Raw genomic sequence first — 237,966 nt, forward strand, 5'->3', positions numbered from 1 at the left:
GAGAAGGGGGACGGGGTGACGAGAATAAACGCTGAAGTGACAGGTCAGGCTCGTTCCGAGGATGTCATGGTGAGGATGTCATTGTGGAATTCAGTCTGGTCTGAAGTGCTTTGCTTTGCTTTTTTGGGCGGCAGGCACGTGGTTCCCGTTCAAGTGGCAGGTTTAGCATGGCAAGGAAGGGCGCGTTGTGTTGGTGTTGGCGATGGTGATGGTGGTGGCCCATGGACATCGCCGATATGACGGATGGGGACCTGGACGTGCCAAGGCGAGGGGCTGCTGGACTGGGCTGAGATGGGGGCCCAGAGGGATATAAAATTAGCCCTGTGATGCTATTTCGAACGCTGGCGATGGGCGAAAAGCTGGGGCTCGCCATGGGCTGGATGCATGCTGTCGTCGAGTTGCGGGCATAGCGGGATCATGGATGGGGACGTGGAGGGATGGGCATGGCTGCCATGGGGGAGAGAGCGACTCTGGACATGGGGGATGCACACGATGTGATCGGATGGGATGGGACGGACGATGGATTGATGGGTGGATGGAGGGGCCATGGGTTCAGGTTCGGGGATGAACGACAGCTCGCGGTGCAGCAGATAAGGACGGACGACAGACGACAGACGACGGACGACGGACGATCGATGGTCGGCGGGTTCAAGGTTTGGACCTGCTTCAGTGCTTGGCCGTGGCGTTGAAGATGGACTGAACGGGAATGCCGTCGTGCCATTGTGCGGCCTGGTAAAACAGGAACGGCTGTCGTCTTCAGACGTTAGTCGTCTCAAGTCAGCCTTGTCAGCACCGAGTTGGGACTTGACTGACTAAGGTTGGGTGGGTGGGTGCAGTCAGGTGATGGACGGGCTTGATGCATATTTGGGATTGAATTCCACCTGCCTATTGTAAAGCAGGTGTATACATGCTCAGAAATAGTATGCATCAAGTGATGCTTGTTGCGGCTGGCGACTTGCGGCAAGCATCTTTCAAGGCATGCAACACTGTGATGTAGGTACCTACGGCAGTACCTCTACCATGATGCAGCACTGAGCATGTTAAGCGGACGACCCGATCAGCCATCTTGGCTCTGCCGGAGCATGCCTGGCGATTGCGACGCATAGTTGGGGTGTTAAGATGTGCTAAGAACCCGCTCTGCGAAAGGGCTGAGAAAGGGCCTGCCGACGCGTCTAAAAAAGAAAGACGCCCTAACGCAGCTCATCCTTAAGCGAACTATTACCGCGCGCCCTCACATAATGTCGAGGTTCTTGCTGCTGCTGCTGGCCATCCCGCCCGCCCGCTGCGACGAGGTGGTGGTGGTGTAAGGCACAGGCACAACAATACAACACCTGGCCAGGCACAAGGCACCAGGCACGCACCGTCACGCTGCAGCACACCAGACAACGCTAGGTAAGATTGGGCAGGGCCATTGGGGGGACTCGACAAGTCTGCACTGCGCGTTGGCGGAGTAAGGTATGACCCGACCCGCCAATGCAAGACGGCATCGTCCTTTTTTTTTTTTTTTTTTTTTTTTTTTTTCTCTCCCTCCCTCCTCGCGGCATGACTTCCTTTTCCCACGTTCGTTCTTTCTCTCCAAGGTCCTTCCATCGGGAAAAGGAAAGCCACAAGGTGGGAACACTTTTGTAAGAGATACAACCGGTGTGGGAAAGCCCGCCGTCGCATGGATTGGTTGGTCACTGCCCATTCTCGCTTGTCGTTGCAAGGAGCGGCACAAGAGATACTTGACGCGAAGAAGCAACGGCGGCGACGCATTCGGGTGACACGATACCACACAAGGGGGGCGCCGGGTGGCTTTTCTTTCTTACGTCAGGAAACTCGAATAACAAAGTTTGATATCCGAAGACATTCGGAAACCCGAAGACGCGGCACGTCGACTCATTCGAGACTCGACGAGAAGCAGAGGAAATGACGCCGGGGCGGATACACGCAAGGAGCTAACAGCCAAAACAACACAACACAACACACGAAAAAGAAAGGATCCGGCAGTGAAGCCAAACCCGACTGGTGGAGTCAGTTAATACCGGCGGCCGGCAGCCAGTCTCTGTTGGTCCGGGATCTGGAAACTGGAACCTGGGCAGAGCTAGCTAGCTGCTACCCAGCTTGCTAGACGATGAGATACCCGCAGGAAAAAGCAAGAAGGGGGACAAAAATGGCCGGTGCCCTCAAATGAAATCTGGCGCTAGGCAGCTAACCGTCTTGTCACTTGTCACCCATCTTCAAACATTATCAAAATCAAATTCCAAAGCCAGCTCACCGAAGGACTCCTCGGATGCCGTCAAACGGATACCACCCCCCAACGACAACCCCGTCGCTATCCTCTTGTGATAGCATAGCAAGAAGCCTTGCCCCGGCCTCAATAGCTATCCGCTCGCTCGCTGCAAGTAACCCTGGCGATATCCGCACAAAGTACGTAGCGAGCGGCCCACGCCCTCCACCACGCTGCTACCTGAGCCTCGACTCAACACCACTGTCGCCCACCCCACCAAATTGTGGAGGATGACCCGATGAGCCTAGCGCGAAAAGGACACTTGTGGGTACGAGAAAGGGACCCATCGAGAGAGAAATGTCCCCATTTTCCACCACCTTCTCACAATGGATGTCAACCCATACCGACAGGGCTAGACAGACAGGCGTGTAGACTCGGGCAGGTCTCTGCGTTGCGTCCCGTCAGGACGGACAAGGACCTGAGTCGCCGCGCATGCAAAGGCGCGCAGGAAGAAGGTTCGAGCCCATGCCTCTTCCAGCTCGCCCGCCCCAGGACCTCCAGCGGGAGGGAAATGAAACTGAATGATCAATGGTGTTTGGATCGTTTGACGAGACCACTACCCTCGCGGCTCAGACAGGAATACCTTTCCGCACCGCAGTATGTACCCAACGATCCCGTCACGACGACGCGAGAGTAGTCAGGAACGGGGAGGCTCCACGATGCCAAGCTCTGGTATCTGGGATAGGTGAAATCGATAATCTGCCCAGTGCGTCTGCATGCCCAGACTTTTTCTCTTTCTCGAGAGCCCGTCATCGTCGCATCCCCAACCACCCCCTTGAGGTCCTCCCCGAGGGTGGTGAAAGTTGTCCCGGCCCGCACTCGCATCTTGTCCCTTTCTTCCCCGTCTCATCGCGAACTGCGGCCCCGTCCCTTCTCACGAGTCAACTCTTCTGCCCGCGCTCGCCCACGCGCCCACTTTCTTGACGAGAAGCTCATCTCACGGAAAGGCATCACGAGCGGTGCGGGCGTGGGGTGGGCGGGCGGGCGGATAGGATGTTTTACGGGGGAACAGTCGGGAGTGGGACTTGTGGTGGTTCATGTTTGGTTAGACGAGAACGACAACGACGGGCGCGCGCGCGACGTCGTCGTCGTTATTGACAGGTTCACGCGCTAGCCTGAAGCCCTTCGCTCTCGCCGTCGGCGTCGCCTTGACCGTTGCGCTTAGTGTGCGCAGTGTGTGAAGGTGCCTTGTTGAGACGGGCCAGACGTTGGAAGTAGCCTCGCATGACTTGGCGGAGCAAGGCTGTTAGAGCTTGGCTCGGTTCATCTCTTCCAGACCTTCCAGACGCTTCGCGCTTGTGTCATCCCGTCCGTATGGTTCGCCTACACACGGCCATCCGTAACTGTAACTTAAAGCAACATCCGCGGTCTATAATAGACACCACGCCTTGCCTTGCCTCGAACTTTTGACGCCGCGATAAGACGGACGTGGGGGGATGGGAGGGACAGCACAAGACCTGGTGCTCGGTTTCACCAAGGGATCGGCGTCTCGAAGACCCTTAGAATCTCTGCAGTGAAGTCTAAAAGGGCTGATTCTTCGGAACAACCCCCCCTCGTCGAAATACAGTTTTTTGGTCTGTCTTTGGCGCGGCGCGGCGGACGGGATGATTAGTCGATGGGGATTTAGGAAAAAACAACAAAGTCCCCTAAGAAAAGGCCCGGCCGATGCCATTTCATTTCAAATACATGTCTAGTGAGCGGGTAGGGTAGAGTGCAATTTGCAGGTTGTCAGGTTGGCACCTTATGCAAAACATGGACAATAAGAGTAAGGCAGAGCCTGCTGCAGCAGAGCAGCCAGCCTTGGGGCGCTAGAATAGTCGCTGCCGCGATACGGATACTGCGTAGCGCGTGCTGAGGCGTGATCGCAAGTATTGCCGTTGTACTGGGGTGATGCTCGTTGTCGGGGCTATGCGTAATTCCGTGACCGAGGAGCTGGAAGAGGTTCCCGGATGGGCCGCCGTCCTGGAACCTTGGAAGGGCCGGGAATGCCTGCTGGCCGTTCGGATGCCACCTTGCCCAACACGTCGTCCGATCGGCGCCAGCTGGGATGAGCCCATTAGCACTACCTGGCCCGCCTGGGTCAAGGCTGGGTACATGAATACCTCTGTAAGCGGCTTAGCAATGTCGGACCGACAAATCCAGCTCCCCGGATACGTGCACATCTCCACATATGCATAACCGCATATCGTCCCCCCCTAGCCGGATTCGATGCAGGCATGCGAACCTCAACCCGGCAGCGGCGTTGCAACGGTGAGCCGGGGTCGGGAAGGAACACGCCCATCGCAACGGAGCATCACCGCCGACGACCGAATACCACTCTGGACGATTCCGGCGCGCGGTACGGATAGGTGGGCTGACGGATACGTAAGACCATGTCTGTCTTTTGCGGAGATGCTGCTGCTGCTGCTCTGTTGCGAGGACAGCCTGCGAGAAAACCCGGCGCAACAGAAAGACGGTACGGCATAGCGATCCAGCAGGTTCCGTAATTATCAAGATCGCACCATGTCCCGGATCCCGTCCATGTGAAGCACCGGCAGTCGCCCTTTCTTCTGCCTGCGGCGGGCCTTGCGACCCAACGTCCTTGATTTCGAACAGTCTGCCGTGCCGTGTCCGTTCGATGGCGTCTAGACCGCTCCCGCCGGGATTTGATTCTCAGGCCAAGGGAGACACGAAGAAGACGACGGAAAGTTTGCTAGCCAGTGTCTCCCGAAACCATCCCCGTCACGTCCGATACCGCGCAGAGGATGCGCAGATGCACGCAAAAGTAAACTTCCCGCGCAAGGTTCGGACCCCTTTTTTCTTCCTTCCTTTGCACGATGTCTTCGGCTCGGCTTCAAGATGAATTTTACTTTTGCTGCCCACTGGCCGATGCGCTCACTCGCTGTCTCTGTCTCTGGATCTCTCCAGGATGAGCCGCCCCTTGATTCTGCCGTATTCTGCTGGCGAGATGTCCGCATCCGCATCCCGCACCGCACCATTGCTGCGCCAGGGGTGCCTTCTCTCGAATTGCCTCATTTGGTTTGGGCTGCTTTCCACCGCACTCCAGTCGCGCGAGTGGTCCTCGTCCTCGTCCTGGGTTGCATCCATGTCCGAACTCGTCGCTCTTCTTCACCAAAAAATCAAATCATGAGCGTGACTTCGTTGAATGGACGGCCGACGTCGACGACGACCAGTGACCACCGCCAGCGTAGCGTTATCCGCACACCGCATTTGCCAAAAACCCGCACAGAAAAGTCTTGGCGGCCATGGACCAGCGGTGTTTGGGTCCCCTTGAAATCCTCTCGATGTCCTCTTCTCATCTCGTCTTCGGCCGTCTCCCTGCGTCTCCACAGGAACGCTGGCTGCTGGCTGGGTTTTGAAAGGGTGCCGCTCCGTCTCATCATGGTGATGGTAACGGAGCCGCGCCCGGGCTCTATTGTGCTGGCGCCAGGAACGGAAGACACTTCTGCGATAGGCACAGATAGGCGCCGCCGTCTCGGTCACCCAGGTACTGGGAATTTTGCAGTGTATCCACGATCCATCACACCGAGGAGCCTCCCCCCCGTCTGCTCCTCTCTTGGTCTCTGACCCCCCGGAAGGGTCCCTTTGCAACGCTACGGTGCCATCCCATCGAACGGAACGGCGAGAATCAGCATTCGCCATTGCCGTCACCGTCGAATCGAACATGGTTATGGTACCACAAAGGGCCGTACCTGGACCGGTGACCACCCCATTTCTTCCCCTTCACTTCCCTCCTGCTTGGAAAAGTTGGGGGGCACTAACAGGTAACAGGGCCGGCACTCGCAGAGGCTTGTCGTGGGTGAGCCCTGTTCGCCCTTGCAGCCGCACCAACCAACCGGCGCCCGACCTGCTCGTCCCGTCACTGGTGTGACACGGTGACCGGCCGCCAGCCAGCGCCGACGGGACGCCAGGCCAGAACAGTGTTCACCCGCTTGACAGCGCCAGCGCTGCCGCTGCCGCTGCCTGACGGGACGTTCGAGGGCAGCATGATGCGAAAGAGAGCCCGAGGAAACTTTATGCATCCCCCAGGCCACCCGGCGATCCCTGTTTCTGACAGCACAGTCCCCCTTCGAAGGAGACAACTTCGAGAAGATTAAGACGCGGTTTACTAAGGCCCAAAGACCATCATCCAGACCGAGCATCACCAAATGTGGCGGAGAGCATGTTAAAAAAGGCCACCAAGCCACGCGCGCAAAGCTTCCTCGCCGCGTCTGAGGTTCAGGTCCGCTTGCACGTGAGTTCAAAACAAGAAGAAGAAGCACAGCCAACTCTCCCACCACCAACTGCCAGAGTCACGAGTGCGCGAGCATCTGCATCTCCACCGTCTTGACTCTGCCAAACGTGGAGACCAAGACACACATTTTTTCTCTTTCGTCCTAGTATTGATCTCAGGGTGCGATGAATCCATCGTCACCATGGAAGGGGTCCCTACCCTATTCTGGGCACCTTGCTGACCTTCGGGGTCTCCTCACCTCGAAATGGGAATGAAAAGGCGAATCCGATGCCACTGCAACCCTATGGTCCTATTCATAGCCGCCGCCGAAAGAGAAAGATGACCCACTCCACGGACGGACGAAGAAAACGCTCAAGGACGAGGCCGAAGAAGTCGTTGGCGTTGCAAGATCACAGATTATCCACCCGTTGGGATAATGCAACCGTTGCGGATCGTGATCCATGTTCATGTCGCTGCCCTGAGCTGCTTTCCTGCCCCATGCGATGCCCAGTGTGCCGCCGTCGTCCATGCCGCCGACAGCAACGGCCGCGGGAGCGCCGCAACACGTCTTTGACGCGATACAACACGACACCTCGGCGACGCAGGCAGGGGTTGTAAGCCATCGTCATCGGCAGACGTCCCCGATCCCATCCCCCGACGTTGTTGCTGCTTCAGGCGGCTGACGCAGACGCTCCTTTCATTGAACTTCCTTTCGAAACAACACAACACCACAGCACCTTTCCCGAAACCGCAGCTGAATTCTCGCAGCCGCAGCCCATCGCGGCTAGCTGCCTTCACTCGCCCACTCACACTCACCCCAGCTGCGGCTCTCCGTTCCAACGTCGACCTGGCACAGGCCAACCAACTACCAACACAAACCCTTGCCCGTGCTGCTGATGCCAACCCAAACCCCCGTCCGTCTACGAGAAGATGGCGTTGGTGTGGACCGAGTGATGCTATTTTCTGCCCTCTTGTCCGCATGGAGTAGAGTGAAGCTGCAAGCAACAAGCACGCTGCGACTATGCGGTGGTGATGGTGGTGTGCCTCTTGTACCTTGGTATCTGGTTCTTGCTGCCCGCAGAGACATGTGGTGGTGCCTGTTGTACGGGGACGGACCCGAGAAGCGGGCGTCAAACAGGGAAAATGGAAGGCCGCCACTTCCTTGGTCTCTCTCAACCGCAGCAGCTTGCGGCTGGGTAGGGTTCAGTGCAGACGGCGGCCGGCGTCTGACTCAGTTCCCGCTTCCGCCGCCTCTCTCCTCCTCCGCCGCCGCAGCACCAGTAACCGCAGCCGCATTGTCCGGGATGGCTTTCCCATCGCAACGTCGCCGCACCACCGCATGCCTTCCATAGGTACTAAGCCGCCGCTGCGACCACCACCACCACCACGAGATGAGGGCAGCTGCGATGCGAAATCTAGATTGCCATGTGAGGAAGGGGGCTGGGAAAGACAAAGGCAAGTCGTCCCGGTGCTGCAGCATCCATCCATGCTCTGCTCTTCTGTGTCTCCCTACGAATATGTCTCTCCCCTCCGCGTACAAATCACACACACACACAAACACACACATACAAGCCACACGCAACTCCCTGTTTCTGCAGATTGCTGCACTGCAGGTCAGACAAGCAGACAGAAGGGTGCTGTTGGTCGGACTACCCAACTGTGTGTGTGCGTTACGTGCGTGCGTGCGTGCGTACGTACGAAGTGCCCAACTGCCGCACGCGCGAGCCAGGGACAGACAGCATCTGGATTTCTTGGCGGTTCATGTGTGCCATGTTCCTGCGGTCCTGTCATTCAACAAAACGTCCGTCGTCGTCGTCCCTTGCAAGCGTCTGTTTTGGTTGCCAGGGCCCAACTGCCGCAATCCACTCACTTGGGTTCCTCCTTGGGTGTGTCGTCGTGTGGCCGCGGACGGCATTACGCTTTGCGGTGAAGCATTGGGGAGGAATTCACTGTGAAAGAATCGCCAATCGAATAACGGCGTAGGATACCGTAGGATGGGATATCAGGTTTCCCCTGTGATGTGACGACGCAACGCAATCCCTCCCTCCTTTCGGAAATTCCATGGCCATACAGCACTACGCAAAAGGGTCAGCAGAACTAACGAACGAACGAGAGTAAAAAAAACATGAGACACGCCAAAAGTTCCGCCTCACTGGAAAAAGGTGGATAACACAGAGTACACTAGGTGTAGTTCTTTGCCAAGGCTGCTAAGTTGTAGCAACATCACGCAGGTACGCAAGACGGGGACGCACAGGTGGAGCCCGGGGTGGTGTCTGCAGTCCCTCCTTTTGATTGCAGAGGGCAACTTGTAACGAGGGGAGTGGGGTTCGCCGTGTACCTTACTTCTACAACCCTTGCCGAGGAGAGTGAGCGGCGAGATTCGCAGCAGGCGGGCGGGCGTCGTTCGTCTAGTATGGAGTACTGCGTGGTGAAGGGGGGCAAGTTTGGACGAAGAAAATGTCTTGGGTGTATGTGCTGCTCGCCTCGCCTCGCCCCACGGTTGCCGCGCTGTCGGAACCTGCTCTTGTCCTTCTCGTGAATCCTTCTGTGGCTCTCTCTCCCTCTCACGCCTCTCTAGCGCGACTGTGGCCAGAGCGATTCAGAGATCTCTGGGCCAAAAGCGAACAGGCATGACCCTGACAGGCCCGTGTGTCATGTTGATAGCCCCGATGGGGCCGTCGGCAGATTTGGCGCTGTTTTCCTTTTCAGTCCACACGTCCCCTTCTTTTCTTTTCTTGCTCCTTGCGCCTGCTCAGTGCTCAGAGAGCCTCGATTCAGGTACCTTGAGGCTTTGTAGCGGGACTTCGGGTAGCCCGCGCGAATGGCCTTGCAACGCTCGCCGACTTGCCTGTTGTCGGGACGCCGAGGTACCTGGAGTCCAGGTTGTTGTTTCTTGGCATTTTGCTCTTGTTGGTGGAGGTTTGGTTTGTGACGGGGACGCGCTGCAGGAGCAAGTGTAGCGTCTGCAGAGGGCGTGATGTGCCCGCACTCGCAGGCAATCTAGGATCACCGGTGACCCGATCGAGTTTCTTTGAGGTCCCTGGTTCCCGGCCATGTATGTCTCTGTTTCTGCTGTACTCCTCGGTAAGTATGCGAGATAGCTGAGCGGACTGACCAGAGGTGATGGCGGTAGCCGCAGCAGCAACAGCAACAGTGGCAACACCAAACAGCAGCCGCAAGCAAGCCGAGGCGAAGGCAAGCAGAGTTCGAGCAAGAAGCAAGCATGTCAATGTCATGTCAATGTCATGTCAATGTCAATGTCAAGCAAGCACCAGCACCAAGCTTGCTTGCTTGCATTGACGGATGTGGCGTCCGCGAACCGTCTTCCACCACTCTGCACGCAGTACTCCATCATCCAAAAGGTTCCCACCCGCGCGCCCGTGTCTCATGGATGGGCCTGATCATTGATGTGCGCCTGATACCTGACGCCCATCACCCGTTCCTCTCATCTCGACTTTGCCCTTGGGATCAACACAGGCATGGCACCAGGCCACCACACCAGACGTAACCTCGTCCCGCACCCACAATCCAACAATTGAGCAAAGTTTGGAAACGCAGGCGCCCACCTCCTGTCAAATCTGTCTTGTCGTCTTATGTTCTCTCTTCGGCTCTCTCGCTTTGACGTTGACGGCAGCTGCAGCTGCAGCAACGCTCTCCACGGGCGGCGCGTGTCGTCGTCACTGGCTGGCTGGACGTTGAACCGTTGGGTCCCCGACCCCATCTACTGCGTATCCCCCGGCCGGCCGTCGCGGAGGTGCATTTCCCACCTTCTTCTGCGCGCGCGAAATTGGAGGACCCGGCCACCGCACGACGCGGTCCACCGCCGGCCTGACAGCGCCCACGTTTGCTGTTTGGCCAGGCCGTCGGTTTGCATCCCGATGACGAGAGAGGAGGGGACGGGGATCCATCATCCCTCATCCATCATCCATCATCCATCCCCCCATCCCAGGCTCCGGACCACCCCCCGGTGAGCGGTCTGCGAGGCACGGGTATCAGGAGGGCGTTAAAGGACCGATCGTCATGAAATTTGCAAAAAAGCAACACAACGGCATCGTTGACTCTCGATCCCCCAATTGCGTCGTCCGTCTGCCATCAGGCCAGACCGCGGGAGAGCCTCCCCACCACCCCCCCTTGCTCGCTGGATGAATGTAACTCTAGACGGTAACCAAGTACTTTTCCCACCTCATCGTCGCGTGCGGCGACATGCGGTGTCTTGGATGTGTCTTGCTTCGGACCATCCTTACAGATATTCTACATTTTGGGTGCGGGATAGATGGACGGGATTAGCTTTCCTGCGGCCCAGTGCCGGGTGGCTGTATGTATGTAGGTAAGGCACTCTGTCGCAGGCCATCCGTGGCTCCGGCACTGGTAAAATTCCCAAGGCCACCAACGCCAGCCATGTATGTCCCTCGCTTGCGCTGCACCACGGGTGGTCTCGTCTGGTGTTGTCTTGCGGGTGTCTCTCCTCTGCCGTGTCTCGACCTTGCCGGTACGTATGGACGGTCTTTGCGCTGATGCTCGCTGCTGCTCATCTGCTCATCTGCCCATCACCCGCCCGCCCCTGGCCCTTGAAGGTCCGCGGAGGAGGCGACCGCATCCACCCCGTTCCCATGCCTATCTCCCTTCGCTCATCATACCGGGGGACAACAGCAGCAGCAGCGGCAGCAACAAAAAGAAGAAGGCCGGCCTGGTGGTGTCGGTGTCTGTGGCTGGCCAGTGGCAGCGGCTGGCCTGATGGAGCCACCCACTACCACCACGATTGCCCGTTTACCCCTGGATGACGAACGAGGAGATACCCTTTCGCGATTTGCTCTGCTGCTCCCGTCCAACACAGTCGGCAATACCCCCGCCCAGGATGAAACTCTGGCGCGCATCCCTGTCCCCCGGAGCATGCCAGATGGAAGCCTTCTACGGCCAAATCTGAGCACGGACATTTGGCGGCAGCTGTGCTGCTGGCTGCTGTCTCCGTTCATGAAGGAGCAGCAGCAGAAGCATTGTGCAGTGTGCAGATTGCAGTGCAGTGCAGCCCAGCGCGAATTTACTGCCACGCCCCCCTGTGATGGACCTCGAGCAGTGAGCGAGCAAGTGAAAATGAGAACTGTAGGCGTGTCATGTGTGTCCTCCACCCCGAAGCAGCGTCTCTGGTTCGTCGTGTCGGTGGTGCATTTTGCTGAGGAGACAGAGCGAGAGATCTCCCATTCCATTGCCTCTTTCTCGTCTTCTAGGCTCGGTCGACCACGCTCCTTGCTTCCGAGCTCCGTCCCTCTTTGCTGACCCCTCCGGAGCGGCAGCAGATTGGCAAAGTTAGCCTTTTTGCCTGTACGACAATGACAAGAGTGGCCTGGGGCGGGCGGGCAGGCGGCTGGCTACACATGAATCGTCAAAGATGCATAACTTGACGGCTCCTCCTTTTGCACCCATCAGACCTTGGACTCGGAAAACAGCCTGCGTAGAGCAAGCAAGCTTGAAAATGACCTCACGTCAGGACTGACGTCTAATTTCGGCACTCGTTCGTAGTTCCCCCCAATTCCGTCACCGCATCGGAATGACGTAGCATCTTGGGTAGTTGACATGCTGAAACACGGCCAGCGTGGATATTTCCTGAGGCGGAGGGGAATGGGACGTACGTCGGATTCGTAGCTCGGCATGGGGGACAGCTTCGAGAACGCGACGGGGGGCGCTTCGTTCCTCTTCGGTGCTAGCTTGGGCAGCGTAGCACTCCATGGCAGCTCGGAAACCGTGTGGTAAGGCGGCCGGAAAGGCGTCCACAGCTTCTCTGGCTAGGACAGCTCAGGATAGGTGGTGGTATTGACTCTTGTGATGGATGGCAGGGTAAAGGTTGAGAGAGAGCGTGAAAAAGGTAAGGTCCGGGTCAGCTGCATCCGACTCCACCGAGGATGGCTCGAGGAAGGTGCGGTATCGTCTTCAGCCTACGGCTCTTTCGGGCAGCTTTCCAACCAAGACTTCTGTGTAAGAAGCTACTCAAGGTATTCGTATGGAAGGTAAGAGTAACTTACGGATACTCCTCCAGCTAAGTTAGCTATTCGTAGCTACCTTACCCAGCATCGTCCGTTGCAACGCTGCTTAGCTTTCTTAGCTCTCCTCAGATCAGTCTTGTCCTCTTGGGAAGTCGGGGCTTGCTGAGCTGTTCCCAGCTTGCATGCTTGCTTCTTTCTTCAAATGCAGGTGCTTCGCAACTTGGCAAGACCACGGGATACGTACTTGTGCATTTCTTGCAGCAACGGCTAGCTGGACAAGGAGCCCTTGACTTGGCCCTGACGCCTTCGCCGTTGGCCACACTCTTCGTCTTCCCGTGAGTACTTCCCTACACTACACAGTCACTCACCTACCTACGCACCACACACGGCATTGACGAGCATGGCGCTTCTCCAGCCTGACATAGATGAACTGCCCCGGGCCCCAGTTGGCCTTTTTTTTTTTTTTTTTTTTTTTTTTTTTTTTTTTTTTTTTTTTTTACACCCTCTTTCTTTTTCCCTCGCCCGCACGCACGATCGAATCATGGGCACGTGGAGAATGTGTTATGAACCTACGCTACGGACGTTCCGGACAAGGTCCGCCGTGCAGTTCGTCCCTGCCGCTTTTGCAATCAATCTACAAGTGCCTTGCTGTCAAACCAGAAGAACGACACGAAACTAATTCCATTTCGTCCGCCCCGGGACCCTGGGGGCAGCAAGCAGCCAGCAGCAGGAGAGAGGGCCTCATCTAATCTGACCGCCTCCCGCCCCCTGGGCTGTCGTTTGATTCGTCTAGTCTCGTTCCTGGGGCCAAAACAACGAGGCCAGAAACTTGTTGGCTCGAGGTTTGGTGGTCCCGAACTAACAAACCGCCGGCCGCGAACTAAAGAACCTAAGAAACCGGCCCAGCACTACTACCTTTAATTCGGTAGCACCTCTATCCGTACCTTATTATGAGGCTCGAGTACTACTACTGCCACCACAGATGACTGACGCCAGATATCGCGCGGCAGGACTAGCAGCCAAAAACCAACAAGAAACCCCCAGTTCCTTGAAGATTATTCAACAGCAGCTTCGTTCCCGCCGTGTCCGTTGGACGTTATCCACACACGCTAAGAATCTCATACAACACGGCATGAGCTAAGGTATCGACATGCGTGCACGCAAGATTGGAGGTGGAACCGCGGCCTTTGAGAAGGAGTAATGCGATCGATCCCTGGCAACCCAACCCAGGAGTCCAGGACGAACATACTTTCTTGTGGGGGGTTGTTCTCGTCCCATCTTTGCGTCGTGCGTCTTGTACGCTACAGCTACAGTACGTGCAGAGCAGACATGCGCGTTCCTGTTTCTGTTCCTCTCTGTGCCTCTTTTCCAAAACATGGCTGTACCCAAGAAAAGGTCCCCGCCATAGCTAGCTTAGACCTGTTGTCTCTCCTTTCTCACCAATGCCTCGGCCTCGGCCTCGGCCCCCCTCTCCATTGGAGCTTTCGGGGGGGAAACTCAAGACGGCCGCCGCGTAAGTTCCTTCACCCTGACCGCGCACCACTTCTTCTCAAGGCTTCGAGACCGAGGTGAAGGGTGGTTTCGATACGGTACGGTGCGTTCTCACAAGCGAGAGGAGATCTACTTTGGGGATCTGCTCATTCTCCCATCTCCCCCTCCCCGGGCCCCTGGTCGCCACAGGCGGTATGCCGGGGTCGGGACTCATCCGTCACCCGTCGATACCCATTACCCATCTTCTTCGTCTTCGTTGCTTTGCGAGAAAGTCCCATGGCCGTTCCGGAGGGCCCAAATTCCCACAGCTTTTACCATACCATACCCATCGCTTCTGTGCCCGCCCGTCCCCCGTTACCGTATCCTCCCCTGCCGCTACGGATACCGGGCCTGGTCCTCGTTGGACCTGCTCATCTCTCCAAACCCATGAAGCCCAACAAGTGGCCCAGTCAGTCGAGTCTCCAGGCCGCCAAGCACGTCGTCGAGTTGGTCGTTGACCGTCAACTTGGACCAGTTCCAATCGCTGCTGCGACGGCGTATCTCGCCAAAGGAGTGCCAGGCCAGGTACCGTATGTACACGACGCCTGTGCCGCGACGACCCTGACCCTTGCTCCCCTTCCCTCTTCTTTCCCCCACCCACCAGATTTCCCGACCCTTCTTTTTCGCCGGTCGCGTTCGCTAAGCGCACACCTGATCCCTCCACTTCGTCCCGCGCCTCTGCACACCCTCAACCCATCCCATCCCGGTCGCGCGCCCCCCGCAGCAGCCTCTTGAGACTCTGGGAGAGAGAAGGGACGGAGTGCAGAGAGAGAGAGAGACTGAGAGAGACTGAGAGCCACCACACCTCCCCTTGATCGATGATCTTTCCCATTGGCCGTGGCCTCGACCGGCTGCTCGACAACGGTCATGCGTTCATCCGTGGAGTCTACACTGAGCTAATGTCACGGAGACCAATGAGCAGCATCCAGATATCCCAGCCGAGATGCCCTTCTCACTCCTTGATTTTCTTCTTTCCCGAACCTCTTTCTGCCGCCGTGTCAACTTGTCAAGGGTTTGCGATGCGTGTGTGTGTACTGGATAGTAAGTACTCTCTCTCTCTCTCTCTCTCATCAGGCTCTCCTCAATGCGAGCGAGCGAGAGAGATCCATACCAACCTTACCTACCCAGCTAGCATCAATTATTTTTGGGCCGGCCGCCTCGGTGGTGCCTATGCCTGTATCCCGTACAAGCGCGAAGGGAAGGGCACCAAGAGAGCAGGCCTTGTGCCTGAGCCTGAGCCTGAACCCGAGCCCATGCCATGCCATGCCCTGCAAGCTGTGCATGTCCGTCTACTTTTTTTTACACTGCGGCCGCCCCAAAGAAGGGCCTGAGTTGAGGAAACAGACCAGAAGGGGGCCCCGTTCGCACCCTGTCTCATTCTCTCAAAACCGTCCACCTGGCTCTGCACTGATTCAGGTGTCAACATCAGCCAGGCTCGTTCTGGGTCACCGCTGCCGCTGCTCTCTTGTGTAGGATCTGTCGTCTCAATCTGGCGAATCTCTGGCAACACGGACCAGGTCGCGCCATTACTGGGCTGAGCTGGATGGGCTGGATGGGCTGGTCGTCGGTTGTGTGGTTCCAGCAGACATCACGGCATTAGCCATTCAGCCGACGCGAAAATCTTAAGGCCATGGGCGCCGGTGATATAGCTGCTACTATCGTCCGTCCGTCTGTCACTCGCCTTTAGCAAATTCCCCAGGCTCTGCCCAGGTTTTCTCGAACAGCGCCAGGGTGGAGTGGAGGAGGAGCCGAGCGAGCAGGCCAGCACCACCAGCAGCCAGCGACATGGACGACCCACGGCTGGTGTACAGAAATATCCACACCCATACACATTACACGCACAGATGCTGGAGTGGACTGGGTCACTCACCACCCAATTCCCACTGACTGGGAACAACCGGAGACTGGAGACTGGCTGTGGCTCAGCCAAAGCAACCAGCAGCAAGAGCAGCAGCAGTGAGAGCAGCAGCAGCAGTAACGGGAGTGAGCAGCAACATCGCAACTTCAACAGCAGCTGCCACCCACACCAAACCACACCCCCTTCACCCTCACTCATCCTCAATTCACTCAAGTACCTCACCACTGACCAGAGTCCAACGCTCCGGGGGGGGGGGGGGGGGGGGCAGCCTGGGGGCCTGGCGGGCGACCTTCAGTTCGATGCCCATGGCATGCCTACCCGCCTGGCATAGCATGGCATGGCATGGCATGGGCATGGAATGGCACATGAGCTGCTGCTGCGGCTTTTCTCGAATCGACATGAGCCTTAAAACAGTGCATCGGGTCCCCTTTCGAGGCCTTCATCCCCACTACGACGGTACGGTACCTGGTCCTCAGTTCCCTTCCCTTGCCTTGCCTTGCCCTGCTCCTCCTCCAGTCCTCCTCCTTCTTCCCTCCCCCTCCCACCCCTGCTCATTCAACCTTGGACGCCACTGCTCACTCACTCAGGTACCAGGTACCGTATGTACCTACCTACCGTCAAGTCAACCTTGAACCCTCGTCGTTCGACCAGACCTACCAGCCGTTATCCCATCGTGGCCGCCGCCCGTGCTTGCCCTGCTCCTGTCCGGATCCAGCCTCGACATTTCTCCGTGTGGATGGCAGTACCCTTCGGTATTAATTCCACCTCTGTCATACTACTGAGCAAGGGCTTCCCTACCAGACTGCCTTATTACAACCACGGGTATCCCAAGGACTTGCCCACACATAACGGGGCCTGTCAGTTCCAGGCTGGGAACGCCTCCCAGTCGATCGACCCCGCCATGCTATCAACTGGCACACCCTCAAATTTATACAATATATGATCGATCCTACCTACCTCGTGGGACCTGGGGTAGCCAAGTCCTCGTTCCCTTTTTCATCATCCTCTCTTCCTCTTCCCAAGACGAACTTGACTTGACGCATCAACACATCCATTCACTCCTTCTTCTTTTTGATTAAATTGCTTCTGGGCCCCCGTCTTTGGTCTTCATCTAGAACCCAGACACCTACACACCTTGACCCTACGACGTCAATTTGAGCTACCCGTTGCCCGACCCATCGGTTGCTCTGCTCCTCAATCTATCACAGCTTTGTGTGAGCTTTACAAGATTGCCAGCTACCACGGTTATTCTTGTTCATCAACGACAGACATCAGAAGCCGTGCCTTCAGTCACCTCTGATATCCTCACGTCACGAAGAGAAGAACTCGTTCGGAAAAGGTTCTCGATGCGCCATCACACCATTTGAATCTGGACATCGATCTCGGAACTCGCCACTCGTTGAACAACACCACTCTCTCTTCAGGAAACACCCACACTCCTTACCACGCCTACGTCGGCCCAAGCACATCTCTACAGACGTTTCTCAGATCGTCTGTCAACACCCCAACCAACACACAACAGCCCAAACCTCCCAACAGTCCCAATGCTCGTTACCAGGCAGTTCGATACCACTGAGCAGAGCCACTGGTCTTACAGCAAGTTTGAGAACCCCATTCACAAGCCCGGGCCCGCCACACCTCCACGCATGTCGAACCAGTTCGAAGCCCCGTTGCCCACGCCTCCCGAGTGGCAGGGCCAGCAGTACTCATACCTGCCAACCCCGGAGAACAACAACGTCTTCTCGCAGGCCTACGAGACCGGCAATGACTCCTCAGAACCTCGCACTTCGGCCGGCGCAAACACTCAAATAGAGATCGCAACAAAGTCAGAGTCAACCGCACACAGCCGCGGACCCGTGGACCCCCTTGGCCTTCGACAGGTCAAGCAGCCCACGCCGGAAGACGAGCCAGAACTCCAGCAGCACACGCTCAAGCAGGAGCAACGACACAACAGTGTAGAGAAGATGGCCGACGCCGCACCCCAGGAGACAACGGCTTCGACGGAAACGCAGAGCGTAACGATGGCTTCAGCCCCTTCGTCGACGGCAGGCGATGTTCCCACGGTCCAAATCGAGAATGATGAGGGCTCCTTGAGCAAGGATGAGGACGACGACCTTGATGACGATGACATGCTTGACGACGGAGATGGAACTCCCCAGACTGCCGCTGAGCGGACAGCCGCCCGCAGGAAGATGAAGCGCTTCCGGTGAGTGAGCTGGTACTACTTGACTTGCACTCATGTGGCTGACCAACAACAATAGTCTTACACACCAGCAAACGCGATTCCTCATGAGCGAGTTCGCCAAGCAACCTCACCCTGATGCCGCCCACAGAGAACGCCTGTCTAGAGAAATCCCCGGCCTCAGCCCTCGCCAGGTCCAAGTCTGGTTCCAGAACCGGTAAGTTTGCTCGCGGACTCACCATACCAAATCTTGCAGCATACTGACATGAGAAACCAGCCGTGCCAAGATCAAGCGCCTCACAGCCGACGACCGTGACCGCATGATCAAGATGCGCGCCGTCCCTGACGACTTTGACAATGTCCAGGCCCTCCACTCCCCCTACGGCGCCGTCCACGGCCTCGGCACTCCCCTCGCCTCGCCCATGGGCTTCGGCACCCAAGCCTACGCCGACCACATGATCCGACCCTTGATGGTGGACGTAAGGAGGGCAGAGGGCGGCGAGGACCACATCTCGTCCTCATCAATGAGCCCAGGCTTCGGAGGCATGTCCTACACCCCGCCCGGCGCCATGAGCAGCCCCGACATCCTCTCCCCCATGACCCCCAACTCAACTGGCGACCACCGCTACGGCTACGGCAGCCACCTCTCCCCCATGGGCCCCGGCCCCCGCACGTCGAACCCCTTTGCTCGCCAGGGCGCCATGGAGAACTCGATGTCGATGCACAGAGGCCAGCCCGCCCGCCCCCTCCAGCCCCTCCAGCTGCGCGAGACCATGAACAGGTCGAGGTCCGAGAACCTCAACTCCCCTCTGCGATCCAGCATGTCATGGAAGGGCGACTCCATCGACTACAACTCCTACCACCACGGCGCCACCCCCAGCCCCCAGCTCAGCGGAAGACAACAATCCGTCTACCAGCCGGACCAGATGAGCGGCTCATCAAGCAGCGGTCTCTCCTACGAGTCCGGCTCGTACTCTGGAAGCCAGGTTCACTCCCCGCCAGGCATGAACTACTCAAACTTCCAGTCCCAGCCCAACCGCCTGCGTGCCCGCGCCTCCTCCGGCACCGTCCCCCTCGGCCTCGACCTGCGCAACCAGTACCGCTCCGTCAACTCCGTCCCTCCCCCAGGACACGCTTCCACCCCGCGTGCCACATCCGCCCAGTTCGCCACATCAGGCCCCTACACCTCCTCCTTCCCCTCGGCGCCCCTTACCGCCCCCGTCGACTTCTCCCTCCCCCGCACACCCGGCCACCGACCTGGCGGTACCCAGGACTACTCCATGCCTCAGATGTCGGCCCCCATCGCCGCCCCCAACGACTTCTCCCAGGCCTTCCACGCCAGCATGACGACCTCCAACGCGCGCACCCCCATGCGCGACTCCTTTGGCGGCGCCGGCGGCCCCATGCCTCCTCACGCAGGCGAGCACCACCAGCAGAGGGAAGAGCACGGCCAGGACTTTGGACTCAAGAGGAAACGCAGCTTCAGCGGTGCCTCTGCCGGCCCCGCACCGCCTCAGGCCTACGGCAGCACGGCCTAAACACATCGGGGGAAGAGAGAAGAGACACAAGGAAAAAAAAAAAAAAACTTTTAAAAACACAATTTTGGAAAGACATCATGGTCGGTAAAGATACCCAAAGGAAAGGCAAGGGAGGAAGACACAACACTTCATCATCATCACAACACGGCAGGCATCTATCTGTTTCTGGTTCAAACGGGAGGGGGAAAGGCAAAGGGGGCGGTCCAGGGTCGGGAAATCTGCTTTATTAGAAAAGGCGAGCGCGCTGCTCAAACGACACGAAACTCTTTCATTGTTATTTTGCTGCTGCTTTCTTGTCTCGGGGTCACATAACCTGTCGTTTTCTCTGCGGTTTCTTGTTCTTTTTCATGTGCTGACGACAAACATTTTTCCAACCAATTTTTCTGTCTTTTTCTTGTTCAAAGGCTTATCCACAATCCCAAATGCACATACAAACTTTTCTCTCCAAATTTCTTGCTTCCAAACAAAATCTTGCCTTCCAACAAACAACGCGTCTTTTCCGCTTGAGCCAAATTTTGGGCGTCGTCAAGGTTTTCTTTACCCTAATTTGGTGGTTGTCTTGTTTGGAAAATACCCTTCCCGCGCGCCTCTTGACCGTACCTCACTCAGAGTTCTTGCACGTATCCTACTTTTGATTGTGTTTACATTATTATCAAGTTGACTTTTTGTACATTACTTTGAAATTTAAGCAGAAGCTTTGCTTTCCGAGACCATGTTTTAAGTACATACATATGCCATTCTATTCTTCCAACTGTCCAAATCTCTCTTCTCCTTCTGCAAGCAAAGCGAGTCATACAGTGTATCTGTTCAACCTCTAATCTACACACTGTTTTTCTGTACTTGAATATCATGAGGTCGGCGTGTGTGGCTCACGTCACTCGTGGTTGGTTCACGAGCATGGGGCAGGCGGTAGTGGGATCTCAAGGGCGGGAGAGGAGGCAAAAGAAAGCATCCGAAACGGAAACTCCATGTCGGTTAGGCACGCACGCACACACGATGCTGTGTCGTTGTTTTTTTGCCCAACATATTTTGTACGTACGTCCAGTCGCTTATGCGCTTTCCGTCAGAGAAGCTGCATCGCGAGAGACATTAGCCATCGTCATAACTCGCCTCCGTGGCGAAGCTAGCAACGACCGATTGCATATGCATCAAGGAACTTCACTCCGTGGAAAAACTCGTCACCATGTCTCGAATGCCTTGGAACCCCTACCCATGCTCCTCGAGCGCTGTCTGGCTAGGTTTGTGAAGAAAAGACAAGCCGCGGCGGCGGCCCATGTTCGTTCGCCTCCTTCTCCGCCCCCAGGTCCTTCGATGCCGCGGATTGTGGGGAACCAGCCCGAAATGTCCATCTCCTGCAACGTGGTTGGTCGGCTGAGAAATCCCGTCGGCATTACCTCGCCGGCATCATCTCGGCGGTCCCAGCCGGGAAGGCCCAGACGACGGAGCAAGCGAGGGCTGACTGAAAACCAGGAAAAGAAAGGAGGCATCTTGCCAAGAGCAACTACCTGCTGCCCTTGCTTGGTTGCGATTGGACCCCGATAACGCCCCCGAAGCTGCAGACATGCGTGGCTGCCATGTGGTTGCCATCTAGGCCTGATAGACGCGGGGTCGCTGGGTGCACGCCGTGGGATCAAGACTGGGTTGCTACGCCGTTGTCTGTGTTGGCGCATCCGACTGATTATCCCACGATACTACGGCGCGGGGCGGTACCGTGGTTGCGTTGCACAGGCAAAAAGCAACGAACAGAGCCAGGCGCCAGCTCCGTCTAAGAGCTAAGCTCTCATTGCAGCGATAATCGTTCGATCTGCTCGTCAATGTGACAAGACTTGATCCCCTCATCAGCCGCGGTTCCTTTGCAAGGTAGCATCTGAGGTGCCGTTCAGCCGAGGGTTCCGGGGGGGCTTCGACCGCGGTCGGTCCAAGCGGAGGCATTCACATCCTCCCTCTTTGATCCTGCTGCATTATGCCTGTCGGCTGATAGCGAACATCTCGTCCTCTGATGAAACTAGACGGCGCGGCAAAAGGCTGTGAGCCTTGAACCAGGGATGGTAAGCCACGATGGTACGACAGCAGAGTCAACAACCAAAACACGATGCCGGCGGCCTGTCCTGCTCTCCAAGTCGCATCTACTTGTCGGCCGAAGACATGCCTGTGAAGAGTTGCAGCAGAAGCACCAGGAGTTCCGTAAGTCCGTCGCTCGACCCATCCGACACCCATGATCCGCATGGCTATCAGACTGTCTGACACCTGCCGAACAGCATCCGCAGCTGGCCGGTCGACGATTCGGCCAGCACAGAATCTCTAGTCGGATTGGGCAACCTCGGAGGCTGTGAGCTGTAGGACCGCTTGTCCACGGCTTGTCCACTCCGTACATGCATGCCTTTGAACCGCGTTCTGCGAGCCTACATGGCTCTGCCCGTGAATCGCGCACGCCATCGTATTGCCAGACTGTTGACTCGGGTCTCGACCTGGTGATACAAAGACAAAGAGCGCAAGACGGGCCAAGTCTGGCGCGATGCTTCCCATTGCCAAAGCCGTCATCTTGTCACCGCGACCAAGATTATCATTACCGCCACAGCAGTCAGACAGAGACATCCTGCGGCAGCCACAGTTGGCTTCGAGTAAGGCAATGGTAGCACCTTGTGTGAGGGAACGGAAAGACGTCGTAGAGGCATATACGAAATCCTCTGGTGCCTGCTGTCTCATGGCGGGTAGCCGAGTAATCGCTCCCGATCCGTCCGTGTACAACCAGGAGACCTAAGCTTACTCTCTGCATGGTAAGGGTGTCCGGACAGCGTGCAACATCCACCCTTGGCCGGTTGAAAGCCGCCCGACTTTTGTGCGCCTGCCCGAGAAATGGTCAGAGTTCGGGAACATGGTGTCAAGTGTAAGCGCGCCCGGCATCGACAAGACGTCTAAACCTTAGCCTCGTCCTACCCACCACAACAAGCCTGGACAAATGGTCATGTGCGTTACAACCCCCGGATTTTCTCTTTGAAATGGGTGCCTACCAGCCGCCTGTCATGTATGCAGGTTGGCTGGATCAGCAAGCTAACGCGAGGCACTTCTGAAAATATGGTTATTCTCAGCGGCGATGGAGTGGTGTGACTGCAGAGCGTCGATCAAGGTTCGCGGAGAGGACAACGTTACCGACGTACCACAGAAGAGGTGGTGGGAGAGATGTGCTTCAGGCACGGCTTATTGCGTTGGGACCACCATTGTCGAGGCAGAGGAACGGCTCGTATGCTTGTTGAGCTAAGGCAGTTAGTTCCCGAAGCGTCAGATCGGGGGAGGATTGTCGAGGGTTACGCTTGGCTCGATGTGTATTCGGAAGGAGACGGCCGACGGCAGAGATCGCCAGTGTGATAGGTGGAGTCGGGACTTGGATGGCAACCGTATTATCCCTCCTTGTCGTGGGCTAGGAATATCATCTGCACCATGCGGGGTATGCTTCAACAATCGTGAGCGAATGTGCAGTTGCCCATGTGCAATCCGATTCGCGCCTTGTTGTCAGCTAACGGGACGGTTCTTTGAAAACTCCTGGCTGAAGAAATAGGGTCGTAGTCAACCGGTTTAGAGGGGTGGTTTCTAGCGGAGATATTGCCGACGAGCCTGACGAGAGCATCGGCGGCCCCTCAACCCTAGTCCACCGGCAGAGCCAAGGTGAAGCTGGACCAATCGCGGTACGCATTCGAAATTGCGAGTTGCTGTCGGCGAGGGGTGCCGTCTGTGACTGTCCAGGGGTGTACCGGTTGACAATCGAAGTTGGCTCTTCTGTGCCGTGGAAAAAGGCCGGCTGTTAGTGATTCTCTCCGAGACGTGATGCTTGTTTTGCTCCGAATGTGACATGACGCCGGACCGTTGACGCTCAATTGAGGGGCAATGCGTAGAGCTTTCCCAGAGACAGATCTTGAGGCGTCAAACCAATTTACGGCTTGCATCTTTCGATATGAATTTGTGGAGTGCATGCTCATTGCATAAATCCCGAGAATGAGGTCTAGGTTGATGAATGAAGTTGAGAACACTAGGTTGGGAGGAAAATCCGGGGAGAGATGAAGTTGCCGTGAGGTGGGGGAGGGGAAGGAGCGATTGTTGGGTGCCTCTGTGGGGCACTGACCTCCGCCGCAATTTATCGGGGGTGTCTAATTTCAACGTCCTGCTTGCAACTTCCCCATTTCAACTCTTTGCACAAATCGGAGAATGACTGTTAGTAACTGGACATGACAATAGAGGACGTCCGAGATGCCAGTTTTGGACAAAGAGTCAACGATATTCTTCTGTTTTCCACACGGCCTCTAAGTCCAAGTTGGAAACCTCCCGAAGGAACACCTAAGGTTAGGCTTTTCCCCCTCGGAATTGATATTCAAGAACACTCTTCAATTGCGCGAAAACTCTGCTACTAGCTCAGACATTGACTACAGCAAAATCTCAGTTCACCGCTTCCACGCCTGCCATCAATGCGGATCAGTATTGTGCCTGCTGTTCCGCCTCAATGTCTGGTTGTTCGTTTTGAGTGGCCAACCTAGAGTCAATAAACAAGAACACTTGCATTAACCACCAACGACTTATTATCTCTTTTCATCCCGACTCTTGATGTTCAAAACGCCAGCCCTGTCAGGAGAAACAATCCTCTTTCAATTTCGTCGTCCATGTCCCCTTTGCCGAGGAGCACCTAAGCTGCCCAAGACCTCATCCAGCCACTTCATTTCTAGGACTAAGTTTGCTTCTCTCGGAAAGCTCATAGTCTCCTGGCAACTCGGCAGTAGTCATGTCTCCAGGCATCTCGTGTGCTTGAGTCGTCGCCGAGCTCCCCCTGAGCGCCGTATCCTCCGGGTGAGGTGCTTGGTGCACTTCTGAACCATGCTTTTCGTACGCAGGTGGGTTGACGTTCGCATTTCCGGAAATTACGCGGTCGTCCCTCGCATGTTTTTTTCTTCGTCTGAGGAAGAATAGGACAAGGCCTATGATCAGGGCCAAACCGAGGACGCCCCCCAACAGCGCCACCTACAATCGTGCCTACAGGCGGTTTAGAGGATGTGCCGGGGTTTTTGCTGCTGGTACCTGCAGAGAAACATCATCGTCTAGCCAATCCCATCTCAGTCTTGTTCTTCGGTATGTGGCCACTTACTTGAAGCAAAGAGCAACTTCACTTGTTCGCTGGACCACTCGACGTTATTCCGGCCACCTTCGTTGTACCACTTCTTCACTACCTCAGGGCTCTCATACTGCTCTGCGCTATCATTATACCGATGTACCCAGCTCATCTGCGTCATATCAAAAACACCCAAACCACGACTCCAAGCAACTTTCTCTAGCCACGACTCCGGGAAACGTTATCTACGCGTTCCCCCTACGGAGAGCATGTGGCGCTTGCCGATCCGAACACAAGCATGGTTGAAGCGCGCAGTTGATGATGTGCTACTGGCTTTTAAAAAGTTGAAGCCGGGGAGGGTCAGGACGTAAACTTCGTCAGAGATACCGTCATCTCTTGTGCTGCCACCGTACATGAAGCTACTCGAACATAGCTATTAGTAAAATGGGCGTAAAAGGAAGTCTAGCTTGATGCTTACATATCATAAGTGTTGTCTGGCCCATTCACGCTTACGGTGCAAAACTTTTGCCTTCTTGTTGGCTGCTCTCCAGTCGTGCGTTGCGTGTGCCATTTCTCATCTAGCTACGCATTAGCCCTGTGTGGCCAGCAGAAGATTTCCTCGAACCTTTAGGATCATATATAGAAACCTGTGAGAAGTTCATCCATTTCCAATCGGAGTCAACGCGTATTGACGGAGGTGCTTGCCGGCCGCCGAGAACGAGGAGTAGTCCCTCAGGCCCGAAAGGCACGGCTTCCATGGAACCACTCCGAAAAGTATTATAATCCCCAAATCCTGTTAACGAAGCATTTCTGAATTTTCCGCCTGGCATATCGTAAGTCACAAGCCCTAGAAGCGCCAAGTATTCATTCCTTGGGCGGTCGACAGATTTATCGGTCTTTGACGTTGCCCACCCACCAACGTAGTAGCCGACATTTCCGATTTGAGCAAAGGCACCTCCCATAGGTCGTTTGATCTTGGTAAAGTCCTTCTGGTTGCTCACCAAGGCATGCTCCCAGGATCCTCTTCCAACACCGTCAGCTTGGAAACGCCAAACCTTTGAGGGTATCACATCGTCGTCATATGATGCTTCGCCGCCCCATACGAAGAATGCTCCTGCGTTATTGTTGTTATCGCTCCAGACAGCCTGGCCCATCAACCTTGGTGCTTCTTTTGGGTTTTCCCTATTATCTGATTTGAACGCCTGAGGTGTCCCATGGCTGTTCTAGTCCGATCGACAGCGTAAAGTTGACTGTTCACCAGTCCTTTCATGTGAGCAAAGGGTAGTCGTAAGGTAGACAATCAAAACACGCACCTGGCCACGACGGATGGTCTTTCGGTAATTTTTCTGTCTCATTGACCAGGAACGATACCTCGCCGCCTTCTATGTAAACGTCATTCCCAACAACGATAGCTTTCAAAGTTAGCTACACGGAACGATAAACAATGTTTACCTTTCGAACCTGAGCAAAGCGATCTCCGTATGAAATCTTCGTTGGAAGGATTACTCTTGTCTTCGAACATGGCCAGACTCTGTGCCGGAAAAGCCAGCAAAGAGGGCCACAGTAAGGACGTGAAACGCATCGGCTTTGCTGCCACGAAAATATGTCGTTCAAGGGCAAGGAGACTGGTGTTTGAAGCTCCAGTGACTTGCGAAGAAGAATTGTGTCTAATAAACAGTGAGTGGGAATCGTACAGAGGCCATAAAGACTCAGTGGGAGGCTTCTGAGGCAGCTGAGACAAATTTCTTCCTTCGCCCCCTCTTCGCCTCAACATCATGAAGGCAAAACTTTGACGTGCCACATGCGGCACCAAAATAGGGAGTACTGGTTACTTCCTATTGTATACAACCTCAAAATGTTCGAAAAAGAGTGAAATGATTGGATGGTCGCATCAAACTCCAGCGGATCTCGTTTCGATTCCGAGACCGTTCCAGCGCTGAGATGAGTGATCGCGGAATTGCGCAGCCTCAGTCAAATTGCGTTGGGATATTTGCCAAAAGGCCTTGGATACTTTTAGCCATCAGATATCAAACATCTAGAGCAACGTACCGTGGAAAAGTTGCCATCTGTTTCTTCCCCAGAGAGACGCAAACCTACTAGATGAAAGTGACTTCTGAGACTCGCAGCACTAGCTTGGTCGTTTGACGCCCGCTCAGCAATTATCAGCGCTGGGTCATGTCGAGGAACCTCGGCGAATTCAGAGCTGAGATTGCGTGGCCTGACTGGATTTGGTGTTATAGATGCCAAGCAGGAAGATGCCTGTGTAGTGTCGATCGAAGACCTATGTCGCCGGCTGGGGATGAGTACCTTACTGTCAGACTTATGACAAGTTTCCCTTGAGCCTCTGAATTTTCAAGCCCATCCCGATTGATTTTGATCAGCTTTGTGGAACCCGCCAATAACTTGAAAGACGTACAGAGAGACGTACTTATTGATTATAATACGTTCGATTTAGCACGAGGATGAAGCAGGTAGAACGGTTGTGGCGACTCGAAAACACAAATAGCTCTTGGTTCTATTGAAAAGCCCGCTCGCTGATGTTGTGTGAAGGTGAAATTAGAAGACTTCTGAGAGGGGAGGTTGATGTTGGCTGCGACGTTCATGCGTTGTACATCTGATGGTTGATGGTCCTTATCGTGAATCAGGAGGCACCCAGGGTTTCCTTCTGCACAAGAAGTGCTCTCATCCCATCCTACCTAAGTTCGGTAAATTTAGAGTCAATCCCTCACGTGAAGAACCGTGGGCATTGTCTGTACTTATAGCGCCCTAGTCTTACTCCATAGTAGCTCCCTCTGGGATTGCAATGAACACTTAATCAAGAGCCATGACTGTCCTTTCACAATCCTTATAGACCACAGTGTACCAAGCGAAATTTGGTAGCCGTCGCGCAAACATTACTCAGACATTAATTTGCGATTTCAACAAGGCGATCTTGCCTCAGCAGCTGCCCGTGACGTTAGGTCGCACTATAATCTTGGCTTTGGAGTGTTGCCATCATGTGTTCGTTTCTCGAAACACATCTATGGATACGGATTGGTTGCTGTCTACCTATGCACCAAGACCAAATCATATATGTGCAAGGTTCAGAAGAACACATTTCGGCATTAGATGTTGACAATAGTTCCTTGTCAAGAAAGTCCGGATCAGAAAAATAGGGCATGGCATGTTTCTTATCTCTTCAAATTCAACATTTCTCTCTTCCGATATTGTGCGAGATTCTGGCTATCTCAGGTCTTATCTCAGGTCTTGTCTGTGACTCTTTGCCTCATGAGTCTCATTCTCCGCCGGCAACTCAACTGGTATTGAGCGACCATGAACCTCAGCTGGACCAGATGAGCCATCCAGCTCCAAAGGACTCGACTGTCCATGAAGCTGGTGCTGCTCAAGAGTATTTTGCTCTCCATAGGCTGTGGACTGTGGGCCATATTTCTGGTACATCGAATCGGTAGCTTGAGTATCGTTCGGAGGGTGCTGTGGAGTTGCAGTGTATGGTTTCTTGCGTTTGGCGAAGAAGAAGGCGAGGCCTATGAGAAGGGCTGCCCCGAAAACTCCCCCAATCACAGCCCCGGCAATGGTTCCAGCGGGGGGTGAAGATGAGCGACTCTCTTCTTCATTAGACGTGCCGTTTCTGTCGGGTGTTGCGGATGATGGTAACTCATCCTGCGATGCTATTGCTTGGTTAGTCAAGTTTCCGTTCAGGGGTCAGACTTACTTACACTTTGAAAACAGAAGCTTGACGTCTTCACTTGTCCAGGTGACATTGTGGCCCTCACTGTACCACTGCCTCACTATCTCCGGAGATTCGTATGCCGCATCCTCAGCGCTGTACCCATCCTTCCAACGCATCTCTGTCATGTCGAATACTCCCAGTCCATAAGGCCAGGGGTCCGGTTCCGCCCATCCTTTTCGAGGGTCGATGCTAGCAAGCCCGCCAACAGATAGCATCTGTCTACGTCCTACCACAACACAGGCTTGATCAAATCGCGGGGCCGATGCACTACTAGCTTTGAAGAAATTGAAGCCAGGGATGCTGAGCACGTAAACATCGTCGAAGACACCCCGACTAGCCCAACCGCCATACAGGAAGCTTGCACACGGAGAGTCAGCATTGAGTCTATTGCTAGAGATAACCTCGACCGTAACAGTAGTGTTCTTACATCTCGAATGTGTTATTGGAACCTAAGACGCCTGTTGAGCAGAAACGTCTCCTTTTTGCTGGTATATCTCCAGTGGTGTTTTGGCGGTACCATCTTTGGGCTGAGATTCTTTCAGATCAGAGAAGTTTCATACTGGGAACCCATTTACTCACCTTTAACATCAAACAACGTGACCTGGTTAAAGTCCACCTCCTTGAAGTCGGTGTCTTTTCTCGACGCAAGAGGCGCCTCTTGACCACCAAGAAAAAGAAGAACACCAGCGTCTCCAAAGGGTAGAAACTGCGAAGACCCTTCCTTGAAAGTCATGTTTTGACCATAAAACTCACTCGCTATATTCTTGATCTCTCCAGATGTCATGTTGTACGATACGAGGCCAGGGTTGGGAATGGAAGTATTTCAGTCCCTGGTGAAGGCGTCGCTCCGTCTTCTCACAATCCCACCAAAGTAATAGCCGGTGTCTTTGCTCTGCGTGAAAGTTCCATACGTCGGCCTGTATAGACTTTGGAACGTTATGGGGTTGGAAGGCGGCGACTCTGCCCACTTGCCGCCTCCGCTACCGTCGGCCGTGAAGCGCCAAATTTCCATTTCTGGGAGTGTACTGTTGTATATCTTTTCCCCAGCCCACGTGTAAAATTCGTTCCCGGAAGGTCCCAGCCAGACCGACTGGCTATCGAGCTTTGGAGAATCCTTAGTAATCGAGTTCATCCGCACGCTCGAGGTGCTCCAGGATTCCTTCAAGCTGATGGAGATCGTCGAGTTCACTGAGGTACAGTTCCCTTTGTATTAGCGCCCTTTTCTTCTTTTCTACTGCCTGTTGTTCTGAGGTTTACCTTCACGAAATAGTCCGGTCCAGTCGTCGCTAGTAACATTCTTCACAGGCGTCTGCGAGACTTCGCCGCCGTCTATGTAAACATAGTCGCCCACAACAGCAGCTTAAACAGATCAGCGATTTCATACACAGATGCTGAGAAATCAAGAAGTCTTACCTGAGCAAAAAGACCTTCGCACGAAAGTAGACTTCGACGGTATATCTTGACGCTCCACGAGCGCTAATCCCCTGAACAGGCCCAGACAATGCGCCCCAGCCGCCATACATGACATGGGGCAAATCGAGAGTCGCATCGTGTAAATCTCTCGTGCGACGAGCTGTTTTCGAGAGGTTTTGAGCTGTCAAGGGGCAGGTTTTAAGGGCGCCCTGAGAACATGAAAGGCAGCATGAGACTTGCTCGCTGGCAAGGCTGGGCTTTCAAATGAAAGCTGTTTTAGGCAACTAAGACACAATGACATTGGAGGATTGGGCCATGATACTAACATTCAGAAAGAGTGGCGAACTTGCTTTAAGCACTGCTAAAAGCCACCAAGACTGCCCAAGCTTGCTCGGCTGATTCTGGCATCTTTTCTGCCTCACTCTGCCAATAGCGAGATCACTCCGATACAAAACCTCCCATGGTTTGCCATGATTGCACTCCTCTGGGGCCTTGGGAATATCGAATGTTTTTATTGTGCTTCATTGAGGCAAGTCTGGGCTGGTGTAAGCGAAGCTGAGGCTGTGATCATGTATGCATGCCTCTGCCTCTTCGATTCGTGCCTCCCGCATGAATGGGATAATGAAGGTGTAGATGGCAATCTGATGAAGGCATCAGCTCAATTTCGAGCACTCGAGCCGCAACTTTTCCTGCACCCACCGTTTCATATTTCCAAATGACGTACTGTGGACATGACTACTATCTTTCCATATCAAACGCAAAGTGAAGAAATCGCTGCTGTTGATGAACTCTAGGATGCATTTCTCGGTGTTCTACCGACCACCGTTTTGTCTATAAAGAAGCTCTTGAGGACCTCGACTTTTGAAGGGATAACCGACTGCGTCAATCTACCTGACCAGCCTTGATGCCTGTGAGACAAGGGCTGGATGGCGATTGCCATTGACGGAATAGATGCCAAGAAGGAGAACTTCGTGTGGTATGGACTGATCGACAAAGCAAGACTCTTCATGACTGGTCGTGGTAGTTGTCAGCCCTGCGTCGTTCAGATGACTCAGTGGTGACAGGAAAGCTTGTCTGATTTTCGGACCAGGGCCGAACGAAAAGAGTGTGCTAAACAGCAACGCCGTTTGGGGACTTTATCCTGATGTTATTTTCTTGCTGTTAATATTGGCCGAGTAGGAAACTGAAAATAGGTCATTATATCTGTCGCTACAAATGCTGCTGTCTACACATAGTGAAGATGTATATACCTCATGCCAAATATGCCCCCTCGCCTAGAACCCTCTCCAGGACAAATAAATGCCTTGAGTGCTCTCTATCCAAACCACCCACAGCGGCCCCATCCAACTCTATTACAACATCCGATGCTCTCTCGATTCATGGCACAACTTGCTAACCTCTACCTATCCTCTCCTCCTCATGCCCTCCGACCCGGCACTTCCCGCCCTTCCCAACTCAGCCTCATCCTCAGGCCCCCTCCCGGGAGCCAGCACCCCCTCACTCCCACTCCCCCGCCTCCTCGGCTCCTCAAACCTCGTCTCGTCCGAGTCGTCCGCATCCGCCCCATGAATGCCGCCGCAGCTCTCCATTGTAAACGGGCTCGCCGTCGGCCCATCCAAAACCCCCAACTCTTGCCCCGAAAACCGCCGCGGCAGAAGCCACGCGCGGATCGGGATCAGCAGCATGATGAACACGGGGAACCCCACCGCGGCCACAGTCTGCGTGATGGCAAACGTCGCCCCGAAGCCAACCAGCTCGATCGCGACAAACTCCCACACCGCCCGCCGCCGGATCTGGTTCAGCGGGTGGTTCGGCGGCGTCAGATTCTTGTCCTTGAGCAGGAACAGGATCTTGAGCGTGATACCATTGCCCTCGAGCGCCTGCACGCCCATCACGAAGAACAGGCCCGCCAGCACGCCGTGCGGGATGAGGTGTAGCACGACCAGCAGCGGGCCCGTCATCGTGCCGAGCGTCAGCAGGCCCTGCGCCAGGTTGGAAACGCGCTGCTCCACCACGTGCGAGGCCTTTGTGAAATGCTTCCCGGTGAGCTCGCCCTTCTCGTCGACCTCCGCCTCGGACTTGCGCACGGTGAGGGATTCGGTATGGAAAGGCGCCTGCGGGATGAGGCCGTTGGGGAAGGGCAGGCCCAAGATGCCCGCAACGCCGGTGGTCAGCCCGAGGAGGAAGAGGTCCCAGTGGAAGCCTGCTGGCTTCCGGAGGGGAAATTCGGTGCCTTGGGCGATGAGTGAAGAGACTTTTCGGACAGGTTAGTTGAAACCTTTGATTCGCGGGACAAGGGGATGTTACCGTTGTGGTCAAACCAGAACAAGATGGTGAGTAGTATCGCAAACGGAAGTGCGAGGAATACATCGCCGACGGGGATATCCCAAAAGTGAACGAGCCAGCCCCGGTCCGCGGTCGGCATGAAGGCGATGCCTGTCGGGAGGACCTCCAAGTCGATCGGCTTCATCCTGCCAATGTGTACGAACCCCGTGAAGAAGATGAGGGTGAGCGGGGTGCCGTAGTCCTTGAGGAAGATGCGCACGTGGTGGTGGAAGAGGCTGCTGCCACCGAGGCCGGCGCAGACGTACGCGACCATGAAGACGAGCAGCGAGGCGACGATCGAAAGGTAGAATGGCTCGGCATCACCCAGACGCTCGAGGACCTGGATGCCTTTCTGGAGGTAGATGAAGGCGACGTAGAAGCCGAAGATGTCGCAGGGGAAGCGGGTCACGTAGCGCAGCCAGTTGCAGGAGTTTGTTATCGCGAGGATCCAGTGGAGGATGAGGGACCATCTGGTGTTTGGTGTTAGTTGGCATTGCGGCAAGGGATCGTGCATGGATTACGTACATTCCAATCCAGCACATGAAGGCCAGGTAGTTTACACCCGTGGGCTTCATGATGTCGTACACGGTATAGTTGAAAACGGTGATCGGGCCCGTGACGCCGACGATGACCAGAGGTTGGCAGGCAAACACCGCAAAGACAACGGATCCGAGCACCGAAGCCAGTAAGACCTCATTGACTCCGTATGTCGAGCCCGTGCTGGTGAACATGTCGAGGGAGAACGCCAGGGCTGGGAGGATACTGCGCTCGTGTTAGTCTCCATCGCCCTTGAATCCATCTAACAGCAACACAACCACATCGGCTATATCGTGACTGCTGTTGTGACAAGTAAAAGGCAACCGCTATGAAACTCGTGGGGTTCGCAGCAAACAAAACACGACCGAGCCGCAATACGTACTTTGCAAAATACATGTACACGGTCGCCGGCACGACACGATAATCCCACGCATCGAGCCAATCGCTGACGTAAAAGGGCGCCCGGCGCCGCAGGTCGTTCACCATACCGCGGAAGAGCTGGACCTTCCACCATCCAGGGGAACGCCCGCGAGGGCTACTGCTGCCATGCTGACTTGTGGTTGTCGTCGGCCCGGGGAGTGGCTCGACTGTCTTTTCGTCCGTGTTGGGCGCCATTGTAGACTGCCCCAGGCGAGCTTCGCCTTTCCTTCACCGTCTATGGGTGTGTGTAAATGCGCAAACACCAAATGGAAAATATAAAGAGCAAAAAGTATCAATGACGATTAACGATGCGCAAGTCGTGCCCAACGGGTAATCATGTCGAAGAAGGCACAAATCCCGCCTATTTAGAAAGTAGATGACGACGTTCGAAGTGTAGAAGTAAACCTGGGCTTGGCTAAGGTTGGCTAGGTGTGGGTGGGTGGTTGTTGTATTTAAGAATTGGTATGGACTGATGGATCTGCCTAGGACAAGGTAGGCCGAGACAAGCACTTCTGAAGCGCACTTCCGTCCGGGGGAGATTTGATGAAGAGGTATCCGTATTTGATTCCAGGGTGGATGCGACTGGGACTGCGAGCTGCCGACATGCAAAGGACCATAAGAAGCAAAACAGAAAGAGAGGGCCAGAGGGGGAAAATCCAGTTGCAAGGGCAAAATCGTTGAGAACCTCGCAGGGAAATGATGTGAGCGGGAATACAGGTTCCAGACTTTGAGAGTTCAGAAGAGGCAATAAACCAGGCACCCCCAAATGGAGAAAAGAGTCGGCCCCGCCCGATTGGAACCCTGGCAAGGTATGTTTATTTTCCTCGTCGAAATTGACTCGTCTGGAACAGCACTGCGGCGGCGGCGTCGCTGTATCTTCTCGTCAAATCAGTGTTGCGATGAGAGCTTCGAAGCCAAACCACCACGGATGCTGTAGAACGAAGGTGAAGAAATGATGACGGCGTCGCAAACCCCAGCGGCCGTCGCCGTCACCGCTTCCCACCACCCCCAGAAACACCGAGTCAAGAGCCGTCTTAACAAGTTCGCCACGTGCATATGCCGCTGCAGTAATCGTAGATTCCGCACCGCAACCCTCCTCGGAAATGCGACGGCCACAGGTATCCCATTGGTCAATACACCACATCCCCCGCAGAATTCTGCTTGGGCAGAATGTATGTTGACATCCTGACCCCATTCCACCCAATCACGTCTCTTGAATAGCAATGTGGAGCTCCACTCGGGGCCAAAATGTCTGAGCCGAAGAGAAAGCGAAAGAGAGACTCTTGATAATGAGAACTGCTCATGGCGCAAAGAATCACTCGACGTCTCTGTCATTGTTCGTTTGTCAAGAAGCTGGGTTTAGACTGGCGCCAGAAACAAGATTCGGTCTACGGCCGCAGCAGAATGGCGCCGGCATCCCACGCGATCGGCAAGATCTCAATCTCTGAGAGGAATTTAATAGCCGAGCCGTCCTTTGCCATCTCTGAAAAACTCTGAACCGTGCCCTTCCTTAACCCCGGAATGACACCACTCAACGCGACACTAATGCGGTCAGTCACACGGCCCCAGACCCTTCCCATTGACCATTTTAGATTGATGGTAGAGTTTCCAATGTCGTCTGGTCTCTATCATCATATGAGTTAGTGTCTCGTGGGAGGAACTGGCTCGAGAAGACGTCATTCCTCACGCGAAGGAGTGTGCTTGTGACATAAGATGAGGCTTTCAATGTTGAACTTACTTATGCTCTTTGCATCCTTTGATCAACATGTTGATGAACTTTCATGCCTCATTCAGAAAGCAGAGGATCAGTAGAATAAACCTGGCAAGAACACCTTCGCACCCATGATTCAAGCCGCCTAGACCGTACACTGCAACCCCCTTCCTGGACGAGGCACTGGCCATAATGCTCCTATTGGCCTGCAAACTTTTCCCGGGCACTGATATGCTAGCAACGTAAGAAGCAGCAACAAGACAGAGAGTTTGATGGCAAGGCTTCCAGAGAAACACCGGTCTTGGCATTAACACACATATCGACATGTTGTGCCAGGTGTCAGTGTTGGTGACAAGTGATGCAATGCCGTGCACTTTCGTGCTGGGTAAGCTATGCAACTTCCCCTCACAAGTATAAGCCCAGAGGGCAGAACAACTGCCCGCGCCCGCTTCGAGCGAAGTTCGCACCCTATGTACTGAGATGAAGTGCATGGTTGCGTTTCGAAGCCACACACTATTGGTGAACGTCTACTAGAAGCAAACACGTATCCGCTTTTCACTCGAGACTACCATCGACCTTCATCATACCCCTCTGCAGGGGACTTGGTATTTTTGAGAGTCAAGCTGGATGTATCTACAATTCCTACTACAAGTACAAGTGTGAAGTGTTCCCCCGCCTCCCCAATCTACTCCAGCCCGCAATGGTTGATGCCTCTACTAGTAACACAGCCGCCGCGAAGGCAGAGTTGAGAGCCCTTTTGTTGTATTCCCTTAGACTAAAGAAATTGAAAACCACGTTTCGAGTGCCATCCCCTCGCGCTCTCATCATCTCCTAGACTCGTCCTGGCTGTCCTCCAGGCTCTTGAACGTGGGCGTGGGGCCGACGGGCGGGTTCTCGGGTGGAGAGTCCGTGTTCTCCGTCTCCTGAGGGGGCGGCGGCGGCGCGCTCTTCTGGCCCTGGCCGCCAAAGTACTTCTCAAACTCCTGGTGGTCACCGAACGGTCTCGGTCCGAGGATGCGGACGAGATCGTCACGCGTGAGCATCTCCTTCTTCAAGAGCTCCTCCGCGACGAGGCCGACCTCGTGCTTCTTCTCCGTCAGCAGGTCGCGGCACTGCTTATACGCCTCCTCCACGATGCGGTGGACCTCGGCGTCGATGGCTTGCGCCGTCGCCTCGGCGAAGGGCTTCTGGAGGGTGTTTGGGTCGTCATCAAAGTGCAGCGGGCCGACCTTCTCTGACATGCCCCACTGGGTGACCATCTTGCGAGCCATCTGGGTGACCTTGCGGAAGTCGTCGCTGGCACCGGTCGTGACGGTTGGGAAGTGCAGCTCCTCAGAGATGCGGCCGCCCAGGGTCATGGCCATACGGTCCATCAGCTGTTGCACTGTCATCAGGTAGGCATCGCCTGAGGGCAGGTACTGGGCGTAACCCAGAGCGCCCTGTCCACGAGGGATGATGGAGACCTTGAGAAGGGGATCAGCGAACTCAAAGTACCAGCCGCAGATGGCGTGGCCGGCCTCGTGGTAAGCGACCGTCCTCTTCTCCTTGGGGTTGAGGACAAGGGACTTGCGCTCGAGACCTCCGATGACACGCTCAATGGCCTGCTCGAAATGGATCATCTCGACGGACTCGGCGTTGGCACGGGCAGCTGTGGCATGTCAGTGAACTGTGAATGCTGAGACGGGACTGAGAAAGACATACCGACAAGAGCGGCTTCGTTGACGGCGTTGGCAATGTCAGCGCCAGAGAAGCCGGGGGTGAGAGTCGCCAGACGACCAGTCAAGTGCTCCATCTCCTCCTTGGTAACGATCTTTGCAAGATGCACCTTGAAGATTTCTTGGCGGCCCTTCATTGTCGGGCGGTCAATGTAGATGTGTCTGTCGAAACGGCCAGGACGCATCAGAGCCTTGTCAAGGATATCGGCTCTGTTGGTACCGGCGAGAACGACGACCTGCTCCTGAGTGTTGAAACCGTCCATCTCGGTGAGGATCTGGTTGAGGGTAGCCTCGCGCTCGTCGTTGCTACCGCCCGGGCGGTTGCCGTCCTGTCTCGCGCGACCAATGGCATCGATTTCGTCAATGAAGATGATGCAAGGCGCGTTCTTACGAGCCGTGGCGAAGAGGTCGCGCACTCTGGAAGGACCGACACCGACGAACATCTCGACAAACTCAGAGCCGGAAACGCTGAAGAAGGGAACGCCAGACTCGCCTGCCGTGGCCTTGGCAAGAAGCGTCTTACCAGTTCCAGGGGGTCCAGAGAGAATGGCACCGCGCGGAATCTTGGCACCTAACCTCTCGAAGCGCTCTGGGGTCTTCAAGAAGCTGACAAACTCCATAATCTCCGTCTTGGCCTCGTCCATGCCGGCGACGTCGTTGAACTTGACCTTGATTGCTGTCTCGTGGTTGAAACGCTTAGCCTTGCTCTTACCGAATCCAAACATCTGGTTGCCTCCACGCCCACCCATTTGCTTCGTGGTGTAGTACAGGAGACCAACCAAGAGAAGGGTCGGACCAAAAGCGTAGACCAAGGGCATGATGCCACCCTCGGTGGCATAGCTCACCGGGATGCGCTCTGCAGGTGGGATACCCAGCTCTCGCTGAGCGTCCTCCAGCTGCTTCTCAAACATTTCGACGGAGCCGATGGAGAAGTAGTACTGCATGTTGGGGTTGACGCCCTCGTTGCCGCCGTACACAGACTGGACACCCTCGCGATTCAGCTCGACACGAACACGGCCAGACGTCTTGATGACCACGAGCTTGTTGACAAGTCCCTTGTCCAGGAAGTTCCTGCGCAACTCCTGCCAAGTGATCTCCTTCTCGGAACCCCACAGCAGAGACTCGAAGAACGGCAGAATCACCGCCCAGACGATGGCAGCGACAACGAGATCGCCAGTGCTGAACATGCCGAAAAGCCACTTGTTTTTGCCCGATCCTTCGTTACCGCCCTCGCCTGACTCAGACTTTCGGCCCCGCTCCTCTCTCTGCTTCTTGCTTTCCCAGTGATCCTTCTTCGCCTGATCTATCTCCTTCATTGCTGCCTTCTCCTCCTCACTCATATGGGTCATCGCTTCGTATTGGGCGCATCTGCTCGTAATCTGTGCTGAGACGCGGATGAGCTTGGCCATTTCGCGAAAGCTTATGTCCTTTTTGCCGTCCTGTAGCGAGTACAGAATCTCCTTCAATTCCTCGGGGACTCCTAGTAGCCTTATCTCCTCGATGCTCTTCAGGAGGAAGTCCTTCTGGAACCCAGGTAGAGCTGGGTTATAGGCCATAGTCTTCAGCATGATAAGCTCCTCCTCCGTCAGGTACACCCAGTTCTTGGGAAGCGGCCATTCTTTCCGTATAAGCTCCTCCTTGGCCAAACGAAGCTTTTCGGGGTCGGTCTCCTCTTCTGGCTTCTTTCCTTCCTCGTTCTCCTGCTTAAATTTGTCTGCCTCCTTGTCCAACTTCTTGTGTTGGTCTGCCTCTGCGTCCTCTTTCTTGGCTTTCTTTTCGTTTTTCTTCTTGGGAGCTTCTGGCTTGTTATTTGTTGAATAGAACTGCGATCGATATGCGGCGAGGGGTGCCTGCGGGGCAAGTCGTGCTATTCTCGACGGCTGGAAACGCATCCGTGTGATCGGGTGCTGCGCAATCCTGACAGCTTGCGCAAGCTGCGCCGACTGGCGCAGGAACCTCGCCATGATTGTGTATGCCTGTAGAGACGAGGCGGAACGACCGGGGCCGAGCTGGATATGTAATTCACCGCGTGCAGCGATGTGCTACCTCATTGAGGCAACTTGGTGGGTGCTGGGCGGTTGTCGGGTTGAGGATGGATATCCGGAAGACTTCAAGATGGAAATAATGACACCAGCCGCAGCGTTTTCGGCGTTGTTCGAAGAATTCGATGTGGTGGTGTTGGCGATTGGCCCAGGATTTCCGGGATGACTGCGCGATGGCGAAAAGCTACCACCACCATTAGTGATGAGTTCATCTCGCTGCGGGTCCCATCGCAGCCCAGTTTTTAGCGGCACGTGACTCAAACTCCGTCCCGCCGCCAATTCTGTCGGTTGAGACGGGCTGCTTCCGCCGCAAACTCCGACCCGGACAATGACACTTGCATTCCACCTGGCGCTCTTTGGACCGCAGGCTTCCACTGGTTGACGTAGTCTAGAGTGTAGACTGTAGGGAAAAGTGGAAGGATGGACGTCCTGCGCAGGGCTTACACGCAGGCGTCTGTTTGTTGTCAATTGGAGCACAATGCACGAATAAGTCGACGGCTGGTTCTGAAAATGAAGGAATTGAGTCTGCTATTGATCTTTCTTGTCAATGCTAGACGTATGTCCGCCACTCTACGGCAATATACACGCCGCACGATGGCCGCTGTCCACGGAGGGACCCCACATACAACATATTTTCCGCCTCAGCTGGGCTGATTACTAGTACATACGTTCAAAGTGTCGTTATTTCGTCTCACATGCCCATAAATAGACCAGATTTCCACCATGATATCCCATGCTTCGGTCCCGTGTGGGATTTCTCATCCGTTTTCCATGCTCGCCAGATCCACTGGCATAGAACCGTTCGTGCATCAGCCAACGTTTCCATTCTCCACCGTTGGGTACGCGCCGCCGCTCATCTCAGCCCAGTCCCAATCCAACGTCATGGGAAGCGAAAACAGATCCTGCGGCAAGAGAGGTTGCTGATACGGCGCGCCCATATTCATCGGCGGTGAACGGGGGTTGTGGATTCCGCCAAATCCTGTCATCTCCGCAAAGTTACCAAACTGTGCCTGATCCGGCATTGGAAACTCCTGTGGCCATCCTGCCGACGGGAGAGCCGGAGAAGGTTCGCGCATCGAAGTGGTTTGCATAGGACTGAATCCATGCCTGCGACGGTTGGCTTCCCCGTTGAAGTCGGGGGACAACTGTCCGTTCGTCGCCGAGTTCGCCGAAGGAGTGACCGTCTGTGGAGTCGGCGTCGTCGCTGACACTGGCCGAGGTGTGTGAGAAGATGCGGCCGGGCTTGATGAGACTTTCGGTGCCGCTTCGCTCTTGCGCTTCCGCCGTGACGACTGGTCTTTCTCCGCCTTCTCGATGACGAGCTTCGCGATTCTTTCAAACTCAGAACAAACGCCCAGCATACGGTGAACACCGCCCGTCTCGGCTTCCTGACCAAGCATGGACAAGAAGTTCACCACCAGATTCATCAATCTTGTGTCGGATTTGGCTCTGGGATCCATGGGGTTCTGGAGAATGTTTCCGAAAAGTGTCATTAGTGCGGATACAGGGAAGTAGAGAATGAGCCTGCAAAGACTGTTAGTTACTAGATCTAGAGCCTGATGTATTGAGCTTAAACTCACCAGACACTCGAAGAGTCTCCCTGAGGCATGTACTTCAGCAAGGAGATGGATGCTCGCGCAGCTGCCGTGCACAGCGCTGCTGAAGAAAACACGCGTGGGTTCAGGGGTTTGGCGTTGAGCCCCTGAATGGCATAGTTGGACAAGCGACTGGTCCAGTACCCGTGATGTACCGACATACGGTGAATTGTTGTCAGGCAGTTGTAGTACGTCAAGTGAAGCATAACGACGTGCAGGATAAGAGGCGTGTGCGACGCCTGAATCTCGTGCTCTGGCCTGAAATCGATTGGAATCCTGTCCTTCCACTCCTCGAGCTCCTGATCCAGCTCTCCGATGGTGTTGAGAAGTTCGCCGGGGGATTGTTTTGTTGCCTTGGTCGAGTACAGGCGAGAGTAGACCTTGCTTTCGATTGTCGCAAACTCGCACATGACTCTGAATAAGTTCATCTTGCCCTTTCCTTCAGCCAAAGGAATGTTGCCGATGTTGTCCTCCGGATCGGCGTCGGGAAGCTCCACGTTCATGTCGTCATCGTCTTGTGCGGGAGGTCGGCCCGCACGAAGGCACAAGTCCTTATCGAGCATATAAGCAATCCAGAAGACTCGCTTCCGTTGCTCGATCTCGATAGGGTTCAGGTTGAACCCGGTTCCCTTCTTGTGCAACCCAATACTGTGGGCAAGACGAATCGCAGTTGCGACGAGGACAAACGTAGGCTGAGGGTTCGGTGTGCCCTGCATGAACAGAGCCATGCCGAGCAATGCTTGCACACTCAGCAAATCCGTGTTGCGCATCGTCAGCTCAGCAAATGTTCCGAGGGCATTCTTGATGTAGCCCCATGCCTTCTCGTCCTCTTCCTGAGGCACAAGGTTGCTCATAACGCGCAGGCGATGGGCAAACGCCAGGGCGCAGTTCAGGCTCGCCCACCATCCGGTGCCCTCGTAGGGGTCGTCAGAGTATTGCCGCTCGACCAGATGCATGAAGGTGGGCTGATGGAACAAGGGGAACATGCAGTTGAAGTTCTCAAAGTAATCTTTCAGCAGGGACAAAGCCTCGTGCTTCGGGGGCAACGGTCGGAAGATTGGTCGACGGAACAGGTCGCTGAAAACCTCTGGCTTCCACGCAGTCCACTTGTGGTCGTCAATCGATACCTCGGAAATCATCTGCTGGAATGAATTGTCTCCCGTCTTCTCGTGGACCCACTGGATACCCTTGGGGGAGAAAATGGAGAAGCCGGAGGAGGATCCGATGTATCGGGTCTCGCCACTTTGGTTTGTGACCAAGGAGCACATCATCTCGGACAAAGCCTCGACTTCTTCCTCGCTCTTCTCGGGTTCTTCGGGATGCACGGATTTGCGCCTCTCGCCCTCTTTAGGTTCCTTGTGGGAGTCTTTCGTCGGTTCAGGAGAGGTAATCGCGCTTTGGGGAGTTGATTCATTCTCGTTCTGTCCCGAAGTTGCCTGGGATGGGGAAGTCGGGTTGGAAGCAACCTGAGAAGCTTGTCTTGACTGCTGATGTTTTTCGGCCAGACGCTTCTCTAGAGTGCCGAGATCGGTTTCGCCGTTATCGTCCTCGCCAAGTAGACCTGTACAGCCAGTCAGATGAGGCCGGTCTCCTCGTGGGGAGCGGAATACAAACCTGAGAGTCGCAACAAGTTTTCCATACGGCCTAGACGGTTCTCCAATCCTTCGATGTACTTTGCTCTGCTATCGTGTCAGTCGGGCTACCCAAAGAGCCTGGACTGCGCGGCTGGACATACCCTTTTGGCGGGTTGCGCTTCTTCTCAACCTGAGTGAAGACACAGTCTGTCTTGTAGTTTATGCAATGGCTACATGCGGGTAGCTTGCCATCGCACTTGATCTTCTTCTTTCGGCACATATCACAGGCCTGCGGGACATCGCATGAGCACGTTTTCTACGACTGCACAGTTTCAATGGCCGGGCAAGGACCACCGCAGGGTGCTTACTCTGGCGATTCTCCTCCTCTTGGCCTCGTTCGCATCGTCAAGTAGCGTAGATGGATCGCCGAACATATGCGCCGCTAGGTCAGGCGGCATGTGCTGAACGGGAAGGCCATCAGGAGTGTAAGCTCCAAAGATCTGGGGCGGTTGGTTCATCAATGGGGGCGGGTGCCCCATGTGAGGCATCTGGAAGCCCATGTGGTCCATGGTGGGCAAGTTTTGGTGGACAAGCTAGAATTCGCAATCGGGCGTCGCAACGGCACGGTCGGGATCGGAAATACGGTGTTCGTCAAGCCTGGGGAAGCTGACGGAGGGCGAGATTGTCGTTGAAAGCGACGGTGGTTACCCAATCTCTCGAGCGCAACCAAGCTGGAGGTTATCAAAGGGCGACGGAGGAGGGGAACAGCGGGACGGAAAAGACGAAGGGGCGTAAAGTTGAGGAACCCGTCTCGGTATTTGCAAGCAGGTAGCGCGAGAATAGCGTAGCGGCGGGCGAAGCTCTTTGTAATTCGCTCGGTAAGCTGGTGGCTGAGTCGACAGGAAGCTAAGGCCGAGGTGGATAAGAAGCCCTGGAATTAAGTAAACCAAGGAGTGAGGATCGCGGCTGGCGGCACAACAAGCGATAGCGGGTTGCAGTTGCAATAGAAGTAGCGGTGCGGGATCAGCTAACGAGCGAAACTCCGATGCTGCTTCGTTGAGAATCCCGGTCTAGCCTGCGGTCGGTGGAGAAGGTGTCGTCGAGCAGAAGGTCGTCCACGTAGACGCCAAGGTAGGCAGGTGAATGGTACCTTAGCTAAAACAGAGGCGACAGGCGGGCGCGTGGGGTTTGGCAGCTGTGTGTCGGTTTATTCGTGATGCGTATTTGTCGAGCGGTTTCGCTTCGTATGGAGGCCGTAAAATATCAGGTGGGTGGCTGCTGTCCTTAGGCCTTTCTTTCGTGTGCTGCGTATGGGAGCAGGGGAACAAGCGGCGGGGAGGGAGGGGTATCACGTTCGGACGCCTGGGAGGAAATCGAATCGAATAATGAAGAGTTAGCAAGACGAGGGGTGGGAGAAGAGAGGGAGGAGAAGGTAAGTGCGAGCAGGAAATGATGGGACGGAAGGAGTAAAAAGCGAAGCAGTGTGGAATCGAGCATGGCAGTATCACATAACGACAAGCTGCTGCTCCTCCTCCTGGTGGACAGGTTGGGGGGGCGAAAGGCGTTACAGAGTTGCAGAGAGGTCCGTCAGTGTGCTTGCAGTGAGCGTAGAGTGGCATTGGTCAGCGGGGCGTAGCTGACGGGGGGGCGCTTGTCTTGCCTGCGTCTCGCTGCCCTCCCGTCTCTTGCTGGGCACCTGGGCTCCTGAGTCCTACAGTGCCGCATATGTCGCTGTGGACGTCCATTCAGTGTCGTACCTGGGGGCTTGGGCACCGGCTGCCAGCGGAGAACTGAGGAGTGACGGGAGCCCCTCGCGTACCGCAGTTCCTTGCAGACACTGGGCCTCACTTCCATCACAGGCTGCTGGGCTTTGGTCCGGCCCGGAGGACTGGAGGGGGAGGGGGAGGGGGACTCCACAAGGGGGGAACGACAAGGATGCCCGGAATGGCAGGATGCACTTACGGCAAGGCAGGAAAGACAGGGTACGACCACCTCATGGTGAGGTAAGTACCCGACGCGATACCTACCCGGCATTGGAGACTGTCAAACAGGACAGGCAAGAAGACTGATACAACCTACCTACGGATATCCATCACCGGTATTCGTACCCATCCAGCAATGGCCCTTTGATGGAACTTCAGAGACCAAGGCAGCGGTAACCACGACTCACTGCAGATTCAATGACGGTATCACTTCGCTTCTTCCTGCTCTGTACGAGTCCCCAGCTGGAGTGACCTCGCCATGGCTTCGACACGCTCAACATCATTCAGACTCATCGACGAACCAGACAACGGGGACGTGCCGGCGTGGATCAGGGCAACCACCAATCGCTGCATCTATCCTGCGAGTTTCTTGTCTTTGCCACGTTTCTCTCTCTCTCTGCCAATCCCAACACCCGTCTTCGAGCTATTCTGGGTTGCTGCTTCAGCTCAGCTGCCGCCGTACTCCAACACGCTGGAGCGATCCCGCCGCCACACACACACACACACACACAACAATACACTCCGGCAGCTGGATTGGTGTTGTAGGACGACTTGTCCCGCATCCCACTGGCTACTGCATCTCTCGACGACAGCTGTAAATAGCAGCTCCTCCATTCTATGTCTTCCATCGCCATCTCGTCCCAACTCTAAGCTTGCCTCCCGTTGGTTCAAGCGAGCTCACGAATCATGGGGCGGCACTTGGACGACGTCGCAAACCAGCCATGCGAGAAAACCAGACAGTGAGATCATGGATCTAGATCCAGTCAGGGGTTGTCCACGACAAGAACCGCATTGCCAAACCCTGATGCTTTCGACCCCATGGCTTTCTCTGCCCGCTATGCTACCATGCTTCCGCGGGCTCCCTCCCCCCTCTTTGACACCTAGTTCTCCCCAACGGCACTGCTTCACCTCCAGCTCAAAGTTCCAACCCTCTTCATATCGGGGTTTTCCCCCTTCTGTCTCACTTTTCTCCCCTTCAACCTTGTCTTGACCCTCACCCCTTACACCCCAGTCACTCTCTCTGTCAGTCTGCGACCCTGGCGCGGCAGAGCGTGAGCACAACTGCCCCGCGACGAATCACATCATCCCCGTCAGCTTGACAGCCCCCATCCGGAGCCCGTGCGGCGCTTCCTGCAGTCAGTCACTCCCCTTACATGCTGTCTCGCGCGCGCGCGAGTGAAGGTCGCCTTTTTCTCGACTGTTCAAACCATCGTACTCGACTCGAGAATACGGGATGGAACCGCTTATCACAGCAAAGTCCTCGGCATCATCCAGCCAACCGCGCGGCATGCCGCAATGCTCAACAAGCTCCAGCTCCATTTCCTCGTTGGACGAAACTTCGGTGCTCGGGCTTAGCACGCTGAGTTCGGGATGACCCAAAGACAAGGGTTGCTTGATGTGACAGGCAGAGCAACGCACGGTGGGAGTAGCGAGTAAGTAGCACAGACCTAAACCGTCTTATGCCTTGCAACAGCTCTTTCCCGGCTCGTACCTCCTTTCTCAAAAGGCTGCTTGGGTTCGCCGCGCCCCAGCAATAAGTTTGCCTTTACCCTACTTGAAGCTATGGTAACAGCTTATTAGCACTTACTTCTCGCTTCATCGCCATGTTTGCATCTCGATATCGAAAGCGAGGCGAGGAAAATCAGGGTCAACACCTTAATAAACTGGGGGTTTCATCTTTCTGATCCGAGTCTACCGGCGACTGCTATCTAGGAGTCTCACAAACTCCACTGTCCACATCCCGTGCGTTCCCCCTCCATGAACGAGGGGTAAGAACATCGGCTCGTCAAGTGGAGCCTCGCATGTGGTGAAGATACAGCGAGAATCGGTTCCTGACAAGGTCCTATCCCATTTGACAAGTCAGGGCGTAATCCAGAACGACGAAAGATTCAGGTGGTTCTCGCCTCTTCGCTCGTTCGCCTCAGCAAGTTCCTCCGTCTGCTGAACTGATTGCACCGAGGTCCGCGACATGCAAAGCTTCTCGAAGGCAATCTGAGCAGGGCTGGCCCCTAGACGGAACAAGACGCCATCGATGCCGTGGTTCAAGCCTCATCGGACGGCCAGTATGGACGTAGCAAAACAGCAAGGTGGGGGCTGGAGGCCCCGACGAGTTCGCAACACACACATGGTATCCGCCCAAGAGGTTCTTGCACTTTGTCCTGCCCGTCATGCTGCCGCCGCTTCTGCTGTTGCTGCTGCGGGTCACCTTTAAGCTCTGGCCGGATGCACAGACTATGTATGTGAGGCAGCGGGAAGATCTGTCTTTCAAGTCAGGTCTCGTGTACGGTATCAGACTAAGTACTCCCCGGTACGTCGGCCGAGCTTCCCAAATCACGGCGAACGCCGCTCTCAATCTTCTTGTCGGCCTCTGGAAACTTCAACAACTACAACTGTCCAAAGCAGACTCAATTGTGAGCGAGAATCAACCTCGGCGCTTCTAGACGAATGTCATTTGATCCAGCTCATCCGTTCCTAGTCCACACGCCTCCAGCCAGCCCTGAGAACGAAAAGAAAGATGTTTCATCCCGTGTTCTAGATGGGACGGTAAACACCGATAAACACCTGATAGATGAGACACCCGCCAACACATAACGAGCTCAACGATATCCACAGGGGGGCCGGATGAGGACGAGGCACCATCGCACTCTCTTTCACAATAACCAGAGCGTCGTCTCCGGTTGAACCTGCAGTAGGTAGCGCCAGGCATGGAGAATTTGTCATGCAGGGTCCAAGCACGTTCGGAACCACACATCTTTCTTCACCACCACTCCATTCTCCCGTTTCACATCTGTCTCAAGAAACCTCACCCTCACCACCCACCTCCAGGAAATTTTCTGGCACGTACTCAAGTTCAACCACCCGCATCCCACCGCCAATGCCGTCCTTCCGCTCCGCCCCTTTGCCCAGAACCCCCGACACGGCCAAGAGAAGACTCTTGGTTGCGCCTTCCCAGCGTCTCCACGCCGCGCGCAGCAGCAGCAGCAACAGCCGCAGAATAACGGGAAAGATGTCCCGAATGCGCGCATCCCCTGGATCTCCCTCGCTTCCCCCCACGAACTAACGCGTCTTCGCCTCCGCCCGTTGGTGTAGCAGGTTACGAAAATCACGAGTGCAAGCGAGCAATGGCCGCACACACGTCGTTTCCCGCAAAAGGAGGCAGCCCGCTTACCTCACCAGCAACGTGAAAGTGTATGACGGCTACATGCCCTCTCTTTCTGTTTTCCCATGCGGGAAACTATTCTGAGGGTATCCACCGCCGCTCATCCGCGCTTCCGGTCTCTTCCCCTGTGAACATCATTCCATCCACCCGAACCATATCAGACGGGTCCTCTGGTCCTTGCTATAGGACTTTCAAAGACCGGCCTGGTCTCTGCTGTCGGACTCGCAGGCCCGGCCGATCTACGTCATGCGGCGATTGGGCACTGCCACACACACATACACAAGAGACTGGTCGTGACTGACTTTGACAAGACCTGGACTAATTAGCCCGGCAAACGTAGACAAGCTTTCGTCACATGGAACCACGGGAACCAGACAAGTTGGGTTGCGCATGAACCAAGCAGGACGTTATTCGTAGCAGGATAGATATCAGAAGACTTTTCTTGTCGTCTCCCCTCGTCGGGACGAAAAAGGGAGCATGAGGCAACGATCGTCACCTCCCGTATCCCCCCATACCGGACCAACTTTTGTGAGAAAGAATCTACATACAGGCAAAGAAAACGCTTTGCCCAACCCAAGAGTCCTCAATGACTCCCACAAAAACCCCTGGACCGGACCGTCGCAGATGTTCCATAACTGCGGGCAGCCCGGTCCTGAGAAATAAGAAGCTGCGCAAAAAAAAGTTTGTGAACCTGACTCTCTCTCTCTCTCTCCTCAGGATCCTTGTTTGACCCCGGCAAACGCGAGGGGACTCATACCAGACAGGCATGACCTTCTGCCTGCTTGCCTGCCCGCCCCCTCCAACACTCGAACGCCAATCCCATATGCTGTCGTAGCCGAAAACAGAATTTTTCGAAGGGATAAAACCAAGACAATGTAAAAAAAAAGAAAACAAAAGAGGTGACCTCCCTCGACTAGGTACTAAGAATTATCTTTGTATAAAAGATGTGTGAGAATGTACAGTACGCTTCAAAGGTACGTCGAGCCAGCACGAGCCGGCTTCGGTGAAGGAGAAAAAGGAGAAAGGAACGGTAATCCGGAGTCCAGGCCGGGAAGGACGAGTGCGTTTTCACATGTCCTCTTGGAACCTGGACACGGAGCCCCGAGACCCCCGCGACCCGTCCTGCGAATTCAAGGTCCGGCCAATGGGGTCTCGTGGCGGCGAGAGGGTCGAGTCAGGCGGTGCCGGAAACGGAGCCGACTCCGTCACCGGCGTCCGGGCCGGACCCGGCTGCATGGTGATGACGCCGCTGACGGGTCTCATCGGCGAGCCGAGTGCAAGTCGCGTTTGGCCAGCGCCGCCGGGCTCGAAGAACGCTCGAGAGTCGCGGTAGTAGACGGATTCGTCGTCGTTGGCGGTTGTGTCTCCAGCGGCTTCGCGCGGGTCCGTGTAGCCATCACCTCCGGCCTGGAGGACCGACGGCAGCTTCCTGCCTGCGACCCTCACAAAGCCTCTCTCGCCGGTTTCGGAAGGTTCGCTAGCTCTTCTTGAGTGCGGCTTAGCCGCGGCAGCCGCGCCGCCAACTGCGGCCGAACCGAACGTCACGGCCCTTTGTGTCATTCCGGGACGGCTGCCGCTGTCGGGTCCACCTGAGCCGGTGAGGATTCCCCGGGCGGCCTTTGCGCTGACTTCGCTAAGTCGGAGTCGTCCACCGGAGCGCTTCTTCCATCGCAAGGCAAGAAAAGCGAGAAGCACGAGAAACGCCACGCCTGCTACGCTTCCCACTACGCTGCCCACAACGGTGCCGGTTGATGGTGCCGAATCGTCGCCGCTGGAACTGCCCGGGGTGGATGTTGACGTGGGTGATGCTGAACTGCCGCCCCCGATGTCGCCTACGCCGCCGTCGCTCCCATCTCCTCCAGCTGTCGTTTCAGCGGAACCTGTCGATGTGCTCGTGGCAAAAGTGTTGGTGGTGCTGAGGCTGCCGGTGGTGGTGGTAGTTGAACCAAAAGATGAATCGGAAGTCGATGAAATGGACGAAAGCACTGAAGATGTTACGCTCGTCGAACCGGACGAAAACAGGCTTGTTGAAGTGGTTGCGGTAAGGACTGATGTAGAAGATGAATTTGTTGACGTAAGGAATGCTACAGGGGTCGGTCAGTCGTCGCGGTCACGGTGGAGCGAGGGAGGAAGGCTCACGAATTGTTGAGTTTGAAGGAGCACTCAACGAAGAATAAGCTGACGGCGCCGCAGACGATGCCGGTACTGAGGATAAAGGATTGGACGTCAAGGGAATATCTTGACTTGTGGAAGAGCCCGCGGGCGATGGTGTCGTCGAGGAGGTCGTCGCCGGGGGAGTCGACAGGAATGAGTCGCTCGAGGAGGTCGCAGTTTCGGAGGAGGCGATGTCTGTGGAAGTCTCGGTGGTGGAAACAGCTGCGATGGACAGGCCTAGGTCAGCACTGGCGCTGGCGCTGGGCGACGTGTCGGCATCCACGGTGGCGGGAGGAGCGTAGTGAGTCTGAACTTCAATGGGGGCGCCGGAGGCATCGACTACTTGAACGATGGAGACGGTCTGGACGACGACTTTGCGAGAGGAGGAGGAGCTGCTGGATGCGGACTCGGGAGTGGGGCTGTTGTCGGCTTCGTCTGTGTCTGTCTGGCGGCGGTGGTGTTGGTGAGGAATCGCATTCTCGTGTGAGGCGGCGCGCTTGTTGTGTAAATGGTAATGATTGTGATGGTATGAGCGGGCCTGAGGGAGTGAAGACCCGCGCAGTGATTTAGTCATGGTTGTGGATTTGGGGTGGCGTGGGCAGTAGGCTGAGCTACTGCCCGGTCTGGTTGGCGGAGGTGTCGTTTGTTCCCGAGAGGGAGGCGAATGTCGAGCTGGCTAAGCCGAGCGGAGCGAGAAATATAAAGATAGAACAGGCGGATCAAAAGCCCCGTAACGAATGTGGTGGTTGGTGTTGAGCGAGTGTGGTGTGCGTGTGAGCTGTATGGACGGGACGTGTCGATCTATTCAGATTCCATGCTTGATTTGCTGCTGTTCATGACCGTTGGAGTCGATATCGATGAATTGCATCGTCTGGTGGTGCGCTGGTGGTGGTGGTGGGTGTCCGTCCTGCAGCGGGCCGCGAGCGAATGAGTGGCCGGTAGCAGAAACGAAACAGAACAGCAACAGTGAAGAAGCAAGTCAAGGAAAAACCCCCTCTTTCTCAGTCAAAAAATGAAGGACGCCTCGTGGTTCGTTCAGCCGTTTCTCGTTGTCCGCGTGCTCGATGCTGTGTCGTTGGTCTGTCTCCCTTGCATCTGCCAGTTCTCATGGCCGATGTTCAGGTTGATGGCATGGCGGCAGCGCGGTGGCAAGAGGGGAAAAGAGGAAAGGAAAGAAGAGATGAAGCGAGGGACTCGGGTGCCTATGGGAGGGACGGTGGAGGTCGAGGCTCAACGATAATAATAAGCATCGGGGGCCGGAAAGTGAGGAGAGGGAAAAATCTGAGAATGAGCGCAGGAAACAAAGCGTGGAAGCAGCAAGCAAGCAAGCAAGCAAGCAAGCAAGCGCTTGATTGTGTGTGTGTGCAGTGCCATCCATCTCTCTCTCTCTCTGTCCACCCACTGCTACTGCGTGTCTTCCCAAGACCAGTCGGGGGCCACATGCAGTCACTCTCGCAGGAGTGGTAGATTTCGATAATCTCGCTTGATATGGGCGGGTGGCTGCTAGCTGGAGGACATCGCGCCCCATTGGCCAACCAGAGGGCCCCAAAGTTGCAATGAGCAGTTCCACTGTCCACTATCACGGGGAACCAGGACATGGACCAGGGCCAGGACCAGGGGAGAGGGAGAGGGAGAGCCAGTGTCCACCTCATTGTGTTGTGCCTGCCTGCCCGCCCGCCCGTGCTCACCTGCCAGCCAGCCAGCCAGGGCGGGCACGCAGGGCAGGGACGACGACACCACTTCAGGGACACAGAAACAGAGGCGTCGGGTACCTTGCTGAAAACCTGCCTGTGGCTGCAGGTACGTACGGCATACCGCACCTCACACTGAGTGGCACGGCGACCCTTTCACAAGGGATGAATGAGACGAGCATCGTGAGCATATGTATATATTCGTTGATCCAACCGACTGACTAGTTCAGTACTCGCAGGCCAAACGACTGGATATCAGAAGAGAACCAACATCGCCTACCGGGGCCGGACCACCTTGTTCTGGGTCAAGGCCGATATGGGATGAGATGAGATGGATGGGACGAAAGTCTGATTGATTGCCTCTCACTGCTCAGTACCTAGTCACCCACGGCACCTCAGTGACTAAACGACTGGCCAGCGCGCTGTCCAGTGTCGTGTAGCTTTATTTGGCTGCAGGCCCGTGTGCAGACGCTGCCCTTCTCTGCGCGTCAATTGGCGCCGTTGGTTTCGCCCAGGAGATCATGGCGGCACCCGCTCCAACTCCAAGAATGGACCGCGTGTCCCAGTGACGAACCCATCTGCTATGCAGTACACTAAAAAGCTCATGACGGGTCAGGACCCAACTCGACACGATCTGGACTCGACCGACGACACCCCGAACCGTCAACGGCTCTGTAGCGCCATTCCTCATCGAGCAGCCCCTCAAGATTCCACCGCGGCTTCCCTTGGGAAAGTGCTGTGAATCTTGCCTTCCAACGGATTCTTCGTAAAGAGCCACTGCCAAAAATACGAGCCAACCACTTTCCATCTGGCGGCGCTCCGTGAGACATCCGATAAATCACGTTTAGTTTGTCCCTGCCATTCTTTCAAAATGTTTTAGCGGCACAGAAAGAAGAAAGCTCAACCACGAAAGCTAAAAATGGTGCCACGAATCTCACCCGTTCCGTCATCCCACTCACCCTCACCCTCACCCTCACCACACCACCCACCACCCAAACGAGACCCGGCCCAGGGCCATGGATCGCAATCGCCCTCTGCCTCGGCCAGACAATCGATTGTCCTCGAACTGACAACTGGACCACCGACATCCTGTCAACGAAGGACGTCGCGTCACCCAGTCCATATTGTCTCGTCCCGCAGGCCATAAGCCCACAAAGGCTTACTCACGCCTCGTATTCTTCTCCGCCGCTAGGCCCACGACAAGCCTTTTTTATCCACCGACGCCGCACACGCAAATCCAGCCAGCAGAACAATACAGCGCACTCCTGATGCAATTGTGCGCTTCTGTCTGTTTGCTTCTTCTCCCCTCTCACTCGGAGAACGGCTCGCCGAAACGCACAATATTGAACGCTTTTAAGACGAGGGGGCTGCACCAGGGCTGCAAAAACGTCGTGCTGAGAAACCGCTGCTGGAGCACATACCCGCACTTTCACGAAATGAGTATTGGCTGTCTGTTGTGCATGCGACCTCAGCATCCTCGGGGTGCGAATCTTTACCGCACACCGAGATGCCCAGCCGTCACCTTGACGAAGGATGCATCACTTCCCATCACCAAAGAAACACCTTGGGATGACACGCCCACATGCCGTGCCGATTCGCTGCTAGTGACGGATCGCGCAACCAGCCCGTTCGCAGAACCAACGGCACTGCTGGATAGAGAAAGGTGAAGCTTGGCGGTTCTGGGATGCATGGGACGAATTTTCGCTCCCGTTGAAACAAACACTGGGGGGGCCCCTTTTCAAACCCCTTCCCTCGTCTAAATGACGGAACTGGGGAGCTGTCTGGCGATGCCGTCCTTGAGCATCCACTTGGAACCTCTTCACTGCCTCTTTGACAATGGGTCACGGATCCACGATCCGCTCGGCTTCTTCCCCGTTGGAGTCATAGTACACGAATTATGGTCTGTTCAGATACACCAACGTCTCAGGATAGAACCTCAAAGACCGGAGTTGATGGTTTTTTCTTCAATTGCATCCGTACATTTTCAACTCATTCTCAACCTCGCGCGGTTTTTGAACGCGTGCTGGGGTAGCTGTCGATGCCGCTCCACAGATGTACGTACTGTTCCTCCTAAACCCCGAACGGCTTGGGGCTTCGACATGGGACACGGCGCTGTGTGGAGTTTGTGACGGAAGAAAGCTTGGAAAGTTCGATTTGATTTGAACAAAGGCCCGGCAGACTTGTGCCTAAGAATGCTGTGCAGCTGCCGTGTTCCCCCCACGCCTTGCGGCCGTGGTATATCGAACGCCCAAACATGCACGGGAACAGTCTAAGCCAAGGGACATCGCACCAGGCCCAAAGTGACGGGTTCTAGACGACGGTTGGCCGCAATAACGGCTCGTATTGGACGTCGCGCAAACAGTCGTTGTCGGGAGCTCACTTACACGATGCTGATGCCGCGTCCCGGGCGTCCGTCCGTCCTGTCCTGTCCCGTCCCGTCGACTCGCCTGAAGATGAGAGAGACCGGCGTCGCGGCGCCGAGTTGGTTTCTTTCCTTTGCACAATGATGTCGCACCTTGAGAGGAAAAAAGATCGACGGACACACCCAGGGCAAGACAGGTCCCTCTCGAAGTGGGCGACGAGGGTGTGTCCCCCTCCCCAAAAATCTAATCTCGCAATTTCCCTCTGGCCCCCTCCGAATCGAGCAAGATGACCGCGGTGAGTTTGATGGAACGTAATCAGACTGGGTCTAGTGCGAACCTGATTTTTAGGGTAGCCGTTAAATTGACAGGGTCGTTTTGTTAATTTACCTGATCTAACTGAATTAAGTACTCAAATAGGTTAGTATAGCTACTTTTTAGTAATCCTACTAAAGTCTAATATACCTAAGTTTAAGTATAAATACCTTTAGCTAAACGCTTAAGCCTAAAAAGCTCTCTTTAGTTAAATCTTAGTTTTCTATAATTTAAAAACTTTATAGATTTAAATAATTTAAAACTTAATAATTGGTTTTTTAATTTTAATTAAAAAGCTATTAAATTATTTAACTTTTAGTAAATATAAAAAAGTATGTGAATAACTATTTATAGCTATTTTTAAATTTATAATCTTAATAATAACTAAATCTATTTTAGTAACTATACTAATAATAATGACTATATTAATAATATTAAAAAGATATATTATTATAGTAGTAATAATAATTTTAGCTAGAAAAGCTAATTTTATTATTATAATATAATATAATATTTATTAATACTAAAAATCTTCTTCTCATTAAGCTAATAATATATTTTTTGATTATTAATATACTTTTTTAATATTAATTTATTATTATTAATAGATAGTTAAATAACTAATAAAAACTTTAATAGAAATAATAAAAATAGCTATTATACTATAAGACTTAATAATCTTATTTATTATCTATTTTAGCTTCTAATATATATTCTTACTATTATTTCTATTTATTTAACTTGTAACTAATATTAATATTACTAAAGCTTATAATATAAATATGAACCTCTAAAAAGTTTTATAAACCTCTTATATGGAAAATATATATTAAATATTACTTAAGTTAACTATGAAAGGGGTTTTATTATTAGAAGAGTTAGAATTATAATATTAACGCTAAGTATTTCTTAGAATAATATTTAAATTAAACTTAAAAATAAGCTATTTAATTCTAATTAATTTCAACTAAACATATTAATAAAAAATAATAGCTAATAGATTAAAATATTTATATTACTTTAATTAAGACGTTAATAGTTATTAATATCTTTAATATAGAGAACTTTATTATTATTACTATATAGTTAATCTAATAAGTTATAATAATAAAATAAATTTTATTACTTCTAAAAAATATCAATATAAATAATAAATAAACTTCTTTACTATTTAAATGAATCTTTAGTAATATTCTATTAATTATAAAGAAGTTGAAAAACTTAAAAAGAAATATTATAAATAAAACTATTAATAAGTTTATACTTCTTTTAAATAACATATTATTTATAAATCTTATTACTAAACTTTATTTAGTATTATTTTTATTTCTTAATAACTATTTTAAATATTTTAATGTGTAGAATATATAGATTAAAGAAGTAATAAATAAAATAAAATTTTAACTTATAAGAATGACTTTTAGTAAATAATATTATTTCATAGTTATAATTTTAAAATTAAGATATAAATTAATTAATAAATTTTTTATAGTATAAGATATATATTATTTAAAAGCATTTCAAAGTATTTAAGAAGTAAATATTAATTTAAATACTATAAAACTATATGTATCTAACTAATTATAAAACTACTATTTAATATATTACTATACTTTTTTATGCATTTTATATATTAATAAAGAAATATAAGTATTTTATACCTTAACAAAGCTATTAATCATAGAGTTGTAATTTTTCTTAATAAAAGTTTATTAATATTTTTTAAATATATATTTATTTTTACTATAAGGTAAATAATAATTTAATAACTTTAGGTATTAAATTAAAGCTTAATAGTATTATTACTAATATTAAAAATAATAATTGCTATTTTATTACTCTTAAAAGCTTATAAACTAATTTGTTTTTAGTATTTAAAATAACGTTTTTAAATATATACTATATATAAAACTATTATTTTAAGAGACGAAATATATCTTTAGTAATATATTTTAAACTAATATTAAAATTAATAATAATAATATTTAGGTTAAATACAAAGTTCTTAAAAAGAAATTTATATAATTAGAGTCATATTTATTAGAAAGATTTGAAAGTTTTAATAGAAAAAAATAAAAGCTAATATTAAATATAATATTAATAATAAAAAAACTAAAAACTTAAAAAAGAGGTATTTAAAATTAATTAACTTATTTTATATATCTATTAGTAAAAAATAAAAAAAATAACAAAAATATATGTTACTTATTTTATATATATTATTTATTATTAATAGTTTTAAATTTCTCTTTAATATCTCTAAATAAAACTAATATATTTACAAAAACACTAACGTACTCACATAGCAAGTCAGCCAACATAGCAAGTCAGCCACTTTTCCTACTTTCTACCTCTTTAACCTTTACACTAACTTTCCTCCACGTACAAACATGCAATCCACCCCAATTAAAAGTCGCATTATCCTTACCCTCCAGGCTATCGAAAAAAACCCAAAAATATCTATACGAAAAGCAGCTCAAACCTTTGAGGTCCCTCAAACAACACTCTAAGACCAACACACTAGACGTATCGCACAACCTAAAAGACGACCAAATTTAATAAAGATAACTATAACAGAAGAGGAGGTGATTCTTGAGCGAGTTATTGACCTAATTAATTGAGGGTTTCCTCTGCGATAAGAAGACATATGAGAAATAGCTGACCAACTCCTAAACGCGCGCAACAGGATGTATATAGGACCCTAATAGGCAGAGAACTTTATATGATGCATCCCCTAATTAAAAATATAATTTTAATGTTAAATTAACTATCAGAAGGCTTTAGCTGAAGATCCTATAAATATATAAGGCTAGTTTACACTTATGCAAAACATAATTACAAAGTATAGAATACTTAATAATGATATCTATAATTTTAATAAGATTAGGTTCCTAATAGGAATACTGTTATATATAAAGGTTATTATAATGTCTAACTATAAGGGAAGGCTTTATATAAAGCAGCTTAGTAATTAGGAATAGGTTTCTATTATTTAGGGTGTGTGTGTAGATAGCTAGGTGATACCTCTATATATTATTATAAAGGGTGAATATCACCTCCTCTCTTAGTATATAAACAGCTAATTCCTAGCTATATAGTATATCTATCTAAGCGAAAATAGATAGATAATAAATAATATTAGCCTAAATTAGCTAAAGCATTTTAATTAATATATAAGGACTTATATAAAGGCTTCTTATCACCTCTTAATCCTTAATAGTTATAATAGCTATAAATTAACTAACTTTAGTAAATATTATAAGGAATAAAGTATTATTACTCTTTATATACCTCCCTATTTATTATATAAGCTCCAGCCTCTTAATATTAGGTGTTTTAGCCTGTTAAAGTATTTATATAGTAAGGAAATTAAGAAGATAATATAGATATAGATTTTGCATATTACTAAGGATAACTTCTTTCCTACTTTTAAAGCAGTATTCTTTACCTTAATAAGCAAAAAGAATATATAAGTTAGTTTTAGATAGGTAGGCCTTTTACTTTTTAACCCTAAAGTAGTTCTTTCTCACTTAGATTTTAAGCTAAAGATACTAATACTATTAAACTCACAGCTAAGCAGCTAAGGCTCCTAGGACGTAAAGACACTAACTATAGCACTAGAGGGTATATAAAGTGCTTCCTCCCTTAAAAAGAAGATCTAAGTATATTAAGGTAGCTTACTAACACCTTTATATAAGGTAGTTAACCTATAGGCAAAAGGTATTAGCAAGTTAGCCTACTAACTAGCTTTTATTAAAGCTGAGAACTATAAGCTTTATATAGCAAATAAGGTATTAAGTAAGCACTAAAAGGCAAAAAAGACCTAACTACATCTTAGAGGGTTACTTAATACTACTGAAGCAGAGGCACTACAAATAGAAAAGGGTGGTGTTAATACTAGAGGAGAGAATAACCCTCAGAAGGAGGGTCGTACAGAAGGTGCTGAACCACGCGCCCAACGCTGTAGCAATTACAGAAAGTCTGGACATAACGCACGAACCTATGAAGTAGTTTAGGATAGTGATGAGGAAGAGGATGATATATAGTTTTAATTGATTTCATACGTTGTAGTTGAATTAACTTATGTAAAAGGTTTAAAGGTAGAGGAAGGTGGCCGACTCGCTATGTTAGCCAACTTGCTATACGAGTATGTTATTAATTTTATTATTATTACTATATTAAACTATATAATAAGATATATTACACTTTTTAATAAATTTATTAAAAAAAGCTAAGTTAATAATAATAAGCTATATTTCCACTACTAGAAATAATACTACTAGTTATATATATTTTATAAACTAACTTTATAACCTTCTTATTCAAAAAAGTTTATGTAAGGGGCTGGCCCCTAGGCTTGTTCAACATAGAGGTGCCGTCGATTCACTATTCTAAGCTGAAGAAGGAAGAAAGGACTTTACAAGAGTAGGCACCTAACAGCAGTGAAGCAGACCGGGTTAGGCGGTGTACCGCGGCAGAGTAGTAGGTCCAACAGAGCTGGATCTCAGTAACTGCTCCAGCAAAGCCGGAGATATCAATCTGGACTCTAGCCCGTGATATTACCCCCCCGCTCCCCTCCAGCAGCATGCCTGCAGCCCTAAGGCTAGGTCTCCATCATGCTCTATCGCGGAGCCATAACAGCGTTTATAAGCCTCTAATGCTTCCATCCCCTGGAGCGTCTCAATAGGCTCCTAGGTCCTCTCCACATATCCTTCCCACTTAACCAGAACTTCGCAGCGTCGCCTGCGCCCTTAACACTTCTAGGTAGCAGCGTTAATACTCTCTACATTCTAGGTCTCCTTACCTTTATTATCTATAATTAGTAGCAGCTGCTTATCATCTAACGTTTGACTAGGTAAGGGGTTATTGCCCGCATGCTTCAGGGTATCTATATAGAAGCGTGGGTATATAGCTGTTAGCATATTAAGCTCTACTATATATAGTGAGATAATATTTATAATAATATACTTATAGTGCAACTAATCCAGTTTCTTATATAGCCTAGGGGATCTATAGTAGCCTATATGAAGCCAGACCTTGTCGCCTACTTCTAGTCTCTCTATAGGCTGGCGCTTTATATTAGCTGCTTCTTCATAGCGTTGCTATGTTGAGGCAAGGGTTAATTAGGCTATATCTATCGCATCTTAAAGCCTTATTACCAGCTTATATGCTACATCCTCGCAAGGGCCCTTACAGTCTTCTGGGTCTGCTTCCTTAACTATGATAGGTTCTAGATAGTATCCATGCTTTAGGAAGAAGCTGCTTATCCTGATAGCGCTATTATTGCGGCTACTAAGCGCTAGCTAAGCTGCTGGGAGGTTATATGCCTAGTCCTTCTGTAAGTAGGTGATATAGTTATATAGGTAGGCTTAGATCTCTTAGTTTATCCTCTCTAGGCCTCTATTAGTCTGTAGGTGGTAGGTAGTGCTAAGCTGCTGCTTTATTCCTAACAGCTTATAGAACTGTCGCTAAAAGCAGCTTATCTAGTTACTTCCCCTATTACTTATAATTAATATTAGGATGCTGTGAAAGCAGAAGTAGCAGCTTAGGAATCGTTCAGCATAGGTTTCAGCTTCTATGCTTTTTATAGCTTTAAGGGTTACGCCTTTACCTAGCTAGTTAATACTCACCTAGAGATACCTCTCGCTTTTATCTATAAGGGGAAAGTTAGTAATAAAATCTATAGCAAGGTCGCTTTATATATGCTGCAGTATTAGAAGTGGTTTTAGGAGTCCCTTATAGTGTTCTCTCTAGATATAACTTCGCCTATAGCTATTATAGTTATAACAGAAACGCTATATTAGGTGCGACTGATTAGGCTAGTAGAACTATCTACTAACCAGCATAAAGGTGTTATCTCTTCCTAGATAGCTACTAAGTATTAAATTATAGGTGCTTTAAATGATATAAGTATATAGCATATTCGCCTTGCTATTAGGGTATTTGCTACTTAGTACCTAGATCTAGTCTCTGAACAGCAGTTAGTTACTATTATTAATCTCACACTTAGCAATCTGGACCTTTAGCTTAAGGCTAGGGGGGAAGCTTCTTACTTATTATTTTATAGCAGTATAGGCCTGCTGGTAGACTTCATCTTATCCTTAGGTTTAGTCCTAGAGTTGCTATAGTTCCTTATCGTTAGTGAACATAAGTATTAATAATGCTGCCTCTATATGTTGTATACATGCTGAGGGTAGGGCTGCTTCTAGAAGGAGCTGTAGGATTCAACCTTGCTTACGCTCATCTTCGAGGGATATAGGCATATCTTGTTCGCACCTAGAGAGTGCATCTAGCACTACTGCCTTACTGCCTAAGTAGTACTATATCTCAAAGTTATACTAAGATAGGTCCTCTACCTATTAGCTTTATTATTCTATAAGCTTCTGCTTTATTATAAAATACTTCAGGTTCTTATAATCAGAGAGAATCTTAAACTTATCAACGCTTTGCAGCTCCACTCTCCATGCTTATAGGCAGCTGATAATAGCTAGCATCTCTTTATTATAGATAGGGTAGTTAAACTGGGTGGTATTTAGCTGCTATAAATAGTATGCTATTATATGATGTCTTCTATGCTTATCTTCTTATAATAGTACTCCTCTAAGGGTGAAGCTTAAGCATTCAGCCTTAACATAGGTTATATGCTTAGGGTTAAGTTAGTATAGAACAGGCTTAGCTATAAAGATCCTCTTAAGCTCCTAGAACGCTACTTCTTATTCCTTACCCCAGTAGAAGAGGATACCCTTCTTTATAAGAGCTATTAGGGGTCTAGCGATCTCTAAGTATATTAGGATAAAGATTTAGTAGTAGTTTATAAATCCTAAGAAGCTTCAGACTCCTTTAACCATCCTTAGCGCAGCCTATTCCTTAATTGCTTTCAGTTTCTCAAGGTTATAAGAGATACTTATACCTGCAGTGATAATAAACCCTAGGTATTTAACTGTCTTAATAGAGAACGCACACTTATAGGGGTCTAGATATAACCTTATAGCAGTAAGCTTATATAGTACTAGCTTAACCTTTACTTTATGGTCTTACCTTAAGCTATTTAAGTAGATCAGGATGTTATCTATATATATTATTACAAAGTTATCTAGGTACTCCTGAAGTATGCTATTGATATATTGTTGAAATATAGCAGGGGCTCCTGTGAGCCTAAAGGGAACGACAAGCTACTTAAATAGCCTATATCTTATTTAGAAGGCTGTTTTATACTCCTCTCCCTCTGCAATTTAGATCTTATAAAACGCTGCTACTATATCTAGCTTAATAAACCACTTAGTAGCACTAATAGTTTGTAGCGTCTCTTAAATTAAAGGAAGAGGGTATTAGTCACGCCTTATAAGTTTGTTAAAGGTGTGGTAGTTAATATAAAAATATATCCCTCCACCTAGTTTATATATAAATAGTATTAAGGCTGATGCTTCTAAGCTATTAGTGTGGATAAAGCCCTTATTTAGTAGGTTTTATAAGGTCTTATAGAGGATGAGAAGCTCTTTTTATGATATGCTATAGAGCAGCCCCTATAGTAGTACAGCCTTATTACTATTGCTCTCCTATTTAATAGGGATTATATGGTTAACTTTAAGGCGATACAGAGGAAGGTTAGCAGCTTCATCAGGTTGGAATAGCTCTCAGAACTCAGCTAGTACAGCTAGTGGAAGGAGGGCCTTTAGGTCTGCCTTCTCAGTCTTCCTCATAAGAGCCTTCTATATATCTGCTAAGCTGATCGCTTGAACTTTATATCCTGCAGTTCCTTTAGTTTGTTATTGTGCCCTCTTATAGAGCGTTACAAAAGGGGCTCCTGGGAGGAGGCAGGCAGCCCTGATCCAGCGTATTTGCTCTGGCTCTTCCTCGCTTTTCAGACGTAAGTCTACACCACCCCTCCTATGCTGTATACGCTAGGCAGCAGTATTATATAATATATAGTTCCTCTCTATTTAGGCTTTCCCTAAGAATAGGTTGTCGCTAAAGCTATATATAGTATATATAAAGATCTTCTTATTATAACTATATAGCTTAAGGTTAAAAATAACTACGCCTATTACTTTCATAACGCTTATAATATTGCTGAAGCTGCCTAATACCTACTTAGAGCAGTCTATTATTAGTAGGTGGAGCTTATAGGTAAGGTTATAGTTGATAAAGGTGTATAGGTTATACTTAATATCTATTAAGGCGTCTGCTTAAGTACCCTTATATATATAGGTAGTAATTACTACTGACTTACTGCTTATATAATACTTAAACTGCTTTTATTCTGTGATATCACTAAGCTTTACCTCTAACGCCTAACTTTACGTTAGAGTTACTCTTTTCCTAAGCTCTCTTCAGCTTCAGAGCTTCCTAGCTCCTCTATAGCACTATTATTACTGCTTTCTTTAGGCTTAAGAGCCTTCTTAACCTTCTTAACCTTCTTAAGGCTAAGATGCTTCTGCTTAGGGTACTATATAGCAATATAGCTGATCTGGTTATAGTTGAAGTATTTGCAGTTATCCCTTATAGGTTGTAGCAGGTCTTCAGATGAAGAGGAGCTGCTATATTAGCGATATGACCTTACCTTCTTCTTACCCTTAGTGCAGCTAATATTAGATATCACTATATCTCCTTCTGCATCTTATTAGCTAGCCTGTAGTGCTCTTAGGTGAGATAGGGCGTATTTAGACGCCTGTTGAGGTAGGCGTTCTAGCCTAGAAGCAACACCTTAGACCTATAAGAGCTATTAGTGGTAGTTATTAAGGGGAAGTTTAATAGTGACTAAGGCCCTCTTAAGCCTTACGCTTAAGGCTCCCTTAAGGAGGGTTATCTTTGCTTAACTGGGCTAGTCAGCCCCTCTAGCTTCTGCTAACATCTGTTTAAACTGGGGTAGGAAGGAAGCTAAAGCTTAGTCCTCTCGCTGGCGAAGGGTTTATAGGGTTGAGGCAGCTTAGTTATATGCGTTTAAGTCCTTATATATTTGGTCTAAGTAGCTTAAGAACTCCTGAGGGTTATATAGGCCCCCTGGACCTCCTGCTATATAAAAGGTGGCTATAACTTACTAAGGCCTATAATTAAGGCAGGAGTTAATATAGTATTAAACATCCTTATTACTACTAATAAATCTCCTATCCAGCTACATCTTATTCTGTATCTACTGGGACTATACTATATATTCCTTACGCCTTCCTATAAACTTCAGGGGATCTAGCAGGGGCTTCCTTCGCCCTTCAGCTGCTATTATTTAACTATCGCTTATTACTTATATAGTTATATCAGTAGTAAACAGGGTTCATATGCTGCTTATAAGCAGCATAAGGGTTGCTCTATCTATTAACATAAGCCTGTTCAGAGCTGTCAAGAGCTGTATTATCTGGTCCTGAAGAGGATGTATGCTTATGTTAACCGCTTTATTAACCCTGCGGTTAATCTCTGCATTTATCGCGTCGTTTGCGCTACCCTCTGGCGAATCTATTATGTCGCACTTATGAGGTTTCATATAGCGTCTTCTCGTTACGCTACCCTCTAGCGAATCATCATATCGCTCTTGTGAGGTTTCATATAGCGTCTTTTGTTGTTAAGCTTAGAATATGTAAGGGGCTGGCCCTTAGGCTTGTTTAACGTAGAGGTGCCGTCGATTAACTATTCTAAGCTGAAGAAGGAAGAAAGGACTTTACAAGAGTAGGCACCTAACAGCGGTGAAGCAGACCGGGTTAGGCGGTGTACCGCGGCAGAGTAGTGGGTCCAACGGAGCTGGATCTCGGTAACTGCTCCGGCAAAGCTGGAGATATCAATCCGGGCTCTAGCCTGTGACAGTTTATAATTATATATAATATTAAGTTATTTATTATGAAAAGCTTCTTAATATATTTAAAAAAGCTTTTTTTTTAAATTACTAGAGGTTTTTATAGCTTATTTAATTTTATTAATAATAAGTTTTTAAAAATTAAAACTATATTAAACTAATATTAAAAAATAATAAAATAGTTATAATATTTAAAGCTATTAAAAACTTCTTATATCTAAATCTCTATAATAATAATATATTAAATTTTATTTTTAAACTAATAGTTATATTACTTCATATAACCTTTTTATTTTAATATAATTAAAACATATTTACTCTTTTAATTATATATAATATTATATTAATTATTATTATTAGAAGTTCTCTTTTTGTATGTAATAAAACCCTTAATATAAAAAATAATATAGATATATAATTAGTACTTTTTAAAAAATAGAGGTTTAAATCTAAATATTAAATATACTTTTAATTTTATAAAAATATACAGTATATAAGAAAATTAAGAATTTAATATACTTAGAAAATAGAATCTTTAACCTAGTAATTTTAATTATATATATAAATAGGAGTAGTTTTTTTAGCTAAGTTAATAGCGTTAACGTTAGTAAGTTATATCGCGAGAGGGTAGTACTTAGAGGGGTGGATTAATCGTAGCGGCAGTAGCGCGGTAGCCAAATTAGGCTAGCGCAGGCAAATTAATAAAACGACCCCATCAATTTAACAGTAACCATTTTTAGAGGGTCGGCATGTTGAATCGAAGTTACGGCCAAGAGTTGGCGATATCACTAACAAGATGAGGCTATATTACAAGCTTACTATCGTTCATCGTTTTGTTTCAACAAGACAGAGGCGAGAAAGGCACCGTTTAAGTTCGAGCAACGTCGCACCATCCGGCAGCCATTCAAACAGAAGGATTCAAACTCTCTGGGCTTTGTTTTAATGACTCAAAACACGTGGGTTCTTGGGCACTGCCACGGGCAAGCTCTCATACTACCTACTGCAATCTCGTTTGGCATGGCTGTGCCCTTTTACCCCGATTCTTGTCACGCTGGAACCAAGCGAAGGCCAGAGTCAAAAACATTGTAAACCAAACAACCGTCCAGACTCCGGAGACGGAACTTTGCCAAGTACGGGGAACAATGCACCCAGCCATATGCCACGGCACTTACTCATCGCCATTGTCGAGGCTGAGGTTCGTGGCTTATTACTCGTGAGTCTATGAATGTTGTACAAACTCAACTCGTCTATAGAGAGATTATCAACGACACAGCCCGACTGTCGTGATTGGACCAGAAGGTCAGACCAGGCAAGCCCTGCCATTTCTTCACGGCAGTGACAGGCTCTATGCCTGCTGCGATGCCACTCACACTGTCAGCGCCATCTGCCATGTGTCGCTGAACACCATCACCGCGAGCCGATACTTCGGGATGAGTTCAATGCACCTAATGACCGTCGACAGTGCCATGGCGCAGAGGACAGCTTCGACGCGCATCGTTCATGGCATTGAAAGACAAATCGACCGGGCCGTCTGCCGCTACAGGTGTTTCGCGCCTGAGCATGTCGTCATTCCCGTCTGGTCCTCCCATAACCCCAACCAACCATCTGCTCTCACCTGCCTCGTCCCCACCAATCAGTGAAGCTCTACGGCATTCCCGTTGGGGAAACTGACGAATCACCCTTCAGCGTAGGTAGTAAGGCGCCGCACTGGCCCTGAGCGGGCAGTGAGCTCAGTGGGGAGCAACCCCAAGTGCACCCCAAGTGCCCTGTCCTGCTGGAAAAACCGGGCGCAGCACGCAGCAAGCAGGCAGAGCTACCTACGGTAGCTGCTTAGCAACTCAAGCAGTAACGTAAACCCGCGTTTCGCCGTCGCTTTTCCGCGTATATCCTATCAGGAAACGAGAAATGCAGGTAGGTACCTTAGGTAGCTAGTTATTGTGAGTGTGCCTTGGTAAGGCAGGTGAACTGAGAGTACGGCAGTGACCTGACCTGGAGCTGCGGACCACCACCACGGCGCCTTGTTGCCGACTACGTACCCAACACGGCAACATCCCCTTGTCACGCACGTTAGGTTCTGGTCCGACCAGCCAAGCCAAGGAAAGAACGGCTCAAGGTCAAGAACAACTGATTGTCGCTCGTACCTGAAGCTTTAAACAACCGCCTGGCCCTGCTTGCCTACTCGACCTACCAAGGTATACTATACAGCTTGATACCTGTCCTGGTGGCCAACGTATCTGGACCCCAACTTGCCTTAATTGCTCATTCTTCACGACCCTAGATTTCCCCTCACCACACCCCAATCTACCAAATCCTCCCCCCGCGGGCCCTTCGCCCTTCGCCTTCTTAACCATCCCTCCTGACAGATTTACCCCTCTCTCATTTCATCCATCGCTTGAGTGACATGAAGCCTGACGTCATGGACCAATATCATTACGACGACGGCCCCTCGTCTTCATCGGCACCACCGCCGCCCTACTCCATCTCCGCCCCGGGCTCCGGCTCCTTCGCCGGCTCCTTTGACGGGCCCGCCTCGTCATCCCATCACCCACCTGTCCCGACATCAAGCCACAGAGCCTCAGGCGCCACACCGGAGAAGACTTCCCACACCTCATCCTCCGCCGGCGGCTTCCTCGATTCGAAACGGCGCCTGGCCGATCCTAGATCGTCATCGGCCCAGTCCCTTGCCCCATCCCTCGAGGACCGTGACGGCGATGCCCGCCGGACCTTGCTCATCGTCTACATTCATGGCTTTTACGGCAACGAGTCGTCTTTCAGGTCCTTTCCGGCCCACGTTCACAATTTTCTAAAGGACACCCTCGTCGAGAGCCATGTCATTCACTCAAAGATCTATCCCCGGTACAAAACTTACAAGGCCATCGATGTTGCTCGTGACAACTTCAGCCAGTGGCTCGAGCCGCATGAGTCGGACAAAACTGATGTCATCCTTGTCGGCCACTCCATGGGCGGCATCCTTGCCGGCGAGGTCGCTCTCATGGTAAGTTATGAAATACGCACGGCGTTTTCACGTTTGCTCACGAGGTTCGCAGCCAAATCGGCATCCGTACAGGCGCCAGCCTTTCAAACACCGTATACTCGGCACCATCTCACTCGATTCGCCTTTCCTTGGACTTCATCCAGGTATCGTTGTTGCTGGCATTGCCAGCTTGTTCAGGCCAGCCTCACCGCCGCCGGAAGAGGTCGGTAACCAGCTAGATGCGTCCAGTGCCTACCTCAGTCCAGGTACTTCAGCCATGAATAGTCCCAATCCGTCTATGCCGAGTTTGGAATCAACCCCTTCCCTCGACGCGCAGCTATCTCCTCAAGGAAGCAACGCGCCGTCTATCGCTTCTTCCAGTGGTCCGCCGCAAAGCTCTGACCCGTGGTTCAACCCTCCCTTCTGGAACGACGCCAAGTTCAAAGACCGCCCATTTATGAGGCGGATAGGCCACTTCGCCAAAAAGCACAGAGCCGAGGGCGTGTGGGATCCCATCAAGAACCACCTCATGTCCCATCTCGAGTACGGTGGTTGTCTTGCAGACTACAAGGGCTTGAACCAGCGATACAATAGGCTCCGCGCTTTGGAGGATATCGATCCGCTGCAACATCTCAAACAGAACAGCGGCCAGGGCGCGAACGCAAACCAGCTGCCGCCGTCAGCCAGGGTGCGGTTCATAAACTACTATACCCTTAGCTCGGGTAGACCCAAGAAGCCCAAGTCGCCAAAGACGCCAGACTCGCCGAGATCTCCGGATCATGACGTTGCGGGACAGATGAGCACCCTTGACGTCAATTCCCAGCTCTCACCACACGGGTCATCGACACCCAGGATTTCTGTCGATAGCTCTGATGGCGAGCATTTTGAGATTATCAGCTCTATTGAAGCCGTGGACAGGAAACTATCAACTCTTCACGAGGAGCAGCAGAAACAGTCCGAGAACAAGACGGATGATAGCACGGCGGAAAAGAAACCCGAATCAAAAGGCAAAGAAAAGGAGGTTCCCGAGGGGCAGGAACCCAAGGGCAAGCAAAAGGAGGCGGCGGATCGAGAGGAAACCGGGGAGCCTTCCAAAGTAGAAGAGAACGAGCCGATTTCCGGCGAGGCGACACCGGCGGAACCTGTCCAGCCTGAGACGCCAGCAGACTTTGACCTTCCTCCCATCCCCGACCTCCCTCCACAGCCAACACCACCAGACCTCGACAAGTACACGGATAAGGACGCCCGCAAGCAAGCCGAAAAGGAGGGCAAGCGCGCGCAGAAGGCCTATGACCAAGCAGTCAAGAGCCGCGAGAAGGCCATCAAGGAGCGCCAGAAGCTCGTCGAGAAGCGCCGTAAGAAGGCGGAAAAGGAAGCCCAGAAAGAGGCCCAGCGGGTTGAGAAAGAGGAGCAGAAGAGGCGGCAGCAGGAGGAGCTCGGCCAGGCCAAGTCCCGTGAGGACGCGCTGAGGGCCGTGGAGGCAGCACAGCGACGGGCAGAGGCGGCACAGCGGGAGCTAGAGGCCGCGCAGAGACAGGTGGAGGCGACGCAGAGAGAGACCGACGCCGCGAGGAGACAGCAACCGGTGGTGAAGCCTGAAGCCGCGGAACAACAACAGAAGGCGGTTGACATGTCTGACTCGGAGTCCGAGCCGGATTCGCCCACCGGGTCCCTTACGCAGGTCGACCCAAGGCCGATATCACAAGACGGACCACAAACACCGTTAGCACCTCCGCCGCAACCGAGAGCACCCCCGCCGGCTCTGCCCCCTCGGATGCCCTCGTCTTCGAGTACGGCGCAGACAGCCCCGGCATCATCATCAGCATCGCTCGCCCCGACACAATCCAGGGAATCAGGGACCTCCTCCCGCGGACCAGCGCCAGCCGGAGCCACCCCTCAACAACCCAAGAAGCAGCGCAAGTTCTGCATGCTGCCCAGCAAGACCAACGGTCGTCGCGACGAAACGTGGGTGCCCGTCTACATGGAGGGCATGGACGAGGTCGGCGCCCACTGCGGTCTCTTCGTCCCGGGCCCGCACTATGATAGGCTCATCGGGGACATGGGCGAGCGCATCCTGGGGTGGGTGCAGGAAGACATGACGGCGAGGGCCATCTTGGAGATGTCCTAGGAGGTAGACATGAGATGGTTGCGGACGGTGTTAGCCTGCACCTCGTCTGGCCAGAAGAAGGGAGGGGTGTCAAGTCTCTACTGCAGTAATCACAACAGAACATTGCAAAGGCGGACGTAGTATATGTCAACAATGAGAAGAACCCCTCTTGAAATATCAATACACTCTACGCCGGGGACAGTCCACTTTTGACTGATATGTCGGCGTCTGGTGCCGTCTATTGAATTACTTGATGTTTGTTTGTGTGTGATAGTAGTGCTACAACGACCCAGCCTGGCTTTTTTTTGTGTGTCCGGTATGATGTGGAGGTCGTGGTGGTCGAAAAGCCCCGTCCCGTTCCTCCCCTTCGTTGCAACCTTTGAAATGATGCCCCATGACCAATGTGTGGTATTTTCTTATCCCCTTCCCCTTCCTTCCCCGAATCCATCCCTCTTCAGTCGGTCATGTTTCGTTGTCAACCTTTTGACTGAATGCGTGGGAAAAAAAAAACGACTTTGAGTAGTCTCAGAAATAGAAGAAATCGACTGTCCCCCGAACGCCCTGCTGGAAGTGGAAAATTCATCAAAAGTGTGCAGAATACCCGCCCTTGATCTGTGAGCGGCAGTAAACTGGACCGCAAAAGTGTGCCTTCCTTTCACCCCACGATAATCGTTGCTCATAGATCCTCCGATCCAAACGGTCGTTATCCGTATCACCGGTGTTCCCGTGAGACATTCTGAGCAAAACCCAACACCCTGACGAGTGAAGGGCAGGGAAAGAAAATGCTGCCTACCGCCTCCCCTCGTAGGGGATTGCGGAGCGTCGAGCCGTAACCTTGTTCTTTGCGGGGGGCGGCTGCTATGCGCCCACGGCGCTCGAACCGTAGCCTTGCGGACGCATCGTGTTCGGGAACGCCTGCCCGTTACCGCTATCCTGTGACGAGTCAGACACAGATATAGGCGGCCCGGATGAGGCATCACCCACCTTCTTGCGACGCTTCTGGCCTCCCCTGTCGTCGCCATCTCCCGTAGAGTAGCCGTCGTCGGGGAAGCCCTCTCCGTAACCCTCAAAGCTGTTGTCGCCATAGCCTCGCTTCTTGGTCCGTTGCGGCCGTACTGCACCTGGAGCTGTCTGCTGCTGCTTGCGCGCGAACGGGTTCGGCGTGGTCGCGGAGGGCGTTCCGGGCGCCGTTGCCTTGCCTGCGAGACCTTGCCTCAGGGCCTCTACGCTGCCTGTGGCGAGATCTCCCAACACTGAACTGTCCCAGTCCTTGACCGGAATGGGGCCCTTGGCCATAGTCGTCGCTCTGCCCAGCAGCGATTTCACGGTGCCAGACAGGCCGTTGGTGATCGGATCCTGCCGAGAGTTCCAGAACTCTGCATCCGGGATTTCCAACAATTCCCTAAAGCCGTGGTACGTTTCTCTCTTCTTGTCGCCGTCTTCTCTGGGAGCATCCCATTCCTGAGCGACAGAGTCGAAGCGTCCGAGGATTCCCAGCTTCTTGATCTGACCCTTGTAGGTCTTCCGTAGAGCATTCTTCTCACCGTTGGGCTTTTCGCGAGCTACTTCTGCGGCGATGCCGGTCAGGTTGAACATTTCAAAAAGATCTTCGGTGATTCGCGGCAGTCTCTCGTGGTGCGCTATTTAGCTCAGTGTTAACCAAATTTGTTCGGCATGTATGACAGTATCAAAACACCCGATACGTCATTAGGAAGGGGATTTGACAAGACAGCCTGCAAAAGTGACAGGAGCCTGCGAAGGGAGCCTTACGAGTTTGGCAAAGTAGGTATTTCTCTCCGACATCCAGGTGGAGTGCCTCGATACCAGTTTTGCTATCCTCGATGTGGACTTTCTTCTGCTCTCGATCGCCAAGATCTTCGAGCGGGCGCTTGCGCTTGTGGGGTGAGTCATCGCCCATGATGATGTCCTGAGACATGTCGGATGGCTGCGATGCGCTTCCGTTGACGCTGTGGGCTGGTGTTGGCAGTGTCGTGGTCGATGACGGGGCCGAGCTGTTTATGCTCGACGCGGGATCGGAGGTGCCAGGAGAAAATTGAGAAGGACTCTGAGGAGTTCGAGGGTGGAACGACATGGTGACGTTGCCGGGTGCGATGGGTTCTCGATCGAATCGTGCCGTCGCCGTTGCCGTTGTGGTGGTGGTGGACGTCGTCGTTGTCAGGTGAGGAGAAATGGGGAAGGTCGGAATACGAGGGATGATAGCCGCTATCGGGAAGCGTTCCGGGTGGGAAGGGGTGAAAGAAAAACCCGGCTGCTATTCGGAAAAGGTCGTAAAGAAGGGTTTCGAGCGGGATTCACGATGCGCTCGATGACTGTGGTCGTCCTGGGCTCGATCAGAGGATGAGGGGGTTGCTGTGGCGAGTCGCGCCAAACCGCCGACGGCTCTCGATCCCCCGATGCAGCGTCATGCACCGCAGTCCAATTAACCGTGGATCGCGGCGGACTTTCCTGGGTGATAAAAATTTTTGCCTGTGCCAAAATCCAACTGGCGTAGTGAAAGCGACAAGAAAATCCGACGGCGATGGGCGGCTGTCGAAGATCGGTCGTCGATTCGCGGTGTTTTGGCGGTAGGTCGTGGTGGAGTTGAAGGAGATGAAGTCTGAACGGCGCTGGGTAGAGTGAAGGGGGCGGACACATGAGCGAGGCAATTTGCTCGCTTAACGGGGGTGGCCGCCTGGGCTGGGCCGTGGGCTGCGCTGGCTGGCACTGGCACTGGCACTGGCTGAGGTAAGGTGAGGTGCGGTGGAAGAAGGGCGGGCGGGAGCGAGTGGACGAGGTAAGTTTAGCAAGGGGGTGTGCGCTGTGTGAGGTGTGAGGTTACCTCCAGTTGTGTGCTGTCGGAGGGAGAGCGAAGGGGAGGAGTGGGCCTAGGCTTTGCCGCGGGATTGGAGAGAGGTGGAAGTCGAAAGGGACTGGCGAGGGAAAGAGCAGGAACCTGCCTGCCTGCCTCCTGCCTGCCGTTCTTGGGACCGACCGGAGCAGCAAGCGGCCCAAAGCCCGCGCAGCTGGAGAGTCTAGGTAGAGCCCTGAGGGGCCGTCTACGCGCTGGAGGTACTCTAAATGCATCTGGGTTAGGTGCTTCATTCCGCCGTAACATGTCTCGCAACACAGGAAGGCACGTCCCCAGCAGCGAATCGTCTAGGAAACCATGGCTAACCGTGCCCGCTCCGACACCCGACACCCGATCACCGGCCCTGGCTGATGGTTGGGAGGAAGAGGGACCCCCCAGGGACAGGTGTGGCTGGATCAGGCAGCCGGCAGCGACACGACCACGTCCCACATATCCGTACCACGACCACGCTCACCTGCACCCTCACCTCGACACTGTGACGCACGTGACAGACACGGGCCCCACCCGCAGTACGGGCCAGCCTGAATTTTTTTAAACTTCGCGGCCGAGAGCGGCAGGCCTTGTTTCTCTCTTTTCCTTCTTCAACAATTCCAGACCACCTATTCAAATCATCGCCAGCCTGCCTCGATTTTACATCGCTTCCACGCTGCTGACGATTCCAAAGGATGTGTCGAGATTGACATTAGTCTTGCTTAAAACAATTGTTGTGAGGGCCCCTCGTGCGGCTTCCATGATGCGATGATCACCTGACGCAAGAGACATGCTCCGCCCATTGGAGTTGTATGCCAAAATCTTTTTGCCCATTCCTCGTGCGATGACGGGGTTGCCTCCATTCGTGACGCAATGCCATTTCGAGCCCCAAATCGCAGATTCATCTCCCCAGCAGGAGCTTGCTGAATAATAAGGTACGCTTCATGGGAGACGGGATGGGGAACTGGCTGTACAGAGACAGGATGACAATCTTACATCTGGTAAACCGATTGCTCAGCCGCGAGTGCGTCGTGTCGTCTCATTTCGGCCTATGCGCGTTGACCAGGTTGAGCCTGCGGAGAACTGGCGTGTCTGAATTGCTCTGGACTGTGGTCATGGAAATATGCGGAATCTTCTGGATCATGCAGCTAATCTGTCTCGTCTAGTCAGATCCACTCCGAACTCCAGATCTGGAACTCCAACAAACCTGTTGTTTCCAGCAATTCGTGGCGGCCCAAGTAGACCATATAACCGCGTGTCTCATATTGGCCAGATTCATCCAAACCGTAGCTATTTTCATTCTTGGGCTACGAGGCTTCTGAGATTTGGATGGGCTGTACATCAAGCAGTTAATTGGCCTGGACAGACATAAGCAGACTTGATCAACAAAGCAGAATGCTTTGCTTAGATGTTGTAAAATAGCTTTTCTATCTTTATCAAACTTTTGAATTTATTCTTGAAAAGAACATACACAGCTACAAAGGCTTGGATGGGTTCGATTATCATTCCTTTCATGAGGCATCTTGCCATGTTCATCAATACCGCCCAACAAACAAAAATCCTCTAGCAATTATTACAACGAATTTCTGTAGATTTGCGCGCCTCCTTGGCGGAAGGCAATCGTATCCCTCCTTTGCATAATCATCAGTGTCCTGTTGAGTGCTTGCTCAGTGTAGCCCTTTTGCTCAACCATCTCGCGCTTCAATGTAGACAAGTTGGTGCTCCAGCCAACTGCCAGGCGTCGCTTGAGCTCAGCCTCCAGTCTGTTGACCTCATCGTTGAGCTCCTTGCTTCCTTGGTTGCTGCCCTGATTGACAGCGTCCATGGTGGAGCAGAGGAAAAGTCTGATTGCCTCGTCCACATGCTCCTCGGTAGCAATAGGAGACAGCGTCAACTTGGCCAAAGACTCGGTAATACGGACAATGGCCTCAAGTTGACGGACAGTAATCGGGATAGAAGATCTCGTGTTTGCCTCCATCTCCGCGGCGTGGACCTGCCTTCTGATGGAGACGAAGTGGGACGACAGCTTCTCAGCGGCCTCTGGGCTGAGGCGAGGAGCCATTCTCCTGATAATATCATTAGCATGCCATCTTGGCCGTTTATGTTTGCTGGACAACTTACGATTTGCAGTAGCTGATGTATCTCTTCATCTTGTCCACTGGGATCTCCGACTCAACTTGCTCTTCCGCACCACGGCCACCCATATGGATGCCCATAACGTGCTTCGCTATCCTCTCGTCCTTCTCGCGTGTGTGCTCATCCTTGACGATGAAGATCATGTCGAAACGAGACAAAATCGTGGTCTGAAAGTCAATGTTCTCACCAGGAGTCTTCATGTCGTCGTAACGACCGAAGATGGGGTTGGCTGCCGCCAACACTGATGTTCTGGCGTTGAGAATAGTAGTGATACCGGCCTTCGCAATAGAGATCGTTTGTTGTTCCATGGCTTCGTGAATGGCCACTCGATCCTCGTCACGCATCTTGTCAAACTCATCGATACAAACCACACCACCATCAGCAAGAACCATAGCACCTCCCTCGAGATAGAATTCGCGGGTAGATGCGTCGCGCTGGACGGATGCTGTCAGACCGGCAGCTGAAGAACCCTTGCCGGAAGTGTAGATGGAAATCGGTGCGCACTTCTCCACAAACTTAAGCAGTTGCGACTTTGCCGTACCAGGATCACCAAGGAGTAGGACGTTGATGTCTCCACGAAGCTTCATGCCGTCTGGCAAGATCTTCTTGGACCCACCAAGCAACAGACAAAGAATGGCCTTCTTGATGTCGCGGTTTCCGTAAATAGATGGCGCTATGCAGTCGGCCATGATGTTGTAAAGATCGGGCCTTCTGCTCATCTCTAAGAATTCTTGCTCTTCCTCGTCAGAGAAGAGGGCCTGGCCTCTTGCCGTCTGGTCGATATCTGTCTGGATGCCTACGGCTCTCAGATAAGGAGTGCGAATGGCGACAGCACCGCCGGTAGCCGAGTTCTTGGTGGCTTTGTTTTGATAGATGGAGAAGATTCCCATCACTGTACACCTTGAGCCGGGGACCACACGGTTGGTCAAGTAGCGGTCTGCGGAGATGAGAACGTGTCTAGGAAGTTCACCAACAGGAACCTGGTCAGGGGCCTCCTGGAGTTTGATAATCTGTTGGTCGACAAATCGCGACTTTTCGTGAAGCACAAAGTACGGGTCGAGAGGACATTTGGGGGTAGGGTCGTTGGGAATTCTCGACCTGCCGCACTGCCTGGGGAGTGTGACACCCGTGAAGCCGCCCAGCACAGGGATTGTTGACGCATGGGCGCAGTTGCGGCATTGGATCGCGATTTCTGTCGCCTTTGATGACATGACAGAAGCACCAATCACGATGCCTGGCACCCTAACGAGTCGCGATATCGTCATCGAGTCCAGGTTGCGAATCGAGACATCGTCGGCGTTGGAGTGGAGAAGCAGCTGGTGTTCGGGAAGGTCGACCTTGGCTTGTTGGGGGAAGACGATTCGGTGCGTGCATTTCTTTAGAGCGGCTTCGAACTGGTCGCAGAACGTCAGATAAGATTGGTGGGCATGTCGAGACTGAATCTTACCAGTGGGATAATCTCAGCCGGTTCCGTCACAAGCCTATGCGCCAACTCCTCGCTGTAGTTGATCAGGTCGTTAATGTCGACATCGCAGTAGTACTTCTTCAGAAGGGCGTTTTCCTTCAGTTGGTTTCTGTTGAGGAGAGGTCAGCAATCGCGCGACTGGGCGAGTGTCGGAGGTGTCGCAACCAACCTGTAGGTGTAGTCGTTGTCATGTCTGAATTGCAGAATGAAGTTCTCCAGCTGAGTCTGAATCTGTGTACGGTTGTCCTCACTTCGGCCATCACTCGGCTCGAAGACGTGAGTTGAGTAGATCGATCGGCTGTCCATCGTTGCGATTGCGATCCAAGGTTGGCGGGCAGCAGTTCTTAGAGGAGCGGTGTTGAGGATCACAGATTTGGACTGAAAATGTGGATGCTAAGGAGGGGCAGGTTGCGCAGGGAAACTGAACGCGCCCCTTTCTTTCGACGCGCTTTCGCGTAAAGTGGTTACTTTGCTAGCGCGAATCTGACGAGTACGTACCCGCATGCGGCTGGGGAATTGTGACAGCTTATCTTATCTGCACGTGAGATCTGCGAGCATCACGGCTTCCGTCTGGGACGCAAGCCCCTTGGCGATGAACTGCGAACGTGGCTAAGCTTCGAGCTGCGCAAAGACCAACTGCATCTTTCGTTCTTTGCTTGTCGCGCTTGACCTGTGTTTCCTGTTGCGAGCCAGTTTTCCCGAAATTTTGAAGCCGATGCGATCTTGCCAGCGATGATACCCCGGTAGTCTGGCTACGTGGCTGTCAGCTAATACGGTTATCGGCTCTCCTGCGACTCAGCGAACCGTCGAGGTCCAGAAGCAGCTCCCACCAGCCCACATCACATCTGGGGTCATTACCTTGCATCATGTATTCCTCTTCGGCTGCCCGTAAGTCGATGGACACAATATCCCAACCATCCTCTCCGCCGGCTTCGCGAACCGAATTCCCATTTCATAAGTAAGCTACTTTCCTTGCTTCATTCCCGGCCACGTTTGCGCTAACAGCAACCAGACCAGGACATGGCTACCCGCACCACACCGGCCGACGCGGCTCGACGGCGAGCTCGATACATTCTATAGGTGGATCTCTCGATACGTCGTCCAGTAGCTGGGCGAATGCGGTGTTGGAATCTGGGCAAAATGGTACAGAATTGTTACAATCGAAGTGCTTTGTCTTGTGCTGACAGCGAACCAGCCATCTCGACGCTCCTGCAACCACCCATCGTTCGAACAGGTCTACAACCTCACACCTCTGCGCCCGCTTCGAGTGCCCATAAACCCCCCACTTCTCGCGACATCCCTCCTGTAACTCTTACGAACATCCCTCATGTCGACCCGTCTGAATTCAAGCCATACCTGTCGCAAGTTGGCGCACTTTACGAACAGCTCCGCCGCGTCAAAGAACAAGAAGATGAACGTCCAGGCTCGGCAGGCCGAAGATCGAGTAAACATGACGATTATGGAGAACTGGATGAGAGTCACTTGAAGCCAGCCGGTCGCCAACCAGCCAGGCGAAAGTCTTCCATCGCCTCCATTACATCGATATCTTCTCTCGAAGGTCCCGGTCCGTTACGCCGTAGCAGCTCGGGACTAAGTCGGAAAGGTGGCCAAGGACCGCCTCCATTGTCAACGATTCCCAATGTCTACTTTGACGACGACTTTCATCTCGAGAATCCCAGGACGTTCGATGTTGTGAGCGAACGTTCGGAGGTTGTTCCTCCAGCACCAGGAAACACCGACGCTGGGAGCAATGGAAGTGTTGTGGCACCCAGAAAAGCGCTGGCAACAAACGCGATTCTCCAAGAGAAATTGTCCTGGTACATGGACACCATCGAAGTTCATCTGATCAACAGTATATCAACGGCGTCGACCACCTTCTTTACTGCTCTGGGCTCGTTGCGCGAACTTCACTCGGAGGCGGCAGAGTCCGTGGACAGGATCAAAACACTTCGAAAGGAGCTTGAAGCCCTCGACGAGGAAATCGCCACGAAGGGCCTCAACATAGTCCAGAAGCGCCGCCGGCGAGAAAACGTTCAAGCCTTGAACGATGCCGTACTGCAGTTACGACATGTCGTGGAAGGAGTTGCTGCATGCGAGGCGTTAGTCGATGCCGGTGAAATCGACAAAGCTCTGAGCAACATTGACACTCTGGAGCTACTCATCGCGGGCGAGCACGATGAATCTGCAGAAGCCGAGGCGCCGATATTACCTGCGTCACGGCTCAGAGATCTAAGGGGCGCAACGGCTTTACAAAGCGTTAATGAAGACTTGCATCAATTGCGCTTCCGCATTGGGCGAGCTTACGAATCCAAGTTCCAGAGCTTGCTGCTTGCTGATCTGCGCCACCACGTCGAATCTGTCAGTTATCGGGACGTTCTACTGCGATGGAGCAGCTCGTCAGTGCGGGCCAGGGGCGGTGCTCTGCGAGAAGCGGCCTCATTTCCTGCCTACCTTGGCTCAACACAAGAGCTGCGCAAGGCGGTTATGCCAAATATTCTTGGCCTTCACCGAGCCCAGCACATTGCAACTGCTATAAGCGCTTACAGGGAAGCTGTTTTGCGCGAGGTGCGGAATATTATCCGCAGGCCCATGCCAAGCTCCAATGACGACGATAACGAATCCATGATGTCCGCGTCTACAATGAGTGGCGGTAGGCAGCGAACGAACCAGGAGAAGTCGTCCATATTGGCAAGAAATCTCCGAGCACTAGATCCAAAAGATGCCGAGGAGTTGCTTAAAACTATGTATATTGGCGTCACAGAAATCCTGCGTCGCTTGACCACTCAAGTCAAGGTGCTGCTCGACATCGCAAGCTGTCTGACTGAGGAGGCCACTGCGGCAGGGCTCAAATCCCCGCCGATCCGGTCGCCTCTTGCAAGCCCAACGCCATTTGACCGAGAGTTCCCCAGGATGGACGTCGCTCCAGGCAGCTTTGAAGTCCAAGAGGAAATACACAAAGCAATGGACGTCCCCAATTTGGTTGGGCAAGCAGTCGACATGGCCCAGGACAAGGTCTTGAAAGTTCTGAAGGTCCGGTCAGAACAAAGCACGCACCTGACACTGGGTTGGTTTCTGCGATACTTCACGCTGAACCTTTACTTTTCCAATGAGTGTGAAGCGATTTCGGGACGAAGCGGCACATCACTGAAGACCCTTGTCAATAGCCACATCAAAGAATTCGTTCAGCAACACGGAGAATCTGAGAAGCAGAAGCTTGCTCAGGGCATGGAGTCGGATCAATGGAGTGCGAAGGACTTTGATGAAAAATCCAAAATACTACTTGACCAAATCCTCGAGAGCAGCACTAAGGATGCAGCGGCATGGACCGAAGGCACCAAGATATGGGAAGATCAGCCCGACGAAGAAGCATCGAATGGAGTTGATACAGCACTGGAGACAAACGGTACGAGCAAAGAAAAGGCGCGAACGGCAGAGATTGAAGGGGAGGCGTTCTTACTACCGAATGCTGCGATTCTCTGCCTCGAGGGTATCTCGCACTTCCTGCATCTCATTGGAAGCATCCCGTCCATGGCCACAGATATCGCAACCTCTCTCATTACTTACTTACAGCTGTTCAACTCTCGCTGTACACAACTAATTCTTGGCGCGGGTGCTACTCGATCTGCGGGGTTGAAGAACATCACAACCAAACATTTGGCTTTGGCATCACAAGCTCTATCATTCATCGTCATGCTGATTCCCCATATCCGGGAATTCGTCCGGAGGCATGCTGGCTCAGGTGCAGGCGTATCCAGCTTGATGGGCGAGTTCGACAAGGTTCGCCGCCTGTTCCAAGAGCACCAGAACAGCATCTACGACAAGCTCGTGGAGATTATGAGCGGTCGCGCGGCGGCGCACTCCAAGGCCATGAAGGCCGTCGACTGGGACAACGACACAAGCCAATCGACACACCCTTACATGGAGACGCTAGCCAAGGAGACCACGACCCTGCACAGAGTGTTGAACAAGCACCTGCCCGAGAACTCGGTGCAGATGATCATGGGTCCCGTCTTTGCAAGCTACAAAGACCAGTTCGGAAGGGTCTTGCAAACATCAGACCCTAAGACGGACACTGGTCGTAATAGGTACGCTTCTGTCGCTAAACGAATGTTTCCACTTATTGACACGCGCGCAGCATGCTCCGAGACGTGGACTTCTTCATCGCAAAGCTCGGCAAGCTTGATGGCTTCCGCGACGCTGGCGACTACCTCAAGGGCATCATCAACTCCAAAGAAATCAAGACGACCCCGTCGCCTCCCTCGGAGAAGCAGGCAGACGGCGGATCGGAAACAACGGTGTCAACCACCACATCAACAGCTGAGCCGGGCAGCCGGCAAAGCGCAGAGGACGGGAAGACGGAATCGCCTTCAGGGGCAGAGGAGGAGCCAAAACCGTCGTCGTGATGTTAGCTGTAGGATGACGAGGCAGGGGGGAGGGGGGCAGGATTTCAATCGTGTGGAAAGAGCGGACTAGCATGTAACGGCGTCAATTTCACAAGGAAGAAAAGCTGTACTTTTTTTTGCTACAGGTAATGCTGTACCACACATTCCACTGGAGAGATCTACAACGTACCATGCGCGGCCCGCCTTTAGCTGCGTTACCCCCTTTCTTGCAACTCTTTCCGATGTGCCACCACACGGAGAGAGGGACATGTGCACAATGAGAAGAAGTCACGACGACTGCAGCTGGGCGTTTCCCCGCGGGTAGTCGCATACGTTTGCCCGTCAGTCAAGGGAAGCCCGCATCCTGCGTCGTTTCAGACCTGCCACTCCCTCGTCGGATCCAGCCTGCCGGGTCCTTTGGTAGTAATCGTCAATCGGGCAGCTGATGGGGGAGCGATCGGCTTGTCTTTCCCTTTTGGTGTTTTTCAGCTCCCCGCAGCATACGACACTGGTAATCAAGCAGGACATACCCTTCATTTTCATCTCCCGCCAAGGGGGAAGGCGAGAGGATGACGATAGCAGTTTAAGTGGCTGTCGTCGTCGTTGGCTGCTGACGTTGCCCGTGGCCTTACCAAAAAGCGCACCACCCCCCGGGGTTCCGCCTTGTGGCCAATCAGAGGGGGAGGCCCGACGTCCGACTCGGATACCCCTGCGACGCGTGGTCTTTACTTCCCAGCGGCACGGGTCAACGGCAACGTCGTCTTTTTCTTCCCAATCTACGACAATCTACGACGAGTATTGCCCTTCTGCCTCCCCCACTGAGGAGTGGAGGCGGTGCGACGTTTCTTGCTTTTCGGGGGCTGCAGAGGCGTTGTCTTTGTCGTTGCTTTATCCCGGCCGTTGAAACGTCTGTGGGAACCCCTGCCTTTTTTACTTTCCCCCCCCCTTGCTTTTCTTCTTTCTGCTGCTGCAAGCTGGCCTGTGGTTAATGTATGTGTTGGTCTGTGGTCGGCGGGAGTTTGCTGCTTCTGCTTATGCTTGTGGTTGTGTTTCCGAGTTTCTTCCCAACGGACGGGGCCAGGGTTGACAGACTACGGATACCACGATGGAGAGTCGGGTGTGGTATTCCTGCACAGATTGAAGGGGCGGTTGCAACGGTGATCTTTTCCTTCTTGCTTGGTCTATTTTTCTTCCCCTTCTCGTTTGAAAAGGGAGCAACGGCTCACAAACGTGCGCGCTGGCGGGAGCTAGATTAGCCAGGATAATTAGTTGGTAGTTTCCTATTTGAGAAACCTAGACTTTTTTTGGTGCCGGCTCAGCCATGGCACAGACCGTAACGTCCCCCGGCAACTGAGGTCGGAGGTGGGCGCGGGCCTCCCGTCCTTCATTTTAAACTCATAACAGAAACACACGAGATGAGATGAACACCTCCTCGCCAGGGGTTAACAACAATAAACATCGACAGAAACTAGGATGAAGAAAAAAAAACAAAAAACATCGAGGTCACTTTAGAATGAATGGCACAGTGGACAGATGAGCAATGGGATGTTTTGAACGCTTTTGATTTTTGATTTTGTTTTTTCCTCCTTTGGTGCAAAGGCTTTCCCTAGTAGGTACACGAAAAGTCTGTATGAACAGAAGAAGTTTCCCTAAATGGTGGTGCGCAAAGGAGCGACAAGAAGTTTTTGAGATCCCGGCTTCATCCCATAGAATAAAGTCGAAACGCCAAAAAAAAAAAAATAGAAAAAGAGAAGACCAAGGCTTGACAGAAAAGTCTTCTCCATGACGGTGAGAGGGGGAGAGGGGAAAGCGAAACGCCTGAATTGCTCCAATTGCTCCGATTTTCCCCTCGAAAGTCGAGTCGAAACTCCTCCGCCGGTGTTGAAATAAGGTGTAAACACAAAAAGTTGCTCTATATCCCAGAAGTTTTATCTCTCCTCTCCCCCCTGGCGAAGAAGCCATTCGCCGCTTGAGACTGTTGGGGTATCCGTTTTGATATTTGATGGTGTAAAAAGGAATGAAAAACAAGATGAATCGCTGAACTTTTTGAGGGTTCGTTGGCTCATCCCGTGTGAAGTGGTCATGAAGTCGTGGCGCTCAGCGCGTGAGAAAGGTGTCCGCAGGAAATGATAAAAGGTGTCAAAGTCGGAAAGCTTCGACAATTTACCACTTGCCAAGGACGAAGTCACGCTTAACGGCGGGGGCCTCCTCGACCTCGGCGTGGACGTCGCGGGAGGCGATTGAGGTCAGACCGTTCTTGCCGAGGGTGCAGATGAGGTCGGTCTCGGAGGTGGTCTTGGTCTGGATGTCGTCGGGGAGGTAGTAGGCGTTGTTGCACAGGAAGTTGTCGCAGCCGGAGGTGGGGGTCTGGGCGGAGGCGGGGTACATGAGCTTGACGCCGTCCATGTCGTTGGCGTTGACGATGGCGGAGACGTCGAAGTAGGTCAGGTCGTTCCAGCCGTTGAAGGCGACCTCGCCGAGCATGCCGGTGGTGTTCTCGGAGCCGTCCGAGACGGAGTACCAGTTGCCGATCCAGGCCTGGGGGAAGTCGACGGTGGTGGAGCCCTTGGCGGGGACCTTGACAGAGTCGATGGCGGCGAGGCCGGAGTTGGCGATGAAGTAGATGGTGCGGTCAGTGTCGTCGAGGGACTTGAAGGTGACGGTGTTGGCGGCGACGGCAACGGCAGAGCCGAGGAGGGCGAGAAGGCTGGAGAACTGCATCTTGAAGGATGTGTTTTGGTGTTTGTTGATGTGTGTATAAGTGCCGAGGATTGGGCTTGGAAGGTTTTGGTTTTTGAGAGTGAACTGTAAACGTTGTCTACAACAGTTGTACAGGTTCAAAGGCAGTTGTTTGATGGTCACAAAGGTATCTGAGCCGCTGGCTATAGACCTTGGAATGAAGAGTTGCCCGGGGTTGGGTGGTGTGTGGTTGAGTGAGACTCGAGTTGTTCTGAACGGGACCTAGCCGTTACAAGAAACTTGGTTTGTTTAAGCTTTCAAAGGAGTGAAAAGCTGTAAGTGAATTGAATGAGGCTGTCTGAAGAGACGAAAGTGCCAAATCGAAGGATGGTGATGTGGGATGAAAATTCAAAACCGGGGACAGGAAGGAGAGGCACCAGGGGGATGAGGGAATACTTATACATCACGTCCGAATGAAGGAGCACGAGGGATTAGGGACATGCTCGCTCATGAAAGACGTGTGGTGGGGAGCTTTGCTGGAGCTTGGAGGCGTCAAGGAAACGTCGACCACGTCTGGTGGAGACGTCAGCCCGAGGGTGTTTCCCAGAGATGCATGGAACATGCCCCCATCGGAGAGTGGGCTTGGATATTGGTCAATATGGCGGTAGAGCTTGTAACTTTGTATCTTGTACACGGCGTTGTAACTTGCCAGCCATGATTGGACGTGTCCGTGGAATTAATGGCCTCACCAAGCTCAGAGCTCTGGGTCTGGACCTGTTGGGTTTGCCATCCTTCCGGGCCCTACACCACTGGGCATGTTGTCGTAGCATAGGGAGTAACCGTCCAAGACGTCCGGCGTTCAGGCTGGCCTTGGTGCTCCAGACGAATGGCTCTCCCCCATCGTTTGGAGCTGGAACAGGGGGAATCGACGGGACAGACGACATGAGAAGCAAATCCAATGATGGCCCTCTGTCCCCTCCCAATCCGCATTTCGTCAGGTTATTTCGAGGACTCCGCAGTCTGCACCTATTCTTGGGGGCGTTTTCAGGCTGTGTCTGGGAGTTCCTTTTCGTTTCTAGCGCCAAGGCCGCCCTCTTCGGGGGCTAGAGCACGGCTTCGTTCGCGCAAATGGGATGGGGATGGGGGCGCCGCCAGGAGAGGACGGGTACCTGGCGTCAAGGGACGGGCTCGGACTGGGCAGTGCGGGTGCGGGTACGGCACTCTTGCGGATGGTGGAGGGAGTCGGTACTCCAGCCCTGGTGTGGTGGACAGACAGACCACCATAGCGATTGTTGTGAATGTATTTCGAGTAACCCACGGATGACTCTGCATGTATCTTCAGGGCTCTGCAGGTGCGTGTTGGCACTACGCAGTACTCGGCAGGATCATGGACGTCAGCCCTTGGGGCGGTTTTGGTTTTTTCTTAGCTGCAGGACGCATCTGCCTTCGAACACCTCTTTCGCAGCGTCATTGGTCAACCGGCGGGTGATTGTGCCTGGTACCTGACACTAACAACCAACTCCGCGTGGCGTGCCCTGACAGGCCCGAAAGAGGAGGAGAACAGCCTGCGTCGTCTTCTGTCGAGGTACTCGAAAAAAAAAAAAAGGCGCGATTCGAGGCAGCCCAGCACGCAAATTAGCGCCGCGGCACCGCGGCTCATGATTCGTAGCCGACGAGGGCCCCATAGAAAGACCCATGCATGGCAGGAGTTCCAGTTCCCTGAGTCCGTCCTTGGAAAAGAGGGCCAGGGCTGCTGCCCCTGGCCGAGGCGCCGGGCTGCCACGACGATATGGGAAAGATGTGCCGGCCACTACCGAGAAGACACCCCCTGAACCGCTGAGGAAGGCCGGACAGTGCAGCCGGCACGGAAGATGGGAAGGGAGGGTGCGGGAGTGCCGTGCTGGCGTGCTGCGGCCTATGCCACTTGGGTGAAGGCCAAGGCAGTAAGGCAGTAGAAAACAGGGCCCAAGTTCCCGTCGCGCTGGTTCATCTGGTTTCTTGCGCAGGTCCAGTTGGCCGATCAATGTGGCGAAAATGCGGGCGACAGTGCTTTGCTTGGAAGCCGCCGCGGCCAACTACTGCGATACACATTGGGCGGGGAAAACAAACAACAGACGACAGCCAGCCAAAATGGCGCCGCTTCGTTAGGTTTGCTGAGGCTGGCTTCTGAACATTGGATGACAGCCTGACTTGCTGTCGACTCAGATAAAGGGGAACACGCACAGAGAGGAAAAGAGACCTGGTCTCGTGTGGCCGGGGAAGGCAAAAAAGAAAGGACGGCAGCGTATCCGTAATGTCGCCAACAAACCGAGTGACCTGGCAGCGAAGGGACATCCATCTCGGTTCGAATCCTCCTGCGACACAGACGATGCCACGAAGCCCGGAAAATGCCTCTCTGTTCCCTGGCAGACTCCATCCCGTCCTCGACAACTCGTCACCGACGAAAGGAAGGGGCACTTGGCAGAAAGGTACTTGCGGAGGAGAAAGAGGGGAAGGGGGAAAGAAACTTCAGCGAAAAAAACTGGAAGAACTGGGTCGCTGACCTCGGTGGGCGAATCGGGGAGGATGGTTCCCAGCTCACGGCCCTGGGACCGCGGTACTTTACCACTTGTCCAGACACTGGCCAAACTTTTGGAGGGCAGCTCCAAGGTTGTGTTTCTGGGAACAAGACACGAGGGAATAGGATGTTGGGAAGGGGACGAGTGGGCTTGTGCCTGTCGATCATATTCCGAGTGCGTGGTGCGGTGAGCACTGTAGCCAGGAGGTACAGGCACAAGGCAAGCTTACCGCCGTGATAGAAGACCTCGCATCAGTACACCAGGCGCCATAACATTTTCCACCAGCGCCGTTGTTGAGTGTACTGGGCGGAGTTCCCCGGGCACTGCCCGACGACTGCCCTGCCAGGAACAAGTTTTGTGCTTGCATCCAGACCTGATTTACGGTTTGCCAGTGCCGGCCGCCCAAGCTGTGTCTGTGCCTGCACATCTCGACGGCCTGGAACCTCAGGTGTGGATGCCTCGCTGAGTTTTCGAGGGATTTTTGAAAAGGATTTTTTTCTTTCTTTTTGCCTGAGTCATCCCATGTACTTCCTGACTTAGTAGGTATCTCGACCGAAGGCTGCATATTGAGCGGACGGCCGAGCCACCGTCAGCCCGTCGCTGACCTTGCAGTCAGACGCCTCAGTTGCGCCGAGTGCACCCCATGTGCTAAGTTGGGACGAATACAAATGAATAATCAATATGTTCAGAGGCCTCTCAGAGTTCTCAACATCCTAAGCCGAATCGCAAAAAGAATGGACCAGTCTTGCGCCTCACCGGAGCAACGCAATGGGCTTCGCAACCTTGCGAAGTTGCAAGGTTCGTGGTTCGAATCTACAAGCTCAAATCTAAGGTATTATTTAGAGTGAGAGATGTGCTGTCAATCACCAGCCACCCAGCCCGTCAGCTCGGTCGGTTAGAGCCAGACGAGCAGAAACCCCAGGCTGCGTTGTATCAAACATGTGCTTTCCTCCTGGGATGGTATTCAACCAAGTTTTCCTGCCCGTCCTCAGGTACACTGTCACTGCTACCTGCACCCGTACGTCAGGGACGGGCACACACAGTTGGCAGTCGCAAGTGGTTGCATGCGCATGTGTTCCTTGGCGGCCCGTCGATGATCATTGGGACGGGGACGGTCGAGACCATAGCCGGGTACCCACTGATCATCACTCACTTTCCGGACGGAACAAGGCCGTTGTGCATGACTTGCGCAGGCACAAGCACAGGCCCAAACCGTCGCCCAGCAAAAAGAAAGAAAAAACCAGGAACCAAACGGCCACGGACGGTGCATCTGCCCTCCGGCGCGAAGACTGCTCCAAACGGAAAGACTGTCCGTTCGAGAACGGGGTGCGGGCCTCTGCGGGCCTCCAGGTCCTCTTCTCCGTCAACATCACAAACTCACAGGGGGTTCAAGCCGGGGAACACTTCTTGCGCTTCCACTGCGTCCCAATTTTTCGTCCTCTTCCACGACTTCTCGCCTCTTGCCTCTTGCGGCTGCACTTGCTCGCTTGTCATTGATTCATCAGCAGCTGTTGTCACTGGCTGAAGTGTTGGCTGGAGGAAGTGGAATTCCCTCACACCTTCTCAACAGAACCGCTCTTCCTCCTCCACCGGACCGCCGTTGCATTCAGCAGTGGAACGCCGCAACATGGCCTTGCCAAACTGGCTTTTGAGTTGGCCCCAGAACCGTCACCAGCGTCACAGAAGGTTGTAAACTGGCACTCTGCGAACGGTTGCGGAGGTTCGTGACAGCTCCTGACCTCATCATATCCATTGGCACCCCGCCATTCACCGTCATCTCCAACATGTGCCTCCTCTTTACAGACGACATATTCCCACCACGGAAACCAGTGTTCCGCCCAACAAGTTGAGCTTGAGACGATGGCAAGACGAAAATCATGTGAAAAACCTGTCACGACCTTGGCCATTTTTGCCGGTTGCCCACCATGGCACCAACGCCACCGTCATCGCAACCTGCGCAGTAAAAAGCTTTTCGCCCGAGGTCAGTCCGGAGGTTCTCCGTCGCTTGCCGATCGATTCGGATGCTTCGCGAGGGGCACGGAGCATTGACGACATATTGATCAACTCTCAGAGAACCAAGATCCAAGAACCTTGAGCATTAACTCCAGAGCTGAGCAGAAAAGCCCCCGCATATCCATCACTATGTTCCAGCGGGGTTCTCCCGGGCCTGTGACGGCTGATCGATCGAGGCATTGACATATCTGGGGCTGAACCTCGTGCCGGTGGGCACTTACAGACCTTGGAGCCGCTGGGATGGAAGACGAGAGCGCTTTTCCCGCTCCGGGCTGACAGCTGAGCGGCCTCGCTAGAGAAACCGCCATCGGTCGGGACGTTCGTCCGGTTACCGGTCCTGGGCTGATCTAATCGCTTTGCCCAGAAATGGCAAATAACGGCTCGCCGACCTCGGTGAACTGCTCAACTGCAGTGGTCGAATGAAGCTGTCAGGGTCACGCAAGGCACAAAGATAAGCCTATCGATCCTTATTGGGGCGAGATGTCACATGCTAAGCTGCAGTTGTGCTGCAGTGTCAGCAGAGATCATCTCAATATCACATCTTGGACATGTTGCTACACATGGTTGAGCATATGTTGGGGATGAAGTGCGTCTGCTCAAGCTCTTTGGGAGCCTGGTCTGCTTCTCCCACGAGCCGTACTTTCCACTTCTTTTATTATCCATTCGCAAGGTGCAGAGAAGTCTCTGTCCCGAAACGTTGTTGACCTTGTCGCCGCACGAGCTTGAGACATGTTGTGACATGAAAACATGTTCCGAAAGTACGGAACAATCAAGTCAAGTGTCTTGGACGGCGATTTACAAATGCTCGAACTTCGTCGACGATGTCCCTTACAGCAACGCTGCTTATTTCAACACTGGCTGCTGACAGCCTGCTTTTATTCTCATTCATAAGCAGCGCAGTGGCGCAACCTGTTGGTCACCCCGCACTGCCCGAGGCTCATGGGTCGAAAAGCGCCGAACACGAAGTCTTACCTTCGCCCTTTGCCCAATCTGGCGGTATTCTTGGTCCCAAAGCATTCCTTAAGCGACAGCCTTGGTTTCTTTGCCAGCGTCCAGTCAAGTGACCCGACGCCGGAGACTTGTCGCTTCACGGACACGAGCGTCGTTGAGTAACACCGTACAATTATCCATCGCCCTGCGGAAATCCGCGACGAATTGTTCTGTTTTCTGTCGGCCCTGACGACTGTCGAGTTCTCGTGGTCTTTTGCTAAAATGCCTCCGGGCCATGGCAACGTTGTGGCCTCAACACGAGCGACGCCATCTAACCCCTGCCGCCGTTCTGACACTTGCCCAAAACGAAATCGATAAAGTTGCCGGTCCAATCGAAAGGAGCCTCCAGAATGGCGTCAACTCCAAAATGGAAAACACCAGAACCGTCAGCACCTGTCAGAACGAAGGCCGCCTCGTATCTGGCCGTCAACCGCAGAGTCACATCCTCCCGCACCTGGCCTCCATCTGGCACGACTGCATACTGCCTGCAAGGTGCGTACAGTCATCACCACGCTCCGTATCGTTATCGCGGCCTCCTGGGGTAAAAGATCACGAATTCGGCATGGAGGGGTCAGGACCGGCGCGCCCGACCTAAGATCTGGGGCGAGGCAAACGACCGGGGGATCTGTAAGCTTCAGTCTGCAAGGGCAGACGAGCTGAACCAGCCTTCGCGATGATTCTCGCCGGCGTCCGTTGTGATACATAAGGCGAGCGAGCTCCCCGGCTTGGCTGGTTCTTGTCTCCAAATCACAATCAGCATCACCGAGCAACTACCGACCAGCAGCGTTTGCTTAAGCGTGCCTTTGGCAACTCACTCTCGTTCAGCAGCCACTCGCTACGTCAACATGAAGTCCATGCAGATACTCGCGCCCGCCGCTGGGTTCTTCGCCGTCGCCAATGCCTGGGGGACTGACATCCACACTTCCTACACCACGATCGTCACTACGGCCTACGAGACGTATTGCCCTGTGAGTCCCATTCGTCTCACTCACGATGATATGATTCAACTAACAGCGGATAGTCTCCTACAACGTTTGTCCACCATAATGTGACTTACACCGTAACGACCGCAACGACTCTCACGATCACCAGTACGTCGCTCCCATCTCTCCTCTTACAACCTCGACTAACACCCTCTAGACTGCCCCTGCACCATCACAACTCACCAACCACCCCCTTACACGACGACAAAGACCCTCCCCCCTCCCCCTCCTCACGCAAACACGACCACGACCTCCTGCCCGCCCGACCAAACGACCATCGTAACCAGCACAAAGACCCCCAAGCCCCCTCATCCAACCTACCACAACACTACCATCCTCACGCACACCCCTAAGCCTCCTCACAGCCACTCGCCCAAGCCCCCTCACCACAACGGCACCACCTCCACGACCGTCATCGTCGTTACCCCTCCCGCGGAGACGACCCTCGCCGGCGTAACCCCCGTCGCACCGCCCCAGCTCACCACCACGAAGCCAGACTCGCCGCCCACAAACACCCCCGTGGGCCCCACGACTACACGCCCCGTCACCGTTCCCGGCAGCGGAGCGGAGCATCTCGGCGCCGGCCTCGGCGCGGTCGCCCTCGCGGGTCTCTTTGCTCTGCTCATCTAATGTTCTCTTACTTAATTCCTAATTCCCCATCATCGGGGGAAACCACGTCTTGACACACGAGGGCCATCAGGCTTAGTTGAGACCTTTCTTGTTCCATTCTACACTTTCCTTCATGGGCCGGCAGAAAAAAGCTTGGGGGAGGGGAAACTACCGGGATGTACAACACTACATGATACCATATGGCATTTTGATTTCGCGGGATACAGCTAGTCTTTAGTTTCGCAGGAATCATCGTTGGAACGGGTTTGATTCTTCTGGAGTCAAGCGGAGTGCGGAGTTTCGCCATACGGGACAGGACAGTCCTTACTTAGTACACACACACATACACATACAATAATAGCGGGCAACAAGCCTCGCGATCACGCTCCTTCACCAGAAAAGCCCCCAGCGAAGGAAAGCACTGCTTCGTTTGGCGGTGGCGTCTGGTCAAGCAAACAGATCGTCCACACCCGCTTATGGGACCTTATCTAAACCTCACCTGCCCCCCCTCGCCAAGAATCAATATTTCTCTTCTCTCGCAGCTGACACGCATATATCCCTCGACCGCCCCCCTCCCTCTCAGCCTGAACGGTGCAAGGGGGGAAAAAGCTTTGCTGTGCCGCCGACGTTCACAAAGTTGACAAACTAACCACAATTAACTCAGCCTAAAGAGACGAGATGCAGTGACGATGCCTGATGCACCTCGTATTCCGCCAACAAACCAACCCCAGCCCCGCCTCACAAACACATCATCTTCGACAGACTCAAGGCCCCTCTTCATTCATAGCCTTCTCCCAGCACCGCAACCCAAGGTAGGTAGATAGACTACCCGGTCTAAGACCTAGTGCTGGGTTGGGTGTTGAAACCCCCCCAGTTCCCCGTCCATTCCAAAGAACGGTAGTCCAGTCTCCAAAAACGGTGTTGGCGTCCTCCAAACCCTGCCACGAGCCAAGCACGTGGTTCGCGGGACCTTAGACCGCACCGCACTTCATTCGCCTAGCAGGGATTGAGCCTCCATGGGAGAAGCGCTCGCTCAATCATCGCCAGATAGCGGAGAAAAGGACCTGCAGAATCTCGTATCTGCGTCACTTGATCTTTTCTCCGCCAAGCCTCCGCCAACGTTCATTTGGAGCCTTTTGGTTTATCCGTCTGCTACTGCGTGAAGAAGTTTTCCACTACCTGCTTGACTTTTGCTGTGGGCGGCGGAAACGTTGCATATCCACGTCTCTAAACGTCGAGGATCGCCACGTTCATCTCTTCGCAGGGCCGAATAAGGTGAGGGAACAGTGGGAAAACGCCGGTTCCAGGGATTCTGCGGTGTTGCATAGGCCCACTGCGACGATCATAGGTGGCACATTAGGCGCAATGAAGCCAGGGGAGAAGGAAGCCTCGAGAACGTGGTATCTCAGTTGCATTGTACTCGAGCATAAGACATACATGAGAGCTCAATGCTCTCTCTTCTCTCAGACGCCTCATTGTCTGACCGTGACATCGTCTAAACTGCAGACATCCCGCGGGATTGAGTGGGACAGAGACCTCGCAACCCGTGTGGTTCTTTTTGCCATGATCAATGACAAGGTCATGGGCTAAGACCTACTCCCGCATTACGTAGCCTCGCCTTTGCTTCCCTGACCAAGCCCTTCGCCTCCTCAACCTCGTACCCGTCCTGGGTGAGCTCCGTGGCAAGCCGATTGGCCGTCATAAAGTCATGGCTTGCCATGGCATGCTTTGCCAGCCACATCCGCGCCCTGCTCGTCGAGGCAGTGACGCCCGTTCCCTCATGTCCGCCTGCTCCGTGGCCCTCTCCGTTGCCTTCGTCATCAGAAGCGCCGGGAGAGTCGTTGTGAATAGCAATCGAATCACCCAGATTGTTCTCTGCAGCGGCCTCACCGCCCTCTTGCGCGAGACACAGCTCCATGTACGCTTTAGCCTCCTCGAGCTCGCCTAGCTGGTCATACATCATCGCAATCTGGTAGAGCACCTCTGTGTCCAATTGTCCCGTGGCACCCCGGCCGCTGAGTAAGTCTCCTCCACTGCCGAAGCTGCTTCCAACATCGTAATAGGCGTCCGCGAGCAGGGCTCTCTTCAGAGCCTTGATGCCGTCCTGATCGCGTCCCATCTTTTGTAGACAAGAGCCGACCGCCATCCACATCTTGCCGTCCCAGGGCCTGAGTCCAGCCGCCTTTTTGTAGTACCACAAACTATAGGTGTGCATCTCGAGCATCTCGTACGTCTGCCCGAGGCCGTACCAAGCTCGGTAGTCCCGGCGGTTGACATCGACTGCGCGTCGGTATGATTCGATCGCTGCATGGGTGTTCTTCAGCTCCACATACTCATGGCCCATGAGCGTCCATGCAGACAGGCAAGTACGGTCAAGTGTAAGGGCTCGACGGAAGTACTGTACTGCTTTCTCGTGCATTGAGAGCAGTGAGTAGTAGTTGCCCACTACTACACAGGACTCTGGACGGAACTTGTCGATGCTGGAACACAAATGTGCCAGGAACGCAAGCTTCGGTCTCATGTTCATGACATAGAGGATATTGGAATAGTGATCCAGCGAATCCAATCTGTGAGGGTGCAGTGATAACAGTCGACTAAAATGTTGCTCGGCTGCCACAAGATCTTTGGCGTGATATGAAAGGAGGGCATTGCATGTGATTAGGAATGACGAGGTCGGGAAGATGTTCAGCAGCTGGTCCAGAGAGTTTGCGAGCTCGGGACTTTGCTGGTATAGCTCGAGGGACGTGTGGAGATGAAAAATAAAGGAGACGATGTTTTGAGGAAGATGAGCTGATATACGACTCAACTAGCACCAGTTAGCATGAAAGTTCAAGTTCAAGTGCACATCCGGGACCTACGTCGTCGAGCCGTGAAATCAGCGAGGTCATCTCGAGCCAGCAGCCCCAGTTCATGGGATACAGATGGACACTGCGAATGAAGAAGTCCATGGCCTTATCCTCGTTCTTCTCCTTGGCAAGCACCATTCCATACCTACTCCAGTCAGCACTCGTCCGAACCATCAACGCGGTCACACTCACAGGTATTCCAGCCAGCCCTGGCTTCCAAGCACCTCCCCGTCATCCGTTGTCCTCTCGTCGAACCAATTGCTGAGAAACCGGCTGACAGCATTCAGCTGCTTGTTGACCACGTTGCCCAGATCCTGCGGTCCCATCACCATCTCGGAGTCTTCGTCCTTGCGCTTCTCCCCGGACATGACCTTTGCATACAGCGCAAGGAACAAGCTCTTCTGGCTCAACCTCGGGACCTCGGTGCTGCTGAACGCCTTGTCTTCTCTTGTCTTTCCCTTTCCCTTCGGCGTCCCCTCAGCCTTGGCGTTCATCATGCCCGAAAGCACAGCATCCGGAAGGAATACCGCGGCGCAGCGGTCAAATTCCCTCGAGTCGAACAGCGCCTTGGCCAGCAGGTACTTGTTAATCTCCCTGGCCTCAAGCAGAGCCTCCTCGGGATCGGCGTTGGGCGTGAAGACGGTCGGGACATATTGCCCATCGGCATCGGCGACGTCGGCATCGGTCGAGGTCTCGGGTATGGAATTGAGGAGCTCTGCCGCCCTGGGAACAGGAGCAACGTTAGCTACAAGCTCTTGCAGGGGTCGCCTCGGACGGCAGCAGGGAGAGAGCTTGCCATTTCGCAGACGAGTAGAGGCACCGCTCGGAGCACTTCACGACGGCATCTTGGAGCGAAGCGCGGAGCTGCGATAGGTCATGCTCGTTGAGCGACATCTCTGCGCATCCTCGGCGGGGGGTCGCTGTTTCGTTCGTGTGTGTGTACAGCAATGTCGCGCGCGATGGGCAAGGGTGAAGGCCTCAAAAAACGCGGCTAAAGATGCCCCAATTGGTCCCGTTATCCGATGTTGCGCTTACGTTTCTAGACACAGTCTGGGCCGCGCATACGAGGAGGAACCGGAGAGTTTGTTGCCGTCGAAGGGGGTTGAAGGACGCTGGAGCTGTCGAAATGTACGGGTTGTGTTTATTTGACCTGACGTAGTAAGGCTTAACGGCAGAAAAGGCGTTATCCACTTGGCGATGGAAGTCAACATCCACAACGCGCTTGCTGGGCGCGACGACTGTCAGTTTAGTGACACTGACCGCCTCTGCCCCTCCACTTCCAGGGAGCAACAGCCACTGGGCAAGGGACCTGATCAGGACGCCCAGGGCGCCTGTCATCCCGAGTGCCAGCCCCACCACGCCCGGGAACTGCAACTTTGCCAGCCGCAGCGACTGCCTCACCGCACACCGGTCCAAAGTACCCCTCCACCGCCTGCCTGAATCGAACAAAATGAAGATCGGATGAGGGGTCGCATTGGTGGTGGTGGTGCAAGCTGAGCCGTTGGTACCAATTCACTTGATTGCCCGCACTTTTACCACATGTAGGTACAACAATTTACACGCCCGGCGCATTAATTTGCGATCAACCGCCCCGCGCAAACAAAATCTCCCCCTGCCTACTTCACCCGCTCACCCTCACTTTTGCTTACGCCCCGGTCACCCATTGTAAGTCCTCCACGTCCCACCAGGCACCAGGGCCCCCTTTTTTATTTTGCCTATCGGGAAGACAGAAAGTCTGCTTCGGCCTTGCACTTCTTAACCCAACCCATCCTCTGATACCTCGCGCGACCGTTGGAAAGCTGACCACGAAAACGCCTCAACAAGCCTCGTCCCGATCCATAGCTCCGCACCATTCCAGAAACCGTCAAGATGGCCAAGAAAACCACCCTCGCCGAGTTCGAGTCCGTCTTCCCCAAGCTCGAGGAGGTACTCGTCGAGCATGCGCAAAAGTACAAGCTCCCCAAGGAGGAGCTGTTGTGGTACAAGAAGGCAAGCTGACACCACTACCACCAACACCACCACCGAGATCGGTGATGGCAGTTGAGACACTGCGCTTGTCTGCAGAAAGGAAATAAGATCATATCAATTGACAATTGACTCCGCCCCGGAGCTATACAGTCCCTCGAAGTCAACACCCTCGGCGGAAAATGCAACCGCGGCATGTCCGTTCCCGACTCCGTCTCCCTCCTGCTCGGCAAGCCTCTCTCTGAGGAGGAATACTTCCAGGCCGCCACCCTTGGCTGGATGACGGAGCTCCTTCAGGCCTTCTTCCTCGTCTCGGACGACATGATGGACGGCTCCATCACCCGCCGCGGCAAGCCCTGCTGGTACCGCCATGAGGGCGTCGGCAACATCGCCATCAACGACTCCTTCATGCTCGAGGCCGCCATCTACACCCTCCTCAAGCGCTTCTTCCGTGAGCACGCCTCCTACGTCGACCTCATCGAGCTCTTCCACGAGGTCACCTTCCAGACCGAGCTCGGCCAGCTCTGCGACCTCCTCACCGCCCCCGAGGAGCAGGTTAACCTCGACAACTTCTCCATGGAGAAGTACCGCTTCATCGTCATCTACAAGACCGCCTACTACTCCTTCTACCTCCCCGTCGCCCTCGCCCTCCACTGCCTCAACATCGCCACCCCCAAGAACCTCAAGCAGGCCGAGGACATCCTCATCCCCCTCGGCGAGTACTTCCAGATCCAGGACGACTACCTCGACAACTTTGGCCTGCCCGAGCACATTGGCAAGATCGGCACCGACATCCAGGACAACAAGTGCAGCTGGCTCGTCAACCAGGCCCTGCAGCTCGCCACCCCCGAGCAGCGCCAGATCCTCGAGGAGAACTACGGCCAGAAGGACAAGGAGAAGGAGGCCATCATCAAGAAGCTCTACGACGACATGAAGCTCAAGGAGCGCTTCGAGGAGTTTGAGGAGAAGCGCGCCACCGAGATCAAGGACATGATCAACAACATTGACGAGAGCGAGGGCCTCAAGAAGGGCATCTTCGAGGCCTTCCTGGCCAAGATCTACAAGCGCAGCAAGTAAACTGAGCGCGCGCACGCATGCGCATGCGACACGCTAGCGGAAAACAACGAATCGAACGAGTTGAAGAGAGATAAAAACACCTTAATGTGGCGCGCGGCATTGGCATTGAAGACAAAAGAAAGATACCTGAGTCCAATTGAACTGATGACGACGATAATAGACCGTTAGATTCATACATGGCCATATTAAGTAAACAAAGAAGATTTCCTGTCCAGATACATCACCGACTTGACATCTGTCCCCCTATTTTTGTGCTGTGTGACGCAAAAGTCAACAACCGGGTATCTTACAAGCTAAATCACCCATACGCCAAATCTTGCGTGCACGGCTTACTCAGGGCCCATTACTCGTCTCTTCCCCCGAGACCTTCTCTTCTGTGAACTCACGGGCCATTATGCAGCTCTTGACCTTGTTTTTCCTTTTCTTTTCAACTTCGGGTTTTTTCTTTCTCTTTGGCGTCATTCTCCGTCTGAGACAAGGTTGAGACAAGCCATTGTTATCAAATGGCAACGGTCAATGTCTGACAGTGCCACTCCGACCAAGGCCCTGCGAGGCGCGGGGTCTCGCGTCGCGACCTCGCTCGCGCTCGACGAAATTGATCAGCGGCACGTCCTCGTCATTTTGTCGCGAAGTCCGTCTCGGCATCGACGGTATGGGTGGTTGCTCGTTGGACACGACTCGGCGGACGGGTGCGCCACCAGCCGTCGAGCGACTCCTTGGTCTTGAGGCCGCCGACTGCGAAGCCATGCGCTGAGGCGGGTACGCCTTGGTCGTACCCATGCGAGTTACGGTTGGCAGTTGCGGTGCCATTGTGGTATCCGGCGAGTTTTCCCAGCCCGTAGCCATCTGAATCAAAGGCGTGCCTGTTGGCGCCTTAATTCCACGGCCGTGACCCTCACGCCAAGCGGCAGGCAAGTCTGGGACCTTGGGTGTTAGGTCGACCAGAGGCTGAGGCATCCCTGGCTTCCTCTGGGACGGTCCGTCCGATGTTGTCGGGCGTGCTGACGTAGTTGGACGAGCGACGGGAGGGCGGGACCGGCTTCGGGGTTGGGCCATGGGTTCCACGGCCGACCGGGATGTGCGCACCGTACCTCTTCTCGCGGGCATCCCGCTCAGCTGCCCGGACGTCTGCATCTCAGGCTCTGGGTAGTTGGTGAGCAGCCCTCCAGTAAAAGGGCTGTCGGGCGAGAGATCTTCGTGAGCTGCAGCTGCCGCGTTCTTCTCAGCCTGCTGCTTTCGTCCTTCATACGCGCGCCCCAGCAAGCCACTGTTCCTGAATTCCTGGTCCCTGGCAAATGGATCGATATGCTTCTTCGGCATCGGAGAAGCAAGGTTGGGCGTGGTCCTTGAACGAGAGACGACCTTTTGCTGCTTCGGAACAGAGAGCTGCTCTGCCGGCTGCATCGAGTGCTTCTCAGGCTCCCTGCCAATATCGTCAATGGACTTTTCGAGCTTTTCCATATCCAGGAGCGGAGAGAATGTTCCAATCGTGTATGGAGTCTCGTCTACCGATACTTTGAGTCGGTGCAGGGTCCCGCTTCTGGCGAGACCACTCGAGGGCTTCTCGTTCGGGCTGCGCGATGTCTTCTTTGGCTTGCTCAAATCAACCTTCTTGTTGACCAGATACCAACTGCGCCATGAGTGCAGGACTCTCTTAAAGTCCTCAGCGAGTCTAGCGTCATCGGTCGAGAAGAAGTGGATAAAGTTTTCGGTGTTTTGGAAAACGCTGGACTTTTGCTGACTCTTGACGGCAAATGTGTTCTTCTTGGGTGCTCTGATTTGCTTCAACATGTCCTTCTCTGTGACTGAGTAGAGGTCAAAATCCGAAAGATGACACAGTGAAAGCGAATCCTTGTCCGAGACCTTGGCGTCCTTCTTCTTGGCGGAAAACACCTGCCCATCCTCTTTGAGAGTGATGTACCGTTTATTCCATTTCCCGGGTCGCGAAGAGTGGTACATCAAAAAGTTGATCAGACCGGCCGGGGGGTCGATAGTGCGGGGCACGACCTCGACGTTTAGATCGGGGTTCTTGTCGACAGAGTCTCCAGGGATGATGAGAAGGCAATGCTGGCTGTCACGGTCCCATGAGTTCAAGACATCTCTCACCCTCTCATATCGCCTAAGCCGACGCTCCAGGCCAAAAGCGAAGTAGCACTCCATGACAATGCTGGTTTGCGGGTTGATGTTCTGGGTCATGAGGTTGGCGGCCGAATATAAGATTTCCATGGGAGTCGTCTCGGGGGTGACGGGCAGGCTGATGGACGACTGCATGCATCGAATTGTCACTCGCTGGGCGAGGTGTTAGCAGAGGCGCATGGGACAGTACGAACGACTCGTTCAACTCACACGTTCGCCGGCATTGCTGGCTGTGATGGGGGCATCGGTCTGGGGGACGATGCCGCCTCCACCGGCCTGAATGAAGCGTGTGGGATCCATGACGCTGACTGGCCGGCAATCGAGCGAAAGTGGCTGAAAGTATGTGGGAGGGGACTTTGTGAGCGTAGCAGAGTCGGACTTGCGACTTTTTCTAAGAAAGAAGGCGAACTTGTTGACGATGGGGGATCGTCGGGGCGGGGGGTCGGGAACAGCGGCTAATTGAGCCTGAAGTCTTGCGAGATCCTTCCTCTTCTGTTCTGCCAAGATGCGATCAGTCTCTGCTTCGAGACGGGCGACTTCTTCGGCCCAGCGGGTGGCCTCCTCCTGTTCCTGGTCCTTGCGCCGGCGATCGTTTTCCTCCTCCTGTTCAATCTGCTGTTGGAGCTGCTGTTGCTGCTGGCGGTGCTTCTCCCACTCTGCGTCTCTGAGCTGTTCTCTGCTGGGTACGGGGTGGAGGTTGAGTTTGGTGATGATTTGGGAGCGGGCGTGGTCAGCTCGTGCAGAGAGCTTGAGGTCGGCGCATGACGAGGAGTTGGAAACGAGGATCGGGTTGTGTGAGCGAGGCCTCAGCTGGGGTAAAGGAGGCGGCAGAGAGTCGCGTGCTGCCCTTGCGGTTAACGGAAGAGGAGGCGGCAGGAAATTCGGAGGAGGAGGCGGTGGTACATTCGGCGGTGGTGCAGTTGGTGGTGGTGCTGCTGCTGCTGATCCTGCAGGCGATGGTCCTTCTCCTAAAGGCAAAGCAGCACCAGGTACCTGGCCGAGAGCGAGTGCTTGGAGAAGGGGTGACGGTGCCGCTGCCGCATCAGCAGCTGACGCTGGCAATAATAACGCTGATCCTGCAGATGGGGCAGGCGGACGCTGGGCACTCGTCTGAATGGCCTGGTGGGTGCAGGAAACCCCTGGGGCTGGGGTCCTGGACCCGGAACTGGAGCGCGCTAAGGAAAATAAGGAACCCGGTTCGCTTGGGGTGCTGGGCGAACCCCCCTGCAAGGGGCTCTCGGCCGCATTGGGGGCTGTTTTTGGCCGCCGTCTGTTGGGGTAGCTGAACCGCACAGGAGACTCGGGACACGGCGGCGCTGTGACGCTTGCTTCTGCTGCTTCCGTGCTAGAAGAATACGGGTGGTAATCGTTCAGGTTAGACCTCGAAGCATAGTAGCAGCTGGCGGTGCCGCGTCCGAGAAAGGAGGGGGATGCCCCGTCGTCGTCGTCGTCGTCTTCAAATGCACCAAAACCAACACCAACACCAACATCGGGCCACTGCCAATGCGACTGTGGGCGCGACAACTGCAGCGGGGTCTGCGGCGGTGGTTGGAGCGTGAGTGCCGGTGCCGTCCGCCGTCTTGCCGCGGAAGAGGGCGTCGTCTGGCCGCGCTGCTGCTGCTGCGGCGTATTCCTCGCTGGTGTTCGTGCCGCTGCCGTCGCCAGTTGCTGCTGTTCTGTCGTCTGCTGCTCATCATCGACGGCGATCCCGATACAAATGCCAATGCTTGTCGCGGTGCCCGTTTCCGTCGTGGCACTCGACACAGTGTCGTCATCCTGAAAAATGTCCACGTCCCAGTCCCTCCAGTCTCGGCCAAAGTCCAGCACGCTCTTGTGCTCCCGCAGGTTCCTGTACCTGGTCAGCCGTCCGGCGGTAACGCTGTGTCCCCGTCGTGGTGGATGCGGAGCTGGCGATTTGGGTGGTCCTGGCCCTGCCGACATGGTCCGACTAATACGCGGATGCAGCCCGCCTCCAGCAGCTTCCATTGCGCTAATTATTTATTAATACCTCTCTGTACTTGTAAGGATTTGTTTCTCGGTCGAAGAGGAGACCAAAGGATTCGAATGCCTCCCTGAACAATCAAACGACGATGACGACCCGACCCCTTACTCTCTCGTCTGTCTGAAGAGATCGATCCGATAGACGATAGGGCTACTCTGTCAATCCCCCGGATTTTCTCGTCCGATATGGATGGCGTCGATGGCAGCGGTAGGTAGGTTGCGGATAGCGCAAGCGGCAGCGGCCCAGTCCGCTGGGACCTCGGAGCCGGAGCTGGAGATGATCTCCCCAGCCCAGCAGGGAACTGCTGAACGTTATCTTGCGTCCGGATGCAGTCCTCCCCCAGGACCCTGCAGATCATGCAAGTGATTGATAACGATCCAGCAGATTGAGATGACCTTAATTTTCTTTCTTTTCTCTTTTCCTTTGTGCAGTCCCTTCTTCGGGTATTCGCTCAGACACTCTGACGCCGTCCGGTATCAATTAAGCGTAATTGCCAATTGGTGTAACCATGGAAAAACGAAGCAAGGAGATAATTAAACGTCGTCGTAGTTGTCGCTGCTCTCGCTGCCGCCCACCGGCAATAATTGACACAGCGCAGGGGTGAAAATTACCTGTAAACTCGGGTCTGAGAGGGAAGCAAAAGAGAGAGCAAAATTTACCAAAGGAAAAAAGGAAAGTGGCGAGACCTTCCTTCCCATAAGTCGGGTCCGTCAAGAACGGGGTACCAAGGGAGGCTTTTTTACGACTCTTGCAATTAAAACTCCACCTCCCGCCGATAGGCATGGTGAGACACCCAAGAGACATTTGAGAAAAAAGGGCCACCTCTTCACAAGACGCGTCCACCGGCACGCAGCACAATGAGGTGCAACTGCGCCCCGTGAGCCAGATGCCAATCGCTCATGTCCAATTTGCCTGGGCTATTGTGTCATCACACTTCTCTCCACGATGCATTCCAAGTCCAGCCCTGAACGCCGTCTGGGATGTGTCGTGTTTACACTTCCGCGAACAGGCGACGCGCTCGTGCAGGGACCACTGTATGCATTTCAGTGTCAGAGACGGATTCGTATTGTGGAATGAACCTGTTCCTGAGACCCATCTGAGCGTCCCTGTCTCTGTCCCTTCTTTCCCCCCTGATGCTTTGACGAAGCATCCTGACTTGCGGACCGATTTTCTAGATCAACAACAGCCATCGCTATCACGTGTGCCCAATGCATCTTACGCTACCTGTCCAGCGCCAAGAGCGGCAGAGGAACTTCATCACAACCTGTGAGCAGAGTGGCATCTTCTACACAGCTCCGCCGCCCATCTGTCAGCCCATAACTTCCCATATGTCCAAGTTCGCCGATGCAGTTCGTGCAAGGGGCTGATCCAGACTAATGTCGGAAAGCGTGCACCTCGCGTCTCCACCATCCAATAAAGTCGCTTGTCGATACGTCGATGCCTAGGTCCTTGAGCGCTTTGGTGCTAAGGTGGCAGTCGTACGGACGCTGCACACTAGCATTGGGGTCGTTGCCCTCCGTGTTCGCAATGATGCCGTCCATCGACAAGTCCATGATCTCGGCAAACGTCTGGCAGATCTCGTACTTGGTCATTCTGTCCTCGCTGGAGAACTGGAGGATCTTGGGGAACGAGCTACGGTCGTCGGCCTCCGTGTACTTGATAGCAATATCTGATCCACCGTCAACTCTGCTTCTGGGACTATGAGAGAGTGCGCTTACCATGGCACACGCGACCAACATCTTCAGTGTTGGTGGGGTATCGGATGGCCCAGTGGTCCATCTTCACCTTTGACTGCCCGTCCTGCGTCTTCCACAGAGTGTCCAAGAGGATGTTGGTGGCACTCTCGGCAGGCGTTTCTGCCTGACCGTATAGGACCGGTACGCGCAGGACGACACCGAGACCTTCGCGGCCGGCCTGCTTGTACTCCTCTAGCATAGCATGCTCTCCATCCAGCTTGGTCTGGCCGTACAAGTTCGTAGGGCCAGTCTGGGCGTCATTCTCGTAGGGGGCCTCTCCAGGCTTTCCAGAGAAGACGTAGTCGGTGGAAATGTAGATGAGGAAGATGCCCCGAGCAGCACAAAGGCTGGCGAGTGACTTGGTGGCGGCAACATTGAGTGCTCTGGCGGCGTCGGGGTCGCTGTCCACCTTGTCAGGATATCGCTGAGCCGCACCTATTTTGAACGATTGATGAGCGATTCGATGCACATGAAGCAAGTTTAGATATGGGTTGACACACAGTGCACAACTACTCGAGGCCTGAGAGAGGCATTAGCTCCAGCTGCCCATAAATCAAGAGCGCAGGCCGACCTACTTGGACTCCTCGAGAAACTTCTCAACTCCGGCAGGGCTTCCCAGATCGACCTTGAACACCGACACGTTGTCTGCGCGAGAGTATCCCGTGCCCTTGACATTCCAGCTTTTGCGGTCGAAAGCTCTAGCGACCTGGCGTCCCAGGAGGCCGGTCGCGCCAGTCACAACGACGTCCTTTCCAGCCATTTCGTGTATCAAGGCTCCGATCAGAGTCCCAAATAAAGTCAAAAGTAACAACGCGATTTAAGTTGGTGAACTGCTAACGCTTTGTTCGTCGCGTTATGCTCTCGCTCTGGCGATGCTAGAAAGCTCTAGCTGCCCCTCAGCTACCCCGCGGTGGGGGGTTTCCTTCACCTGCGACAACTCAATTGGACGGTGTGCCGGATAATTACATCATCTTCACACAATGCATAGAGACAGCGTTACCTGTGACCTCCCTGTTTCTCTCGAAACCAGGACCCCGAAGCCTCACAGGTCAACTTTGCAATATCTTCAGACGAACTGGTTGACGACGTATCCACGGGTCCCTCCGAAGGCTTCGGCGCCGCAACAGCCCGGGCTCACCTGGCAAGAAAACTAGACCAGAAGCAACTCTCAAGCTGCCCCGAAGTTGGCAGCATGCCTCCGCATGTTGCGGAACTCAAGGGCAGAACGTCGATCCTCTGGAATTGAGCCAATTCGACGCCGGCTCACCATGTACCGGAAGCGAAATCTTCAGCGAGCAAGAGAGCACGGCACTCGTTGGCTCGCAAACCGCTAGTTTTGCCCAGACCCTTGGCTTTTCAGGAGTGAAATTGTCGAAAATTCTCGAGCAAAACCCTCCCGAGTCATGAACAACCCTCAACGACACTGGACCGCCATGCTTGGGCCGCGCGCCTTTAACATGGCTTTGACAAGACATTAGCCAATGCTACACGCTGCCCACCTTCCGGCCAGACGGATCAGTCGAGCTAACGGGCCTCGAGCGTTGCGTAAGCAACATCTCGCCTCACGAGACGTCAGCACGATGGTGATCATACCCAGACAGCGGCAAACCCTTTTGACATGTTGATAACCACGTTATGTATCATATAGCCCGGGCATCCAGATAACACCAGATCGTCCGCCAGAGCACCTCGACGTTGCAGCACCCGATTCTCGCGCCATCGTGCCCCAGACTAGCCCTTCCCACCGGCGCGTCTCAAGACATGGACAGGGAGAGCTGCCCTTACACTAGCAAGCAGACCGATTAATAAGATTGTCGTCTCCTCGAGCAAAGCTTGCGCGGCGGAACTCGCCGCTAGCAACTGGACGAGACCCTCCGGAAGACCTGAAGCAAAGGGCTCACTGCCGAACTTTCGATGGAAGTCATCGGGAGCAGCAGCCGCCGGCACGCTCTACGGCGCAAGTAATTCCCCGACCCAATCTCCCCTCCGACGTGAGTTCTGATGAAGCCAGATTACACCGAGGAAATGCTCTGAAACCGCATCTCGATCTTCCGTCCGGTGCCGTGCCATGGCCCGGACGGCATGCGCAATAACGAGACAGCATTCTTCCCATCTCCTTCATCCACCGGCACGGCGTTCTCCGCCAAGAGATGGGATCGCTTGTGTCCACCGTTGGCAAATTACCTTGCATCAACGGCCCGGTTCTCCAATGTCCATCTCCCGCTTTGAATCCAAAACCCAAATCAACCCGTGTCTTTTGCGTATCCTGTGGAAACATTCCGCCCGGTGTTCTCTCTTCTTCACCGATGCCGGCTCTCTCACTCCATCACATCTTGCACAGACGTTGCTTCCCTCCCTCGTGCCGTTGCATTTTATTTTTGTGCCCCCTTCCAGAACAACCGCAGCCCACTGTGGCGCACCCGCGCTTGGCCCTGCCTTGGACGCTAGAAAGAAACACCACCCAAGCCCACCAACCCCCGGCGAGGTTTCGAGAACGCGTACAGGCCATGTCGCAAGGCCGGAAAGAATAAAGGCGGGTGTGATCTAAATCGCTCCCGATGATGCGGTGGGGGAGTAAGTATCAAGTATATTGCCTATCCCTGTGCTTGGGTGCCATTGGGCCCCGTCCCCTCGAGCGAGCGTCTTTTCTTAGCGGCAATGGTCAATAACACGGCGTTATATGCATGGGAATCCCCTCCCCGCGGCTCGTGACCGACTTCCACGTCCAGCGTAACCGCAGCATCACCAAGAAGAGGCAGAGAGCAAGAAACGGGAAAAATCGATTTTGTTTTCGCAGTGTGTGTGCGCGTGAGGCATCTTTAATCTATATTGTACTACAATGCAATCATCATCATGGCAAAAAACAAGCGACCCAAGGACAAGGGGGAGAAACCCGCTCCCATCCTCCCCCGGGCCTCTCTCAGAAACTCTCTGAGCTGTTGGTCGAGTAGAGCTTGGTATCGTAATGACTCCTCCCGGGGCCCCTATCCATCGGTGGTAGCGGCGTCCTGCCCCCGGCCGGCGGTGGCCTCGGCGTTGAGTCCCTCTTGTCGTCGTACACAATGTTCACCTCGGTCGTGCGCATGATGCCGTCGTACGTCATGATCTCCTCTTCGCTCGTCGTCGGCGAGTGGCCCCTGATCTCGGAGCGGCCCTTCATGTTCTTGAGCTGGAAGGCGTTGTCGCGGTTCGTCGTCCCGCTGCGGCCGCGCGTGTTGGTGGTCACCGTCGCCGTGGTCCGCGACTTTTTCGTAGGGTCGCCGGAGCGGCCGTAGCCGTAGCGGCCGTTGGAGGAGGACTTGAGCGAGGCGAAGAACTTGGGGAACCAGCGGAGGAAGAGGCCGCGGAGGGCCGGGGCCGAGGCGGTGATGATTGCGAGGTTCGTCTCGACGGCGGAGTAGGTGAAGCGGATGTCGTAGGTCGGGTCGGTGGTGTTTATGTGGTAGCCGACTTCGACGAGCCAGAGGAGGCGGAGGATGCTGATTGCGGTGACACTGGAAGAAGCCTTTGTAAGCCGAGATACTTGGAAGGAGGAGGTTGCGTAAACTTACATTCCACCCAGTGCGAAGACGGCAAGCAGAGCCATCTTGACCCTCGTGGGCATCTTAAGCCCGAGAAAGATCCAAAACGGCATCGCGAGGGCCAGCACGTCGGTGAGGATGGTCAGGGACGCGGTGCTGACGTAGAAGGCGTTCATGTCGATGCACTTCCCCTCCGTGGGCGGGTTCCGGCCCGCCTTCTCCCAAAAGTAGTTGATGGGTTGGCATTGGAAGATGACGGTGACGAAGATGGCGACCATCAGGGTCAGGTTGAAGACGTTGAGGCCGATGAGGGCGAAGCGGATGCGCCGCTTCTGCCCACTCAGGCGGAGGAGGAACATGAGGACCGAGGTCTTGACGAGGGCGAGGATCGGGTTGTAGAGGAGCTGGATGATGTAGTTCCACAGACTGCCGAGGCGGTTGTCTGCGACCAGAGGGATATCGTAGACGTGGATGCCGATGAAGCCGTACCGCATGCCCATGTAAGATGCTCCCGTCTCGGCGACGGACTCCGCCTGTGCCTATGTTAGTGAATCCAAGGAAAAGTGCATGTTGGAACCTACCATTGCAAAACATATCAAGCCATCATCTAAAAGCTACAGTTAGTCACAGAGCCCAAATCTCGCACACTTAAACTAGACAAGCCAGCTTTGATAACTAACTTACCCCATCCGAACTGCTTCGTGCTGACTCGACTATACACCCTCAATCCCACAACAATAAGCGCCAAAGCCGGGAAGAAGAAGAGAATGAAGAAGCCAATCTGCTGGAGCCCCGTCTCCGGGTATGGGTAGTCGTCGCTGACGGGCGGTAATGTCGAAGATGTCGTGGCAGGCGAGGCCGCTGCCGTTGTCGTCGCTGTGTTCCGGGCCTCCTGCGCCGCGTATACTAGAGCCGCGATGGCCTGCGACATGGCCGGCTGTGATTGTCCTCTTTGCTTCCTTCGATATCTCGCGCGAGTTCACAAGCTCAAAGGAGCCTTGGCTGGCTGATATGGATCAGATTCGTAACAAAGTGCTGCGGAAATCGGTTCAAGAAAGGTTCGAGAGGGGTGTGGGTTCTATATGTCATAACACCTAGCTTGAAGACCTCGGAACCACAAAGTAAGGCAAGGCGTTTTGTTTCTTTGCTTTGCTCGCCCTGGAACACATAGATTACTTTGGCCACACTACGCGCCTACAACACCTGCCAGGCTCCTCCTTCGCAAGAGGCACACATATTAGGCCCTAGTGCGGGCTGAAAGGGTCTACCTTTCCTTCTTTCTTCCCTTCCCACTTCTGCAGCGACAGGGTCGGTAAAGCATGAGCCAAACGGAAGGGCGGCAGACCTTGACCTCTCGGTGACCTCTGCCTGGGAAGTCCAGCCCCAAGTGGCGCCGGATTTCTTCCAAAACAGCCTCTGTACCACTTGTGTGGGTGGGTGTGGCCATGCAAGAACGGGAGACCCCTTGAAGAGAGAGGAAGGAAGAGAGAGAGATCACTTGGGCCTGCGGACGGTGGTAACCCTACACTGCGGACGGCCCATCCACGCACCCCTTGTTTATATCAAGACAAGGATATACGTTCGCCGCAGAGGGAGCCGAGGGCGGATGAAGGCGAGTGGCTCAGAGAAGGAGAAGAGACCAGAGATGGGAACAGACGGTCCAGCCCTGTGTGGATGGTAGTATGAGGACCGGAAGTTTGGAATTGGTGCCTCCCACACCATCCCACCCGTCGATCTGTCTTGGGGCCGTGCCATGGAAGACGCCCAGAAAGATGCTACCTACCTTGCTTTTCCCGTGACAGCACTTGCGAGCGTTGAGACTTTCGTGGCGTACCAGCTACAACCGATGGGGAACACCCGCTGCCATCCCGCGTGAAGAGTTCCAAGTGCAATCTAGTTGACAGCTGCCAACGGCGTGGAAATGGGCTCATGTCTGAGAGTCTCCAACGGGCTGCTCACAACTCGGGTTGCTGAAGATGGGGGGTGCGCGAAGACGAGTGCGTCCTCTTCTTCGCGGACCCATTGATCGGTTATCAAAAAGGAAAGGAAGCCGAAGAAGCATCTGCTCTCTCCACGGCTGCCTGGCCTGGAACTCACTTGAGCATGGAAGAAATTAAACTGAATGGGTTCTGCAGGCGGGTTGGTGCAGCTGCGACCTGTAGGATGTTGGCGTGCAGAGCGGGGGACCGAAGTACGTATTTCGATCGCGGGCTGCATCTCGCCCCAGTGGGCATGTGGAGCTTCCTTGGGTCTCTCTGTCTGTCTCTGTGTTTGTCTCTCTGCCTTGGATGGGATATCGAACGATTCCCCATGTCGGCGGTCCAGTTGGTTCGTGGGGCCGAAGAGGAACAAAAAAAGGCGCGAGATAGTGGATCAGTTGGCTGGGAGGTTGCTGGCCCTTGGATGAATCGCGAAGGCGCTCGTATTGGTTTCGTGCTGGCTGGGTGAAGAGGGCCCAACTCCAACGACGTCGATGTTGTTCAGGCGGGATCCCGGGATGCAGGTACGCCATCACACACCGGGGTTCCGCAGGAGCGTTCGGACCAGCTGAAACCCCTCCCACACCAGAGGGCTTTTTGCTAGCGTGGCTGCTTCAGATGGCGGAGAGGCAGTGAAGGACAAAGATTGAGGATGGGCATTGTGTGACTTTCCCGTGTTTGACACCGATGCACTGCATCGGGATAGGGGGTTTGCCCAAACCTGGCTTCACCTGACCGAGGAGAAGTTGGTGATGTTCGGGTGTTGCGGGCGGACTTCCTGGATCCAACAAGTATCGGCCGTCTCGCGCCGGGAAATTTGCTGGCAGTTGCATGCATGTGAGAGCTGCTGCGCCGCTGAAGACGTGCGAAAGCCGAGAGACAAAGCGTTGGCGTGAAGAAATGAGCACTGCATGACAGCCGGGGAATTAGCGAGTGCCGTGCTGTCAGGCTCAACGTTGGTGTGGTTGTTGGTTGATTGTTAGATGCAGTCAGTCGGCCAAATCGATGAGAAATCGACGTGTCATTCACAGCAGAACTGGTCGACATCTCAGAGTGCGCCCCCCAAAACTCGACATTCATAGTTCCTAGAGTCGTAGGTCGAAACTAAACTCCAACCCAACTAGACAGGCAGGCGATAAGATAGCATCAAGAACTGGCCTCTGCGCCGCCGCTTGTTGGTGATCACTTGCGGGAAGCGGTGCGGCATCCGATGCTCCGGCAGAATTTGCGAGTCCACCGGGGTAGAAATTGCATGGGAACTTCATATATTTTCGCGCCGGGTGTGGGCGACCCCTGTTCCGCGCAGAGCGTGTCTCCTCTCGTGCCGAGCAACCACCCCCGAATGGCAAAAGCGCAGATTTCCATCAGGGTAGATCTCGCGCGGCAGACACGGAGGCGAAGAAGCGAGACGGGTTTCGGCCTTGGATATGATGCTCCCCAGCTGAAGCCAAAAGGCTTCGGAATGTCTTGACTAGAACTCGCTCCGAGCCCCGAGAGTTGAGATGAACGCCGCGCAATCGCCCGACAAAGTTCGTTCAGTGCTCGTCAGTTGCAACAGGCTTAAGCTTGATTGTGAGTAGGTAAATGGATGACGGATGGTTCCTGAATTTAAACAAGCCGATAAAACGAAACGGCCGGTGTGCGTTCACAGCATGGGGCTTCCCTTCTGCAATGACGGTTCCAAACCGTCCTGGGGACGTCTCTGAATCGCTAGCGAAATCCTCGCTTGGGACCAGGAGTGACTGTGCCTTGATCAAAAAGTGCCTCATTCTTCAGTCTCTCTGCAGGTCGCCTCGAGCGAAGGATCGAGGTGTCCAGCGAGACCTGCTTACGAACAACCCGAATCTGGCAAGTCGCCGGGATACCGTGGACAGGAGAAACCCACGGCAATCTTTTATACTTGCGCATCTCCCATCGCATCCAACCGCGCACTAAACGCTGGCCCGACTCAAGGTAGTGTTGGCCGTGTGGATCAAGCGGCGAATGGCAAAACCGCCAAGTGGACCTCGTGGAGAAGGATAAGAAGAAAAGACGCGAGTTGAAGAAGCCGGAAGAGAAAGAAACCGGACTGGACTCTTGACTTGACTCAGTCGGCCGAGCTTGACGTACTGTGCGGTGAGAACGGTTCGTCCAAACGTGAGCTGATGTATCTGCTTGCACCTGCTGAGAAGAGGAAATCAACTGGTAGCAGGGCAACTTTCCCCAAGGCAGACCTACCTCCGCGGGATGTTGATGCGCAGATACTGCGGTTGGTCGAAAGACCGTCTAGCCGACTTGACCGGGCATCTTGCGCCGGTCAGGTCGGCATACCACCACAACCCAACGTCGACCAGGACCGAGATGACAACGACATGCATGGCAAGGGTCGGGGCTACTGTGCCTGGGCGAAGCATGCGGGGGCCGCCATCTCGGCCAAGGAGCCAGTGCTCCAGACTCCGATTTCCAACGTCCAGCCACTCAACGGCCGCCAATCTGAACTGGATCCATGAGATCCTTGACCAGGCCGAGTCGAAGTGGAGCTGAAGTTGCATATCGAGGTGGACAACGAGGGTTGGATCACTGTAGCATTCTGCCTTCCTTCTCCGAGCCGTGTTGGTGTAAGACTTTTTGCCGTTCCTCGGCGCCGTATCACTCTGCTCGTCGCCTCTTCCTTGCCTCTCGCCCAATTCCATTCAGGCTGGCATTGTTCATCTCCCTCAAGGGGTTCTACTCAAGTAATTCTCTGGCTGCTGTAATCAAAGGAGGACTGTGACCCAGTGAATGATGCCTGCTGTGCATCCGCCGCCCGTTGCGCCCATCCAGGACCTCGCCCGTCGATAGTCGCTCCTTTTCGTGTCTTCGCCCCCAATCTTGACTTCTGCGAGTGGAATAGTTCTAGAAGAGCCCTGCAAATATTGTATCTTGGCCGTGGATGCGTTGCCCTGCGTCAATTTGTATACGAACAAAGCGTACAACCGACTATTGTCATTCAGCCTCCACAAAAAACAATTCCCTTTGCCGGCCGCATCATTCGATCTCGTTGGTGGCATTGCGAAGCCATTTCCGTTGTTGGTCTTGCAGTGTCCACCGAATCGGGCTCTAGTCCAACCGTCCAGTCTAGCGTTCCATTGCTCATCTCGGTCTCCACGCGTTCACCCCGCTGCCACCGTTGTCGACCACGAAGTTTTGATATATTTGATGCGCCTCTTCCCGCCTTGGTGGTCATCTCTCACACACCCATTCGTCCGTTAGCAGCCCTTCGCGTCTGAATCCACGTGGTAATCATGTATTCGACGCGCTCTGTTTGGACGGCGGCTCTGCTGTCCGTCAGTCAGCTGGTCTCGGCCCAGACGATCAAGGTCGATGGCCAAGAAATTGGTGAGCACTTCTGGGTGTGTGTTGCTTCGACCAGGACTCTCTCCAACTGACGATCTCTCAGCTGCCGATAACTCCACCGTCGCTCCGGCCGCGGAGGTTGCTAACGTCGCCGTCGCAAGCACATCTGCTGGTCTCAACGACCAAGAGAAGGTTCAGCTGACCGATGCTGTCCTCGCCAACCTGACGGCCCTCGAGTTGTCCAACATCTCCCTCTTTGGCTTCGATGATGCCACCTCGGTCAATAAGAGATCTCTCTTCGGCCGATGCAAGACCTATCCAGGAGACATCCTATACCCCAACAGCCTGATATGGGGTGTCTTCGACCTCCTTCTCGGTGGTGCTCTCACCAAGACCATCCCCGAAGCCTCTGTGTGCTATGACGACTTTGGCAACTATGATGAGGCAAAATGCGCTTTCCTGACCACAAACTGGGTCAACGGCTCGTATTACCACACCGAGGATCCCACTGCCATCAATGCTGTCCTCTTCGAAGGATTGAACTGCATGCCTCCGACCCTCAACGTCGGCGAGACTAGCTGCAAGGTTGGCGGTCTGCCTTCCTATGTTGTCGAGGCGACCACCGTGGCTCACGTTCAACTGGCCATCAACTTCGCCCGCAACCTCAACCTCCGCCTTGTCGTCAAGAACACCGGACATGACTTCGGTGCCAAGTCCACCGGTGCTGGCTCGCTGTCCATCTGGACCCACAACTTCAACGAGATCAAGTTCTTCGAGAGCTACAAGCAGGACTCCTACAGTGGTCCTGCCTTTAAGCTCGGTGCAGGTGTTCGGGCTTTCGAGGTCTATGAGGCAGCAAACAAGAACGGCGTCACTGCCATCGGTGGCGAAGGTCAGACCGTTGGTGTCATGGGTGGCTACGTCCAGGGAGGTGGCCACAGTCCTTTGTCCGGCCTCTACGGCATGGCTGCCGATAATGTTCTTTCTTTTGAAGTCGTCACTGCTGATGGCCGTTTCGTGACTGCCAGCGAGTCTGAAAACACGGACCTCTTCTGGGCCATCCGCGGTGGTGGTGGCTCAACGTACGGTGTCGTGACATCTGCCGTCGTTAAGGCTTACCCCAAGATGAAGGTCAGCACCGCCACCTTTGCCTTCTCGACTGGCGACAATGTGACCACCGACCAGTTCTGGACCGCACTGCGCCTCTACTTCGATGGCTTCATCGAGTATGCTGTCGACAATGCCAACTACGGATACTTCCGTATTCAGAACCTCGGCACCTCTTTCGCCTTCGACATGGGCCCTTGGTGGGCGCCCAACATGACAGAGGCGGAGCTCCGCAACTTGACGGCGCCTCTTCTCGCAAAGTGGGCTGAGATTGGCCTCAACGTCGAGCCCGTCTATGCAGAGTACGAAAACTTTTATGATGCCTGGTCTGTCTCATTCCCTCTCGAGCCCTGGGGATCCAACGCGATTCGCCAAGCCAGTCGTCTCTTTCCCAAGGCCAATTGGGAGGACGAGACCAAGCTGAACGCCACCTTCGAAGCCATCAAGTCCGTTGTCGAGGACGGTGGCTACATCGTCGCCTTCAACATCTTTGCCGCACCTGAGGGATACCCCGACAACGCCGTCAACTCTGCTTGGCGCGAGACTGTGATGCATTGCATCACGGCCGCCCTTTGGGATCCCACGGCCGACGAGCCTGTCATCAAGAACGCCAGTGACACCCTCACTTTCGACTGGATGCAACGTTTCCGCGACGTTTCGCCCGGCGCCGGCGCGTACATGTCCGAGTCGGACTACATTGAGCCCGACTTCACCCAGGCCTTCTGGGGTACCAAGTACGACAAGGCTCTCGAGCTCAAGAAGAGGTTTGATCCCAACGACGTTTTCTACGCACAGAACGGCGTCGGATCCGAAAACTGGGAGATGTCGGAGATGATTATGGGCAACTTGCCCTCTCAGAACAGCAAGTTGTGCCGCAAAGGGTAGTTGATTGGCGTGTAGGATATTGTATCATTTTGAGGGCATCGTCTCCTCATTTCTCTGTAAATATTGTCGCTGTATATAACAAGGCCAATTCGCGCCACTTGCAGCCTAAACCAACATTAGTAGATGATCTCAACGCCCGAGAATAGCAAAGTTTAAACCATGTAGACTTCAAGATACTGATATTCAAACCTTTGAAAGATGAATTTGCGGCTTATGTTGACGGTTTTAGCGTCGTTCTTCTCGTTTATTCTGTGGCTATACTCTCCTTACCGCCGTCGTCGTCGTCGCTGCTTCGTTGTTGTAATCTTTGCTGTTATCGCTGTCTATCTTCGTCCTTCCCATTAGAGTCACCAAGTACACAGAAAATGTAGTCAACTAGACACAGGAAAATGAGGCGGTCCCTTCCGATCTCTTGCAATATACGGCGACGTTGTAATTCGTATGCCCAGGTTGGATGAAGCTTGGCAGGAAGGTGCTGCAGTGTGGCTCAGTGGCGGAGACGTACCTGACTGCGCGCCCCACTTTCAATTTCACGCTAAACCGTACCCGGACAGGCGCATAACCTGCCTCTGAATTTCAAGGTGACATCTCCCCCAAACTCTTCAACCATAGCTTCACGAACGAGCCGTCGTCCATCATGGCTTCCATCGCCGCATCTCTGGCCGCGGCCCTCCCGAAACCCAAGTACACCGGCGAAGATGAAGAGGTTCCATCACGCGCTCAGCAACGCGGCCCGCGTATCGTAGGCGCCGGTCAGCTCGATGAGACCCAGATTGTGCTGAAGAGATCCGGTCCTCCACCGTACGGGCAACGCGCAGGATGGCGCCCTCGAGGCCCCGAAGACTTTGGCGATGGTGGCGCGTTCCCCGAGATTCCGGTTGCACAGTACCCGCAAGATATGGGAAAGAAGGGAGCGTCAGCAAGCAACGCGCTCGCCATCCAGGTCGACGCCGACGGAAAGCTCGACTACGGCGCCATCGCGCGTCAGGGCCACAGCGAGGACAGAATCGTGCACACCTCATTTAAGGACCTTATTCCCCTCCGCCAACGCGCCGACGCGGGCGAGATCGACCTTAGCCGACCGAGTGAAGAAGAAGTTGCTGCGACTGCAGAAAAAACAAAGAATGCACTGGCAGCGTTGGTCAGCGGCGCAGTGGCGGCGCAGAAGCCCAAGAATGTCAATGTTGGAAACCGCAAGGACCCGACATTTGTGCGGTACACGCCGGCAAACCAGATGGGCGACAACTCCAAGAAGCAAGATCGCATCATGAAGATTGTGGAAAGGCAACGGGACCCGATGGAGCCCCCAAAGTTCAAGCACAAGAAGATCCCCCGCGGACCACCGAGCCCTCCTCCTCCAGTCCTGAGATCACCGCCACGAAAGCTGACGGCCAAGGACCAGGAGGACTGGCGTATACCCCCGCCAGTGTCGAACTGGAAGAACCCCAAGGGTTTCACAGTGCCCCTGGACAAGAGATTGGCAGCCGACGGCCGAGGTCTCCAGGATGTGGCAATCAACGACAAGTTTGCGCAGTTCTCTGAAGCGCTGTACGTTGCCGACAGACACGCTCGCGAAGAAGTCAGACAGCGCGCGGCCATGCAGCAGAGACTTGCGGAGAAGGAGAAGGCGCAAAAGGAGGAGAACCTGAGGATGCTGGCGCAGAAGGCTCGCGAAGAGCGCGCCGGTGCCGGTCGACGCGACTCAAGGTCAAGGTCACGATCGCGCAGCTACAGCGGCTCTGACTCGGAAGACTCGGACGGCTCAGAGGACTCTGAAGTGCGAGAGAGAGAGAGGGCCAGAAAGGAAAGGATGCGCGAGGAGGAAAGGAAGCTACGTCAGTCACGGATGGGAGCCGAGAGGAGGGTCCAAGTCATGGCCAGGGAGCAAAACCGGGATATCTCTGAAAAGATTGCGCTCGGCCTTGCGAAACCCACACAGTCCAAGGAGACGATGTACGATTCAAGACTCTTCAACCAGACCAGCGGCTTTGACAGCGGCTTCAACGAGGACAACCCTTACGACAAGCCGCTGTTTGCGGCACAAGAAGTCATCAACAATATCTACCGCCCTCGGGCCAACATGGACGACGAAGAGGATGAGGCCGCGGGCGACAAGGAGATGGCCAAGATTCAAAAGTCCAGCCGCTTCGGCGAGGCCCTCGGCAGAGGAACATTCAAGGGCACAGAAGATGTCGAGGTAAGCTTGCCAGCTCGCAGCGCAACGAAGACGAAAGCTAACAAGTCTGCTTTACAGGAAAGGGAGGGACCAGTACAGTTCGAAAAGGACGCGGGAGACCCCTTCAACGTTGACAAGTTTTTGTCCGAGGTGGAGCAGAGTTCATCGTCCAAGAGAGGATACGGACTCAATGACGAAGAATCCCGGCAGTCAAAGCGGGCCCGAGTAGAAGAAGACGAGGATTAAAGGGCAGGGACTAGCACCAGGCAGCAGGCTTGTTCGGCGCGGCGGAACGCAGACGGCCATCGAGATGGCGACTCGTTGAGGCATGGTGGAAAAATAGGCACGCGTGAAGACAGCGACGATGTTGAGAAATCAGGGCGGAGAGCATAATGCAGAAAAAGAATTTGGTGAGCTCCGTACAGAAGTCGGTGCGAGCTAAGACGAAGAACCATTGGACGATTGCGTGGTGTAACCAATGTTCTAGGGCGAAGAGGCAAGGGGTGAAAGCCGACTGGCCAGTCCGCAGCGACGTTGACGGTTTCAAAGCCTCGAGATTCATGCGGGATCGTTTGGCTCAGCAAGCTCAAAGCCGAGAACCGGACGAGGCGGACACTTTTTTTTCTTTTCTGGCATGCTCGCCAGACGATCCGGGTTCGTGCCAGACAGGCAGGCTTGATGGTTCGGTAAAACTTGTCAGAGTTGGGTGTGTCGGGCTCAAGTGATAGTCAGGGTCGACGAGGACGGCGCCGCGGGTGGTCATTGGCTGCGTCAATGTTCGGAAGCAACAGTCAAGACATCAGGCGGGCAGGGGTTGGTTGGGTTTGGGGCGCTTGAAGGGGGGGAAAGTTGAGACGAAGATCAGGCAGGGTGGGAAACGTGGGACATGGAGCAGTGGACGTTCCGGCCTATATTTGTTGTCCATAGCTTGATTGACGGCTTGTTGAAACAGTTGTAGTGGTTCCCTCTCGCTCTCTCTTTTTTGATTCTTGTGTTAAGCTCTGGGTCGGAGACTATAGCAGCGTTGGCCAAGAACCAACCGATGCCGATGATGTGACGATGCTAGTCAACCACTTTCCAAGTTCCAGCAGGTTGGATTGGAGCAAAAGGGTAAGGGCGAGAGGCAGGGGGGAAGTCATGAATGGGGAAAGTTGGCCACAGCTGAAGCATCGCGAGCTTACCAGCCAGAAGAGTGCGCCATTCTGGTAAGCTTAATTTCTGGAGTTCGGCATCGAGATGCGGCTGTTGGCTTGTTCGAGTCGAGAGTTGAGACTCAGAGTTTTGAGGCTTACTTCTGAGATTTTGGCTTTCTCGGCAGCGTTCGCCAGCAGTTCCGATGCAGCCTCAGCCCACCAACTCGTAGAGACCAGGTTTGCGAGAGCTGATCGACTCGGTTCATATGTGAGCGTTCCCCTTCCCCCAACCCTTCTTCTTGTCCATTGAGTTCCTGGTTGCACGAGCGGCAGCGGGCAAGTCAAGCCTGATCCGAATGCGGGATTCCAAGCGCAGATCGACACGAGATGTTGGGTTCTGTCAGCGGGCTGATGTCCATTCATGCGGCGGAGCCCTTGCGGATACATGAGGAGAGGGCAACAACTACCGCAGTATGGAGACAGCTAACAGGTAAGTTTTTATTATTCCAATTTTTTCAGAGTTATTTTCTTCTCTTTTCCCTGTGCCTGGCGAGACAAGAGCAACGTTGAGACTTTTTGATGGTGGAGTTTAGAGAGACTGGAATGGAAGACAGGACTGATGGCCCAAGACTTCGGTTGGCTTCAGCGCCCAACTTGGCTCCTGTCGCCAAGCCCCTTAGCCCAGGTGCGCTGTTCGCCCCGTACGCCATGGCAGTGTGGCACCTGCAGGCGGCGCGCTTTGAGGCGCTATGAAGTGTCGATCGAGCCCGGCTGCATCATCCGAGTTCAACGTCAAGCCTTTCTTTTGCTTCTTGTTCCTGCATCAGCAGTTCGGACTCGTTTTCTAGTAGCACTGACCGGGCGCCAGCCAACACACACTCTCGCCGAGGGACATAGATCAAGCCGAGGCAGGTGTTCTCATCTTTCCGTTCCATCTCCATGAACGAACGGCGAAGCTGAGATCCGGCCGAAGTCAACCTGACCTCCTCCCGCCCAGCTGAAGAAAAGCTTGGTTCCTCCTCGTGGAGTCAGTCGTGGAGTGTGTGGATGGATGAGCAGCAGAACTCCGCCAGGGACGAAGACCCCGGCCGGCAGTCCCCCATTCCATCCCATCTATGTTTCTCATTCCTCGCTACCTGCCGCGCTCTAGCAAGATCCCACTCCAGAGACCAAGACAGGACCCTGTAACGACGTGCTGCACGTCCACTTCAGATGTTCCGTCGCTGTCCTCTTTTGCCCCTTCCTTCATGCCCGAGAGGTGTCTCTGGCCCCAAAGCATGAACAAGAAGCTTCTTCCCAGACACGACACCCCGGACGCACCGGCCAGCCATCAGCGGCCAGCATGACAGACTTGACTTTTGCGATGCACCTCAGGTCTGAGTCCACTACACACCAAAACCCCGGCCTGTCAAGGTTCGTGTAGAGAGTGTCACTGTCCGCCCTGGCTCAATGCTCTGCAGAAGCCTGCGAGGCATGCCTGGCCTGGTCTCGTCTTGTCTGGTGTGGTCTGGCAGTGTCTGTCGTCTGGCCTCTCCACGACCACCACCTGCAAACTAGCTCCCGAAGCTCTCGTGGTCGGCGCCGTCATCCAGTTGCATCCGAGCCCGAACTTGGCGTCCGGCGGCGGTGCCAGTCGTTCTTTTGTTTCCTTATGCCTAACCCCTGGCATCTGCGAGCGTCCAGGGTATCACCCATACCTCGGACGCACTGCTGAAGCTCAATTGCCAAGTTGGCGGTTACTTGTTGGGCACCTTGTATCATGTCTCTGCCCCCCGCGTCGTGGCCTCGGCGGCGAACTTTGTCGTGTCTTTGACGGAGGAGCCCACGACGATGCTTATTTCTTTCCGGTCTGCCCACCTCCGGTTCGTCCAGGCCTCGTTCCGTTCCCTCATCTCTTCTCGTCGTCGTTAATTTTGGTACCGGGCGTTTACACTACCTTCCATTTTAATATCTCTCCATAATTTCATTTCATGCCTCTGCGAGGACTGCGCCGCCTTCACATTCAGCTACCACACCAACCCCGTCCAAAGTACCCATATCTCCATCGTTGCCCGCGCTCACCGAGCCACGGTTCATCCCCCCGGCATACCACGCCATATTATACTAGCCCGAAAGCTGGCTCAATAATACGAGAATCCCGCGCCTTAGACTCACAGCAGCGCGCTCTTCACAGTTCCCCCCTGATGCGAGACGTATCGGCATCCCCTGCAGACACACTTGGAGTCGGGCAACTGGACTAGTCCCATTGGGCCCAGGTTGTTAGAGCGATCCACCACCAGCAACGTACACGCGTACGTAGTACGTATGATAGGCGTAATCGTCGGACGCTCTGATTTTAAATCGGGGAGCGTATCAGCTTGAAGACGATGGTTCCAAATCTGGGGCCAAACTCATCACTCGGCTACACTCCGTTCGAATACTGGAAGGGCCCGAAACCTGTCATTCCCAGGCCAAAACGCAAATCAAGAGCCGTCGCCCTCGATCTAGAACCGCTGCTTCCCACCCCCACACCGGGCCCGAGGCCTCGCGCTGCCGCAACATGGCCCGGTCAACATGGCCTGAAGAAACCTCAACGCTCTCCTCCTCCCCCGAGTGCCTTCGTGGCGCAGCCACACTCGTTCATCGCCTCGCCCAATAAGGCGAAACCTTTTGCGGAGATTCTCGTCGTCCCCCCAAAGGTCCTGGTGCATCCACTTTTTCGAGACGAGATAAAGACCCCAGACTGGCCCAGGGGATTCTCCCCGTACCCGGACTCAATGAACGACTCGACTTACAACATCATGGGCGAATACGGTTTTTCGAACGAGCGCCTCGCCCAGAAGCCCGCCACCGCGTGGTGGGATCCTAGAGGGTGGACGAAGCGTATCTGGGCTGGTGTTAGTGCCGCCATCATCATTCTCATCGTTATCATCGTCGCCGTCGCCGTCACCCAGGCCAACGCCAACCGATACCCAGACTACTCCAAGCTGTCGTATACACTGAGTGACACATGTACGAATCAACCATGCGAGGACTCCTCACCAGAAATCCCCGACTGATGAAAATTGGAAACCCCAACACAGACTCTGGAGAGGACTTTTTTGACAAGTTCAACTACTTCAACACATATGACCCAAGTGTGTTCCACTCACACTCGACTGCCCGGCGCAGCAGCATACTAACTGAGCCCGACAGCGGGAGGAATGGTTCACTACGTCGGCTCAGCTGAGGCGGCATCACGGGTACATTCAACACCACTCCTACTTGACGTAACATCAAACTGAACACCAGCCAAAAAAGAACCTGACGTACGCCACCTCCGACACAGCGGTGCTCCGTGTCGACAGCACCACCGGCAATAGCTCCACCCCGGATGCTTCGACCGGCCGCTTCTCCGTCCGCGTCGAGTCCAAGACGCAGTACAACAAGGGCCTCTTCGTCTTCGACGTCAAGCACACCCCGTACGGGTGCGCCTCCTGGCCGGCGCTGTGGTTCTCGGACCCCAACAACTGGCCCGACTACGGCGAGATCGACGTCATGGAGGCCATCAACCAGGGCACCGACGGCAACCAGATGACGCTGCACACCACTTCGGGCTGCAAGATGGACGTTAAGCGCAAGCAAACGGGCAGCGTCCTCGAGACGGACTGCAAGAACTCGACAAACTCCAACGCCGGTTGCGGCGTCGAGGGCACCACCTCCTCGTACGGCGCCGCCTTCAACAAGGGCGGCGGCGGCTACATGGCCATGGAGTGGCGCGAGGAGGGCATTCGCGTGTGGCAGTTTGCCCGCTCCAGTGCGCCGTCCGACATCACGAACAGCTCGCCGGACCCGAGCGCCTGGGGCGAGGCCCTCGCCGACTTCCCCAACACGTCCTGCGACATGTCGTCGCACTTCAAGAACCAGTCGCTCATCATCAACATTGATGTCTGCGGCTCGCTCGTCGAGGCCAAGTACGCCGACTCGGGCTGCGGCGGCACGAGCTGCTCCGACTTTCAGGCCAACAACCCCAGCGCCTTCGAGACGGCGTACTGGGAGTTTGGAACCTTCAAGTTCTACTCGGCTTCGTGATGTGATAGACTACTAAAAAAAGGGATATGTTCATACTGGAAAACACTGTTTCACGATATAAAGCATGAGATGATTGCCACCGAGGCAGGTCACCGGTGGCTGAAATGATCGTACCGGGCGGGCGATCAATGACCTTTTGACTTTCAATGAGCGAGCGAGCCTTTCGAACATTCTTGTGGTTTTACACTCGAGAGGCAGGGATTTTCTACATGTAAGACCAAAAAGGGCGGACGCAAAAGTCCTGCAACAAAAGTTCATAGTTCTTTCACCATTTCAGAATGGCTGCGGACTTAATGTCTAGAATGGTCTTGTGTCTATATATTACAATTCACTTCTCGCAACCGCAAGAAACTTGTGCCTTTTGTCGTCAAGTGACATGATACACACACCGAAAGTGAGGAGTTTTGGTCCCAACCCATCATCATACAAGAAATGCTGCCTGCCACAGCCCGGGGAAAGAAAAAGTCAAAGTGGAGAGGTCCCTTGAAGTCTATCATCCCTCCCCCCGTCGAAGCCTCCATCCCGAAGAGGCTCCCCTTGAACGCCATGCAATGCAAACAATGTGAAGCCGTCACCACCCCCTTTTTTTTTTCATACACTCCCATACCACCCATCTACTCGTCCTTCGGACTCCTCATGTACGCGTCAATCGCCGCGCTAAACGCCGCAAACGCAACGCACCCGCCCAGCGCCGCCTGCGGCCCCGCGTTCTTGGCCAGGATCCCGCCCGTCAGGCACCCCGCCGCCACGCCGTTGCCCAGGTCGTTCTTGGCCCGCAGCCCCTCGATCCCGCACTCGATGCCCGCGAACAGCGCGCCCACCTTTCCAAAGTTCTTGGCCATGCTGTACGACCGCGTCCCCATGTCCTTGAACCCCACCCGCAGCTGCTGCCGCAGCGGCAGCTCCGCGATGGGCGTCGTCGTCGGCTTGCCGTCGATCGTCGCCGTGTGGAAGGGTGTGTCGTAGGACATCTGTTTTGTTTCGTTAGCCAATCTCTCTCGTTCTGGCGAAAGACCTCGTGGAGGGGAGAAGAGAGTGGGGAGGGGAGCTTACGGAGGCCATGAACATGCCAAACAGTCCACCCATGCCGAATCCCATCACACCAGACATGACGCTCTTTGTCCAGCAGTTCTCCATGAAATTTTGCATCTACAACGGATCGTCAGTGTTTTGCTCCTCTCACAGTTGCGCAAATGTCCACACGTACAGCTGCCATCTGCGGATCCGAGGGACCCATTGCCGCATCGGCTGGCGATCCCGCCTGAGGGCCAACACCGGGGAAACTCATGATGAATGAATCGATCGATGTTTCGCGATAGGGAGGAACGTTGCTCGAAGCGCGATAGTTGAATGCGATCGCGACGCGTGGAAGACGAGGTTCGCGGGAGTTGACGGATCACCAAAACTCTGCCGCAGCAAACCACTCAGCGTTCTCGATGGCAAAAGATAAATTTCTTATCTTATCGGATTTGGGTCCAGTGGCACGTGCTTCTCCGACCGGCCTCCGAGCGGTCGCTCCCGAAGTTGGTGGGGTCCCTCCGGGCATTCTCCGTGCGTCGCCCAAGTCAGTAAACACAACATCATCACTCGTGCTGGACAACAACACTCGTTTCAACGTCTTAAAATGAGCTACAAGAAGTCTGCCTCTATCGCGTGGGCACGGAATGAATCGCCCGCAATGACCCCGCTCGGCCTATCATATGAATGCCTATTGGTCAAAATAAGAGTTGAGACCAATCCTGCCCGTCTTCGGCTCCAACTTCCGTCCAGCCATAATTGACTGCAGTTTATCGATACCACTCCGAGATGCAGCATCGGACGTGATTCTAATAACTTCAACCTGTTTCATGGGCATCCAATTCTGCAGCAAGAGGAAACGTTTACCGCAAGAACAGGTCGCCAACGCCGTTCCTAAGTGTTCTCGTCCGGTCAACATGGTCCAGGCCGAGGAAGTCGTCGTCGTTTGTCGCAATGTCCCAGAGTACGTCGTCTGCCCAGTGTCAGAATCACAATCACAAACAAAGGCAATCAGCTATCTTACCATCCTGAAGGTATTGTGGCTTGGAGAAGTGCGATCTCTTAACCACCGCAAACTTGATCTTCTCGAAGCTCTTGCCCTTGAAGCCAGTCCTCTTCTCGAGACGCTTTTTGGTCTCTGCAAACGGTTCGCTCTGTGTCATGTTAGCATCAAATTCAATAAACAAATCAGGTGACGCGTACCTCAATGAGCAAGAATTTGAACGGAATGCCGTGGACTCTGTTCGGCTCATTCTGGAAGTGGAACACTTGGATGAAGTTGTTCGCCTCTTCCTCGTTGGCCTCTTCTTCAGGAACTCTCTCGGCGTAGACATTCGTGTAGTCGTTCATGCTGATAACAGGGTAGTCCCGCGGGAGTTCACGATAGAACTTGTGACTGCTGGTCTCATACACCCGGATGCGGCCTCCTTCAGCTTCCTCTGGGATACCCGCCTTCTTGACCAAGACCTGGATGAGGTCCTCAATGTTGCCATTCTTGGCGACAAGGAGATCGTATTGGTCCTATTTAGGGTTAGCGTCTCGCACAGCACTCTTTGAAAATTGTCTCACCTCTTTCGTGATGCCTTCGCTGAGCCATGTAATCTTGATACTCTTCTTGGTGTCCAACTCAGCCAAGCTCATGTCCAGGACTTCGAAATAGAAAGCATCTGTCCTTTGGCTTGTGCTAAGTTGGTTATAACCTGAAGGGTTGAGGATGAGTTGTAAGCTCTGATTGACACCGCGCTTGACAGTCGTCTTGGGGTTTCCCGTGGCCGAGTTGACGGTCCAGAAGCGAATGTGAGTGGCCGGCACACCTATTCTGTCCGCGACGCGTTCTGAGAGCATGTCGTAAGTGATCTTGGAGTTCAGAACCAGCTCGAAAGGCTGGTACTTTTCGGCGTTGCAACGTGTCGGGTGCGCGTGAAATTTGACAGTCTTCTTGTTGTGCAGGAAGTCGTAGTATTCCCGCGCGTCGTCAAACCGGTCCGATTTCTTGACAGGCTGCTCTGGTGTTTGCTTGTCCTTATCGCCCAACCCCAGATGCTTCTCCAGAATGTTCTTATCACTCTTGCGCTCAGTGGTTTTTTGGAAGCAAATGATGTCACCGTCCTGTAGCTCTGCGGCTTTGAGAGACTGCTTAGCCTTCAAAGCCTCGATCATGGTTGGCTTGATCTCCTCCCACAGTGAGATCTTCTCATCGGACGGCAGCTTGTCGCCCCAGCCCATCTTCTTCATAATGATCGGCACCAGCTCCTCGACCTTCTTCTCCTTACTAATATAGACGTGGCCGATGCCGTTCAATGACTGCTCTTCAACATCGAAGTGCTTGAGGAAGAGTAGGATCAAATCGTTCTTTACAACAACCCCGTTGAGCTGGCTTTGATAAGTCGGCCAGATTGCTTCGCCTTCAGGTGTAGTCTCCTCGGCGACCTCGGCCCAAACTCTCAAGGACTGGTCCCGGTGCGCGGCAGCCCTCTGGAAGGTCTCCTCCACCGTAGGGCGAAGATCCATGATGGGTTGATCGGGACGAATCGTCTTGTTCTGGCGGTTGACCATTATCCACAGTCGGATCTTGCGGGGATCTTCGTCAATATCCTTCGCAATCGTCGCTACCAGCTCTTCCATCGCAGACTGACGAAGTACCCTGTAGGAGCGGGGGGCGGCCTCTGTCTCGGCTTGGTCCGGCTCAAACGAGGTCAGATCCGTGCCGCCATGCTTCTGGAAGCTCTGCTCCGTGATGACCTTAACACCAATGTAAAGATGCTGCTCCTCCTTTTCCTTACGCTTCGCCTCTCTGAGGGCGGTTTCCTCCTCAAACCTGGTTCGGAGATGCATAGGAATGTCGTCCTTTGTGACAGGGCAAAGAATGTTGTCGAGGCGGGTTTTGCGAATATACACCAACATGTAAGCGCTGTTCTGGCGCAGAACTGGAGTCTTCTTCTGCATGGGGGCACGGAGGTAGGCGTTGGGGCTGGTCTTGTACTCTCCGCCAAAGTTCTCCTCCAAGACCTCACGCATTGTAGCCTTCGTGACCTTGTCGTCGTCGTACTTGTAGAACCATCCATCCTTTTCAGGCTTGAGGAAGGCATAGTAGTGGCCAGCGTTGAGGTCACCACTGTGAACAAGTACACCGTGCAGTTGGTACTCCCAAGACTCTGACCTGTCAGCGTCTTCGGACAGGTAAGGGGACGCATCGAAGTGCTCGGGGAACTCGTATCGGTCATTGATCTTCATCATCGTGTCGCGTTGAATATCGTACTCGAATCGCTTGAGCTGCAGGTGGAGGACGTTGGGGAAGCTCTGGAAGATCACACCCTTGTTGGCATCCTGAAGCTTGAACTCGTCGCCGGCAAAGTACTGGTTCTCGCCATCCATCTTCTCCACCTGAACATAGTCCTGGAAACTCTCCAAGAGGTTCTTATTTCCGCTCACGTTCAGCTGAATGTCCCAAAAGTCCTCGATACGGCTAGACTCGTAGTCGACGTTGATGCACGAGATGTAGGTCTTGATCTTACCGCTGAACATCTGAGGGAGAACATGTTCAGCTGGCGTGCCCTTCATTTTCTCCTCCATGCGTTCCATGAGCTTACGCGACAGCTCTTGAACATCTTGCTGTTCAAAAATGTGTCGCGTTTCCCACCCGAAAGATTTGGTCAGTTCATTGGTTCCGACAGCGGTCTCGGAGGTTTGGAGCTGGTAGAAAAGACGCTGGAGTGTGTATGCACTGTTGCTCATGCTCTCTTCTTCTTGCGTAGGGATTTCGTAAATCGCCTATGTTTGTTAGCTTGATACCGATGGGGTGGGAAATTTGCGACTCTACTTTTCGGAATGCGTTGGTAAAATACAAAGATTGGAGGAGAGAGTTGAGGTAGCACGTGGCACCTTGGTTGCGCAGACCGACATAGCCGGTTTCCTTCTTGGAGTCGTAGTTGTTGAAGTTGTGCCAGAGAACTCCCGTCTCGTCTTCGACGATGCGAACGTATGCCGTGATGTTGGCCGTCTCGTTCTCGCACAATGGTCGGTTGCCTGACTCCCAGGGAACATTGAACATCTTGCGAAGCTCCAGGAATCGAGTAAATCCCCAATCAGACTCCTCTTTGGTGAAGCGATGGTGAGCACAGTGATGGGTATATAATTTCGGGTCGTTCGGGTTCCATAGCACCAAAGCGAACTGCACGCAGCAGCTCCAGTTCTCGGGTATCTGAGTCGGCTCGAATCCATGCTCGAGGTAGATGGAGCACTGATCAACGTTATTGCCGTGCGGGAAGAGCAAGATACGCCTATGGAGGGTGGTTAGCTAGGTTGATGCGAGATGCGACGGGGAGTAGAAGCATACCATGGGTAGCCACCGGCTTCGAAGACGGGACCATGTTCTTTCTTGGACATTGACCTCCAGGACTCCACGGTCCATGTGTGATGGACATCTTCGAGGATGCGGGGCTCCTCGAGAAGTGGTGGGAAGATGACATCTTTCATGGCCTCATCTGGTCCGAGTTAGCCGGGGCAAGGTGTTTCGGCAGAGGATTGGGTGATCTCACAGTCGGTGGCTAGGGGCAGGTCTTGAAGCTGTTCGACCTCATTGTCGAGATTGTCTGGATTGATGATGGCGATGGGCTCCTTCTCGGAGTCGGGGCCGCCGGCGTATTCGTCGGTGTCCACCACCATCTCGTTCGGCGAGTGTATGTCGTTGTTATAGCTCTGTGTCGGTAGCGATGAGGGTTAGCTCAATTCAGGCTTGGCGGTATGGTAAATTAGGCGACGGGTGGGAGTGATGTCTGTCTGGAGAGGATGGCCGAGCAGCTTGTGGGCTTGGACTTTGGAGGATGGTGGGGTGAAAAGCAGGTGAAGCACATGGGACGTGCCGAGGGGAGATTGCAGCGACGAGGGCGGACTCAGCAGACGGGAAGCTCAAAGAACGGAGGCGAGAAACAATCGGGCAAGGGAAAGAGGGGCTGAATGGCAACTGAGTGGTTGTCGAGGCTTACCATGGTCTACAACTGTGGTGTGCAAGAGGATGCACAATGTCGCTGCCAGTGCCAGGGCCGGGGCCAAAGCCAGGAAAGTACAGCTGGACAGCGATTTGCGCCAGTGCTGCCTCGATGACGAAGTAGGAGCCGCGAAGGGCAGGCGGGCAGCGGATGATGGAAGGTAGCCGGCAGGCTGCGTTCAAAGACACGGGCACGGCGGGTGCAAGGAGTAATGGTGTCTTGGTGAGAAGGAATCAGCGTTGGAGTTGGTGTCGGCGAGGCAAGAGTAGTTGCATGAATTGCAGCCACGACCAGGAGGTGGAGGCGGGCGAGGCAAGACCTTGGCCTGGCTGTCTGGTACGGTAGGTAACCTAAGGTACCTACCTACCTCACCTTGCTTGGGTCGGTCTAGGTGTGAGCAGCAAGCAGCGTGTCCACGGTCGGTCTGCGTCGGTCGGTAGATGTCTGGCGGGCAGGTAAGGTACCTACAGTACTGACGCAAATGGTGGGATCCGGCCGCTGGGGCAGCAGGCACGAGACAGGTTGACGAGTTCGAGGCGATTACCAGTCAGCCCTCCTTCGTCCAGTGAGGGAGTTGCAGAGTACGTGACTAGACACTGAGCTTGAGCACTGCTTCTGCGGAAATCCAGTCGTCGTGGAGCAGGGAAGGAGAAGGAAAAAAAATAAGTTGGAGAGGGCGCAGTGTGTGGTGCCGCGACAGAGAGCAGCCCGTACAGTTGATTTGCTTGATCCTCTTCCTCCAGTGTCAGTGAAGTGTGAGAGGCAGCTCGATGGAGACGGGACGGGGACTGCGATGGAGACTTGGAGAAAGGTATCGCCTGTTAACGAAACGGGTTACGATGCTGGTTCAGCCTTGACAAAAGTGGATACCTGAGGAATCGCAGTCGAGGGCATTGCCCCGCTGTCAAGAGATCAGCCCAGCCAGTAGGACCTTTTTTATGCCCGCCTGGCTGGGCTCACCTCTCAACTCCACGCTGCCATGGAGCAAGGAAGCCCATCTCTGTGCATTCACTGCAGTGCGTACGCAGCAGGTAAGGTACCTTAGCGCAGCAGCACCGTCAATCAGTCGCCAGTTGCTGGGTGCTGTGCGGGCAGGCGGGACCACGCCCGGAGCAAAGCTGCCCTGCTGTTGCTCCACTCCCACTCCCCGGGCTCACCTCAGTCACCACACTACCTCCCGTCTGGTGCAGTGAGTGCTCCCACGAAATCAGCAGTTCCCCACCCCTCTCCAATGACGTTGCTGTGACCGCCAACATGGCTGCTTCGTTTTCTTTCATGTCTGCAAGCCACACGTCGTCTGTCCTTGGCTTAGCACGTTACCTCGCTTGAAGCGAGGCACGACTTGACACTGGTAATGCCGCCTGTTGCTGGGGTGAGCAGCACGACGCTCCCGATAGCCTTGCTGTAACAGCGGGCAAGTAGACAGGGCGAATGCCAACGCACTTTGCACTTTATTCGAAGCATCGGACATCAAGTCAATGTCCCTACTTAGGTTGGGAAAGCCTCTCTATTCGGCTGTTGCTGTTCCGTTTCCGGGTCGAATAACATCAGCACGCCAATTGTCCCTTGTGTCCCATCTCCCCTATTTCTCCTATGGTTGTCCCATTCTCACTTCCGTTCGATCTCTTCTTCAGCATCTCAGCATTTGGGTCCTCAACCCAAACGCAGACCTCAGACGATATCTCCAACTCATGACTAAGTGCACAGGCGTTCGATAACCTCACCTTAGCTTAGCTTTCCGAGTGCACAAGAGCTATCGATGCGAACCCCGACACTTCGGCCGAATTCAATGCTGCTTCTGTCTAAGCAACAGCTTACCATCTGGCACACCTTGGCTCTTGGACGTGCGCCTTCCCACAGCATTGGATGCACGTGAGCTCTTGCACCGAACATCGTTGGCGACGCTATTTGTTCTATCACGGAATCCTCTGGAGGCCAGCTTTGCAACTGTATAAACCTTACCTGATATCTGGGAGACGGTGCAGATGAGATCCAAGACGAGATCAGATGCGGCAGCCCACCTCAAAACTGCCCATTGCGGAACTCCTCCCGTCTGGAGGCTGCCGGTCAGTTGCAAATGTCACATCAACTACATCTGCCTCATGATTGGCAGCACAGCCGAGTAGAGATCCCGAGGCAATGCCTATTTCTCCCTCAGCGAACCCAACCATCGACTGCTTCCATCCCATCGCTCTTTCGCCCATGCTGTGATCCGGAAAAATAGGCCTCATACAGCTCCAGTGCAACCAGCTCATCAGGTCCGCTGTTAGCAGGAAAGAACCTCGTCTCAGTACGTCTTCGAAACAAGACAAGGTTGAGCCTTGTCACAGGGAAACAAACATCTGCCCACAACCATCTTGAACATGTGAAGACCTCTTCTTGCCTGGCTTGACTACCTATCACAACATCGACATTATCTCCTCCCGCGCTGGACAAGCGCCCAAGGCCTTAAACGACGCCTCACTCTACCTCTTTCGATGAATATGTGATTCTTCCCCTTGACCGAGCTGACATGTCTGGGAATCCGGTCTGTCAGGCGGGAGAAACGCACCTCCAAACAGCTCGTGCAGGGGCTCCATCCCGCCCCCCTCGGCCCAATCACGAACCGCCGCTACTACGCTAGACCAGGGATGCCCGTTACGGCAGTCCGCAGCGTGGTGCGCCGATTCCGCAGTGTGGGGTACCCGTTCCAGACCCTGCCAGTGCCTGCCCCAGGGTATCATTCAGCGGCCATTTCCTGCTGCGAGAGTCATCCAATCCGTCCACCACTTTTCAGGCCCCGTCCCTGGGAGACCACCAGACCATGAGCTTCAACAGCTGCCCAACCGTCCCTCGAAGATCCTAAAATTCGCTCATATACCCCTTCGCCCGACACTCCTACAGCTCCAGCTTTCCTCCCGCACCTCGAGTCCCGACAGCTCCTACAGCAGCTTCTGCTTGCTCCCTGCGCCGACGACTTTTCCCCAGAGATACTCCCCGCGCATGGAATCGACGGCATGGTTTCAATCGCATTGCGGCATGCCAGCCATGCCAGTCGACGATGCGGACTGACAGCAGCCCCGAGGAGGGCATCGCCCGCGGCTAGGAACAAGCTCCTGGATCTCAGCGCCTCGCCGTCGCAATGGCGCCCCATGAGCAGCTCAAATTGGAGACCGGTGTCGGTCCTAGACGAGTGAGTGCGCCGCCAAATCCTTCCGTTGTGTACCTGTCGTCACATGCTGACCCAACCTCTCCCAGATGGGTTGCCAAAGAAGCACGTCCTATTAGTCTTCGCCAACTTATGGTCTTTGGTCGTTCTCTCACAGAATCGCGACTTCTCAGCTCTGCAAACTACGTTCGTACGGAGCTGCCAACTAGGTACGTCGTCGCCGCCACCGAGTCATACCGCCTCCGCAGAGTCTAAAAGACTAACTCGGACCCCACGACAGAATCGCCCACCGAATAAGAGATCTGGAGCAGCTTCCCTACGTCGTCGTCGAGAACCCCCACATCAAGGAGGTATATGAGCTCTATCAAAGAGCCTTCGACACCTTTCGCAAGGTCAAGGAGATCAAGAGCCTTGAGGACAATGAGCGCTTCTGCAAGATCATCAGCGGCATGCTGAAGGCGCATCTGACCGTCATTCCAAAACTTTCGATGGGCATTCTCGAATCCAGGGGCTTGATGGATGCCGAAGACTTGGACAAGTTTATGAACACCATCCTCAGATCTGTAAGTTTCATACCCTCCTGCACGGCCGCGCCGACACCCCACGTTGGCACCCTAACATACCCCGTGTAGAGAATCTCCCGTAGAGTCATCGCCGAGCAACACCTCGCCCTAACAGAAACATACCACTCCCCCTGGTTCTCCCCAGGGGCCAAGCTCAACGAGTCAGAGTTCATCGGCGAGATCTTCATAAAGTGCATCGCCCGCGACGTGATCGAACGCTGCAGCCACGCAGTCGAGGCACTCGCCCGCTCCACGTACGGCCGTGACGTCGAGGTCCCCGAGATCAAGATCGTCGGCCACCTGGAGGCAAGCTTCCCCTACATCCTCAGCCACCTGGAGTACATCATCGGCGAGCTGCTCCGCAACTCGGTTCAAGCAGTTATCGAGCGCCGCCAACGTAGTAAGAACCAGAGCGGGCCCGTCCCGCCTATTGAAGTGACCATCTGCGAGGCCCAGCAACATGTCATCATCCGCATCTCAGACCAGGGCGGCGGCATACCCAGAGACGAGCTGCCGTTCCTCTGGTCCTTTAGTAAAGGGCCGCAGAGCGAGCGCCGGCTGGAGAACCTGGGACGGGTCCCCAAACTGGCCGCCACCATGCAAGAGCTGCACGTCACCGACGAGCTGGGCCGCGCGGACTTGAAGACGCCAAATTACGGCAGCTCTCTGTCCTCCATGACCACCCGGCCGCCGAACCTGCGTCTCGGCATGGGCCTGCCCCTGAGCAGGGTGTACGCGGAATACTGGGCCGGAAACCTCGAACTACACAGTCTCGAGGGCTACGGTGTAGATGCTTTCCTTCAGATATCGAAGCTTGGTAACAAGAACGAACAACTGACCACCAGAGCATCCATGGATGCTGTGTAACTTCAGTGTAGAGTAGAAATCATCCTTTCTTTTATTCCATATAGGTCAGGGCTAGGCACATGTAAAGATACCAACACGAATGACGACGACGGCAGAACCGGGGCATTGCAGGGATGGCGCAGTGTAGTACCTCATTACGAACACGCATTGAATGTTTAGGATTATAGACGCCTTTCTCATTAATTTTGGTATCATGAAAAGGTGAGCTGGATTACATCGTGACTAAGAAACAGGGGGTAACTAAACGGGGAAGAAAGGGGTAACAGGTTTTGTAAAGAAGAAAACTCCCGACGCATAGCCCATCTCATACCATGTCGTAGGACGTGGCTTTTGTGTGTTGTTCTTTTGATAAGACTCAGGTCGTAGTCATAAAGTCGATCACGGCGTCCAGTACGAACGACCAGATTTAGTGGCATACCCATAAAGATGCGTCTGGAAGACCGGAGACGATGCGGGCCTTTGGTGTCTTCGATCCCCGGAAGCTAAGAGAAGAACAAATGTCGAGAATCCAGCAAGCACCGACTGCCGAGACAAAAACCGCTAAAAACTCGAGGCAAAGCCTCACCGTGGACACATTTAGCGGCGGCCGTGGCTGCGGACGGCGCTTCCTTGCATCTGCTCCAGCTCGGTCTCGAGCTGCTTGATCTGGGCGTGGGTCTGCTCGAGGTCCTTGTTGAGGCGGTCGCGCTCGGCAATGAGCTTCTGCTCCCACTGGCGGAAACGCTGCTCCTCGATCTTGACCTGCTCGGTGAAACGCTTGCGCAGCGCCTCCTCCTCCTCCTTGAACTTGGGGTTGTCCAGCTTCCTGGGGCGGGCCTCGCCGAACTTGCGGGTCTCCATTTGCTGAGCGCGGTAGGCCTCGTAGTGAAGCTCCTCGGTGGTGTGGATGAGGTCGAGCATGTGGGTGCGGATGAGGATGGAGCGGAGCTTCTTGAAGTCGCAGTGGTCCTCGTTCTCGACCTCAGCAACACCCCAAGAGTACTGACGACCCTTGACGACGCGGCCGTCGGCGGACTTAACATCCTTCTCGGAACCGATGACGGCGAAGGGCATAGCGGCCATCAAGCTGCGGGCGTGCTGAGCAGCAGCCTCGTCGTCCTCCTCGACGGGGGGCTGGTAGATCTTGATGCTCTGAGCCTCGATAACGGCGCGAATCTGTGTTGGAGCACGTCAGTGTTGGTCGGTAGGAAATGATCACAGACACATACGCGCTGCTTGAACTTGGCCAGGTCCGCAGGGCTAAGAGTATCAGCCTTGGCGATGACCGGAATCAGGTTCACTCTCGAGCAGAGTCTCTTCATGACCTCGATGTCGAGGGGCTTCAAGGTGTGGCCGGTGGGGCGGATGAAGTACAAGCAGGCGTGGACACGGAGGTCGATCTTGTCCTGGCGGCGGGGCTGCTGCTCCTGAAGCATGTAAGACTCGTGCTGGTCGTCGAGGAATTCGATGATGGGCATCCACGAATCGCGGTTGTTGACGTAGTCGCCGAAGCCGGGGGTATCGATAACTGTCAGGCGGACTATAGCAGGTTAATCGTATGATCCAGACATTGGGGTTCCTGGGAGAACCATACCCTTGAAGAACTTCTCCTCAAGCTCAGCCTTGGTGATCTCGATCTCGACGGTCTTGTCGACCTGCTTCTGGTGACGGCGCTTGTGGTCGGCATAGTTCTTGATGGTCGTGGAGAAGAGGGTGTTGATGAAGGTAGTCTTTCCAAGGCCAGACTCGCCCGCAACCTAGAATTCAATCAGTATCCCGTCCAATATCGTCCAGCAAGATGCCTCTCAACAGAATTTTCGTACCATAATAGTAAAGCCAGCTCCTCGCTTGGCGACAATCTTATGCCGCTGGTTGGGGAGGTTGGCGATACCAATCGGTGAAGCGCTCTCGGCGGCGGCGGGGGCCATTTTGGGCGGTATTTGAAGGTTGACTGCTCAAAACACTTTGTTGATGGCTGATTGGAGCTGTTTGGCCGCGAGTCTCGCAATTGAACACGCGACGGATTTCGTGATGTGGTTGCGGTGTGGGCGTGTTGACAGTTGAGTTGGGGAGGTTTGAGCTTGTGCTTCAGGGGAATCAAAAGGTGCCACCTCCAAATTTCCCTTACGGTCTTCTGGGGTTGTCTGCTGCACATTCATTGGGCACTTGTCCAGGGGACTAATGAAAGGGCCCCCCTTTTCCTGCCAATCAGTCCCCTTTTCCCCTGGTCCGTTCACCCAACAGCGCGCCTTACCTTAATGGGAATAGCCCACGGATGTAAGGATGAATGATTCGCCGACCCCACCAAAAAAAGTCCAGTCCCGGCTCAATCGATAAGAAACTTGGAGAGAATTTCTGTAGCTTCAAGGTGAGGAAATGGGTGCCAATTGACAATGAAGACCGATTTCAAGGTACGGTTCGCGTCTTTTCCCGCAAGCGCATGCGATTCTGACCAGGTATTAAACTCGTAGTTCTCCAACTTGCTCGGCACGGTTTACTGCCAGGGCAACCTGCTCTTCAGCCCCGATGGCACCCATTTGTTCTCCCCCGTAGGGAACAGGGTCACTGTCTTCGATCTTGTGAAGTAGGTGAAGGCTCGCGAAATGTCGCGAATCGGCGCGTAAGGCACTGGTATGCTAATCGAGATCTGTAGTAACAAGTCTCATACTCTGCCATTTGCGCATCGAAAGAACATCTCGAGAATCGGCCTGACGCCCCGAGGAAACCTGTTGCTGTCGATCGACGAAGATGGCCAAGCTATCCTGACGAATGTCCTTCGCCGAATCGCCATTTACCGATTCTCCTTCAAGTCAGCTCCCACCACGCTGTCATTTGCCCCATCGGGACGCCACTTTGCCGTTGGATTGGGTCGCAAGATCGAGGTCTGGCACGTTCCATCCACCCCGGACGCCAACGCCGAAGGAGAACTCGAGTTCGCCCCCTTTGTGAAATACCACACCCACACCGGCCACTTTGACGACGTGCGCCACATCGAATGGTCTAGCGATTCGCGATTCTTCCTCAGCACGTCCAAGGATCTGACGGCCAGGATATGGAGTTTGACTCAAGAGGAGGGATTCGTGCCTACGGTGCTCTCCGGTCACAAGCAAGCTGTGATTGGCGCCTGGTTTTCGGAAGACCAGGAGACAATTTACACGGTCAGCAAAGACGGCGCAGTTTTTGACTGGCAGTATGTCGGAAAGCCGGTTCAGGACGAGGACAAGATGGTTGACGTCGACGAGGACGATATGCGCTGGAGGATAGTCAACCGACACTACTTCATGCAGGGCAGCGCGCATGTGCGCTGCGCGACCTTCCACCCCGAGTCCAATCTGTTGGTGGCTGGCTTCTCCAACGGCACCTTTGGCCTGTACGAGATGCCCGATTTCAACATGATCCACAACCTGAACATCTCTCAGAACGACATCGACTTTGTAACGATCAACAAGAGCGGCGAGTGGTTGGCTTTTGGCGCGTCGAAGCTGGGTCAATTATTGGTTTGGGAATGGCAGTCCGAGTCGTACATCCTCAAGCAGCAGGGTCACTTCGATTCCATGAACTCCCTGGTCTACTCGCCCGACGGCCAGCGTATCGTTACGATCGCCGACGACGGAAAGATCAAAGTTTGGGACGTCGAGTCAGGATTCTGTATTGTCACCTTCACAGAGCACACGAGTGGCGTGACAGCCTGCGAGTTCTCCAAGAAGGGCAACGTTCTATTCACATCTAGCTTGGACGGCTCAGTAAGAGCGTGGGATCTCATCAGATATAGAAACTTCAGGACATTTACGGCCCCGACGAGGTTATCATGGTCCTGCATGGCCGTGGACCCCAGCGGCGAGGTCGTCGCTGCTGGATCTCTGGACTCTTTCGACATCCACATCTGGTCTGTACAAACAGGTCAGCTCCTGGACCAACTGTCAGGGCACGAAGGACCTGTGTCCGCTTTGGCCTTCACGCCAAACGGAGACTCTCTCATCAGTGGCAGCTGGGACCGCACCGCAAGAGTGTGGTCCATCTTCAACCGAACACAAACAAGCGAGCCTCTGCAGCTACAGGCCGATGTGCTCGACATCGCCGTGCGCCCCGACTCGCTGCAGCTTGCCGTCTCAACGCTGGACGGTCAGCTGTCGTTCTGGTCTATCCAAGATGCAGAGCAGGTGTCAGGTGTAGACGGCCGCCGCGATGTCTCTGGTGGTCGCAAGATCACCGACCGCAGGACAGCAGCCAACGTGTCAGGCACAAAGAGCTTCAACACGATTCGATACAGCACAGATGGCAGCTGCTTGCTGGCCGGCGGCAATAGCAAGTACATCTGCCTTTACTCAGTCCACACGATGGTGCTTCTCAAGAAGTTCACTGTCAGCGTCAATCTCTCCCTCTCCGGAACGCAAGAGTTCCTCAACAGCAGGCACCTCACCGAAGCCGGCCCCGACGCCATGCTCGACGACCAAGAGGCCTCTGATCGTGAGGACAGAGTGGACAACACCCTCCCAGGCTCTAAGCGCGGCGATCCTTCTTCGAGGAAGAAGCAGCCCGAAGTCCGCGTCTCAGGCGTCGCCTTCGCGCCCACAGGCACGGCTTTTTGCGCCGCCTCCACCGAGGGCCTATTGATCTACAGCCTCGACAACCTCCTGCAGTTCGATCCCTTCGACCTGAACATGGAAATCACACCCGCCTCCACCCTTGCCGTCCTCGAAAACGAGAAGGACTACCTTAAGGCCCTGGTCATGGCCTTCCGCCTCAACGAGGCCGGTCTGATCAAGCGTGTGTTCCTCTCAATACCGCACAGCAATATCGCCCTCGTCGTCGAGGACACGCCAATCGTCTATGTCCCGAGGTTACTCCGCTTCGTGGCCGCGCAGACCGAGGAGACACCGCACATTGAGTTCTGTCTGCTCTGGGTCAAGGCACTAGTCGACAAGCACGGTGCCTGGCTCACGCAGCACAGGGGCAAGGTTGACGTTGAGCTGCGTGTTGTTTCGAGAGCTGTTGCACGAATGAGGGACGAGATTAGGAGGCTTGCGGACGACAACGTGTATATGGTGGATTACCTGCTTGGCCAGGCCAGTGAGAAGGAGGCCAGCGGTGTGAAGATGCTGGATCTTGCGGCTTACGACGCACCCAGCAAGACGCTAGCGATTGGAGACGCTGAGGATGGCGAGAGCGAGTCTGATGGTGAGGGATGGATTGGTATGGATTAGATAATGGGCTGGAATAGATAAAATTACAATGTATACCCCGTTTTTACAATTTCCGGCATCCTACATCCTCGGTGATATCTTTCAGTACCCTGGCCGCCACCGAATGTCCTGTGCAGTTGCTTCATTGGAATATCGTATTTGCTTACAGTTTCGAGGAATCCCGAGAGGGCACGTCCTAAATAAGTCAGTGGCAAAGTTCGAGGATCTCATTTCGACCACTCACCTTCCACGCCTCGTCCAGGCCAGTCGATCGAACCCATTTCGTGCCAGAGTGTTCCGTCCCGTCCAGAACAGAGTAATGCAGCTTGAGCCACTCATCATCATTCTTGATCCTGATCCATGGCTTGTTGCTGTATTTTTGGGATAGCTCCTGACAAATTCCGAGTGCTCGTATCACTTTGATGGTGTGTCCATCATCAGACTGGTGGTGGAATCTAGGAAGGAGATCTGTTCTAAACTTAGTGTGCTTTCTCTCGGTGACTCATCCAATTGGCTAACCTGTAGGCTTAGAGACGAGCAGCTTATTCTGGTCCTTGTCCTTCGGCCTGTACGAGCTGATGGCGTCGACGCGGATCTGCGGGCTGCCACGCGCCGCGTACTGGACGAGGTCCATACGGATCTTGTGTTCCAGCATCCGAATCTTGTTCTCTGCGGAGATCCAGGATTTGGAGTTGAAGCAGAGGAAGATTGGAGATGCGTTGACGTGGTGGCTGCTCACTTGTCAGCTGCGCTCGACTTTTCAAAAAACCCTGAATACTCACATCAAGAAAAAGTCCCACCTGCTCTCCTTGCCAGGCTTGAGTGCTGCAGTCCCAGCAACATAACAACTCGCATGGAACATCTCTGCGGTCCTCTCATCAAGTTCCTCAGGCAAGACCTTTACCTTGCTCACAACCTCCATCATCTCACCTGGCGCACGCTTGAGAACCCCGTCAAAAACCTTGTTCGAGTCCTTCATCTGCACCGAGTTCACCAACTTCTCCCTCCCTCTAATCTCCTCGATCAGATCCATGATTTCGGGCATCGGCGTCTTCGCATTCTTTGCGTTCTTCTCGGCCTCTTTAAAGAATTCACCAAGCTGGTTCTTGTGAACGGAAGCCTCCGCCAGAGCCTCGGCGACGATGGCTGGCTGCTCCCACTCCACGCCGTACATGAGCTGGATGATGGGGTGCAGAAATCCCGCAAACATGCGCTGAAACATGTCCTCAGCGCGCGCGTCACCCTTGAAGAGGTACTCGTTCAGTGTCTCTCCCCATCCCTTCTTCTCGATCTCGCGCTGAAAGAAGAGGAGGAAGTCGGAATAGTGCTTCTCTCTGCCGAGGTACTTTTGCGCCTTGTCCCAGTCGTGCAGCTCGTCTGCAACACCGTTGCTGGGGTCTTTGGCTGGGCGTTGATAGTTGGCATTATCTTTCCAGGCTAGTTGGAGGGCGTCAGAGTCGGCGCCGGTGCCGTAAAGGGCAAGAAGGTGATGAGGTATCTAAGAGGGGGGTGAGAGAGGTTCTATGGTGGGTGAGAGACAACTCACGTGGTTGTGGAATCCTTCAGCGTTGAAGAATACATGGTGTTTCTGTGCAATGGTCATTACAAGCCTGATAAGATGGGATTGTTTGTGAAGTCCTTACTTCGAGATCCTTTTGCAGAAGCTCAGACACCTTATTCGCAGAGGCATCCTGCTGATTGAACTTCCACAACCCAGTGTTTCCAACCGGGACCTTGATGTTGTAAGCCGTCGCCATGTTGATTGATCTCGCAAAGTTGAACAAATACGATCGGTTTCCAGTGATGGCAATGTGTTTTGAGATCCTCTTCGATGCAGGGGACAGTCGCATCTTAGATAAAGATAAGCATCAACCCGGGGAGGAGCTCCAGGCCGGAACTGAACCTTAATTAAGTACGTATGGCAGCAGGGGCACATTCGACATGTAACTTCGCCAGCTTACAAATGAGGCACGTAGGAAAGGGGCGAGCGCGATGGATGACATGCGATTCGGCTGTGTTCCCATAGGATGGTTAGTAGCGGGTAGGTTGGCAGGGGGTCTGTGATGCCCCTGTTTGAGTTTCCTCCTTGTCAACTACCCCAGATTTTGACGTCATCACCACGCTACGGGGTTGTAAGCGCGAGGCGACCCGTCGATTAAGCTAAGCCATCTGGAGTCATTTGGCAATCATTATTCAATTAGATTTCACGTATTTGTTCTCAGATATCAGAGCTCGGATGATGTATGTCAGCTCCGACGACCTATCCGGTCGGATCTGTGTCGATCTTGACCTCGGTGCCGCCCGGACAGCGAGGATGTCCGATTAGGATCAGGGTACCGCCGGAAGTCGTTGCGGCGCCGTTTGTAAATCCGACCGATTACTAAGTCCGGCTTCGAGGACTGGTGCAAAAACCAAGTTAGAATGCCATCAGTGTAACGACGTTGAGTGTCGGTTGGTAAGCTCAGGTGGGGAAATCGTGGAGAAGGCATTCTAGACCCAACTCGGCCCTGGGCGTTCAACGCGAAAGCCGAATAGATGTGGAGTACACTTTCACGAAGTTCGAAAGGGCCCTGGCCTCATATATAGCGTGGGTAACATTGTGTGTAGTCTGTTGGGACTTAGTTGAGCAACATCAAGTTACAAGTCTCACTATTCTGGCTATACATTTGAGAGGACGGACGGCTACTCTGATCGTGAAGGAATAACCTGGATGCCGGGGAACTTACAAGACAGATCTTCCCCTCTCCATGGATAATGGAAAGGTTGCGGATACAACAGTTGTAGCGAGGTTGGTGGCGATCTTCAGATATCCCTTACAGACTCAGATTGCTGGCCAAGGCTTGGCGTTCAAGCCACACGCCTCCCTTAGCCTGCGACTCAAATAAGGCTACCTGAAGCATCAGGAAATTGATGCAGATATATCAAAGTCGGTCTCTTTGCTGTTTGGCCGCTGCTGGTTTCAAAATAACATCCAAAAAATAATGCTTCCATTGTCCAAATATATGAAATCACCACCCAGGTCAAGCTCAAATTCAACTCCTCACAGCTACAGTGGGTTGACTTGGGCGCATGAGATCCTCTGTTTTAGACGAGAACTTGCAAGACCTGTCTCATCTGTAGTCTCAGGACACGATACCATGTAATCACTAAAAAGAAACAAAGACATGGTCGTCCTTGAAAATATCACTCAAAAAAGTGTCGCCACCCGAAGCATCGGAGAATAAATGCGGTTATGTGTGGCTGGCCATCGAACACAGGCAATGTCAACAACGTGCCACTCACCCTTATAAGGCTGATCGGTACATCTTGAGCGTGGTCTTCGCCTTCACTAAGGAATGGTAGAGCTTACGGGCTCATGCGGGACTTTGCCCCCTTCTTCTGCGACGTTTGGCCTTGGCCTTCGGAGGGATAAGGGGCGAGAGTCGGGCATCAGGCAGCAAGCGTTCGCTCCTTTATGAACTGCCAACTCCCTCTTTCCCATAGTGATTTCAATTTAACCCATACCGATCGCAAACCATTGCTTCTGTTGTGACAACCGCTGGCGATGCGCTTATCGATCATCCTTCTGCTGCCATGGCTAGCAGTTGCAGCTCATGGCCAAATCACGTCGGAACCGTCAGAACTCACCCGGCGTGACGACGTGCCGCCAATCTCTGACTTCCTTCGTCGAGCTTTTGCTTCAGGTATGTTGTGGGTCAAGCTTGATAGCTGGTAGCTGATTTGTCTTCAGCTATCATCATCGGTGATTACCTCTACATAGATGGTGGTGAAGTCGCACAGAACTATGACGGCAAGAATATGTCCTCTTATTACACACCGTCATTGCCAGGTTAGTTTATTTCATCTTCCCAATGCAATACAACAAATCGTTGACCTTCTTGTTTAGTGAACTCGACGCTATCGATTAACTTGAAGCAGTCCTGGAACAGTGCGAATGTCACGATGCTTTCCGCCCCCAAGGGCGAAACACCCAGGATGGAACTCCAGGGTATCTGGCGCGATACAGAGTCCAAGTCATTCTACGTCTTGGGCGGGCAAGTTCCTTATTGGAGTAAGCCACCGGAAAACGATATCTGGCGTTTCGAGGTTGACGGCAATGGAGGCGGCGCCTGGTCAAAGAGAAGTCCGCCCAATCTTGCCGAGCTATACAAACTTGATCGAGCAACAGAGGGTGCCTTTTGCCAGAGCAAGACCACCGGCTACTACTTTGGTGGCTATGCAAACGCGCGAACCGACTTGTCTATTACAGACAAAGACAAGACCCTCAACGTTCCAGGGCTTGTGTCCTACGACTTGAAGACAGGCTCGATCAACCATACCACTTTCCAAGGGCCTGGAAACTTCACATTTAAGGGTGGTACCATGGAATATGTGCCCTTTGGGCCGGACGGTTTACTGCTCGTGTTGGGAGGGTTTCAAGGGGCACCGACAGAGACCGGCTATGGCAACTGGACAGGCGTGGACTTCGCTTCCGTCAATTTATATGATATAAAGGGTGAGTGAAAACATCAAATCAACGAGTCTCGACTAAGCCAATGGTAGCCAACAAGTGGCACTCCCAGCAGACCACCGGATCGAAGAGCAGCATTCCACCACCATCAGAGAAGTTCTGTACAGTTGGTGTCCAAGGACCTAACAAAACATATGAAATGTAAGCAGGAAATTTTGTCGAAATTACATGCAGCTTACACGAATGCCCAATTCAGCTTCATCTACGGCGGGCGGGTCATGGGAGAATCGATACGGAATGCTACCGACGACGTCTACGTCTTGAGCCTACCCAGTTTTGTCTTCTTCAAGGCCAACGATCCGCAATCGACCAGACGCCTGGAACAGGCTTGTGTTGCAACCGGGAGACAGATGATATCTGTTGGCGGAACGGACGGCCGCGCCTGGCCCTCGTCGCTGACAGACAAAGATCCATGGCCTCAAGGAATCGGCATTTTCGACATGACGGAAACGCGTTGGAGTGATCAATATAACGCAAGCGCGGATCCTTATGAGTCTCCAGATGTAGTCAAGAACTGGTATGCTCAGGGAAATCGGGTCGACTGGTCAAGTGATGAGGTTGAGGCGCTATTCAAAGAATGTAAGTGACCATCGACGCATAGAAGTGAAACCGCCACTAATCTCAAGAGAAGCTGCATTTCCAGACCCTACGAATACGCCAACATCATCTCCGAACGATGGCAGCTCTGAAAATTCCGGGACGCCAACTGGTGCCATTGTGGGCGGCGTTGTCGGTGGACTAGGAGGCTTGGCTATCATCGCCGGGCTTGCCGCATTCTTTCTGAAGCGCAAGAAAAGGCGCCCGGAACTCCTGATCCCGCAAACTATGCTCCGGTCTCGAAGTTCGGTTCTGACGGTGGTGCTTACACGGAGCCCGCTATGGACCAGGTCCATAAAGCGAATGCCAACCAGCATTCAATTCCTGTGGAATTACAGGGCCATCACGGGGTTTCTGGAGTATACTCGCCAACTCCTGTCAGACATGAAATGGCCGCATGAGGCAATTGGAGAGCAGTGCTGTAAAGGGTTGAAAGGAGTGTGAAAGAATCTCGGTGCCAGCGAATAACATGCCATGAAAGGCGCATACGGCACTTGAACCGATTAAAGGACATAGGAAGGGAATGATCGTGCGTGTATGGTGCTCAAAGAGGAAGTCGGCAGTACAGCTACCTACGATATTAGATGTCGCATAACGAGATTGAGGCCGCATAACATCAAGTCCGGAAAGCGCAATCGTATGAGCATGTTTCAGCTGCCTGAGCAATCTCAGCCTCTTGTCCCGTGATATGTGTCTCCCAACACCGTCAGCGGACAGGCCTTTCTGTCCCATGCAGCAGCGAGGGCTACTACCCACGTCTTCCTGAAAGGCTCTCATGAACGTCGTGATCAATGCGTCACCAAACCCTGGCTCCTTTGCTTTGGCAAGCAGCTTCGTCCCTTCAGATGCATCCTCCTTGGGATTCCGCCATTAACACTCGAGGGTTGGTTGATGCCCCACCTGCATCCAGCTTCCTGCGAAGAGCATAACGTTCAGGCCAGTTGCATCGCGGCATTCTTACCCAAGAACGGACCCGCTGATTTCCCGAAGCCATTGCCATCGGAAAGTACGTCTACATAGACGGAGGTGAAGTTTCGCAATACGAAGGCAAATACAACGAAAATTGCAGTTACCCATCATGGCCAGGTATGCAGAATTCTGTTCTCAAAACTTTGATGGAACTGACGCTGGTTTGCGCGGTAGTCAACTCGACTATCTCCATCGGCCTGACTGAGCCGTGGGACCCCGCAAGCGTCACGATGAAAACAACCCCGAAATCAGGCCATATATGTTAAACGGGCAAGCCATCTGGAAAGATCCTACCTCGAAAGCCTTCTTCACCTGGGGCGGCTGGAAGGGAACCTCAACGCCTTGGGATAAGAAGATAGTGCAATTCACAGCTAATGACACGGGCGGAGGCCATTGGCAAGACATAACACCCCCCAACCTTCTAGCTATCGCTCGGACGAGAGAGGGAACGTTTTCCCAGAGCAACAACGTCGGTTACTACTTTGGCGGCTACACTACCAGGGAACGGACGCCGATTGCACCAATGGAAGTCAACCATCTAACTCAACACTGGGAAACAAAAGTGTTGAGGGCCGCCCTGCCCCTGGGCTCGTGTCTTTTGACATGCGATCCGGCGAGATGCGAAGTATTTCATCCAGCAGGTTTGGTAAGTACGGAACATTCAAGGGCGGCTCCCTGCAATTTGTGCCGTTCGGCCCCGAGGGCTTACTCGTCGTCCTCGGCGGGTGGGAGGCACCTGTGTCAGCAACTCGTTTCTCAATATGGGACGGGATGACATTCGATAAAATCTCAGTCTATGACCCCTACGGTCCGTATCTCCAAATTGCAATCATGATCTGAAGCTGACATCACAATTTCGTGACGAGTGGTATCAGCAGCAAACCACGAGTGATGCCCCGTTTCGCAAAGAAAAGTTTTGCACTAAGGGTGTTTCTGGCCCCAATAACACCTACGAAATGTGAATGCAGTATCTCGACTCAAGGGACAATAATTTGACAAATCCCCGTTGAGCAGTTTCATCTACGGTGGTCGGGAGACAAACAGCTTTGCTACTTCCGACGAGGTCCACGTGCTTAGCCTTCCTGGTTTCGAATTCTTTAAGGCAGACCTCAACGGCCTTTCGACACCACGCGCAGACCACGCATGTACGGTAATCGGCGGACGACAAATGTTATCTGTTGGCGGGTTATTTCCTGAAACATTTATCGGCAAGAGATTCTCAACACCGGATCTATGGCCCTTGGGTCTCGGCATCTTTGACATGACGGAACTCCGTTGGACAAACCGTTACGATCCGAATGCTGGAGGTTATGACTCTCCCAAGGTGGTTAAAGATTGGTACAGCCAGGGTAACGTTGCTAACTGGGTATCTCCGGAGCTCAAGGCGCTCTTTGCTCAGTGTAAGTGAGACCTGAACACCCTTTGTGTGTTGGCGACTGGTGGCTCATCAACGATAAAGGGTCTCCGAACGCTACAGCAAGCGAAGTAGGATTGCCTAGTGATACGGAATCTCAGCCATCAGAACCTCAGCCATCAGGCCCTAATATCGGCGCTATTGTGGGTGGTGCCGTTGGAGGAGTCGCAGCACTGGTTCTCGTTGCTGGTCTGGTGTTGTTCTTCAGGAGACGGAGGAAGCGGCAGGTAGCGGCAGCACCACAGGATTCTTCTCCGTCGTCGAAGTTTGGCTCAGTCGGCACCGCGTATACGGCGCCGGCCTTGACTGAAATCCACGAAGCGGACTCTTACAATCTCAGAGAGTTGCCAGCGAACCATGGGGTGCCGACCCTGACTGGAATCCACGAAGCGGGCTCTTACATTCTCCTTGAGTTGCCAGCAAACCATGGGGTGCCTCCTAGCTCATATGAGCCACAGCCTAGGCACGAGATGGCGGCATAACAATCAGTCTGCAAATGAATGGTATGAAAGAAGATCACTTGTAATGGAACGTAGTAGTTATAACAAACGAAAAAGCTTTTGATTTTGGTCCCCATCCAAGGGCTAACTGATTATGTGGTATCACCATCTAATGTTCCAAACGTCATCACATCATTGCTGCAACCGCGCGCGCGCCTCTCCTTGCCTTCCAAGCACATTTACGCGTCACCCATCTCCTCATCGTCGTCGTCCTCGTCAGTCTCGAACTCGGCGTCGCTGAGATCGCCGGCCTCCTGCGCTTGCGCTATCATGGACAGTAAGTCTCTGTCACCATCATCGTGGGCGGCGGCGCCGCCCTGCGAGCGGATGAACTTACTGAAGTAGGTGAGCGCGTCGGGCCAGAGGTCCTGGGCGATGGCGGTGGCGATGTCGTCGCCGTCGGGGAAGATCTCGTACTCGAACTCGTCCTCCTCGTCGTCGTCGTCCTCGTCGGCCTTCTCCTCGACCTTCTCGCCGGCCTTGCGGCGGTTGAACTCGTCGGCCTCCTTGGCGGCGAAGGCGGCGCTCTCCTCGGCGGAGATGCGCTTGCCGACGTAGCCGAACCAGCAGAAGAAGGAAACGCCGCCCATGCCGGTCTCCTCGATCTTGGCCTTGAGGGCCTGGGCCTCCGGGGTGGGGGCGGGCTTGCCCTTGCCGGAGAGGACGGGGCCGCCCTGGGCCCAGACCTTCTGGACGGCGGTCAGGAGGCCGTCGGTCAGGTCCTTGCCGGCCTTCCAGTTGATGTTGACGGGCTCGGAGACGAGGCCGGTGTAGTTCTCGGAGGTGCGCCACCAGAACTTCTTCTCGAGGACCTTGTCCTCGAAGTGCTCGTTGTCGCCGAACTCGAAGCGGATGGCGATGGAGCGGGGGTCGCCGTTCTGGCCGTTCTCGAGCTCGAAGCGGGAGACGGAGATGTTCTTGAGGGAGGCCAAGAGGAGGGCGGCGTCCTGGGGCTGGATGTACTCGTCAATCTCGGGGGGAGACTGCTCGAAGACAAGGGCCCAGAAGTTGGGGATCTTGGCGACGATGGCGGCGCGCTTCTCGTACAGAGGGCGAGAGAGCTCGTACTGGCGGCGGACTAGAAGGCGGGGAGGGCGTGTGAGATTACAGATTTTTCTGAGGGCTCGAAAGGAAAGGAGGCGACCAGAGTGTATGAGGGAGGGAGCAAAAACTTACGCATCTCAGTCTCGACCTGCTCGAACTCGCGCTCGATGTCGGCGAGCTCCTCGTAGGTGACGCCAGTCTCAATCATCTCGACCATTTTGGCGGTTGTAATGAAGATTCGGTGAAGGATTAAAGAGAGAGTGAGTGTGTGTGGTGAGGGTGAAGCTCAAGTGTGTTTTTGAGATTTCACCGTGGCGGGGTATTGATTATGGAGGGGTAGCAGGAAAGATCAGGCAGCGCAAGATGAGAAGGAACAACTGGGAAGGGGGTCGCCTCGCACTGGGGATCACCGGTTAAATATGAATCGCAAGTGCAGTCTGCTTAGCAAATCGTCACGAATTACAACACTTTTGTGATTTATTATGGATGGGCCGTGAAAAAAAAAATAAAAAAATTCATCACCCAGCATGAGGATGGACGGACGGGTGACGAGGGGACCCGACTGGACTGACGTGGGGTTCGACGACGACCAGAAGAAAAAATTTCCCCCTCGGTGCAAGCTTCCTGCAAGCTGCCTTCCCTAGTCGGTGGTCTTTTTTTTCCCAGGCGGTGACTGATGTCATTGGGTACGTCCCACGTCCCTGTTGATCTCGAAGTTTTCAGAAGAGGAGGAGGAGGCCACCCTAGTCCAGGTTTCCCATCAATGAGAGGTTGCGCAACGACGCAGCCAGCGCAGAACCACTGGATCAGAGACGGAGAATTTTGGCGGGGCAGCCACAGAGCTGGTTGGTGATGGACATGGATGTTGTCTGGGCCTGGCCCAATGAGGAATGTCGTTTTTTGGTGCAGGTGCAGATAGATGCCTTTCTCACTAACACAGAGCAGCGAAGAAAAGCTATTTCTTGGGTGCTTTTCTGGCTTGTCTCTGTTAAGCTCTCGTGAAAGGCGTTGCAGAAAATCAGGGGTCCTTTAAAGACCCTGGGGCGGGTCCTCTCTGTGGCTGCTACAGGAACATCGCTCACTTTTTTTTTCTCTTCTAGTTAACCCACATCTACCAACTTGTACCAAGTCCACAACTGTGATTCCCCCACATCAATTTCCCACCCGGTGCCTTCTAGATCGCCAGTCACACTCAATCTTGTGAAAAATTCGGTCGTGCCCCGAAGAACATTTTCTTCTTTCTGCCTAAGTCAGCGGCAATTGCACCGGTATCCGCCCTGGCCTTACCAGGAGACCGCTGCCAACTTTTGTCATGCGGGATTCGTGCTAACCACCATTGGCAGTTTGTTGTTTTTCTCCATGACCAAGTGAGGTCCACTGAGGGGTTACTTTTGTTGTTGTCCCCTCTCGCGTCGAGACTCGAGTTGCTTGTAGCTTCTCTGAGATTCTGCCAAATTCTCATGATGTTTGACATTGTGTATGCTGGGGTTGACAGTGGGTATGTTGAGTTTGAAAGGTGATAAGTGATTGCAGGCAGAGCAGGCAGTTGCAAGAGTTGAGAGAGAGAACGTGCAAGAGGCTTCCTCACTCGTCTGGTAACAGCTGAGTTCTCGAGGATGTAACCAAACCTCGGGACAATATCCCTGCAGGCCGAAGGAAGGGAAAGACTTTCTGACAATATTGTCAATCTCAGTTCCTGGGATCATGACAGACAGAGATCTTCGTGAACGGCACTAATACGAGCCGGAGGACGGAATCTCGACTTTAGTCAGTGGGTAGGTAGTAAGAGGGTCATACCGCCCCTCACCCACGGGATGTCACCGCGACAAAAGTTTTTGTTTACACCACAGTCAACACAGTTCACTTCTAGACGGTATGTAAATCTCGTATATTAGGTGCAGCATGATTCTCACAGCATCTTCTGCAAGCACGCAGAACGAATGGCCAGGGAGGCGTAGACGAGGTGCCTTCACTCAGAAACACCTCAACCATGATGATTTTCCATCTCCAGTTAACTAGCAACATCCCAGGTTGGCGTTGCCGGGAAACGCATGTGAGCACTCAGGGGGCGAACGAGTTACATACATTGGTTCGTTTAATTAAACAAATATGTTCCTGTCGACAAGTCTCGAACCGGCTTTCTGGTCCCCGATCACCCAGACTTTTCCGTTCCGAGAATGACTAAGTACATATTCAGGCTATGAACTCAATTGCAACAAGGGTAACATGGATGTTCAAACAAGCTTGATCACGACCAGAGTCAGGATCCTTGTCGGACGCCACATCTCCCTTCTACGGTCAGCCAGCTTTGATCATAACAACCGAAGCCAAAGACGCATGGTGTGAGCCTTATATGGCGAGTTGAACAGGTCTTAGCCCTAGGTAAAACTGAAACAAGCTGTCTTTGGTCGTTTGCTTTTGAGAAGCAAATATCGTCGACTTATTGCAAGCCATTCCTCGCGACAAGCAAGCGTGAAGAAGGCTGGCCATGTGCCTATGTATTCTTCTCCAAGTCAGCATTGCCCTATCTGCCAAGTCATGATGCTATGTGTACACTTCGATACTTGCAAAACATGAAGTTGGTCACCGGTCTCTCGCACAAGGTTGAGCCGCAGCTTGTCAATATCAGCCTCTATTTCAGCGAGGACGTCTTGAGAGCAGTGCGAAGCTAGACGGACTTGGTAATGCCGTTGCTGCTTAACACCACTGGACACGGATGGAATCGTCGCATGTGAAAGTGGACAGCATCCTCTTCTCTTGAAGGATATCGTCTGAGTTGAGTCAGCTACCCCTGAAAAGTCTGATCAAACCGAGATTTGTGTGATGATTATCATCGAGACCAAGCTTTTTCTCTTATTGTGAATCCCTCTGCTGGGTGGGCTCGAAACTTCCTCAACATCATCGAGACCAAAAGATTTGGAGTTGTCAACCTTGGCGGCCTCACAAAATTAAGAGCATGTACGTTATAGATATTAACAGACAATATATTTTCGGGACTTTTATTGCTTGCGCAGTCCAAGTTTTGACCCTTCGTGTCCATGGCCCAAACTCCCATCACATGCAGCAGCTGCCTACCGCATCTGTTTGGCGGTGGCATTCCCTCATATCCAGATTGGCCAGCCAGCCAAATCGTCTCTTTTCACCCTCTATACCCTCCTTAGAAAACAGTTACCCAGTCGTAAGTCATCATAGCATGGATATGGTTGGTAGATGGGGTAGATGAGTCGGGGGATATATCAACCTCTGTGCTGCGCAAATCGCCGGGGTATATCAAGAATAAGATCGCAGAATACCAGAACGCCGTGCCTGGACAAGTGTAGCCAAAACCATTTTCCCAATCACCACGTCAACTTGGTCACCCGGGATCTAAGGTCTGGCGATCCGGGAATGATGCCGCGAGTACCAACCTGTAAGTTGGCAAACCTCGACCTCAGATCAAAGTCCACGGCGCGGACCATAACGCGCTTCTCCTCAGGAACGGACCGCTTCGACTTCATGAGGCCCGGTATAACGCTGTCCCTCCGGGCGTCCCAACGAGCATTGCCACCAGGTCCGAGAGGAACATCCCCAGCGAAGTCAACTGAGCCTTGCCTGGCATTACCATTCGAATGACCCATCATAGGCGGCGGCGATGTTATCTTATCCTCCTCTTCCTCAATGTTCACAACCCATTGCCCAATGCGTGCCGTCAATTCACTGTCCCACATGCCTTCCCGGCGAGCGCTGCTGCTTAGAAGCTGGATAGCTTGGCGTCGAATGATCGAGTGACGGCATTTGGTAGCCACCACAAACAACGGGGGAACGATTCCAAGATCGGCACTAAAGCTGGGCTTGATGTGAAATGTGCTGTATGCGTTGCCGCCAAAGATGTCCGGAGAGTGGCCATGTCGGTGAGGGCAGAGGGCGGGATCGGGACATCTCTTTGCCGCTGCTCGTCTCTCCTCGTCACCCACTACTTCCGAGGCAAGGTCGACAATAGCCTTGAACTGAGGTTGGAATAGGTCGAACTGTGATTCACTGTCGCTATAAGTCATGAGAAATAGTATCTGGCTCATGATTTGGAACATCTTCAGGACAGCGATGCCGGCCTTTTCATGATGACTGACGCCAGGAGCTGTGCGAGATTCGAGTAGATATTCAAAAGCCTCAGACCAAGCGTCGAGTTGGCCTTTGAAGCTCATTCCGTACTGCTTCAACGATTTGGGCAGGATTCCCATTGGCCCGTTCGCGCCAGTCGACTTTTGGTAGATGAAGAGAGTTTCTGTGAATCGAAGCATTTTCTCGAGAAGTTTGTCCCAGGCACTGCGCGCCTCCATCAGAGTAAAGAATTGTTCAGGCATGGAGCTAGAGCTCATGGATGACGGTGAGCTGCCAGCATCTGATGGCGGGGACTGCGGGTATTCGGGATTCTGAGGGGTCAGTCGGATCACGAACGGCTCTGGGAAATGGAACGCCATGTCGTATGATTTTGCTTGGATCGCGAGCCTGGTAAACATGGTGATGAGCTCCTCCTCGACCGGCTCCTCAGAGACGGCTAGGAAGGATCTCCTCCGTTCAGCTCGGAGCTTTTCCAACAAACCGAGGCCTGTTTGAATTTGCCTAATTGCCTGTTTGTGGTCGCCAATGAAGGAGTCGAAGCAGGCTAGAAGCACGCTGGCCATAAGTAATGTGCGGTGAGACTTTTGGTCGCGGCTGAGATCGACTAAAGAGTTCATAGCCTCGGAGTACTGCTTGACTGCCACTTCCCAGTGGCGATATGCCCCGTCCGCGGGGCTGAACGAGTCGGACGGCGATCCCGGCGGAGACTCGCATGATTGTTCAAGGGTCTTGTACAAAGCACCTAGCGCGACCACTGCATGGCGAATTGCGTTCCCGGAGTGACACTCCTGCAAAACGGTCCGAGTCCAAAACACCGAGTCAAAGTATCCAGACAGCTCATTCGCTGTATGTAAGCGGAAGAGTTGGAAATAGAGTCCCTCCTGTTGAGAAAGCTGGAGATTGCCCGCTGGGCGGTAAAGTGTAATAGAGGCGCTGGACTCGGGTGTTTGAGGGGGCGTTGTGCGTCGTGCTTGCAACTTCTGGGCTCTCCGAGGCGGTAGTTCGGTTGATGAGCGGATGGGAGGCCCACCATTCGGGGCAGCAGCCAGAAGAGGTTTTGGCGCAATGGCGAGAACTTCGTGAGGTCTTGCGCTGCGACTCGGCGGTGGGTAGCCCGTGCAAATCTTCTTGGAGCGAACACACTGGGAACAGGAAGGCCTCTTCTCGTCGCACTTGATGCGCCGTTGTCTGAGGATGGAAGTTAGAAGCTGTTCTCCGAGGAAAGGAATGCCTGCGATTTGCGACGTACTTGCAGTTATTGCAACCTGTCTTGACCTTGGGTTTGCTGGTTCGCGCCCTCTTGGGCTTTTGCTGCGAGTCGGAGGTCGGACTGGACGAAGACACTGAGTTTGCCGAGTTGGCATCGGCTTGGTTTGGGGACGACATTGTTGGGAATTTAGGGGGAGTGCGAATTGTAGCCGAAGGGATCACGCATACGCATACGCATGCATGGCCTTGGGCTCGGGGCCGCACAATATGTATTTCGTCCGATTGCAGCAAGGAACGACTTGCGGTGGTAGAGTTGAAGCAAATAGGAGTTTGGACGGAATGCAGGGAAATCACGAGCTCTTCGGACGAGGTGGGCGGGCGGGAGAGGGTCGCTAAGGATCGGCGCGATGACGGGTGGTCTGTGATTTCGGCGGTTAGACAGGGCACTCAAGCCTAGCGTAGGTTCGGCCTTAACGGGGAACAGGCCCGGCGGGGAGGGATCTGCTACGAGACGGGGTCATCCCTCGGTTCGTTCGCTAGACACTTACATGACTAAGGCCGTGGTAAGGGTGGGAGAAGAAAGTCGAGATAGCGATGGAGATCGAGGCCCAAGAGCGGTGGAGAAGCCAACTCGGGGGCAGCGTTGATTGATTATATGATGAAAACTCCAGCGCCGAGAGGGGAGCGTTTGTCTTGTAAGGCTCAGAGTGTATGTGTGTGTGTTTGCTGGTTCTATGCGCGATGACAGGGCTCGAAAGAGACTCGCGGCGGGAAGGAGTTTGGGGGCCGGGAGCGACGGACGATAGAGTAATATAGGGCTGGCGGAAGGCGTGAGCGTGGACCTGGGCACTCGTAGCTGGCGGCGGCGCAACACTCGCAGTAGGTACAACACAAGCCACTGGCCACTGGCGGTTGATGGAGCAGCAAGCACTACGCAGTAGCTCGGTCCACAAGGACCAGGGGTGAGGGGGAGCCGAATGTACTGTCTTCGTGGTGTGTCTGAATGCTGGTGCGTGGTGCGTGATGCGTGATGCGTGGTGTGGTAGCGGTAGGGGGAGACCGAGATCCACGAGAGAGGAAGCCAAGCGATGGGATGAATTGCGATGTGGAGGTCGTAGGCAGCTAGGAGCTAGAGGGAGGCTTGGTACTGGGCGGGCAGCAGACGCAGCAGGCGTGGACCGGGATGTTTCTTCGATTATGGTGTGGTGCGGCGGTGATGGTGGAGGGAGGTGCCGCCAGTTTATAGGCAGAGCTCAAGCAGTGACAGTTACAAGCAACACACCGGGCTCGAGGGAGACGTTACTGTACTGCACTGCACTGCAATGCATGCAGCTGCTTCCCAGGCCGTCGTCGTTGTCGAGCATGTACCGATGGGCGGGCTGACGGGACGAGGTAGCATCGAAATGCTGGAGATGGGCATCAGGGATCCGCGATGCTTATGATGGATGGCAAACGTGATTCAGGAGACGGCAGAAGTCGCGTCGTCGCAAAGACCTATCTAGAGGGCCGATAGTGGCGAGCAAAGGCATCCGCGGAATGGATGGCTAGTTGAAGAATGAAAAGAAAGCAATTGTGTGAAAAGACCAGGCCAAACCAACAGGGACTAACACACCCAAGCTTGGCCAAGAGCAGTGAAAGATGGGACACAAAAGGACTGGACAGTTGGAACTGGCACGATGGAGACGGGTCGGGGGTCGGGGTCGGACATGGACGGGGGTTGATAGTTATTGCGAGTATTCGTCGTCTTGTACTGTACGAATACACAGAGCACTGTCCGTCCATCTTGTCTGGCCGGCGCCTGGCCCGTCTCTGTTTCCTACAAGTGGCAGTAATGTTTGTCCTTTACTAAGGTAGGCGGGCAAGTAAATGCAATCCTCCAGGGCAGTGGGAGGCGAGACAAGGCGTCCGGCCGCCGTGCTGCGTGGTGCGTACCATGCCGTACCTAGACCCGAAGCAGACAAGGCATTTCTGGTGTCTGTAACTGAGGTGTGCTGAACGAAGAGATACCAGATGAAAATGACATGAATGAGCGAGCATATGCATCATCATCCTTCTCCAGCCAGCATAAGAGGATCGCTGAACGAGCAGCGAGCACGAGGGGAAACTGGACGTCTCACAAGTAGTTTGCCAGTCGTACGTGGTTTGGTGTAACGGGACACCAGCTGTCTGTCCCGTCTGAGCATGAGAGGGCAAGGTACCTGACGGTATCCGTACCTTTCCCTCTGGCGACTGGCCTCGGGAGGTACCTTACCCGTTGTGCCAGGCCCGGCCAGGTGCAAGGGTGGGAGAGGATACTTGGGCGGGTTATTGGTTTTTTGGTTGGAAACTTGCCCCAATCGGTACCTGACGCTTTCCGCACTCGTCGTTGTGCCTCTGGTGCGACGGGAGAGGTACTGCGGCACTGCGTGTACTGCATGGCAGAGACGCCGTTCGAGGTACATTGCTGAAGGGGGGAGCTAAGGTGCCTCTAGCCAGACAGCTAGAGCCAAGAGGAAAAAGAAAAGCGGCTAGGAGACGTGGACGACGTCGCCTCTTGCCGAATGAATGCTTCATGCCTACGGATACCTCGACATAAGGTGGCCTCAGAGAGAGGGAGATTTGGGAAAGTGCGTTGTGCGGTGACAGCGACTTCCTGGTTAGAAACAGCATCCGAAGAAGGGCCAGGCCGGCCGGTCCACGCTACAGTCTAAAAAGAAGGGGAAAAGGAAAGAGCACGGTCCACTTGCAACTTGCACCTTGCACCTTGCACCTTCAGTGTGTCTCCAGATCTCCCTCCTCCAGTTCGAACCCCACTCCTTCCCTCCATGTCGTGGTGTCTTCGCCCTCGCCCTTCACCACCACCACCACCACCACTTCTCTCGGTCTTCAACACATTCTCCTCGCCGAGCTCGCCCTCTTTGTGCATCTCTCCGTCCTTTGCCTTCCCGGCCCGTTCGCTTCTGCCTTCGTCTCCCTCCCGCCCGTTCGGCCTACTGCATAGCGTCGGCGACGCCTTCGGCTGTTTCTTATCCTCAACTAATGACTCCAGAAGCAAGTTAGCACAATGCACGGCTTGGGCGTTCGTGGCTATGCTGTTTGTTTGTGCAGTCTCCCTCCTGCCCGGCGGCTAAGCCCTGCAGGAAATGTGTCTCCAGAGATCATTTGGGGACGACTCATCAGAAATGACCACATGGACCAGGGGAGAGAGAAACGGCAAGTGGAGAGCGACCAGGGGGTATCGAGATGCCACCACCGATGGACCACCACTGATGCTCCATGCCTGCACCTGCACCGCACGTGCGCATTTCTCGACAAACCACACCTACATACAACATGGTACGCCTCAACCTCCGGCCGCCAACGGAGAATACACCCGGTGCCGCTGCCAATAGCTCCCAACTCTCACGCAGTACTTTCCCTCCGACCACTCATCATCTCTGCCGCTCACAATCAATCCCGTCCCGCTTTGGGGCCGGCATGGACTTACGAGCTTACCAAGCGGCCGCTTTAAATAACGTGCCTTACGGAATCAGTACTCTGACGAGTGCAGATACCTTTCACGAGTGCCGTAAGGTCATTTTATTGTGTCTTGGCGAGGCAGCCGGTCAGGTCCACGTTGTTGGAGTCAGATTCAAAGCAACTCTTGATGATATGATACGCGAACTCTACGGGCTCGCCGCCAAACCATTCAAAGTCCTTCTCGGACATCATCTCGACGTTCTTCAACACGGCTGATCGTCGGCCCATGCCGCATCTGCGTCATTCCTCGGTCAACCAATCTTCACACGCACCACTGTGTCTGTAGCTTACACCACCAGCCGAATTTTCTTGGCTCTGCGGGCAACGCCTTGGATGACGCCCTGCCGGCCGTTGTATGCAAGCAAATTCTCAGAGCCTTTCGTGTCCTGCACCACACCATCGATCGCCAGCTCCTTCACTCTGTCCAACACTGCCTTGGGGGTGGCGAGACCCTCCTTGGACATCAGGTACGCGATGAGGCCCGCGACATAAGGCGCAGCTTGCGATGTACCAGACATTGTGGCGTACCCGTTGTTGAGACCAAGGGACTTGATGCCGACTCCGGGCCCAAATATCTTGACCGAAGACCCATAATTGCTGAACGCCGCCCGGGTCCGGTCCCAGTTCGCCGCACCGACTGTGAATGCTTGTTCCGCCCTTGCAGGCGAACGTCCGATTGCATCCTGGTTCGAGTTACCCGCGGAAGCTACAGTCACGACTCCAAGATCATACGCAGCTTTCACTGCGTCATCGAGAGCCGACGTCTGCGAGCTGACGGTGAAGCCTGAAATAAGATGTCAACTATGGGGCCGACAGGTTTCAAAGGGACGGGCTCCAGTACCGAGGCTCATGCTGATGACAGACTTTCCCAGTCGTCCTGGCGTCTGCGTGATGTTGTTGACAGCCCAGTTGTACCCGTCAAGGACAGAATCAACAGTGCCCAAGCCCTGGTGGTGGCGCTTTTGTTAGCGCCGATCAAGACTTGCGGTCGTCAGACGCGGCAAGGATTCGCACTTACACCGCCCGCTAGGACCTTAACAGCCACGATTGTCGCCTTTTTGACCACGCCATACGTCTGAGACCCCACGATACCTGCGGTGTGGGTTCCATGCCCGCCGAGGTCATCGAATGCCTCCTCTGGCCGCGCGTTGTAGCCCCTAACGGCGCGGCCGCCAAAGTTGGGATGCGAGATTTGCACGCCAGTGTCAAGCATGTACACAAACGTGCCCTCCCCCGCCGACCTGTCATAGACGTATGAGCCGGTATCGCTCGAGTCTGGCAGGCGGTTTGGCGAAGACAAGGCCGTAAGACCCCAAGGTGCATTCCACTGGGTGTAAAAGGCGTCGAGTTCTACAATGCGATTGGGTTCGACGGATAGCACCTCTTCTCCAGCACCGATCTCAGCAATGCTATCATCATCAAAGCTACCGGTGTAAGCGTTGAAGGCGCCGATGTTGAATGATTTTTCAATGCCGGTGGTGTCCCGCCGTCCAGGACTGCGCTTGTGTACCCCCGTCGCCCATACCATGTGGCTTTCGAATTCAGCAGGTTGAAGACCGGGCTTCAGACGGATGATATACTGTCCGGGGATGACGCCGTCAAGCACTGCACTCGGTACGGCGGCAGCGAGGGCCCGGAGGCCGGACACCAAGAGGATGGCGACTAGGCTGAAGGACGACATCTGGGCGGTAGCTGAATAGCTCAGGGAATTTCCATTTTATTTTTCTCACAACGACTGCATTCCGATTTTCTTTATACGCAATCTCCTCCGCTCATGAAACTCTTTTCGGCCAATCCACCTGACGGCGATTCCCTTCAAAATCGTGAAGGCCAAGATGACGTCTGTGGGGCGGCGGACTGGACATGCTGAAAGCAATGCTTTACACGAGGAAATATCGTTGGAAAGCCCCCCCCCCGCAAGGCATCCAGACCGGGCGAGGCTCCTCGTGATGAACATTTGCAAACGGCGCGTCTCTCTGACGCCTGATTTTGATGCAATTTTGTCTTGTCTCCTCGTGAAGGGCAAGAAACAAGCATTGGCAGGACCAAGGGCCGTCCCGTCACCGGGCGATTCAAGCGTCTTGGTCTCGACCATCGTGAACGCTTCAGGCAACCCCACCGGCTTGGAAACCCCATAATGACATGGCCGTTGTCTCGCAATCGCCAACAGGCCAGAAGAAGTAAACGCATGACAACTTTCGGAATCAACATGCCATGCCGCCATACCACTTGGAGAATTGGCTCTGTCAGCGGGAAATAATGTCAAGGTCGCGTCCGCTCCTTGAGTCAGTCTCAGTGACTTGCAGAAGAGGCACAGGCCGGTCTTGGCTTGCATGGCTGATGGTCCGCAAAGATGGCAACTGCACGAGTGCGCCTCTTTCCCCCGTGGCCCCAATAGCAGGAATGACTTTTCTCCTGATCTGGAGCAAGGCTAACGCGGCTCATTGGCAGATGGATGCGAGCGGCCCGTTTCCTCAGGCTCGTGCTAGGCAGTTCGTTCCTGTCTAGTACTGTCTAGCAGGAAAACTAAGAGCCTAGGCCGTAGCTCCCGCTAGCCTGCGATGGCCGCAAATGCTCATGTCACTGTCGGCTCCGCCCTGGACGCCCGCCGGCGCTCAACACCTACCTCAGTATCGGCCGACCTTACATCAGAATAACCTCTGTCATATTTCACTACAACACCAGTCTTTGGAAGATTTCCCGGAGACGGTCGAGAGATTTCATCAACATGGTGTTTCCAATGATTTCATGTGCGCTCGTGGACGCCCCAGCAATCCGAAGCTTCTTTGCTGCCGTTCTACGAGCTGCACATGGCGCGTCAGGCGTACAGAACCGCATCTTGGCCACTTACAACATCACGAAGAGAAACACATATCCGGATGCTTTGTGGTCTCAGATGCGAGATCCTCGCACGACCCTACCCAAGGCGTCATTGGAAGGTTTACTACTTTCTCCTGTAAGGTGTCCTGATCGCTGTCGTTGTCCATGCAACTAACCATCCAGGCCGTCGCATCGACGCAGGGACACTTCATCTCAGCCCAAGTACCGTCAAGTTTCTATACGGTCGACCCAATATCAACACTCCCATCTCTTATTCGTCAAAGTAATAAATTTTCCTATCAATCGAAAGCTTGCAGCATCCTGCTCACCGCTCTTGCTGGCCTTGTCAGCTGCGCCACATGCAACCCATTCCGGCCCGCTTCCGCTGGGGTTCAGATGCACTCATCATTCGGCCAGGCCTCTCGAGACGACCTTCCACCCTCCATCTCAGCCCTACAATCCCCAAAGAGCGTCACTGATGCCCTGCTTTGCCTGCCGCCATGCAAAAAGACCACCGATGCCCCCTAGAGTTACTGTCCGGGGCGGCCTCCTTGTTACATCCAATGACCGCACTTCAACAACCCTTGGATATGCCTACATATCGCCTGCCTTAGCGCCAATGCTCAGCCATCAGTCAACAGTCACGTTCTCTTCTTCACCCACTCCGCTTTGCGATCCTAGCCACTTGCCCCATCATCAACGCATGGAAGCTTTCCAAACATGGTCCATGACCCATTGCGCGCCTTCTCTGCATCTTCTTCAGCCCTGTCGACGCTTCAGCGAATGTTACTGGGCCCGGCATGCTTGACGGCAACATTGCGCTCGACACCATCTCGAGCTGCGCCCTGCCTCCCCGCCTGGGAATGACCCTAGAGGCCCCATTAAGGGTCCGAGACGCGGAGGTGCGTCTCACTCTCTTTTCCAGTTACGGTGGCTCTCTACTATCACATTCGGTCGTCCAACCCGTCTCGGACCCTGTGGCCGCTCCGCTGGTATGGGAGGGATGCGCCGGTAAAGCATGTCAATTCCAGCCACCAACCCGAAACTTAGGATGCCCCTTGCCAGTCCCGGGAATCTGGAGACCGCCCTTGTTAATCGGTAAAGACTATCGCGGGCCGGTGTCGACTGAGACTGTAAAGTCTGGAACGATGTCTAGAAGACGCCCTCAGCGACTAACACGCTCCCCATCTGTCGCTATCAGACAGAGGCACCGCGTAAGGACGAAACGCTCCGGAAGTAGGCTGTTCAAGCTCGTAAATGTCTCTCCGGTTGGAATCTTTGGCTGGCCATCAGGGTCGTATAACGATTCGGAGGCACGGGGGAGTATCATGGTGAAGTTGGTTCATGCCGGGATATCACCAAACGGCATCCGATTTGCTGCATCAATATCGGACATGTCCGCTACTGCCCAGCAGTATGAGCTACGGCTAATGAGTTGACATCCCGCCTACATCATCTGCGGGTACTCCAAGGTCTGATGCACAGCAATCACGACCGCCAGATGAGCGCCATGCCAGGCATCACATCGCGAGCTCCGACCGTAGGGACGTTCAGCGCCCTGCCTTGCGAAATGCCTTGTCTCACTTCCCCACGCAGAGAGATTAGGGGAAACAGCAGGCCAATCCCGCAAGACGTGCTAATGCACAATTGCTGCATGTCAGAACAGTAGCGAGGAGGCGCTGGTACTGTCGATGCAAAGGTTCCATTGGATGGAAGGCTGTGCTGACTGCCACGTTGGTACTGGTTCCACAGAACGTTCGCCCTTTCTCCAACCCAAACCCCCTGTCGAAAAGCTGCCGTCGATCCAGTACCAGCAATGACTTCATACGGTAGCATGGCGACCGAGTCTCTGGGTATGCCGAAACCTGTGACTGATAACCCCCGTCTTGGAGGTCTCCACGCGGGTGATCGCGTGGATCTTCTGTACGTACATCACGCACCTCAGCCTTTGCGGATGATGATATCGGCACTATAGACACTGCCTCGATTCGCCTTACGGGGCTCTGTGTGGGATGACGGAGATTTGGGAGTGCGTGATTGATGCTATGAACGTGGTATACTTTGTCTTGATCAGGCATCACGACGCAAGTCTCTCTCTGGGGCGATCGAGTATCGAGCACCCCGTGTGAGATCCGGCCCGGCATGATGAATAGAGACGTGAGGTCTCCACACGGATTCGGCCTTAGACCATCGAACTTAGGACGGCGACGGGCTTTGTGTCTGGCCGGCACCGTGTAATGGACTCCACGGTATGACCCTTCCCACGACCTCAGATAGCTTCACCTTTCGTCCTCCTGTGCGATACCCATGCTGTGATTTATTGTCCAACAGGTCTTCAGGGTAACATTTGTTGTCCAGATCGGACTTGCGCATCACCGAACGCACACTAGAGCAAGGTTTAAATCTACGTGACATGGCTTTGACGTATTGTGTGGGTGCCAGCGGCGCGAGAGACTTGGTCTTTCAGGAAGGTTGTATTCGACCGTGCCGCATCGGTGCAGAGGCTAGCTTCAGCAGCGGACATTCGTGTAGACCAACGTTTGGCTGCATCGAGGATCAATGTCTTGACGGCGACACACAGCCAGAAAAGAAGCATAGGGTGAAATAGTCCACTGCGAGAAACGCTTGCTTAAAGCAGCCGTTTTGAAGTCTCTTGGAACCAACGAGTTTGGGCGAAAGGTACGAAAGACACCTGAGCTCGTCTATTGTACAAGTTTGTGGTTACAATTCTCGATAGAGTAGATTGAAGCCTAGATTTGACAAAGTAGGTTTTATGGAACATTGTCTGCTATAATGGTGATTGTCCTAATTGTTTGTGTGTATTTGCTGTTGATTTTCTTTCTCAGGACAACCAAGCCTGTTCAAGCGTCTCATCGATACACACATCTGACGGTATATAGTTAGTACTCATACTCCTCCACGAACCAGTTCTCCTCCAGCTTGGTCATGCAGATCGGCTGGTCACCATTAAGCTAGGTGAATGGATAACTGCCGTATGTTTTTTTCATTATAGCCGTGCCGCTGGCTATTTTCCTCCAAGACTCTGGGCAGTTTGGGCTTTGCTTGTCAATGGAGGAGAAGTGGTTGTAAAACATGTCGGTAGCAGGGTTAACGTAGATCCAGCCGTGATCTTTACGGGTGTCCTTCCCCCGCATAGTTTGCGGCATCCGGTAGAGGCTTTCTGTCGCAATCTGTGTTGACAATGCGCAGACGAACAGTGCAGGACGGGGCTTTGGACATATTATTCGTTCTTTCTGGTCGGCCTCGCTCTTAAAACAGTAGACATGCGGCTCTACGAGCGTCCGTTTCCAGATCTCAACCTGGAGTTCGACCGGGAGATGTCGGAGGCGATGGAAGGCTTTTTTCTGGTTGCTGCGCCGCTGGATTTTGGCAACAACACCGGCTAGGTTCCTCGAGGAGGAGACTTTTCTACGCCGTCTTCGGGTCCGTGGTATACTGTGATGATGTTCCGCAGACGGCGGTGCCTTTGCAGCAAGATGCCTGTCTTTGGTGTCAGTTCAACCTCTGTTTTGGATTTTCAGTCGCAGAGGTGGGCTTACTGTGGTGGAGAGGAAGGGATTCGCCCTGCTTCATGGTGGCGTTGGGAATGACGAATATGGAAACTTCAGATTGCTGTTGTTCAAACGTACCTATTTATCTGAAAAGATCTCTGCCTACGCACCTTTGAGGAAGCGAGCGTACAAGGTTGCGAAATCACAGCATCTCCACTAGGAGCACAATGTAGGTGTCCGGCAGCAAAGCAGACTTGGCTCCATGAAGTGCATGAAGTTGGAGGATGGATCCTAAGTTGCACCTCCAACTGCTGGGTAAGCTACCCAACCTACTTATAGATCAAACGACGGTACCTCTGCAGGTACTCTCAGTTCATCAGCAGGAACGTCAGGACAAGCGGTCTTTCTTTCAACCTTTGCCTCGCACCTTCATGTCCCATCGCCGAAAGGCTGGCCACAGTAGACAATCGCGGTCCTGGCTGCCTGTGACAGATACGCTGAGATAACAGGCAAAGCACCATCGCAAGCAAGAGCCCGAAGCCGGGCCATAGATGGGTATTGCCGTGCTTTCGGGATGTCGCTCACCAAGGCTGCCCAATAACACTCACAATGCAGCGGAGCAATTCATCAAAAGTCATTCGCTTGAAAATACATGGCTATCTTGGTATCAACACTCACAACGGCGGCAGCTCCTCCCTGCATATGGGACACTGCAACCGGAACCTCATCCATCCCTCTAAACAAGCGCTGTGGAAAATATGTCGACACGGGGTAACCATGTAATTCCTCCTCGTAAACACGCCAACGACCCCGCCGGCGGTGGGATCCTCCTCACCCGCCCTCATGACAGGCACTTCGAGCACCTCGCGACAGATGGCGCAGTCGATAGCACGCAGGTTGCTCCCCTTCTTGTCCTCGCCCGTCCTCACCCTGTCGAGAGACGGGGAGCCGGGCTCTGAGAGCAAGCCGATAGGGAGACCGCCCGCCTCAACGCCGTCTTCACGGAGGACGGGATGGTAGTCCCACGCGTCGGGGGTCCAACTCTTGGGCACACCAAAGCGGGGACCGAGGACGAACTGGAATGCCAGGATCCAAAGTTGTATCCACAGCCACGCGCAGAAGACGAGAAACGCGCGGACGTCTGTCTCCGCGAAGAGGAAGTTGTCCTCGTAAATGTAGAAATACGCAAATGGGAGGAGACGCAGGATCGACTGGCCGATCATGAAGCGCCACGTCAAGGCTCGACGGCAGTTGCGAATTACGTTGCGGTGGATCTGGGGAACCCAGAAGGAAAAGTATACCATCGAAAGAGTGTTTACGAACCCATTGCGGATACGGGGGTACCAGGACGTCGATGCTATAGAGACCAGGAGGAGGAGAGACACTATCATAGCAAAGCGGAATATGACGGCTTGGAAGGTGACTTCGGGGCCAGCGCGGGTGGCCGCGCCAGCGTTCGGGACAGCCGCAGCGCCATTTGTCACTGCATCGATGTCGGCATCAATATCCTGGTCTGAGGGGACGATGACCGGAGGCGTGGGGGCTCGTCTGCGTGGTCCGGCCGTGACCGGTCGCGGGAGGGAGTCTGCCTCGAGGTTCTGTGCTGGAGTTGCTGGCGTACGTGGTGTGTCGGCCTGTTCGCGCTCACTGCGTCTTCTGTTCTCCGGCTCCTGTACTTTGTGGATCTCCGCGAGGAAGAAGCCACCCATCGACATGGAGAGAAATGCGGCAAAGAGCAGGGACAAAGACTCGAGATACGTAATGCTCGCGTCCAGAGCCCACATGGAGGCGGCAGCGAAGATGCTGCCATCGACCATGACCATCATACTGATTGTGTTATAGCTGATGCGGCCCATGGTGGACGGCGTGGCGGATTCCCTCAACTGGTGCTTCAAAAGGAGGGCCTGGGCAATGATGACCCCTGCGAACGCCAGGATCCAGACACGGATCTTGTAGTAGATGATTTCCGTCTTCATGCCCTGTAGATGCTGGCCGTCTGCCGGTGGAAAGTCTGGGGGTCCTTTGGTTTCTAGAAAAAACCCGCAGTCGGGAGACCAGATGATGGCAGACAGCTTGAGTTCCGGAACCCCACGAATGGGGGCGCCGTTCGGGAAGCGAAGCTCTTGCTCGATGTCGCTGATGATCTGTGACATACCTTCCCTCCCCGACTGGAAACCCTTCATGTTCAACCGACTTCTGTCCGGGGGCTGAACCTGCGCGTACATGATGTACTCGCAGTGTGGTGATGGATTGAGAGTATCCGGCGGGTTCGACGGGTCTGAAGTCCAAGGCATAACGCCGTCGTTGAAGACCTCCTTCTCCTTTCTCCGCAGTACCTCGGACAGAGTCGCATTCAGAAGCAGTCGACTAGACTGGAAAAAATCAGAGCTTGGAGAAAGATGAGGCAAACCGAATATGCCGTCAAACTTTTCACTCGTCGTGGTCAAGAGCAGCGTCCCTTGACGCGGCCACTGAACTCCGTGCAACCTCATCTCCCAATTGAACCCGGTTCCCTTGACATCCTCGACGGTCAGCGATGCCTTAGCACTTCTGACTCTGCCGCCGGATGTCGGGACACCTTCGTGCAGGATGCTCTCGTATTCAAACTCCTTCGTGTGCCGGCCGGTATCGATCACGTCCAGCAGCATCTTGCCCTCGTCACCCGTAATGTTCCTCGCCCAATCGGCCTCCGCCCCGCTCCAGTGCAAGCTCGGCGTGACCGCACTCAGGTTGTAGCTCGTCCACTGCCTCTTCACAGACGCATCCTTCCGCACCCACGTCCCCTTCACGGCCCCCGTGGCATTCTGCCAAACCGCCTCGCCCTGGCCAATGTCCCAGAGGTTCAACCCTCCGACAGGCGGTATCGCGTTCCGGCTCCACTCGAGGCACCTCTCCTGGAACCTCTCCAGATCGTCCCACGCGAAGCCGTCCTCGGCCCGGAAGCCCGTGATGTTAAGCGAGCGCGGCAGCTCCTCCTCGCCCGTCCCGTTCCGCCGCGCCGAGAAATTGCCCCACGACGAGGCGTTGAGCAGCTCGAGCGCGTGCTGGTGCCGCCGCAGCCGCTGCGTCGCGAGGTCGGAGGCCGAGAAGAGGGACGCGCCGCCGTTCCCGGGCGCCAGGAAGATCCATAGGATACCGATGAGGGCGAGGCCGATGACGACGATGCGCGGGTCTTCGTGTGGATAGGGCATGATGCCGGACGACCGTTGCCCCCGGGTTTATCTCGTTGCCATCCTTTGGCTTTGCTGAGCTGATCCTCCCGTAGGTGCTGTGGCGGATCAGGCTTGCGAAGTGGAAGGATGTGGTCGTGTGGTGTTCGTCTCGAAGATGGGATCGGGAGATTGAGTTGGTGGGCTGTAGGTGTTGCTATGCAGGTGGAATGACGGCATTGGGTCGGAGGACGGGATGCTTCCGTTGGCCTTAGAGGGCGGGCCCCACTACGGCCATACGGTTGGTCAGGCTGGAGCTCTCTGCTGCAGGTGTCCGGACCTGCCTAAGTCGGGGGCGCTACAGTGCTAATCCGGAGGCACGGCACCCCTCTGTCCTGGGAACCAACAACGACACCATCAGTACCCCGCCACCACTTTCACCGCAACGCGCCAACATCGAGAGAGGCAGGGCAACCATACTTGAGCCTCATTCCAACCACCAACTTCTAAACAGCCTTGGAACGACTCTTTACTCGCAATTGAACAGCCCTGTCAATATGGCCTCCAATAACCCCGACACGAGCAACCAGTCTGCCGTAAGTGAGACATTGCGATGAACCCCACAGAGTCTCGCGGTGCCTCGCGCAGCGTCTTAGGATGTCGTCCATGGGACGAGGCCTCATTCACAGCCGGTACTAACTGTCGCCAGGCCTCGGAAGACGCCAAGGGCGATGTCAACGCTGCCGTTGAGGAACTTTTGAACACCATCTCCAACAAGTTTGCCGGGGTGTCTAGCGAGATCTTCGCGAAGAGTGAGCACAACTGCCACCCCTTGTCCAGGACGGCATCACTAAAGACTGTCTCAGTGGATGAAATGTCTCGCCGACTGGACAACTTGGAGGCGGCGCTTCTCGCTAATAAGGAGAAGGAGGGCTCATCAAAGTCGTCTTGACCTCTTCAGCATTCAGTTTTAGGAGCACGTTCGTGCCAATGGCGTTTAGGGTTTACATGAAAGCACGAATAGAGCTGATATCACGGCCGGTCTCTCACACAGACATGAGTTATTCTTGTTATTTTGTTTCTTGGTCGGTATCCTAGGCTACCAAAGTCCTCAATGTGAGCTGATCCGTTCAGTTGCTCACCTCTTAAACCCCCGCTCCCCCAATACCGTGAGCTCTCGATGCATGTGTAACGTGACGTCGTAGAAAAAGTTCTCTACAACTCCTCCTTCGCGTCGGAGACCTTCTCCTTGGCCTGCTCGAGGAACTTGCGGAGGATGTTGGTCTTGCTGGTGATCTCGTCGCGCTTGGCGGGGGCGAGGCCGCCCTTCTTGAGGATGCCGTCGAGACGGGCGACCTCCTTCTTGACGTAGCCATCGTTCTTGGAGAGCTTGTCGAAGACGCGGACGTAGTACTCGGCGTACTTGTACTGGGCCTTCTCCTTGAGGGTCTCGGCCTCCTTCTTGGCCTCGGCGGCGGCGTCAGCAATGGTGGTGCCGCTGATGTACTTGGCGACGATCTCGTCAAGGGCAGCAATGGTGCCGGCAACGGCGTTCAGACCACCACCAGCAACACGGGCGGTGCCAGTCTTCTCGTTGATGAAGGCGACGAAGTCCTCCTCCTTGCGGCCGCCGCTGTAGAGCTCGCCCTTCTTGGAGCCCTTGGGGAAGAACTTGATGGTGGGGTAGGAGGAGACGCCCTCGGCAGCGGCAGTTCCCTTGCTGGCCTCGTTCTCGGCATCGACCTTGGCGATCACGACACCCTCATCGAGAGAGAAGTCCTGGGCGAGAGTCTCCCAGGTGGGGGCGAGGTTCTTGCAGTCTGTTGAGGGGTTGGGTCAGCAAATGCCCAGCAACAAAGAGGGAGGAGAACACCTACGTCCGCACCAGGGGGCAGTGAAAGCGACAAAGACGTCCTTGTCGCCACCAACAATGGTCTTGAAGGACTCATCGGTGAGCATGTTCACAGCGCTAGGAGGTGTGTACTTCTTCTTGGGCTTGGCATTGGTCTTCTCGGTGATGAAGTTGCTCAAGCTCTCCAGGTCGCGGCCACCGCTGTAGTCGGTGGGCTTGTCGCTCTTGCCATCGAACCACTTGAGGGTAGGGAATCCCTGAATCCCGAACCTCTTGCCCAGGTCACGCTCGGCGTCGGCATCGACCTTGGCAATCTGGACGTCCTTGTTGGACTCAAAGCTAGAAGCAAGCTCCTCGTAGACGGGAGCGAGGTTCTTGCAATGGCCGCACCAGGGGGCGAAGAACTCGACCAGAGTGGGCTTGCCAGACTTCAGGACGACATCGTCAAAGTTAGAGGGGATAAGGTCGAGGACGGCAGACTTGGCGGCAACGGTAGCTGCCAGAGCGCCGACCACGAAGCTCTTGAAAGCAACCATTGTGGTTTAGGTGACGCAGCTGAATGGGAAATAAAAACGATTCAAAGTAGTTCCTACCCAACAGATTGCGATACGCAGCTGCTCAAATAAAATGCAGCAGCAAGGATGGTGGTGTTGCAAAAGACGATTTGAAATCAGCTGGTCTGCTGAAGGTGTTAATAAAGAAGCCACTTTGCAGGACAACCTCCAACGTCACAGAAGCAACAGCTAAGCCCCCTGTCTGGCTGGTGAGGCAGGGTACCTAGGTGGCGTGTACCGCTTCCCCGGCCCCACCTTGGCCGCCAGAGCAAGAACAGCGAAAAAAAAAAAAAAAAACAGGTCTTTTATCAGCTTATCGAAAGGCAATCCCGCCTTATCTTATCGCTCTCTCACGTGAGAAGACCGCTCGTGGCACGGACCTCCCTCTCGCTTGCCAGTTCTGGGGCTGCCAGACCCTCCAATGGCGCCCCTTCCCAAAAAATCGCATCCCACACAAAATTTCCGCTCCGTTGCGAAAAGCGTCAAACCACCACCCAGTCAACCCATCTCGAGTTTTCGCCGACACCTTCGACGACAAGCCCCCCTCACGCCGACAAAATGTCTCACGAATCTGTCTGGAACTCCCGCCCCCGCAACTACGGCAAGGGCTCTCGCAGCTGGTACGAAGAACCCCAATCCCCCTGGATGGAGGAAAAGTTTTGGATAGGGACACCTGGAGGATGATGAAAGGGGGAAGAAAACACAGGCACATAAGGGACCGAAGTGCTGACGTTTTTTATCACAGCCGTGTCTGCAAGCACACGGCCGGTCTTATCCGCAAGTACGACCTCAACCTCTGCCGTCAGTGCTTCCGTGAGAAGGCCAAGGACATCGGCTTCAACAAGGTATGCGACGAGAAACCCTTGGCGGGATCTACACGACATCCCCCCCGCGAATGAAGAGCGCGCAATGGCTGACATGAGTGTGAACCACAGTACCGTTAAACGTCAGGATTACGAGACGATGATGGGACTCGAAGGTGGTTGGGCATGATGGCCCGTGGAAAATGCATTCAGACAGAGGGAGGCTTCCAAGGGCATGGAGTTCTTATGGCTGGCTTAACGGAAGAATAAAGTGCACTCCGTCGGACATCCATTGAGGATAGACGAATACCACGACATTGAACCTTACCACCATCACTATGCCGGGGCCACCAATTCAACGTGCTGTAAAGCGCGACGCGGTCCGCAGAGGGCGCGCCGCCTGGTTCTCGTCTGCCAGGGTCATTATCAAGTCTGGGGATGTAATGACGACTCGAGTCTCGCCAATGTCTGTCACGCTGAATGAAACTACGTTTGAAGAAACCAAAAAGTGATCATGTGGCACAAAGCACGTTATTCTATTGACCATCGTCTCTAAAAGTACATGATTCAAGACAGGGGTTGAAGTAGAGTGGAGATCTTTGAGCCCAGGACCCGACAAATATACACGAGCGCGAGGGCTCAAAGCGGAAAAAGCTTGGGGTCAGTTGTACATAATTCGTGACGCAAACACCTTTTGTACAATCCCAATTTTTCCATCCAGTTTTTCGGGTCGTCCCAAATCATGTATCGTATGCTGGGAAGAGAGTGTGTGCTGAGTGCCGACTCAGGGTATCGAGGTTTTTTTTTGGTTTTGATTCAGATCATTTACTCAATGACACGGGTGATGAGACCGGTGGCAACGGTGCGGCCACCCTCGCGGACGTTGAAGCGCTGGCCGACCTCAATGGCGGAGGGGTTGTGCAGGGTAGCGACCATCTCGACGTTGTCACCAGGCATGACCATCTTGCTGTCGACGTCCTCGGTGCCCTCGGGGAAGGTGAGGGTGCAGGCCTCATCGGCGGTGCGGAGGTACATCTGGGGCTTGTAGTTCTGGTGGAAACCGGTGTGACGGCCACCCTCCTCCTTGGAGAGGACGTAGAGGGAGGCGAGGAAGGACTTGTGGGCCTTGACGGTGCCGGGCTTGGCGACGACCATACCGCGGCGGATGTCCTCACGCTTGATGCCACGGAGGAGGAGACCGGAGTTGTCACCGGCACGGGACTCCTCGCAGGACTTCTTGAAGGTCTCAATATCGGTGACCTTGGACTTGATGACCTCATCACCCTTGCCGACAATCTCAACCTCGGTGTCCCTCTTCAGGATACCACGCTCGACACGTCCACTGACGACGGTACCACGGCCAGAGATGGAGAAGACATCCTCAACAGACATGAGGAAGGGCTTCTCAAGGTCACGCTGGGGAGTGGGGATCCACTCGTCGACAGCCTTCATGAGCTCATCGATCTTGTTGACACCAATGTCGTCCTTCTGGTTGTTCAGGGCGCACAGGGCAGAACCCATGATGACGGGGGTGTCGTCACCCTCGAAACCGTAGGTGCTGAGAAGCTCACGCATCTCCATCTCGACAAGCTCCAACATCTCGGGGTCGTCAATGGCATCGACCTTGTTGACGAAGACGACGATACGCTGGACACCGACCTGACGGGCGAGCAGCAAGTGCTCACGGGTCTGGGGCATCTGACCGTCAGAGGCGGCGACGACGATAATGGCACCGTCCATGTTGGCGGCACCAGTGATCATGTTCTTGATGTAATCGGCGTGACCCGGGCAGTCGACGTGGGAGTAATGTCTGGTGTCGGTGGCGTACTCGATGTGGGCGGTGGAAATGGTGATACCACGCTTGCGCTCCTCAGGAGCCTTGTCGATGGCACCATACTCGAGGAAGTTGGCAAGGCCCTTCTCGGCCTGTCTCTTGGTGATGGCAGCGGACAGAGTAGTCTGGACATGGTCAGTCAGGGTGCGCCTTTGCGCTGGTTCATGTCTCGAGGTGTACCTTTCCGTGATCGACGTGGCCAATAGTACCTAGAAGACGATTCAGTTAGCCAAACAACCCAGATGCAGCCCGCATCGACTGATCTTACCAATGTTGACGTGGGGCTTTGAACGCTCGAAGACGGCGTAGTTGCGGCAGACGTTGAGGACGGGAGAGACGTTCTTGCTCTTCAGGGCGGCCTGGAGAGGGCTGACGTTGCCCTGGCGCAGCGAGGCGCGCGCCGTGCGCAGGAAAGGCGCGACGGATCTGAAGGCGGTAGACATACTGAATGCCTGTTGTGTGTATTAAATAGTAAAGAAGAACAACAGAAGAACGAAGAGTGGGGAGATGGACAATGGGATGCTCGTTGTCGACAACGGCGCGGATGGACGGGGAGGGAGGTTGAGATATCGTCTGATGGCGGTCTCCTCGACTCGAAATTTTTTTGCTACCGGGACTTTCCTTCGGGTCTAAGTAGAGGGGGGAGCTATGCGGGAGCTCTTACGCCATTGGCGGGCCGGCGTCAGTGCTGCCAGCTGGGTCCACCCCCTCGACGGTGTTAATGCGCGAAATTTCACTGGTTGAAAAGTGGTTAACCTCACATCATGAAGTCAGAGAGGTTGCTTGACCGTCTCGAGCGAGAGCAGTTTTGCCTCAAAAGCGCATCAATTGGTCTTTAAGTTCTCAATATATACCGCACTGGATGAACTGTTCATGAAAAAGTCTTCGCACACGGCAGCCATGTTAATATGTCAACCCAATCGCTAAAGGCAGTCTATTCATTTCTATTGCCAGAAAAGAACACAAAATCAAGGAATCGAATAATTCGGACATGGCATGTGGATTGTCAAGAGCAGGATTCAACACTCCCATATAAGACGCACGGCAACGGTTAGGCAGACTCCATCGTACCGTAATTTGAGTACGAAAGTCTCGCTCGACCAAAACAGTCTGAACTCAATCAATTCTATTTGACACAAACTTCAAAGTGCTCCCAAGATCTGTCCTGTTGAATGCCAGCCTCGGTCCCGTAGTCCTTCAAATCCCAAGTTTTGTGTATCCACAGTTCCACATACGCCGGTCTCGAAGGTAATACATAACAGACTTGACCCCAAAAAACAGCGCTTCCATCATCATCGAGATCGTAATCATCAGCTGAACCAGCCAGCCGTTCTTTCTAAATGTCCGTCCACAGAGGCTCTAGTAATACGACTGCCGTGTTTGGGGATGTCGAGGACTCCTTCAGACACGGGCCGTTGCTTGAGAAAGAATGTGTAATATGAAGGCCGAACTTTTCCAGCAGGTTGAATATCAAGCACATTCACTGGCTTCGAAAGGCCACGCCGAGTGAGGTTGCCTTCACTGATACCGGGGCCGGCGGCAAGGGTAGCGGTCTGGAAACCAGGTCAGACATTCTTCGCAGGCATCGTCGAGACGAATCGTCTGCCAGACCTGGCGTTTGCTACAGGGTTTCTGTATTAAGCTCGCGGGTCGACAGAAGCGCGCGAATGTGTAGCTGCTATGCTTGCAGGTGAAGGCGTGAGCGTAGTATTGGCACATTCCGGTGGTTGTTGGATGCTGTCGTGAATCGAATCTGAAGGTTGGCTGAGACTCCAGATCTTTCGAGCGTACAAATAAGAGAAAGATGTAAATCCCGATACTGGCGTTGGATATTTTTGACTCCTTTTGCGAATTGTCCTGTATCGAATGGGAATATGATTCGCGTGACTAAATCAAAGAAATTGGCAGTCTCTGAGCTTGTAAAGTAGTAATGATCAAAGGCTGAAATGAGTGACTGGCGCGAGGCAAACAACGATGGTAAATATGTTGTTCGGAAAGAGCATTCGCTGCAATGTAGCAATCAAGACGCAACGCCGGGTCAGACCGCCACATTTGTAGTATCGTCTCAGACACTTCGAGACCGAAGGAATGCTCGCTCATGTTTGTTGGGCATCAAACTGATAACGTCGGCGTCACTTCGCTGCCACTAGCAAACAATCGTTTAAAACTGTAGGAAGCCTTCATCGGCACACAAGCCCGGATGCCAGGGACGACACGAGGAGGCCCAATGAGACGGCGAGGTCTCTGAGATCTAGCAATCAGCTTCCAGGACCGGGAGCTGCAACGTCCCGTTCCGGCTGGGAACGAGGAACAGTTCCAGGGGGGAATCCGAATCGAGTCCGTGGGTTCGGTTTGAGTGTGTTTTCACTTGAAAGCACAGGAACAGAGCTACTTCGGAAGCCGTTTGCCCAGGCCCTGGACTTGAAAGTTGGCAAACGGGGGGTTGCACTGGCTTCTTGTTGCGTCCACGTGCCAGTTCACCGAGTGCCCAACGGCGTCATGATGTCTTGGGATGGGCTTGGGCAAATCTGGGGCAAGTTGAACCGACCTGAGCGAAAATGCCGTAGCTGAACCATCTCGTGAAGGACCAGTCCGTTTGAGACTTGATCGTGACAGATAGGGCTGCAGTCCATGATCTGGGACCTGTCGTGTGACGAGTGAGGGAGCCCAAGTCGGCTTTCGATGGATTGACGGAGAAGTGGCTTTGCACTGTGCTGTACGATGGCGCGCCGCATTGTGACTTTCAGGCTGATACTGCCTCTGTTTGCCCCTTCGAGAGCACTGACAACGCATGTCGATGAACGCATCTGTACTGCACGCCTGACGACTGCATTGGTGGCATGCCATGCAGTCATGTCGACGTGTAGCGATACCAACTCGAAGGGTCGCGGGCGGGTACTTCGAAATCAGGTTGGGCTTTCCCAGGGCCTTTGGCCGCAGCATCTCTAGGCCCCGTAAATCCTTGCAACAAAGGCGAAAGAAGTATGTCCTGTCAGAGTTAAGAGCTGGTTTGGGGGTTCGAGTGTTTGATGAAGCGGCGTGTAAGTCTCGGATAGCGGTGTCTTCACCGCCAGTTCAAGGCTCCTGTTTGTGGCTACTGCCCGCTCCGGCATACGTCAGGTCGTGCTTCAAACAACCGTGGATTACTAGGAAGCCCACGACGAGAGGGTTGGGTCACCGAAGAACCTATTGGTCCTTGATTGAATGGTATGGGTTTGGCCGCAGATATGACGGCCCGCAAGGCTTCCATCCTATGGGTCGTATGCACCAGTAGCTGGCTCAGCAAGTAAGCAGATGGACCGCCAAGTTTCTATTGCCCAGAGTACACAGCTTCAACCGTTAGAGGACTATCGCATTGCCTCACTTGAGGCAGTGAATGTCGTTTCAAGTTCCAACAGAGGTGGAAGGGCCCTGTTAGGCTCTCATTGGCGGGGCTGACGGGCTGGGTGTTGAGAGGCCTCGCCAGGGCGTGACGTTCAGAGGGACCGTGGTAGTAGCGATAGCGATCGTGGCCGTGGCCGTGCAGTCAAATGATGCGCTGGCACCATTAGGTCTTCCAGGAGGCGTTGCAGAAGGCCGGTGATGGCGGCTGAGATCAGGAAGATTCTTGAAGCAGGCAGCTTACACTGAAAATGGGGTGGCTGGGATGCACTTTGTTCGGGGCAGAGGGAGGTTCCCTGCTTTGAGAAGGCGCGCGGCGTCCCGTTGGCCAGAATGGAGGAGGCTCGACACTAAAGCAGGATAGGATTAGCTCGACCGGGTCGCCACGAAACAGGGACCACGGCCAAACGTTAGCGGGTCGTCAAGCCAGGTGAGGTAAATGGACGTATCCGTACGTACCGTTGTGAGAGAGCACAAATTAATTCCTCGACGAGCAACTTGGACCATTCTGCATCGTCTTGCCCTCGCACATGAGGAATTGTGCAACCTGTCGGTGAATACACCACGCTGCTCAAGCAGCGTTTTGTTTCGGTAGGTGGGTTTGGTGCTCTGAAACCCCCAGATGGGGGTGACAGTCGCACGGGGCCCCCCGTTGGTGTTCGAGGTCGACGGGATAGATCATGGATCGGAATGCGACAGTCGACCACGTTGTAACGCTCGGAATTCCTGAACCCAGATGACCCCGCCGTTGAATTCGCATCGCCACTACAATCGACCACTTCATCAGCGGCAAGGCAAGCCATCAGTGCAGCGTCTGTGTGGGTGCATTCGACCTTCCTTGAGACTGCTGGCGGGCGAGGGAGAGAGAAAAGCAACAATTGCGTCGGCTACCGAGGCGGAAGTGCGTGCGAGAAGCGAGATGGTATCTTCCTCGTGTCTCAGCCGCGGGTGGTATGAGATGGACGGCGGGTAAGCATGCACTTTTGAAACTGATTTGCATGTATTATCCGCATCGCTTGCATCTTGGCCGTTGCGGCAAGAATTGTTAGAACCATGTGCCCGAGTAGATATTCTCTAGTCGGTGGTCCGTCGACTGCTGCTTTGGTCTGGCCGACTGTCAGAACCCCGCGGACCCTTAAGAGCGCGAGCAAGTGAGTGATCGGTAGTCGGCCTGTCTCGGGCACGATCCCGCGCGTCAAAACGAAAGCGCCGCGCTATCGTGTCTCGCGTCAGTTTGCGCAAATGCATCCTTGGGCAGAAACATGCTAGGGTTCGGACGAAGGAAGCTCAAAAAGTCAGTTTGCCTGCCACATGGGGAGTTGGGACGGCAAGGGGCAATTCGCGACAGAGAAGACGGCCAAGTGCGATGGATGATAGATGAATGAGGCGATGTCAATCAGAGTTCTGTTTGCTCGGCCAGCGGTCTTGAAAAGGAGAATGCCGAGGATGAAGGCAGGCGGTGGATGCAGACGACGAACAGACGGCGGTACGGATACTGCCAGTGTCACCTTGGTGGTGTCTCTGCGGTCATTTGGGTCCCAACTCCCCCTCCAGCTGGTGGCCTGGGGCAATTGGATCCGATGCTACCAGAAGCGGGCCTTAGGGTCCCAATTTAGCGCATCTTTCTTACCCCCGTAGCCCCGGCCAGTTCGTGGGAAACAGGACCTACGGCACGAATATTCCTGCATTGCATCAGTAAAAGTGGCAGCTCATGGAGGCCAGCAGCTCCAGCTTCGAGCCCGGCCAAGCTCCAGCTCTGGGCATGCCTTTCCCGCCCGAGGTACCTCATCCTCAGGTGCCTGCCTCTGCCTGCCTGGTCCGATTTTTCATGGAAAGGTACTTGCCTCTTCGCTCCGGTCATCTCCCTTCAATGTCTTTCCCAGCCCCGGCCTTTACACGACCATGTTACGAATACTGGCCTCGTGCATATCTCTCCCATCTCTTTCGCTTCCTCCGTTTTCTTCCCAATCCAACGGCACATTGCGCATTACGTCCCTGCCGCCGTCTTCCGCTTATCCCACCTTACTTCCCACGTCAGGCTCAGAGCGCTTGGCTGCCCATTAACACGGTGCGCGCCGCGTGAAGGTACCTTACGAGACGTAGCCTCCCGAGAGTCGGACAACTCATCTTGCAGCATCTCTCCCACCCTCAGCCAACCGTCTAATTTGGACTTCATTCGCCCTCTCTCCTCCCGTACCACCTCAACTCACCAACGCCGTCGCCTCCCACCTCATCTTATCTCATCGACACCCGAACCCCAAGCACCGTCAGCCTACGTACGTCGAGCCGCAGTCACCTGTCGCCTGTAGCTGCGCTCGTGCCCAGAAAGCGCCTCCATTCGCAACTCTCGACCTCTCAGACTCCACGGCCAGCCCGCAGCTACCTTACCTTACTTCTCTCGCCCAGGCCCACACTCGTTCATGCACAATACGACCGCGCGCCCCAGTCCTCCTGCGTCTGTGTCTGCACCTCTCCTTTAGGGCACATATATCCTGCAGCTACCTACATTACCTTACATTACATCGCCTCTACCCATCTCCAAACCTGTCTGCCTTGCTGCCGCCTGTCGATCGATACATTTCGACCGTCCTCGAGATGCCCTCATAGCACTCGCTCGACTACAGCCCCTCGTCACCCTTCATTTCGACAGTTCCAACTGCCACCGGCCGCCCGATTCAACCCAACCGACCTCGCATTTCTCTTTGGTAGACACCAATAACGTCCGGCTCTTAATTCCGCCACGCCAGCGCCAGCCTCTCACCGCTTTCTTCCAGACCGGCTTGTCCCTTCTTACGCTCGTTTTTCCTCCAGGGATCGTCCCCGCAGGCCAATTGACAGATTCAGCCTGCAGTTGCTTCTAATAAGGCCTCACAACGACAGCTGAACAAAATCACGGTCAAAATCGCAATGCTCTCTGCGAAAACAGGCCATTCCGTAATCGTTTTGCCGTTTGAGTCTCAGCCTATCTCAGTGTCTTGCTAGCCGTCTTTCGCCTTAAGCATCCCTCCAATCGGCCTTATTTTACCAACCAACTTCCCTCTCACTCACTGTAATGTATCATATCCGTGAGTATTTGCCTCTGCATCTCAATTGATGAGACTGTTTTGCTGCTGATTAGGTACTAACACACACAGCTTTTTAATCAAGAGTGCCACGACTACACCCGACGGCGCATACTTAGGAAATCACCAGCTCAATCGTCCGACTTCCACCCGGGACTGACTTCTCACTCACTCTCATCATAACCGACACCCATCGCTCAGACTTGATCAGCTTTCTCATCGAACCTGATTCCTCAATCGCGCGATCGAATTGGTGTTTCCCGCAGACGATTCTGATCCCGTCAGCCCGTCTGGGTTATCCCTGACGTGTTCGCTTCAGTATCTCATCTGAGAACCTTCACCGTCGATAAGGCAAGGCAGGCGCGACCCACCTGACAACCGCTTCATCAATCCCAAAAGCCTCAATGGCTTCTTCCGAGGTTGACCAGAAGTTCCTCGGCAAATGGGCCAAGGCCGTCGAGACGGACAACCCTCTTCTGTCGTCTATGCTCTACAAGATCCTCGGTCTCTCACTCAGCCTCGCAGAGCAGCTCGTCGTCGCAAAGAAGCAACGCCGCCCTGACCCTTCCCGCGCGCCTCAATCCCTCGACCTCATTTTTCACATAATATGGCTTTCGCGAGAAGGTCTAGTCATGCTTCAGCAATATGTGATACCCATGGTCGGTAATCACACTGAGCTTCGCGTCTTGGCACTCAAGTTGCGAGCATCGTTTTATCACATTTTTGTCCTGTTCCACAACAAGCCCTCTGTTTCGACAATGGGTATTTCGACACCCGACACAATGGCCGGCCTGACACCACCCAGACTGGACAAAGGCAAGGGGATTGCGAGGGAGGACTGGAATTCGTCGCAAGGTTCCATACAGCCGACGCATGCTCTCGAGGGTGGTCCGGTAAACCCTCCGCCGGGGTTCGCTCCTCGTAATGGTTCGGATTTACCGGCCGCCTTCCTCGAGCCGCCACGAGACTTCCTCCCTGAGGCCCACAAGTACTTCAAGGAGGCCATTGCGCTGGCCGATGAGCATCTCTGGGGCTCGCACTCGCTGCGACTGTCGGCCAAGACAGAGTACTCTGCGTTCCTGTACGACTGCGTTCACGACTATGACGGAAGCCGCAAGCTGGCCAAGGACACCATCTCCGAAGTGTACGAAGCGACGGAGGGTATGGATGACGACATGTTTGCCGATGCTTGTGAGCTGGTCACCGTCTTGGGCAAGATGATGAAGCGGGGGCTGGGTTCGAGCAGCAACACGTTGACCAAAGGACCGAGCCCGAGCCCGGCACCACCGGGCACCACGATGGCCCCCGGCATGGAGAACCCCATTTGAAAAAATGACCAATGGCGGACTTTCTTCTTGAATGACGCAGAGGTCATCAGCAGCGTTGGCTTCACAACATCTCCATCCGGTGTTCAAACGAACGTTGACGACCCTGGCAACGACACTTGGACGAAGCTTTCCGGCAAGCCGAGGACGAAGAGACGATACAGCCACCGATGCCAGGGAGTATTGCGTCTCGTCGTGACGTCGGACCGGGAGACGCAGGGCTTCAGCGTCCCAAATGGCAGATTCTCACGAGGCTGACCATCTCTGAGTGTTGGGGACGAGATGAGCCGCCAGTCGCAGATCGCCTTGGTCTCAGCCATCCCAGACATTTGACTGTCGAAAGCAGCAGGATGGAGGGCTGCACATAATAAACATTGCGAGCTCTTGGTAATACTCGAAGCTCCTCTATACTTGTACTTATACTTGGTTGGATATTGGACAGACTCTGGCAAGAGTAGCTGAAAAAGGAGGAGGGTTTTGGGAGACGCGGTCCGCGCAATGGCGGCAGCGGTGTTTGTGTGTCTTGTTGTAATATCTGGTTCCATGATACCCTGTTCCTACGCAATGGGTGGTGGATTGTACATTTCTCCCCGGAAAATTGGAAACTTGCCAAATTTCTTCAATGCCTCTGTCCTACATGGCCCTGATTGTGTCAATGTTCCTATGCTACCCAACTTTCATCCATCAGAAATCAATTGTTCACAGTACATCACTTCACAGTCAACTCTTCATGTCAACATCAATTTGTTGGTCTTGTTGCAGGAGAAACTAAAGGGGGTATTCCATTTGGCGTGATTATCCGTAACTCCTATTAAACCAGAACCCAATATCCCTTTCTCAAAAACCCTTGTTCTCGCCCATACACACAAAAGGGCCTGCCAAAACGCCCCAAAGAAAAGAGAAAAAAGCAAAAAAGAAAGCAGATCTAGGTGAATCTGTTACCACGTCCCACGTCCATTTTTCCGTTCGTTCGTTCTTGCCCAACCAACAGCTTCGTTTTGTTCCCAAGCAATCTTTTAAAAGAAAAATCGCTTTTCTGGCTCGACCTTCACCCCACAACTTGCACGAAAATTACTTCCCATTGCCTCTCAACCGGATATCAAAAACGCTGTCATCATCAATCATCGTCTCATAAGTGGAGGAGAAGGTATGAAAGCGAAATGTCGTGTCAGTCGCGCGGGGGTGTTAATGTAGTCAGTCGTCAGTCGTCAATCGTCATCGCTCAGGAGAGCATCCTCGGGGACCTCAGGCTGCTCCTCAGGATCGAGCAAGTCCTGGCTTCCTGCGACAGAAGAAGCCCAAGTGCGGACGCCAGCCGCCTTGCCTCTATCCTCCTCGGCCTCACATCTCGCCTTGATCAGGTGGAGGGGAACCATACGGCCAGTGACGTTGAAGAAATTGGCCTGCATCTCCAGCCACTTCGTAGCCTCTCGTCTCGAAGCCACGGCCGCGAGGATGGCATCGTCCCGGCGCTGCCTTTTGTCTGCTGGGCTTGGCGCGCGGGCGGCAGGCGGAACAGGGTAGAGTTGAGGGTGGACATGTCGACGAATATATCGCTTCTGGCGAGCAACCTCCCGCTCGTAGTAGCCGGGCGCATCTGCGTCATCGCCGCTGGTAGCGGGCGACTCGGACTCAGACGACGTGTCTCGGAGTAGATTCATGCGCTCGCGATAGGACGAGCTCTCTGCGTCGTCATCTTCAGACTCGGATTTCTCTGCAACCGGCTTCTTTACGACGGGCTTCTTCTTCTTCTTCTTCTGTTTGGGCTCCTTGATTTTCTCCTTGTCGCAAGCAACCTTCTGCTCCTTGCCCTTCTTCTTGCAGCCTGTCGCATCATCTTTGGCGTTCCTCGGCTTGGTGCATTCGACTTTCTGCTGCTCCTTTCCCTTACTCTGCTTCTCCTCCGCCGTAGGCTCAGGCTCCTTCTCCTCGGTTGACTCTGCGCTCTTGTCGGTCTGAGTATCGCCTCCAGACTCGGTCGAATTGGCCCGGTTGGCCTTCACCACGTGCCAGCGCTTCTTGACCTCGTTCTTCCCGCGGTTCATGGCATTTCCAATGGCTGCCCAGGTCTCGCCGCCCTCCTTCATGCTGATGATCAAGGCATCCTCCGAGTCTGTCCAGTTGCCTGGGGTTGATGGCTTTGCGCTGGTCGAGGCATCTGATGCTCCATCCGTAGAAGGCACTTCGCTGGAGGAAGCCTCGCCAGAAGTTGTGGAATCAGCTGCAGCTGCCTCTTCGGTGCCTGCCTCAGATGATGCCGCTTCAGATGTCGATTCGTTTCCACTGGTACTCTCTGCAGCTGATGTCTCTGCGGATTCGCTCTCAGCCTCGACAGCTTTTCCCTTCTGCTTGCTGGAATTGACATCGCCTGACTTCTTGGCGCAGGCCTCGTTGTCTGCGTCTGTGGATTGCTCATCACCGGTGCTGCTGACCTGAGAGCTCGTAGCGTCAGTGGACTCAGCAGAGGTGTCGCCAGCAGCGTCGCTGTCTAAGATGGCGAGGTCAGGAAAAAGATCGACCAGGGTAATGGTGCTGCTAGCATCGGAGTCCGATTCGATTGTCACCGCCGGGATTGAAGAAGCGTCGTCATTGTCCTTGACAACAGTAAGGTTATGGCTGTGAGAGCCACCAGCCTTTGTGCCTGTCATTGTAGCAGTGACATGTGATTGCAGTAGCAAGGGCGATGGTGAATGTTGCTGGGAAAGTAAGGGCGAGGAGAAGGTGAAAGGTTTGGCGAAGAGGTGATAAAAGCAGTGGTGAAATGTTGTGGATTGATGTCTTTGTTGAGGATAGGAGGAGGCCTGGGATATTGTTGGTGAGTTGAGGCCGGAAAGCGCGGGGTGGTGATGGACTTGCGGTTGGTTATTTTTGTTACCCGGTTTTTGGGACTGGGGTTGTTCGGCGAAAGGGAATGAATCCTAATTCATACCAAACAATTGATACGATCTGTTGTTTGTTGTTGTGAAGATGGAAGTGGTAGTTGTCGAGGTGGAAGTGAACGTTGTGGAGAGATGGTGGTGGTGGGGTTGATTAGTAGATGGACGAAGGTGCTGAGGAAGGAGCGGCCGAGAGTTTAGCAAAATCGGATTCTCACTGCGACGGATCCTAAACGAGCTCCTTCCCAACCGGACTCAGCTCCAGAAATATCTACCCGCACGAGTGGTCCAGAGCAAGTGTCGGAAAAACAAATCGTCTGTGGCAGTGAATTCTGAGGGAGAAACCCGTCAAACCACTCGAAGCCGGCTGCGACTACGAAGACCAGGAAGTGGCCCCTCAATTCTATTAATACGGCCTCTAAGACCTCCAAAGTGTCAAACCCGTCGAGGCGATCGAGATCCAGAAAAAAAGAGGGTGAGAGGGGGCCAAACATCAATAGCTGGCGTCAGACACAACAACATGGGACGAAGGGACCAAACACACACACGGTACAATAAAGTCTGCCAGAGTCTAGAGCAGGCGAGACCGGCGACTGGAGCGTGCCGATGGCGTCAACCAAATGGCTGTGTCCAACATTGGCAGTCTCCAGAATAGGCGTTATTTGTGCGACGTGCGGAGTGTGATGTTGAGTGGGAATTCTCTGGCTTTTGCAACCCGACTCTCATATCAATCTGATGTTAACGACAAGGTCCGGGGCGCGGTTTGAGGCTCTCACTGAAGAATGGTGGTGCTACGGGCGATGCTCCGGGGGCAGCCCAATCAGGGAACCAGCTTACTCATCCCGCGTGGAACGGAGTGGGCTCCAGTTGGTTGGGGCGCTGCGCTATTAGTGGTTGCAGATAGTCAATCACCCGCCGGGCTTTGAAGCCTTTTTTTGCCCTTGTCAGGGAGCATGACTTCTCACACTGAAGTTTGAAACGAACCATCATCGCTCTCTCTCTCAGCACCTACCCAATAACCACACCCGATTAGCAGTGAACCACACCATCTTGCCCACTCACCCAAGATGGCACTGCCCGACCTGCCACCAAACTACCTCAAGGCTCTCGAGCTGATTGACGAGGCCCACAAGCAAGACCCCAGACCCTCGACCGCCGCCGCCGATATCACATTTGAGCTTCACTATGCCCACAAAATGACGCGCTGGCTGGCGGTGCGATGTCCCACGGCGCCCCCCGTGCTGCAGCTGGCCTGCCGAGCCCAGCACTTCAGGAGGTTAGACACTCTTCATTTCTTCATTACGCATTGATTTAAGCATGAATATCCATGACGAGATGTGCAAAGTACATGAGACAAGGGACAATCTAAAAAGAGGAACCACTGCAACTCACACACACAACCCTTCTAGATGGGAGATCCCCCGCAACACATACCCAATGACGCGCCCGGGCTACCTCACCTGGCGCGCCAAGCTCAAGTCCCAGGCCGCGACGCAGGTGGCCGAGCTATTGTCGTCGTCCGCGGAGATCCAGCCGCCGCTGCCCGCCGAGGACGTCAACCGCGTGGCGGCGCTGATCCGCAAGGAGAACCTGAGCAAGGACGAGGAGACGCAGGTCCTCGAGGACGTCGCCTGTCTGGTGTTCCTCGACGACCAATTTGACGACTTCGAGAGCAAGGAGGAGATTGACGAGGCCAAGATCATTGGCATCTTGCAAAAGACGTGGGCCAAGATGAGCGAGCCCGGCCGCCAGATCGCGCTCAAGATGAACCACAGCGAGAGGGCGCTGAGTCTGATCGGGAAGGCCTTGGCAGGGTGATCTGGGAAGAGAATCAAAATAAAAGATAAAGTGCTGTTGGCGGCCCTGCAGCCGAAAAAAAGAACGTCCAGTGCCGTCTCGGTGATTTACATTCATGACAGGCCGTCCGTGCATCCTTTTAGCGAGTGAGTTCCCCCTGGGGAACCCGCCCATCAGAACCCGCGGGATACCTTACCCCTACCTTGCCAGCTTACCTACCCAATGCCGGATTCCCGGGGGGGATCCTCCCCCACACCGACCCCGTTCGGCGTAATGCCGCCCGAGACCTCGACTACCCCTCGGCGCCGTTGGATCTCAGACGAACAACCCGCCTGAGCGGTCCCGGCCCGAGGTCGAGCATACATATATGTAATCATCATCGCCCGACACAAATATGTTTTTACCTTCACGTTAACAACTACACGTCTCACCATGCCGCCGACGCTGACACCAGCCGAGATATCCAAGCACAACACCCTCAACGACATCTGGCTCGTCATCGACGGCAACGTGTGGGACTTTTCCGACTTCGTCCGCGAACACCCCGGCGGTATCGCCGTGATCCTGCAGTGCGCCGGCAAAGACGCGACGGACGTCTACTCCGAAGTCCACGGGCCCAACCTCGTAAAGTCGAACCTGCCCGCCGCCCACCTCATAGGCGTCCTCGCCCCGGGCGTAGCCCTGCCCAAACCGAAGCAGACCCAACACGCCCAGCCGAGCAACATGACCTCCCCCAACGATGAGAGGCAAGACGGGCAAAAAGCACCAACACCGCCACCCTCAAAACCACCCTTGGATACCCTCATCAGCGCCCACGACTTCGAAGAGGCCGCCTCGACGTCCTTCACCCCGAAAGCCTGGGCCTTCGTCTCCTCCGCCGCGACAGACCTACACACCAAACGCCTCAACGCCTCCGCCTACTCCCTCATCGGCCTCCGGCCCCGCGTGCTCGTCGACGTGTCCGCGGTCGACACCTCCACCACGATGCTCGCCAACCCAATGCGCTCCCCCATCTTCTGCCCGCCCACCGCCATGGCCCGCCTCTTCCACCCGGACGGCGAGAAGGAGCTCGGCCGCGGCTGCAAGGCCGCCGGCATCCCCCAGGGCGTCTCCGTCAGTGCCTCCTTCCCCCTCGCCGAGATCCTCGCCGCGCACGCCGCCTTCTCCCCGCCGAAGCCCTACGACGTCCCCGTCTTCTTCCAGCTCTACGTCGACAAGAACCGCGCCAACTCGGAGCGCCTCATCCGCTCCGCCCAGGCCCAGGGCGCCAAGGCCCTCTTCCTGACTATCGACGCCCCCATCCCCGGCAAGCGCGAGGCCGACGAGCGCGTGCGCTCCGACGCCTCCATCGGCTCGTCCCCCATCTCGGGCGCCAAGGCCGGCAACGACGCCAAGGGCGGCGCCATCGGGCGCATCATGGGCGACTACATCGACGCGTCCGTCAACTGGTCCGACATCGTCTGGTTACGGCGCACCGTGCCCGGCATGCCCATCGTGCTCAAGGGGATTCAGACGTGGATGGACGCCGAGCGCGCGGCCGCCGCGGGCGTGGAGGCGATCGTGCTCTCGAACCACGGCGGCCGCAGCCTCGACACGTCGCCCGCGACCGTCATGGTCCTGCTCGAGCTGCAGAAGAACTGCCCGCACGTGTTCGACAAGCTCGAGGTCTACGTCGACGGGGGCATCTCGCGCGGCACCGACATCTTCAAGGCGTTGTGTCTCGGGGCCAAGGCCGTCGGCGTCGGGAGGGGGTTGCTTTATGCGCTCAACTACGGCGCTGAGGGCGTTGAGCGATACGCCGAGAGTGAGTTGTCTTTCCCTCGACATTGTGGCGCCAAGATCTTGACTAACGCGACGGATAGTACTCCGAGACGAGTTGGAGACGACGATGAAAATGTGCGGCGTCACGAGCCTGGACCAAGTCCATCCGGGCTTCCTCAACACGCTGGCCGTGGACCACCTCGTTCCGGGTCGGGAGGACAATCCAAATACCCCTTGGCACAGGGACAGACAGAGCCGTTTGTAAATGAAGTACTTCACCTCCAGCATAATCAGCATATTGTGTGTTGATCAATCCAGCATAGCATTAGAGAGGGTAAAAGTCCCATCCAAGCTATGCTAGGAGACTTTGGGTATACAATTACACATAATAATGATAGTGGTTACCATTTCATATCCCGTCCGTCAAATCTCATTCTGTCCCAGCAACTCCAAGCATTAGAATCCATCACATCCGCATCCAAAATACCGACTTTTCCCCATTTCGCCTCACTGACAACAAGGCTCAAGCCAACTCGCGCAACTCGCTATCCCCCCTCGTAGCAGGCAACTCAGAAGCGAAGCTGTTGTGGTGGTAGTGGGGCTGGGATGTAGTCGACGTCGTCTGCTGCTGCTGCTGCTGCTGCGTTTGGGCCGGCGGCGGCGCATTGTAAAACTGTTGCGGCGGCTGCTGCTGTTGTTGTTGCTGTGGCGCGGGATATCCGCCCTGCGTCGGACTAGGTCCACTGCCCTGCTGCGCATACGCCGGTATACCGGACTGGTACGTCGGCGACGGGCTCATGGGAGGTGGGCTGGCGGGAGGGCTGACGCCATTGTTGTGATCGTAGCTCGCTGCGCTGACGTCGTACGGCTGCTTCAGCATGCTCTGCCTGTTATCAACGGGCGTGAAGCCGGACGGGAAGTTGCCGGGCGTGGTGGGCGCAGGCGCGTAGCCGCCGGGAGAAGGCTGCTGTTGCTGAGTCGGGGCCGCCTGGTACATCTGCGGCTGTTGGCCTGGCGGGGGCTGCTGCGGGTTATACGTGCCCGGAGTGACCTGAGTGTTGTTCTGGTTGTTCTTCTTCTTGCTGCGGAGAATGAAGAAGATGCCGACGGCGATGAGGGCGATTACTGCCAAACCTCCGACGACGCCGCCGACAATGGCTCCGATTGGGGTGGAGGATCCGCCGCCGCTTGATGCGGGGGAGGTTGTGGCCGCGCTCGGAGAGGCGGAGCTGGTGATAGGGGACAAACCACCGGTGGTGCGATCAGAGGTCGGGGCTGTGGTCGCCTCAGTGGTGGCGTCGCCAGTGGTATCCGTTGGGTTTGCGTAGACAATGATCCGAGCCTCGGTGACGGCGCAGTTGAAGAGAGTGTACTTGGAAAAGACGGAATCAGAGTAGACGTATGTATTGCACTCTGGCCGTCCTGAAGAAGAGCTGTTGCAAGAGGTTGTCAGACAAGTGCTCTTGGCGCCTTATAGCCATTGGCAACTGCTTACCAGTACAGCATAAGAGTGTCTGCGCTGCTGTAAATTCTGGATGAACTTGATGGGAGACAGGCCGTCGGCAGCTTGCAGTCCGACATGCTGGTCGAACCGCAGCATCCCACAACAGAGTAGAAGCTGTTGATCACGCATGTTCCGACATCGCAGTAAATGGAATCAGCTTGAGAGAGGTTAGTGATGCATTCTTTAAACACGACAAAGTTCAATCTGACTTACTGGATATTCCGGAGATGTAACCACAAGTGTCGTCACCTCTTACACGCTTGGCCAGCTTGAGCTCAACGTTGCCCGGGTCAGGCGCCGCCGTCGGCGCGGGACTGAAACCAAGCTCCAACATGTCCATGGCGGCAATGGTCTGCTTAGGAGGAGACCAACTCGGGGTATCATCTTGCCACCTCAATGCCTTGGACTCCGCCCCGAAGTACAAGCAAGCAAGAGCTCCTAGTCGAATGAATCTGCCCATGTTGTCGGTTCTGAACTTGGGATCGCGTGCCAACGAGAAGATGACAGAAGGAGAGAACCAAAGGAGGTGCGAGCGGAAGAACAGATAAAAAAGACCTTCAAGAAGAGTATGCGGGAAAAAGGGAGCCAGACACACCCACCCACACCCGCATACAACCAGCCTCCAGGCAGCCCAACTCGGGGCTGGATGGGAAAAGTTGCCGAAGCTTGCGCCCTGCGGGGGACACGAATGTCCATGGCGTTCCTGTCACCAATGGGCCTCACAGAAGAGACACACCAAGGGTCCAACAGCTGTAGCTTTAGTTGCTTGTTCGTGCCAGGTCGGTGTATATTGATTGGACCATGTGGAAACTCCGCCTCGCGAGCTGCGGGTACGAACAGACGGCTGCGATAGCGCGGAAGTTCACAACCTTGCAAGGCAGACCGGCACGCAATCATTCCAGGGTGCTTTATTTCCGAGACCTTTTCCACTCGTGATGTTGGCTCAGTTGAAGCAAGGGAGCTGCACCGCTCCAAGCTCGTCTCCAGCTCGGTATCAGTCCATCAGATGAAGCTGCAGCAGCATCAAAGACACCTTCGTTCAGCAAACCACTCCAGATGTTCACTTGAACCTCCTGTATCCACAGCCATGCGATCAACAAGACGAACAACACCCTTCGGGCGATGACAACTCAGATATCGTGTTGTTCGTTTTACCATATTAGCGGTGTGGTGGAGTCTAGCGGTGCCCAAAAATGACACTATCATGGGCCTAGGCCTAAAACGGATTTTGTGGCTTGCAGCTGAAGGCAGGCTCTCTCCAGCTCCTTGTCGACTCGCCAAAGCTGTCCAATTGAAGGCGGAACGGCTGAATAGGCGAATCAAGCTGATCTGATGATCCCCCGCAAGAAACTTGCTTGCCAGGGTCTAGAAAGCCTTATAAACCGTCCTCGTCGTCTCGTCTTACTGTTTGGGGGTAGGGGCTCCAATGCATCCACAGCGGAACCTGGTGTTTTGCGCGGAATTGAAAGTGATCAACATTTCGGGCAACCTGTGCGCACCAAACGCTTGATCTCATTCCATTCTTCTAGGGCCAAGCTTGTCTGCCTAAAGTTGGCGCGCCATTGGAGATGAGTTGGTTCGTGACCGTTCTCCGTTTGTGGGGAGAGGTCTGAGAAGCGTGTTGTTAGCAAACACACCAAAGATCACGCCACGATCCGATACCGGACGGTCCCCATCAACTTAAGTACTAAATGCTTTGCGTCGAGAAGCTCTTTCGAGGATTGACTCGTTAGCTGGTGAGTTGTAGGATATGCGCTTTGTCTGCACCTGCTAGGTGGATACAATCATGCCGACCCGAGTAGCTGGAAACTTGGATGCAAAGTCGATGGTTGCGCACTCGAAGATATGATTATGATCTGCTGGGGAGAAGCTCACATGCCGACGCAGAAGTGCGAACGTGAGGAATGCATAGTGAGAAAGGGGCTGTTCTGTACTTTGCTGAGAGCAGGCTGTTGGTCAATCTTTGAGGGAAAAGAGGACGTTGGAATGAGTAACGTACGAAATGCAATTCTGGTCGTTCTCAACCAACGGTCATACCAGGGTGGTCTGTTCGTAGTATCGGGCAATGTGCCGTCACGCTTCTTTCTTCCCGTAAGGCTGACGGGGCATAGAGATACCCATGCATTCCTAGCAAGTGGTCGACGAAGCGTTCACATCACTGAAAGAATCAGCGACAGTAACCAGACAGGGCCTGTCTTCCAGGTCCCGTGGTAGCTTATTGTCCCCCTGAGTTCGTGTCACACCAAGAGCCACGATTTTCGTCGAGTTTCTCCATGACAGGGATCCCGAGAGATCTTGATCTGTGACTGAAAAAGGGCCACCCCGAATCGGTGGCGTTTTCTACGCCTATTCGGCTCGTTGGCACCAGAGCCACCAATCTTGGACACAGCTTCAGATGGCGTCGTGACGCCCCCTAGTGGTTGATCGGCGGCTCGAGCATCGGCCTGAAGTTGTGCGACGGGTTCTTTCTGTGTCTCCAGGCGCTCACTCCGAGGATCCCACAGAGGACAGAAGTATCATCGATTGACGAGATTGGGATCTCAACAGCATATCGATATGACCGATCCTTATGGATGGTGTAATACTCCAGGATCTCCCCATTTCCATATCGTCTCAGAGAGTAACGACGAGTCAATATTTCAGCAAATATCCGAGATTGAAGCCACCAAGGTCCGGATATGTATTTGCGATTCGACCGTGTTTCTCAGGCACGCGATCGAAGGAGTGATCGACATGAGCGTGGACGGCTTTGTCGTCAGACGCAACAGCATGTTCTTCGGCACAGGAACGTCAAGCCTCGAAGAGCTAGAGTCGATTCGTTGGTGACACATGAACTTCCCCGTGTTGTGCTCTAACGAGCATCAGCTTGACGCGGTAGCGAAGACCTGTTACGTTGGAGAAATTTGACATGTCAACATCGGGTGGGTGAGATGCAAGGCTGTTCCACGATATGTCAGACTTCACCAGCCACGGGTACAATGTGCATCCTTACATGAACAAGTCTTTCTTGTTCGGGTTCATTACATGTTCCTTACTTTTGACCTTGGACTCATTCGACCTGCCTTTCTCTCCAGATGAGCTGGCTCATCGCCCTCGATGAGCCCAGCCACGCCTTTGAGCCAGAATCGGAGTTTCTTGTCCGGGGTTTCGATCAGCCCGTCGCGAATATTGGTTCAAACCTAAGACGTATCCTGGAGACGCCGACATTGAAAGGTTTTATTGTGGAAAGATGCGCTTTCTGAGAGGATATGCTATTGTAAGGAGCTTCAATGTGGCGTCCGTGACAACTCCTGTTTCGGATTGTTGACTGTCCCACTGAATTGACCGAAGAGTTGCGATAGGTTGGCTCGATGCAGGAGAAATAGCTTGTCATCGTCCTACAATACAACATCGCCCCATTTCGACATTGATTCAACATACATGCGACGTATGAGGCGGCTGGAGATACCTTTGGCGTCGGACCCGAAGTTTGTAAGGTAGGAGTGGCCCCGGACGGCGACCACACCCGAAGAGACGTAGGAGTCGTTTAGCAGTACAAAACAAAGTCGGGACTAGAGCTCTTTATTTCAACCAAGTGAACGTTGCAGCCATACGTTCCATTGCAGCTTCCATGCAGATGCGCAATGCAGCTCTGCAATATAGACGGACTGATCAGGTCGAAAAGACTCTACAGGGTGTGAGTTACTTATGCTGCATCTCGCACGATGAGAATCTGCAAACCTGATGAAGCATTGTCGTCATACGTACAATTAAGCTGCTGGTCCGTGAGAGCAACGTTTGGAGATTGGTGGAGTCTGCGGGAACGGCCGTGTTTCTCTCAGCTTTGTCCATCTGAACACAAATTATTCCTTACCACTGATGTCCATGGCAAAGAAAGGCGCCCCAAGTGATCGACGACGCTTGGCCTCGGTCCACTGCTTGTGTCGTCCGAAGACGTTGCACAACTCATGCTGCAGAGCCTCAAGGGGGAGACCGCGGCCACGCCGAGGTGACCAGAAACCGAGATAAAACGACTCAAGGATTCCGAAGGTCTGTCAGAGACCAATGTCATGACGCCCACGAACGTTAAGGTGTTCGTGCTTCCTATCTTCGCTGACTCTTGACGACCAGCACAGCATGATGCATAGCAGTGAACGTCATGCTGGAGGGAAGCAAGTGATCGCCCCCATGGGCCCTGTTTCCTGGTGTTTCCATACATTGTCGTCTTTCTAGTGCAGCCTCCTGCATGAGCGATGCTCGGAGGTGGTACTCCACTTTGAGCAAGTCTATGATGCGGTGTAAGCTAAGGCGTCCCTCATGGAATTAGATGCAGATTGTGCAGATCTCCGAAGGTACCGTCAGACTGGAACGATGCAGCGCATACATTCGAGACCCCGAGATCTCACCGGTTGCCGCCTTTTGAACAATCCATGTAGCAGCACGAACTGGAAAGCCTGCCACCAAGACGCATGTCCTAGTGAGGCAATTCGGTCAAGCCTTGCATTGTATTCGAGTGAGAATATTGAAGACCTGATTGGCGCATCCTTCGTCGGCTACTTGCATGCCTCTCAGATGCGGCAGCGTCTCCCTGTCACCGCTGAACTTTTTGTTTGCGGGGAGGCGGGCGGTCATCCGACAAGAGGGTGGCGATAACATTGCCTGGTGTGCTGGTGGACGTCCCAAAGCAGGCCCGAGATCATCTCGTCGACAGTTATTTGGCATTAGTCTTTGAATAAGCCAGGAGAAGGCGGGTTAGTTCAACAGAGTGTCACCTAGACCTGGCTCTCTATGCGAAGTCTGGATATGGTGTGGCTTCTAGATTGTCGTGAATTTGTAAGTACTCGTCATTATCTTGCAGGCAAGTCCTGGGGCTCTCTTTCAGCCACCATGATGCTGAGAATCCAGGCTTCCCTCAAGATGGGCAGCTTTTTCGTCGAGCTAAGCAGAAGAATCTGCAAAGCGGCTGTCTGATGTTCCTGTAGATCGCTCCCGCGATGCTAGGCCGCTCCGACTTGTAGCGTAACGCTAGTCTGTGCACTTGGCTACCAAGGATCGTTTGTCTTAGACGAACGGTGAGGTGGCTTTGGTCGTCCCATCTATATTTGTATCTCTGGCTGGGTAGTAGGAGGGGCAACCCAGGAACGCCTGTTGGGAATATCTGTGCAACCTAATGGCGAGCTATTCTGGAAGGCCAAATCTAGTCTGACGAAGTGAGCTGACACCGACGATTTTCGCTGGACAGGGGCCAAAGAGCAATCGAGCGCGATGAGCTGAGGTCGGAGAATTAAACCGGGAACCGCCACAACAACTCTGAGCGTCGCGCCTGTTTCGAGTATTGGGCGGTCATCGCCCCCATGCCGCACAGAAGATCAACTGCAGTTTCACAATGTGCCGTCACTACGGGCAGAAGATAGTCGACGAGGCTCTGGTAGATTTGCAAAGCAGTTGAATTGAAAGATGGAGATTTCTGTCAGAGAGAAACAATGACATAAACGTTGATGAACAAGTCTGGAGTATTTGGAATCAGCGATTTAGTAGGGGGGGTGTAAACGGATTGAGCTGGACCCTGCGGCAGGGCGGAATAGGCGTGAAATCGGGAACATGGATGGCCTAAAGCGAGATAGATCTAGCTAGTGAAGGGCGCGGGCAGGATGAGGTCTCGGAGATGGTCCTAAAAAGGTGCGAATTCTGGCCACTGAACAGCGTTGACAAGTTGAGAATGTCTCAGTCGGCTGGGCCACCAGTTCATCCCACTCACCCCCTCTAACTTGCATCCATTAGACGTCGTTGCCTTTCGCCTGAGAATGCGGCGACTGGACGATAGGAAGAGCGTGCGAGGTGTGGCGTATCCCTTGTCTGGCAAGCAGCACAGGTGTAGGAGACAACTAGTGGTTGTTGGTCGAAGGCCGGGTGAGGAATTCCGAGTTGAGGGTGGTTCCTGGCCGTCTAGCTCGGCCGGAACAGGGGATGCCCGACCCCTGCAGGAGGACGTCGTTGAAGCCTTTCTTCGCAGCTATCTGTACGAGCGGGGGTTGCCGTTGACGCTGGACAAGGAAGCAGGGCACTGGAGGAAATATCGGAGGGGTCGTTATGCTGTGTCACATTTGACTCGTAGGCGAATTTTCCCTTCGTCCTGATACTGCTACCAGCGCTTCCTGAGCATTCCCCTGAAGCCCGGGATACGAACAACAGAGGACTGTGGCCCGCACACTTCCGATCGAGCTTGCATAAGCTGCGAGATGATTGGTACTGATGGAGGAAGGAAAAGAGCCCCAAAGGTTGTCCTCTTTGCATGACGTTGTCGTCGTGCTTGATAAGATGTGCATGCCCGCCAAATGATTGGGACGCGGAATTCGGGGTGCCACTGCCTGGCTTAGCGCTGAGGGACGGCATGGGTTTCCTTACCTCCGACTTCAGATCTTTGTGTTAGGTAAGCGCGGTCCAGGCCCTTGCCAGTTGTCTCCACAAACCGTCCCGTCCTTAAACGGGGATGCCAGCCAATGTACCGAGTACCTGAAAGCTGCCGTGGCGCTTAGATCACGACCACTTTTGCTTTCGATGCATGTTGTTGGTCTTCTTCGTCGTCGTCGTGCCGATAACGACGACGGAATCTCAACTGCCTCTCCACCCCCTGAGGATCTGAATCTCAATCTGCGTATTACAAGATAAACGAATTTCGCACACGCAGACAAACACGCTCTTTTCGCCGATTATAGACCATCTCCGTCCCCTGGTTGTCCGGATGCGTCCCGGTAGATGACGACGTCCACCTTGGTCAGGGTCATATCATCACTTCTCGCTGTCGGGCATCGTCCAAATTCTCGAGATGTGAGGAAATGTGACCGGATGAATCCACCTCATAGGGGAGACACGAGTGGGTGCCCCATCCATACTAAAGTAATTGATGGGCGCCCGTCGAAAAAGAAAGCACACGACCAGCCCCAGGGCAGGAGTGATGCCGACGCTGGCGCAAGCCGGGAAAGCCACCACTTGCGTCCACGTCTCGCGCCAAGGGCTGGAAACATTGGCTGCTTCGCCGTCGCGTTTGCTCCTTGGGCCTCACTTGGCCCTGATCACTTGCCCGTCGGGTTGTGAGTTGTCGAGATATCCCGTCAGTTGACGCCCTAGGGAGTTGAGAAAAACGAATATGCTGCTTCGCGGTCTTGGGGGGTTGGGTAGATTGGCCCAGGAGGCGAGATGTAGGCGAGCCCCGAGATTTACTCCTCCTGTCTACGTCCCGGCCAGTGTAGACGCAACAATACCTCAGGTATCCCGAGAAATACGGGATGTCTTGGCGATGGAGAAAACGAGTCCAGAAGGACAAGATGAGTTGCTGCACGAGACACAGAAGAGAGCTGGTCGTACGGAGACATGAAGGCACGGGGGCATTCTCATGGGCGGCGGCGTTGGGAGGCTGTCAGAGGCCGGGTCCACTGATGCCCAAGATCTGACTTGTCAAGGCTGTGTGAGGCCGTTCTTTGTCAATAAGGTAACGACTGTCTGTCTGTCGGTGGGGAGGGAGGGCACTCACGCACACATGGACGCAGAGAGAGGAAGAGGGAGTGTCTTCCCTGCCAGATTTCAATGTAGCAGTCGGGTAACACGCAAGTAGGGACACTGCTGACGATGATGGCCCTTGAAGGTGCATGAGTGGCCGCCGACACTGGACCTGTCTCGATTTTTCTGCAGATTTCTTTTCTTTTTCCTTCCTTTTCTCAATTGCAGCCCAGCAATCGTCCAGGTGGCAGGCAGGGGCCCCTGCGGCAGGGACGGGGACGAGATCGCGGACGAAACTGGCAGCCGCCTCCCTCATTGTTCATGTTGGCTTCCTTGCTTCAGCCGGAGTCGGGTGAGGTACGGGTACTCGTAGGTTATTGAGAGGTGCGTGTGGTTGGTCCCGAGGATGAGGATGTGGCGCGTGTTCGTACGAGAGGAGATGGCCCAGGTCCAGGTCCAGGTCCGAGAAGGAAAGAAAAAAAAAAGACACGGACGGTCTCAATCCACGCCCCCTTCTCACTTCCTTCTATGCCTGCCTTAATGTAGGTAGGTACCTCAGGAAGGTACCTGCCTCCGCGACCTGCCTATCTTAATTACATGGCAAGTACGGATACCTTACTCAGGAACAAGCACTCGCGGGCAGTTGAAGTCGGTTTCCATGCCCATACCCGACTTCATACGTGCCTACCTACCTAGGTACTCTAAGGTAGGTAGGTAGGTAGGTAGGCGTACCGGCCTCACCCCTTCGTCCGCCACAAACCCGGGCGAGTGGTTAGGTGCTGACCGTTTGGGAAACTGCCCTGTCCGGCTGAATTTCCATTGTCATCTCGCTGTTTAGATTCCCATCCTCCTCCGGTGCAGCATCTCACCTTAACTTTACCCACTCACTCTCAACGGGCCAATGGCCTCCCTGCCGGCGTTGGCTCCGATGAAGACCGCGGGCACGTCCCTGCACCACACCCGCATCGCGGCGCACGGCATCTAATACGTCTACAGGCAAGGCAGGCAAGGTACTGCTGGCTGGGCTGTACTTTAGAGACCACGGACGCGGTGAGCCATGGCCAGACGGTGCCCCATTCCATGGACTGGGCAACCGCCCGTGCTCACCTACCCGTACCTGTTCCTGCCCATATTGACTTTACCTTAGGTACGGTACTTGCTCGTACTACAAACCATCTATCGTCAAGGCGGCTTCTTTCTTCCTCTGTCTGGAGCATTTTTTGGGAAGAATCAGCAGGCCCGGGGCTAGGCTCGATATTGACTCTTACGCGCCTAAGTCCCCGAGTCGATGCCACCTTACTATCCGTACTTTCCTGCCATCTCATGACCATGGCCACCTCCACGTCCACGTCTCGAACCGCCTCCGCCGAGCGGCTGACGGGATGTCACCACCCAGATATTGCACATAACGACCCATATTTTCTTCGGCTTTGCCCCGACCTGAGATGTTCTAGCTCTGGCCTGTGTGCCTGTTTCTCTCTGTCTGACCTGGTTCCTCGAACTCGGGCTCCCCTCTGCCCCTTCTGATCGGAATGCCCTGCCTTCAAGTCTATCATCTCGTCAAGGTCGTCTTGTCTTGCATTCCTCGACGTCTTGGCTAACCAAGTAGCTTGTCCAAGTCGGTGGCATTACCCGCCATCGTCAACCCAAGAGCTGAGGCACCTAGTGTTCGCTTCCGCTTGTATCATTATCCACCTTCACTTGACAACGGATGGATGTCCATCCTCTCACCGTTCATAACGAGCACAAGCAACACACCAGCATCGCATCGCATCCTTACCGCCAACTGTGGGCTCCACCTCCACTCTTCCGTGCCATCATCTCGTCCGATGTTGACGACGACGGACAAGCCGGCGCAAACACTATTTCCACACTCTCACCAACACCACCTCAGATCAGACCCTGAGAAAGCCGGCGCCGCCCCTGCCCCTCGCGCCAATCATCAGCCGGTCACCCCCAGACACCTTACCCACACGCCTCCCAGTCCAGTCCAGTCCCCTAGTCTGGTTGCTGCCGTCACCGAGTCCTCCCATCCCCGTCCCCCGTCCCCCGTCCCCCATCCCATCTTTGTCCAACTCTCACGCCTCCCTGGCGAAACACCCATTGCGCGCACACTCGGTCAAGCAAAAGTCATGAAGCCTTACCTGACCTGCGCCAACGACTAACCTCCCACAACCTCACCTTAGCCACTTCCCACTTATTTAGCTACACTATCAACGGGATGGCAACGCGCTATCCCAAACCTACCGGCCAGCCTACCGACCGGTCTACCGTGCCTTGGTGCTTGGCTGATACCTATTCTTTTTGATTCCTGACTACTTGCGAGACGTCCGCCGACTAGATTGGCCGCATCTCTCACACCTGTCCGCACCGCACCTCTTGTCTATGTGTACTTTCCTCAGCTGATTTTCTCACCCACGGACTGAGTGGGAAGTGGACGGGAAGCGGTAGCGGTACACAGGCACACACACTACACACACGCAGCACAGCACATCACAGCACAGCACACACACACACACATACATCGCGTCCACCGACTCGCCTTCTTTTTTTTTCTTTCTTCTGGTGGTATGCATGTGAGTGTGTGTGTGTCTTCTGCCCTCTCCTGCCTCACCGGATTGGCGTGCCGTGGGTGCAGACGCGATCTCAATCAACCCAAGGAGCGGTACGGTACGGTACGGTGACCTGGTCACTTTTTTTTTTCTGATGTAGGTACCCTCTCTCGGTTCTGCCCCTGCTGCAGTTAGTAGCGTGTACAGAGGTACCCTCCGACCTCTCTCATTCCGCTTCTCTCTTCCCTTTTTTTTTTTTTTTTTCTTTAAACCTAAGTACCTGTCCCATGGGGTGGGCGCCCCGTCCATTTTCAACGTCAAGGAGGAAGGGGGAGGGAAAAAATAACAAGGGACCATTTACACATACATAAGCCTCCGTACTCTCTGTGCACACTAGCCAGAGTATATTAAACCCATCTGGCATCCCGTCAAGATCCCGTCACCAACGTCTCCTCTTGTCCGCTGTCCGCCTCTCCCGTTCTCTCCAAGCGGAAGAGAAAAAAAAGACACAGCCCCTGGTCCGAGTAAGGTACCGTACCCTTATTCAGTTGGCTGCCGTCTTTGCTTCTCCGACTCCATCTATATGCATGTCGGGCTCCGCATGTGGTCCTGCTCCTCCTTCTCCTCCTCGTCCCGCATGTCGTCCTTGCCTGATCCGCGTCAGATCTGTGCCTCCAACCATACTTCTCTCAAATTCTCTACCAACTCTGAGTCGTTTCAGGGCCTGAAGACACATCGCAACCGCCACTTGCAGCCTCATCGGACATCGTGTTATTAGACACTTCCACACGTGAGGTTGCAGGATTGGGCCGCTCTGCTATCTGTCTTCCCGACTCGGTCTCATTCTGACGCTTTAGTCGTTTGTCCCGAACCCGTCTACCCACCCTCGTCGCCCCGTCTGTCATTCGTTATTTGACGTCTCTTGACCCGGCCGACACACAACCGACGAGCCGATCAGAAAAAAATCGAACTCCGAATCCCTCTCGGTACTCTGCCACGAATCATCAGCAGCATCCTGCCCCGAGACCTCATGGCCTACCATCACTCAAGCGGCTCATCCGCTGGCTCATCGTCGTTCCAGTTCCAGTATGCACAGGTAGGCCACTCTTTCACCGGGCATCCAGGTGCACCGCAGCTCAACGGGCCTCCTCTGCAGCCGTTCCAAGAGTCTCAATTCGACATCTTCGAGTGGTATCCCAAGTTCCAGTCTTGCCTACACTATTTTCTGGACCACGCCCAGTACACAGGGCCCATTCAGGCAGTGGCTGCCTTCGTCAACATCCAGCTGCCCTTTCAGAAGCCGCAAAACCCGGTCCTCTCTTCAAAGCAGACCGGGCCCTCATCCCCTGGCGGGCCCGGGCCTTCAACCCCGTCTACCGCCCGGGCAGCTGGGAAGTTGCCGCTTGGTGCCCAGTTACCGTCAGCCACCTACACGACACTGACGCCGTACGTTCGCCGACTGGTGGCCACCGGCTTCGACTATCCCGCCGTGTTACACGGCTTCTTTGGCGACGACTGGATGGCCGGCATTGGGCCCATGCACGAAGCCGAGCGTCGCAACTACATGTTCGCAGCCAAGAGCGAAACTTGGCTCAAAGTCAAGACGCATTACGACATGGACGGCGAGCAGCAGGTCCCCTTCCTCAGACCCCTGCAAAACGTCACCGAGAAGGAGATCCAAGGCGCAGAGTCCAGCTGGAGCGAGTGGCTGGCCATGCAGGATTGGATGCTGGGTCCGCGAGCCCCTGACCAAGGACCGAGGATCAAAGTAGAGGACGAATAGACGGGCGCGGACAGACTCTCCTCTCCTACCACACGATGGCCGCAGAAGCGTACGAATCGATGTACTCACACGACGGAGCGGCAACTTTGCATTTACGGCTTGCTCGCAGATGGAGAAACGGCGTTACTTGGCTACTCTTTTTCATGGGTTCTTTGCGGACGGCGGTAAATACCGAACACTTGTACGATGTCAAGATGCAGGGGAACATCTCGACGAGGGGGCTAGACGTTCCTGGAAAAAAGACGGGAGGTTTGCGTTTGTTTCTGCGCGTCGTCCATCCATCTTGTTCAGGATGCTGTAAAGTACGAACCACGGTGCCTGGCATAGGGTTTTTGATTGTTTGTTATTTTGGCGGCGGCATTTGTCCTTTTACTTATGATTCCCTTCATCCGTCGATAGAGGTACGCTTTTCAGGCCAGCGGGACGAGTTATCTAGTTACAAGACATATGATAATGTGAAGTATGATTATATCCCAACTTGCTCGACTTGGCACCATTCGAGAACCTCTCACGACATGCATGTCTTGAGGCCCTCAGAGACATGCTTCGTCCACGCACTGTCGTCCATCCCACCTCGTGGACACGACGATTCAGATGATCACACAGAGACACATGGCCAGGGTCTTTCGAACGAGTGAGACAGACGCAGAAACACAAGTCGTCGAACACTCGTGGTGATGTCTTTCCATTCCCATATTTGCTTTTTGATTACCATGAATTCTATCATTTTCCTCGCCATCTAAGATTCGGGGTATGATTAACAAAACAACTGCAGCGACGACTATTTCTTCTTCTTGGCTATCCTCTTCTGCGCCCTCAGATCCTTCTTCATTCTCGAGTCCACAATGGTGTAGCGTCCCTTGACGCCTTTGGGACGACCCTTGACACCACGGTTGACACCTGCAGCAGCATGTTAGCGACGCAATTTCTACGGAATCTTTGAAGAAAAACTCACCCTTGGCAATGACGAGCGTCGGCTTGGGCCTGCGCTTCACCTTGCCGGCCTTGGCCATCATCTTGGCGATGCTCTCAGCCTTCTCCTTCTCCGTCATGCCCTCCTCGTTGGCGAGCAGGTCCGACTTCTTCTTGAGCTTCTCCAGGCGCTGCGCGGCCTTGAACTTCTTGCGCGCCTTGGCCTCGCGCACCTTCTTGATCGGGCGCGCGTTGTACGCGCGCAGCTTCTCGCGGATAGCCGCCGCCGCCGCCTTGGTGATGGGCTTGTGCGGCTTGTCGTGCCGGCCCTCGTCGTCGATGAACCAGTCCGGCAGCCCGTCGCGGTCCTTGAGCGCGTGCTTGTTGAAGCCGTCGTCGATGACGTCGTGCTTCGTCTTTTGGCCTGTCGCGAGCTGGTGCGCGAGCGTCATTGCCTCGGCGGTGATGATGTCGATGTCTGGCGGGGGGTTAGCATGAGTTCTGGGGGAGGGGTGATGTGAGAGAGAGCTTACCTAGTCTGCCGTCCGCCTTGCGCTTCTCCTGGTTCTCCCAGTCCTCCTCGTTGTGCTTGACAACCTCGAAACCGCCGTCGTCCTCGCTCTCGCTGGACTCGTCCTCCTCTTCCTTCTCAACAGTCTTCTGGTCCTCCCTGGCCTTCTTCTCGTCCTTGGCCTTTTGAGCCTTGGACTCCTTTTTGGCCTTCTTAGAAGGCCTGGCCTCCTCCTCACCGGAGTCGGCTCCGTTGGTGTACTCGACGCCGTCCATGCCGTCATCTTCGGGCTCGTCAAGAACACCAGGAATATCCTTGAAGATGTCCTGGCTGAAGAAATTCCTCGCGCGCTTCGACAGGTCGCCGTCCTCCGCGGTGTTGTCCAAGTCGGTGACGAGTGGCTTGTCGCCGTCGTCCTCGTCGTCGTCAGACTCGTCGTCGCTGCCCGATTCGATTTCAAACTCCTCATCGCTGTCACTCTGCTCGTCGGCTGAGACACCCTCCCACTCCTCGTCGTTGTGCTCCTCACGCGCGCGCTTGGCCCGCCATTTGGCATCCGCTGCCGACTTGCGCTCCTTCCACTGGTCGTACATGCCGTCCAGCTCGCGCTCGAGGCGGTCCTCGGCCTCGTCTTCGCTGTCGTTGTCGGACCCGTACGAGATTCCGGAATCCTGCTCCTGCTTCTTCTTCTCGTTCTCCTTGAGGATGGCCATCCTACCCTTGGCGATCTTGTTCACGCCGCCGGCCTTGTCGACCGTCTTGAGCGCGAACATGGAGTCCGGGCCGAGGGGTCCGGACTGCTCCATACCGATATCCATGGGCGCCACCATGTTAAGCTGCATGCGCACGATGTCCTTCTGCTTCTTCTCGTTCTCTTTCCTCCTCTCCTTCCTCTTCTTGGAGTCGTCCTTGTTCTTGAGCGCCTCCAGCTCCTCCTGAATCCGAAGCTCCTCGTCCATGTCCTCGACCTCGGCCACCTCCTCGCCAGCGACCTGCTCCTGCAGAGACTTGGCCTTCTCCGTCTTCTTGGTGGGGAAGCCAAAGATCTCGCGGACCTTGAGACGCCACTTGAGCAGCATCTTGAACTCTTTTCTTCCGAGAACCTTCAAATCGGCGCAGCACCTGCGGATCTCCTCGTTGGTCTCAGGGAGCTTGTCCAGAGCCGCCAGCGCAACGTCGCCGTTGTTCGGCTGGTCGAACGACAGCTGGTTCGCGCTGCCGAGGATCGCAATCGGGTCAACCGTCTGGATGAACTCGCTGGCCGAGACGGCCTTGAACTGCGTGTAGTCGCCCTCCTCGTAACCCTCACGCTTGCGCTTCTTCACCTCGGGGTTGTAAACCTTGGCCTCGTTGTTCGGCGCCGCGTCCTTCAGCTCGGCGAAGACGGCACGGGGGTCGAGGAACCGGGGGTCGATGCGCTTGGGCGCCTTGTAGCCCTTGCAGACGACGAAGATCTCGGCAGACACGTTTCTCGACGACGGCGGCTTGGTGGCCTCGACCTTTGTGAAGAGCTGGTTGAACACCCACAGCAGCGGGTTGTAGTCCTTGGAGCGGAAGACCTTGGTCACGAACGTGCCGCCCTCGACCAGGAACTCCGTCGCCAGCTTCATGGACTGCAACACCAGCTCGGCCTGGTTGAAGGAGTCCTGGTTCCAAGCGGTACCGACGTTGGGCGCACCATCGTGGAGGACACAGTCGGCCTTCCAGGTCTTGAGGTGCGAGCGGATCGTGGCTCGGCATTTTTCGGTGGTGATATCGCTCTGGAAGGTAATGACCTTGGGGATCGGCTTGATGGGGGCTAAATCGACACCGACGATCAACGCGCCGACGGGACATGTCTCGGCTGCGACTTGACACCACGACTAGACATGCGCTTGTTAGATACTGCAAGCAACAATGACATTCGAACATGTTTTTTCTTGCGAAAACAAACTTACGCCTGGCGCAGCGCAAAGATCGACGACGACCCTGCTCTTCTCCAAGAAGCCATACTTCTTGTTCAGCTGGATCAGCTTGAACGCAGCTCTGGCACGGTATCCCTTCTCCTTGGCAAGCTTGTACCACTTATCCAAACGTCCTTTTCCGTGCTTCTTCTGAATCGCCATCTTGTCGAACGGGGCGGCGACGGCGGAACTAGAGAGAAATCCAAACTTTTGGGCGTACCGTCCGTCCGCTTCGCTCTGCAGTGAAGAAACCGACCCTTGAAAAAAGGCCCCCGCCGCTTGAATGGCCAAAAATTCTCGAAATTTTTGAGACCCGATAACGGTCACGTGGAGATAATGCGAGCGAGGTGGGTCTTCCCTGGCCTGGAGCTTTGACATGCGGGCCCTTCTCATCTGATTGGACCCGCGAATCCGGAGTGGGAAACCACCCAAAAATCAATTAAACAGGAACCCCGGCCAGGGGTGGGTCTTCCGCGTCGACACGCGCGCGCGCGACACCATCGCGCGTTGAGGGTACATTTTGGTGGTTGAATCTGGTAAAGACCCGACGTCAGACACGAGCTCGCCTCCTCCGCCCCATCCCTCAGGCCCTGCCATTCACCACCCCAGCACACAGTCAATCCCACGATTGAAGCTTTCTTCCCTAGACTCTGAACGACAGATTTTACGCTGGAAACACACTCTTTTTTGTCCGTTGTTTGTTTACTTTAAACGTTTACCGACGACTTACACGAAAAGCCTAATAAATCCACATTCGTCATGGTTTACCACGGCGGCATGGCCAGCCCGCCGCCGAGCGATGGCCTCGTCCCCGCCTCCTCGCCCACGCTTCCCTCATCACCACCCCCGCGAAACATTCGAAAGGAGAAACGCAAGGCCATCCTGACGCCTCGGAAGTTCACGCGGTTCTTCACACCGCGCGGCACGTCCTCTCAGAGCTCGAGGCCGGTCCTCGCCGAGATGGGCGGGCCTGCGATTAACGTACAGCAGACGCCACCACGATCCAGTCTGGGAGCTCCGGAACTGATCTCACCGACGTCAAATTCGAGCCTGCTGTCGCCGTTTGGTAGCGAGGACGGGCCAAAAAAGAGGAAGAGGGGCGTTGTTCATGCGATTCCCATGAAGCTGCCGCTGCCGGCCCGCGGATCGAGTACGAAACTGTCAAGAACACAATTGGAGGATTTGGAGGATGATGAGGCGCCCCTTGGTAGAAGTCCTCTCGCGAGGTCTCTGTTGGAGAATGTTGAAAACATGGAGGACCAGGCGATTGGTTCGCCTGATGTGCACTCTCCCACTGGCCCTGAGCTGCCGCCCCTGGGAAGAAAATATCCGACTGGACCGCAGACATCACCGGATGAGTTTGCGCGGAAGCTCAGCTCCTTGACTGCCAGCAACTTTGCGACTGCGGCATACGAGGGTCTGAGGCCAAGGTCTACCCTGGTGCGTGTAACGCTGATTCTTAAGAGATTGCACTTGCTGACTTTGATCAGATTGATTATTTCAAGTGCAACCGCGCGGGCGTTCAGGCATCTGGAAAAGGAAAGCCGCTGTCGTCTCTCACAAAGCCCCTTCAGCCTTCCAAGGAGAAATCTGTAAGTTGATTCACCCTGGCGACACGAGAGACAAGAGCTGACCGACCGCAGCCTGAACCGCCATATCACCCACAGCCTGTGATCAAACTTCGCAATCGCGGATTCGAGGCTCAACTGCTGCTTCGCGAACAGGGGAGCACCCCCCGGCCAGGTCGGCAACACCTCGAGTATCCTGCATTTGGTGAGTTTCTTCTAGGCTTCCTGGGTTCCTTTTCTAATCATACCCAGATTCACGAGCTACAACTGCATCTTTCTGGAGCAAGGGTACCGATACACACATGATCAACGCGCATCTGACTCAATCGAATACTATTCCTTTCAGTCTGGCGAGCTGTCACAGTAAGCCCCCCTCATTTATCTCGAATGCAACGAGTCTAACTTTTGCAGATGCCCCTCTTACAGCAATCGGCGATGAGGAGGGTTTCATCCGCTTCTTCGACACCACCACAACTCAAGCGGGAGAGACCCCAAAAGCCAAGGTCGACATCATCATGCAGGGCCATGAAAACGCCATCATGGACCTTGCCTTCTCAGATGATGACCTCCGCCTCGTGAGCGCCTGTGGCGACCGCTCCGGCAAGATCTTCGACGTCATGACCCAGTCCGTCGCCGCCGAGCTCAACGGTGGTCACTTCCAGTCAATGCGCCGCGTCGAGTTCCAACCAGGGAGGGCGAATGGAAGCGTAATAGCAACGTCCGACCGAGACGGCAAAATTCAAATCTGGGACCTCCGCTGCTGCGCCGCCCCGGCCGCCGCCTTCTCCACTCGCGGCCCGGAAGGCGTCTTCCACAGGAACCGCGGCCTCTCGCCCCTCTGGGCGCGAACAACGAACACCATCGACGGCGCCCACGCCCGAACCGTCGAGGGTATCACGTCGCCCGCGTCGGTCACGGCCCTGCAGTACATGCCCCCGGGCCGCGAGCACCTCCTCCTGTCCGCCTCCGAAGCAAATGCCTGCATCAAGCTCTGGGACACCCGCTACATCACCCCCCGGAACCGCCCCGACGCAACTCCCCTGGCGGTGACTGCCGAGCCCGCAACCCACCGATGGCGCCCCTACGGCCTCACCTCGCTCGCCCTCAGCAGCGACGCCGCCCGCTTATACGCCGTCTGCAAGGACAACACTGTCTACGCCTACTCCACCTCCCACCTCATGCTCGGCCACGCTCCAGAACTCTCCGACCGTCCTCCGCGTCAGAAGGCCGGCACAGCCGCGCAAGGTCTCGGGCCCCTGTACGGCTTCAAGCACGACATGTTCCACGTCAAGTCGTTCTACGTGCGCTGCGCCGTCCGCCCCGTCTCTATCACCGGTACTGAACTCCTGGCTGTCGGAAGCGATAAGTGCGCCCTCCTCTTCCCGACCGACGAGCGCGCGATGAGAGAGCACTGGGACACCCAGAGCCACCTCCCGGCCGCTGCCGAGCCCACAACTGCCGCCGCCGGCGGCAATTCCAAAGCGATGACCGGCCAGGTGCCTATCGTCAGAAACGGCACGCCCCTGATCCGCGGTCACCGCCGTGAAGTCACGGGGCTGAGCTGGACCAACGAGGGCAAGCTCGTCACCATCTCGGACGACTACATGGCGCGGCACTGGCAAGAGGGCGATGACAACAGCGTCGACGCCGCCAACGGGTGCGGTCCGGCGTGGGATCTCCGCACGGGCGGGGAGTTTGGCGGAAGACGGCACATGTCGGGGTATGCCGACGTCTCAGAGGACTGGGACATGGACGACGACATGCATTCTGAATGCTGAGCGAGCGGCGCGCTTGACCCTTTTGACTCATGACACTTACGAAGGATGGATGGGTGATGGGTTACTCACCACGCCACGAGAGGAGAGGAAAAGTTTTCTGGCTTTTGTACACACGTTGCATGCGTTTTTTTATTGGGTGCATTCCAGGACACCGCAGGTTTGGCATTGGCATCGGCATTGGCATTAGGAGTACACTAGAGATACCTTTGGTTCTGTTTGTCTTTTATTTCTTCGGTAGACGACGTCGTGGCATCGTTGGCAATTATAATGAGACAACGTCACGACAATTTGTGGAAGATGTGAGATGATGTGCGTGATGGCTAGTGAGCAGACCTCTCACGGAAGGTGTTGCTGGCTGTTGCTGTTGTCGGGAATATATAGGGGCGTGTTAATGACACCAATTCAAAGAAACAAAGAAGAATGTCCCGAGGGGGAGAAAAGAATGGTTGCAGAAGAAGAGAATGGCAAAAGGATCAACTCGAACCCTCAAGCTCCCACGGGAGGACCGTAGTCACCAGGGCGCCGCGCATTGCGCTTGTCCTGACCACTGGGCCACTTGTCCACCTAGGGTGCTTGCTGGCTGATGAATGAGACTTCGTCAAGTACCCCGTTTGGGAGTAGTAGGGTGAGATGATGTACACGCTTTACAGAATACGCGAATACGTAGGTTATGAGGATACTTGATTCGTCACCGGCGCTCATCTGGCGCCTGACTATCTGAATCTGCTCCACCCATCCGCCGTTGACACATGTCTGACGAAAACCCGCCAGACCAAAACTCCAGAAAGCAACTAGGGGGGTATCGTGTATCTAGCCCATGTGGTATCCTGAATAAGAACGCTCCTGAACGCCAAGCTCGTCATGCTATGCATCGTCATAATGTCATCTTATCGCCCTCCACCGGTAAACCCTTATCTATAGGTCTCGTAGCAAAGAAATATATACCCACGATTGCCACTAGGACCGCCACAAGAACAATGTTGGAAAATAGAGCGGTAGACGAACGTGAGCCGGTTAAAGATTTGACCATGGGCAACTGTGAAGTAGCCGCACCGTGTGTCGAGGGCGTCTTGCCGGTGCCTTTCCGGTCAGGAATCGGTAGCTTCGCATCGAACTTCATAGATCCAGACGCTGGGCAACCGGCTGGCGCGTAGCCCTCCAAGTTGCCTGCGCCAAAGATCTCTCCCATTTCGGACTTTTGCTGTCTTGCGTGCTTGCAAAGCCAAGTGTTCGACCTTTCGCCATCCCCCGACTCTCTTTCAGATGCCTGCGCTCTTCTCTCGCGGGCCACCACTACGCTGTCACGCAGACGGTGACCAGAGCCAAGTGGTGCCCAGGAACCCATGCCAGCCACATCATCCAACCTTGTATCGCACACGTTGTCCAGTTGGCTGACGAGAAGCAGCATGTTGTCAAAGATGCAAATGGCCTCTTGAATGATGTCGTGCCTTTCCCGCGGCGTAAACTGTGCCTCGGATTCTGCAAGGCGTTTCTTAAACTCCTTTTTGAGATCCTCCCCGTCGAGAACAGTGGCGAAGTGAAAGAAGCTCAGTGGAAGCGTGTGCCGCGCATGCTTTGCCCCGATTTCCAGCGTTCCAGGCTCGCCTCGCAAAAGATCAATAGGTCTTGTAGGAATGGCTCCAAGGGGATCGATCTCTTTTGGTTGCCGTGGTTGACAATTCGTTCCGAGAGGCGGAATCGGCGATGGCACTTGCTCCCAAAAGTCAGAACCTGCAGACTCGAGCGTGGCCCTGATGAACCTTCCACCGGCGAATAGTGCCATGAACAGGATATAGGAGTACGAGAGCACGGTGTGGGGCTTCTTCTCGATGGTGCGCTTTGCATGCCTTGTGAACTCGGCGAGACGCCCCGAGTTCGAGACTGTCTTCAGCTGTTCGTCTACCACCTCAGGGGACCATCCAGTCAGGAAGCCAACGTCTGATCGCAACCGATCAGACCGCATGAGCTCTGGTAAGTAGAGAGACTTTAATATCGAACGCATGTTTGGAGAGGCGTTGACATTATGTATCGACCCGGGTTCGTCATGGGGAACACGAAGTAAGTCGTCGAGCACGTTGCCTCCATCTCGTGACTCTACCGGAACGGAATCCACAATGTCTTTCCATACTGATTCGAAAGCGATGTAGATAGGTGCAATATGAAGGAGACCAGACACGTAGATGGAGGGGTCGGCAGAAAGGGGAGGGATCGCCAGCGGGAGACGGGCGATGATCAGCTTGTTAAGCTTCGCGTGGACGGAGCGAGTTGCGGCGGCGATGGACTCGGCCAGGGGACGTTGGATTTCTTCGGCCGGCGGCGCGGATGTTGGAGCCATAATCACGGCGTCGCCCGCGGCGTTTTTTTGTAACAAAGCCCCCGGTGGAGGAGTTGCGGCGTTGTACGACAACTTATAGGAAGCGTGTGGGTTGCAGATTGGTAGCGTAGCTTGTAGGTGTGCAGATCGGTCTCGAGAAGTACGACGTCGTCCTCTGACAACGCCAGGTAATATCTTCTCGGGGAGACAGGTTGTTGCCAGGAAAAGTAACAGATGTTTTGATTTTGAAGAGGTGTAGGTATCGAAGGAGAGCGGTTGGTATTGTGGTGGTTCAACGACAGAGGATGTGGCTTGCTTTGGATAAAGGCAGGCCAATGGTAGTCCTAGAAGACTTGGTCCTCGCCGCTCCTTACTGCTCTGGGTGACTTGGAGGTGTAATGCAAGAAAACAAGACAGAGGGAGGGAAGGGAACAGACGTAGATGAGAAACCAACTGGAAGCGGCAGCCGTAGCGTCGATCCTTGGCAGACGGTGCGGTCCAGTGATCGGGTTGCCTCTTGTCTTTTTCGCTCCCGCCAAGAGCTCGAGACCGACGGGCCAGTCAGATTGAAAGTAGCTCTTGCGAGGAAGGGGCAGCGACGGTGCCAGGAGCAAGTATGGGTTAGGGAAGGAGTGAAGGCAGCAAGAGAGAGAACAAAAGTGAGAGGTTCTGGATTCCCGGGGTTAAGGTAGAGAAAGGTCACACGGGGCCCGATGCGATGCGCGAGATGGAACCAGGACTCTCTCGGCCTGGCGTCTGTTTCTGCGCCGGGTTGACAGGGGAATACACCAGGATATTCGAGATGCGTATTTGACAAGGGGAGGAAAGAAATAGTGCCCCCAAAAGAAACCAGACAGGAACAGGGCCAACGGGGTTGGAAAAGGAGCTAGCGCTGGTATGGCAGGAAGCATGAGGCTACCTTGCGCTCACGTTGAGTTGTGCGCCTAAACCGTGGAGCAGACGCGGGCGGGCAGAGTATCCAGCGAGTTCAGTCCAGGTGATTCAGGTGTTTGTTTGTGCTGGCTTGTCGAGAAACAAAAGTTCGTTCATGTCTCTCTTGTCTGGCGGAAGTGCTATTCCCAAGTTGACGGAGCCACAAAGGTCTCGTCGGCTTTCTTTACGGCCAGAGTTTAGCTCCCGTGGGCCACTCCCGCTTCAGACCAGCTCCAAAAGACGGAACGGAGTCCATGACCAACGACTTCACTGCCACATTCTGGAGAGCCCCCGATCCGCTCGGGGGGCGAACGCGATCACTCACTGCTGATCGGCACACAGACCATTCGACGACTTGAGGATCAGAAAGGAAAATAAATTTGGGAAGAGGCGACAACATGCGCGCGCGTGGAGTGAGTGAGCAAACTGACGAGGATCCACGCCCAGGGAAACCTTTAAGAGGGGGGACGAGGACACTGAGAGAGGAGAGCGGGGGAATGGCGAGGGGGGGCCTGGAAAGTGACAGCGACAGCGGATGGCCGACCCGACATGTTCAGGTTCAGGGGTCTTGAGAGGTGCCATTGTGCGCGGTCTCGCCCCGTAGGGCCACTTTTTCCCATCGGCCTGGGCCTCTCTGGAACTTTGTGCCACTGCGACTCTGCGCCGCTGCGCTGGAAGACACAGCAAAACACGCTGGACACGGCGGGCAAAGAATGGCCCTGTGGCGTGGCTTGCCCAGAGAACCTGGAAGCTGGGAGAGACAGCCCCAAGGAAGAAACGAGACCCGAGACCTCACCTAAAAGTAGCGCCCCCTCTGCAGAAGGAAGACTCTCCCCCATCGATCGGCTTTTTGGCAGGCCATCACCCACGGATGTCAAGCCACTGCTTCTGCCCAGCATCGTCCACACTGATCGGTCCTATCTTCAAGCTGCACTTCCCCAGAAGGAGCCTCTCAAGCCCGTGCTTAGAAAGGTCGCTGGACTTCAGCGCTCTCTCCATCGTCACCAGCACAGATGTCTGCCCACGTTACAACCGTGCTACCACGTAAATAACACCCAAAAGGCTTAAACTCAACATACTTTCAGCGTTCCCGCAACTCTATCAGCGCAGGGGGGAGCCCAGCAAACCTTCGCCTTTGGTGGAGTTGACGACAGGAAAAAAACACCAGCACGAGGACCACAGGCCAAGGCAGGCGAATCCGGTTGCGCGGCTCCTTTCCCGTCGATCACACCCCAAAAGGAGCAAACATCGTCTTTTGGAAAACTGGACCATGGAATTCTCAGAAATCCCGTCTCATGCAGGCCGTCCCGCCCTCGGCTGTGCCCTCTTCTCCTTCGAGGACTGACTGGTGTGTTAATAATCTCGCTCGCCCTCGGGCAGCCAATGACCCGAAGCGCTCCTCGTGTTCTCTCCGCTGCGCGACTTGCAGATACCCACTGCTCATCGTGTGAAGCTCCCCCGAGTCTTCCGTTGGATGGCGCGTTGTGCATCACTAGTAGATGCCAAGACGGATTGCAGCAAGACAAGCGTGTAGCTGGGAGTGCCAAGCTGCTTAAATGTGCCGCTCACTTTCGATCCGGCTCACTTGACAGACAGTCCTTACGGAAACACACGCGATGCAAAGTAATTGGATTATCAACCAAAAAGAGCAGATACTTGGTATCATGCCCGTATCAGCGTTCCAGGAGGTAACCTGATCCTGGCATACGCCCGCCTAACGCCTTGTCTATGCACAGTGGTGCCGCCTAGGGCTCTACACGGCGGCCTTGCTCGTGCCTCTTAATTAGCATTGACAAATATTTCTATAACTGTGCCCCCCTGGATCCTGCCTGGGGGCTCTTATCACCTGACTCGTCTTCTTTGCTCTCGTGGTTGATGAATAAGAAGGAGATGAGAACGACTGCCGCACCAACCCAGTATACCCAGCTGGAGTATTGCGAGTACTGTATCATCTCGCCGATGAGCGACAAAGGAATCGTCAGAGACAGACCAACCGTCACCACCAGAGGCGTAGTGAGCAGCATGGCATACGCCCACGACATGTCGCTAATGAAGGAAGACAGAGAGTTGCCAATGACAATGGCCCAGATCTTGCCTGTCGGCGGAAGTTGAAACTGTGACACTGTCAGAATTGCGTAGATATTCGGTTGGACCGGGCACGTACCGGTTCCATGCCGGTGAAGTGCAGGATGAAGAACACCGGCCAGAGGAATACCAAGTTGAATAGGCCCACCAAGCCGAAGAAGAGCGGCATATTGACCCTATCCTCGTTACCGACCCTCACCTTCATGACGGTGACGTAGAGGCCATAGATGATGGCGCTAACAAAAGCCATGGAGTCGCCAATCGCAATCTGCGACGTCGTCTTGTGCGGGAACGACCCGCGGTTCTCGTCACTTGAGCCCGAGAGGTCCACGGTCGAGATGAGGACAATGCCTGTCAACGACGCCAACACTCCAATGAACTTGCGAATTGTGAATCCCTCCACCCGCATCAGCGCACAGAACACGAGCGTCCACACACTGCTCGTGGAGTTCAGAATAGTGACGCTCCCTACGCTCGTGTACTCCAGACACGCGGATGCCAGGTAGTTCGCAAAGAACCACAGCATGCAGAACTCAAGGCTTATGATGGCCGTCTCCCGGAAGCTCATGCGCTCGACCTTAGGCTCGTAACCTTCCGCCTCCAGGCTCGGCTCGTCGTCGACCAGCAGCCGCTCGCCCGCCACCGCGTCCTCTTCGTCTCCCTCCGCCTTAAGGCCTCCCTTGCCGTGTTTATGCTCGTTCCATACCACCATTGCCTCGCGCCGTAGGCCCTCGACGCCGTGCCGCATGACGAACTTGACCAGCATGGGCACCAGGGAGACTGCAAAGACCGAAGTGTTCATATACACAACGAAGAAGGGTTTGTCGTAGGAATGGTCCGAAAAGATGTACTGTCAAAAGTCAGCCGTCAGCCAGACGCTCACCGCCAGAGATTGCAAGGGAGGAGAGAGGAAGCCTCACCGATGCAAGAAAGTTGGATATCGTCCATAATAACACCGTCACCAACAGTAATGAAATACCCAACGTCCGTCTTGCAACGCCTGCCAGTCCCAATTTCGCCTGCAATCCCGAGGACCGCACCGTCGACCTCGACCTATTCGTAGACGCGACGGATTGGCTCATCCGGTCCGCGCTGGAGAATGATCTCCGGGTATCTCGTGCATGATCGGGCGCTATCGCAGCGGGCAACATAGGCTCGCTGGGCGCCATCTCGTCGGTCGGGGGAAGGGCGGTTTCGCGATCGTAAGGAAGAGAGGGAGGAGATCAGGAGGGGTCGTCGGCCGTCTTGCAGTCTAATCTGGTCTGGGTCGCAGGCATTTGACCACGACAAACTCGAATTGTGAATCGCAGGATTAAGCTTGTTCAATATCGGGCGTTGGTCCCGTCGTCGGTGACTCGGCGCATGCAGTCGGCACGATTATGCCGTTCCGTTGACTTGACTGCTTCCGGGTTTGTGTGTCTTGGGTCCTCCCCAATGGCGAAGTAGACAACGTTGGCAGTTGCTTGGGTAAACAAGTCGCTGGACCGCGTACGACACTAGAGTCCACAAGGTAAGCCGACAAGCTCCGTCGGGATCGCGCGCGTCGTCCAAATATCCGACGACGTGGGTTTATTTTAAGGGATTCGTGTCAGTTGTTGTTCAAAGGGTTGTTTCTTCAAGGTTGGAGAGTTTCAACTGCACGGACAGTAGCCCCTGTATTCGTCCCAAATACCGGCGACCAATAGACGATAGGGCGATCGCGTGCCACTACGTCTCAGCCTCCCTCCGCGTTCTTTACTTCAAATATGCCCCTGCGAGCAACTTTCTTACGCCTGTTTACCAAACACGAGGCATCTTACTGAGTTCCTGGGCTGACGGCTTGCTGCCGCTGAACAAAGCCAAGAACGGCGCCGCGCAATCTGCAGCCGGCGCCAGGTCGGATTTGGTGCCGGCTCACCAACTTTTACATTTAGTCGCATCGATGGCTCCAGTCTTCTGAGCGGAGTCTGCTGAGAAACGGCAGCATGATCCGTCAGCTCGGGCAGGTGTTTCTTGGACAAAATCTCTTGAACTAAGTTGTCGGCCGTCCGTGTAGTCCGAAACTGCGGCATCAATCACCGAGTCGGCTTAGCATGTCATTACTGGGCAAGACGTCATGCGACTTCAACTAAAGGCAAGTTGTGCAATCTTTGGTATCCTACGAATAATCCCGTGAATTCAAACTCAAAAAGAAACCTCTAAACACCATTCACACCAGTGCATGATATGCTACATCAAACCAACGGCCAAGATGGATATGTGAAGGGCCGTGGACTAAACATGAATGCGAGTACAACGGGTCCCATAAATGTGTTCCGCCCGGGATGCTCTGCTCGCTCAACGTCGGCCGTCTGCTCAACCAAGAATCTGCTTAGCAGGCGCAGCCGTCCCGGGGGTTCTCAATGGGAATGTTGATGACATCCTGGTAGTCCCCGCTGAACTCTTCCGACTCCTCCTGAGCAAGGGCATTTCGTGCAATGACTGGTGGACAATGTTAGCATCTCTAAGAGTTCACCTTGGAAGAGGCAACCAACCTTCAAAAGCCTGCTCGACGTTGATAGCCTCCTTCGCACTGGTCTCGAAGTAGGGAATCCCGCCCTTGGACTGGCAGAAGGTCATCGCACGCTTGGTCGAGATCTAATCAAATGGTAAGCTTGTCGTCGGGTAGCCGCAGGTGACACCAAAACTTACAACTCTCTTGCTCTCCTCAACATCAATCTTGTTTCCAAGGACGACCTAATCTCTTATCAGTGTCCATGTCCTATCCCTCTAGGACTTCAAGATACTGACGAATGGGAAGTTGTCGGGGTCACGCGGAGAAGCCTGGATCAGGAACTCGTCCCTCCAGCTGTCCAGAGCATCGAAGCTCTTGGAGTTGTTGACGTCGTAGACGAGTACGCAGCAGTCAGCTCCGCGGTAAAAGGCGACACCCAGCGACTGGAAGCGCTCCTGTCCTGCAGTGTCCCAGAGCTATTGTCCGTCAGCAACGCGTTCGTTGTTTCCATCGGCAATGTGTTCGCGGCGTCACCCACCTGCATCGTCACCTGCCGGTCATCGACGAGGACCTCGCGGGTCAGGAAGTCGGCGCCGATCGTGGCCTTGTAGCTTGCACTAAACTTCTTGTTGACCTAAAGGTAGAAATAGCCAAATCAGTACTCTAGGCTACCACCGTTCGGGCCGCCAGACAGCGCAGCAGGAAAACATACATATTGGTTCATCAAACTCGTCTTGCCGACACCGCTATCGCCAAGGATAATGACCTGCAACACAGAAACAATCAATTATGCCGCACGTGCATTTGGGGCCGCCGATAAAGCCCACCTTGAGAAGGACCTTCTTTCTCGATGACATCGTGGATCTGGTGCGTCGGGTCCGCTATGTATGGTAAATGGAAAAGTCGGGCGTCGGCGGGCCTTCGGATGCGCGATGGTAGTTGTATCCTGCGTCGCGACTGGGTCAGGAATCGGTTCGAATGTCAAAGTGGTCGAAAACGGATCGGTGTCGTGCGTCAGGGGTGGTTGGTTGGTGTAGAGTGCAGGTCGATGATCGATAGACAGAAGTGATGGTGGAGGTTGACAGGGAAGCAGGCGGTACTGAGAGCTCCCGTCACATTTGCAGGTTTCAGCCTATCAAAGAGCTGCTTGGGGGACTGGGTCTAACCAGGAAAAGGAGCGCATGCTGCTGTTGATGTGCCAGCTGGCTGACGTAAATGGCGGGCAGGCACCTGGAGGAACGCCAAGTGACGGTGCTCCAAGGCGCTGGAGCCCGCCTAGACATGCTGTGACACTTACTGTTGGCTGCCCAGGTGGTTGGCCGGTAAGGTGCATTGAATGACTTGGGCACGGCGCTTAGGTAAGGCACCTAGCCGGGCCGCATGACGCCTACGCCACACCTTTATCATGGTTCTCAGTGACGGTCCATGCGACTGAGCTTCCCTTTAGTAGCTCCGGGACGTCTCAGCGACTTGCGAAGAACGTCCGTCACCGCCTCACACCACATGTATATCGTGGACGAGCACTCCGCAAGTGTACCAAGCATATGCGTGGCCCAGGATGAGCTGATGGGACTGTCGACCAACACTTGACGAGATCCTCATGGCGGATGAAGACGGCCTCCTGGACAAGGTCCACGGCCTGAGCGACTTGGAACTGGCCGCCCTGCTGTGCCTGGTCAATCGAGAACACTGCATCGTCAGTACGCCTCCCGCTGCCCTCGATGAGCTTGTCGAGGAGCTACAGCTGGTGAGCCCAACAATCCATCTCTCTCCCACTCATGAGGTCCACATCTCACACTGTTCTAGATCGCAACAAAGACCTTCGGTCTGAAATGCGCCGTAGTGAATTACACTCCGCAAACCTCACTGGAGGACTTTGCATCGTCAATCCTCACGCAGCAGTCTCTAGCAGCACCAAGATCAGGTTCGCCCTTTCGAACCCGTAATGATTCCTACTTTTCTCGCGCGGGCATCTCCCCCCTGACCTCCGTCACGGCAACCAGCCCGACCGGCCAGGGCATCGGCGGCTCCTCCATCGCCAATGTCATTGTGGCTCGGAACCTCGACCGCGCCCCAAGAGCCGTGCAGATCCAGGTTCTCGAGCTCCTCCGCACCCGTCGTATCTTCACACGCACTTCCGTCCAGACGGCCCCGAAGCAGTTTCTGTTCATCGCCGCCCTGGGCGCCGAAAGCGGTGGCCAGGCTCACGTTACGCTTCACCTGAACGACTACCTCTTCATTGCTCACTGGCATGATCCGGACGACGGTTTCCCCAATCTCGACGACGCGTACGACGCTGCCGATGGGGCCGAGACGGCGAGTACCGAGAGTGTGCTCAAGAAAAGCATCAACGGTGATTTGCCCGCAGTCAGCGAAAACCCTCTTTTCCGTGAAGGCGTAAGTTTCTACATGTGCAAAGTGCCTGGGCATATGCTGACGGCTGCAGGATATTGCGGCCATCGCCAAGAGCAGTCGAGATGTCCAGATCGATGTTGATGTCTTGCGCTACCTAATGAATGTAGTCTCATACCTACGAATGCATCGCGCAGTTGCCGGCGGCATCGAGCCGACCGCGACGAAGCACTTGGAGCAGTTGCTTAAATGCCTGGCTCCGCTACACCGGCTCGACTTTGTCACACCCGCCTTGGTTCATCTGGCCGTTAGGAAAGTCTACTTGCACCGAATACGCATAGCGCATCCGCGACAGGAACGCAGTATGCAGTGGGGAAGCCAGCTGGAAGCCATTGAATCCATTCTCGAAGGCGTGGGCCCCGAGGACGTTATTGAGGACGTGCTGGGCATGGTTGCGGCACCGCTTTGATGGAAGCTTAAAAGATATCCAGTGAGCGACTTTATTCTAAAGTGGTCACGTCCGAACAAGCCTATAATCCTTAATGCCCATGGAAACCATACAAGACATGAAACGCCCGCCTTTTGGGTCTGTGTATTGATGCATGTTCCTGCACCCGCCATATGACCTTCATGACACTCCTGTACAACTCGTAATCGAACATTCCCGGTTCTGTCGTGGAATTAAAAATCTATAATGCTGCAAGCCAGCCAACACCAGGGGAGGCTTGTGCAGTCTTGTGCGAGAATTTGAGGCTTTAGTTGACCTGGTCAACTCTGCACTTCCAGCCTGAGCCGGGAGAAAGGAGGGGCAAGCTATAGAATAAAGTATTAGCGTCTGTGATGGATGCCTGTCATTTGCAGATGGAAATCACTCACCTAGCACCAAGGCACCAGCCCAATTCGTTGCCCTTGATCTTCTTGGCGATCTTGACCTCACGGTCAATAGGCATCTCGTAGCCAGTGTGGAGGAGGGCCATCATGAAGTTAAGGTCGAGGCAGTGCTCGGGGCGGTCCTGGAGCTCCTTGAGAGCGCCAGGGACGCTGGAGAACACATCCCAGGCCTTCTCGCCGCCACAAACGGAGTTGGCCAGATCGTGCATCTCGCGAAGAGTGAAAGAGTCAGGCATACCGAGAGGCTTGGTGCGGTCGTAGAAGTAGGAGAAAATGTAGACATCCTCGCGAGCGAAGGTCTTGGCAAGGGTAGGCTGGTGGACGCCGTTGAAGGAGCAAGGAGCGAGCTTGCAGGACTCTTCCTTCTTGAGGATCTTCTCGGCGAGGTTGCGGCACTGCGCGGGGGCGGCTTGGGAAGGACCGGTGAAGTTGAAGGTGACGGCCTTGCCAAGAGGGTGTCCCTCGTCCAGCTCAACCTCAACCTCCTTGACCATGCCGGGAGCAATGCAGGGGTGAACAATGGGCTGCTTGACCCAGCTGTCATCGGTCTTCTTGCTCTCAAACATCTCGTTGACCAAGGTCTTGTGAACGGCCTTACGGGCGCTCATCAGGCCGTATCCAAGATGGGAGTGCTGGTACAGCTCGAACTGATGTCCGCCGAACTTGAGGTCGTACTTGTGGTCGCCCTCAGCAAGCTTCTCAGGCATACCGCCCTCCGGCGCTCCCTTAAACGTGGGCTCGAACACAATCTGAGTCGAGCCACCGCCGAGATCAAAGACGGCAGCAGTTGGGCTCTTGTCGGGACCGCCAATCTTGCCCAGAAGGTAGTTGGTGGTGATCCAGGCGTACACACCCTCATCGGCACCATCCATGATAGCAACACCGTTGTCCTCCTTTCCAACAACGGGGAAGGGGTACTTGGTCTCGAGGTGGTTGCGAACGGTGTCGAGAATCTTCTGAGCGTTCTCAGGGCCGACCATACGGAGACCAGCAGTCGCCTTCACTGCGACAGGGCTGCAGGACTTGAGCTTGTCGGGGACGGTCTGCATGGCAACCTCCATCAAAGCATCGAGAGTCTTGGCCGCGGCCTCAGGATCGTCCTTATACTTGCTCAGGCCGCCGACAGACTTCTCAGTCATCTTGAACTCCTCATGCTCGAGCTCGGGAGTAGCGCCGCAGTTGTTGAACTTGTAGACGTGGATTCGGGATCCCGTGCTGCCGGCGTCGATCATCAGGACATATTGGACAATGGGCTTCGACTTGGAGCTTGAGACAGAGCACTTTTCAGTGCCGTAAGAGGCATCAGCCGGGACTTGGCCACCACCACCGGTCGAGACTGCAAGATAGGTGTTAGCATCGCTCTGTCGCAGGAATTCAAGCATCGCGCACCTCCAGGACTGCGAACATTGACTCCTCTAGGAGACAGGTACCAGAAGAGAAAGACGACGAAGAAGGCGATGGCGCCCGTCCGCATCCAGCGGGTCTTCTGTGCTTGGGACATATCTCCTAAGCTGGCAAAGAGACCAGTTTTTCGAGCAGGTGCAAATCGACCGGGTTTCTCGTGAGGATCTCGGGCGGGTTGCTTGGTCGGCAGCGACACAGATGTTCTTCGCATTGGTCGCGTGTCGTCGGAGGCAAGAGTGGTGGCTTAGGGGAACACAAGGGGACGCATGCGAGGCACGTCGCCGTTGTGTAGGAGGACAAAGGAGTGGACTGAACCAAACCGTGGACCGATGTCGAAGGGAGCACGGCGACTCGAAGGCAAAAAGCAGCAGGTGCGTGCAGCCGAAGGAAAATGAGCGGACGGGACGGTCGTACAACACCAGCAGATGGACGAAGATGGATGTGTCGAGTACGAAGTTTCGTATATGTAGGGGGCCTTCAAGGGGGGATGGATACAAGATAGCAAATTACCTAGGTAGCTAAAAAGTACGTCGGTACTCCTCTCGCAGTCGGTACTCCGTACTGTGGCCTCGAGCAGATTTTCGTTAGGTGTGGTTTGCTTGGAAGTCATCAAAAAATCAAGAGAATCCCTGCTAAATCTGACAGTTTGCTAATCTTGGGTGCGGCAGCGGGGACGACGCGAAGCCACTAAAGTGCTGCAACGACCATCTCGCGTCACTCTTAATGGCTCCGCGCTCAGGGGGTGGGGCCTATCATTCCCTGCTGAGGTGCCCCTAATTGCCCTGTGCCACCTCCTCGCCCCCCGACTTCCATCGTCTCCCACTGATAAACTCCGCCGGGGCCTGTTGTCTCCATTCATGGCATGGGGAGGGTTGAACGCTGTTAGGTAAGCACTTTCATGGGTCGTGCGATTAGATGCCGAGGACATCTGGTCAAGCCACACGTGGCGCCCGTCTTACCGGATCCGACTAAGACTTGGAAGCTTCTCGTTCATGACTACGAATGCTCTGTTGCCTCCCGTTACAAGAGTGTATATTGAGCGTCAAAAGACTTTATCGCAAGGCCAGCTCTCTAGACTGTGCGGCAACTGTCTGATTCCCACCAACTCGATTTTCCTCAGCTCTATTAACGGCCTAGCCTCCTTCCACTTCGTATCCACCAAGACACAGTTGCCCCTTGCTTTTGACTTGCACCTATCACCGACATGGACGTGCATCTCTTGACGTACGACCTGTCCAGAGGACTTGCCCGGCAAATGTCCCAGGGCATGCTGGGATTCCATCTTGATGCAATCTACCACACCTCGATCCAGCTCAATGGTCGAGAATACGTTTACGATGGCGGCATCGTCGACATCACTCCCGGGACCTCTCACCTGGGCCAGCCGATGGAACGAATCTTCCTGGGCCGCACAGAACTGCCCATGGAGGTGATTGAAGAGTTCCTGGACTCTCTCAGGCCAATATTTACAAATGAGGCAAGTGTGCAGCGCGGAAACCTGATGCAAATTCCCTCTAACTCGTCCACAGGCCTATGACTTGTGGAGGCACAACTGCAACAACTTCTCGGATTCCTTCGCCCAGTTTCTGCTTGGAAAAGGCATCCCCGAGCACATTATCAAAATGCCGGATGCCGTTCTCAGCTCCCCGTTTGGGAGAATGCTCATGCCTCAACTGACTCAGGCCATGACTTCGAACAGGCAAAACGGTTCGATTCTTGGCATTCAGAATGGCAACACCGTCAATGGACACAGCTCCGCACCGCAACCAACCAGGCCCCAAGCCAACGTCAGGGTAGTCAACAGTTCGCAGGAGCTCGACGCTGCTCTCGAGTCTGCAAAGAAGACCTGTGCGGTTGTCCTCTTCACCTCGGCAACATGTCCTCCTTGCAGGGCCATCGCCCCAACCTTTGACGAGCTCTCAGCGGAAGCCGGTAACAAGGCAGTTTTCATCAAGGTTGATGTAGCCAAGCTTACTCCTTTGCCGGAGAAGAACTACCCACGAGCGACGCCGACTTTTGTCACTTACCTGCACGGAGAGAAGGAGAATGAGTGGGCAGGGGCAGACCCGGCTGCGCTTCGGGGCAACATCCAACTCTTGTTGCAAATGGCTTTCCCCCGTCATCCCCACGAGTCCCTAAACCTACCGAGCTTTTCCAACCCGAATGGGCGGCCAGTGCTTTACTCCAAAGTACCACCTTTGGAGAAGCTACTCGCAAAGATGGGAGCAACAGCAACGGATCCTGCTGTGCAAGGAGTCAAACAATTCATTGAAGCCTGTGACAAGCAAGGCCCGGCAGCTGCGACTCTGCCAAATCTGAGCCAATTTGCAGAGTTCCTGAGGAAGTCCATTCATTCACTGCCGACTGAGGTACTCTTTCCCGTGGTTGATCTTTTCAGATGCGCTCTTGTCGACGCAAGATTCAGTGGCTATTTTGCCGAGGAGAAGGATCACCAGACAGTCCTAGCCATTTTGAACTTTGTCAACTCTCACAGCGACTGCCCTTACGCATTGCGTCTTGTGACGCTGCAGATGGCGTGCAACCTTTTCTCCACACCACTCTACCCCGAAGAGATCCTTCGCAACGAGGGTCTCAGAGCGCCAATCATTCAGTTGATATCTTCGAGCTTTCTGGACGACAGTCACAATAACATTCGTGTCTCTGCATCCTCCTTGATGTTTAACCTGGCATTAGCTAGCAACAAAGCAAGACGAGAGAAGACAGGCGACGTTTTACCCGAAGGCGACTCCGTGGAGCTGGCAGCGTCAGTATTGGAGGCCATAGGCCAGGAAGAAAAGTCGCCAGAGGCCTTGCAGGGCATGTTGCTTGCTCTGGGCAACTTGGTCTATTGCACGCCATCAGACAGTGAGGTGTCTGATTTGCTCAGGACGATGGACGCAGAAGATGCGGTTCTCGCCAAGAAGAAGCAGTTTCCTAACGAGAAAATGATCTCAGAGGTGGGAAGCGAGCTTCTTGGAAAGGGGCTGAGACGGCCGTAAGACGATGAAAGCCCCTTTGGTAGAATAAGCAACGTAGAGGTGAGCAGCGGGTTATGGAATGGAATTAGGCCGGCTAAGGAAGACACCAGAGCTGCTAGGCAGGGCCAAGACGACCGCAAGAGACCAGGGCAAGATTAGACGGCGTGGCGCAAGGCGTTAGTTACTTTGACACCATCACTAGAAGCATAGAATGTTTAGACATTTTCGTTTGCGCGTGCACCTGAAGCCACGATTGTTTACTCGGCAGAGCACAGTGACAACCGCCTCTTTCAATTTTGCGTCGACACACAGCTGTCATTCTTTTCCGGCACATCGACTTTCAAACACGAACTTTCTTCCATGCATCTTTCTGTGCAATTAGAAACACCTTTCTTTTGCCTCATCAACTGGAAACCTGAAGCAGAGCTTTCGCCAGCCAGCAGGGGTGTCAGCTTAGGCGCACAAACACAGCAAGTGTGGCGCCACTGCCCCGGCAACTCGGCCCCACCACGTTACCTCCCAATTGGGCAACAAAGTAAACAAGCCCGACCGCCTCGTCTTGGGATGTGGGCGACACATCGTCAACGTTACCGCGCGATTCTCGATGAAATTACCACCACCTTGCGTGGACTCTCTCTCGACCCTCGATTGATGCCCTCGGCGGTTTTCGAGATGCCTCAGCTTCACTCGTCTGCCTCCACCCCGTCCTTGCGGTCGCACGATGCGCCCGTCAAGATGGACGGGGGCAATGTCCGGGTCGTCGTCCGAGTTCGGGCGTTTCTGCCCAGAGGTACGAGTACCCATACGATGTGAAACGAGATGTATGCTGACAGATGCGCATAGAGATTGAACGCGGCGCCGAGTGCCTGGTGGAAATGGACCCCGTCACCCAGCAGACGACGCTGCTGGTGCCGAACGACAGCGACCCAGCGAACGCCAAGGCGAAGTCGAGAAAGATTATTGAAGAAAAGACGTTCACCTTTGATAGCTCGTTCTGGAGTCACGATCTTAACGACAAACACTATGCGCACCAGTCGGACGTCTACAACAGCTTGGGCGAGGAGTTCCTCGACCACAACTTTGAGGGCTACCACACTTGCATCTTTGCCTACGGCCAGACGGGTTCAGGCAAGAGTTACACGATGATGGGCACACCAGATCAGCCGGGCTTGATTCCTCGAACGTGCGAGGATCTCTTCGAGCGAATCGAGGCCGCGCAGAACGAAACACCCAACATCTCCTACAACGTCAGAGTATCGTACTTTGAGGTCTACAACGAGCACGTGCGCGACCTTCTCGTGCCTGTCGTGCCCAACCAGCCGCCGTACTATCTCAAGATCAGAGAGTCGCCAACGGATGGGCCATACATCAAGGACCTGACCGAGGTGCCGGTGCGCAATCTTAACGAGATCTTGCGATACATGACGGCGGGAGATAGATCAAGAACCGTGGCCAGCACCAGGATGAACGACACCAGTAGTCGTAGTCACGCCGTCTTCACCATTATGCTCAAGCAGATCCACCATGACATGGAGACGGACGAGACGACCGAACGAAGCTCACGTATTCGATTGGTCGATCTGGCTGGCAGTGAGCGCGCCAAAGCGACAGAGGCGACGGGTCAGCGCCTCCGCGAGGGAAGCAACATCAACAAGTCCCTAACCACTCTCGGCCGTGTCATTGGTGCGCTCGCGGACGCCAAATCGGGCTCGAGAAAGCGGAGCAAGGACGTGGTCCCTTACAGAGACTCGATCCTAACGTGGCTATTGAAGGATTCTTTGGGAGGGAACAGTAAAACGGCAATGGTTGCCTGTATCGCGCCGTCGGACTACGAGGAGACTCTCTCGACTCTGCGTTATGCGGACCAGGCCAAACGTATTCGCACCCGCGCTATTGTCAATCAAGACCACATCTCGTCGGCGGAGCGTGATGCACAGATCACTGCCATGGCGGAGGAGATCCGCGTTCTCCAGTTGTCTGTATCGGAGTCGCGCCGGCGCGAGAAGGACAATATGGACCAAGAAGAGAAGCTCGAGGAGTACCAGAACCGCGTGGTGACCATGCAGCGCATGATGGAGGAGCGCAGCCTCGTCGCAGAGGGAAAGATCCGGAGCTTGCAGACGGAAAATGAAGCCCTCCGTCTGCATCTCAAGTTGGCACTCGACAGTCTCAAGAACCCCATCCCCGCCGTCACCGTCAAGCCGGCAACTGAAGAGGAAGACGAGACTGAAGAGGCCAAGGCGGGGCAGGGGGATAAGGAGAATGCCGAGGACGGCGAGTCATTATACGACGACTCGGACGATACGGCTTACGACTCAGATGTCATTGAGGACAATGCCAACGACATGCAGGATTATATGCGCAGCCTGCTGAGCGACTTGGGCATGTTCAGACGGAAAATCGGAGACGACAAGGAGCGATGGGTTGGCGACGTATTGGCAGGTGCGCTGAATGCGTAAGGAGACAAGAAGGAGCATTACGAACAAGTGCGGCTATTGGTATATGTGCGTGTGGTGTCAAAATCACGATGATAACAGCATGGTGTTTAGGGAGTCTTCGATTCAGGGTACAGGGCTGTTATGGACGACAGTCGTTTCGCACATGCACGAGCCCGTATGTTAGGTTAGCACGGCATGAGAGAGACGAATTAGGATAACGTAGGATAGGATAACGTAGTATGGGACAAGTAGAAATGCCCTTCCAAATGTATGTAGATAACAAAGTTCCATGGATACGTCATGATCGAAACGTGTGAAGCAAAGACAGCCGGGCTGTCATTTCGTAGGGAAGTGGGCGGGTCTTCTCTCTCCCCTCCGGCTCCTGTCCTCTCTCCCTCACACAGACGTGATCTCAAACTAGGCATCCATCCAGACGGTGCCTCAAGATGGGCAACATGGAACAAGGTGGACGATACACGTGCTGTCAGGGCCGATTGGCATGGTTAGCGGCCGGGCCGGCGTGATGGGGACATCCCCGTCCCAACTGCCTGCAGCTCAGGTACGGTTTGAAAGGGGCGAGCACGGCGAGAGAGAGGAGCGTTATGGAAGGGATCCCGCTGTTAGGGTTGGTTGGGAACGAACGTGTGAACTCCCCCCTCCCAGGGAAGGAGGCTTTTTCGGAAGAGACGACGGAAGAGCGTTTGTCTCGAACTATGATTTGTTCTGACGTGGTTCTTCCGCCATCCGGCGGCAACGTGTGCAACGGCGGCGAGTAGAAACTTTGACGGGACGAGCGAGACGTGCCTATCACTTGCGCAAAGTACAACCGTAGTCTGCACAACATCCCGTTCACTGACTGGATTGACAGTCGTGGAGAGCAGTTGTGGACTCTGGACGAGTATAGTCGTTTATCTGGCGGCAGTCTCTGACGCGGAAGCGCTAGAGCCCATTCATGCCTGTTGTGTGGTCTGTCTCTCTGTGTGGAGATTGGGTTTGGACTCTTGGGACATTGGATGGAGTTATCCCTTGTGTGTTCAGGACCTTGAGTTCGTGCAGTTTGAGAATGGGCGTATTGAGTTGTATAGTTGCAGAGGAGCGGTGCTTGGCAAACGCTTCAAGTTGTTTAACGTTGCGCGCGCGTCGTTGTCTCGAAGGGGGGCCACGGGAAGAGGGCACACGAATGATCTGTCTGTCAGATGTGGTGATCTGCGACCTGTCACCAGCCCATCTATTACAGAGAAGTGACTGCTCGCCGGTTCCGCTTCGCAACAGCCGGGCGCAAAGGACAGCGTTGGTACGTGTCTGAGACCATGTAACCGTTTGGCAATGGGGGTCAGTTAGTTCAGTCCAATGGGCGGGGGGAAACCGATTGTCTGGACGGGCGAGGTGAGCACACGCGGCCGGGAGAACTTCCTGCACATCATGCCTGGTGGGCAAAAGGCAAAATCGAAGAGAGGTTCGATCTGGGCCCCTGAGATTCATCTCAAGTTAGTCTTTACTTTGCGCGGTGGCTTCGATGCCGGGGCAGACTCAAGTCGGGGGAGCGAACGAATGGGCATCTGAGACTATGGCCGGATGGTTTTTGTCTCTTCGGTATCTCGGTCCTTCCTTTCTTCTTCCGGTGGAAAGCTCGCAGAGGGTTCCGAAGCTGCTGAGAGGGCGAAGCGGAGTGTACTTCCGCCGACAACTCAATTGATTTCATGGGTGCATCTGCGTCTGTGACGTTGGAAAGTCAATCTCTGAGCACGTTACCTGAGCGAGGTTACCGCGTAGTGCGTAGTGCTTGGTACTGACTGACATGACGTGCAACTCGAGCGCAGAGGCCCGGTTCCAGACCCTTGGGGCCATCGAACGGATTATCCGAACCAAGACGAATATGAGAAGCTCCAGCTTACGTCGGCTTAGATGCACATCATACCTTAACAGTCGAGTGCCTGCCTCCTTAATTCATATCGGGATGATTGGGGGAGAGGAGACGTTCGCACGGCATCCGTATCAATTCGCTACGGTGCACTTAAACTCGTTGCTCTCTGGGGCGCGTGCCGGTGAACCCTGCATTTCCACGGCACGGCACATGCCTTGGCCCATGTCCCTGTCGCCGGTGCGCAAGGTACCTGACGAATAGGCACCTTGTCGTGGGCACGGCACGCCATTGCCTCAGAGGGGGGGACAGCGAACATTGAGCAGCAAGTCAGGGACAGCAGCCATCGTCCATTGCTGTGCCGTAGCAAGCAGCAAGCTTCTCGAACCTGAACATCCGGTCTTTGCTCCCACTCCCGCGGCAGCCCCCCCGTTCCCCTCCCCCCTCGTCGCAACGTCTTATTACTGGCCGCAAAGGCGGCTCGATGTTTCAGGCCGGTAAGATGTTCCCACCAAGCTTCTCTCTCTACCTTGGCTCTGCCCTGTCTCTGTCTCTGTATCTTGTGTCTTGTGTGTCCTCTCTGTGTGCTGTGTGCTCCGTGTCTATCTATCTCTCGCTGCTGCTCGCCGTTGACGCCGCTTTCGGTACCAGTTGACTCTAGCGTCAGTTCCAGCACTGAGCAACGCACGTCTCCAGACTCGGGACGGACGGCCCACGGAATGTCACCCTAGGGTCATGACCGGCGTACTCTATTGCTGCTGGCTGCTGCCACTTATTACGCCGCGCAGCGGCAGGAACGGCTGATGGCAAGGCCAGGCAAGCAGCAGCAGCACCAGTAACAGACAGCAGCAGCAGTGTGTGTCGCGCCGGCAGGGCCCCTATTCGTCGTCGCTGATGATCCCAAGTCCCAAGTTCCATTCGGGACGGTATCACGGTCGCAAAGATGAGATCCAGGTTCCAGGTCCCCTCCTCTTGTGCCTGGTCCCCGGTCCCTTGACTTCCCCTTCCGGTGTCACTCGCCAATTAACTGCCAGGTTCCCTGCTCTGTTGCGCTTCAGACCTCAGATCAGAGGACTCTCGACCGGATTCCGATGCTCCCTGTCCAATCTCCAGACAAACTCCCCTAACATCCAGAGGGGAGGTCAGGTACGGTACCTGAAAGCTAAGCTGAGGACGCGGAAAGGTACCTCGGCGCCTGGACGCCGTATCGTCTTGTGTCGTGTTCCCTCCGGGTTGCTGTCTCCTTTGGTGAGGTACCTGGACAAATGCAGCACGGTAGACGAGTAGGAGTAGGGGGTGCTTGTGTCTGGAGGGAGGCGCCGCTGCTGCTGGCCACGACGAAAGACGAGGACCGAATTGTTGGTGATACTTATTACCCTCAACCTTACTGCCCTCTCTCTTCCTCTCTTCCCCTTCCTCTCCTTTACCGCCTCTCCCTCGGTCGCCGCCTTGTCGTGTTGTTCACCTCTCTTTGACACAAAGCTCCCTGGATCCGACTGTCGAGTCATTCAGAAGTTGCAGAAACCTGTTGTTTGTCGCCGTCCGCCGTTGCTGTAAACCGCTGAACCCTTGTTTCCGACCTCCTCTCACTCAACCTGTCTCTTTTGAAAGGGTTCCTTTCCGGTTTACGGTTTCGTTCTTATCTCGTCCCGTGCCCGAATTGAATTGAGCCCGGCCGACATTGGAGGAATACAAAGCGTCAGCAGCTGTAAAGCAACAAGGGCATATTGTGTGGATTTCTTGCCATCGCCGAGATTCATCTCTGAATAATCGAGAATACGCCACCCCTCGATTGCTCCTGCCACCGTCCCTTGAATCCGCCAAACCAACCACTCAAGACTTTGGTCGCTGTTCATTGGTGAAATCCAACAGCCCACGACGCCTCTTTTCCCGCACCGCAACGCAGACCCCGCCGTCAAAAGCGACCAACAGCACCAACAGCAACGACAGCAATAAGCCCACGTCGTCCAACCCCCCAGTCCCTCCACTAAAGAGCCACAAGGGGGCTGCCCACTTCTGCCCCTCGTTGCTACATTAGGCACTGCCGCAGACCACCGAGCCAACGAACGAACAGCAAGCCAAACGGCTCCCTCTCTCTCTCTCTCGGCCACGTCCACCCGACCCCCGATCCCCGACCAGGTGCTAGGTCTTGCTGCAGCCGGCCACAACGTACGAGCCGATAGCTTATTCCTGAGCCCGACATTTCACGTTCTTGACACCTCTTATTACTCTCAGTCTGTCGTTCTGCCCTTCGTCCTTCTTTGCGTTCTTCTATACCCCTCGTATCGACCGCGACCATGGCTACCAGACCAGCGCTCTTCACCCGTGGCCTCTCGGGCCTGTCCCAGAGCACCACCGACCCCAACTCGCCCAGCGTCAGCTCCCCAGCCGACCAGCGTGACGATGCGAAGCGCAACTTCCTGAAGGCCATGCGCCCGCTGCCGACACAACACTACTGGAACGTCTACTTTGACAAGTAAGCCTGCCCAGATTCCATCCAGCGTGTTTGCTCTCCTGCTGCGCATCCAACCCCGCAACGAACAACACCATCCCCCCTGAGCCTCGCCGAGGTCCTAGCACCAGACTGACACCATTCTCTCGCAGGCAAAACAAGGACCAGAAGGCAAGCAATGATGAGGAGTACAAGGTGCAGCTGGAGCAGCTCGGCTCCCAGATCGAGTCGGTCCAGGACTTTTGGAAGTACAACAACAACACCCCCGTCGACCAGATTAAGATGCGCGAGTCCATCTACCTCTTCAAGCAGGGCTTCAAGCCCATCTGGGAGGACCGCCGCAACATCAACGGTGGTGCCTGGACCTTCCGCGTCCCCAAGAACATTGGCCCGGACGTCTGGACCCGTGTGCAGCTGCTTGCCATTGGCGAGAAGCTGCAGAGCGTCCTCGATGACAGTGAGTCCCTTTGCCTCTGCTCACACACGCGGAGAGACTGCGGGATTGCTAACGGAATGCCTTTCTTTAGACGACCAGATCTGTGGCGTAGGCCTCTCGGTCCGCTTCAACTCCCACCTCATCTCCATCTGGCACCGCGACGGCTCCAAGCAAAAGTCCATCGACGCCATCCTCGAGTGCGTCCTAGAGGAGCTGCCCGCTGAGCTCCGCCCCAAGCCCGACAACTACTTCTACAAGCGTCACCAGGATCACCAGGGCTTCAAGGCGCCCCCCGAGCTCCAGGCCGTCATTGACTCGCAAAAGGCGGCCGCCGAGAAGGAGAAGGCAGCCGCTGCCGCCGCCGACACGACGGCTTAGTATGCCGCTTCCGTGCCTCACTCTGCTCCGTTCTGAACAGAGCGTATGCGGCAGGCGCGGCGTGCCGTGCGACGACGATTCTCTTTTTACTCTGCGTTTTTCTCGTTCTATTCTTGCACAAAAGGAAGCCGGCCAGCAAATAGGCTACGGAGAGGACACCATGAACCCATCCAACCTCATCATCTCACACATACGGGAGGGTTTTGTATTTGACTTGGGATAAGACGAGGATGTAATAATCCATATTTCCAACGTCTGGTCATGACACACACACACACACACACACACACACACACAACGCATGGCAAAACCAAGGGAAAGGCCGGAATATGCATATTTCAAGGGCGTTTTTATGAGCATGGAACCAACCAGGGGGCGGTGGAAGAACACCCCGACCCCCACACCACATGGGCTGCACTGAGTTCAGATAGAATCATTATTATATCCGGTATTCACCTTGGTACAACCTGTTTTGCGCGATTCGTGAAATTTGATGAAATGAAGTCTGTCCTGCCCGCCGTCATGAACCTCCTGTAGACGGTAAATCATCATGCCATGCCATGCCATGCCTTGCCAAACGCCAAACACCTCGCGGGGTATAATGAACAACGCTCGAATGCGCACACCTCCTCGTCCTCACCGCCAGACCCCAGCCCGGCGCATCACCTCCTCAAACTCCTCCCTCCTCACGCCCCTCCCAACCCCCGCTCCGCCGTTGGCCTCGAGAATCATGTCCCTCAACACCTCATCCTTGACGTCCTCCCTCAGCACGCCAGCAACCCTCTTCAGATCCGCCAGCGAAATCACGTCCCGCCCTCCGCTCGAGCTCCCCACGCCGGTGAACAGCCGGAACGCCTCCTCGACCTCCCGTCTCCTCTCCTCGCCCCCGGCCCCGCTGGTTTCCCGCTGGTGGTACTTGAGCGCGCAGATGGCGAAGAAGGGCTCGTACCCGACGAACCCCTCGCCCTCCGGGTCCAGGATCTCGACGAACTCGGCCTGCTCGGCGCGCGAGGCCGGCGGGATCCCCAGCGCCACGAGCGCCGACCGCACGTCCGACGTCGGGATGACGCCCTCCTTGCCGTAACCGCGCATCGGCTCCGCGAAGAGGGAGAAGGCCTCGCGGATCTCGCGCTCCTCCTGCGCCGAGATGTTGTGCTCCTTGGCGAGCTTCGAGGCGCGCGGGCGCGGCGGGTCGGCGGAGGCGGCCGTTGGCGGTTTGCGCTTTGCGGGCTGGGAGGGGGAGAGTTAGCTGTGCGGGTGCGGGAGCGGGCCGGAGGTGGATTACCATTGTGAATTAATGTGTTGTTTGCTCCTGTTTGTTTGGAAATATGCTGTGGTTATGTCTGGCAGTCGAGAACAGCGGTTTCGGTGTGAGGCGTGAGTTGGACGCCGATGACGATGCATGCGCCGGGACGCTTTGCTCTGCGACGACGCGTTGATTGGTTTTCGGCACGCACACAGTGTATATGGCACGTGCGGACACCCACCAAGCACCGTATCGCCGGCCCCGCCGCAATAGGGATATAAAATTCTGCAACGGCTTGGGCTGATTCCACAACTTCACCTTTTCACAGCCATCCATTGCACCACGCGATGGATGCGCAACTTCATCGAGGACGGTAAAACGCTTCGACAGATCATCACGCCTGTACTGGCGCGCCTACACTGGCGGGACACGCCTATTCTGGCACAGACAAGTCGCCTGAACTGGCAAAAACACAGCAGCATCGCCCTGCAAAGACTTCGCCTACTCTGGCACAAACACAATGCCACTGCAAAGCCCACACGCGGCCGCACGCAGTCTACAGCCTCCGCAACGGACGGCACCTCTCTGCAGCCCACGCAGACCTCCATCGAGATTTTCTCCATCTCCAGAAACCCTCCAGCGGCCGGAACATGCCTTCCGCACGCCGCGGGCCTCGACATCCCGACACTTGACGGATGCATACACCGTTTTCTCGGGAGGCCCAACAGACAAACCTCACGGCGTCTGCCGTTTTTCCCCTTTTCTTATTCTCTCGAACCGCTTCAAAATATGCTAGAGCTTGCCGCTTCCAAAACCCAGAGCGAGCACGTGTGGACAGTGAAGCAAAATTGAACAAACGGGGGCGGTCGCAGGATGAACCGCCTCTTCCCTGGGCTACACCAGTCGCACGATCGATCTCGGTCGGGCGCTTTGGGCCTTCGGGAGACATGCTGATGATGAGATGTGAAGATGTCTGCAAATGAATTTTGTTCTCTTCTAGAGAGCGAGTCTACGCCGCCATGTGGTCTAGTAGAGATGATTCGTAAACTACTGGTATCACCTCCGCGCCTCCGTATTGAACCCCACATCCCGTCCGCTTGCTTCACATCAAATTTTTGACTCGGGAGGCGGACTTCACAAGTCAGTCTACTGTAGTACTCGACCGGAGACTATGTAACTTGACGAGGGGGAATGAAGCCTACCACTTACTCACTTGAAGTTGTTCTTCATCTCGCGCAGCTTGGCCATGACGGCAACGGGCTCCTGCTCTCCCGTAACCTTGAGGATCTCGGGGTCCTAATATCTCTTGTCAGCCTGGAGCGCATCTCTTGGTGCATCACTGTCGTGACTCACATCCACACGCATAAAGACGTTGTGCTTCTGCATCAAAGTCAGCGGCCCACTCATCCATCTGCCATTCATAAAGGGGACGTACCTTTTCATCGCCAATGGTGAACTTGCCCTGCGTCTCCTCGTTGTTCTCGGCGAACTTTTGCAGCTTCAGGATAGCCTCGTTCTGCAGCACCGACGCGGCGAACTTGACGTTGGACTTGGTGTACTCGTGGCCGGGCTTGGCTCCGACATCAGCTTCTCACTCATGCCGCCGATCAGGGACTCAAACTCACAAAGACGACAGTGTCGTCGGGCAACGCGGCCAACGTCTTGTTCAGCGCCTTGTGCATTTCCTCCGGGGTCCCCTCGAAGAACTTGCCGCAGCCTGTGTCGATGGTGTCAGTCGCGACGGCAAAGGTGGAACGGAGGGGAGGGGGAGGCACTCACCGCTGTGGAAGAGCGTATCGCCCGTGAAGACGACCTTCTGCTCCCCGTCCTGCATGAACCAGCAGATGCTGTCCTGCGTGTGGCACGGCGTGTAGAGCGCCTTGACCGCGATGCTGCCAATCTTGAACGAATCGCCGTCCCCGGGCGTCCTCGTCACGGCCTCGCAGTCCTTGCCGCCGATGATGGCCAGGTCGGGCTTCTTCAGCTCCTGACGCTGTTGCGGCATGTCAGCAACATCCATGCTCGTCTTCCTCAAAAGACAACTCACCAGCTTCTTGTTGCCGCCCGCGTGGTCCCAGTGGCTGCCAGTCGTTAGTCGGATGTGCCCTCTCCCCCAAAGTCGAAACTCGGAGGTAGACTCACTGGTGCGTGTTGACGATGGCGGTGAGGTTGATCTCGTTGTTCTTCAGGGCCTTCTCCAGCACGGGGGTGACTCTGGCGCAAACATTGTCAGCTCATGGACACTGGCTGAGTACTTCACCACATCGCGGCGGGAGGGGTCACTCACTCGGGCGGGTTGGCCGGGTCAATGATGACGGCGTCGTTGGTCTTGTCGTCCTTCACCAGGTAGGCGTAGTTGTTGCTACTACCCTTCCCTACACATCCACGATCGCGTCAGAACCGGGACAACATCGTGAGACTTGAACGACGCACACATGGGAATCGACTGGATATGCATGGCGTTGGTGAATGTAAGCTGCAAAAGTTGTCAGCAACGGCCCCTCCTTCAAATGTTTCCCTTAAGACGGATAGATGCCTACAGCTGCTGTTACGGTAGCGAGGTTGTGTCTCAGAAATGGCCTCCTTGCGATGAGGGGATTCATGAAAGGCAATTGCAGTGGTGAGAAGTCGTGTCGTCGGTGCTTCGAGTGGTGGTATTGACTGCGCTTCAGCGGCAAGTCACGGTGACGTTATTACAAATCTGAGGAGGGGGCCCCTGCAGTACGTTGCTCCTCCACTCACTCATCGTCATAACCCCCCACGTGATGCAGCAAAACGTCGTCACTTTGGATTCAACATTCGACGTCAACATACCGCTAATGAAGGAGGCATAGTCAAGAATATGGTATCAGGTCGTCTTCAATTACGGATGGGCTGGATTCAGGCAGCGCCGATGGGACGCGGCTTCCAAGGGCCCTCGTGCTTGGCCCAACCGATCCCACCGCTCTCATCGCCCTCATGTTCCGCATCTTCAGCAGCCTTCTCCTCGTCCCTCGCGTCCGACATTATGACGTCCCTACTCCGTGAAATCTGCGTCCTAATCTTCTCGACCTGTTGCTCCAGGTCAACATCCTCGCGCTCCTCCATCTCTCCTTGTCCTTTGTGCAGAAGCTCCCTCGATAACCTCAGAGCCCCCCGCAAGACTGCATCATCCCTCGGCGCCTCCATGACCTGCGACAGCGCCGTGAGCAGCTGGCTCTCGTCCAGCCTGCCCAACAGCCTCCTCCGCTCAGCCTTCCTCGCACCCTCCGCCTCTTCCAGGTACGCCGTCACCATCTCACGATACCCACGCGCGGCGGCGTCCCCAACGATGACCTCCTCCTCGTCCTCATCCGCGCCCAGGTGCTGCCAGTAGTACTCCCAAATCCACGCCAGAGCCTTCCTCGCTGCGGACCGCAGCTTCGCCAGGGATGGCAGCTGCTCATGCGTAGCCTGGTGACGCAGCTCCACAAATGTCGCCGGCAGACCAATGGTTTTGGCCACGGAGTACATGCTCAGCTTGCGCTGCTTGTCCTGGTGCCCGTCGAGGAGCCCGGTCACGAACCTGCAAGTGTCAGTGAGCAGGTGCGGTACGACGATCAGCGATACTAGCATCGTGAAAGACAATCCCCCCAGGGGCCGCCGGCCAGAGACGGACGAGCAATCCGGACGGCTCAGGCGGAACCATGACCGTATACATGATCAGGGAAGATGCCTTGCAGGTGTTGGTGTTGGTTGAGAGACCACACGTCTCCTGCAGGTAAAACAAATGCTGCCGGGCCAGGAACGTCAGTCAGCCGTAGGTCAGAGTCGCGCTCGCGACCCAGACAAGCTGAGACAAGAGCGAACACCGAGATGGTTTTGCCAACCATGGAGAAGGTGTGGCTTCGAAAGGCTAGCCCGTACAAGCGAGCGGGCGCTCTTGTAAGTGTTTGCAAGTGTAATATTCGTCTGCAGATCAGGCGATTTCACCCGGTCGATTCATCAGACGGACCGGCCTGGGTCTGGTCTATGGTCTCTGATCTCTGGGTCTGAGGGGCTGAACCCAAAAGACGGGCAGGGCGTCATGGCAAGAACGGAGGGTGAGGGTGTGTCCCAGACACAAAGGGTGGTGTGAGAGCAGAGGATTTGACAATCCCGCCCTCAGAGGGCAAAATTATGAAATACCCGAAAGCCAAAATAACGCCAACGACGACAGGTGCCCAGATCCCCGGGGAAGGGAGGGGCGTGGAGATGTAAAGGCCAGAGGGGAGAAAAGACGGACAAGCCAAAGGGCAGAACAAACCAACACCGTGTTTCATGGCCCCAAAGAGGGTTGGTTGGGTTGGCTTTGGTTGGGAGGGTGGGAGACGGGCGGGAAGCAGCCCAGACGAGAGGGAGCAAACGGCCGAAATAGACTTTGACATGCCCCCCTTCTGTCTCGCTTGCACTGCATAGCATGTATGGAAGGCTTGCTTTATATTTGCATGGAAGACCAAAAAAAGCAAAAAGACGAAAAAAGAAGACGAAGAAGCCAAAACGTACCGACTAAAGGCGGCCGCGTACGCCGCTCGTACGGCGTAGGTGCCAGCGCTCCCGGAGCTCTCCCCGTCGCTGAGGATGGCGGCCGTCAGCAGCGCCGTCGACTCGACCATGTGTGGGCAGTTCCCGCGCTGCATCCACATGGACACTCTGGCGACGGCGTGGTGCTGGGCCGCCAGTGCTGCTGCTGCTGCTGCTGCTGCTGCTGCTGCTGAATGGTCGTTAGCGCTGGTGCTCGTTGCGGCCGTGGTGTCAGCAGCATGGGTCGACGACGCCGACGGTCTGGGTGGTGTAGCAGCCGTAGCGGGTGCCCGGGTGGTGCTGGCGGCCATTCTGGCTTTGGTGGAGGGCGCTGTAGTGGCAGCAACAGGTGCTGACGGGGCGGCTGCGGGATAGAATTGCTGGCGAACCTTGAGCAGCTCGCGGCGATCGCGCCATGGCGTCAGGATGTATTGGACCATGCTTCCGATCGTCGTTCGTTCGGCGGGCTGTTGAGCTGCGCCCAGGTAGCGAGTGCGCGCCCTCGTATGTGTGCTAGAACGCTAGAGTCGCGCGGCGTAGAGGCAGCAGCTGTGTGCGCGGTAAATGTAGGCAATGTTTCAGAGCCGCGTCCGGAAAGGTTCTCGTCGTTTGTTCCTGGTGCTGGCGGCGTGGCTTCAAGGCTTTTTCTCCTTCGTTTTTCGAGGCTTTTGGTGTTCAGATGCAAGTACTCGGTACCGAACGCCTTCTCCGTAACAGGGCGCCCAACCGATTTGTCTTTTCTCCCCGCTGCAGTCCAATGCTGCAGTCCAAGGGGGTGTGTGCTACGCAGTATTCGTGGAATACTTCGAAGTCGATAGATGGAACGGGGAAAAGGGAAGGGAAGAAAAGTATGGAGACAATTTTTTGGCTATCTAGTGAAATCCCAGACTACCAGACACAGACACAGCACACGACACACCGCCAGCCGACCACCGCCAGGGACATGTAAAGCGCCACCCTGCCTGCCTATGGCAAGTGCAGCGAGACTCTCAACCTCAGGGGCATCTCATTCCACACTGACCGACACATCAGATGAGTTGCACTTTCTCTCTCACCAACCTTGATTCCGTTCGTACCGTGGCGTTGCACCAATGTCTCTGGCCCATATTCGAACGCCCGCTCTGGCGCTGCACAGCTGAGATGAATCTTTTTCATTCCTTCACCACCGCCCCAATGTCCGGTCTACTCGAGAGATGACCGAATGATGCAGGGGTAGTGCAATGTTGGGGCTCACGTACGGGTACGGGACGAGAGTGCATACACATCGTGGACATCAATGCGTCCTTCTATATCCATGGGGGTCTAAACTTTTATTTTACTTCTCATCAAGGTGATCGCCAGAATCGACGACACCCGGTTGGGACCCGAGCCGGTGCGGCCCAGGTCTGCCACAAGCTATGCCACCTCACGCCACACAAACACCCTCTAAGACAGGGTCTTCTCGATCAAGAAAATTCCGTAATTCTCTTTGAGCTCCTTGATCAAGGGGTCGTTGATCTTGGAGTTCATCGGCGCCAGGACACCCTTCTCCGAGATGGTGCCGTTGAGCACCTGCTGGACAGCAACACCGCAGGGGACACCAACCAGCTTGGCCATGGCGGAGTAGCCCTTGGGGTCGCCGTACTCGACGAGGGTCGACGTCCTGGTCTCGCGGGCGCCGCTCTTGTGCTCGATCTCGAACTTGTGCTGGAGCATGACCATGTCGCGCTCGCCCTCCTCGAACTGCATCTTCTTCTCGAGCGTCGCGCAGAGCGTGTCGAGGGGGTTGCCGCGGGGGATGGTCTGCTCGTCAGAGAAGACGCCGATCCAGCGGAGACCGCTGAGGATTCTCTGCTGGTCCTCGGGGGACTCGAAGGTCGCCTTGGAGAGGATGGCGGCCTCGAGGTCGCCCTGGCTCGACGAAGCGGCGCCGACAACGGCCTTGGTGGCCTCCTTCCAGGGAACGGGGCTGGAGAGAGCCTGCTGGGCGGTGTCGTCGAGGAAGCCAATGTCGACGAGGACCTTGATGAACTGAGGGAAGCCCTGGTAACGGAGGGTGCCGCGGATGATGGTCTCCGCCTCGGGGATGTTGTAGCGCTCCTTGTAGGGAGTCGAGTCACGGTTGGGGTACGCGACGAAGGCGTAGCCGGGATAGATGTAGTAGGGCTTGGCGGTGCCCATGAGGTCCTTGGAGGCGACGTCGACGACCTGGCCGTCCTTGTAGTACTTGGCCGCGTTACGCAGGGCAAGCAGGACACCGCGAGAGGACCACGAGAACTTGTAGCCGAGCGGGTTGTCAGAGGCTTCAGGGGCGGGGAGACCACCGCAGTAGGAGAGGAAGGAAACAATCTTGCCTCCCTCGGCGTGAACCTCCTCAATGGTCTTGACAGCGTACAAGTGGTCGATTCTTGCACACGTCAACATCTCTGCTCATAATTCGTGGTTGTGCGTCTGCCACACTTACCCAGGGTCAAGACCGATCTCGTTCATGACGGTGATACCGGCCTCCTTGGCCTGCTGGTCAAGCTCCATCATGGCGGGGGAGACATAGCTGGTGGTGACGACGTGCTTCTTCTGGCGGATGGCCGACTTGATGACGGTCGCGTGGAAAGTGTAGGGGATCAAGCTGATGACCAGATCGTGCTTGGCGACCTCGGCGTCGAGAGCGGCATCGTTGGTGACATCGAGCGAGATGGGGGTGGCGTGCTTAACACCGGCGGACAGCTTCTGGGCCGACTCGAGAGTTCTGCAAGCTGCATTGGTTCGGGACGGGTTAGTTTCGCTACACCAAACACACAGCGAACGATGGCGCGCAATGTCTGATGTCAGACGCGCACGAAGACGGAGGGCTCTTGCTCACCAACAGTGACGGGAATGCCAGCCTCGCTGAGGATGTCCAGGGTCGGCCGGGTCACGAAGCCCGCACCGAGCATCAAAACGCTCCTACGCCCATGGCAAAAGTAATTAGCGCGGGGTTCGTCCTCTCACACACACAACAGACGGACGGGTGGTACACAGCGGGTAAGTCGTACTGGGATGCCATCATGAGAATTCGAGTTGTGTTGTTTCTGACTGTATCGTGTGCGATGCAATTCAGTGATGTGTGAGTCGAGGCTTCAGCTTCCACGAAAGAGGGGAAAGGTCTCGTAGCCAAACAGGACCAGGTAGTTTGGCAGCAATTGCAAAAAAAAAAATCGGATCGCTACCCGGTATCTTTGCTGTCGTGATTCGTGACTCGCCCGCGACGAAAATTTCCACAGCATCAATGGTGGGGTAGAGTTGCCAAGTCGAGCCGATAACGGCCTCTTCCCCCTCCTTCCCCCTCCTCCCCTCTCCAACACTGTGAAGTGTTTTCTCACTCACTCAGCTGGCACTGTCGGGTTGGGCTTCCAGCAGTGCCAGCTGTGTGTGGCTCACTGCATCCTTTGAGGTGCGGCACACAGTAAGACACGGTGGGAGCAGACGCTGAGGGGGAGGAGGCTGGGGGCCGGTGAGGTCACCGCACCAGAATTTTCTCAGGGGACACGGCGGGGTGTTTCGCGACCTGGCAGGGCTGGCCAGAACGGCGGGGGTGGGGTTCCACAGTGTACAGGATTGGCCGGCCGCTGGAATGTGACAGGGGAGCATGGACCCACACTGCAGCTCATGCCATGCTCGACAGGGATGCTGTTCGGGAGGCTCTTTCTCGCTTATTTTTAGCGTCCGCGTTGACGATTCAACTTCGATTCGGCGCCTCCTCCGTGCTGTTGGTGCTGGCTGTACGCACTGGTAGTCGAAATCTCCCGCATCTTGCACGCATCGAGTCACGATAGGTATAAAAAGTGGACAGGTTGAGTGTTGAGTCTTTTGCGCATAGCGCGGTGTTTTTCTTGTATTTTGGGTTAGGTCATCTATCTTCGCAGCTAAGCTGCACATCGTTTGACGACACGGGGACCACTCGTCTGGCCCCTGCGTCCCTTTCATTGTGTATCCCTGGGGTATTGTTTTGGCCTTCCCTTTTTTTTTCTTCCCCAGCCTCCGCCTTCCAAAATCATCAGCCTCAACAGATGTTTTTCCATCCTGAGGCCCAAATCCCCTCTGTGGTGATACACTTCTTGGTGGTTGTAATCATACATAGTTTACAAAGTGTCGTCATTAAATCATAATCGCTTGCGCTGATAGTGTACCGTGAAACTCCTTGGGTTTTTTTCGTTGTGTCGTCATATTAATCCTGGTCCTCGCCGTCGGCATCTTCCTGATCCTCGTCGTCGCTCTCCTCAGGGGGCTGCCACGACTCCTCGAGCTTCAAGCCCTTGCCGGTACCTTCGCGAGGACGGTACGGAGCACCCAGGAGAGAGGACATGGCGGAGCGAGAAGCATCGAGCTGAGGGTCGTGGTCGTACTTGTCAGGCGCGTCGTAGAGGCCCATGCCCACGAGAATCTCACCCTCCTCCTCAGGCTCGTCCAGAGGCTGGTAGGGGATAGTGTCCTCGTTGGGAACGATGGGCTGCGGCTGCTGAGCCTGGGGAAGGGTCTCTGGAGTCGGCGGCGACGTGCTGGTGAAGCCGTCCATGGGGTACGAGTTCCAGGAAGTCGAGGTGGTGGAAGGTGTCAAGTCGGGGAGAGTGGAGGGAAGCGCCGGGAAGGGCTCGGCATATCCAGCAGCCTCAGCTGAAGAGACATAAGCTGGAGGGGCCTGCTGGAGAACATTCCAGCCCTCTACGGGGAGATAGGAAGATCCATCGTAGGCGCCAAAGGGGAGAGAAAGTGGTGAGAAGGCGGCGGCAGGAGAAGTGCTGCAAGAGTAGGCAGCAGGTGTAGGCGGGAACTGCTGGTACGCAGTGTAGCTGTCGGTCTCATGGTATGCCGATGTGGTGGCAGGGAATGGGTAGTGGGCCACGGACTGCTGAACCGGCAACTTGTGCTGTTGTTGCTGGAAGGTGGATGGGTGCCAGCTGAGGGGACGACTGGGTCGGGGTTGAGAGCTGTACTCGGGCATCGGGACGTGGTCCATAACCTGCTGCCTCCTCCTCGCCAGATTTCCGTCGTTCATCATAGTCCTCCTCCTCGCCTGCATAGATGATGATGACCTCGGGCTGTTGTTTGCGCTTGTGGGCTTGACGACGCGCATGGCTGATCCAGTTCGTTGTCCGTTGGAACCTCTTGATAGCCTCCTTGACGCCTGTGATAGAGCCATCTGTCTCGACAGGTCGTCGAGGAAGGTGTCTTGGTGGTAGGACATGGGGACGACGCCCGGTAGAGCACCTCCCATGAGTGTGGGCATCATGATGGTGAATGTGATGCCGGTGACCGTTGTTGAGTGTGGTGTGATGTGAAAAGTAGAAGATGGTTGTAGTTGGAGACTCTGATGTGAGAAGCAATCGAAAGCGAAAGAGATGCGGCGGTGGTTGGTGATATAGATGACATAGAAAGGACGGACCCAAGGGCTAGCCTATGTAAGTACGGAGAAAGAGGCCTTGCTCTGCAAGAGTTCCAAGGGAGTAGCGAGAATACATGGGTGATACTAGATTGGTCTTGAAGAAGGATAAAATCAAACCTTAGCTCCAGCGGAGCAACGACCACACTAGACTACCACTACGGATACGCAGCAGGCACCATGGGTATGGAGTTATGGAGTGGGCCAAGAAAGACAACACCTAGTGTGAAGACCTTGAACGATTTGGCATGTGTGTACGAAGAGGCAGCGAGTTGCGGGTTGCGTGCATGGGGATGGGATGTTGATGGGAGGTATCCGCGCCGCCGTGCAGTGCAGGTGTCCCAAGCGGCGTGGCTGGACAGGGGCGGTACGTACCATTTCCGTCCCTTTTTGGGCGGGTGTCTAGGTGAAGGGGCGGCCAGCGAGAAAGCGGGCTGCGTCATATGGATTGGGCAGGGATCTTACAACGGAGGGTAAGTGGATTTCGGAGTCCAAGGAGACGAGGCGGCTGCTTCCCTTTGGACTGTCTCTGCACCGCAGTAGGCACGGCCGGGGTGGGCAGGGCAGGACAGGGCAGGACGGACACACAGGCAGGTGGAGGCAGGATGGGAAAGCATGGGAGGCATGGGACGGACTTGTCGATAGCGCTGGTGGGTGTGAGTGTGTGGGGTTCTCTGGTGAGTGAGAGCGTGTGGTGCCGCAGTGGGTGTGGACGCTTGGTTGCTTTGCCTTGGTGGTTCTGGCACAGAGTGGTGGTGGTGGAGGGCGAGGAGATGGGTGATGGACCAGGGAGGGCGAGGCACACTATGGAGTACGGACTGACTGTCCAGTCGAGCGAGCGCCGGGCGGCCACTGGACACTGGACTGGACAGGGCAGTGAGTGGAAAGGATGGATCACTGGCGGATGGATGAATGAGGGAATGGGTTGTGGAGCCGGCCAGGTGGTGGTGCCAATTCTACGCCATGTCCTAGGAGTGCGTGTGTGTGTGTGTGTGTGTCTCCCATGGACGGGTAGCGAGTAGCGTCGGGTGCCGCATGTACCGTTTCGAGGTACCTCGCCGGCCCCAGGACGTCGTGCCATGGCGGCACACAAGGCTCAAGTCGAGATGGGAGGGGGGCAGGCCTGCCTGGTACGACTGGACGGCCGAATATAATGAAGAAAAAAAGGAAAAACACACACGAGAAAAAAAAAAGCTGCTAGGTTGAAGCGGAGGGCTGTCCAGTACGTACCCTTCCCGTACCTTGCCATCCTGGTTGGCGGGTGGGCAGCACAGGGGCAGCGGGCGGTCAAGGAGGTAAGGAAAGAAAAAAGAACATGGATGGAACGTCTTTGGCCCAAAGAACCACTTGGCCCAGGCGCCCACGCCGCCAGCTTGGAGTCTGGAGATGGCCACCCCTGCTTGCGTCTCGTGCAACAACGCAGCAGAGCGCCGCATACAGGCCAGGGGCAGCAGGTTAGAAGGGGTCCAAGGGAAACCGCCTCTCTGCTTTGCTGACCCAGAGGGTGTCGTTACCGCATTGAGTCGGCGAGGCCCCGTCTGCAATCAGCCAGCCGCGTCCAATCACCCCTCGTCAACAACCCCCTGCAAGCTTAGTTTGAACTGATGGGTTACATCAGAGGGGGCGTAGTGTTATGAAGCCGCTGGGGATCTAAGGAACCCCAGCAAAGACACCCGCTCCTGGGACCATGGATCCATGGCCGTCATCCCTCCATGCCTGTCGCCGTCCCCCTCGAGCCTCCTCCTCCTCACCCTAAACACTAGCAGATGGGATGTGCATCTCGCCTTGCATGTTTTGGTGGTTTCCTCCAAAGTGCCACCCACCCGATGGTCTTGCCTGTTGATGGCCTTCCATCCTGTTACTGACCGATCGTCTGCCTGTCTGACTGATGCGAAGAGGAGTCGCCAATTTGTTCGTGGATGGATGCACATCCCGAATCCAGCACTAGCAACCTGCATGGTTGGCGAGACGAGACAACGTCCATTTCCCACCCTTCCACATCCACCTGAAAGCCTTACTGACACCGCGCAATCTAACATTAGAAAAGCCCGCAACTGTATCAGACAGCGGTTAGGCCGGTTGCCTTCGCTCGCCCTTGTCCAGCGGCTCTCCTACCGCTCATCTCGGGGAACCCATAGAGAGATCAGGTGCCACCGTCCAAAAGGCGGAAAACAAGATGTGAAAAAGCACAGACTCTGGATAACCCAAGATCTCCATCGGGGTCTTGGTCTCAGGGCCGCCGAGGTGAGAGAAGTTAGAACTATGAGAGAAGCACGGAGACGGTCCCTCTTAGGGAAGTCCCCTGGCGCAACAGTACGTACCGCACCAACTGCGACCATTGTCGGCCTCTTCGTGACCTATACTACCTAACCTACGGCTTGTTAGCTAGCAACTTCGAGACGATATATCACCATGCGTGCTTCCTCTAATGATCGGTACATAGACTCAAGTTGGCGACCACCAGGCTCGTCAAGACGTTGCTTTGAGGGGAGGTCAGAAATGCTCCAACCCGGAAGAGACGAATACTTGGTACATCCAATAAATGGATCATGGCACAGTTGCGGCCCCTCTGTCGGCCACGAAAGATGGTGTCCAAACGGGTAGAAGTTTAGCGTGCCGCGCATCGTCTCGCGACCGGCAGCAC

The 237,966-nt window shown here is 54.3% G+C and overlaps 52 protein-coding genes across 52 annotated transcripts; 21 read left to right on the top strand and 31 right to left on the bottom strand.

Moving 5' to 3' along the window:
• Positions 1–17,392: 17,392 nt before the first annotated feature.
• Positions 17,393–19,568, top strand: HDG11 (Homeobox-leucine zipper protein HDG11; the record flags this gene model as incomplete). Its single annotated transcript, XM_037320012.1, has 3 exons — positions 17,393–18,054; positions 18,110–18,247; positions 18,308–19,568. 3 exons carry the CDS (start codon positions 17,393–17,395, stop codon positions 19,566–19,568), a joined length of 2,061 nt encoding a protein of 686 aa, XP_037182306.1.
• Positions 19,569–24,664: 5,096 nt separating this feature from the next.
• Positions 24,665–25,814, bottom strand: CGCA056_v004758 (uncharacterized protein; the record flags this gene model as incomplete). Its single annotated transcript, XM_037320013.1, has 4 exons — positions 24,665–24,832; positions 24,923–25,079; positions 25,139–25,238; positions 25,577–25,814. 4 exons carry the CDS (start codon positions 25,812–25,814, stop codon positions 24,665–24,667), a joined length of 663 nt encoding a protein of 220 aa, XP_037182305.1.
• A 9,806-nt stretch (positions 25,815–35,620) lies between these two features.
• Positions 35,621–38,475, bottom strand: YTA12 (Mitochondrial respiratory chain complexes assembly protein YTA12; the record flags this gene model as incomplete). The annotated part of the gene is made up of 2 exons (XM_037320014.1): positions 35,621–36,444; positions 36,498–38,475. 2 exons carry the CDS (start codon positions 38,473–38,475, stop codon positions 35,621–35,623), a joined length of 2,802 nt encoding a protein of 933 aa, XP_037182304.1.
• An 887-nt stretch (positions 38,476–39,362) lies between these two features.
• fsdR-7 (Fusaridione A cluster transcription factor fsdR) lies at positions 39,363–42,291 on the bottom strand (the record flags this gene model as incomplete). The annotated part of the gene is made up of 5 exons (XM_037320015.1): positions 39,363–40,077; positions 40,134–41,709; positions 41,763–41,827; positions 41,884–42,011; positions 42,091–42,291. The coding sequence occupies 5 exons, from the start codon at positions 42,289–42,291 to the stop codon at positions 39,363–39,365; spliced, it is 2,685 nt and encodes an 894-aa protein (XP_037181472.1).
• A 5,641-nt stretch (positions 42,292–47,932) lies between these two features.
• On the bottom strand, positions 47,933–49,592 carry CGCA056_v004761 (uncharacterized protein; the record flags this gene model as incomplete). Its single annotated transcript, XM_037320016.1, has 2 exons — positions 47,933–48,948; positions 49,004–49,592. 2 exons carry the CDS (start codon positions 49,590–49,592, stop codon positions 47,933–47,935), a joined length of 1,605 nt encoding a protein of 534 aa, XP_037181473.1.
• A 15,989-nt stretch (positions 49,593–65,581) lies between these two features.
• CGCA056_v004762 (Reticulocyte-binding protein 2-like protein a) lies at positions 65,582–68,267 on the top strand (the record flags this gene model as incomplete). The annotated part of the gene is made up of 2 exons (XM_037320017.1): positions 65,582–66,160; positions 66,213–68,267. The coding sequence occupies 2 exons, from the start codon at positions 65,582–65,584 to the stop codon at positions 68,265–68,267; spliced, it is 2,634 nt and encodes an 877-aa protein (XP_037181470.1).
• Positions 68,268–69,104: 837 nt separating this feature from the next.
• ROX3 (Mediator of RNA polymerase II transcription subunit 19) lies at positions 69,105–70,338 on the bottom strand (the record flags this gene model as incomplete). The annotated part of the gene is made up of 3 exons (XM_037320018.1): positions 69,105–69,179; positions 69,231–69,886; positions 70,017–70,338. The coding sequence occupies 3 exons, from the start codon at positions 70,336–70,338 to the stop codon at positions 69,105–69,107; spliced, it is 1,053 nt and encodes a 350-aa protein (XP_037181471.1).
• Positions 70,339–72,658: 2,320 nt separating this feature from the next.
• On the bottom strand, positions 72,659–74,992 carry mcm5 (DNA replication licensing factor mcm5; the record flags this gene model as incomplete). Its single annotated transcript, XM_037320019.1, has 4 exons — positions 72,659–73,151; positions 73,207–74,615; positions 74,669–74,795; positions 74,856–74,992. 4 exons carry the CDS (start codon positions 74,990–74,992, stop codon positions 72,659–72,661), a joined length of 2,166 nt encoding a protein of 721 aa, XP_037181468.1.
• Positions 74,993–75,552: 560 nt separating this feature from the next.
• CGCA056_v004765 (Vacuolar protein sorting-associated protein 54) lies at positions 75,553–79,089 on the top strand (the record flags this gene model as incomplete). Its single annotated transcript, XM_037320020.1, has 4 exons — positions 75,553–75,574; positions 75,704–75,829; positions 75,882–78,771; positions 78,822–79,089. The coding sequence occupies 4 exons, from the start codon at positions 75,553–75,555 to the stop codon at positions 79,087–79,089; spliced, it is 3,306 nt and encodes a 1,101-aa protein (XP_037181469.1).
• A 2,142-nt stretch (positions 79,090–81,231) lies between these two features.
• On the bottom strand, positions 81,232–81,789 carry CGCA056_v004766 (uncharacterized protein; the record flags this gene model as incomplete). The annotated part of the gene is made up of 1 exon (XM_037320021.1): positions 81,232–81,789. The coding sequence occupies one exon, from the start codon at positions 81,787–81,789 to the stop codon at positions 81,232–81,234; it is 558 nt and encodes a 185-aa protein (XP_037181466.1).
• Positions 81,790–88,153: 6,364 nt separating this feature from the next.
• ccg-6-1 (Clock-controlled protein 6) lies at positions 88,154–88,921 on the top strand (the record flags this gene model as incomplete). The annotated part of the gene is made up of 3 exons (XM_037320022.1): positions 88,154–88,276; positions 88,330–88,399; positions 88,449–88,921. The coding sequence occupies 3 exons, from the start codon at positions 88,154–88,156 to the stop codon at positions 88,919–88,921; spliced, it is 666 nt and encodes a 221-aa protein (XP_037181467.1).
• Positions 88,922–90,479: 1,558 nt separating this feature from the next.
• On the bottom strand, positions 90,480–92,640 carry cut23 (Anaphase-promoting complex subunit 8; the record flags this gene model as incomplete). Its single annotated transcript, XM_037320023.1, has 4 exons — positions 90,480–91,706; positions 91,759–91,891; positions 91,939–92,469; positions 92,555–92,640. 4 exons carry the CDS (start codon positions 92,638–92,640, stop codon positions 90,480–90,482), a joined length of 1,977 nt encoding a protein of 658 aa, XP_037181474.1.
• Positions 92,641–93,615: 975 nt separating this feature from the next.
• Positions 93,616–94,788, top strand: fpp (Farnesyl pyrophosphate synthase; the record flags this gene model as incomplete). Its single annotated transcript, XM_037320024.1, has 2 exons — positions 93,616–93,672; positions 93,865–94,788. The coding sequence occupies 2 exons, from the start codon at positions 93,616–93,618 to the stop codon at positions 94,786–94,788; spliced, it is 981 nt and encodes a 326-aa protein (XP_037181475.1).
• Positions 94,789–95,301: 513 nt separating this feature from the next.
• mat2b (Methionine adenosyltransferase 2 subunit beta) lies at positions 95,302–101,422 on the bottom strand (the record flags this gene model as incomplete). Its single annotated transcript, XM_037320025.1, has 7 exons — positions 95,302–97,077; positions 97,135–97,958; positions 98,145–98,773; positions 100,334–100,595; positions 100,645–101,097; positions 101,163–101,182; positions 101,238–101,422. The coding sequence occupies 7 exons, from the start codon at positions 101,420–101,422 to the stop codon at positions 95,302–95,304; spliced, it is 4,149 nt and encodes a 1,382-aa protein (XP_037182383.1).
• Positions 101,423–103,582: 2,160 nt separating this feature from the next.
• Positions 103,583–105,114, bottom strand: CGCA056_v004771 (uncharacterized protein; the record flags this gene model as incomplete). Its single annotated transcript, XM_037320026.1, has 4 exons — positions 103,583–104,156; positions 104,214–104,716; positions 104,765–104,790; positions 104,868–105,114. 4 exons carry the CDS (start codon positions 105,112–105,114, stop codon positions 103,583–103,585), a joined length of 1,350 nt encoding a protein of 449 aa, XP_037182382.1.
• A 4,311-nt stretch (positions 105,115–109,425) lies between these two features.
• On the top strand, positions 109,426–111,469 carry CGCA056_v004772 (FAD-linked oxidoreductase ZEB1; the record flags this gene model as incomplete). The annotated part of the gene is made up of 2 exons (XM_037320027.1): positions 109,426–109,519; positions 109,581–111,469. 2 exons carry the CDS (start codon positions 109,426–109,428, stop codon positions 111,467–111,469), a joined length of 1,983 nt encoding a protein of 660 aa, XP_037182385.1.
• Positions 111,470–112,106: 637 nt separating this feature from the next.
• On the top strand, positions 112,107–113,891 carry prp45 (Pre-mRNA-processing protein 45; the record flags this gene model as incomplete). Its single annotated transcript, XM_037320028.1, has 2 exons — positions 112,107–113,666; positions 113,724–113,891. The coding sequence occupies 2 exons, from the start codon at positions 112,107–112,109 to the stop codon at positions 113,889–113,891; spliced, it is 1,728 nt and encodes a 575-aa protein (XP_037182384.1).
• A 3,253-nt stretch (positions 113,892–117,144) lies between these two features.
• On the top strand, positions 117,145–118,828 carry CGCA056_v004774 (putative glycosidase; the record flags this gene model as incomplete). The annotated part of the gene is made up of 4 exons (XM_037320029.1): positions 117,145–117,769; positions 117,841–117,894; positions 117,953–117,999; positions 118,058–118,828. 4 exons carry the CDS (start codon positions 117,145–117,147, stop codon positions 118,826–118,828), a joined length of 1,497 nt encoding a protein of 498 aa, XP_037182387.1.
• Positions 118,829–119,442: 614 nt separating this feature from the next.
• Positions 119,443–120,116, bottom strand: tim22 (Mitochondrial import inner membrane translocase subunit tim22; the record flags this gene model as incomplete). Its single annotated transcript, XM_037320030.1, has 3 exons — positions 119,443–119,799; positions 119,882–119,977; positions 120,036–120,116. The coding sequence occupies 3 exons, from the start codon at positions 120,114–120,116 to the stop codon at positions 119,443–119,445; spliced, it is 534 nt and encodes a 177-aa protein (XP_037182386.1).
• A 592-nt stretch (positions 120,117–120,708) lies between these two features.
• ubp21 (Ubiquitin carboxyl-terminal hydrolase 21) lies at positions 120,709–124,510 on the bottom strand (the record flags this gene model as incomplete). The annotated part of the gene is made up of 7 exons (XM_037320031.1): positions 120,709–120,818; positions 120,870–120,999; positions 121,049–121,366; positions 121,415–123,616; positions 123,666–124,125; positions 124,182–124,329; positions 124,384–124,510. The coding sequence occupies 7 exons, from the start codon at positions 124,508–124,510 to the stop codon at positions 120,709–120,711; spliced, it is 3,495 nt and encodes a 1,164-aa protein (XP_037182389.1).
• Positions 124,511–127,954: 3,444 nt separating this feature from the next.
• On the top strand, positions 127,955–129,411 carry CGCA056_v004777 ([Pyruvate dehydrogenase (acetyl-transferring)] kinase 2; the record flags this gene model as incomplete). The annotated part of the gene is made up of 3 exons (XM_037320032.1): positions 127,955–128,190; positions 128,262–128,544; positions 128,614–129,411. 3 exons carry the CDS (start codon positions 127,955–127,957, stop codon positions 129,409–129,411), a joined length of 1,317 nt encoding a protein of 438 aa, XP_037182388.1.
• A 576-nt stretch (positions 129,412–129,987) lies between these two features.
• Positions 129,988–131,318, bottom strand: CGCA056_v004778 (Septin-like protein spn4; the record flags this gene model as incomplete). Its single annotated transcript, XM_037320033.1, has 4 exons — positions 129,988–130,566; positions 130,620–130,930; positions 130,985–131,147; positions 131,214–131,318. The coding sequence occupies 4 exons, from the start codon at positions 131,316–131,318 to the stop codon at positions 129,988–129,990; spliced, it is 1,158 nt and encodes a 385-aa protein (XP_037182381.1).
• Positions 131,319–131,783: 465 nt separating this feature from the next.
• CGCA056_v004779 (Periodic tryptophan protein 2-like protein) lies at positions 131,784–134,594 on the top strand (the record flags this gene model as incomplete). Its single annotated transcript, XM_037320034.1, has 3 exons — positions 131,784–131,801; positions 131,862–131,974; positions 132,044–134,594. 3 exons carry the CDS (start codon positions 131,784–131,786, stop codon positions 134,592–134,594), a joined length of 2,682 nt encoding a protein of 893 aa, XP_037182380.1.
• Positions 134,595–134,736: 142 nt separating this feature from the next.
• ptaJ (Oxidoreductase ptaJ) lies at positions 134,737–136,330 on the bottom strand (the record flags this gene model as incomplete). Its single annotated transcript, XM_037320035.1, has 6 exons — positions 134,737–134,769; positions 134,818–135,041; positions 135,093–135,304; positions 135,356–136,071; positions 136,120–136,161; positions 136,217–136,330. The coding sequence occupies 6 exons, from the start codon at positions 136,328–136,330 to the stop codon at positions 134,737–134,739; spliced, it is 1,341 nt and encodes a 446-aa protein (XP_037181822.1).
• Positions 136,331–138,117: 1,787 nt separating this feature from the next.
• Positions 138,118–142,545, top strand: CGCA056_v004781 (Kelch repeat-containing protein; the record flags this gene model as incomplete). The annotated part of the gene is made up of 8 exons (XM_037320036.1): positions 138,118–138,256; positions 138,304–138,402; positions 138,460–139,068; positions 139,116–139,224; positions 139,280–139,662; positions 139,715–140,039; positions 141,664–142,049; positions 142,109–142,545. The coding sequence occupies 8 exons, from the start codon at positions 138,118–138,120 to the stop codon at positions 142,543–142,545; spliced, it is 2,487 nt and encodes an 828-aa protein (XP_037181823.1).
• Positions 142,546–142,742: 197 nt separating this feature from the next.
• CGCA056_v004782 (putative nucleosome assembly protein) lies at positions 142,743–143,824 on the bottom strand (the record flags this gene model as incomplete). Its single annotated transcript, XM_037320037.1, has 2 exons — positions 142,743–143,641; positions 143,740–143,824. 2 exons carry the CDS (start codon positions 143,822–143,824, stop codon positions 142,743–142,745), a joined length of 984 nt encoding a protein of 327 aa, XP_037181824.1.
• A 3,121-nt stretch (positions 143,825–146,945) lies between these two features.
• Positions 146,946–149,091, bottom strand: atnN-9 (Aspercryptin biosynthesis cluster-specific transcription regulator atnN; the record flags this gene model as incomplete). The annotated part of the gene is made up of 2 exons (XM_037320038.1): positions 146,946–148,893; positions 148,955–149,091. 2 exons carry the CDS (start codon positions 149,089–149,091, stop codon positions 146,946–146,948), a joined length of 2,085 nt encoding a protein of 694 aa, XP_037181825.1.
• A 3,381-nt stretch (positions 149,092–152,472) lies between these two features.
• On the bottom strand, positions 152,473–154,093 carry alp1-2 (Alkaline protease 1; the record flags this gene model as incomplete). The annotated part of the gene is made up of 4 exons (XM_037320039.1): positions 152,473–152,647; positions 152,704–153,196; positions 153,254–153,359; positions 153,431–154,093. 4 exons carry the CDS (start codon positions 154,091–154,093, stop codon positions 152,473–152,475), a joined length of 1,437 nt encoding a protein of 478 aa, XP_037181826.1.
• A 5,325-nt stretch (positions 154,094–159,418) lies between these two features.
• On the bottom strand, positions 159,419–161,935 carry TUL1 (Transmembrane E3 ubiquitin-protein ligase 1; the record flags this gene model as incomplete). Its single annotated transcript, XM_037320040.1, has 1 exon — positions 159,419–161,935. One exon carries the CDS (start codon positions 161,933–161,935, stop codon positions 159,419–159,421), a length of 2,517 nt encoding a protein of 838 aa, XP_037181827.1.
• Positions 161,936–162,450: 515 nt separating this feature from the next.
• CGCA056_v004786 (uncharacterized protein) lies at positions 162,451–162,845 on the top strand (the record flags this gene model as incomplete). The annotated part of the gene is made up of 3 exons (XM_037320041.1): positions 162,451–162,489; positions 162,603–162,705; positions 162,760–162,845. The coding sequence occupies 3 exons, from the start codon at positions 162,451–162,453 to the stop codon at positions 162,843–162,845; spliced, it is 228 nt and encodes a 75-aa protein (XP_037181828.1).
• A 263-nt stretch (positions 162,846–163,108) lies between these two features.
• Positions 163,109–164,281, bottom strand: erp38 (Protein disulfide-isomerase erp38; the record flags this gene model as incomplete). The annotated part of the gene is made up of 2 exons (XM_037320042.1): positions 163,109–163,713; positions 163,771–164,281. The coding sequence occupies 2 exons, from the start codon at positions 164,279–164,281 to the stop codon at positions 163,109–163,111; spliced, it is 1,116 nt and encodes a 371-aa protein (XP_037181829.1).
• A 1,646-nt stretch (positions 164,282–165,927) lies between these two features.
• Positions 165,928–167,379, bottom strand: CGCA056_v004788 (Elongation factor Tu; the record flags this gene model as incomplete). Its single annotated transcript, XM_037320043.1, has 3 exons — positions 165,928–167,061; positions 167,117–167,145; positions 167,205–167,379. 3 exons carry the CDS (start codon positions 167,377–167,379, stop codon positions 165,928–165,930), a joined length of 1,338 nt encoding a protein of 445 aa, XP_037181820.1.
• A 6,404-nt stretch (positions 167,380–173,783) lies between these two features.
• On the top strand, positions 173,784–174,707 carry CGCA056_v004789 (uncharacterized protein; the record flags this gene model as incomplete). Its single annotated transcript, XM_037320044.1, has 1 exon — positions 173,784–174,707. One exon carries the CDS (start codon positions 173,784–173,786, stop codon positions 174,705–174,707), a length of 924 nt encoding a protein of 307 aa, XP_037181821.1.
• A 1,205-nt stretch (positions 174,708–175,912) lies between these two features.
• On the bottom strand, positions 175,913–177,352 carry CGCA056_v004790 (uncharacterized protein; the record flags this gene model as incomplete). Its single annotated transcript, XM_037320045.1, has 1 exon — positions 175,913–177,352. The coding sequence occupies one exon, from the start codon at positions 177,350–177,352 to the stop codon at positions 175,913–175,915; it is 1,440 nt and encodes a 479-aa protein (XP_037180829.1).
• A 1,295-nt stretch (positions 177,353–178,647) lies between these two features.
• Positions 178,648–179,398, top strand: CGCA056_v004791 (uncharacterized protein; the record flags this gene model as incomplete). Its single annotated transcript, XM_037320046.1, has 2 exons — positions 178,648–178,856; positions 178,990–179,398. The coding sequence occupies 2 exons, from the start codon at positions 178,648–178,650 to the stop codon at positions 179,396–179,398; spliced, it is 618 nt and encodes a 205-aa protein (XP_037180828.1).
• A 411-nt stretch (positions 179,399–179,809) lies between these two features.
• On the top strand, positions 179,810–181,403 carry CGCA056_v004792 (Cytochrome b2; the record flags this gene model as incomplete). Its single annotated transcript, XM_037320047.1, has 2 exons — positions 179,810–181,181; positions 181,240–181,403. The coding sequence occupies 2 exons, from the start codon at positions 179,810–179,812 to the stop codon at positions 181,401–181,403; spliced, it is 1,536 nt and encodes a 511-aa protein (XP_037180827.1).
• A 258-nt stretch (positions 181,404–181,661) lies between these two features.
• On the bottom strand, positions 181,662–183,102 carry CGCA056_v004793 (uncharacterized protein; the record flags this gene model as incomplete). The annotated part of the gene is made up of 3 exons (XM_037320048.1): positions 181,662–182,571; positions 182,634–182,799; positions 182,856–183,102. The coding sequence occupies 3 exons, from the start codon at positions 183,100–183,102 to the stop codon at positions 181,662–181,664; spliced, it is 1,323 nt and encodes a 440-aa protein (XP_037180826.1).
• A 10,598-nt stretch (positions 183,103–193,700) lies between these two features.
• CGCA056_v004794 (uncharacterized protein) lies at positions 193,701–194,453 on the top strand (the record flags this gene model as incomplete). The annotated part of the gene is made up of 1 exon (XM_037320049.1): positions 193,701–194,453. One exon carries the CDS (start codon positions 193,701–193,703, stop codon positions 194,451–194,453), a length of 753 nt encoding a protein of 250 aa, XP_037180833.1.
• A 781-nt stretch (positions 194,454–195,234) lies between these two features.
• On the bottom strand, positions 195,235–197,981 carry spb1 (AdoMet-dependent rRNA methyltransferase spb1; the record flags this gene model as incomplete). Its single annotated transcript, XM_037320050.1, has 4 exons — positions 195,235–195,353; positions 195,409–195,843; positions 195,899–197,738; positions 197,814–197,981. 4 exons carry the CDS (start codon positions 197,979–197,981, stop codon positions 195,235–195,237), a joined length of 2,562 nt encoding a protein of 853 aa, XP_037180832.1.
• Positions 197,982–198,578: 597 nt separating this feature from the next.
• Positions 198,579–201,165, top strand: cdt2 (Cell division cycle protein cdt2; the record flags this gene model as incomplete). Its single annotated transcript, XM_037320051.1, has 5 exons — positions 198,579–199,259; positions 199,310–199,411; positions 199,463–199,592; positions 199,640–199,750; positions 199,799–201,165. The coding sequence occupies 5 exons, from the start codon at positions 198,579–198,581 to the stop codon at positions 201,163–201,165; spliced, it is 2,391 nt and encodes a 796-aa protein (XP_037180831.1).
• Positions 201,166–202,039: 874 nt separating this feature from the next.
• HMX1 (Heme-binding protein HMX1) lies at positions 202,040–203,500 on the bottom strand (the record flags this gene model as incomplete). Its single annotated transcript, XM_037320052.1, has 1 exon — positions 202,040–203,500. The coding sequence occupies one exon, from the start codon at positions 203,498–203,500 to the stop codon at positions 202,040–202,042; it is 1,461 nt and encodes a 486-aa protein (XP_037180830.1).
• Positions 203,501–206,214: 2,714 nt separating this feature from the next.
• Positions 206,215–207,666, bottom strand: CGCA056_v004798 (putative vacuolar membrane protein; the record flags this gene model as incomplete). The annotated part of the gene is made up of 3 exons (XM_037320053.1): positions 206,215–206,526; positions 206,577–207,347; positions 207,538–207,666. The coding sequence occupies 3 exons, from the start codon at positions 207,664–207,666 to the stop codon at positions 206,215–206,217; spliced, it is 1,212 nt and encodes a 403-aa protein (XP_037180825.1).
• Positions 207,667–208,847: 1,181 nt separating this feature from the next.
• Positions 208,848–209,827, bottom strand: CGCA056_v004799 (putative Ras-related protein Rab7; the record flags this gene model as incomplete). Its single annotated transcript, XM_037320054.1, has 7 exons — positions 208,848–208,957; positions 209,011–209,113; positions 209,168–209,212; positions 209,267–209,446; positions 209,509–209,604; positions 209,683–209,736; positions 209,798–209,827. 7 exons carry the CDS (start codon positions 209,825–209,827, stop codon positions 208,848–208,850), a joined length of 618 nt encoding a protein of 205 aa, XP_037180824.1.
• A 743-nt stretch (positions 209,828–210,570) lies between these two features.
• On the top strand, positions 210,571–211,791 carry CGCA056_v004800 (uncharacterized protein; the record flags this gene model as incomplete). The annotated part of the gene is made up of 3 exons (XM_037320055.1): positions 210,571–210,717; positions 210,777–211,367; positions 211,417–211,791. 3 exons carry the CDS (start codon positions 210,571–210,573, stop codon positions 211,789–211,791), a joined length of 1,113 nt encoding a protein of 370 aa, XP_037181646.1.
• A 286-nt stretch (positions 211,792–212,077) lies between these two features.
• On the bottom strand, positions 212,078–213,714 carry gda1 (putative guanosine-diphosphatase; the record flags this gene model as incomplete). Its single annotated transcript, XM_037320056.1, has 3 exons — positions 212,078–212,135; positions 212,199–213,549; positions 213,603–213,714. The coding sequence occupies 3 exons, from the start codon at positions 213,712–213,714 to the stop codon at positions 212,078–212,080; spliced, it is 1,521 nt and encodes a 506-aa protein (XP_037181969.1).
• Positions 213,715–214,821: 1,107 nt separating this feature from the next.
• Positions 214,822–216,616, top strand: DESI1 (Desumoylating isopeptidase 1; the record flags this gene model as incomplete). The annotated part of the gene is made up of 2 exons (XM_037320057.1): positions 214,822–215,046; positions 215,147–216,616. 2 exons carry the CDS (start codon positions 214,822–214,824, stop codon positions 216,614–216,616), a joined length of 1,695 nt encoding a protein of 564 aa, XP_037181968.1.
• Positions 216,617–217,267: 651 nt separating this feature from the next.
• KIF1C (Kinesin-like protein KIF1C) lies at positions 217,268–219,054 on the top strand (the record flags this gene model as incomplete). Its single annotated transcript, XM_037320058.1, has 2 exons — positions 217,268–217,385; positions 217,439–219,054. The coding sequence occupies 2 exons, from the start codon at positions 217,268–217,270 to the stop codon at positions 219,052–219,054; spliced, it is 1,734 nt and encodes a 577-aa protein (XP_037181643.1).
• Positions 219,055–223,191: 4,137 nt separating this feature from the next.
• On the top strand, positions 223,192–224,160 carry EIF4E3 (Eukaryotic translation initiation factor 4E type 3; the record flags this gene model as incomplete). The annotated part of the gene is made up of 3 exons (XM_037320059.1): positions 223,192–223,370; positions 223,499–223,803; positions 223,874–224,160. The coding sequence occupies 3 exons, from the start codon at positions 223,192–223,194 to the stop codon at positions 224,158–224,160; spliced, it is 771 nt and encodes a 256-aa protein (XP_037181642.1).
• Positions 224,161–226,615: 2,455 nt separating this feature from the next.
• On the bottom strand, positions 226,616–228,009 carry CGCA056_v004805 (putative hydroxyacylglutathione hydrolase; the record flags this gene model as incomplete). Its single annotated transcript, XM_037320060.1, has 10 exons — positions 226,616–226,702; positions 226,760–226,786; positions 226,842–226,976; positions 227,032–227,123; positions 227,186–227,399; positions 227,454–227,487; positions 227,549–227,620; positions 227,694–227,781; positions 227,840–227,882; positions 227,947–228,009. The coding sequence occupies 10 exons, from the start codon at positions 228,007–228,009 to the stop codon at positions 226,616–226,618; spliced, it is 855 nt and encodes a 284-aa protein (XP_037181641.1).
• A 277-nt stretch (positions 228,010–228,286) lies between these two features.
• Positions 228,287–230,367, bottom strand: las1 (Pre-rRNA-processing protein las1; the record flags this gene model as incomplete). The annotated part of the gene is made up of 2 exons (XM_037320061.1): positions 228,287–228,950; positions 229,910–230,367. 2 exons carry the CDS (start codon positions 230,365–230,367, stop codon positions 228,287–228,289), a joined length of 1,122 nt encoding a protein of 373 aa, XP_037181640.1.
• A 985-nt stretch (positions 230,368–231,352) lies between these two features.
• On the bottom strand, positions 231,353–232,949 carry CGCA056_v004807 (Saccharopine dehydrogenase; the record flags this gene model as incomplete). The annotated part of the gene is made up of 4 exons (XM_037320062.1): positions 231,353–232,313; positions 232,371–232,659; positions 232,767–232,849; positions 232,912–232,949. 4 exons carry the CDS (start codon positions 232,947–232,949, stop codon positions 231,353–231,355), a joined length of 1,371 nt encoding a protein of 456 aa, XP_037181639.1.
• A 1,161-nt stretch (positions 232,950–234,110) lies between these two features.
• Positions 234,111–234,314, bottom strand: CGCA056_v004808 (uncharacterized protein; the record flags this gene model as incomplete). Its single annotated transcript, XM_037320063.1, has 1 exon — positions 234,111–234,314. One exon carries the CDS (start codon positions 234,312–234,314, stop codon positions 234,111–234,113), a length of 204 nt encoding a protein of 67 aa, XP_037181974.1.
• Positions 234,315–237,966: the final 3,652 nt, after the last annotated feature.

Source organism: Colletotrichum aenigma (assembly GCF_013390185.1).
Source record: "Colletotrichum aenigma strain Cg56 chromosome Unknown KSG_Cg56_contig03, whole genome shotgun sequence".
NCBI classification, from domain to species: Eukaryota; Fungi; Ascomycota; class Sordariomycetes; order Glomerellales; family Glomerellaceae; genus Colletotrichum; species Colletotrichum aenigma.